The sequence below is a fragment of the Moschus berezovskii genome, chromosome 9, assembly GCF_049115385.1.
Source record: "Moschus berezovskii isolate FMDL1 chromosome 9, NW_MosBer_1.0, whole genome shotgun sequence".
Lineage (NCBI taxonomy): Eukaryota > Metazoa > Chordata > Mammalia > Artiodactyla > Moschidae > Moschus > Moschus berezovskii.
In genome coordinates this window covers 70,561,476-70,849,833 of record NC_142468.1, presented here as the reverse complement: position 1 = coordinate 70,849,833, position 288,358 = coordinate 70,561,476, and the positions used below count along the sequence as shown (strand labels likewise).

The 288,358-nt window shown below is 41.3% G+C and overlaps 2 protein-coding genes and 1 long non-coding RNA gene across 12 annotated transcripts; 1 reads left to right on the top strand and 2 right to left on the bottom strand.

Annotated features, from left to right (window-relative positions):
- Positions 1–12,103: 12,103 nt before the first annotated feature.
- On the bottom strand, positions 12,104–21,031 carry LOC148776482 (uncharacterized). Its single transcript, XR_016038357.1, has 3 exons — positions 20,659–21,031; positions 15,755–15,897; positions 12,104–12,257 (listed from the first exon to the last, which is right to left on the bottom strand). It is a non-coding gene; the product is annotated as an uncharacterized LOC148776482 (long non-coding RNA).
- Positions 21,032–62,853: 41,822 nt separating this feature from the next.
- TSLIG3B (tRNA splicing ligase complex subunit 3B) lies at positions 62,854–99,164 on the top strand. Of its 2 annotated transcripts, XM_055436648.2 has the most exons (9): positions 62,911–62,985; positions 70,246–70,359; positions 73,308–73,453; positions 74,562–74,696; positions 80,065–80,243; positions 83,859–83,939; positions 85,812–85,928; positions 96,160–96,327; positions 98,763–99,164. In XM_055436648.2, the coding sequence occupies exons 2-9, from the start codon at positions 70,343–70,345 to the stop codon at positions 99,147–99,149; spliced, it is 1,230 nt and encodes a 409-aa protein (XP_055292623.2). In that variant the 5' UTR covers positions 62,911–62,985; positions 70,246–70,342; the 3' UTR covers positions 99,150–99,164. The 2 variants fall into 2 exon arrangements, with proteins under 2 accessions (XP_055292622.2, XP_055292623.2); XM_055436647.2 differs by lacking the exon at positions 70,246–70,359 and having other exon boundaries at positions 62,854–62,985.
- Positions 99,165–105,534: 6,370 nt separating this feature from the next.
- Positions 105,535–283,952, bottom strand: RASGRP1 (RAS guanyl releasing protein 1). 9 transcript variants are annotated; one of them, XM_088839813.1, is made up of 22 exons: positions 283,799–283,952; positions 207,498–207,617; positions 206,548–206,653; positions 201,699–201,840; positions 188,228–188,371; positions 187,874–187,924; positions 180,763–180,947; positions 141,921–142,026; positions 131,539–131,601; positions 131,046–131,177; positions 129,018–129,171; positions 127,816–127,989; positions 126,681–126,797; positions 123,929–124,204; positions 122,401–122,481; positions 118,937–119,041; positions 118,076–118,185; positions 117,158–117,302; positions 116,400–116,436; positions 115,519–115,671; positions 114,387–114,772; positions 105,535–107,865 (listed from the first exon to the last, which is right to left on the bottom strand). In XM_088839813.1, exons 5-22 carry the CDS (start codon positions 188,311–188,313, stop codon positions 107,731–107,733), a joined length of 2,496 nt encoding a protein of 831 aa, XP_088695939.1. In that variant the 5' UTR covers positions 188,314–188,371; positions 201,699–201,840; positions 206,548–206,653; positions 207,498–207,617; positions 283,799–283,952; the 3' UTR covers positions 105,535–107,730. The 9 variants fall into 9 exon arrangements, with proteins under 9 accessions (XP_088695939.1, XP_088695943.1, XP_088695940.1 ...); XM_088839817.1 differs by lacking the exon at positions 188,228–188,371; XM_088839814.1 differs by lacking the exon at positions 201,699–201,840.
- Between the last annotated feature and the right edge of the window lie 4,406 nt (positions 283,953–288,358).

The following is a 288,358-nucleotide window of genomic DNA, read 5'->3' as shown; positions in this document are numbered from 1 at the left end:
TTGGGTTTTCAGCTTGGGTTTTTTAATTGGTCATGTGGGAGAGGAATTCCTTGAAATCTTTTATTTATTTTCTGCTTCATATAAAGCACACCATGTTCCCAGGCTCAAATGTTGTAAAAGAAATCATCACTTCCAAAATAACATATTGTCCGAAGTGGTTGCCCTACCTCACTCTTCTGGTTAATGGAGGCTGATTCATTGTGTGCTGCCAAGACTTCCACGTTCCACAATCAGTTTGAAATCTGTAGACATCAGGACAAGCTTCCTGTTCGGTCAGACAGTAGCTCAGCATCAAGTGGAAGTTGTGGTTTATCTCTCTGGTGTTCAAGATGGAACTCACTGTGGGAGACCTTAGGTGTTGTTCTGCTTGTATGATGAGCATGGCTCCAGGAACCTCTCTTTACTCATCCTCTGGAAAAGATCCAAATTCTCATATTTCTGCTAAAAGTTCTCTCCTGATTCACTTTCAAGTCCATCTGGTTTGTACCCGGACATTACATGTCACAAGGTGAGTGTAACAATTCGTATGCCTGTCCCTCAGAACTTCATCTGTGATCGAAACTTTCTCCCACATTTTCTTTGAGTCACTCCCTTCCTCTTCGACAGATCAGTCTCTAGACCCCCTGCCACATAGTCTCACACATTTTCTCCTTTAGCTTTCCTTCACCTTCTACCTCTATTTTTGGAAAAATCATTGTTAAATTTGCCCCGCACCCCACTCTCTGTTACTGACACTGTGAACAGTGGCTTTTCCTTTATATTTCCTTTGCTCTGGAATGTCTTCATGATCTCAATCTACTCGATACCTGTCTCCATTTCTACAAGTCTTGCTTCATTCAAAATGCTGTTGAATTGATTGAAGGTCAAAAGTCCAAGTCAGAGGGGCTCACGGAATTGATTATCCTTCTTTGCCATAACTCTATTTTAAAGGATACCACACATAAGATAAAAGTACAACATACGCCAGACTCATTAATTCTGGAGTTTTTTCCACTCCTTTTTCTCCAGTATTGTTTTAGAGGGTTGTGTTGAATGAATAAGATGGGGGTTTTAAGTCAGCTTTTGAATTTTTCTTTTTCTGGTCACCGGTTTTTTAAATTTACCTTTTTGTAGAAATATACTTGATTTACAGTGTTGTGTTTCTTTTTGCTGTACAGCAAAGTGACTCAGTTATACACGTATTCTTTTCCATTGTGGCTTATTCCAGGATATGGAATATAGTTCCCTGTGCTATACAGTAGGACCTTGTTGTTTATCCATCCTATATTTAATAGTTTGCACCTGCTAATCCCCAGATCCTAGTCCTTCCCTCTCCAATACCCACTCCCGCTTGGCAACCACAGTCTGTCTTCTATGTTGTTGAGTCTGTTTCTGTTTTGTAGATAAGTTCACTTGTGCCATATTTTAGATTCCACATATAAGTGATATCATATTGTATTTTTCTTTCTCTTTCTGATTTAATTCACTTAGTGTGAAAAGCTGTAGTTACATCCATGTTACTGCAAATGGCGTTATTTTGTACTTTTTAATGGCTGAATATTATTCCATTGTATTATGTACCACATCCTCTTTATCTGTCCATATGTCAATGGACATTTAGGTTATTTCCATATCTTGGCTATTGTGAGCTTATTTTTGTGTATGATGTGAAGGTGCATTCTAACTCCATTGATTTACCTGCAACAGTCCAACTTCTCCAGTACCAATGCTGAAGAGACTGTCTTTTTCCCATTTTATAGTCTTGATTTCCTTGTTGAAGATTAATTTATTGTAGGTGTGTTGGTTTACTTCTGGGCTCTCTATTCTGTTCCATTGATCTGTATGTTTGTTTTTGTGCCAATACCATGCTGTTTTTATTACTGTAGCTTTCAGGTGTTATCTGAAGTCTGAGAGAGTTTCACCTCCTGCTTTCTCCTCAGGATTACTTTGGCAATTCTGGGTCTTTTATGGTTCCATATACATTTTTTGCATTATTTGTTCAAGTTCTGTGGAAAAATGTCATGGGTTGTTTGATAGGGATAGTGTTAAATCTGTAGATTGCTTTGAGTAGTATTGCCATTTTAACAATTTTAATTCTTTCAGTCCCAAGAGCATGGGATATATTTTCTAGTCACCACTTTTAAAGATTATGAGTTTGTGCCCCTATATTTATCACTTGATTTTTAGTTATTTTTGGACCATTTTTCTTAGGTTTTGAGGAATAAAATTTAATATTTCGCTTCACCCTGTCACCCTATTCCTCAGGCTTTGAGCGGGGGTAGGAGGAATGAACTAGTCAACTGTATCTCAATAAGACCTTCAGTTCAGTTCAGTTCAGTCGCTCAGTCGTGTCCGACTCTCCGCGACCCCATGAATCACAGCACGCCAGGCCTCCCTGTCCATCACCAACTCCCGGAGTACACTCAAACTCATGTCCACAGAGTCGATGATGCCATCCAGCCATCTCATTCTCCGTCGTCCCCTTCTCCTCCCGCCCCCAACCTTTCCCAGCATCAGAGTCTTTTCCAGTGAGTCAGCTCGTCTCATGAGGTGGCCAAAGTATTGCAGTTTCAGCTTTAGCATCAGTCCCTCCAATGAACATCCAGGATTGATCTCCTTTAGAATGGACTGGTTGGATCTCCTTGCAGTATAAGGGACTCTCAAGAGTCTTCTCCAACACCACAGTTCAAAAGCATCGATTCTTCGGCGATCAGCTTTCTTCACAGTCCAACTCTCACATCCATACATGACCACGGGAAAAACCATTGCCTTGACTAGACGGACCTTGGTCGGCAAAGTAATGTCTCTGCTTTTTAATATACTATCAAGGTTGGTCATAACTTTCCTTCCAAGGAGCAAGCGTCTTTTAATTTCATGGCTGCAATCAGCATCTGCAGTGATTTTGGAGCCCAAAAAAACAAAGTCTGACACTGTTTCCACTGTTTTTCCATCTATTTCCCATGAAGTGATGGGACCAGATGCCATGATCTTTGTTTTCTGAATGTTGAGCTTCAAGCCAACCTTTTCACTCTCCTCTTTCACTTTCATCAAGAGGCTTTTGAGTTCCTCTTCACTTTCTGCCATAAGGGTAGTGTCATCTGCATATCTGAGGTTATTGATATTTCTCCCAGCAATCTTGATTCCAGCTTGTGCTTCTTCCAGCCCAGCGTTCCTCATGATGTACTCTGCATATAAGTTAAATAAGCAAGGTGACAATATACAACCTTGACGTACACCTTTTCCTATTTGGAACCAGTCTGTTGTTCCATGACCGGTTCTAACTGTTGCTTCCTGACCTGCATACAGGTTTCTCAAGAGGCAGGTCAGGTGGTCTGGGATTCCCATCTCTTTCAGAATGTTCCACAGTTTATTACCTTACCAGTTCTATATTAACATTAATGCCAAGAAGTAGTGATAATAGCAATTAAGATACAATGAAAGATTGTGGAATCCATTAGTGTTCTTATCCAATCAAAAGTGATTTCCAAGGGCAAGGACAGAGCAAGATTAAATTTCCCAAGATGGATGCTAATTAGTTGCAAAATAGACTCAAGTCTACCACTTTTCACATACTTAGGCTCATCATATTCCTTTTTTTTTTTAATCATGGTAAAATAGACATAACCATAAAATAAAATTTGCCATCCTAACCATTTTAAAGGGTATAATTCAGTGGCATTAAGTCCATTCACATTATTCTTCAGTCATCAGCACTATCCATCTCTTTCCATCTTGCAAAACTGCAACTCCGTACTCATTCAAGAATACTTACCCATTCTCCTTCACCTCTAGCCTCTGGCAACCTCATTCTACTTTCTGCTTGGATGAATTTGTCCACTCTAGGTACCTCTTATGAATGAAATTAGACAGTAATTGTCCTTTTTGTGGATGGTTTATTTCACTTAGCATAATGTCCTCAAGTTCATCTATGTTGCAGCGTATGTCAGAGTTCCCCTCCTTTTAAGGTGTATGTATATGATATTTTGTTTATTCATCTGTCAGTGGACACTTGGGGCTGCTTCCACCATCTGGCTTTTGTGAATAATGCAGCTATAAACATTGACGTACAAATATCTTTTCAAGTTTATAATTTTTTTATGTATATCCAGAAATAGAATGGCTAGATCACATGGTAATTTCTAGTTTTAATTTCTTAAGGAATTACCATACTATTTTAATCAGTTTATTCCTCTCAACTTAAGATGAAATCTCGAGACTTTCCTGGTGGTCCAGTGGATAAGATTCTGCACTTCCATGGTAGGGGACAAAGGTTCGATCACTGGTCAGAGAACTAAGATCCCACAGACTGCGTGGCATGGCCAAAAAAGAAGAAGAAAAGAAAAAAATCTCATGCCAGGGAGCAGTTCACCCTGAATTGAAGTTTATTTTTGAAGGACTGTTGAAAACAAAGTCTAGAAACTGCTAATTTAATGGTAGCCCCAAGTTGGAAAAACTGTATTGTAGTTGCAAACAATTTGGCAAAGCAAAAGGGAAATAGAGAATATGAAATAAATAATGACAATGGATCTGGATATAATTACTCTTTCCCTATTTGGAACTGTGCTGTGGATAAAGCTCACTATTTTCTATTGCAGGTGTCCCTGAAGAGGTTCTGGGTGATTAGCACTTGGCAGAGGCTAGTATGCTCTTTTCAGAGAAATAACTGCCATGGGAGTGAGATGGAAACAGTTTAGAGTCTGTTCATCATGGTTTGGTATCCTGTGGATTTCACTGGAGTGAATCACTAAATTAGGCTTCCAGAACGCTACCCTGAGAAAAGTGGGCCGAGCTCCCTTTAAATTAAAAGCAAGGGTCTGGAGTACATCTTGTTTTTCTGCCAGGCAGAGGGCTGTCTGTGGAGGGGTTGAATCTGCAAGGTGGTGGTGGGATTTCTTCCCACAGCTGCTAGGGGACTTTTCTGGGAAATGAGAGAACATATTTGTCACTTTTCATAGGCAAGTTTAGGCCTGAGGTTGCTTGTTTTCAGGTTCTAGGCTTCATTTTTATTGATAAAATTAAACTTCCAGCTTTAGAAATTGGGGCTACAGGTGGGGAAGAATGCTTTTAGAGGTTTATATTTTAAATAAAAGAAGAAGGAGAAGGCACATCAAGCATCTTAGACATCAAATGACTCTTATAAAACTATTCTGATTCATTAATTATGCTGCTGCTGCTAAGTCACTTCAGTCGGGTCCAACTCTTAGCGACCCCATGGACTGCAGCCTACCAGGCTCCTCTGTCCTTGGGATTTTCCAGGCAAGAGTACTGGAGTGGGGTGCCATTGCCTTCTCCGGCATTAACTATAAATGATTCCAAAACATGTGGATTAAATTTTCCAAGAACCACACACAGATTTAAAAATCAGAAGGGAAGAGATCTTGGCAATTTTAGTTTGGGACCTTCCCAGACTCCCAGTGCTTTCCTGTTCTTGGTGCCTGGTGGGTTTCTAGAATCACACTCATTTGGGTGTTTTTTGTTTTTTTTTGGTGATGGTGACTCACAGGATAGTTGACTGAATAGTCGTCTGAGAAATGAGGCATTGCCAGGGGCCAAATTGAGGAATGCAGACTGAAAACTCTCCTCGAACTCTGATCATTCAAGTTGTCTCTCTGTATCCCCAGATTCACCAATGACTCCGCCATTCCCATCTTCTTTATCACTTGGCACGTCCATGTAAAGAACACCAATCATTCCGCCACTTGTCCTCACCTCCCCACTCAAAAATAGCATCTTTGTAGGAGCACACTTAACCTACCTCCTGCTTCACTCAGGTGAAATAGTGAAGGATATGATTGTTGTTGTTAGTCGCTAAGTCATATCCGACTTTTTGCAACTCTGTGGATGGTAACCCACCAGGCTTCTCTGTCCATGGAATTCTCCAGGCAAGAATGCTGGAGTGGGGAGCCATTTCCTTCTCCAGGGGATCTTCCTGACCCAAGGATCAAACCCCTGTTTCTTACATTGGCAGGTAGATTCTTTACCACTGAGCCACCAGGGAAGCCAAAGGATATCACACAGAGTAGAAAAAGGGCACAGCCACTGGGTTCAGATCTCAGCACCACCATTTCCTTGAACTTCTTCCTCAACCCTGCAGGCTCATTCTTACCAGAATGTTGTGAGGATAAAAAGAAGGGATGTAGGTGAAGTGCCTTAAAGAGTGCTGGGTACATAGGAGGTGACTAGTAAATGGTATTCGGTTCTGGGAGGCGGTGCATGATTCCGTTTATTTTTTCTTTTTTGTTGTGTCATGCCCTGCTTTCAGAGTTTTTCTTAACAACTTTTCCCCTAGTGGTCTTGAGTTCTGCTCCATTCCCCACCCAGAGTTAGAAAATACAAGGGCACATAAAAATTGCCATGGGTGCTTTTTAAAGTGCAGGTCCCTGGTCCTGTGTCCAGGAGCTCCAGATTCTTTAGAACTGGAGTGGGAATCCTTATCTCAAACAAGTTATCTCTGGTGATGCTGGAGCAGCCTCTAGACCATCCCCCCCGTAACCATGAGACACGTGTCTTGTGAGCCACACATATGTGGTCATATACAATAATGGCTTAAATTCAGGATCTCTCTGGTAATGCATTAGCCCTCAATTAATCAACAGGATGTCGAGTTTGAAAGCACAGTCTATGTAGAAAAGGGGCTAGCTGGCAACCCCAGAAGAGGGAATTCCTGAGCAGGTCCTGCCATACCAGTGACTGCTCCCATTCACTGGGCTCTGCTCTTCATTAAATATGCTTGAATGGAGGGATTTACTCAGTGGCTTTGATATAATCAATGAGAGCGTTGGTCCCTAAATACTGGTCTTAGCCCATCAGAATCGGCAACACTGAGGAACTTGTTAAAATGCAAATTCTTGGGCCCCTCCTCAGAACTTACTGAGTCAGAAACTGCGAGTAGTACTCGACAATCTATGTTTTAGTATACTTGGCAAGTGATTCTGATACATGTTAAAGTTTGAAAATCACTGATTTAGAAGGACATAATCATTATTCTTACAATAAGTGTCTAACAATAACAATGCAAACACATATATAGTTTTTGGAATTGTCTGTTCCAAAATGTGTTAAAATAATATGTACTATATGTAGTGCATACATACATGTGCTGGTCCATGCAGAAAAGTATTCTGGAAATGAACATGGAACTTATGATAGGACCTCTGGGAAGTGAAACTGGAAATGGGAGTGAAGAGAGAGAGAACTGAACTTTTCGTATTATACCTTTCTGAATTGTTTGATACATTTTCTTTAAATATGTGCATATATTATTTTAAAAACTTTAACAACCACAAAAGAGGTTAAAAAAATAACAAATATTTGTCAGATTTTGAGAGGGAAAAGTAATCACAAAGAAAGAAAAGATAGATTTACATAACAATATAAAATTGTTATAAATTAATATACTACCAATATGATGGACATGAGTTTGAGTGAACTCCGGGATTTGGTGATGGACAGGGAGGCCTGGCATGCTGTGATTCATGGGGTCACAAAGAGTCAGACAGGACTGAGCGACTGAACTAAACTGAACTGACCAATACCAACACACACATGTAAAAGCAAAGTGAAGAAACTGAATCCATAATTATAAACATTCCCAGAAAGAAAACTGCAGGCCAATATAACATCAGTGTATTATACCAAACATTTAATAAAGAAATATCTATTATTAATAAAAGATTAAAATGCTTATTAAATAAAGTTCTCTTAATGAAAAAAGTGCTTTATTAAAAAACTAAGAAGACACAAATAGGTAACTCATAGGAAAAAAGGAAAAAACTTAAATTACCAGTAAACTTACTGAAGTATTCTTTCTCACGAATAATTGCATTAAAAAATAGTTATTTTTGTGCTCTTGAAGATAGTACAAATTGCCAAATGCTGTGAACATTACAGAGGGGCTTCCCTGGTGGCGTCTTTACTGGGAGAATCTGCCTGCAATGTAAGAAACCTGAGTTTGATCCCTGTGTCGAGAAGTTTCCCTGGAAAAGGGAATGCCTACTCACTTCAGAATCCTTGCCTAGGGAGTCCATGGGCAGAGGAGCCTGGTAGGATACAGTCTATGAGTCACAAAGAGTTGGACACGACTAAGCAACTAACCCAGGATTGACCATCACCAGATGGTCAACACTGAAATCAGATTGATTATATTCTTTGCAGCCAAAGATGGAGAAGCTCTATACAGTTAGTAAAAACAAGACCAGGAGCGGACTGTGGCTCAGATCATGAACTCCTTATTGCCAAATTCAGACTGAAATTGAAGAAAGTAGGGAAAACTACTAGACCATTCAGATATGACCTAAATCAAATCCCTTATGATTATACAGTGGAAGTGAGGAATAGATTTAAGGGCCTAGATCTGATAGAGTGCCTGATGAACTATGGATGGAGGTTCATTCTAAAGGAGATCAATCCTGGGTGTTCATTGGAAGGACTGATGCTGAAGCTGAAACTCCAATACTTTGGCCACCTCATGCGACAAGTTGACTCACTGGAAAAGAATCTGATGCTGGGAAGGATTGGGGGTGGGAGGAGAAGGGGACAACAGAGAATGAGATGGCTGGATGGCATCACCGACTTGATGGACATGAGTCTGAGTGAACTCCGGGAGCTGGTGATGGACAGGGAGACCTGGTGTGCTGTGATTCATGGGGTCGCAAAGAGTCGGACACAACTGAGCGACTGAACTGAACTGAAGCAACTAACGTTTTCACTTTCCCTTTTACGGAAGGCCATTTGGCAATATGTAAGAAATACCATTTAACACGTCTAAGAATTTATTTAAGATAATGAACATAGGAAAAGAGGAAATTTTTATTTATTAAAATGTCCATCTCTGTGTTGCTAGTAATAATTTTCAGAATTTTAAATGTCCAATGATAGATTAAATAAAATAAATTTTGACATATCTGAACAGTGGCATTTTACATAGCCATCAGAAAGTAATGTCAAAGAATAGTTAGTATCCTGAAGAATGTTTGTGAAAAACAATGAAAAAATAGGTTAGAAAACAGTATTAGCTTACTTTTCTTCCACACCTCTGCCCACCACACGCTCATAAGAAAAAAATGGAAAAAGCATATAAAATGTCCAAGGGGCTCTTCTGGATGGTAGGAATCTAGGTGATTTTTTTCTTTTTGCTTGATAATAGTTTCCAAGTTTTATATAATGAATACTCACTAATTATATAATAAAAATAAAAATTATTTGATAATATCCATGGGGTTAAAAAAGATATATTAAGCTAATCTTAAAAATGCATTCCAGTATGCAGTAGGTACAGGTAAATGCTGTTTGATTCCACTTACATGAGATATTAATACTTAGAATAGTCAAATTCATAGAGTCAGAAAGTACATTGGTAAATGCCAGGGGAGTGGGAGCAATGAAGAGGGGTATGGGGAGTTAGTGTTTAATGAGGAAAGAGTTTCAGTTTAGGAAGGTAAAAATTTCGGGAGATGCCAATCAAAAAATGGGCCAAAGAACTAAACAGACATTTCTCCAAAGAAGACATACAGATGGCTAGCAAACACATGAAAAGATGCTCAACATCACTCATTATCAGGGAAATGCAAATCAAAACCACAATGAGCTACTGTCTCACACCAGTCAGAATGGCTGCTATCAAAAAGTCTACAAACAATAAATGTTGGAGAGGATGTGGAGAAAAGGAAACCCTCTCACACTGTTGGTGGGAATGCAAACCAGTACAGCCACTGGAGAACAGTGTGGAGATTCCTTAAAAAACTGGAAATAGAACTGCCATATGATCCAGCAATCCCACTGCTGGGCATACACACCGGGGAAACCAAAATTGAAAGAGATACGTGTACCCCAATGTTCATTGCAGTGTTGTTTACAATAGCCAGTACGTGGAAGCAACCTAGATGTCCATCGGCAGATGAATGGATAAGAAAGCTGTGGTACATATACACAATGGAATATTACTCAGCTATTAAAAAGAATGCATTTGAATGAGTTCTAATGAGGTGGATGAAACTGGATCCTATTATACAGAGCAAAGTAAGCCAGAAAGAAAAACACCAATACAGTATATTAACACATGTATATGGAATTTAGAAAGATGGTAACAATGACCCTATATGTGAGACAGCAAAAGATACACAGATATAAAGAACAGACTTCTGGACTCTGTGGGAGAAGGTGAGGGTGGGATGATTTGAGAGAATAGCATTGAAACATGTATATTATCATATGTGAAATAGATCAATGGACTATTTCAGGCTCGATGCATGAGGCAGGGTGCTCAGGGCTGGTGCACTGGGATGATCCTGAGGGATGGGATGGGGAGGGAGGTGGGAGAGGGGTTCAGGATGGGGAACACATGTACACCCATGGCTGATTCATGTGAATATATGGCAAAAAACACCACAATATTGTAAAGTAATTAGCCTCCAATTAAAATAAAAAAATTCAGGAGATGGTGAGAGTTGCACAACAATATGAACGTACTTAGCACTACTGAACTATACAGTTAAATATGGTTCTAATAGTATGTTTTATATTATGTGACTTTTACCACAATGAAACCTTGAAAAATGAAAACTTAAAATAGCACTAAAAATATAGCTTTACTTGGAGTATCTTCATTTGCTTGATGACAAATGCTTAACCCAATTATTTCAGACAACATATGGATAAAGTACATACTATATCATCCTCATTTTACAGATGAGAAAGCCAGGCTTAGAGACACAAATTAACTTTCCAAAGGTCAGAGCTGGTGAGTAGACAAACGGGGCAGAAGGAAGCCTTTCAGACTCTAGAAGTCTACTTTTGAAAACCATCCCCAAATGCTGGTTGGCCACTAGTTAACCCAGGGCCAGAATCTGAAAACTTTTTATAACAACTATAAAGTCCAAGAAGCTGATTTGGAAAAAATGATTGGTGATCTATTCTGTGCTGTGCCAACAAAGATGGGTTGACTCACCTTTTTGTCTGTCATTCAGAAATCAGAAGATCTGAACCAAATGAAAAAACAATGTCAGTCTTTCCTGAGTTGGCACTTTCCCTTGAAGCAGCCAGTGTTGTCCTGGTTTCCCATCTGTACCTCTTTTTTCTCTATTCAGCAGAATAAAACACTTTCAGGAAACAACTGGGCAGGAAGTAAGAGAGGACTGAATTTCGTCCTGGGAGGTTTGATTCCCACAAGTGAAGTGCTGCGGTGGGAGCAGTCGGGAAGCATTGTCAGGGCATGGGGACCGTTGTGCTTTATGAACTCCATCCGTTTAGAGCATCTGCGAGTCACGCAATAGGGCAAGGAAAGAGTATTTCATCCCAGCTTATCCCTATTAGATTAAAGCCTGCTAGAAATTGAGAACTAGCTGGAAATTGTGTGCATCAACTCCTCATGCAAGGACATCAGATCTGAGAAGGTGACTCAAACCATCTCATCTGAAGTGGGGCTAAAAGTGGAAAATGTGTGTTCTATGTATGTATTAGCCAATGCAAGATATGAATGGAGCTCACCTCACTTGGGGATAAGAAGAGAAAGTGAAATATGGGGCTCATGGGGGAAAAGTATTGGGCTTCCCTGGTGGCTCAGAGATTAAAGAGTCCGCCTGCAGTGCAGGAGACCAGGGTTTGATCCCTGGGTCAGGAAGATGCTCTGGAGAAGGAAATGGCAACCCACTCCAGTATTGTTGCCTGTAAAATCCCATGGGTGGAGGAGCCTGGCAGGCTACAATTCACGGGATTTCAAACAGTCAGACACCACTGAGCAACTTCACCTGCTTTCACTTGGAGATGAGTAGAGAAAGTGGAATGGGGGTTCAGGGGGAAAGTATTGTCAAGTAGAAGAAGAAGAAATCGTTCTCAAGACTCAGAGAAAGGACAAACTTCTAAAAAATGGTTTACGTTAAGAACCTGGAGAAAACCATTTGGTATGCCCCTAGACTATAGAAAGGCATGACACTATGAAATGGGAACAAAAAAACTAGGAAGAGGATACAGCTGACATGAAAAAAAAAAATGGCATAAATGAAAAGGGACATGAAAGGAGAAAAGAGAACAAACAAAAACTAAAACTCCCATGGTAATCATGCATTTATTATTTATACAGGAAACTTTTAATGTTCACATATGTGCAAAGCACAAAAATAGAAGCTGTAAAAAGCAGAGTGAACATGGTAAAAATTACATCAGAGATGTGGAAAACAAACTTGAGAAGACTCTCAAAAATGCAGGGAGGACAGAGATGAAAATGAGAAGATGATTGACGTGGAGGACCGGAGTGGAGGTCTCTCTCAGCCGTGGCAGATGCTCTGGTCACAAAGCAAAAATACACACAAAAGACAAGATGGTTGGAATACAAATTTGATCAAAGATAAATTTCCCTAAGCTTAAAAAAATTACAAAAATTAAAAAAATTACATGGCATGACATGTAAATGTAACTAGTTTATCACACTACTGGCAAAATTTATGAAAAAATAATTATTTTCAGGCATAACATGAAAATTTTTAAAAAACAAGCAATGATTTTTAAAAATGATTTAAAAAATATTCATACAGGGGGAAATTATCTATAGAGAAATAGTACTCAGACTGCCCCAGACCTTTGATTTGTAGAACAAAATGCCAGATGAAATGTATCAAAATTGCCAAAATTTTTAAGCTAAATGGTTGTAAACAAGTAAGTTTATATATAGCACAACTACATATAAAAACGCAAAGATAGCTTAAGATATGGTAGAGTTCAGAAGATATCATGGAAAGTCCTGTAACTTCTGAATTATTGAGTGTTGTTATTGTTCTTGTTGTGCTCAGTCATGTCCAGCTCTTTGCAACCCCATGGACTATAGCCTGCCAAACTCTTCTGTTTGTGGGATTTCCCAGGCAAGAATACTGGAGTGGGTTGCCATTTCCTCCTCCAGGGGATCTTTCTGACGTAGGGACTGAACCTGAATCTGTGTCTCCTGCATTGTCAGGCAGATTCTTTACCATTGAGCCACCTGGGAAGCCCTAAATTATTAAGGGTTTCAGATAAATATCACACATCTTATCTCCCTAAGTTCTGAACTGATTTAGAAATAATCAGAAGTTGGGGAGATGGGCAAAAATATACCTTTATGTTGTTAATAAAGCCTATATTGGAGAATGTACCTTATTTCTGTGGACTACTGGCTTCCCTAACTGAACCCTAGAACTAAGCTATACCCACAAATTTCTCCCCGATGTGGGTGTCTGCCCTGTAAATACTCAGTGTGGAAGGGCTGAGCAGAACAGATGCTGAAGCCAGGCTTGGTTCAGAAAGGATGGGGCAGTGCCAAACATGACTGGTTTTTAGGCCCAACTTGCTGGACGGGTAAGTCACTGCTCCCCTCACCCAGCAGAGAGGAAAGGAACCAGGGATATTCTACCCATGACATCGTGAGTAGGGAAGAGGCATCTCCTCTCCCCATGGCATAAGTCCATATCTCTTCTTCCTGCCCCATCCCCAAATGCAGCTGTCTGAGAAATAAAACAAGAAAACTGAATATTGGGGAAGTTGTGATATAAATGGACTGACATGTATGCTCCGTACTGGAATCTATAATAAGGGGAAAAAAAGATAAAATTTGGTTATTCATTACAGCATTGTGTACTGTTTAACTCTGTACTATTTATAATAGTAGAATACTGTAAACAAATGGTTATCTTTAGTAAATGGAGAAGTTATTCTGCTTTAAAAGTGATGTTTTAAAAAGGTTTTTAACCATCTGGGGAAATGCAGCAGTCATGAGGATAAATAGTACAGAAATTGCATATAGGTTTAGGTTGTGTGTCAACTAGAATTCATTGTGAGTGACTTTTTTTTCCAGACAGATTTTGAGGCCACAAATACGGGCTCAGTGGGAAAGAACGGTGTGGACAAAAGTGGCCATGGGATGTTGTTGTTTGGGGTGGGATGAGGGTCAGGGTAGAGAATGGGTGTGCTACCCTGCCAAACATTTACCATCCATCTTAGGATATAATTTCAACCAAAGTGCAATTGAAAAAAAGAAAAAAGATGAGAGGAAGATAGACCAAAATGTAAGTAGATGTGGCCTTGGGGAATCATGATCACATGTGGCATTTTTCCTGCATCCTCTAAGTGTTGCTGTTGTAGGTCTAGAGCTGGCTTCCCTGGGTTTGAAGCCTGGCTCTGCTAGCGTATGTCAGCCTCTCTGTGCCTTGGGTTCCTTTTCCAAAGAAATGATGATAATAAGTGCACCTACTTCATAAGGTCAGAACTCAGGCAGATGGGTCAGAATTCAATGCATTGAAATATATAATGTGCATAGAACAGTTTCTGGCACACAGTCTCATACATGTTTTAACCATTATTAATGGTGGTAGTAGTACAATGAGCAAATGTTTCTTTATAATGAGATAAGAATAAAACAAGAAAGACTGCAGAAGTATGAGAAAAACATTTGACTTCAAAAACCATTTCCTTTTATGTCTACATAAAGTAATTTTAAAAAGCAGAGACATTACTTTGCCAACAAAGGTCCGTCTAGTCAAGGCTATGGTTTTTCCAGTGGTCATGTATGGATGTGAGAGTTGGACTATAAAGAAAGCTGAGTGCTGAAGAATTGATGCTTTTGAACTGTGGTGGTGGAGAAGACTCTTGAGAGTGCATTGGACTGCAAGGAGATCCAACCAGTCCATCCTAAAGGAGATCAGTCCTGAATATTCATTGGAAGGACTGATGTTGTAACTGAAACTCCAATACTTTGGCCACGTGATGCGAAGAGCTGACTCATTTGAAAAAACCCTGATGCTGGGAAAAATTGAAGGCAGGAGGAGAAAGGGATGACAGAGGATGAGATGATTAGATGGTATCACTGACTCAATAGACATGAGTTTGCGTAAACTCCGGGAGTTGGTGATTGACAGGGAGGCCTGGCATGCTGCAGTCCGTGGGATTGCAAAGAGTTGCACATGACTGAGCGACTGAACTGAACTGAAAGTAATTTAGATACACTGTGTGTGATTAAAAGACACCCCCCCCCATATCCTTTCAAGCAAATGTCTTCACTTGCAGTAGATGCCTATAATTATGTTTGCTCAGCTTCTCTCTGCCCCTGTTCTGAAAAGAACAGCCCCCTTTTGCTGGCATCATCCTCCTCAGCAGCCATGGGGTTTGTGCAAAGGCTCTTATAGCTGATCAACTCAAGGGAGGGGACGAGACCCAAGCTGAGCCAATTAGAATCCTTCCTTGGAGAATTTGCAAATGGGATTATGAATCCACCTCTCTTTTTGGTGCTGAGAGCCATAATCTGAGAGCATCGGCAGTCATGGTGCCCACCGAGGGGAGCTAGTTGGAAAAGGTACTGCTGCACAGAGAGGGAAGAAGCGGTGAATGGGAGTTTTAATGTACGTGTGTATGTGCATATACCACACTGGTGGCTCAGATGGTAAAGAATCTGCCTGCAGTGCAACATGTATTTGTGCATACACGTACATTCTATCTATCAAGGGCATCCTGATAACAATTAGGTCTTTGGTCCCAGCCATTCCACTAATCCTGCCTTTTCTGTAGTTTCATTGTTTATCCCTTATTCCATTTATGGAGAAACCCCAGTACCATACCGATAAATTTCTTTTTTGCCTGAGGGAATTTTGAATTGGTTGCAACCAAGAACAATGACTAATTTATATAACAGCTTTACTAGTAACAACAACAACAAAAAAATCTTAACAATATTAGGGGATGGTTAAGTAAATTATTCCACGTCCATATTATGAGAAACTAAGCAGTCATTAAAACCTTCAAAGAATATTTGAGAACTCACTTGGGATGTTACTAAATGAAAACAGGAGAGTGCCTAACATTGGCAGACGGATGGAGCCTGAGAGCAGTCCAGGAAGAACCAGCATGGGACCTTGAGGGTTGATGAACTTGGCTTGTGAAGGTAACAGCAGGAGGCTAATGTACCTGGAACAAAGAAAACAAGTAGGGATATGGAATGAGGCAAAAATGGAAGGAATGGTGCTATGGGTCACTGAGAGACGTTCACATTCTATTTCAGAGCAATGAAGAGTCATTGAAGGATTTTTTTAAAAGAGGAATAACAGGAACAATTTATATTTTTAGCTTCTGGGAAGAGAACATATTAAGAGATGGATGAGTGGATGCAGGGGAAATGGTGAGCAGACCCTGGAGAATTACTGGAGAAGCCATATAATTTAGAATCTGGAGAATTTTGAAAGTGAAAGGGAGACTTCTTATCCTTGTAGCAGGACCACATAGGTTCAAGCCAGGACTTCTCTGGTCAAACCAAGACAGGTGTTTACCAAGCTACTATAGTAGTCCAGGCACCAGACAATGCTGACTTGAGCTAGGGTGGGGAGATTGATGGGGGTTCTGGCCATGTGTACTTAGTTGCTCAGTTGTGTCCGACTCTTTGTAACACCATGCCTGCCAGGTTCCTCTGTTCATGGGGATTCTCCAGGCAAGAATACTAGAATGGGTTGCCATGCCCTCCTCCAGGAGGAGGAGTTCTGGCCATGAAGGGGAACTGAAGGTTGGATATGCCTGCATTTGGCACAATCCTCTTTTGGTATTCCTTGCTTTGTCTTACTGTGTCCAATAGCTTTTCCCGGTGATTTCAGTGCCTCCAGATCGATAGTTCTCAAAATTTAGTGTGTGTCAGAACATGGTAGACTTTCTAAAGCACAGGTTCTTGGATTCTTCACTCCTGGAACTTGTGATTCAGTAGGTCTGAGGTGGTGCCTGGGAATTTGCATTTGCAACAAGCTCCTGGGTGCTGCAGGTGCTGCTGGGCTGGGCACCATACTGGAGAACCATTGCTTTAGATGTACACTGATTGAGAAGCTGATTGAACTCAGGTTCTCTCTGCACTGGCTCTGTCTAGTTTCCATTAGGTTTCTTGTTTTTGTTTTTTAAATCTCTAATGTATCTTCTATTGTATGCATACAATCATGAATTGCTGTATCCAACTGAATGAAGTATTTCTGTAATCTAGTCAGGGAAGCTGTAGTTATTCTTTTCACTTCTTATACTTTGTTCTATAATATCACTGGGCTTAGTGTTTCTTTGATGGTGGTGGTCTTAGAGTTTCTCACCTCTAAATGATTCCTTTTGTGTGTCTTTTTTTTTCCAGAATGCTGCAGTTTCCCTGTACAGGTCAGTTGCTGACTAAGTTCACATTCAGCTCTTTGCAACTACTCCTTGAAGCTGTACTTTTTCTTCAGCCACATTTCTTGAGGTCGTCAGCCCTCTCACATCTCAGGAGCCTCATTCTTACCTTCCTGACTGCAAACTGAGGACCTCTCTGGTCTTGCAGATCTCTGTGGATCACAGGGCTGCACCGACCACAGGCAGCTCTTGCTGCAAGCACACTGTCTTGTCACATCTCTCTGGCCTGCCGTGACTCTCTGCTTTGTCTCAAGTCTCTTCTAGTCTCTGCTTTTTTACGGTCTTGTGACTCCTCTGGAGTCATCACTCATGAATCCTGATAAGTCCATGTAGGAAGGCATAGCTTCTGAGAACAGTGTTGCCAGGGAGACTTCAGCCTAGAAATAGCAGCCACTTTTCTCAATAGTCTTTTCCTGTTCCCGCTTTCAAAATCATTCCCCTTTTTCACAGCTTCAGGGGTAGAGACAAAACAGCTGTGCTTTATGTTTGAAAACGGCAACTCACAATCAAAATGCTACAATCCCTGCAGAAAGCCTGTTTTCAGCACTTTTCCTTGCAGGAGGCGGGGGGAGAAGTAGGCACAGTTTATTCTTTTATTTTAATATAAATTTGTGTGTATTTTAATTACACAAGTAATACTTTTTCATTGTTGAAAATTTGGACGATGCAGAAAACAAAAATAGGAAAATAACCACTAATGGTCTTTAAAAAACCACCAGAGATAACCTTTCAGCGCTTTTTAATGCTCTTATTTATGTCGTTTGGCCGCAAAAACTTTTCCTTCAAATACAGTCATTTTCAGAAGCCCATTAAGTAAACATATGAGGCTACTTGGGATGGAGGGGAGGCAGGAGACTTGAAGCCCCACTGCTCAATTTGAGCTTCGATGCCCACTGACAGACCAGTGGGCCCATCTCCTGGACCCTCAGCCTTCCACAGGCCTGTGTGAAGACGCTGTTCTAGGTCATTCCTATGCAAAGTTGAACCCTACAGATTGACTGCCAAAGGCATTCTCTGCTTGGCACTCTGGCTGCCTGGGGGCACGAGCGAGGAACAGATGCTGTCTGGGGGTTGATGGACCCTTCAGCTTCCACATATTTCATCATTTCTTAGAGTCCATCTCACCTCCAGTCTAAAGCAGAGATTGTTAACCTGGGGCTCAAACATTCCATGCAAAGTATATATCCATAGCTTTAATTAGTGTAGGGTTTGTGCAAATTCTTTTTTCCTTCATAAGTGATAGTTTTAAAGATCTCAGCAATTTCCAGTTCAGCAATACAATTGAAATCTTTGCATTTCAACAACTAAGTAGTTGAAGTGCTAAATATTTAGAAACAAAGGAGAAAACAGTTTGAATCGAAAAAAAATTTTTTCTATTGCTTTTAAGCTTAGAAACATATGATGATGGACAATCCATCATATTTTTTTAAGCAACTGATTGGCATTTTTCTTCCTAAATTTAAATTGTCTTACATCTCATATTTGAATATCACAATTACGAGATAATTACATAGTAACTTTAGAATAAAAATGAATGGTAATGGCACTGATTTGTTATGAAGATTATAAGGTTAATCTCATAAAGATGATGCTTTTTTTCTGTTACTAGTATAATTCAGTATGCTATAAGCTATGTGAAAAGGTATACTTCTAAAATTTTTATAATTTTACCTATTTAAAATGCACTAAAGTAGATTTATTTTAAATGAAATCCCACAACAAGGGCATCCTTTTAAAAGGGGATAGCTGAAGATCCAATACTTTGGCCACCTGATGTGAAGAGTAGACTCATTGGAAAAGACCCTGATGCTAGGAAGGATTGGGGACAAGAGGAGAAAGGGTCAATAGAAGATGAGATGGTTGGATGGCATCCCTGACTCAATGGACATGAGTCTGAGCAAACTATGGGAGACAGTGAAGGACAGGGAAGCCTGGCATGCTGCAGTTCATAGGGTCGCAAAAAGTCAGACACCACTTGGTGACCGAACAACAACAGCAGCAACAGTGCTTTTGTAATGGTAGCACTGTGTGATGTGTCTAAAGGTCTGTATTTTGTTGTTTCATAGGTTCCATCTGATCTCACATTTATTGTGAATTTTCTAAAAGTTAGATCCACTCTCTCCCCCTTCCCCCTCTCACATGCGTCCGCTCTTTCTCTCTTTCTCTCTCCTGCATGCTGGGCCGCTCTTCTCTTCGCGTCTTTGGACCAACGTGCCCTCACGCCTCGAAGATGGATTTTCCTGCTATCTTCTAAATAAAATAGAGCTGTAACACTGAGCTGTAACTCTGATTTGTCTAAGAGCTATAGCATGGTCCATTCGAGACCTGAGAGCTATAACATGGTCTGTCCAAGACCCGAGAGCTGTGACACGCTGACGGGGCTTTAATGTCTGTCACCCCAAATCTTTGTTGTGATGAGACAACCAAGGAACGCATGACATCTATGGTGCCGTGACTCGGGTTTAACCTTTCTGAAACAACCTCCGTGCAGAAGAGGCCAAGCACAGCAGGAGCCCAACTCAGCGAAGCTCCGGTAGAAGCGGAACACGAAGAAAACCCAGCACAGGGGAAGGCCCACCATGCTGGAAACCAGGACAGCGGAAAACGAACTCAGAAGAAAGCTCCTGCAGCCCAGTCTCAGATTCCAGAAGACCTCTGGTTAAGAACCTTTGGACCACTGGACAAAACCCCGAGAGGGATTGTCAGAAGATCCTCTGACCAATCCTGAGAAAATCTGGTACACTGATGGAAGCAGCTTTGTCTTGGATGCAGAAAGAAGAGCCGGGTATGCAGGAGTCTCCAATTTTGAGGCCATAGAGGCTAAGCCTCTACCACCAGCAGTCAAGGTACCGGGACATGACTCCTGGATCCACTACTCACGAGTCAAGCCGTGGAAGAAAACAAAAGAGGACACTCAATACACCTGTCAACAAACTACAACCTGCAGTGCCAGTTCAACAAAGATGTAAAACTACAGCCGACCATGGAAAATATCACTCACCCTTAGATGGACACCGCTATGAGGACTCTGAGGCCTGAGACTAGCAAGAGGGCAAGGCCCAATAACCCTCGCCATCCCAGTTCAGCAGGAAGTAGCCAGAAAGACCTTGACGCCCCTGTTCCCAAAGAATTGGGCCTCCCATCTCTTGAGGGGGGAATGTTAGGTAGGTAGAATAGGGAAAAGGAGTCCAAAATGGCGGTGGCCAAAAGATAAGGAAGGGAAAAGCCCGCGAAAATAGAACAAAGGAAGGTCCGAGGACTGGAGTGAAGACTGCAGGTAGAACAGAACTCCTGACTAAGCCCAATTTGCATAGGGCAGGCCCAGGGGGACAAAAACATATAAAAGGAGGAGCCAAGTGCTTGTTCTCTCTCTCTCTCCTGCATGCTGGACTGCTCTTTGCGTCTTTGGACCAACCTGCCCTCACGCCTCAAAGATGGATTTTCCTGCTATCTTCTAAATAAAATAGAGCTGTAACACTGAAAAAAATAAAAAAGTTAGGTCCATTGTGTATTGGGTGTCCTCGGCTAAGCACTTACCCACACAGGACGGTAGGTCTCATTCTTGGACTGATGGAGATGCAGCTGATAGAAACCCCTCTCAGTTCTAAACACTCTCTTGGCCAGGCTGAGCACTCTGCTGCACTCCAGGCTTCTGCTCGCGGTGAAACAAGGCTGGGTGACGACTCTGCTTCCACCAGGATCCGGTCACCTTGCCTGAACGTTTTTACCCCCTCACAACATGCAGAGTAGTCTGTGCCCCATATCTCTTACTTCGTGCTCATGACAAAATTATGACAATTAAAAGAACAGATTAAAATGAGACCCTAAACGTCCTTCCCCTTCATGGTGACCTCAGTTAGCTTGTCCCCTCTGTTGCTGTTCAGTCGCTCAGTCGTGTCCGACTCTTTGCGACCCCATAGACTGCAGCACGCCAGGCTTCACTGTCCTTCACTGTTTCCTGGAGTTTGCACAAACTCATGTCTCATTGTGTTGTTGATTCCATCCAACCATCTCATCCTTTGTCATCCCCTTCTCCTGCCTTCAGTCTTTCCCAGCACCAGGGTCTTTTCCAATGAGTGGACTCTTTGCGTGTCTGAGGTTATTGATATTTTGTTTCCTTTAATGTCCTTTTATTTTCAATGATTGTTTCTAATGTATTCAATGTAAGTGCAGCATTTGGCTCTCTCCTGTTAGTGGATATGCGAGGAAAGAGACAGAAATCCATGGTTAAGAATTGTTAAGGACAAAATTAAGGAAAGAGGAGGCATTGCTGTGACTTCCTCCAGTGTGTAAGAGTCTCCCTCTTCTCCCAGGAGCTGCGGACCCCGCTAGCGACTCCATGGCGATTTCTGCTCCTGGTTCAGCTGAGCTTCACCGCCTGCCAGCTGGTGGCTCCTGAGTGTTTGAATTAGAGAATCACAGTCAGTCAGTTCTGCATCTCTGAAATCAGTAGCATTCAGGACTTTTTGTTTCATGTTGCATGGCTTTACATGAAAAAAGGTCCTTGAAACATGGAAGTGGTAGTTACTTGACATTCTTCATTTCCTTTTCTTGTTAGTTGCCTGCTCTCTTTAAGATGAAGCCTTTCCATGTTCTGCTCAAGAGAACACAAGTGAGGTCAAATGTACCAAGCCTTTGAAGCTGTGTGTTCAGGGTACATGGTCCATGCCAGTGGTCCACTCCTGAGGGTCCCAGCTCTTTCCAAGCACACCTCTGCTGATCTGTGCTCCAAAGCCCTTATGCTACAAGAAACTAAGCAGTTCTTTTCACCTCTTGAAGCAATTTGGACATACCTTAGAGGCCCCGGGGCCCTAGAAATTTCTTCTGTGTTGTAGACTAGGCTTCTTTGTTTCTGTGCATAAAGTCTTGCACACTATTAGATGCTTAAAACGTGTTGATTGAATAAAATAATGAATAGGTACTTCTGTGTATGACACCCTATCTTAACTCTGACATTGAAACACGTATATTGTCATATGTGAAACAAATCACTAGTTCAGGGTCAATGCATGTTATAGGATGCTCGGGGCTGGCATGCGGGGATGACCCAGAGGGAGGATAAAGGGAGGAGGGAGGTGGGAGGGGGGTTCAGGAGGGGGAACTTATGTAAACCCGGGGCAAATTCATATCAATGTATGGCAAAACCAACCAATATATATAATATTGTAAAATAATTTGCCTCCAATAAAAAATAAATTAACTACAAAAAAAAAAAAAAAACCTCTGGTTTCACAGAAAAAATACATTATTTCCCTTGGCATACTCTCCCTTCAGAATCATTCAGTACTTGAAAATCATTCCTGAAGATATAAACACTGTGTCTAATAACAAAGCATTTCTGTGTTTCACCCCTTCTTGGGGGGCAAACTGAAAATCTGCAGGTATAACCACACCTGTTCTTAGAATGTAATACTGTTTGTCTGTTTCAGTCTAGGGGCAGAGCTGTGATTAGTAGTGATGTGGAGGCATTGAGTCTATCCATTTGGAGTCTTACAGAGAGGCTCCGGCCTGACAATTTGAACTAACGGTGAAAATGTGCTGTTATTTGAGGAACTGACATCCATGGAGGGGGCATGGAAGCATTCGCCAGGGATGGTATAAAGAAATGTTTAACTCAAGGAGTTAGCCGAGAATAAACAAACACTAAGTTTCCTGCTATAGGATTCTGTGATTCTTACTCTAAACTTTAAAATACTCTGGTCTTACGAGCCAATCATCTTAGTTTGTGTTAAAAAAAAAAAATAAATGGAGGACAATGAATCAGTGCAACTAAGCTATAGTATCTGGTTCAGTCTTCTTCTTGAGCTAGAATATCTTACTCCTGCTCCTGCTAATCCACCATCCTCCAACCACCCCTTGGGTTTCTGTCCCCTTCTAGTCCATCTATGGCTCTCAGGTCACTGCCAGGCACTGCTTTTCCTAGACAAGATGCTCCCCCAGGTTGGCACAGTTCACCAAGTCCCGCCTTCCTGTACCTGCCCTACATTGTCCTGATCTTCTGCTCCACTCTGACTGCTACCTTGCCAAAGTGGGAAGAGAATGGTAAAAATAGAAACCAGACCCTTTGAAAGTGAAAGTGAAGTCGATCAGTCGTATCTGACTCTTTTTGCAATCCCATGGACTGTAGCCTACCAGGCTCCTCAGTCCATGGAATTTTCCAGGCAAGAGTACTGGAGTGGGTTGCCATTTCCTTCTCCAGGGGATCTTTCCAACCCTGGGATTGAACCCAGGTCTCCCATATTGCAGGCAAATTCTTTACTGTTTGAGCCACCAGGGAAGCCCAATGTAGTCTATTCTTGCTCCTCAAAAATTGGGAAGCAGTCTGAACCAGAAAGCAAAGCCCCAAGAAATAAGGTGGAACAATTGACATAAGGAGATCAGGGTCTCCTGGGGTAGAAGGAACTGATACCATAAACCCTATACCCTGAAAGGGTCAAAGTTAGGGAGTCCTATTGAGAGGAACCTTAAGGGTCCTTTGAAATGAAGTTGCCCTAAAGCAGCAGGGAGATGGAGTAGAGTGCTTGCTCAGTTGTGTCCGACTCTTTGCGACCCCGTGGACTGTAGCCTACCAGGCTTCTCCATCCGTGGGATTCTCCAGGCAAGAGTACTGGAGTTGGTTACCATTTCCTTCTCCAGGGATCTTCCCAACCCAGGGAATGAACCCAGGTCTCCCGCATTGGAGGCAGACGCTTTAACCTCTGAGCCACCAGGGAATGGAATTACTGGACAAATCTAATGCTGGCTTAGGAATGACATGATATAGGGCTTTGAGATGATCCCAACCCTCCTGGGAGTGGCCAAGTTATGATCTGAAAGGTTGGTTTCAGAGAGGCCTATGAGAGTCTGAGCTTTCTCTATGGAGCAGAATGCTGGGAGGATCACCCTTTTTCAAAGAACTCATAGAGTAATCAGGACTGTGGCATGTACTACTGTAGCCAGAGTTTCTGCAGCGAATCTCAGGGACGGGAGAGCCTGGTGGGCTGCCATCTATGGGGTCGCACAGAGTTGGACACAACTGAAGCGACTTAGCAGCAGCAGCGTGTGACTGAGCTAGGATTAAAACAGAGGTCCTTTCCATCAAGTCAAGTTCCTAAATCACAATGAGTCATAGAGCTGAGTGGCATATATGTTAATGACTGACAGAGGATGTCTGGTGGGGTTCTAGAAAGCAGCAGAAGGGTGAGAATGATTTGGGGGAACTAGAATCACGGGGTCTGCCTGGTGCTTCCAAAATCTATATGAGTAGTCAGAAATGTAGCATTCTCTGCTTATGAAAATTTGAACTTGACAGAGTTTGTATGTAACAAGACTGAAAAATTTCCCCAAAATTCTTCTGTGATCTCATATCCATGTCCTTACAATGTTTCACCATCTTATTTCTGATTCCAGTTACAGCATACAGCATCATATGACTTCATCACTCTAAGTAATAGGACCTGCTGCTGCTGCTGCTGCGTCACTTCAGTCGTGTCCGACTCTGTGTGACCCCATAGACGGAAGCCCACCAGGCTCCTCCGTCCCTGGGATTCTCCAGGCAAGAACACTGGAGTGGGTTGCCATTTCCTTCTCCAATGTGTGAAAGTGAAAAGTGAAAGTGAAGTGGCTCAGTCGTGTCCGACCCTTAGCGACCCCACGGACTGCAGCCTACCAGGCTCCTCCATCCATGGGATTTTCTAGGCAAGAGTACTGGAGTGGCTTGCCATTGCCTTCTCCGAAGTAATAGGACCTACATCTATTTTATCATTTCAAGAAAATATAACCCTTGAAAATATTTCACAAATTGTACAAAAAGAATGGACTAAGGTGATACCTATGACACACTTAGCTTTTGCTCATTTTAGGTATAAATATACTAATTCCATTTTGAAAGATTACTTCATTTCCAACAGTGCTAAATCTTATCTAATATAATTTTTTTAGTAAGCACTTTAGAATGACATGAAAATTACTTGGTTCTTAAAAAATAGCTTTACATAATAATTTATTAGAGCAAGGAATAATTTGATACTATTTCTTGGAGGAAATAAAAAAGTATATTTTAAAGATAACACATACAGACTCGAGATAAAATTAAGCTTTCAGAAATCTTTATTATGTTCCCTTCTAGTTTAATGATCATTAGATTTATCTTGCAATCAATTTGAAATAAACCATGAAACAATAGTGAATAGAATTGGCTATAATTTAAGATAAACCTGGCATCGCAAGTTAATAATAATAGGATTTATGATAATGAAAAATGAGTCCTGCTGTCGGCAGTATGATTTACATAAAGCTTGGGCTCTAGGGTATTGAAAGTTACAGGTAGGAGCAATACGACTCATGATAAAGGCATTCTTTCCTTAGAGGAGAAGAGAGTGGCAGTATATGAGATGGATGGCATCACAACTCAATGGACATGAGTTTAAACAAACTCCGGGAGATAGTGAAGGACAGGGAAGCCTGTAGTTCATGGGTTCACAAAGAGTTGGACACAACTTAGTGACTGAATGACAACAAATACTATTCTGTAACATATACTCCTAAATTTAATGTTGATTTTATTATAAATCTAAGTTTCAGATAAATATTTATGGAGTGATTTTCCATTTGTTTTGGTTGGTTGCAAGCAGCAGAAACTAACTTAAACTAAAAATAAATCATTAGAAAATTGGGGTAGCCCCTGAAATTGAAGGAAAAGCCGACATACTATGCTGGAGTTTTAAGAGTTGTATAACACCCCTTTCTTTCTCCTCCGAGTTTGGGAACAGGTGAGAGATATATATTTGTTGTTTAGTCGCCAGGTCATGTCCTTCTTCAGCTCCACGAACTGTAGCCACCTGGTTCCTCTGTCCATGGGATTTTCCAGGCAAGTGTACTGGAGTGGATTGCCATTTCCTTCTCCAGGAGAGAGATATACATAGGATTTAATAAAATGAAGACTGAAAATTTACCTTTACTACCTAATAAAGCCAGCTGTGATTTTAAATCTGTGGCTAATCAAGACCTACTATTAGTTATACTTTAATCTGAATCATGAGTTAGTTCTAGAGTTTGATTAGTATGTATCTTTATAATTTACTCTAAATTCTATCAGACCTTTCCCATGACTAGCACAAGTTCAAAATATCTTCTATCTAGCATGAAACTTTTAAAAAATCCTTACACTTCTCTTCCTGAATTCAATGGCTGTTTCAGTTGAGGGAATCAAATTGTATATTTGTTGCTACAGTCTTTCCTTCTGCATCTCACTAACTGGAAGATAAATGTCTGTTTAGACATGTTAAGCCTCCAAGAACACAAAAATCCCCTTAGTGGTGTGTTTCCAATCAGAAGTTTCACTTTGCTCTAAAAAGTGTGAAAAATTTCTCCTCCCAAAAGGTGTTTTCAGAAATTACTGCTAGCTTGGCAGAATTTATGTTGATCCATGATAGCATTTGCTTGTTTTGTTTTTAAGCAATACTTTGAACTCAGACACTGCCACCTTTACAGAATTTCCAGTTCCAATCCAATCAGATTAGAACTAGCCAGTGAAATCTAAGCAAAGTGCTTTTAATCAATTTGAATTAAGATCACATGATTCCTAACTCATGGCAGGGCACCTCACAACTCAAATCCTCTTTCCTAGCAAACTAGCCAGTTAGAAGGTGTTATCATTTCTTTTATGCATGGGGAATAGATTTTAACTGATGCACATATTCAGGGTTTAGATGTTTGCAGGGCTTCATTGATATCTGCGTGAAGAAATGTGTCTCAGATTATGATATTTGTCTTTTTTTTTTTTTCAGTCTTCCAAAGGAGTAAGATTTATTTCCTTTAATGTCATTCACCTGGAAGGACACAACACTGTTTAGAAAAGTGAGGTAGGTTCAACAGCAGTTCCGAATCTGGCTGATCAGCTGCAGTACCTGAGTAGCCTATAAAAGCCGGCCTCCAGTAGGTGGAGTCACTGGTTTGGGGAGCAACGATGAAGCTCGATGTTGTGTTTGCTGGAACAGTGGCTCCGACTGTAAGAAAATAGAAGGGACTAAAGATGAGAGGTGTGACACACACCTGTGAATGGTGGCTTACAGTGGATCTTAGAAGTTCATGTGATGGCCAACTGGTAAGACAGGAATTTATATGTGCACATTTTGAGGAGAAGTGAAAAACAACTTCGGTAGTAACTTCTGAAAATACCGTTTGGAAGGTATTTTCAGAAGCTTCTACTTCTTGTCGGAATTTACAAGGTACCTCATTCAATCTCCTTACCTTCCCCCTCCTCCCCTCACACTTTTGAGATATATTTTTAAATTGTATTAATATTTTTAGAAGTATAACTGCATGGGGGAAGTTAGCTGGCTTATACAATTCTTTAAATTCGAAATGCATGTAAATACTTAGTACCAGAGTGGTTTCTAAACCTTTCTCTTCACTAGAGTCATCTGAAAAACTTGAATATGGGGAGATTTCTGGGTCCCATCTCTCTTACTGAGTCAGAATCTCCAAGTCTGAAGTCTGGATATGTCTTTGGAGAGCAAGCCCTGTATGGTGTGGGGTTCTGAGTGGTAGGCATTCCTCCTTCGGGGCCAGCACAGTTGAATTCATTCAAATAATCAGTGTTTTCATCCTTTTAATCAAAGAATACAAAAAAGCTGGGAACCAAAATGTAGCTGAAATGATGCTTCACAGTAGCAGCTTTCAAAAAAATGTTTAAATTAGAAATCTTTGTTTGAAGAAATGTTAGCTTCGTCTTTAAGCTATGAGAACAAGATAAGCTGGAATTACTCCAGCTGCTGCTGGTGTGGGAGGAAGAGGTAATTGAGATTAGCAGCATTCTGGGACTGGGAGGAACTCCGAGGGCTCTTATGGGAGCATTTACAAATCTGTGTTTCATTGGGTTCCTTCCCTCTGCCTTGCTCACTGGACATTTCCCAGTAAGTTTTGGCTGCGGCGCATCTTCCTTGCAATGCGCAGGCTTCTGTCTAGTTGTGGTGCCCAGGCTCCAGAGTACGTGGGCTCAGTAGTTGCAGCACGAGGCCTTAGTTGCGTCCCCCCACCCCAACCATAAGCACCTGGGATTTTTAGTTCTCAGACCAGGTATTGAACTCTCAACCACTGGACCACTAGGGGAAGTCCCCTAGTTTCTGTTAATATCCTCATCATTCTTGCTCTCAGGAATTAGAAGCCCAGAAATCAGGATGCTGCTTATTAGGGGACCCCTACAGCTTCTACCTTCTCTCCTTCTTTGTTTCTTGGGATATAAAGAAACTCTGTACATGTCTGTGATACTCTATACATGGTCTTTATTCCCAGACAGCATGCTACAGCTTGGATTTTTACCTGTTGCTCTTTCTCCGTGAAAGAAACTGGATAAGCTATAAAGCAAGTTGATGGTTCAAACTAAGCAGTAGCCTCTAGATCCCTCTCTGTGGGCATCTCCCTCCCCAAATGAGCTTCTGAATGTCTCTTCTTCAAGTGAACTCTCAGAGGGCCCAATCCTACCAGTTCTCAGATACTTATAGTCCCTTCACTTCTCCCATTAAAGGCTCCACTCCCTAACACCTTGATGGTTTTATCACTGGGGTGAGTGGTTTGACAGAACTTCCTGCATCCTCCCCTCTTCCCTGGGCAATTATTTTATCTACTTTATCAGCAATCATTATCCGCACTGCTCTGCCCTGGGGTCGTCTTGGGGTCATCTTCTCCATCACTGTCCTATGGAAGTCCTTACTGATCACCCAGAGGAGGTGGGAGCAAGGAGGAGGGGCCTGATTTTATGGCAGCTGCTCAGCTCTGATAGTGACCAGAGTCACGTGTGAGACTAGACAAGTCACTCAACTGCTCTGGGACTGAGAATTCATCTGTAAAATGGGTCTAATTAGGTCATGCCTAGGGCTCATTTAAGAAAATGTTATGACTTGATCTACGATTCTTCTTTCTTTTCTTAATATTTTATCAGTGGTAAGAGCATCTGGCCTCGCCTTTCAGTCAGTGCACTAGCTGTCCCAGCCCTTCACTCCTCCTGCCCTAAGACTCATTCACAGTTTTATCACCTTATATTAGACAACAGCAAGAGCGTCCAGTGTTCCCCATTCCCTCCCCCACAGAGACAAAATGTCTTCCCTTTAAAAGCCTATTCCTTTACCATGCAGTTCAAGTTATCCATCTGTTTATCAAACCAACTTAGCAACTTAAAATACTTCAACATCCTTACGGATTTTATGGATCAAGAATTTGGAAAGAATACAGTGGGGATGGTTTATCTCTAAATTTGGGGCCTCAGCTTAAGACGACTCAGTAGCTAGAAGTAGTGGTCCTGGGAGCTGGCTTTGGCTGCTTGCTGGGACATGTGCTGAGACTTGAGTCCCCATAAGGGCTTCTTCAGTTGGACTATGCTCTCGCAGCACAGTGGCTTCCCACTTTTTACATGGCAAACCAGAGCACCAAGGGACACTTTAAAAAGTTGTGAGTTGTGTAGCCTTTGACACTCTAGCCTGAATTATAGCATTACTTCCACTGTGCCCTGCTGTTCTGTTCATCACATGCCCTTTCACATTCCATGGAAAGGTACAGACTCCACCTCTCAATGGAAGTGGCGTCAAAGAATTTATGGACAAGTTGGTTTTTTCAGGCAAGGTTTTATTGGGGCCTCTGCTGCAAGCAGAGGGAAGCAAGAACCAACAGCAGGTTTCCTTGCTTGTTTGCTCCCAGAGGAGGGGTGGAGCTTGTTCCCATTGTGGGTTGAGGGTAGAGGTATGTCCAGGGGTTGGACTGGAGGGGTGGCTTAGGTGGTTTGCCCACCCCTTAGGTCGTGGTGTGTGCAGGGTGCGTGCACAGTACCCTGCTTTTGCTCCAGGCTCTTCAAAAGTGGCATTTGGGATTTTCGGTCTCTTTGTATCCTTTGTCCAGAATGTGCCCCAACTGCACATACATGCATTTATTGTAGTCCCATACAGTTTTTGTACTTTGTTGCTTATGGAGAGGTGTGTCCAGGTGTAAGCATTGCGGCCCTTTGGCAAAGGGTTCCAGGTCCCAGTCTGTCTCATTCTTCCTGAGAGACTCTATGCCATTTTTCTTTTTTCTCTTTTAAATAATCTAAACAATGCATTATTTATTAGGAAAATTTAATTAGAAAATTTAACACATAATAAAACAGCATCCCAAATCAGTAAGAATAGATTGCAACAAATAATTTTTGGACTTCTGAATAAAAGTAGCTCTGTACTTTGCACTCTTCACAGAAATTAATTCCAGGTGGAGATCTGGATGCATACATAATTAACTTAGAAGAAAATACAGAATATGCTCTATGTTTTGAAATAAAAGTCATAAAAATATTTATCAATTTAACTATATATCAATATAAAACATCTGTTTAAAAAAGACACCAACAGTAAACTAAAGACAAGTGACCAACTGGGAGAAAACACTGAAACAGATGTAAAAGACTGATATCTATCCAAACTATATGAAAAACTCCTCCAACTAATCCATTAGATAAAAAGGCAAATCATTCACAGAAAAATGAGCAGTGTTGGCAAAAGGCAAGTCACATGTCTAAAGTAAATATATGAAAATATGTCTATCTCTACTAGTGTCAGGTTTTTCCTAAACATAAACAATAAAAATGACAATTTTTCACATATTAGATTAATTTTTAAAATTTAATAAAAAATCAAATGTCCTTAATTATATGGAGAGCAGGTACTCATTCACTGCTGAGAAGGAGAAATTTTAAACTGCTAACAGCCATTTTGGAAGCCAAATGAAGTAATCTCTTTAAAGCTGCCTAACTTGGAGACCGTCTGTGGGGTCACACAGAGTCGGACACGACTGAAGCGACTTAGCAGCAGCAGCAGCAGCAACTTGGAGAAGGAAATGGCAACCCACTCCAGTGTTCTTGCCTGGAGAATCCCAGGGATGGGGGAGCCTGGTGGGCTTCCGTCTATGGGGTCACACAGAGTCGGACACGACTGAAGCGACTTAGCAGCAGCAGCAGCAGCAACTTGGAGAAGGCAATGTCAACCCACTCCAGTACTCTTGCCTGGAAAATCCCATGGGTGGAGGAGCCTGGTAGGCTGCAGTCCATGGGGTCGTGAAGAGTCGGACACGACCGAGCAACTTCACTTTCACTTTTCACTTTCATGCATTGGAGAAGGAAATGGCAACCCACTCCAAGTACTCTTGCCTGGAGACTCCCAGGGTTGAGGGAGCCTGCTGGGCTGCCGTCTATGGGGTCGCACACATGACTGACGCGACTTAGCAGCAGCAGCAGCAGAGAAATCCTTATATGCATATAGAGTCATACAGGATGACACTCTTTTAGCATTGTTGGGAAACAAAAAAGGAAAAAAAAAAAAGGAAACTATCCTAGTGTCCATTATAGGCCAAATAGATTGTGGAACACTATATAAAAGTCTACAGTCTACACCCTTATTCTTAAGGAGTAAGGGGCCAAAGGTTTCTTCTTCTGAAACTTCTTCCTGCTGGACAGGGGGCTCAGACCCTAGCCTGTCCTAGAGGTGTAGAAGTCCCTCACTGACTGTTCCAAGGACCTGTAGGGGGGCCACTTTCTGCTGAAGGGGCTGAATTTCTTGAGCTGTCATGAGCCTTACTTCAAACTATTGAAGCCAAACAAGGGCTAAAAAGAAGAACAAGGGCCATTAAAGGGCCTAGAAAGGCAAAGAACCAGGTTAAATTTGGGCTTCCCTATCACTTCATGGGAAATAGATAGGGAAACAGTGTCAGACTTTATATTTTTGGGCTCCAAAATCACTGCAGATGCTGATTGCAGCCATGAAATTAAAAGATGCTTACTCCTTGGAAGGAAAGTTATGACCAACCTAGATAGCATATTAAAAAGCAGAGACATTACTTTGCCAACAAAGGTCAGTCTAGTCAAGGCTATGGTTTTTCCAGGGGTCATGTATGGATGTGAGAGTTGGACTGTGAAGAAAGCTGATCGCCGAAGAATTGATGCTTTTGAACTGTGGTGCTGGAGAAGACTCTTGAGAGTCCCTTGGACTGCAAGGAGATCCATCCAGTCCATTCTAAAAGAGATCAGTTCTGGGTGTTCATTGGAAGGACTGATGCTAAAGCTGAAACTCCAATACTTTGGCCACCTCATGCGAAGAGCTGACTCACTGGGAAAGACTCTGATGCAGGGAGGGATTGGGGGCAGGAGGAGACGGGGACGACAGAGAATGAGATGGCTAGATGACATCACCGGCTCAATGGACATGAGTCTGAGTGAACTCTGGAAGTTGGTGATGGACAGGGAGGCCTGCTGTGATTCATGGGGTCACAAAGAGTCGGACACGACTGAGCGACTGAACTGAACTGTTGACCAGACCAGGAAAGCGATATTACCCCTGCCCAAATTATGAAGCCACTCTGTCTTGTTCTGCCAGAAGTCAATCAAGGGCCAGAAGATTGTCAAGAACCACATCAGCCAAGGAAATGAGAGGTCCCAAGTTCCATTAAGGGTTCAAATAGGAACCAACCCACTACATCATTTTACTTATCTGTTGGTGGTGCTTGTCTTTTTTTTTTTTTTTTAATTTGGCCAAGACTTTACTGGGGCCCCTGCTGCAGCAGGGGAGAGTGAGAACAAACAAGAGTTTCCCTCTGGTGCTTATCTTTTGAATAGGTATCTCAGATCTTCCACTGACTCACAGGTATATTGTTCTAGTTGCAACCTGTGGGGTTTCTGGAGATAAAATCTTTATCTGGGCAAATGTACCCAACTGGATATCCCTTGGAGTTTGACAGCAGTAGGGGAGTGGTTAAAATTACTGTATACATATCCTTCCATTTTGGTAATAGTTGGTCTTTGGAGGATCCTCTTTCCAGGTTTTAAGAACTTGGTCCCAGGGCTTTATCTATGCAGGAACTTCTCCTTCCTCTGTAGTTCTAGTGGGAGCCGGCAGTGAACATGTCCTAGATTAATAATATATTTCAGGGCCTGGTTCATGTCCTTATCCAGTAGAATATTACTAGTAAGTAAAGGCCTCCCATAGGTCATTTCAAATGGAATGGGCTAAGGCTTAGATCACTCTTGGGGGCTACGTGGACTCTGAAAAGTACAATAGGAAGCACGTTGGTCCAGGGTTCATGAGCTTCTTGGCAGAACTTTGCTAAGGTTTTCTTTAAAGAATGGTTCATCTTCTCTACCTTCCCTAAAGACTGGGGGTGTGTAGCTTGTAGGCTATCCCTAGGGGCATTATGAGCCCCTCTGTGATTTTGGGTATAAAAGAGGACCTATTATCACTCTAGAAGAACCTTGGAAGTCCAGACCGAGGAATTGTTTCTTTTAAGAGGGATTTACAGATGTCCATAGCCTTTTCAGATTGGGTGGGGAAGGCTTCATCCCATCCGGTGAAAGTATCAACAAACATTTGAAGATACTGATATCTTGATCATGGGGACATTTGGGTGAAATCTAACTGCCAGTCTTCCCCTGGCTATGTCCCTCAGTATTGGATTGGCCTGAGAAGCAAAGCGTGAATTGAATGGGTCTGTGGGTTACTGTGGGCACATAAGTTGCAGACAAGCATTACATTTTTTTTTTTAACTGTTTTAAGATTCCTCCCTAAAAAAGCCTTTTGCATCAAGTCCCGTAGTTCATTCCTCTCATAGTGGGTGGCATCCTGTAAGCCCTTAGTGAGTTTCCATTGTTGGGCCTCCAGGATTTGAACCTTATCCTTTTTTAATACCAGCCTGTGCTTCCTTCTCATAGCCCCATTTCAGATCATTCTCTTGTTCATGTGGGGACTACTAGGGGAGGCTAGGGAGTTGGGGTGGGGTGGGGCAATCACTAATCACTAGAGCCATAACTTGTTCAGGTTCCTGCAGTCGAGCTGCCTGTTTTGCAGTTTGATCAGCTTTGCTGTTCCCTTGGCTCACAAAGATTCCTCCCTCTGATGGCCCCAACAGTGGATTACTGCTACCTGGGTTGGAAGCTGCACTGCTTCTAAAAGAGCCAGAATCAAATCTTTGTGTTTTATGGGGGAATTCTTAGCAGTTAAAATTCCCCCATTTTTCCTCTTTCCAAATGGCAGCATGAGTATGTATCACATGGAGTTCATATTTAGGGATTTTATTCACTGACTGATTTTATTCCCTGACTCATATTTAGAGTCAGTGAAAATGTTTAATTTCTTATATTTCCCTAATTGTGAAGCTCTCATTAATGCAACTAGTTCAGCTTTCTGGGCTGATGTCTAGAGTGGCAGGGCCTTGGATTCTGTGACTTCATTTGGACTAACTCTGGCATACCCTGACTTTCAGGTTCCCATTTCTACAAAACTGCTCCCATCAGTAAACCATTCGACCCCAGGACTGTCAAGAGGCTCAGCTGGAAGATCAGACCTGCTGGAGTAAGTTTATTCTATGGTCTCTATACACTGATGAACTATGTCTCCACTCTCGATTGCTAGAAGCAGAGTTGCCAGGTTCAGAGTTTGGCATACCTTTAATGTCAGAGGTGTCCATTAAGAGGGACTGGTATCTTGCTGTTTAAAATATATATATATATTATTTTTGATTGTGCTGTGTCTTTTTGCTACTTGCTGGATTTCTGTAGTGGCACGCAGGGACTACTCTTCATTGCAGTGTGTAGGCTTCTCACGGCGGTGGCTTCTTTTGTTGCAGAGCGTGGCTTCTGGGGTGTATGGGCTCAGTAGTTGTGGTACATGGACTTAGTTGCCCTGCAGCATGTGAGATGTCCCAGACCAAGGATCAAATCTGTGTTCCCTGCATTGGCAGGCAGACTCTTAACCACTGGGTCACGAGGGAAGTCTGGGCCTGATATCTTGTTAACCTTCCTCCAGTCAACCAAAGATGTCCTTTGACTTCCAGCACATATCGTACCTGATGAGGTGTTAACGCATCTAATTGTTGTCCCAGGGTGAGCTTGGAAACCTCATTAACCAACAGGGCTATGACTGCTGCTGCCTGTAGACAGCTTGGCCATGCCAGGGCCACTGAGTTCAGTTGTTTTGAAAAGAAGACCACTGGTCTCTGACACAGTATCAGTTTTTGGGTCAGGATTCCTAGTACTATCCCTGACCTCTTGTGAACATATAGGGTAAAGAACTTGTCCAAATTTGAAAGTGCCAGTGCTCTGTTCAACTCAGTGTTTAGAGTATGAACGTCCTGCTGGTGGTCCTTATTCCATTGAAAGCATTCCCTTTCTCCTCCCTTAAGAGTCTCATAGAGGGGTTTGCCCTAAGACTATAATTTGAAATCCAGATATGACAGAACCTGGGTTTCACTTGTGGCTCAGTGGTAAAGAATTTGCCTGCCAATGCAGGAGATGAGAGTTCGATCCCTAGAAGATCCCCTGGAGAAGGAAATGGCAACCCACTCCAGTATTCTTGCCTGGAAAACTCCATGGACAGAGGAACCTGGTGGGCTACAGTCGGTGGGGTCACAAAAGAAGCGACAGGACTTAGTGACTACACAACAACAAAAAGACAGAACCCAACCTTCCTGAGAAAGCCTTAGAGTTGTCTGTTTGTGGTTGGAGATGGTAATGCACTGATTGCTGTTTTCCTATCTGTGGTCAGAGGTCATGCCCCTGGGGTCAAAACAAATCCTAAATATTGAACCTGTCGCTATGAGATCTGAGCCCTATATTTCCTTTTTGCCAGAAAATTTAAGACCGTAATAGTGTTTTGATCAGAATCTTGTTTGGTCTCACTTCTTACCAATAGACCATCAACAGATTATAGCAGAGTTCCCTTCTCAAGGCCCAGTCCCCTCAGTTCCCTTGCCAAGAAGTTCCCTTGCCTTCCCAAGATGGGGAGTCCTGAAAACCCTGAGGAAACACTGCCTATGTCAGTTGGGTAGCCTCTAGGGTATTGAGGTCCCTCCATTCAAAGGCAAAAGGATACTGAGAGTCTGGATGTAGGGTAATAAAGAAAAATGCATCTTTGAGGTCCAAAACAGAGTAATACTAAGGATTCCCTGGCACTTGAGTCAGGCTGGTTAATGGGTTTGGAACCAATGGGTGAAAAGGGATGCCTGACTCGTGCATGGCTTGTATTATATGGGCCAGTAAGCCCCACTAGGCTTCTGAACAGGCAGGATCTGGGTGTTCCAAGAGGATTGGCAGGGCCTAATGAGTCTGTGTTTTAGGACTTTGTTGAGCAGCCGTTGGATTCCCCTCAGGCTTTAAAGGACATTATCTCTTCCAGCGTTATTTTCCCCAGGCCTTAACCTTTTTTTATTGGGGGCACACACACATTTTTCCCCTTCTGGGCAGCAAGGTATCCCAAACTTTAGGATCTACCTGTTTTCTAATTTCTTGGGGAATGACTTGGGAATATTTTGATGCCCAGCTGATGGGTCATCTGACATTACTAGTAGATGCATTCTCTCTTTGGGTTCTTTACCTCCTTGGACTTCACCCTGTCCTTAGAATATAGTAGCTCGTAATTTATTTAGTGGGCTTCCCTGGTGGCTCAGAGGTTAAAGTGTCTACCTACAATGCGGGAGATCTGGGTTCGATCCCTGGGTTGGGAAGATCCCCTGGAGAAGGAAATGGCAACCCACTCCAGTATCCTTGCCTGGAGAATCCCGTGGACGGAGGAGCCTGGTGGGCTACAGTCCACAGGGTCACAAAGAGTCATACACGACTGAGTGACTTCACTTTCACTTTGGTATAACTCTTCCAAGAAGAGGAAAGGACATTCTGGCATATACAAAAAGGAGTAAGTAACAATAATGGATCCGACTCTGCAGGCAAGGAGAGACATAAATCTTCTTTTTGGCTGTCTATCAACTCCTGTCTCAGAATAGTCATGGTTGGAGAGGGGGCTGGCTGGCCAAGTCAGAACAGAGCAGGTAGTTCCAGTGTCTACAGAAAATTCAATTCTCCTATCTGCCACGTTGAGGGTGACCCAATGGAGTAATGAGGATGGGTCGAGTGGGATCTGGAAGTGGGCAGAGACTTGGCTCCATCAGTCAGTGCAAGGGAATCTCTCATTTGAGAGATTCGCAAGGAATGGGGGCTGGTTGGGGTTGTCCTTCCAGCATCCGACAGAAGGGGCATTCAGGACATTCCCCCTGCCAGTGCCCTCCTTTCTGACAAAAGACACACTTATTTGGGCCTGGGTGGCTTCTTGGTGGTCTCTCCAGCCTTCATCTTTTTCCTGTTTAACCTCTCAGACCTTATCATAATTTATAGACATGGGCATACACCTTTTCATTTCTTTTGATAGACAAGTAATGTCTCATCCTAGCCTGGCTTGCATGATCTTTCATAGTCCCAGTGTGGGTCATGTCCTGGAATTTCATCCCCACCCCCCTGATAAATTTAATGGGATGTGGTTTGGGAGCCAGTATTCTTGCCTGGGAAATCCCATGGACAGAGGAGCCTGGCGGGCTACAGTCCATGGGGTTGCAAAGAGTTGGACATGATTGAGCATGCACACAAAACTTACTATACCAAGAAAAATACTCTGTCGAAGAGTTATGTTTAATTTATGTTGCTGCTGCTGCTAAGTCACTTCAGTCGTGTCCAACTCTGTGTGACCCCATAGACAGAAGCCCACCAGGCTCCCCCGTCCCTGGGATTCTCCAGGCAAGAACACTGGAGTGGGTTGCCATTTCCTTCTCCAATGTGTGAAAGTGAAAAGTGAAAGTGAAGTCGCTCAGTGATGTCTGACCCTTAGTGACCCCACGGACTGCAGCCTACCAGGCTCCTCCATCCATGGGATTTTCAGGCAAGAGTACTGGAGTGGTTTGCCATTGCCTTCTCCGATCATTACTGTTAGGAAAGTACTAATTAAAGAGAAAAATCTCTTATCTGTCAGTAACTCTGTATATTTGAATCTCTAGACCACGGGAGAAGATTATTCAGAGATGGCTTTTGGGCTCTGATCACACAAGAAATAAAACAGTAACTAGATTATCCTAGTGATAAAGCACGTTAAAAGTTAAGTATATTTATAATATCAATAGAATTTCTTTTAAAAAAGAAGCATACAGTGAGCCTACCAGCAAGTTTTCTTCAGGGAAAATCTGCTTTAATGTCATAGGAATTTTTATTGGTCTTCATCCAAAACCTTTGAAAGTAAGCAAGGCTTTTGAGTCCTTAACGTAAGGCTAAGCAGTTTAGTGGAGGAAAAAATGACAGACTTTAGTTTTCACAAAGACAACAAAATCATTTCCTTCTGGGAAAATAGACTTTATCAGATATACTATTTCTGATTTTGTTTTCCTTTCTAGTTGCTTGTTACTGTTTCTCACAAGATACACATCATGATTCACAAAGTCCCTAAGAAGTATAGCAATCTCATAACATTGTCTATGAAGATTTTCTACAGTTGAACCAACACAGAATAGAATTATCCTTCGTAAAGGATAGATAGAATTATCCTTCATAAAGGCAGCATTGAGATTTGGAACTCAAAGTTTATGTGCAGCGAGGTGAAAAATACGTTGAAAATGCTTTATATTTCAACATCATGATCAAAATCTTTATCATCATAAATTCTTGAAACTGAAAAAATGAAGTCAAAGCTCAGTTAGCATTTTATAGCTGTAGAACATCATTTCTACCATTTAAAATAAGACTGCATTCCTAGCATTAGGTATGGATCAGGAAAATAGTGTAGGTTGAACTGGATAAAAATGACTTCCAGTTAATAACTTCTTACTGTGTGGAATAAAATGGGAAAGTCTGCTTCTAACTTCATGATTTTTTTGTAATAACCATTATTAAAAATATTTATTTCTTTTATTTTTGGCAGCCCTGAGTCTTTGCTGCTGCGCATGAGCTTTGTCTAGTCAAGGAGAGCAGGGGCTCCACTCTTAATTGCAGTGTGAGGGCTTTTTGTAGAGGTGGCTTCTCTTGTTGCAGAGCAAGGGCTGTAGGTTGCATGGGCTCAGTAGTTGTGGCTCACGGGCTCCAGAGTGCAGGCTGAGTAGTTATGGCATATGGGCTTAGTTGCCTCGCCCCATGTGGGATCTTCCGAGACCAAGGATCGAACCAGTGTCCCCTGCTTTGCAAGGAGATTTCTCAACCACTGGACCACCAGGGAAGCCTTGTAATACCATTTTCTATACTTCACGAAATTCAAGATAATGTTATTAACAATAGTCTATATTTTCACTGAAAACTATAAGACATTGATGAAAGAAACTGAACAAGATATTGAAATGCATGGAAAGATAGTCTGTACTCATGAATTAGAAGAATTAATATTGTGAGAATGTCCATACCACCTGAAACAATGTACAGATTCAATGCAATATGTATCAAAATACCAGTGGCATTTGGAAAACTCAGCAGTGGCCACAGGACTGGAAAAGGTCAGTTTTCGTTCCAATCCCAAAGAAAGGCAATGCCAAAGAATGCTCAAACTACCGCACAATTGCACTCATCTCACACGCTAGTAAAGTCATGCTCAAAATTCTCCAAGCCAGGCTTCAGCAATATGTGAACTGTGAACTCCCAGATGTTCAAGCAGGTTTTAGAAAAGGCAGAGGCACCAGAGATCAAATAGCCAACATCCGCTGGATCATGGAGAAAGCAAGAGAGTTCCAGAAAAACATCTATTTCTGCTTCATTGACTATGCCAAAGCCTTTGACTGTGTGGATCACAATAAACTGTGGAACATTCTGAAAGAGATGGGAATCCCAGACCACCTGACCTGCCTCTTGAGAAACCTGTATGCAGGTCAGGAAGCAACAGTCAGAACTGGACATGGAACAACAGACCAGTTCCAAATAGGAAAAGGAGTACGTCAAGGCTGTATATTGTCACCCTGCTTATTTAACTTATATGCAGAGTACATCATGAGGAACGCTGGGCTGGAAGAAGCACAAGCTGCAATCAAGATTGCTGGGAGAAATATCAATAACCTCAGATATGCAGATGACACCACCCTTATGGCAGAAAGTGAAGAGGAACTCAAAAGCCTCTTGATGAAAATGAAAGAGGAGAGTGAAAAGGTTGGCTTGAAGCTCAACATTCAGAAAACGAAGATCATGGCATCTGTCCCATCACTTCATGGGAAATAGATGGGGAAAGAGTGGAAACAGTGTCAGACTTTATTTTTTGGGGCTCCAAAATCACTGCGGTTGCTGATTGCAGCCATGAAATTAAAAGACGCTTACTCCTTGGAAGGAAAGTTATGACCAACCTAGATAGCATATTAAAAAGCAGAGACATTACTTTCCCAACAAAGGTCCGTCTAGTCAAGGCTATGGTTTTTCCAGGGGTCATGTATGGATGTGAGAGTTGGACTGTGAAGAAAGCCAATCGCCGAAGAATTGATGCTTTTGAACTGTGGTGCTGGAGAAGACTCTTGAGAGTCCCTTGGACTGCAAGGAGATCCAACCAGTCCATTCTAAAGGAGATCAGTTCTGGGTGTTCATTGGAAGGACTGATGCTAAAGCTGAAACTCCAATACTTTGGCCACCTCATGCGACGAGTTGACTCACTGGAAAAGACTCTGATGCTGGGAAAGGTTGGGGGCGGGAGGAGAAGGGGACGACAGAGAATGAGATGGCTGGATGGCATCACCGACTCGATGGACATGAGTTTGAGCGTACTCCGGGAGTTGGTGATGGACAGGGAGGCCTGGCGTGCTGTGATTCATGGGGTCGCAAAGAGTCGGACACGACTGAGCGACTGAACTGAAGATATTAGCTGTGGGCTTGTCTTATATAGGCTTTTCTTATGTTGATGTATGTTGACATATGTATGTGTGTTCTTACATTTCCTTCTATACCTAATTTGTTAAGGGATTTTAATCATGAATAAGTGTTGAATTTTGTCAAATGCTTTTTCTGCATCCATTGAGATAGTTATATGATTTTTTTTCTTTTATTCTAATAATGTGATGTATCACATTTATCAATTTGCATACATAAAACCATGCTTGCATCCTAGGGATGAATTCCGCTTGATCATGGTGTATAATCCTTTTAATGGGCTGCTGAATTTGGTTTGCTACTTTCAAATTTTTGCATCTACATTCATTAGTAATATTGGCTTATTAGTTTTTTTTTTTTCCTTGCAGTGTTTTTTTTCTTTTTTGGACTTTGTTTGAAAATGTTCCCTCCTCTTTTATTTTTTGTGAAAGTTTGAGAAGGACTGTCATTAATTTTTTCTCAACTATTTGGTAAAATTCACCAGATCCTGGTCCTTAGCCTTTGTTGCGAGATTTTTGACTACTGATTCAATTTCCTTACAGGTATTTGTTTTTTTATATTTCTGTGGTTTTTTTTTTTTTTTTTTGGATTCAGTCTTGCTGAATTTTTCTAGGTTGTTCAGTTTGTTGGTGTACAGTTGTTCATAATAACTTTGAACGTTTCTTGTTTATCTGTATGACTTGTCTCCTTTTTCATTATAATTTCATTGATTTAGATCCTCTTTTTTCCTTGACTGGTCTAGCTGAAGACTGGTCTTTTCAAAGAACTCTTTAGTTTTGTTAATCTTTTCTATTTTCTTATTCTTCATTTTATTTATTTCTGCTCTAATCTTTGTTTCCTTTCTTATGCTAACTTTTGGCTTGATTTGTTGTTCTTTTTCAGTTCGAGACACAGAATTGTGTTATTTGGCATATTTCTTGTATCCTAATATAGAAGTTATTGCTATGAACTCCCCTCTTCTGCTGCATCCCATGAGTTTTAGTATGTTGTTTTTCCAGTTTCATTTGCCTCAAGACTCTTTCCCCTCAAAGGCTTTTTTAAATATTGAAGTATAGTTGATTTATAATGATCTGTTAGTTTCAGGGATTCAGCTATACGTATCATACATATATGTATGTGTGTATATATATATGTATGTATATTCTTTTCAGGTTCTTTTATGTGATCATTACAATTTATTGAATATAGTTTACAGTGCTATGCAATAGAACCTTGTCCCCAGACTTTTAAAGATATTGCTTTGTTTTCTTAACCTTCAACATTGCTGTAGATATTTAATTCCAAATCATTTGAATGTGACCTTTTTATTTTTAATTTAATTTTTATTGGAGTTATAGTTGATTTACAATATTGTATTTCTGCTGTACAGCAAAGTGAATAAGTTATATGTAGATATACATATATATATATACACATATATCCACTCTTTTTTTTAGCTGCTTTTCCCATATAGGTCATTATAGAGTATTCAGTAGCGTTCCGTGTCTACGTAGTGGGTTCTTATTTGTTCTCTATTTTATATATAGCAGTATGTATATGTCAGTTCCAACCTCCCGATTTATCCTTTACCTGGCTTGGTAATCATAAGTTTGTTTTTTATTTGCATCTGTGACTCTATTTCTGTTTTGTAAATAGGTTCATTTGTACCATTTTTTAAGATTCCACATATAAGTTGTATCATGATATTTGTCTTTGTATTACTTTACTCAGTTTGACAATCTCTAGGTCCATCCACATTGCTGCAAATGGCATTATTTCATTCTTTTTATGGCTAAGTAGAATTTCATTGTATATATGTACCACATCTTATTTATCCATTCCTCTGTTGATGAACATTTAGGTTGCTTCCATTTCTTGGCTAATGTAAATATTGCTACAGTGAACATTGGGGTACGTGTGTCTTTTCAAATTTCCGTTTCATCCAGATATGTGCCCAGGAGTTGGAATGCTGGATCATATAGTAGCTCTATTTTCAGTTTTTTAAGGCAGCAATCCCCAGCCTTTTTGGCACCAGGGACTGGTTTCCTGGAAAACAATTTTTCCACAGATCAAGGTGAGGATGTTTTCAGGATGATTCAAATACATTACATTCACATTTATTATATCATATTTATTGAAACATTCCACTTATTACATGCCCTTTATTTCTATCATAATTACATTGTGATATATAAGTAAGTAATTTTACAACTCACCACAGTGCAGAATCAGTGGGAGCCCTGAACTTGTTTTCCTGAAACTAGATGGTCTTATCTGGGGGTGATGGGAGATAATGACACCCAAAGTATGTTGCTTATATCCAGTCTACTCCATTGTCTCATTTTGGTTGCTATCACTGCAGAAAACCCTGCTTCACAAAGATATTTTGCTGGAAATGGAATCAAGATTTTCAGTGATTTGTGTCAATCTCAGGATATTCTGCCTTGACTTTAATCCGGAATGTATGGAGACTTGAAGTTGATAACTCAGTTGGTGAAGAATCTTTCTGCAATGCAAGAGACCCTGGTTCAAATCCTGGGTTGGGAAGAGCCCCTGGAGAAGGGATAGGCTACCCACTCCAGTATACTTGATATTCCCTTGTGGCTCACCTGGTAAAGAATCTGCCTGCAATTTGGGAGACCTGGGTTCGATACCTGGGTTGGGAAGAGCCCCTGGAGAAGGGAAAGGCTACCCACTCTTGTATTCTGGCCTGGAGAATTCCATGGACTACAGTCCATGGGGTCACAGAGAGTTGGACACAGCTGAGCGACTTTCACTTTCAAACTTACTTTTAAGACCGCCATCATTTGTAGCCTCAAACAGTTGCTCTTCTAGCACAAAGTCAGTTCACCTGGCTTATTCACAAATGGGTCTTGGATATATTCCTCCCAGTTTGGAGGCCTTGTGTAGTTGGGAAGTAATGTTCAAACACTTTTGAAAGCTGACATAGGTGATCAGGTACCAGCTGGGAGAAAGAAGGCCCTGGCTCACTCTCTTTCAAAATCTGTTAATATTTGAAACATATAAAAAATCCTAATGTTCACTTGTCACCCCCATAATCCCAGTTTATCTTTGAATGCAGTCACTTTATCTGCCAACTTATACACAGTTGTCATTCTCCCTTAAAGTGACAGATGGAGTTCATTGAGCAGGTTGAATATGTCACACAAGTAAGCAAGTTTTGTGACCTATTCTGTGTCACTGAACTGTGCTGCCAGTAGTAACTGTTTTCCTAAAAGAAATCCCTGGAGTCGCTCTCATAACTCAGACTCTGGCCAGAGATCCACCTTTAGAAAGCCATCTCCCTCTGGGTGTGCTCTGTGTCCATCTTCTCATAGAGCTGCATGAACAGATGTGAGTTAAGGGCATATACTTTAATGCAGTTGATAATTGTAAATACATCCTGCAAAATTTTAAGTTCAGGTTACATTTTTCAGCTAGCTAACATTTCTCTATGGATGACAAAAAGAATGAAGAGACGGAGCCAAAGCAAAAACTACACCCAGTTGTGGGGGTGACTGGTGATGGAAGCAAGGTCCAATGCTGTAAAGAGCAATATTACATAGGAACCTGGAATGTTAGGTCCATGAATCAAGGCAAATTGGAAGTGGTCAAACAGGAGATGGCAAGAGTGAACGTCAACATTTTAGGAATCAGTGAACTAAAATGGACTGGGATGGATGAACAGATGACCATTATATCTACTACTGTGGACAAGAATCCCTTAGAAGAAATGGAATAGCTGTCATAGTCAATGACAGACAGAGTCCGAAATGCGGTACTTGGATGCAGTCTCAAAAACGACAGAATGATCTGTGTTTGTTTCCAAGCAAACCATTCAATATCACGGTAATCCAAGTCTATGCCCCGACAGTAATGCTGAAGAAGCTGAAGTTGAACAGTTCTATGATGACCTACAAGACTGTTTAGAACTAACATCCAAGAAAGATGTCCTTTTCATTATAGGGAACTGGAATGAAAAAGTAGGAATTCAAGAAACACCTGGAGTAACAGGTAAATTTGGCCTTGGAGTACAGAATGAAGCAGGGGAAAGGCTGATAGTTTTGCCAAGAGAGCGCACTGGTCATAGCAGCAAAAACAAGACCGGGAGCTGACTGTGGCTCAGATCACGAACTCCTTATTGCCAAATTCAGACTTAAATTGAAGAAAGCAGGGAAATCCACTAGATCATTCAGGTATGACCTAAATCAAATCCCTTACGACTATACAGTGGAAGTGAGAAATAGATTTAAGGGTCTAGATCTGATAGAGTGCCTGATGAACTATGGACAGAGGTTCGTGACATTGTACAGGAGACAGGGAGCAAGACCTTCCCAAGCAAAAGAAATGCAAAAGAGCAAAATGGCTGTCTGAGGAGGTCTTACAAATAACTGTGAAAAGAAGAGAAGCGAAAAGCAAAGGAGAAAAGGAAAGATATACCCATGTGAATGCAGAGTTCCAGCAAGGAGAGATAAGAAAGCCTTCCTCAGTGATCAATGCAAAGAAATAGAGGAAGACAGTAGAATGGGAAAGACTAGAGCTCTCTTCAAGAAAATCAGAGATACCAAGGGAATATTTCATGCAAAGATGGGCTCAATAAAGGACAGAAATGGTATGGACCTGACAGAAGCAGAAGATATTAAGAAGAGGGGGCAAGAATACACAGAAGAACTGTACAAAAAAGATCTTCATGACCCAGATAATCATGATGGTGTGATCACTCACCTAGAGCCAGACATCCTGGAATGTGAAGTCAAGGGACTGTAGGAAGCATCACTATGAACAAAGCTAGTGGAGGTGATGGAATTCCAGTTGAGCTATTTCAAACCCTGAAAGGTGATGCTGTGAAAGAGCTGCACTCAATATGCCAGCAAATCTGGAAAACTCAGCAGTGGCCACAGGACTGGAAAAGGTCAGTTTTCATTCCAATCCCAAAGAAAGGCAATGCCAAAGAATGCTCAAACTACTGCACAATTGCACTCATCTCACACGCTAGTAAAGTCATGCTCAAAATTCTCCAAGCCAGGCTTCAGCAATATGTGAACCGTGAGCTTCCAGATGTTCAAGCTGGTTTTAGAAAAGGCAGAGGCACCAGAGATCAAATTGCCAACATCCACTGGATCATCGCAAAGGCAAGCGAGTTCCAGAAAAACATCTATTTCTGCTTCATTGACTATGCCAAAGTCTTTGACTGTGTGGATCACAAAAAACTGTGGAAAATTCTGAAAGAGATGGAATAACAGACCACCTGACCTGCCTCTTGAGAAACCTGTATGCAGGTCAGGAAGCAACAGTTAGAACTGGACATGGAACAACAGACTGGTTCCAAATAGGAAAAGGAGTACGTCAAGGCTGCATGTTGTCACCCTGCTTATTTAACTTATATGCAGAGTATATCATGAGAAACACTGGGCTGGATGAAGCACAAACTGGAATCAAGATTGCTGGGAGAAATACTAATAACTTCAGCTATGCAGATGACACCACCCTTACGGCAGAAAGTGAAGAAGAACTAAAGAGCCTCTTGATGAAAATGAAAGAGGAGAGTGAAAAAGTTGGCTTAAAGCTCAACATTCAGAACACTAAGATCATGGCATCCAGTCCTATCACTTCATGGCATATGATGGAGAAACTGTGGAAACATTGGCTGACTTTCTTTTTTTTTGGCCCCAAAATCACTGCAGATGGTGATTGCAGTGATGAAATTAAGACACTTGCTCCTTGGAAGGAAAGTTATGACCAACCTAGACAGCATATTAAAAAGCAGAGAGGTTACTTTGCCAACAAGGGTCCATCTAGTCAGGGCTATGGTTTTTCCAGTAGTCATGTATGGATGTGAGAGTTGGACTATAAAGAAAGCTGAGCACCGAAGAATTGATGCTTTTGAACTGTGGTGTTGGAGAAGACTCTTGAGAGTCCCTTGGACTGCAAGGAGATCCAACCAGTCCATCCTAAAGGAAATCAGTCCTGAAAATTCACTGGAAGGACTGATGTTGAAGCTGAAACTCCATACTTTGGCCACCTGATGCAAAGAACTGACTCATTGGAAAAGACCCTGATGCTGGGAAAGATTGAAGGTGGGAGGAGAAGGGGACGACAGAGAATGAGATGGCTGGATGACATCACCGACTCGATGGACATGAGTTTGAGCAAGGTCCGAGAGTTACTGATGGACAGGGAAGCCTAGCGTGCTGCAGTCCATGGGGTCACAAAGAGTTGGACACAACTGAGCGACTGAACTAGGGAATGTTCCATGTGTGCTCAAGGAAAATGACTTTTCTGTTGCTTATAGATGGAATATCCTAAATATCTATTAACATGTCTGGTCTAATGTGACGTTTAAGGCCGTGTTAATGTACTGTTTTCCTGTTTGGATGACCTGTCCATGTAAAGTCTCCTAATGTTATTGAATTGCTGTTCGTTTCTCCCATCTGATCTGTTGATAATTGTTTATCTGTTTAGGTGCTCTCACATTTGTTGTTGTTCAGTCATTCAGTTGTATCTGACTTTTTGCGACCCCATGGACTGCAGCACGACAGGCCTCCCTGTCCTTCATTATGTCCTGGACTTGGCTTAAACTCATGTCCATCGAGTCCGTGATGCCATCCAACCATCTCATCCTCTGTTACACCCTTCTTCTCCTGCCCTCAATCTTTCCCAGCATCAGAGTTTTTTCTAGTGAGTCAGTTCTTTGCCTCAGGTGGCCAAAATATTGGAGCTTTAACTTCAGCATCAGTCCTTCCAATGAATATTCAGGACTCATTTCCTTTAGGATGGACTGTTTGGATCTCCTTGCAGTCCTAAGGACATTCAAGAGTCTTCTCCAGCATCACAGATTGAAAGCATCAGATATTCAGTGCTCAGCCTTCTTTATGGTCCAACTCTTACGTCCGTACGTGACTATTGGAAAAACCATAGTTTTGATTATATGGACCTATGTCGACAAAGTGATGTCTCTGCTTTTTAATATGCTGTCTAGGTTTATCATAGCTTTTCTTTCAAGGAACAAGTGTCTTTTAATTTCATGGCTGCAGTCATCATTTGCAGTGATTTTGAAGCTCAAGAAAATGAAATCTGTCACTGTTTCCATCGTCTCCTCATCTATTTGCCATGAAGTGATGGAACAGGATGCCATATCTGTGGTTTTTTAATGTTGAGTTTAAGTCAGCGTTTTCACTCTCCTCTTTCATTTTCATCAAGAGGCTCTTTAGTTCTTCTTCACTTCCTGCCATAAGGGTGGAGTTATCTGCATATCTGAGGTTATTGATATTTCTCCTGGCGATCTTGATTCCAGCTTGTGCTTCATCCAGCCCAGAGTTTTTCATGATGTACTCTGCATATAAGTTACGTAAGCATGGTGACAACATACAACCTTGACGTGCTCCTCTTCCTATTTGGAACCAGTCTGTTGTTCCATGTCCAGTTTTGACTCTTGCTTCCTGACCTGCATACAGATTTCTCAAGAGGCAGGTCAGGTGGTCTGTTATTCCATCTCTTTCAGAATTTTCCACAGTTTTTTGTGATCCACACAGTCAAAGACTTTGGCATAGTCAATGAAGCAGAAATAGATGTTTTTCTGGAACTCGCTTGCCTTTGCGATGATCCAGTGGATGTTGGCAATTTGATCTCTGGTGCCTCTGCCTTTTCTAAAACCAGCTTGAACATCTGGAAGCTCACGGTTCACATATTGCTGAAGCCTGGCTTGGAGAATTTTGAGCATGACTTTACTAGCGTGTGAGATGAGTGCAATTGTGCAGTAGTTTGAGCATTCTTTGGCATTGCCTTTCTTTGGGATTGGAATGAAAACTGACCTTTTCCAGTCCTGTGGCCACTGCTGAGTTTTCCAGATTTGCTGGCATATTGAGTGCAGCTCTTTCACAGCATCACCTTTCAGGGTTTGAAATAGCTCAACTGGAATTCCATCACCTCCACTAGCTTTGTTCATAGTGATGCTTCCTACAGTCCCTTGACTTCACATTCCAGGATGTCTGGCTCTAGGTGAGTGATCACACCATCATGATTATCTGGGTCATGAAGATCTTTTTTGTACAGTTCTTCTGTGTATTCTTGCCCCCTCTTCTTAATATCTTCTGCTTCTGTCAGGTCCATACCATTTCTGTCCTTTATTGAGCCCATCTTTGCATGAAATATTCCCTTGGTATCTCTGGTTTTCTTGAAGAGAGCTCTAGTCTTTGTCTTCCTCTATTTCTTTGCATTGATCACTGAGGAAGGCTTTCTTATCTCTCCTTGCTATTCTTTGGAATAACAAGTGATCAATGCAGAGAAATAGAGGAAAAGAATAGAATGGGAAAGGCTAGAGATCTCTTCCAGAAAAGTAGAGATACCAAGGGAACATTTCATGCAAAGATGGGCAAAATAAAGGACAGAAACGATATGGACCTAACAGACCTGGAAGATAGCAAGAAGTGGCAAGAATACACAGAAGAAATATACAAAAAAGATCTTCATGTCCCAGATAGCCACAATAGTGTGATCACTCACCTGGAGCCAGACATCCTGGAGTGCAAGATCAAGTCGACCTTAGGAAGCATCACTATGAACAAAGCTAGTGGAGGTGATGGAATTCCAGCTGAGCTTTTTGAAGTCCTAAAAGATGATGCTGTTCAAGTGCTGCACTCAATATGCCTATAAATTTGGAAAACTCAGCAGTGGCCACAGAACTGGAAATGGTCAGTTTTCATTCCAATCCCAAAGAAAGGCCATGCCAAAGCATGTTCAAATTACTGCACAATTGTACTCATTTCACATGCTGGCAAAGTAATGCTCAAAATTCTCCAAGGGAGGCTTCAACAGTACATGAACCAAGTACTTCCAGATGTTCAAACTTTATTTAGAAAAGGTAGAGGAACAAGAAATCAAAGTGCCAACATCTGTTGAATTATAGAAAAATCAAGAGAATTCCAGAACAACTTCTAATTCTGCTTCATTGACTATGCTAAAGTCTCTGACTGTGTGGATCACAACAAACTGTAAAAATCCTTCAAGAGATGGGAATACCAGACCACTGTACCTGCCTCCTGAAAAACCTGTATGCAGGTCAAGAGGCAACAGTTAATACCAGACATGGAATAACAGACTGGTTCCAAAATGGGAAAGAAATACATCAAGGCTGTATATAGTCACCCTGCTTATTTAACTTATACGCAGCGTACATCATGCGAAATGCTGGGCTGGATGAAGCATAAGTTGAAGTCAAGATTGCTGGGAAGAATATCAGTAACCTCTGATATGCAGATGACACCACCCTTATGGCAGAAAGTGAAGAGCTTAAGAGCCTCTTGATGGAAGTGCAGGAGGACAGTGAAAAAACTGGCTTAAAACTTAACATTCAAAAAACTAAGATCATGGCATCTGGTCCATCACTTCATGGCAAATAGATGGGGAAACAATGGAAACAGTGACAGACTTTATTTTCTTGGGCTCCAAAATCACTCCAGATGGTGACTGCAGTCATGAAATGAAAAGATGCTTGCTCCTTGGAAGAAAAGCTATGACTAACCTAGATAGCATATATTAAAAAGCAGAGACATTACTTTCCCAACAAAGATCCGTCCAATCAAAGCTATGGCTTTTCCAGTAGTCGTGTATGGATGTGAATTGGACTATAAAGAAAGCAAAGCACTGAAGAATTGATGCTTTTGAATTGTGGTGTTGGAGAAGACTCTTGAGTCCCTTGGACTGCAAGGAGGTCCAACCAGTCAATCCTAATTGGAATCAGTCCTGAATATTCATTGGAAGGACTGATGCTGAAGCTAAAAATCCAGTACTTTGGCCACCTGATGCAAAGAACTGACTTATTGGAAAAGACCCTGATGCTGGGAAGATTGAAGGCAGGAGAAGGGGACAACAGAGGATGAGATGGTTGGATGGCATTACCAACTCAGTGGACGTGAATTTGAGCAAGCTCTGGGAGTTGGTGATGGACAGGGAAACCTGGCCTGCTGCCATGGGGTCGCAAAGAGTTGGACAGAACTGAGGGACTGAACTGACTGACTGCCTCAGGTTGTTTTGTTGCTGCTTCTCCTTTGATTAGCGACTGTTCTGCCCTTTGGAACTCAGAGAAAGTCAGGGAGGCCAGAGTCCTTCTACATGGAACAGGGAATCAAAGGCCTCCATGCCCAGGATTCCCACAGGGCCCTGCTCAGCATCAAACCTACATGCCAGGGACTAAAACCCAGCCAAAACCCAGTTTGGAACTTGAACCCACATAGCTGGGACTCTAGCCCAGTCCAAAGGCACAGTTTCCCAACTGAGATCACAGACCTGGTTTCAGGACCAAATGAAGCTCAGGTTCTTGATGTCTCATGCAGAAAGTAAAAAAGTGAAGTCACTCTGTCATGTCTGACTCTTTGAGACCCCGTGGACTGTAGCCTACCAGGCTCCTCTGTCCATGGGATTCTCCAGGCAAGAATACTAGAGTGTGTTGCCATTTCCTTCTCCAGGGGATCTTCCTGACCCAGGGATCGAACCCAGGTCTCCTGCATTGGAAGTAGATGCTTTAACCTCTGAGCCATCAGGGAAGACTCATTGCCGAAAGAATTCAGTAAAAGATAAAGTGGTAGGTAAAAACATGAATTTATCAGAGAGAAACATACTCCACAGACAGGGTGGGCCATCACAGAGAGCAAGTGTGGCCTCAAAATGTGGTGTGGTTAGCTTTTATGGACTGGGTAATTTCATAGGCTAATACGTGAGAGCATTATTGTAACTATTTGGGGGGAAGAGATGGAGATTTTCAGGTCTAGTCAGTTGATTTGTCTTGGACCCATTTGATTCTAATCGGTTTGTGTTGTGTCCTCAGGCTGTGTCATTCTTTCAAAGATTGTGCCCTGACCCGTTACCCTTGTTTCAGTATTTGTCTTTCTGATTTTCTTCATTTAGTATGATAATCTCTAGCTGTATCTATGTTACTGCAAATGGCATCAAATGGCATTATTTTGGGTTTTTTTTATGGCTGAGTAGTATTCCATTGTATATGTGTGCAGGAAAGCTTGGCATGCTGCAGTCCATGGGGTTGCAAAGAGTCAGACATGACTGAGCGACTGAACAGCAATATATACCACATCTTCTTCATCCATTCACCTGTTGGTGAACATTTAGGTTCTTTCCAGGTCTTGGCTTTTGTAAACAGTACTTCTGTGAACATAAGGATGCATGTATTTTTCGAATTATGGTTTTCTCTGGATGAATGTCCGGGAGTGGGATTGCTGGATCATATGGTAGCTCCATTTTAGTTTTCTGAGGAACCTCTGTAGCGGCTGCACCTATTTACATTGCTATCAACAGTGTAGGAGGGTTCCCTTTTCACCACACCCTCTGCAGCATTTGTTATTTGTAGAGTTTTTAATGATGGGCATTCTGACTGGCATGAAGTGGTACCTCATTGTAGTTTTTATTTGCATTTTTAAGTAATTAGTGATATTGATCATCTTTTCATGTGCTTCTTGGCCATCTGGATGTCTTCTTTGGAGAAATCTCTATCGGTCTTCTGCCCATTTTTGATTAGGCTGTTTTATTTTTTGTTGTATGAAATATTTTTGTATGCTTTAGATATTACACCCTTGTTGGTCGCATCATTTGCAAATATTTTCTCCCATTCAGTAGATTGTCTTTTCATTTTGTTTATGGTTTCCTTTGCTATGCAAAAGCTTGTAAATTTGATTAGGTCCTATTGGTTTATTTATTTTTTTATTCCATCCTTGGGAGACTGACATAAGAAACCATTGGTACAATTTATCTTAGAGAATATTTTGCCTATGCTCTCTTCTAAACTTTTATGGTGTCATGTCTCATGTTTAAGTCCTTAAGCTGTTTTGAGTTTATTTTTATGTATGGTGTGAGGGTATGTTCTTACCTCATTGATTTACATTCTGCACTCAATATGCCAGCAGATCTGGAAAACTCAGCAGTGGCCACAGGACTGGAAGAGGTCAGTCTTCATTCCAATCCCAAAGAAAGGCAATGCCAAAGAATGCTCAAACTACCGCACAATTGCACTCATCTCACACGCTAGTAAAGTCATGCTCAAAATTCTCCAAGCCAGGCTTCAGCAGTATGTAAACCGTGAACTCCCAGATGTTCAAGCAGGTTTTAGAAAAGGCAGAGGCACCAGAGATCAAATTGCCAACATCCGCTGGATCATGGAGAAAGCAAGAGAGTTCCAGAAAAACATCTATTTCTGCTTCATTGACTATGCCAAAGCCTTTGACTGTGTGGATCACAATAAACTGTGGAACATTTTGAAAGAGATGGGAATCCCAGACCACCTGACCTGCCTCTTGAGAAACCTGTATGCAGGTCAGGAAGCAACTGTTAGAACTGGACATGGAACAACAGACTGGTTCCAAATAGGAAAAGGTGTACGTCAAGGTTGTATATTGTCACCTTGCTTATTTAACTTATATGCAGAGTACATCATGAGGAACGCTGGGCTGGAAGAAGCACAAGCTGGAATCAAGATTACCGGGAGAAATATCAATAACCTCAGATATGCAGATGACACTACCCTTATGGCAGAAAGTGAAGAGGAACTCAAAAGCCTCTTGATGAAAGTGAAAGAGGAGAGTGAAAAGGTTGGCTTGAAGCTCAACATTCAGAAAACAAAGATCATGGCATCTGGTCCCATCACTTCATGGGAAATAGATGGAAAAACGGTGGAAACAGTGTCAGACTTTGTTTTTTGGGGCTCCAAAATCACTGCAGATGCTGATTGCAGCCATGAAATTAAAAGACGCTTGCTCCTTGGAAGGAAAGTTATGACCAACCTTGATAGTATATTAAAAAGCAGAGACATTACTTTGCCAACCAAGGTCCGTCTAGTCAAGGCAATGGTTTTTCCCGTGGTCATGTATGGATGTGAGAGTTGGACTGTGAAGAAGGCTGATCGCCGAAGAATCGATGCTTTTGAACTGTGGTGTTGGAGAAGACTCTTGAGAGTCCCTTATACTGCAAGGAGATCCAACCAGTCCATTCTAAAGGAGATCAATCCTGGATGTTCATTGGAGGGACTGATGCTAAAGCTGAAACTGCAATACTTTGGCCACCTCATGTGACGAGTTGACTCACTGGAAAAGACTCTAATGCTGGGAAAGGTTGGGGGCAGGAGGAGAAGGGGACGACGGAGAATGAGATGGCTGGATGGCATCACCGATTCTGTGGACATGAGTTTGAGTGTACTCCGGGAGTTGGTGATGGACAGGGAGGCCTGGCGTGCTGTGATTCATGGGGTCGCGGAGAGTCGGACACAACTGAGCGACTGAACTGAACTGAACTGATCCAACTTTCCCAGAATCTCTTGCTGAAAAGCCTTTTCCCCATTTTATATTCTTGCCTCCTTTGTCAAAGATTAATTTATTGTAGGTGTGTGGGGTTATTTCTGGGCTCCTTGTCTTCATGCCAATATCACACTCTATTGTCTGACGTTTGGGAAAGTTATGTTTTTTCCCTCAGGATTGCTTTGGCAATTCTGGATCTTTTATGGTTCCATGTAAAATTTTGGATTATTTGTTCTAGTTCTGTGAAAAATGTTATGGGTAATCAATTGAGTGAGTGAAGTTGCTCAGTCGTGTCTGACTCTTTGTGACCCCATGGACTGTAGCCTATCAGGCTCCTTCATCCATGGAGGACTTTGAAGTGAAATGTATTATTGCTTTAGGCACTTGAAGAATCAATGTGCGTTTTTAGGTTTTTATTCTTAAAAGAGTAATGTTTACCATACATTTTTATTCATCTTAACCCAAGAGAATAAAGTGAATTTCTCTCTTCATATAGTACTGTGAAAAATATTTTATAGCTCCATCCAGCCATCTCATTCTCTGTCGTCCCCTTCTCCTCCCGCCCCCAACCTTTCCCAGCATCAGACTCTTTTCCAGTGAGTCAACTCATCGCATGAGGTAGCCAAAGTATTGGAGTTTCAGCTTTAGCTTTAGGATCCTTATCACATCCCCCTTCCTAAATACACGTTACTGTTGTTCAGTTGCTCAGTCGGACTCTTTGCAACCCCAAGGACTGCAGCACACCAGGCCTCCCTGTCCCTCACCATCTCTTGGGAGTTTGCCCAAGTTCATGTCCATTGCATTGATGCCTTGTTGTGGTGAAGGGGCTTGCATAACTCAATGAAGCTATGAGTCATGCTGTGCAGGGCCACCCAAGACAAATGGGTCATAGCAGAGAGTTCTGACAAAACGTGATCCTCTAGAGGAGGGAATGGCAAACCACCCAGTATGCTTGCCATAAGAACCTCATGAACTGTATAAAATGCCTGACTATATAGCCTCTCTGTTCCAGAGATTGCAAGTGTTGGGGGCTGCACAATTCCTCCATCCATGGGATTTTCCAGGCAAGAATACTGGAATGGGTCATGGTGTATGATTTTTTTTATGTGTTGTTGGATTTGGTTTGCTAAGATTTTGTTGAGAGTTTTTGCATCTATATTCATCAAAAATATAGGCCTATACTTTTTTTATTTGGCAATATCTTTGTCTGGTTTTGGTATCAGGGTGTTGGTGGCTTCATAGAATGTCTTTGGGAGTATTCTATCCTTTTTAATCTTTTGGAAGAGTTTGAGAAGGATCAGTATAGGTTCCTCTTTGTATGTCTGGTAAAATTCACCATGAAGCTATCTGGTTCTGGACTTCTGTTTGTATGGATTTTTTCTTTTAAGTCATAGGTTTCACTTTTAGTTATTGGTCTATTCAAATTATTTCTTCTTGATTTAATTTTGATGGGTTGTATGTTTTTAGAAAGTTGTCTATTTTATCAAATTTGTTGGCATGTTTTGGCATATTGTCAGTTTATCATATTCTCCTATGGCTTTTTTATGTTTTGATTTCTGTGGTATCAGTTGAGATTTATCCTTTTTCATATTTTATTTTATTTATTTGAGTTCTGTTTCCTTCATGCTGAGCCTGGCCAGAGGTTTGTCAATTTTGCTTACCCTTTCAAAGAGGCAGCTCTTAGTTTTATTGATTTTTGTTTCTATTGTTTTTTAATTTCTATTTCTTTATTTCCTCCCTGATTTTTATTAATTTTTATTTCCTTCTTCTGACTTTAGTTTTTGTTTGTTCTTCTTTTTTCTAATTCTTTTAGGTTGTATGTTAAGTTTCTTATTTTTTCTTACTTTTTGAGGAAGGCCTATATTGCTATGAACTTCTAAGTTCTAATTCTAATAACTTCTTTTGATACATCCCATAGATTTTCTATGGTTGTGTTTTCATTGTCATTTGTCTCAAGGTATTTTTTAATTTCCTTTTTGATGTCCTTGTTGACCCATTGGTCTTTTAGTAGCATTTTGTTTAGGATCTATGTAATAGGCTTTTTTTCTCATTTCTTTTCCTATAATTGATTCCTAGTTTCATGTCATTGTGGCCAGAGAAAATATTTGAAATAATTTCTAGCCGCTTACATTTTTTGAGGTTAGCTTTGCGCCCTAGTGTGGGGTCAGTCCTAGGGAATATTCCATGTACACTTGAAAGAATGTGTTTTATGGGTTTTTTTGGGGGTGTGTGTGTGTATAATATCCTGAAAATGTCAACTAAATCAAACTGTTCTATTGTATCATTTAGGATCTGTGTTGCCATACTGATTTTCTCTCTAGAAGATCTATCCAATGGTGTGTTAAAGTCTCTTGCTATATTCCCATCAGTTTCTCCCTTTATGTATTTAATATTTATTTTATAAATTTGCATTCTCCCATATTAGGTACATATATGTTGATGCCAAAGAAACATTAAAAAAATGTATTTTCCACTTGGTATACCTTTCACAATGTCCAGTAATCATAGCTTCCACTTCACCAGGCAAATCATGAAAGCTTTACCAAAAATCTTGCAAACTTCTTGAAATTATCACTGTTCCTATCACCTTCAATCATCAGACAAGGCCAGTGGCACAAATAGAAAAACTGCACTCAAGCACAAGAATTAATTACATGAGATTGAATGAATTAATAAATATGATTATAATTTTTTATGATTTTTGTCTAAAATATTACTGATTTTAATCATTTGTTTCACAGATACAAGGAAAAAAATTTAAAACTTAAGACAATTTAGTAAATTAAAACTTTGTAAGCAGAATTGAAACATTTTTCTTTTTCTCCCTATGTGATTTTTCCAGAATTCAGAACTCTCAAACTAATCCCTTTTCCTGAAGCTAAATGACTTGATATATAAACTTCAGAGAACTTGCCACAGCTCATATTTAAACAGTCCTCATGAGCCACTTCAGAAAGGTTACTTGAACACCTGATGACATCATTAAAGGCATTTCAAACTGCAAAGGAAGCTTTCATTCTGACATCTAGAAATCTTAATTGACTGTCTCTTGGACCCAGAAACTGGTTTATAAGTTGCTCCAATCATGAACCTTTGTTTTTCTTTTATATTCATGAAAGTGCCTCTTATTAAATACCTGATTGTTTACACCATGGTCCTAGTTTTGGGAGCCCAGTATATTCATCACCTCCTACAGTGAGATGTAGTCCTTAGTTGTTCAGTCATGTCAGACTTTTTTATGACCCTTTGGACTACCAGGCTCCTCTGTCAGTGAGATTTTCCAGGCAAGAATACTGCAGTGTGGGAGTGTGTTGCCATTTCCTTCTCCAGAAAATGAGATGTAACTATTTAACTAAACTGACCAGTTCTCAGAACTAAAAACTGGTTAAGACAAATGGAGGACTCTTGTAAACCATTGTTTCTTAACAATTACCAGCTCAGCTTTTAATATGTGAAACTTTTAGAGATGTTTTAGAAGATGGCTCTAGTCCATTCTAGAGGAGATCAATCCTGGGTGTTCATTGGAAGGACTGATGCTAAAGCTGAAACTCCAATACTTTGGCCACCTCATGCGACGAGTTGACTCACTGGAAAAGGCTCTGATGCTGGAAGGGATTGGGGGCAGGAGGAGATGGGGACAACAGAGAATGAGATGGCTGGATGGCATCACCAGCTCGATGGACATGAATTTGAGTGAACTCTGGGAGTTGGTGATGGACAGGGAGGCCTGGCGTGCCGTGATTCATGGGGTCGCAAAGAGTCGGACACTACTGAGCAACTGAACTGAACTAGAAGATGGCGCTATTGTGGACCTAAGTGAAAGTGGCTCAGTTGTGTCCAACTCTTTGTGATCCCATAGATTGTCCATGGAATTCTCCAGGGCAAAATACTGGAGTGGGTAGCCTTTCCCTTCTCCAGGGGATCTTCCCAGCCCAGGGATCAAACCCAGGTCTCTCCCACATTGTAGATGGATTCTTTACCAGCTGAGCCACAACAGAAGCCCATAAGTAGGCTACCCCAAAATATGCCTCAATGGCATATTGATTACTTTGAATTAAAATTACTTAAGAAACAGCCAATGCAAGAGGGCCACTCTCATCCTCCTTTCTGTCTCCCTGGAAGCAGGAAATAAATCTGCCATGTGAAAGGTACACCCCCACATCTGGAAGTAGAAGGACACTCCTATTTCCAGAGATAGAAAATTCAGGCCGAGAAGCCTATATAAACAAATACTATATCTTTAAATTACTTTCCCAAGCCCAAACTCTGTTAAATGTAATCAGTTGTAATTCTGGTTATTGTAACCAAGTTTCTTTATTGATTATATTCTAACCAGATGTTTAACCATGCCTTTTAAGTCTTGTAATTTATGGACAGTTATTTTGTATTCTGATGCTGTTGCAAAAGTGATTCATCTTCAAAACAATTCATAGGAAGATTATAGAAGCAGTTACAACAGTTCTGCATAAAAAGGATGTTTATGCAAGGATTCCAGCCCATACGGACTTAACACAAGGAGCTGTTCTGCTCCTGGGGGCCTGTGAAGCAGGTATCCAGAGGTTTTTACTCCCTGATATGTGGAGTCAATGCCCCTGCTTAGCCTTGAAGCAGCTATAGGAGACACATCGGTCACCTCTCTGTTTCCCGTACAATTATGGGAGTAAAATCTCTGAAGAGGGAATGAGACAAGGGAACAGGGTAGGGCAAAACCATTAAGAGAATGACACAACTATTGAGAATATGAGAAAAACTGGTTAAAACCAGTTAGGTCCAAGATGGCAGAAGAATCGACTTTACACTCACTATAATATTAGCTAAATGACACACCACAGGCGCCATGACAGTTCTGAGGCTGACCATAAAAGACCAAGGAGTGAGTGGTGGCCAAACTCCTGGAAATTTCATCCCTTCCTCAAAATAGTTGGAGTAACCCTCCCTCTTATCAGCCTATGAAATTACTCACCCCATAAAAACTAAGCACCCTCCACACCTTGGGGCTTCTTGCTTTCTGCGGTGGCCCACACTCTGTATACAGAGTGTCTCCTAGGGCCACTCTCACCTTTTGAAACAGACTTCTCTTGTGGAATGTGTATCTCTCTAAACATGCCTGCTTTCCCACTTAGAGCAGCCTTGCCTGCCCATTGGTATCCTTCACAAGTGTCCTGTATTAATAAGTCAACTCCTTGTCTAGAACTTTGGCTCTCACAGAATTCCTTCTTTGTTGTAACACAAAAACCTTGAGCTTTATTAAGTCCTGAGATCAGGTGTGTGATTTCAGCTGAGAGATTGTGGGTTCAGGTCATCTGAAGTGCGACTGCATTGAAGTCCCAAGATGAGGTGTGTGGTTTCAATTACATCCCCAAGGGATCAACTAAGTTTGATAATAATCAAAATATAACCTGCTTGAGACCATATCCCTGAGGTCTCTGTGTGCTCAAATGTGACCCCAGCCTGGAGTGTACTCTACTTGTCCCTCCTCCTTGCAATGCAAATTTCCTGGGCCAAATCCATCACAGCCCTGAGGAACTCAATGGATCTGGAGCAGGTTATTAGCTATTTTGGCAATGAAAGGACCTTACAAGAATAAAATTGATCATCAGTGCTTTCCAAAGGAAAGAATTCAATGATTACATATTTAAGATCAATTAAAAATTAAATGGGGTAAATAGGGTTTTGTCATCTAAAATGGGGCTTGGTGGCCATTGTGGATGTGTTTTCAGACATGTTCCTACATCACTGAGAACTTGAATTTTCTGAGCTGTGTCACAGTCAAGGATACCAGCAGTCATTTTCGAAACAGTATCTGCCAGCAGCTGCCATCTGCAACCTTCTGGTCTTAAAATGTTTCCCTGAAACTGTGCACCTATTTTGGATACCAACTAACCTTGCTTAACAAGCATTCTTACTTCTTGCCGACTCCAATCCTACTTCCTGACAACTTCTGTAACTTTGTGGGTTTTGCCTATATAAGCCTCCCCCTTTTTTTGTGGTAGTCAGGTGTGAACACAATTCAAGTGCTTCTTGAATCTGTGTCTCCCAGGCTATGGTCCTCAGCTTGACTTAAATAAAACACTCTTCCATTCCTTAAAATAGATTGTTTATTGATTATTTGTGTTGACAATAGCATTAGGTAGAGGTCATGATTTGGATATCCCATTGATCCAGCATCATGTATTGAAGAGCCCTGAGCTACATTGGTGACTTTGTCATACTCAAGTGACTGTGGAAGTGCAGCTATCTTTTCATGAGAGGAACTGGTCTATAAATTCTTTTTAATAATGTTCTTATTGATTTTTTTAAAAGATAATGTTGTCCTCATAAAAAGCATTACAAAATACTCCATGTTTTTCTAGTCTCTGGAAAAATTTTTATAAGACTGGTGTTATTTCTTTTTTAAGTATTTGGAAAAATCAGAAAAACACTTTGGGCTTGGAGCATTTTTTGTTGGTGGTTTTTAATTTGTCATTCTTTAATAAATATAAGCTATTCATTAAAAAATTTCATTGTATTTTTGTTAAATACTGTTTCTCAAGGAATTTATCAACTTTAAATTTTCAAATTTATTGGCATGAAATTATTCATAACATCCTTTTATTAACTGTCTAATATCTGATGACGAAGTACCTGTGTCCGCTTTTTCATTCCTAATAATGGTTGGTTGCTTCTTCTTCTTTTGTACTTATTTATTTTTTCCTGATCAGCTTGGCTAAAGGTTTGTCAATACTATTATTCTGCAAAAAGACTCAAATTTGCCTTAATTTCTTTATTGTATTTTCTCTCATTTCTGTTTCTTTGGATATAATTGTTTCGCTTTTCACCTGCTTGCAATCAATGCTTAGATAGTTAATTTTCAATCTTTTGAAATTGAAAAATCTTCTAATATGTACATTTAATGTTATATATTTTAAGTATGGGTCTATCTGCATCCTTCACATGGTATTTTTATGATTATTCAGTTCAAAAATATTTTCTCATATCCATTTTTTTTTAGTTTAATTCCTAGTTTAATCTGATTATTCAGGAGTAGTGCATTGCTTAAATTCTGAGCATTAAATGTTTGGGGATTTTTAAAAATTTTCTTTTTTTATTGATTCACTGTTTAATTCTAATGTAAGAGAACATACTTTTTATGATTTCGGGTTTTTTTTAAAAAAGTATTTATTTATTTATGACTGCATCTGGTCTTTATTGACTTCCCTTGTAGCTCAGCAGTAAAGAATCCTCCTGCGATGCAGGAGACATGAGTTTGATTCTTGGGTCAGGAAGATCACCTGCAGAAGGAAATGGCAGCCCACTCCAGTATTCTTGCCTGGAAAATTCCATGGAGAGAGGAGCCGGATGGGCTACAGTCCATAGGGTTGCAAAGAGTCAGACGCTCCTGAGCACGCATGGTGGTCTTCGTTGAGGCACAAGGCTTCTCTGTAGGTGCCTAGGCTCGAAAGTTGTTGTGTAGACTTAAGTTACTGGGTGGCATGTGGGATCTTAGTTCCTGACTAGGGATCAAACTGCTTCCCCTGCACTGGAAGGTAGATTCTTAACCACTAACCTGCAAATAATTTTATACTTAAGCTTGGGTATATGGTAGAGGAGTCACTATTTTTTTAAATTTATTTTTAATTGAAGGATAATTGTAATACTGTGTTGGTTTCTGCCATACATCAACATGGATCACCCATAGGTATACATATATCCTCTCCCTATTGAGCCTCCCTCCCACCTTCCCCCCCATCCCACCCCTTCAGGTTGTCACAGAGGAAGAGTCATTATTGAAAGTTATTCAAATTTATGGATAAACTTCTCTCTGAGTTTTACAAATTTATTGGCAAGCTCTTTGTTAACAATGATTAGATAGGTGAGAACATAACTGACTTCAGTGGACTAGGGCCAAGGGTGTTGTTCAATTCTGTAAGACTTGGGACAGTCCTTTAAAAGGATAAATTGTTATGTGTTTATTTGGATATTTACTTGGAAGGTACAGCTGTTAATGATTTTATGCTCTATGCTGACTCTCTGTTATGAGCTTTAAAATATTTTTATGTCCTTTAGATAGACACTGAATTCTCCATAAATAGGATACAGAGGGAATACTGTTGTTTGTTTTTTAGTTGTGACCTATGGGCTCTAGTTCCCTGACCAGGGCTTGAACCTGGGCTCCCTGCATTAAGGGCAGGGAGTCTTAGTCACTGGACCACCAGGGAAGTCTCACACCTATATTTTTTCAGCTGTGCAACACATAGTCTGCATGTGTTGAACAGGATTCTACAGATAGATGCAAGCATCTGATCATTTCTTTGATCTATGTTACATAATGAAACAACGTTTTGTTATACATCTCCTTCTCTTTATTCTTTAAAGTTGGAGCTTTATTATGTATTTGACTTAAAAATTATTTGTGTAGGCACAAGATATTCCGTACAATTTTAGCTCAAAGTAATATTTTATTTCAGGATTTTTGTTATAAAAAGAGGGCAGAATCTGATCCGTCAAAAACAACTTGGGTGGAATAACGATGTTCGATAAGACACAACTCAAGCCTTTTTATTACTACTACTTTTTGTTGATATCATTTTAAAAAGCTATTATAGTATGTGTATATAAAGTCGTTTTAGGCAGAACAGCCAATTGCTTGCAGGTCAGGAACGTTTATATACCCTCCTAGGCAGTTCAGGAAATGGCAACCCACTCCAGTGTTCTTGCCTGGAGAATCCCAGGGACGGGGGAGCCTGGTGGGCTTCCGTCTATGGGGTCACACAGAGTCGGACACGACTGAAGTGACTTAGCAGCAGCAGCAGCAGGCAGTTCAGGTTGAGATCCGGCCGGAACCTTGGCACAGCGACGCTGGTTTCCGGCGGGCTCCTTAGAGAGCGGAACAGCCTCGGGCCGAAGGACCATGAGAGGGCCGGATCCAGGTCCCGAACCTACGATGGAGGGGGACGTGCTGGATACGTTAGAGGCGCTGGGGTGAGTAGTCCTGGGATCGCCTTTCCCCGGAAAGAGTAAGCTGTCTCTCCCCGTGGATACCGCAGTCTCCCCCATGTGGGCCTCCGGCTGGGCTCCTGCGGCTCGGTGCAGGCCTCCTTCCCTGCCTCGCTGCCTCCGGCGCCGACGGAGTTAAGAGGGAGGCGGGAGAGAAATCCGTTTGGGGGGTGGAGCAGGCCTGAAAAGCTAGGGCGCGTGGCCCCCTTTCCCGAGCTCCTTGTTTCGAAACTCAGCAACGGGGATCCACGGAGAAGGCGCGGAAGGGCCTGGCTGGCAGCACTCCTTTGGGAGAAAGTGTTGCTGCCCCGCGGGGGGGTATTTTTGAGAGGCTGTGGAAATCCAGTGTGGCTTAATTAGGGCCCCGGGGCAAATCACTCCTGCTTCCTTGACCAGAGAAGGAGTTTTAATTCAGTGTGAATCCATTCATTCAACCGTTTCTTCCATTCATTAACAACGTATTAATTTGATGTTAACCTGTATTCACTAATGTGTATTTTATGTGCTAGGCCAAGGAAAAAGAGTTTTCAGATTACTAGTAGCTTAACTAGTCGTGGAGTGTATACTGGTGTTTATAATTTAGAGTGGTGAGTATTGTGAAAGCTCCTGGAATGATGTTAATATTTAAAGGCATGGGAATAAATACATGCAAGATAGAGTCTTCCTCAGCCATAATCCTGTTTTTCTTCACAGCCCTTATCCCTATTCCAGATTATCTTGTCCTGCACATTTGTTATTGTCTCTTGAACATCCACCCTCTCCACCCGCTAATACACACACAAAAATCAGCTCCAGGAGAACAGGTGCTTTACCTGTTTTGTTCCCCAGAACATCTTATAGTCAGGTCTAGTACAATAAATAGTGGTTGAATGAAGGAAGAAAGGTTCAAAGCACAGAGTGCACAGAGGTAGGCATAGGGCCAGGCAGTTGAGAGTCAAAAAAGGGAACTTGAAGTAGACTGATACAGCTGGAGGGCAGAGAGCAAGGAGCAGTGTTGAACACTGGATTGATGAGATTTAGGTGAGGAACAGGGCTTGCAGCACCTTTTAAGTCATGTTGTGGATTTTGTTCTTTGTCATAACAGAAGTGCAACATGATTAATGAATTTAAAAAAGGGAGTGTTTAGATGTCTAGTTTAAAAAGTTAGTTCTGTCAACATGGTAGAGAATAGATTGGAGAATTTTTTAGTAGTCTAGGCAAGAACTGATGGTTGCTTAGTGGCAGTAGATACAGAAAGAAGTACATTACTGGTCTTGGGCTTCCCAGGTGGCATGGTGGTAAAGAATCTGCTTGAATGCTGGAAACACAGGTTTGGTCCCTGGGTCGGGAAGAAGTAGGAAATGGCAACCCATTCCAATATTCTTGCCTGGAAAGTTTCATGGACAGAGGAGCCAGACAGGCTACAATCCATGGGGTCGCAAAGAGTCTACACGCCTGCACACATTACTGGTCTTAGTGATGGATTGGATTAGATATTAGAGCTGAAGGAGATGATGATATTGATGATTCATTGATAAGTATTTATTGAACAATAAAATAAAATGATACACTTTGGAATCTCAGTTGGACAAGGAAGAAAGTGAAGACAGCCAGGAGCAGGTAGAGATGGTATCAAGTGTGGTCAAAAGAGCAAGCTGGAAGGTAGAATAAGTAGGGTTTGGTCAGGGAGTGACTTGTTCAGCTTAGTGATTTCAGATGTGATTTAGTTCCAAGTGATGGTGTGGCTGACTTATGTGTAGTGGCAAAGGTTAGAAAAGAGGCTGAGAACTCAGGGTATTGGAAAGGGTATACGTATGGATTTTGAAGAAACTCAGTATCATTGAAAAAATAGGAATGGCGAGGAAACTGAGCACAGGGAATGTTGACGAGTGTCCAAGAGATTGATCAGTGAAAACCATGAGAGAAAGAGGGTGGCACATCTGACAGGCCTGAGCCTGGAGAGAGCAGGAGATATTCATGAGAAAATGGAGTCAATCAGAAAACAGGCAGAAGATCTAAGTAGACATTTCTCCAGAGAAGACATACACATGACCAAAAAGTACATGAAAAAATGCTCAACATTGTTAATTATTGGAGAAATGTAAAAGTTATAATGAAGTGTCACCTCACACTGGTCAGAACGGCCATCTTCAAAAAGTCTACAAGTAGTAAATGCTGGAGAGGATGTGGAGAAAAGGGAACCCTCGTACACTGTTGGTGGGGATGTACATTGTTAAAGCCATTATGGAGAACAGTACGGAGGTTCCTTAAAACAAAAACTAGAACTTCCATATGATCCTGCATTCCCAGTCCTGGGCATACATCTGGAGAAAACCATAGTTTGAAAAGATATATGCATTGAAGTGTTCATTGCAGCACTATTTATAATAGCCAAGATAGGGAAGCAACCTAAATGTCCATCAACAGAGGAAATGGATAAAGATGTGGTATATCTATACAGTGGAATATTCAGTTCAGATCAGTCGCTCAGTCGTGTCCGACTCTCCGCGACCCCATGAATCACAGCACGCCAGGCCTCCCTGTCCATCACCAACTCCCGGAGTTCACTCAAACTCGTGTCCACAGAGTCGGTGATGCCATCCAGCCATCTCATTCTCCGTCGTCCCCTTCTCCTCCCGCCCCCAACCTTTCCCAGCATCAGAGTCTTTTCCAGTGAGTCAACTCGTCTCATGAGGTGGCCAAAGTATTGCAGTTTCAGCTTTAGCATCAGTCCCTCCAATGAACATCCAGGATTGATCTCCTTTAGAATGGACTGGTTGGATCTCCTTGCAGTCCAAGGGACTCTCAAGAGTCTTTTCCAACACCACAGTTCAAAAGCATCAATTCTTCGGCGATCAGCTTTCTTCACAGTCCAACTCTCATACATGACCACGGGAAAAACCATAGCCTTGACTAGACGGACCTTTGTTGGCAAAGTAATGTCTCTGCTTTTTAATATACTATCAGGGTTGGTCATAACTTTCCTTCCAAGGAGCAAGCGTCTTTTAATTTCATGGCTGTAATCAGCATCTGCAGTGATTTTGGAGCCCCCAAAAATTAAGTCTGACACTGTTTCCACTGTTTTTCCATCTATTTCCCGTGAAATGATGGGACCAGATGCCATGATCTTTGTTTTCTGAATGTTGAGCTTCAAGCCAACCTTTTCACTCTCCTCTTTCACTTTCATCAAGAGGCTTTTGAGTTCCTCTTCACTTTCTGCCATAAGGGTGGGGTCATCTGCATATCTGAGATTATTGATATTTCTCCCAGCAATCTTGATTCCAGCTTGTGCTTCTTCCAGCCCAGCGTTCCTCATGATGTACTCTGCATATAAGTTCAATAAGCAAGGTGACAATATACAGCCTTGACGTACTCCTTTTCCTATTTGGAACCAGTCTATTGTTCCATGTACAGTCCTGACTGTTGCTTCCTGACCTGCATACAGGTTTCTCAAGAGGCAGGTCAGGTGGTCTGGTATTCCCATCTCTTTCAGAATGTTCCACAGTTTATTGTGATCCCCACAGTCAAAGGCTTTGGCATAGTCAATGAAGCAGAAATAGATGTTTTTCTGGAACTCTCTTGCTTTCTCCATGATCCAGCGGATGTTGGCAATTTGATCTCTGGTGCCTCTGCCTTTTCTAAAACCTGCTTGAACATCTGGGAGTTCACGGTTCACATATTGCTGAAGCCTGGCTTGGAAAATTTTGAGCATGACTTTACTAGCGTGTGAGATGAGTGCAATTGTGCGGTAGTTTGAGCATTCTTTGGCATTGCCTTTCTTTGGGATTGGAATGAAGACTGACCTTTTCCAGTCCTGTGGCCACTGCGGAGTTTTCCAAATTTGCTGGCATATTGAGTGCAGCACTTTCACAGCATCATCTTTCAGGATTTGAAATAGCTCCACTGGAATTCCATCACCTCCACTAGCTTTGTTCGTAGTGATGCTTTCTAAGGCCCACTTGACTTCACATTCCAAGGTGTCTGGCTCTAGGTCAGTGATCACGTTATCGTAACTATCTTGGTCGTGAAGATCTTTTTTGTAGAGTTCTTCTGTGTATTCTTGCCACCTCTTCTTAATATCTTCTGCTTCTGTTAGGTCCATACCATTTCTGTCCTTTATCGAGCCCATCTTTGCATGAAATGTTCCCTTGGAATCTCTAATTTTCTTGAAGAGATCTCTTGTTTTTCCTATTTTGTTGTTTTCCTCTATTTCTTTGCATTGATCACTGAGGAAGGCTTTCTTATCTCTCCTTGCTATTCTTTGGAACTCTGCATTCAGATGCTTATATCTTTCCTTTTCTCCTTTGCTTTTCACTTCTCTTCTTTTCACAGCTATTTGTAAGGCCTCCTCAGACAGCCATTTCGCTTTTTTGCATTTCTTTTCCATGGAGATGGTCTTGGTCCCTGTCTCCTGTACAATGTCACGAACCTCCATCCAGAGTTCATCAGGCACTCTATCTATCAGATCTAGTCCCTTAAATCTATTTCTCACTTCCACTGTATAATCATAAGGGATTTGGTTTAGGTCGTATCTGAATGGTCTAGTGGACCTTCTTCAATTTAAGTCTGAATTTGGCAATAAGGATTTCATGATCCGAGCCACAGTCAGCTCCTGGTCTTGTTTCTGCTGACTGTATAGAGCTTCTCCATCTTTGGCTGCAAAGAATATAATCAATCTGATTTCGGTGTTGACCATCTGGTGATGTCCATGTGTAGAGTCTTCTCTTGTGTTGTTGGAAGAGGGTGTTTGCTATGATCAGTGCGTTCTCTTGACAAAACTCTATTAGCCTTTGCCCTGCTTCATTCCGTGCTCCAAGGCCAAATTTGCCTGTTATTCCAGGTGTTTCTTGACTTCCTACTTTTGCATTCCAGTCCCCTATAATGAAAAGGACATCTTTTTTGGGTGTTAGTTCTAAAAGGTCTTGTAGGTCTTCATAGAACCGATTAACTTCGGCTTCTTCAGCATTACTGGTTGGGGCATAGGCCTGGATTACTGTAATATTGAATGGTTTGCCTTGGAAACGAACAGAAATCATTCTGTCATTTTTAAGATTGCATCCAAGTACTGCATTTCGGACTCTTTTGTTGACCATGATGGCTACTCCATTTCTTCTAAGGGATTCCTGCCCACAGTAGTAGATATAATGGTCATCTGAGTTAAATTCACCCATTCCAGTCCATTTTAGTTCACTGATTCCTAGAATGTCTATGTTCACTCTTGCCATCTCCTGTTTGACCACTTCCAATTTGCCTTGATTCATTGACCTAACATTCCAGGTTCCTATGCAATATTGCTCTTTACAGCACCGGACCTTGCTTCTATCACCGGTCACATCCACAACTGGGTATTGGTTTTGCTTTGGCTCCATCCCTTCATTCCTTCTAGAGTTATTTCTCCCCTGATCTCCAGTAGCATACTGGGCACCTACCGACCTGGGGAATTCCTCATTCAGTATCCTATCATTTTGCCCTTTGATACTGTTCATGGGGTTCTCAAGGCAAGATATTACTCAGCCATAAAAGAGTGAAATAATGCCATTTACACAACATGGATGGACCTAGAAATTAAGTGAAATAAGCTAATGATAAATATCATACAGTACTGCTTATATGTGCAATCATATGTATAAATGATACAAAAATGAACTAACATACAAAACAAATAGACCCACAGGATGTAGAAAACAAATGTATGGTTACCAAAGGGGAAAGATGTTGGGGGGAGGAATAAATTAGGGATTATATATATAAAATAAACAGGGACCTGCTGTATAGCACAGGGAACTATACTCTGTATTTTATAAAAGTCTATATGGGAAAAGAATCTGAATAGAAAGATATGTTTGTACATATAGCTGAATCACTTTGTTGTACATCTGAAATTAACACAACATTGTAAAACAACTTTTCAATTTAAAAAAAGATAATAAGGAGCAGTGAGTGATATGGATGTTGTATTGGGAAGCAAGGAGAACAAAAACTCCACCGTTTGAACTTTGGGTACTTACAAGAGAAATACCCAAAGCTCAGAGCAGTGGTGATGAGTCTTTCTGAGACTGATGGAATAGGAGAGTTGTTATTTATGGATGGAACATAGAGGAAGAGTTTGGGAAGTAGGAAGAAGTGGAGAGCTGAATCAGAGACAAGCCAGTAGGGTGAGTAAATGACAGCGGGGGAAAAGGGTCTCGTATTTTATATTTTGGCTTATGAAAATAGAAAAAAGAAAGTAATTTAGACCTTGACTATGTCCTTTTGAAGATCTGCCAGTGGCCCTGCTGGGCTGAATTTGGTTCACGCAGCTTAACGTAGTGTCAGATCAGCAACTATGGTTCCACTGTGTATGGCCCTGGGGGAGTCTAGGCCTAGGGGAGTTGTCTCCAGTGTTTGGAATTAGAGTGGCACTTTCCTAATTGAACAATTGATAGAACAAATGGCATGATGATACATCTCTTATAGGATATTATTATAATTAAATGTGTTAATATACATACGGCATGTAGCACTGGCCTAAGATTAGTTTATAAATGTTAGTTGCTACTATGATTATTATTGTTATTAACTATTCATATTAAATGCATTTATTTTTCTTTTTTACTTTTGCCTGTTTTGATGAGCTGAGGCATTAAGGATTGTGTATTCAGGATTTAGTATTTTTGGTGATTTAGTAAATTTTTGTTGAATTTTACAATTGGCATGTCAGTAAAAGTAATATCACCAATAATATAAATTAGTTAAATTTTTTTTGAGAGCTCATGATTGTTGCTTTATTGCAGAAATGAAAACAAGTAGGGAGAAACAAGATGTTTACTATGAAATCTGAATGAGAGGCTCTGTAAGTCATGGTAGAAAGGTAATACCACGGGAACGAGTCTTTGTTAGGGGAACAGAGAGATGGTCTAGTCCTAGCTGACTGCATTACCTGGCCAGGTTATTTACTTTGTTTCCTTATTACTGTGGACAGAAGTTTGAGTTCACATGGAGCATTTTGGGTCAAATCTGGTTTTAAAACAATGTCATCACTTGTTTATCTTCTGATACTGGTTTTAAAACAATATCATCACTTGTTTATCTTCTGATATTACCTTCTGTAGTATAGTGTTAGTTGCTCAGTTGTGTCTAACTTTGCAATCCCGTGGATTGTAGCCCACCAGGCTCCTTTGTCCATGGACAGGCAAGAATATTGCAGTGGGTTGCCATTTCCTTCTCCAGAGGATCTTTGCGACTCAGGGAGTGAACCCACGTCTCTTATGTCTGCTTCCTTGGCAGGCAGGCTCTTTACCACTAGCGCCACCTGAGAAGCCAGAACTGAGATAATATTAACTTAAAAGCATTACTATAAAGACTGGATGATTGGAATATTTCTATGGCCTGTTGCATAAGGCAAGTATCCTAACTTCATTAAGCCCTAATTTCTTATCTGCAAAATGGGGATTTAAAAAAAAAACTTTTCCTAAGATATGACCAGAGAATTTAGAGAAAAAGCAAATGGCCTTTAAACATATGAAAACGGTACAGTCTTGCCATAAGAGAAATGTAAATTAAAACTATATTGATATAACCATATGGTCAAAAGTCCAAATGTTTGGCAGTTTTGGTGAGTTATGGGTAATGGATACTCTTATATTTTAATTGTATAATCCTTATATAGGAAAACTTTATAGTATCCAGCAAAGTTACATATCCATTTACCCTTTGATCCAACAATTGCACCTCTAGGAATCTATCCCCGATATACAGTGACAAAAATTTGCCCAATTTTTTTTTTCTTTGCCTGATTTTTGATAATAGCAGAGCACTACAAAAAACTATCCTTCACTGGGGGAATAGCAAATAAAATATGGTACATCCAGACAGTGGAGTACTATATAACCATAAATATGATTGAATAATATCTCTGATTTCTAATATGATATCTAATATAGATATGTGTGTGCATGTATATATGTTAAAGGAATAAAACAGTAGGTAGTAGGCTGCCTTTTATCTAAACAAGTACATATTTATGTGTGCGCATGTGTGTATGGACTTCCCAGGTGGCCCAGTGGTAAAGAATCCGCCTGCCAATGCAGGAGCCGTAGGAGATGTGGGTTTGATCCCTGAGTTGGGAAGATCCCCTGGAGATGGAAATGGTCACCTTCTCCAGTATTCCTGTCTGGAAATCCCATGGACAGAAGAGCCTGGTGGGCTACAGCCCATGGGGTAGCAGAGAGTCAGATGCAACTGAGTCACTAAGCACTCACATGTGTGTGTGTGCATGCGTGCATGTATATATTTATTTTAAAACATAGTTTGACATCCCCAAATTAATACATGTGGTTTCCTGTGAGGAAGGGAGGAAACAGCAGAAATGGAAGTCAGTTAGTCGTGTCCGACTCTTTGCAACCCCATGGACAGTAGCCTACCAGGCTCCACCATCCATGGGATTTTCCAGGCAAGAATACTGGAGTGGGCTGCCATTTCTATTAAGATTACAAGCTAGATTTGTCTGAATGTACCATGTGTTATTTTTGACATTGAAGCCATATACATGTTTTACATAATGATAAATCATTTTGATTTCATAAATCAAAACATAAAAAGACAAATCTCAAAAAATAAAAGCAAAATGAAAAAAATCTGTCAATATATTGTGTAGGATTTAATCACATGGAAAATGGAAAGAAATTGTTTTTCTATACACCGAAGAGTTGATGCTTTTGAACTGTGGTGTTGGAGAAGACTCTTGAAATGCCTTGGACTGCAAGGAGATCCAGCCAGTCCATCCTAAAGGAGATCATTCCTGGGTGTTCATTGGAAGGACTGAGGTTGAAGCTGAAACTCCAATCCTTTGGCTACCTGATGCGAAGAGCTGACTCATTTGAAAAGACCCTGATGCTGGGAAAGATTGAGGGCAGGAGGAGAAAGGGACGACAGAGGAAGAGATGGCTGGATGGCGTCACAGACTGAATGGACATGAGTTTGAGTGAACTCCGGGAGTTGGTGATGGACAGGGAGGCCTAGCGTGCTGCGGTTCATGGGGTCGCAAAAAGTCGGACACGACTGAGCGACTGAACTGAACTGAAACGGAGTGGATTCTAGAAATAAAAATATAAATTGTGTTCAGTAATTTTATTAGTAGCAATGCTGTTTTTTCTATTGTGAAACTATGTAATCTATATTTATTTTTATATTTGTTGTTGGTTAGTCACTGAGTTGTGTCTGACTCTTTGCGACTCTCATGAACTGTAGTCCACCAGCTCCTTTGTCCATAGCATTTTTCAGGCAACAATACTGGAGTGGGTTGCCATACTGGGATTCTATAAATGTCACAAGAAACCAGAATTTTCATTGTAAGAGAAAAATAGATTAAAATGTAAAGCAAAATAGGTAAAAACCCTATAATTCTAAATCTGAATTGAAAATAGCAGTGTGAACTCCTGATGTAATTTCTCTTAAAAAGGTACAGTTGCTGTAACTAACCTTTACTGCCAGATTATGTACTCTAAATAAATACCATGGAAGATAATCAGGGCTTCTTGGAGAAATAGCCGGTTGCAGGTAAAAGGCAAGAACATATGGTCATAGAAAGCAAGAAAAATATTCGAAGAATTCCGGGAACTAGTCAGAGAACTCATTGACTAACATGAATGGGCTCCCACTAATCAGAGATAGGACAGTTTGATTATCAAATGAAAAATAACTGCAGTGGTTTAAAACCCAGCAAATGTGCTGAAACTTAGAAGTTAGTAACATGGGGGAATAAAAGCTCAAGTACACTAAGAACAATAAAAGAAAACTGATATCAAATTCAATTAAGATAATATGTAAAAGTGGTTTGAAAATTTAAGGTTCTATTCAAATACACTTTGTAGCAGTGTTTAAAAGTATAAACTTATAAAAGAAATGGTTAAAGTTAGAATAATCTCATCCCTTTCGGCTTTAAGTTTTTAAATTTAAAATTTGCATCTGTTCTCCTTTAACTGTGTTACTTTTTTCTTATTCCTATAACTAATATAGTTATTACTCTGATTGACTTTGTTATATGTAATATTTATCTTAAAATAGCTTGATAATTTTACTAAAAAACTTTAAAACAAAAAAATCAAATGTTAATTATGCAGAGCAGAAATCAGCAAACTATAACAAACCAGATAGTAAAACTTTTAGGTTTTGCTGGCCGTGCTTTCTCTGTCACAAATACAGGGAAACAGTCAGATAGATGGATACTTTTATCGTCTGTGTTCCAATAATATTTTATTCACAAAGACAGGCAACAGACTTTGATTAAAAAGTATTACATGTATTAGGGTTTTGCTTATTGTTTTAATCTTTTATATTTTCCTTTTTAGGTATAAGGGACCACTGTTAGAAGAGCAAGCGCTTACAAAGGCAGCAGAGAGTGGACTGTCTTCACCTGAATTTTCAGAGCTCTGTGTTTGGTTAAGCTCTCAAATAAAATCACTGTGCAACTTGGAAGAAAGTATCACTTCAGCTGGTATTGCCATTTAGTTTTATTTACTTTTCTGTTTACTAGTAAAGTGAAATGATAGGTTATGATTTACAGTTTTATCTATAATGTGCTCACTGTACAAAGAAAAGTCGTTAATACAAAGAAGTTCAGTATGTGATTTAAATATCTTTCAATTTAATTTTATATTGATTAACCCAAAATTATTTCTTAAATTTATACAAAATTATAATTATTGTTTATCTGCTGTCTTGAACTTAGTATTGAGTTTGGTTATTAAAAAATTTAGTTTTTGAATACTTCTTTTTTGGAATTAAGGTTTTTTTTTCCCCCTAAAGTATATGTAATCCCTAATTTAAGTTATATTACCAAACTTATAACTCAGGATGTGGATTCACTTAGGAATACATTTATAAGAAATTCCTCTGCTAGTTTACAAGTTTTTTTTAATTCATTACTACTCGTAGCTGGAATTCTTGTGGGTCTTTGGTAGGAAATAAAAATTTGTTGGGCATTTGCTAGAAGGTAAAAGTAGCATTCCCTTCTGATGCTATTCTTACTTTTCAAATTATATATTTTTCCTTGCCAAATCTAATAGAATTCACCTGAAGTAAAGTAAAATAAGCTGAATTCAGAACTTATGACACAAGTTCCCACATAATTCGATTATGAAAGAAGGAAAAGTGCTGAGGTTTAATTAGATGATTATATTTATTATCTGAATCCATAGAAATACAATAGAAATGAATCATTTGCTCTGAAGCCAATTAATAATTATAGCCATAATAATGCTGTCATATTTCAGTTACTAACAAAATATTTCCATTTTATCTGCTTTTATGGAAAGCCCTTTGGAAGATATTTATCAGAGATTTAAATAGAAAAAGATTTATAATTTCATGATTAGATACTTATGTTCTTGAATTAAAGTGTTACTTTCTATATGTAGAAATATGTTTTGGTTACTTTAACCTAAGCTTACCTAATATGTTACTTTTGGTCATACATTAAAGGATTTAATGTTAAAGTGAAAATTTAGAATTGATATAAAATTAAAATCAACTAGTAGATTTGATAGTATCAAATTATATGTTAAGTATTTAGTAAATGTTTTATGCCTCTTCTTTTTTTAAAGGGAGAGATGATCTAGAAAGCTTCCAGCTTGAGATAAGTGGCTTTTTAAAAGAAATGGCATGTCCATATTCTGTACTCATATCTGGAGATATTAAAGACCGCTTAAAAAAGAAGGATGATTGTTTGAAACTACTGTGTAAGTTATATTTCTTTGAACAGTTTAAATGCCTGTGTTTGATCTGGTTTGTGTTATTTTCAAGTCAAGATTTATGAACTTTAATTAATGAAGCATTAGACATTTTGTGTATTAGAAAGGTTTTAATATTTGGCTTAAAATGTGAAACTGACTCAGATATTTGTATAAATGTAGGATAAATTCTACTAATGTACTCTCTAAGATTTCCATAACACTTATAATTTATTTGGCCAGTATAGATTACCCTGTGTTTATGACTAGTACTTTAGCAGTTTTTCCTTCACCTAATTCATCCCTTGACGTTTATGACTAGTTGACTAAAGTGGTGATCTCCAAAGTCCTGTTTAATGTTAAAACTCTCTGAAATTAGTCGGACACGACTGAGCGACTGAACTGAACTGAAGCAAATTATTAGATGATAGGCACTTAGTGATAGTTCAGAAAATTTATTGATCACTTTTTATTAGAAACTGCTCTAAGCATTAGGGATATATAAGTATAAAAGAAAATTGTGCCCTTGTGCCACTTGAATTCTAGTGCGTGTGGCCTGTTTTTCATCAGGGATGAATTTGGAGTACAGATTACCGTATATCTAAACAATTACTATAAATAATAGATGCAGTTGTTTATATTGGGTCCCTTAAATTTTTTTCAAATTTAGTTAATTTAATTTTATGCTATTTTGAAAATTCTACAAACAGTGATCTCTTGAAATAATTTTTCTGACATATTCTATTATTGAAGATTTCTGTTGTTCTAGGTTGTACCATTTATAAAAAGATGCACATGATCTATTCCTTTATGCTCTAGTGTTAAGATGTTAGTTTCATTAGAGTGGAAATCATGTTTATGTATTTAGTGGTGATGATCAAAATGTTGACAGTTGAATTATCTTGTGTGGGAGAATAAACATTATGTGGCCCCACTTCTTATACTCTTTCCTTGTCTTCCTCCCATTCAGTGTGAGTCACTGATTGAATGAGCCATGGTTAATGGGAGGGCACAATAACCCATAAGTGTATTGGGACAAAAGGAAGCTAAGGAGCACTGGCCATGAGGAGCATGCATACTCTTTATATTAGTCTATGAGAACTATGTAAATCATGTTTCCCTTTTTGCCTTTGCTTCTAAGAAGCTCAGCAATAATAGTACTGGAAGTTTCTGATCCAGGTAAAAGTATAGAGGAACTATAAGAGAGGTTGGTATAGTTTTTTTTCTGATTATAAACATACATGCTTGAGAGGCAGGGGGAAATGGAGAATTAGTATAGGGAGAATTAGTGTAAATGAGTACAGAGTTTCAGTTAAGGAAAATGAGAAAGTTCTGGAGATGGATGGTGGTGATGGTTATATAACTATGTGAATGTACTTAATGCCACTGTATACTTAGAATAGTAAATTTCATGTTACTTGTTGGAAAATTACATTCTCATCATAGGAATCTTACAAAGTAGATAAATATGTAAAAAAAAAAAAATATCATTTCACTCCCCAGAGAGAGTCATGAAGAACTTTTCAGTGTATTTCCTTTTCCTTCTTTTTCCTTTGTACACACGTGCTTAAATAAGATTGAGATTTGTTACATGTGTAATTCTTGCTCTTTCTCTTTTTCATTTAAAGTATCTATTATCCCATCATTTAGTATTTTTTGAAAAAATAAATTGGCTACATAGCTTTCTATACTATGGACATTTTTATTTAATACATTTCAGATTTAGAGGTATCTGAATTTTTTATATTTTAAATTAATTACTTTGTTCATATTTTTGGTTGCTTTTACTTAGACAAAGATTATGAACATTAAAAAAAATTCTGTCTGGATATATATTGCCATATTTTGTTCCAGAAGGATTATAACCTTTTAGCAATCTTACCAGTATCTATTTCATCTTTAGTTTTACTACCTTTAAAACATACTGCTTTAATAAGTGGCATGTTCTTAGAATTGTTGGCATTGTGTGTACAACTAAAAGGGTCAAATTCCTTACTATGTGAAGAGCTTTTATAAAGATAAAAGCTCACTGGGAAAATAGGTAAAGTACATAAGGCATGAAATGGCATCCTATAGAAAAAAGTTTTTAAGAAATTGTTTCTAAACATTTAAAGATGCACAAAGTTAAGAGTTGCAAAAAAAAATAAATCATTTTTCACTTACCAGGCTAGCAAATACCAGGAAAAAAAAGTCGTAAGTAAGCATTCTCATATGCTACTTACAGGTATTGAAGTGTGGTGGGAGAATAATTGGGACCATCTTTTGGAAAGGCAAATTTTCAGTAACACAGGTAAAATTCACCTGTTTTTTGAATTGGCAATTCAGTGACTAGGAGTTCATATTGCGTGTACAAAGATATATGAAAAGAATGTTCATTATGGCATTGTTTATAGTTGTTAAATAGAAATAATACATCTTTGCAGTGATACCATGATCAGTTCAGTTCAGTAGCTCAGTCGTGTCCAACTCTGCGACCCCATGGACTGCAGTACACCAGGCCTCCCTGTCCATCACCCAGCCCCCGGAGTTTACTGATACCCATGTCCATTGAGTTGGTGATGCCATCCAGCCATCTTATCCTCTGTCGTCCCCTTCTCCTCCTGCCCTCAAATCTTTCCCAGCATCAGGGTCTTTTGAAATGAGTCAGCTCTTCACATCAGGTGGCCAAAGGATTGGAGTTTCAGCTTTAGCATCAGTCCTTCCAATGAACACCCAGTACCGATCTCCTTTAGAATGGACTGGTTGGATCTCCTTGCAGTCCAAGGGACTCTCAAGAGTCTTTGCCAACACCACAGTTCAAAAGCATCAATTCTTTGGCACTCAGCTTTCTTTATGGTCCAACTCTCACATCCATATATGACCACTGGAAAAACCATAGCCTTGACTAGACAGACCTTTGTTGGCAAAGTAATGTCTCTGGTTTTTAATATACTATCTAGGTTGATCATAACTTTCCTTCCAAGGAGTAAGTGTCTTTTAATTTCACAGGTGCAGTCACCATCTAGAGTGATTCTGAGCTCCCAAAAATAAAGTCAGCCACTGTTTCCACTGTTTCCCCCTCTATTTGCCATGAAGTGATAGAACCGGATGCCGTGATCTTAGTTTTCTGAATGTTGAGCTTTAAGCCAACTTTTTCACTTTCCTCTTTCACTTTCATCAGGAGGCCCTTTAGTTCTTTTTCACTTTCTGTCATAAGGGTGGTGTCATCCCACCCTGATACCATCCATGAATAAGGCTTTAGAATGAGAGTAGATAAAATATGTAAATATGGAATGATCTCTAGAATATATTGGTAAATAAAAAATACACAGAAGATGTTTAGTATACTCTTGTTTCTATAATAGAAATAAAAGTGTATAGACAGTAGAAACATATACTAAGCATACATATATGCCTAAAAAGATACCTAGAAACTAACATTGGTGATTGCTTTGGGGTGGGGAATCTGAGAATCTGTATGGGAAGAAGACTTATCACAGTATTATTGTCCATCTGCATGGATTAGCATTTTAAATACTAGACTGAACTCTTGTTTGTACTCTTATGTACAACATGTTTCTGTAGAAAAAAGACAGACTTCAGCTGTGGTTTATTGAAGAATGGTGATCTGTTTTAATGAAGTTTTTAAATCAGAGGAACCTTGGCATAGTCATCATAAGCAACGTTTGATATGTATTGGTCTTAACTTTTTGTGGAATCTTTAGACTATCATGTGTAGATTACATGGAAAAACTTTAAATTAGTGGCTCTCAATCCTGTCCGTGAGAGTCACTTTGGATCTAAAACCACACAGATTCCCAAATCATACTTCAGATGTTCTGGTTCAGAATCTCTTAAGGGTGGAACCCTTGTACTTGTATTTTTAAACAGTTTCTCAGGTATCTTTTCCTGCTCAACTGAAGTTGAAACTTTTGTATTAAATTGTGTGTGTATAAATTTAACTAAAATGAAAACAAATGAACACCCAATATCTGTCTTTATGTTCTGAAAGTTAATTTTAAAAACATTGATGATTTAAGTTAATTTTTTGCTTTCCAAAATGATGTGGGTTTTTTAACTATTTTTAAAATTGAAATATAGTTCATATAAATATTATGTTAGTTTCAGGTGTACCACATAGTGATTTAACCTTTGCATGTGTTGTGAAATGGTCACTGTGGTAAGTCTAGTAACCATCTGTTTCCATGAAAAGTTATTACAATATTATTGACCGTATGCTTTATATTATATATTATATCCCTGAGGCTTCTTTTCTAACTGGAAGTTTGTGTATTTACCTATTATACCCCCACCTACACACCCCTGCTCTCTGGCCACTGCCTTTTACTTCTCAGTATGTGAGAGTCTGTTACCATTTTATTTTTTCCATCTAAGATTTTTGAGTAATTTTTAGAAAGATGACTGTTTAAAGGATGAAATGGTGACTGTGAAAGGAGTTTTGAACAGTCTGGAGTGGTCTATCCTAAAGGCAGTTTTACAGATTGCTCTGTCTGCTTATAGATCACTTAAAGCTATACATTCTCCCTTGGCTTGAGCTCTGCATATCAGAGAGAGAGTAATTTTTCAGCTTTATACATTCTTGAAGATTTTAATGTTGTTCTTTTACTGATGGGTCCCTCCTACTAGACTTTAGACTCTGTGAGTAGGCACTATTTTTTAAATTTCCTTCTGCCCTCTTTATTATTTCTTTTTGTGATAAGAATACTCAGTGTAAGATTTGCCCTCTTAGCAAATCTTTAAGTATACAACACAGTATTGTTAACTGTAAGCTGTTACAATAAAATTGTTAACTGAGTATAATACAATATTGTTATGCTGTAAAGTAGATCTCTAGGACTTATTCATCTTATGTAACTAATATATGTTAAACTTTGCTTATGAGGACTGTGCCAAGATCCCTATGATTTTGAAACTTCAATAAAATGGATCGCCAGTTCTTCAGAAATTTGTATTTAACAAATGTCCTATTTCTTCCCTAGATTGGTGATCACCATTCTCCTTTCTGTGTTAGGAGTTTTAGATTCCTCATAAAGATGCTATCATTAGTATTTGTCTCTCTGCATCTGGCTTGTCTCATTTTGCATTTTCTAGGTTCATCCATGTTGTCACAAATGACTGGATTTCCTTCTTTTTAAAGTTGGGTAATATTCCCTTGTATACATATACATACCACATTTTCTTTATCCACTCATCTTTTGAAGGACACTTAGGTTGTTTCCGTATATTGGCTATTATGAACAATGCAGCAGTGAATATGGTAGCGAAGATCTCTTTGAGATCCTCACTTCAGCTCCTTTGCATGTATACCCACAAGTGGGATTTTTAAAGCATTCTTGTGTATTTTAACATTGTTTGTTTTTCCCTTTTTTTATTATAGTATTTTTAAGTACAGAGCTTCAAGCTTTACAGATACTACAGAACAAGAAGTGTAAAAATTCTCAATTAGATAAAAATAGTGAAATTTATCAGGAAGTTCAGGCTATCTGCGATACCCTTGGGATTCCCAAGTCAACAACTTCTGACATTCCGCTTATGCTAAATCAAGTGGAATCAAAGGTATTGTATTTGTTTTATTTATTTCCCCCAAATTCAATTAAATGCTAACATGTAAACTCTGGGAGATGGTGAGGGACAGGGAGGCTGGCATGCTGCAGTCCATGAGGTCACAAAGAGTCAGACATGGCTTGGCAACTGAACAACAACAGCAAATGTATTAAATTTTATTTGTTTTTGGCTGTGCTGGGTCTTCATTGCTGCGCAGGCTTTTCTTTGGTTTTGGAGAGCGGGGGTTACTCCCTGGTTGTGGCATGCAACCTTCTCATTGTGGTACACAGGCTTCTCATTGCAGGGGCCTCTCAGGGAGCACGGGCTCAACAGTTGTGTTGCACGGGCTTAGTTGCTCCATGGCATGTGGGATCTTTGTGGATCAGGGATCAAACCTGTATCTTCTGCATTGACAGGCAAATTATTTACCTCTAAGCCACCAGGAAAGCTCCTATAAATGTATTAAGGATGAAAATACAGTTGACCCTTGAATACTGTGTGGGTTAGGGGTGCTGATCCTCTGTGGAGTCAGTAATTAACAAACAACTTCACAGTTGGCCTCTATATCTTCAGTTGGTATTTGTAAATTCAACTACCTGTAGATTGGATGGTACTGTAATTGAATTTAGTGAAAAAAATTCACGTATAGGCGAACCAGCACAATTCAAACCCATGTTCAAGAATCAACTGTATTTCCTTTAAGTACAAGATATACATTCTAATTAGAGAGACACTTATCTTTGTATAAAGCTAAATTTTTCACGTAAAACTAAATAGTATGCTTTTGACCTTATTTGCCTATTACTAGTATTCAGGAGGGAGAAGGCAATGGCACCCCACTCCAGTACTCTTGCCTGGAGAATCCCAGGGACAGGGAAGCCTGGTAGGCTGCCGTCTATGGGGTTGCACAGAGTTGGACACGAGTGAAGTGACTTAGCAGCAGCAGTATTCAGGAGGGAGAAGGCAATGGCACCCCACTCCAGTACTCTTGCCTGGAAAATCCCATGGATGGAGGAGCCTGGTGGGCTTCAGTCCTTGGGGTCACTAAGAGTCAGACACAACTGAGCGACTTCATTTTCACTTTTCACTTTGCTGCATTGGAGAAGGAAATGGCAACCCACTCCAGTATTCTTGCTTGGAGAATCCCAAGGACGGAGGAGCCAGGTAGGCTGCTGTCTACCGGGTCACACAGAGTCAGAGATGACTGAAGCGACTTAGCAGCAGCAGCATTCAGGAATCAAATCTTAATGAGGAAGTGCTAGGCTTTGTGAAAGTTTGCTGTTTGCCCTGATAGAAATCTCTCTGCAAATTTAAGGGTCCGGTTTCTAACCAAGGTTGAATTACAGTATAATGAAAGAAGTAGAGTTTTCCTTTGAAGGCAAACTAAATTTCTTTTTAATGGATGCTGTTAATAAAATTTCAATGTGATTGTCTTTGGCAGTGAGCAAAGAAATCTGCATTCTGATGGATAAGTGTTGAGGCAATGTTTGGTGTATAGTTAATAAATGAATGAGTACCTTGATGGAGTAATTAAGAACAACTAAGAACAGCTAATTAATTAACAAGTAATTAACAACAACAAACTATATCTCTAGCTTTTGAATTTTTTTTTCAATTATAAACTATCCTCATTCCCAGTCAAGGCATAAATTAGAATACTGCTCTTGCAGACCAAATTCTAGCCTAATTTCTAGGTTTTGTAGGAGTCCTATAGGAGAATAATACAGGATTCATTTTTCAAGGAAAAGAAAATTTTCACCCTCAAGAATAGGTACTAAAACTCTGTTTTTAGACTTGCTGTTTTAAACTATATTCTTGAGTAAAGTACTCTTTTGCACTGATAATTTATGAGCTGAGAACAAGATTTGTCTTAATGTAAGATAATTTTAGTATCATTAAGATAAAAACACAGTATTAAAAAGTTTTGTTTTTATTTTTAGAACTAGCAAACCAAAAAATAAGCGTATGAATCCCAGCTCAAGAATATTATTCTGTAGTTCATAAATTGCTCTTCAGAATTTGTTTCTCTGGATTAAGAATTATCTGGGGTTGCCTAATACATGGGGCTGTTTCAGATTGAGACAGATTTCTAGACTCTTCCTAATCTTCCAATGCGTCCACACACTGATCCAAAAGATATAATTGAAGTGCCATAAAGTATGCCCATTTAAGGTGTACAATTCAATGGATTTTGTTTATTTACAGAGTACATCATATAAAAATCTAATTTTAGAACATTTCCATCATTCTCAAAAGAAGCCATGTACCCACCACTTAACAGCCACTTTGCATTACCACCACCAGTTTCCAAGCTAATTTTGTGTTCATAATTTTTAATTCTTTTTGAAAAGAGATCCCCCCAACATTAAGCTTCATATGCCTCAAATGTGACCTGTTCCTATTTTCTCTGTTATAAACTAAGCAACTGTATATATTTCATCCTGTTTGAATGATTTCTGATATTGCTAAAGCAAAAACAAATGTCTAAATCTTGTTCACCAAAAATAAAAATGTTTCAATTCAAATCAGTGGCTCTGCAAAAGTGATGAAATGTACTATATGGTGACTAATTGAGGGCTTGCTCTCTTTCATTGTCTTGCTGAACAATGGAATGTGTGCAAAATATTTAATTAAGTAAAACCAACATACTCAGGGCTTCCCTGGTGGCTCAGACGGTAAAGAATCTGCCTGCAATGCAGGAGATCTGGGTTCAATCCCTGGGTCAGGAAGATCCCCTGGAGAAGAGAACGGCAGCCTACTCCAGTATTCTTGCCTGGAGAATGCCATGGACAGAGGAGCCTGGTGGGCTGTAGTCCATGGGATTGGAGAGAGTTGGACACGACTGAGTGACTAACACACACGGAACCTACTCAGCAAAGTTTTATTTATTGTCAAGACTCTGATGCTGGGAGGGGTTGGGGGCAGGAGGAGACAGGGATGACAGAGAATGAGATGGCTGGATGGCATCACCGACTCAATGGACATGAGTTTAAGTGAACTCCGGGAGTTGGTGATGGACAGGGAGGCCTGGCGTGCTGTGATTCATGGGGTCGCAAAGAGTCGGACACGACTGAGCGACTGAACTGAACTGAAGAGTGTGCTGTTCTGAGAATATGAAGTTATTTCACATAAAACCTAGATTCTCATAATAAAGTCTTTTAGTAGTTACTTCAGTTGTCCATGTATGTTATTTCTTACTCTGGAAGCTATAGCTTGGATTAATGTAACTTGCTTGCTTGAGGAAGATACTCTGCATTGTAGTGATATTCTTTCTCAGTATGTGAAGTGAAGTGAAGTCACTCAGTCGTGTCCGACTCTTTGCAACCCCGTGGACTATAACCCTCTAGGCTCCTTTGTCCATGGGATTCTCCAGGCAAGAATACTGGAGTGGGTTGCCATTTCCTTCTCCAGGGGATCTTCCTGACCCAGGGATCGGACCCAGGTCTGCTGCATTGCAGGCAGGCACTTTATCCTCTGAGCCACCAGAGAAGCCCTTAGTATGTGAAAGTATATTTTAATGATTTCTTGTTAACATTTTATTCTCTGGCATTCACAATATTTTACGCACGAATAAGATTGTTTTAAATTGGGGATATACATTTCACAATCTTCTATGTTTAATTTTAGGTGAAAGATACTCTCTCAAAAGTCCAGAAAAATCATGTGGGAAAACCACTGCTGAAAACTGATTTAAATCTGGAACAGGCGGTAAGCCACCCACCTTTCCATTAGTTTTATGTAATTAGCTATATTAATATTAATATAGCTTAATTTTATGAATGGACATCTAGATTTTTACATGCTTTTTAAAAATTTTATATATATGTTTTTGCTTTTAAAAAATTCATTTATTTTAATTGGAGGCTAATTACAATATTGTGGTAGCTTTTGCCATACGTTGACATGAATCAGCCACAGGTGCACCTGTGTCCCCCCATCCTGAATCCCCTCCCCACTTCACTCCCCACTCCATCCCTCTGGGTTGTCCCAGGACACTGGCTTTGAGTGCCCTGCTTCATGCATCGAACCAGCGTTGGTCATCTATTTTACATATGGTAATACACATGTTCTCTTGCCTAGAAAATCCCATGGATGGAGGAGCCTGGTAGGCTGCAGTCCGTGGGGTCGCTAAGGGTCGGACGGGACTGAGCAACTTCACTTTCCCTTTTCACTTTCACACATTGGAGAAGGAAATGGCAACCCACTCCTGTGTTCTTACCTGGAGAATCCCAGGGACAGGGGACCCTGGTGGGCTTCTGTCTACGGGGTCACACAGAGTCAGACACGACTAAAGTGACGCAGCAGCAGCAGCAATACACATGTTTCAATGCTTTTCTCTCAAATGATCCTGCCCTCCATTTCCCATATAGTTCAAAAGTCTGTTCTTTACATCTGTATCTTTTGCTGTCTTGTCAGTTCAGTTCAGTCGCTCAGTCGTGTCCGACTCTTTGTGACCCCATGGACTGCAGCACGCCAGGCCTCCCTGTCCTTCACCAACTCCTGGAGCCTACCCAAACTCATGTCCATTGAGTCAGTGATGCCATCCAGCCATCTCATCCTCTGTTGTCCCCTTCTCCTCCTGCCCTCAGTCTTTCCCAGCATCAGGGTCTTTAGAAATAAGTCAGCTCTTCGCATCAGGTGGCCAAAGTATTGGAGCTTCAGCTTCAACATCAGTCCTTCCAGTGAACACCCAGGACTGATTTCCTTTAGTATGGACTGGTTGGATCTCCTTGCAGTCCAAGGGACTCGCAAGAGTCTTCTCCAACACCACAGTTCAGAAGCATCAATTCTTCGACGCTCAGCTTTCTTTATAGTCCAACTCTCACATCCATATATGACCACTGGAAAAACCATAGCCTTGACTAGACGGACCTTTGTTGGCAAAGTAATGTCTCTGCTTTTTAATATGCTGTCTAGGTTGGTCTTTCCTTCCAAGGAGTAAGCATCTTTTCATTTCATGGCTGCAGTCACCATCTAGAGTGATTTTGGAGCCCATAAAAATAAAGTCAGCCACTGTTTCCACTGTTACCCAATCTATTTGCCATGAAGTGATGGGACTGGATGCCATGATCTTACTGCTGTCTTGTAGATTTTTTATATTGGAGAATTAAAACGGATTGATATTCTAGAGCAGTAGGTCCTAACATTTCTTCATTTAGATTATTAATTAAAAAAAAATTGACCAAAAGTATTTACAGTGCCTAATATATTAACATAGTTGTAATTTGAAAAGTGTAGTAGCTCAGTGTCAATAAGATGGGAAGTTATTATTTTATTTCCTTACTGGTCCAGACTACTTTGCAAATAGACCTTTCACTTAAATTAATATGTTTGATTGAAGATCAGGTAAACTAACAACTGTTGAGTTTAATTTGCATGTTTGATATCTGTCGAATATCATAAATGTTCTATCAAATATCTTTATTATTTAAACAATTTTAATTGTTAGGTCTTATGGGATCAAAATGACCATCAAGTACCATCTTTTGAATTAGTAGGAAATATTGACCACAATTTTCAAAATTCTTTTCTGTGCATAATGAGTCTAAAGGTTACGATTTTTGTTTCCAATTTCTTTAGGAAAAATTGGAAAGAATCAACGATGCTCTTTCATGTGAATATGAGTGCCGCAGGCGGATGTTGATGAAACGATTAGATGTAACAGTGCAGTCCTTTGGATGGTCTGATAGAGCAAAGGTAAGGCTGTTTTCCCACTTGTGTCCTGTAGGTGGTACTCTGTGACAGCTCTTCAGGTTCTCTTGTCTGTTATGTAATGATGCCGCATTTGCAGTTTATTGCTCTATGTGAAGCTCCTGCCTAGACCAACTACGGGTCTTAAATAATCCTGGTCTCTTTTCATATATATGTTAATTTCTGACCGTATCTTTCACATTTATTTAAATCTCAGTTGTTATGATTTATGCAAGGATACGAGGAAGTCTGGCGTGCTGTAGTCCATGGGGTTGCAAAGAATTGGACACGACTGAGCCACTGAACTGAACTGATACATAAAAGGCAGCATCATATGTGATAGTGAGATAGATATAATGATCAACTGGTCAGTTAGGCTGCACTGATGTCTGAACAAATCTTAAAGGTGTCTTAAGGCTATGAACTGTGTTCCAGTTGAACAGGGTTGCAGGGTGGGAGCATTCCCAAGTGTGAATCTCTTCATATAGTTTTCTGGAGAGCTGTCATCCATCATTCCCATTTTATACCTTTAATCTGTACCCAGGCTTCATCTAGGATCATCCATCCCACCCTGCATTACAGTCTGGAATCACTCCAGACAGTAAGCTGGGACAAATATAGGAAGACATTTGCTTCTCCTGTTAGAGGGAACATTGTCTTGTGCTTCTGGGTATCCAGTGTCTGAAAATCACTGGTTCATGTTGTCCAGTTTTATAGTTGTTTCAAGTGATAGGGTAAATCTGTGCCTGTTATTCTCGGATACTATTATTAAGTTCTTTGGGTAGGTGGGTGGTTCTTCTGCCCCATACTGTATCAGCTGAGGTCACTTACACAGCTTCATTCAGTGGGTACCTGGGTTGGGGTGGGTTGGAACATCTAAGATGGTTGTCTTGCATGTCTGGGCTCTGCTGTTAGCAAGGGGTGCCTCACTGTCATCTGTGCTCTTAGGTGGTCTTTCTCTCCATGTGGTGCCCTGTGTTGGTTTCCTGTGGCTGTTTAACAAATTTAGTGGTTTAAATAATACACATGTATTCTCTTACAGATCTCGACATCAGAAGTCCTAAAACGAAGGGTTGCAACTCTTCCCAGACGCTGCAGGGGAGAGTCTGTTTCCTTGCATTTCCTACTTTCCAGATACCACCTGTGTACCTCAGCTCTTGACCTGATTCTCCATCTTCCAAATTAATAGTGTGGGATCTTCCAGTCTTTCTCTTTCTCCTTCCATTGTCATATGCCTTCTCCTGTGTGTCTCTTATTACACTGGGCTTACCCATATAATTGATCTCAAGATCCTAACTTAACTTGCATTTGTATCTGCAGGGCAGCATATTCACAGGTTCCAGGGAGGATGGTGACATCTCTGGGGAGCCATTCTATTTACCACATGTTTTATCTTCCTTTTAATGGATTTTATTTTTTTCCTACATTGTGTTTCTTTACCATGCTGCTGCTGCTTTTTTCTTCCTTTTTTTTTGTTTTTAAAAATCAGGTATTCTGATGAGTCCTTTTTTTCTGTATTCTTTCACCCTAATGGCTTGTATCCTCCTATTGCAATTTGGGCCACTTGCATGCCTATCCTTGGCTACTCCACTATTTCCTGGATCCCATGGTCTTCTCTTTCATTGTTTTTTCCCTCAACCTGCTATAGTAAATGCACAAATAACTTCCTAACAAAGGATACATAGGGGTGATTTTTCTGAATCCTTACATTATGAAAATGTTTATTCTGCTGCCACATTTGATTGATAATTTGGGTAAATATAAAATTCTAGGTGGAAAACATTCTTCTCTAAGAATATTGAAGGCATTGCTTCATTTTCTCTAGCATGTAGTGCCGCTGTTGAGAAACCTGATGCCATTCTCCATTCTTTTGGATGAGTTTTTATTTTTCTCTGAGAGTTTTTAGACTCTCTTTTTTATTCTTAAAGTTCTGAAATTTCACAGCATATGTCAGTCAGGGTCTTTTTTAACTCATTGTGCTAAACATTAGATGGGCCTTTCAATCTGTAGACTTAACTTTTATATTTCTTTTATGTTTTCTGTTTCTGAAACTCTTATTTAGATATTAGACGGAGTAGATCCTGTTAAGCTGCTTTTTTTTTTTTCTCATTTTCTGTCTCTTTTCCTTTTTGATTGACTTTCTTGGAATTTTTCTCAATTTTATTTTGTGCTTGTCATTAAATTTTTGTTTCTGCCATCATTTTTTCCTTTCTGGGAATTTTTTTTTCTTCTTGAGTTTTCCTTTCCCTTGTTTGTTTTTTTCTTCTTCTTGTTTTATGACTGTGCTAGCTTCTTAAATGGGGATGAAAAAATTTTTTTATAAAAGGTTTTTTGTTTTGTTTTTTCCCCTTCAATTATTTCCTATCTCTTCCAGGGCAATTTTTGATTTGTTTTTCTTGGTCTTTGTCTTGTGGAGGCTTTCTTCAAATGCATTATGGTCTTCTGTTGTCCATATTTAAGAGAAGACACTAAAAAACTGATTGGGAACTAGTCATTGGTCAGGATTGTTGATGTCAGGTTTTGGGACTGGCTACCGTGCAGTGGAAATTTCTAATTCTCCCTTGTAGAAGTGTGACTGCTCATTTTTTTGAAGAAGGGAAGCCTCATTTTTTCTGTACATTATTCTCATTTGGCCAGGGGAGGAGTGGCAGCATGGCACCAATGGTTGGAAAAATAGATTATTCCACAAATAGACTGAGTTAACCCCTATTTTTGGCTCCTGATCTCATTTTCTGAGATGTTGGTTCTCTTCTTACCTGTATCCCTCTTTCTAGTCACTTTATGGTAGTATATGTGTACTTTTTTTTTTTTTTAATAATTTAGTATGTGTAATCTAACTCATTTACCTAGAAATACTCCCTTATGTATATACATAGTTTCCTTCCAAACACCTAGCTGCTGCTGCTAAGTCACTTCAGTCGTGTCTGACTCTCTGTGACCCCATAGACGGCAGCCCACCAGGCTCCCCCATCCCTGGGATTCTCCAGGCAAGAACACTGGAGTGGGTTGCCATTTCCTTCTCCAATGTGTGAAAGTGAAAAGTGAAAGTGAAGTGGCTCAGTCGTGTCCGACCCTTAGCGACCCCACGGACTGCAGCCTACCAGGCTCCTCCATCCATGGGATTTTCTAGGCAAGAGTACTGGAGTGGCTTGCCATTGCCTTCTCCAAAACACCTAGCAGACAGATTAAAAAAAAAAAAAGAGTGATTAGAACAGGATTGTTGGTGAACTATTATTATTTCACAGGGGAAAAAAATTATTTTTTTTAGCATAGTAATAGAATAGCTGTAAGGGAGAGTTGAGGACTGTCTTATGTGTATTTTCTTTCAATAAATATTTATTTAGCACCTCACGTGTTGCAAGCATTACAATGTACCTGCTTCTGGATGAGCGTCTTATTACCTTATATTATTAGATGCAGAACATTTTTAGAATATTTCACTGTCTGTAATATCTAATTGGCCTCTCAGAAGGTTAAAACCTGTTTCTCTTCTGCATGCATACCAGGATAAATTTTAGACATGTGTGTCCATGTGTTTGGAGTAACCGTTGTATGCAAGAAACCTAGATGCTCTGAGAGGTCTCAGTTACCAAAGTAGATGACATGATTGCTGACTTAAAGGAAATAGAATTTAGATGTGTGAAAAGTATGAGTTTTACTGACCCCTGGAAACTTAATAGAGGTTGTATACATATTGGGTATCCAGTTTAATCTGCTAGAATTTTAATGAGAAAAGGAATTTAGGAATATAAAGAATATTGTGAAAGGTAGTGCATTAAAAGTATCTTAACATACTAAATTGGAGGATATTTTCAGTGTTGTCCTTAAGCTTATAGAAGAATCCAAAACAGATGAGTTTTGACATGCTGTTTGAACATTCGGAGTGGCACAGACTCATGGTAATGTATATTCTTGACTAGCCTTAAACTTAGAGACTTTGAGAAAATACTTTTAGGAAATACTTTGATATTTTTATCTTGGTGTTTTTTCATCATGTTTTAGGACAAGTAGATTGTGTTTTCATTTTTCTTTATTCTGGAAGATTTTTAAAATTTTTTTTTTCTTAGATTATAAGCAAATTCTGACCTTTCATGTCATCCTTTTCAATTATATATAAGTATACACATTTATACCCTGAGTTTTCTTATTAAATTTAATGTATCTTTATATTATTCTCCCTATTTCATGTGTCTGATATTGTTGAATGATTGATCAACTATTGTTCTACAGCATTTAAAATCTCTCCACATTTTATCATATGGATATACACTATTGATTATAAGGTTTCCTTTAATTTGGTCTTCTTTGAGCCTGTAATGAAATCCTTGACAACTACATTTTTTGTTCATGTACCTGATATATTCCTAAAAGTGGAATTTCTTGATCAAAGAATATGCATTTTAAAAACGCTCTTCATATACCCTGTATAGAGTTGCCCTTCAAGAAGATTATACACATTTATTTGTATGGTTAATCTGGTTTCTCTATTATTTTGCTAGTATTGAAATAAAAGTATAATTTTATAGTTTTTTTTTTTACTGAATATAGTGTGATCATTGTCCCATATCTCTAAAAGTTCTATTTCAATATCCTTTTTTATATTAATTTTTAATATCTTAATTGAGATATAATTCACCATCTTAAAGTGTATAATTTAGTGGGTTTTAGTATACTCCCTGAATTATGTAACCATGATCTAATTCTAGAACATTTCCCTCAACCCCAAAAGAAATAATTCCTTCAGTGGTCATTCATAGTACCCTCACCTTCCTTTACTATAGTCTAGTTTGTCTCTCTTTGGATTTGCCTGTTCTGTGTATGTCATGTATACAAGGAATTATACAATGTGTGGCTTTTATGTCTGACTTCTTAGCATGATGCTGTCAAGTTTCATTCATGTTTCCCCACATAACTGCACAATCAGCCTTTTGTGTCTGCAAGTGTGAAACCTGTGGATTCCTAAATGGAAATTCACTGTGTCAAAGGTTATGACTCTTGATGCTCTTGATTCACATGGCCAGATTGTTTTTTAGAAAGTTTGTATGAATTTAAACTCATACAAGTAAGGTAAATGCCATTTTGCTCTCACTTTAGCCTCTTTAATATTTAGAATGTTGTCAATTTAATGGCTAACTTGATGGTTAAAAATGACTAAATTGTTTTCATTTATTTGTCTTATTAGTAAAGTTGAACTTTTTTTCATAAGCTTATTAGTCATTTGAATTTCCTATTTTTTTGAAATTTCTATTTGTGTTTTATATTTTTTTCCCCTGAGGCCTTCCTGTTTTCCTTCTGATTGAGCTTTTTATATATTAAGGAAGTTAGCTAGTTGCTTTATTTGTTGAAAATATTTTCCTTGGTTGTTTTTTATGTCTTTTGATGTGCAGAAATTGTAGTCTTTATAACATAGTTAAGTTTTTCAGTTTTAAAACTTTAAAAAAATGAACTTTTTTTTAAAATTTTTACTTTTTTTTTAATTGGAGTACAGTTGATTTACAATGTTGTGTTTCTGTTGTACAGCAGAGCAAGATAGTTACACATATGCCTATATCCAGTCTTCTTTAGATTCTGTTCCCATATAGATCATTACAGAGTAATGAAGAGTTCCCTGTGTTATATAGTAGGTTCTTATTAGTTGTCTATTTTATATACAGTAGTATGTATATGTCAATCCCAGTCTGCCAATTTATTCCTCCCTCCCTTCGTCCTTAATAGCTATAAGTTTGTTTTCTACATCTGTGACTCTCTTTCTGTTTTGTAAATAGGTTCATTTGTATGATTTTTTTAGATTTCACATATAAGCAGTATCATGTGATATTTGTCTTTCTCTGTCTGACTTCACTTAGTATGATAATCTTTAGGTCCATTCATGTTGCTGCAAATTATATTAGTTTGTTCTTTTATGTGGCTGGGTAATATTACATTGTATGTATACACTGTACCTTCTTTATCCATTCCTCTGTTGGTGTACATCTAGGTTGCTTCCATGTCCTGGCTATTGCAAATAGTGCTGCAGTGAACATTGGGGTGCATGTTTCCTTTTGAATTACAGTTTTCCAGATATGCCCTGAAGTGGGATTGCGGGATCATGTGGTAGCTCTACTTTTAGTTTTTTTAAGGAATCTCCATACTGTTCTCCATTAAGAAAGTGAAAGTTGCTCACTCGTGTCTGACTTTTTGCTACCCCATGGCCTGTATAGTCCATGGAATTCTCTAAACCAGAATACTACTAGAGTGGGTAGCCATAGTAGTGTTATCTTAATTTACATTCCCACCAACACTGAAGAGGGTTCCCCTTTTTTCCACACCCTCTTCAGCATTTATTGTTTGTAGACTTTTTGATGATGGCCATTCTCCCAGCATGAGGTGATAGCTCATTGTAGTTTTGATTTGCATTTGTCTAGTAGTTAGTGATGTTGAGCATCTTTTCATGTGCTTTTTAGCCATTTTTATGTCATTTTTAGAGAAATGTCTCTTTACATCTTCTATTTTTTTTTTTTCAAGTTGAGCTGCATGAGCTCTTTGTATATTTTGGAGATTAATCACTTGTTCACATTGTTTGCAAATATTTTCTCCTTTGTGTGGGTTTTCTTTTAGTTTTGTTGATGATTTCCTTTGCTGTGCAAGCACTTTTATTTGCCATTTGTTAATTTTTATTTTCATTACACTTGGTAGTGGAACAAAAAAATCTTGCTGTGATTTATATCAGAGTGCTCTGCCTGTGTTTTCCTTTAAGAGTTTTACAGTATCCAGTCTTACATTTAGGTCTTCAATTCATTTCAGTTTATTTTTGTGTATGGTGTTAAAGAATATTTTAATCTTCTACACGTAGCAGTCCAGTTTTCCCAGCACTGCTTCTTGAAGAGACTGTCTTTTCTCCATTGTATACTCTTGCCTTCTTTATCATAGATTAGATGACTATAGGTGCTTTCTATCCTTTTGATTTATATGCCATGCTATTTAGCTTTGTAGTATAGTCTGAAGTCAGGGAGCCTGATTCCTCCAGCTCTGTTTTTCTTTCTCAAGATTGCCTTGACTTTTTGAGGTCTTTTGTGCCTCCATACAAATTGTAAGTTTTTTTTCTAATTCTGTGAAAAATGATATCGGTAATTTGTTAGGGATTGCATTGAATCTGTAGATTACTTTGGGTAGTATAGTCATTTTGAATATTGATTCTTCCAACCTGAGAACATGGTGTATCTTTCCATCTGTTTGTGTCATCTTTGATTTCTTTCATCAGTATCTTACATTTTTCTGAGTACAGGTGTTTTGCCCCTGAGAACAGGTATTTTATGCTTTTTGTGCTCATTCAGTCATGTCTGACTCTCTGTGACCCATGGACTGTAGCCCACAAGGCTCTTCTGTCCATGGAGTTCTCCCAGCAAGGATACTGGAGTGGGTTGCCATTTCTTCCTCTAGGGGATCTTCCCAACTCAGGGATTGAACCTCATCTCTTATGTCTCCTGCATTGGCAGGCAGATTCTTTACCACTAGCACCACCTGGGAAGCTCTTAGGCATTTTCATGTGATGGTAAATGAGACTGTTTCCCTAATTTCTTTTTCTAGTCTTTTATTGTTAATGGATAGGAATGCAAGAGATTTCTTTGTATTAATTTTATATTCTGCAGTTTTGTCAAATTCTTTAAGCTCTGGTAGTTATCTGGTTGCAGCTTTAGGATTTTCTATGTATAGTATTGGGCTTCCCTGGTGGCTCAGAGGTTAAAGCGTCTGCCTCCAATGCGGGAGACCCGGGTTTGATCCCTGGGTCGGGAAGATCCCCTGGAGAAGGAAACGGTAACCCACTCCAGTATTCTTGCCTGGAGAATCCCATGGATGGAGAAGCCTGGTAGGCTACAGTCCATGGGGTCGCAAAGAGTCGGACACGAATGAGCGACGGAACTGAACTGAACTGAATGTATAGTATTATGTCATCTTCAAAGAGTGACAGTTTTACTTCCTCTTTTCCAATTTGGATTCCTTTTATTTCTTTTTCTTCTCTGATTGCCATGGCTAGGACTTCCAAAACTGTGTTAAATAAAAGTGGTGAGAGTGAATATCCTTGTCTTGTTCCTGATCTTAGAGGAAATGCTTACAATTTTTCACCATTGAAAATAATTTTGCTGTGGGTTTGTCATGTATGGCCTTAATTAAGTTGAGGTATGTTCCCTCTGTGTCCACATTCTGGAGAGTTTTTGTCTGAAATTGGTGTTGAATTTTGTCAAAAGCTTTTTCTGCATCTGTTAAGATGATCATACATTTTTATTCTTCAGTTTGTTAATGTGATATATCAAATAGATTGATTTTACCTATGTTGAAGAGTCCTTGTATCCCTGGGATAAATCCCACTCAATCATGGTGTCTGATTGTTTTAATGTGTTGTTGGATTTGGTTTGCTAGTATTTTTTTGAGGATTTTTGCATCCATGTTCATCAGTGATATTATCCTGTAATTTTCTTTTTTTATGATATCTTTGTCTGGTTTTAGCATCAAGGTGTGGCCTCATAGAATGAGCTTGAGAGTGTCCCTTCCTCTGCCAAGTTTTTGAAATAGTTTGAGAAGGATAGGTGTTAACTCTTTTCTAAATGCTTGATAGAATTCACCTGTGAAGCTGTCTGGTCCTGGACTTTTGTTTGTTAGAAGTTTTTATATATTACTGTTTCAGTTTACTAATTCTGATGATCTGTTCATATTTTCTGTTTCTTTCTGGTTCATTCTTGGAAGGTTGTATCTTTCTAAGAATTTGTCCTTTCCTCTAGGTTGTCCATTTTATTGGCATATAGTTGCTCTAGTTAAACAATGAACTTTTGTTATATTTGGAATCCCTTGTTATAGATTATGCATTATTATTATTATTTTACAAATAGACAACAGTTCATTCCAGCACCATTTAAAAAAATGTTTTCTCATTGATCCTTTTTTATGTTTTAATATTCTTTATTTTTTAGAGCAGTTTTAGGTTCATAGCAATATTGAACATAGGGTTCTAAGATTTCCATTTAGCCCTTGCTTGCACACATACTTACCCCATCATCAACATCCACCACCAGTGTAGTAAGTTTTTGCAGTTGATGAACCTACATTGATACATCATTATTATCCAAAGTCTGTAGCTTACATTAGGTTTCACGCTTGGTGCTGTACATTCTATGGGTTTGAAAAAATATACAAAGACATATATCCACCATTATAGTATCATACAGAGTATTTTCACTGCCCTAAAAATCTAGTGAAGATTTTTTTTCCCTCCCTCCCCACAACCTTTAGCAACCCATTGATATTTTTTATTATCTCTATAGTTTTGCTTTTCTCAGAATTTCATATAGTTGGAATCATGCAGATAATTTTTTTCAGATTAGCTTCTTTCGTTTAATAACAGGCATTTAAGTTCCCTCCATTTCTTTTGTCTCACTGATCTCTGATGCTTCCTCTGTCATTTATTGTGTTCATACATTTATGAGGCCCGGACTCTTAACTGCCTCTTTTGTTTCATCAGTTCATTCCCTCCTCGCAACAAGTTCCATTTAATTAGAATGAGGTAGGGTAGTGTACCTGTACAACCACTCTAAAAGGATGTTTTGAGTATTAAAGAAATGATATTAAGTGAAGAATATCATGGCACTTTTAACAAGTAGTCAGTGAATGTAAGTTGTTAAGGCAGTGATGAATAATTTCATATTACCTATTAATAGATGATAAAACTCTTTTCAAATTTATTTTAGTCATTTCATACGTATTTCATTTCTGAGTTAACTGTAGATATCCCTTACCTCTCTGCTCCACTAAAAATACATCCCAAGAGGACTGCGGTAAACATATGTTAATTTCAAGGAAAACTGACAATACTCAATGTCCCCATTCAGAAACATGGTATTTCTCTCCATTTATTCAAGCTCTTCTTTTGTTTTTGTAGATTTACTAATGTTTTCTTCTTAAAGTTTCTGTATGTGTTTTCAGTAAAGCTACTTTTAGGTATTTTTCTCTTTGTTAATATGAGTGGAATCTTTTTTGTGTTACTTTTAAAATGAGTTGTTATGGGTAGTTACATAGTCTTTTTAGCATTTGTTGGTCTCTTTTTTTTTCCCCTTCATTCTACTTACAGATGATCAGATATTTGAATGTTTTGCTGTTTATTTCTTTGCTTGTGTTTTATCTTTTTTTTTCCTGAAGATTATGATTGCCATTGCTCTTTCATTGAAATGTTCTTTGGTTCCTTTTTCCCCTGACTTTTGTCATTTAGGTAAAAACAGATGACATAGCAAGAATTTACCAACCTAAGCGTTACGCTTTGTCACCCAAGACAACAGTAACCTTGGCACATTTACTTGCTGCCCGTGAAGATCTATCCAAGATCATCAGTACAAGTAGTGGATCCAGCCGGGAGAAGACAGCATGTGCCATTAATAAGGTTGGTTTTTCTTTTAATACAGTGGAGAAAGAATTTATTAAATCCTTGATTGATATTTTTACAGATTTCAATCCATTTTTCATCCCAGTGAACTCTTAGAAAAGAGAGTCAGTTTAGGCTTGCTAATGTTTTCTGTGTGCATGTTTATTTGAATTTCTGTATTCATAAATCAAAGTTTTATCTGAATTAGAGGAATTAAGAATTATTTTTATCAGTATCATTAGCCAGAATTATTTGCCTTCTTTCCAATAATCTTACCATTTTTTGTCAGTAAAAAATCTGTAGAAGTTATTTTGTATACTCACACATACTCGTTAGATCGTGGTATAGAGGAAAGCATACATGCTTTGGAGTCATACATCCGAGCTCTATTATTTACTTAGAGAAGTCACTTATGCAATTTATAAATTGCAAAATCTCTTGGATGTTCCATTTCCTGATTCAGAGTATAGGTCCATTTCTCTGACAGTGGTCTTAAATCAACTCGGAGAGTCTGAATTTTTTACTTTACAACAGTGGCAGCAACAATAAAATAATTTAGAATGTTTATATCAGCTTGTCTAGCATATACTCTTCAGTTAGATAGAGCACTCTATGACAAACTTTACTATAAAAGAGCCAAAAGTCAGAAGTATGGGACGTGGGTAATTTTACAATATCAATTCTCGGTGCAATGAGAAAAGTGTCCTATATCAGGGGTTGGTTGTATATAAAGTCAGTTTGCTAATTATCGTTAAGTTAGGCACCAGTGTTTGGGCCTTCCTGTTTCCATTTTAGATCAGCCGCCTCTATTCTGAAAGTGTTCTGTTTTTAAATATGTTACTTTATATCTTGCATCAAGGTTATAAGCTAGTCTTTCTGGATCAAGAGTTCTCATAAGTGATATTGCCCATCTCTTTTTCTGAGTTTGTAATTGATAGTCTGATTATTTGAGGGCAATCTTATTATCAGATCTTGGAACAATGTCCCTGTATATCCACCTACATTGAATGTTTGGTGGAGAGACCAATGAGGATAACAACCAAGAAAAGCTGTATTTTGGATTTGGTAATTAGGACATTACCAAATCCAAAAGAATCGATGGTTTTGAACTGTGGTGTTGGAGAAGACTCTTGAGAGTCCCTTATACTGCAAGGAGATCCAACCAGTCCATTCTAAAGGAGATCAATCCTGGATGTTCATTGGAGGGACTGATGCTAAAGCTGAAACTCCAATACTTTGGCCACCTCATGAGACGAGTTGACTCACTGGAAAAGACTCTGATGCTGGGAAAGGTTGGGGGCGGGAGGAGAAGGGGACGACGGAGAATGAGATGGCTGGATGGCATCACCGACTCTGTGGACATGAGTTTGAGTGAACTCCGGGAGTTGGTGATGGACAGGGAGGCCTGGCGTGCTGTGATTCATGGGGTCGCGGAGAGTCGGACACGACTGAGCGACTGAACTGAACTGAACTGAATTAGGACATTATTGCCAACTTTATAGTGTACTTTGAAGAATATATGTGTACTTTGAACCTTGTCCAGCAGTGAGGAATTTGTACTTTTTTGTCTTCAGTTATGATATAAAGTAGTAAAACATGATTAGAGGATCAGGAAAGTAGAACACAACTGACTCGTAGGTCATTTTGGCTGAGGCACATTTGGTTTAACTTTTTTACTGAAAGATACTAGCAGGAAATGATTTGCTTCCTATTGGTCTCTGTTCATGGACATATAAAATAGCTCCTTTCTATAGAAGTTTGGGTACTTGAAGCAAACTATTCCTTAGTTTATCCTGTGAAATATTATGAAGCATGGTTAAGGAAGTGTATTAAGTATTTTTTTTTATAATCTAGTAACTAGTATCATTAAAAGTTAGCTTAAGTTTCTCATAATAAAAGGAATAGTTCATTGAAAATCCTTATAGCTCTTTGCAGTTGATAATCTTCATCTCTGCCCGTATTGCACCCACGTGTTATCATATGTACTTCATACTTTGTTGAAATAAAATGTGCTTAGAAATAGTCTTTTATGGGATAGTCTATTACCAAACCAGTGGCAGTAGAAAGTCCAGAGTTGTGTAAGTGAATATGGAGTGAAGTTGTATAGGGTATGAAGTTTATGTACATTGTAAATGTTTTGCTAAAAAGTTTTCTTAGTGTGATGGGTACTACATTTGTTATAAAATTTACTAAAAAGGTTTAAACAAGTTCTTAAGTTAGCATAAATATTCTCCCACACTGTTTAAAATAACAGCACATTGTGAGGAATTTGTCACACATCACTTTTATATTTTCAATATTAATTCATATTGCCATGTCTGGTACTTTCATGTCCTAAAATATTTGGCTTCTGTTTCTTTATTAGAACAATAACTTCAATATTGCTTGCATCCTTTAAGTAAATTTTAACTTTTACAATATTGGAAACTGACAGAAAATATTTCTTTACACAGGTGCTGATGGGAAGGGTGCCTGACAGGGGAGGACGGCCGAATGAAATTGAACCACCGCCCCCTGAGATGCCCCCTTGGCAAAAGAGACAGGAAGGCAGTGGAAGGGGTGGTTGGGGTGGTGGAGGTGGTGGTAGAGGAGGTGGTGGGAGTGGAAGAGGTGGTGGTTGGGGAGGGGGAGGAGGCTGGGGAGGCGGTGGGGGAGGGGGAGGTGGGTGGGGTGGTGGTGGGGGAGGGGGTGGCAGAGGAGGAGGTTTCCAAGGCAGGGGAGATTATGGTGGGAGGGGAGATTATGGTGGCAGAGGGAGCTATGGAGGAAGAGGAGGCTATGGTGGAAGAGGTTATGGAGATCCGTATGGAGGAGGTGGTGGTGGATATAGAAGGTATTAAAAGCCACAAAATTTAGATAGCAGTGCTTACTTCTTGATAGATACATTAGGCATAGTATTCTAAATAACTACTTGAGTGTCATCTTTGAAGTAAACACCATGTTAGATTCCCTGATGGTATCATTCTTGAATTGGCTTGACTATGTAAAAGAACATTGTTTTATACTACTGTTTGATCTCTTAGACAAAGTGATGATTTTTTCCACACTCTGTGTACTCTTGAGCATGTTATGTCTTTTTAAAAAACAAAAAAATGAGGAAAAAATATTTTTAAAAGTGTAAATATATTATTACCATCAAACTTGGAAAATGGAAAGTATTTTATTGTCATGATTGAATTTAGATGGTTACCTGTATTTTATTCAGGTCTGGGACACATAAATAACCCCACTTGTAGTGGAAAGGAATATAAACTTATTGCCTCATCTGTAGTCCTCTGGCTGTTTTGTATTTGTTAATTCTATTTTACAAAATAGGAAAAGAGACTGATAATTGTGTTCAGTAAGAAGTTGTCATGACGTGTTTTTCTTTTATATGAGCAATTCCTCTGGCCAGGTTTCCGTTAAAATTCTAATAATTGAAGCCCAAGTCTATTTTTTGCTACACATACTTATTTTCCAACGGGATTTGAAATCTGTATGATTTTGTTTGACAGAGCAGAATTAAAGACTGAGGTCAGAATTACTGTAAAGGAACAAAGACATGTACCAGTTTTACATGGTGCTGTGAGAAGAATTTCTGCAAATTGGTTTCTTCATCATTTGTGCCATCACTTTAGGTATCCAAATATTAAAAGGCAGGCTGCTCTGTGCTGTACAGGATTAAGACACTTATATCCAGTTTTATCGATCAAAGGTAGGGCCATGATATCCTTTGGTAATTCTGATTCATAGCTAGATTTGGGAAACACAGGGTTAGAGAATGTTTAAATGTGATTTGTTGGTTGGAGCAGTCAAAGGCTTGGGGATCAGGAGTTGTGAATTTAAATCATGGCACTAGCCCAGGGCGGGGGCTATAGGCTGAAATGGCCATAGCTCTCAGAGATTAATTTATCCTCTTTTGTCAAATGAGGAATGTGACACTTGAGCCTTCTCAGGTTGTTTTATAAAGATCTAAGTACAAGTCCAATTTGTTGAGAGTTTATAGAGGCCTGTTGTGAAAGGTGTAAAAGGTGGCCCAAGTAATGCATTTTTCTTATAGCATATAAAGAGAAAAAGATGTAGTCATATACACTTTTTCAATTCCACTTTAAAATCTGTAGACTCCTGGTGCATTAACAACTTTGTGTAGTCTAACCAACTCAAAAGATAGAAAGCTGAGTAACTGTGGACAAATGGATTTGGCAGTATTACTCGTTTTACAGTAAACCCCATGGCGAAATCTAAAATGTTAAAACTTTAAATATTGTATATACCATAGTCTTGGACATGTCTTTTTCAAGCTAACCCTTCAAAGAAATTTTTTCAGGAGAGGAAAACATAAAATTATTTTGTTTATTTGTAAACTTAAAAAAATTATTGAAGAGAGAATTTCATTTGTGATAGTTGAAGAAAAAGTCTTTCCATATAAGGAAATACTTTTATAAGTAGCTATGAACTCTGAAAAATAAATAACTTAAAAATATATAAGCGAAGACCGCTGGAGTGAAATATTTCAAAAAATTATTAGTTAAAATATTCATTTAAAAGCTTTAGATTTCTGCTTCATATCTTTTCAGGAGCTTGAGTCGCTGATACAGAATGGGTTTACAAGTACTTTCAGCTTTTTTTAAATCACAAATGGTAGAAAGATTAGTTTATTAATTTTTGTAGGATTTCTTTGTACCTTCATAGGCTTGCTTTTGGGTTATCTGCTTCTCACTGTAAATCTTATCCAAGGTTAGCTCTTGCTCCTGGAATCATGCTAAAGCTGGAACCACTCTTATTTACACATTCTTAAAAACTTTACTTGAATGAAAAGTAAAGTGATCTAGACCCTAATATCTTTTTCTTTCCTGTGGGGTAGGATTTTCATGATAATCTTCTCTTCGCAAAAACTTCTTTTGTAGAAAAGTACTCAGTAATACGTGAGTTTGAGTGAACTCCGGGAGTTGGTGATGGACAGGGAGGCCTGGCGTGCTGTGATTCATGGGGTCGCAAAGAGTCGGACACAACTGAGCGACTGGACTGAACTGAACTCAGTAATATCTAGAATAGCAGTAAAGTAATTTCCGGCCTTAATGTTAAAGGTCATAATGTGAAAATGCTTTATAAATTGAGTGCAGTCAAATGTAGAGTATGGTGAATGGCACTTCTATGCTTCCTGAAATCTAACACCTTTTTCTGTGCTATCTCATCATCATTCTTTTTGCCTAGTTCTTAATTTTATTTTTTCCTGCCACCTCATTTTCCTTTCCCACTTTTTTTCTCCCTGCCTTGGTCTATCCTATGGTATATAATAGCACCTATAGTATATTGTCACCCTGCTTATTTAACTTATATGTAGAGTATATCATGAAGAACGCTGGGCTGGAAGTAGCTGGAATCAAGATTGCTGGGAGAAATATCAATAACCTCAGATATGCAGATGACACCACCCTTATGGTAGAAAGTGAAGAGAAACTAAAGAGCCTCTTGATGAAAGTGAAAGAGGAAAGTGAAAAAGTCGGCTTAAAGCTCAACATTCAGAAAACTAAGATCATGGCATCTGGTCCCATCACTTCATGGCAAACAGATGGGGAAACAGTAGAGACAGTGTCAGACTTTATTTTTGGGGCTCCAAAATCACTGCAGATGCTGATTGCAGCCATGAAATTAAAAGACGCTTACTCCTTGGAAGGAAAGTTATGACCAACCTAGACAGCATAAAGCAGAGACATTACTTTTGCCAACAAAAGCCCGTCTAGTCAAGGCTATGATATTTCCAGTGGTCATGTGTGGATGTGAGAGTTGAACTGTGAAGAAAGCTGATCGCCGAAGAATTGATGCTTTTGAATTGTGGTGTTGGAGAAGATTCTTGAGAGTCCCTTGGACTGCAAGGAGATCCAACCAGTCCATTCTAAAGGAGATCAGTCCTGGGTGTTCATTGGAAGGACTGATGCTAAAGCTGAAACTCCAATACTTTGGCCACCTCATGTGAAGAGTTGACTCATTGGAAAAGAGTCTGATGCTGGGAGGGATTGGGGGCAGGAGGAGAAGGGGACGACAGAGAATGAGATGGCTGGATGGCATCACCGACTCGATGGACATGAGTTTGAGTGAATTCCAGGAGTTGGTGATGGACAGGGAGGCCTGGCATGCTGTGATTCATGGAGTCACAGTCGGACACGATTGAGCGACTGAACTGAACTGATTAGACATATTATTGGGAGTATCTAGATTAAAGAAGTAACTGATGTCCACCCATGCATAACTACCACACCATTACACATAAGCTCTCAAAGATGGAATGAGGTATTTCCTTTTAACCCGTTCCCTTGTTTTTTGCAGATCAAGGAAATCTTGCCTCACTAAACAGAAAAAAATGTTTTAAACCAAAACTATTTCGTTACCTTTTTGTGTGTCAAAAAAAGGTATGGCTAACACCCGAAATATTTGAGATGGAAAATGTTCTGAGCAATGATGCCATCTATACCTTGTCAGGGACACAGGGGTGGAAGTATTTGGAATGGGAATTGAAGACAAAGGAGGGGAGGTAGTTTAATCTCTCCTCTTAAGGGGCAGGTTGTTATTGTAACTTGATTATTTTCTATGAAGTGTTGAAATATTGAATTACTGAATTATATTCTATGCAGAATTGAAAAGACATGAAAGGCAAAGGAGTAAAAGAAAGATACTCTGCATTTGAATGCAGTTCAAAAGAATAGCAAGGAGAGATAAGAAAGCCTTCCTCAGTAATCAATGCAAAGATACAGAGGAAAACAATAGAATGGGAGAGACTAGAGATCTCTTCAAGAAAATTAGAGATACCAAGGGAACATTTCAGCAAAGATGGGCGCAATAAAGGACAGAAATGGTATGGACCTAACAGAAGCAGAAGATATTAAGATGTGGTAACAATACACAAAAGAACTATATAAAAAAGATCTTCATGACCCAGATAACCACAATGGTATGATCACACACCTAGAACCAAACATCCTGGAATGTGAAGTGAAGTGAGCCTTAGGAAGCATCACTACGAACAAAGCTAGTGTAGGTGATGCAATTCCAGTTGAGCTATTTTAAATCCTAAAAGATGATGCTGTTCAAGTGCTGCACTCAATATGCCAGCAAATTTGGAAAACTCAGGAGTGGCCACAAGACTGGAAAAGGTCAGTTTTCATTCCAATCCCAAAGAAAGGCAATGCCAAAGAATGTTCAAACTACCACACAATTGCACTCATCCTACACACTAGCAAAGTAATGCTCAAAATTCTCCAAGCCAGGTTTCAACAACACGTGAACCACGAACTTCCAGATGTTCAAGGTGGATTTAGAAAAGGCAGAGGAACCAGAGGTCAAATTGACAACATCCGCTGGATCATAGAAAAAGCAAAAGAGTTCCTGAAAAACATCTGCTTTATTGATTACACCAAAGCCTTCGACTGTGTGGAGCACAACAAACTGTGGAAAAATTATTCAAGAGATGGGGATACCAGATCACCTGGCCTGCCTTCTGAGAAATCCGTTTGCAGGTCAGGAAGCAGCAGTTAGAACTGGACAAGGAACAACAGACTGGTTCCAAATAGGAAAAGGAGTACGTCAAGGCTGTATGTTGTCACCCTGCTTGTTTAACTTATATGCAGAGTACATCATGAGAAATGCTGGACTGGATGAAGCACAAGCTGGAATCAAGATTGCTGGGAGAAATATCAGTAACCTCAGATATGCAGATGACACCACCTTTATGGCTGAAAGTGAAGAACTAAAGAGCTTCTTGATGAATGTGAAAGAGGAGAGTGAAAAAGTTGGGTTAAAACTTAACATTCAGAAAACTAAGATCATGGCATCCAGTCCCATCACTTCATGGCAAATAGATGGGGAAACAATGGAAACAGTGACACACTTTATTTTCTTGGGCTCCAAAATCACTGCAGATGCTGATTGCAGCCATGAAATTAAAAGATGCTTACCCTTGGGAGGAAAGTTATGACCAACCTAGATAGCATATTAAAAAGGAGAAACATTACTTTGCCAACAGAGGTCCGTCTAGTCAAAGCTATGGTTTTTCTAGTAGTCAAGTATGGATGTGAGAGTTGGACTATAAAGAAAGCTGACTGAGCGCCAAAGAATTGATGCTTTTGATCTGTGGTGGTGGTGAAGACTCTTGAGGGTCCCTTTGACTGCAGGGAGATCCAACCAGTCCATCCTAAAGGAAATCAGTCCTGGGTGTTCATTGGAAGGACTAATGCAGAAGCTGAAACTCTGGTACCTTGGCTACCTGATGCGAAGAACTGACTCATTGGAAAAGACCCTGATACTGGGAGATTGAAGGCCTGAGGAGAAGGGGACAACAGAGGATGAGATGGTTGGATGGCATCACCGACTCAATGGACATGAGTTTAAGTAAGCTCTGGGAGTTGGTGATGGACAGGGAAGCCTGGCGTGCTGTAGTCCATGGGGTCGCAAAGAGTTGGACATGACTGAGGGACTCAACTGAACTGATTGAATGCAGTCCACTATGGAGTTTGAGTGACTAGAATCCAACCCTTTATTCCCCTTCACTGGTCTAGTTAAACAGAAGTTGTCTGGGGATTAAGGAAAAATCATGGCTATCTCTATTACTCTAAATGATCACTAATCATGAGCACAAATGAATTGCTCTGGGTGATTTGTACACTAGATTGAACGATCGTTTATCAGTTCCATCCAGTTTCAAAGTTTCTCTTTTCTTGCTAGTTTTCTTAGATAGAATTGTGGATTTAAAGATGAAAGCCACAGAGAAATGACAACCTCAGACTTGTCTCCTTCAGTGTTAATTGTTTATTGACTTAATATTTGGGAATCACTGTCATTATGGAATAAGATGGGAAATGATTGAATATTTCTATATGTTACATATTTAGAAAAATGTATACTGAGTAATTAGTTGCTTTGCTTTTCCTTTCAGGACAACTGGTTTGGTTAATAGAATTAGGGAGTAGTCTCAGCTGTTGATTGTAGTAAAAATTCAGATGAAGCATCTACATGTTTATGAACTAGAAGAAACACAGGACATCTTTGTTGTAGGGTTCCTAATGTCTTTTATCATATAAATATTACACAAAGAAAACTTACATTAGGTATCAAAAAAAAAAACACCTTTACAATCTGTACATCTGTTTTTTTCCTTGCAGTTGTTTTACATTATACATCTTTAAACAGAAATTCACAAGGGCCCAGTAAAACAGCAAATCAATTACCAAAGAAAAGAAGTGACACTGTTGTTAATGAAACAAGATTTCTTCTTGTTTTGATGGATAAATATGTGCCCAAACTTATTTCAAGTTGATACAAGATACACAAATTTGTACTGTAGGCTTGACAAAAAATTTGTTCCAGATTATTTCTGTAGATTTCACTAATCCCACATTGCTCAGAGCAAATAATACTGATTTATACACTATACTTCTTTGGCCCTTGCTGGACTGTAAAGACCTGTGGTGAAACTACTGCTTCCTGTCCATTTCAGTGATAAATTCTGTAAGGCCTGAGACCTTCTAGCCATGGTAATTAAACTAAGGAGACAGTGACCTTTAAAATTCCTCTAGATTACAAATTATTTACACTAACCTGGGCTCTGTATTTTGGATGGCATATAAGAAGAGTGAAAAAAATTCAATTGTGTTTTATAACTCTGCATAAAGAAATTGAGCTGTACTGTCTTTGGTTTGTATCAGAGGAAAAGAATAAGTGAAGAATTTTAAGGATGACTGTAAACTCATTTGTTCGATATAAGGTAAGCAGCAAAGTACTTCCTACACGATTATATACCAAGTATTGGACCTAAACAGCCCAGCCATGGGGATTTCTGAGTTTGAATGTAGAAAAAAGTAAATTTGTGTGTACAGTTATTTTTTAAAACACTAAAAACTAAGTGAAAGCGAGTCGTTTGCTTTTTCACTAAAGCTCAGTACAAGGGGGTATGCAAATGGAAACTGGTCTTTCATCAAAGAAACGTCTTAAATGGTCTGAATCCTCCCAAAACTACATTGCATATATAGTTTGTTCCTGACTAAGACTTGGTGTTGCCGGTTTGGAACTTTTGGTTATTGAGATTATATTCTTGGCAGTTTGTCAGCTTGCGTATGAATTTTAAGTCAGCTCGGCATCAGGCATCCAAGCATGGAAGGTAAGTTCCCGGCCAAAAGAAAATGATTATATGAATTTTTTTTAGAGAAATAGAGTCTGACAGAGAAGTTTGTGAACAGTTGCCCAGATAATTAAATGAGCTCATTTATCATTAACCTTCATTAATAGAAAACTTACAGGACTCTTGTGATTTTGCCAAACAATACAATTTACATTATAAGTAATTTCTTATCTTGTAACAAACTGAACTTTGTGAATTTGTATACATGACCAAAAGTCTAAATCACTTCCACATCTGAAGGAGGAAACAGAACTCCAAGCCACATGCATGTCTGATGTTGTATATATACAATATGTACATATGTACATGCTGTCAGCTATTATTGAAACCTCTCATCCAGTTAGCTTATTTCTAAATAGTATTAATAGTGAAGACAGTACAAGCACAAATTCAATTCAAAAAAGTTACTTAAAAAAAAATGGCACATGTAAGTCAGACTTTTTTTTAAAAAAGCTTAATTCTTTATCCATTTTAGATTATGTAAGGGACAGACATGTTTGTGTTACATTTATTTTAGCTAATTAGCCAGCCATGTATGAGGTGGTAATAACCACGTTTCCAGGTACTTAATTTGGCTATTTTATCATGATTGTGAGACTGAAATTGAGTTGACTTGTAATTGGATGGTCATGTTTAATAGCTCCTTCCTGCCCCCTACCCCTAAATTTATGGCTACATCTCTAGAAGTTCTCTTCTAGGTAGATATCCTTCTTTGTGTAAGAATATAGTGAGGAAGGAGGGGAAAAGGCAAAATGATTAGATCTGAGGTAGTGAAGTGGGAACCAGATTCGTAAAGAATGCTGAAATACAGAGGAAGTGATTCTCCTTTTGGAATGTGGGTATTTTTCCATCATAAGCAAGTTTTGGATGGAACAATGCCTCAGAAAAGCCAGGGAAGGAAACATTCATTTTCCAGGGATTTCAGTTCTAAGGAAGAAGCAGCTGGACAGGTCATGTAGAAGAAGCTACCTTGTCAGAAAACTATAGTCATGTTTTTACCATGCTTTTGATATTAGTCCCAAGGGGAGAAAAAGTTTGTGGAATGAATGGCAAATATTTTGCATTCTTCAGCTTTCCTCCCTTTGATTCAACTGACTGAAAGAAAAAACCTTACTGCACAGTAAGAATCTTTTAAGTAAAAAAGTAGCTCCTTTTCTTTAAAGTACCCTTTTTAAAGCCAGGCAGTCTAAGGTTCTCCGCGTCTTTGTGTTGAGGTTTAGGAAATGAGATCTCTGATATACTCTACAGTTTGTGTTTCTGGAGTTTCTGGGCTAAGAACAGTCACCCTGCTCCATCTGAGCCAAGACATGATTGTTTCTTGCAAGTTGGAGGGTTTCTATCTTCTTCTGTGCGTATTTCAGTTGGATCTTTAGAGCATTATTATCTGCTTTCAGGGTATTTATTTCCTAAAAGAAAATGAGAATGAGGTATTTTAATAAAGCAGCAATAAATGGCAGATTAGTTACATCAGGAGTACTGCACTTGACTGGCATCTTTTCACTGTAGCTGCGAAATTCTTTTCAAGGTAGTTATTCTGCCCTGAATAAAAACTAAGTTAAATACTTATCAAATGATCAGGTGTATCAGTTAGTTTTGTTATATCAGATCTTTGTTATATCAAAGATGTGAGTGGCTAGCAGGCAGAATAAACCATTCATGGGCAATAGATGGATAATAAAATCTTTGAATATTGTGTAGCAGACCTAAATGTGGCAGAAAAAGTCTTGGTCAGGTTTGAGGTATGAAAGCAATGACTTTGGAATATACTCTGTGATATTACAGTTCACATGGGAGAGTACATACACTATCATATGTTACATATTTTCTTCTCCAAATCATTGAAAACTAACAGACTCTTGATAAAGGTGAGAATTTTATCCCATCCCCTTAAACTGGTATTTAATTATCTAATTTGCAGTGATTTAGTTATAGAGGCAGCCACTGATTTCCAATGTTACAAATAGAAATTCAGTTTTTATATGGCTAAGTAATATTCCATTGTGTGTATGTATTGATATATGTATATGCATTTACACACACATCTTTACCAATTTTCTGCTGATGGACATTTAAGTTGCTTCCATATCTTGACTGTTTAATACTGCAGACACTGGGGTACATGTATCTTCTTGAATTAGTGTTTTCATTTTCTTTGGGTATATACCCAGGAGTGGAATTACTAATCAAATGGTAGTTCTTTTTTTAGTCTTTTGAGAAATAGCCATAGTGTTTTCCATAGTGGCTATACCAATTTTCATTCCTCCCAACTGTGTACAAGGATTCCTTATTTCTGCACATCTTCACCAGCACTTATCTTCTTGATCATAGTCATTCTAACAGGTATGAGATGGTATCTCATTGTGGTTTTGATTTTTGTTTCTCTGATTAGTGACATGGAACATCTTTTCATGTTCCTGTCAGCCATTTGTATGTTTTTGGGGAAAAACCTATTTAGTTCTGGTTTTTAGATTTTGTCGTTGGTATTGAGTTGTATGAGTTATTTACGTATTTTAAAGAACTCCTTACTGGATACATCATTTGCAAGTATCTTCTCCCATTCAGTAGGTTACCTTTTCATTTTCTTGATTGTTTCCTTACTATGCAAAAGCTTAGTTAATGTAGTCCCATTTGTTGATGTTTGCTTTTGGTGTCATGTCCAAAAATCACTTCCAAAGACCAATGAAAAAGAGCTTCTTCCCTACTTTTTTTTTCCTAGGAGTTTCACAGTATCAGGCCTCATGTTTGTCTCTGATCCATTCTGAGTTAATTTTTATGAGAGGTGTAAGACAGGAGTCGAATTTCATTGCTCTGCATGTGCTGATCCAGTTTTCCCAACACCATTTGTGAAGAGACTGTCCTTTTCGCCTTGGGTGTGCTCTGTGCTCTCTCATCAAGTGTTAGTTCACCGTACACACGGGTTTAATTCTGGGCTGTTATCCGTTCCATTGGTCTATGTGTCTGTTTTTGTGCCAGCACCATAGTGTTTTTACTACTGTAGCTTTGTAGTATATACCTTGAAATTAGGAAGTGTGGTACCTCCAGCTTCCTTCATCAGGATTACTTAGGTTATTCATAGTCTACTGTGTTCCATGCAAATGTTAGGACAGTTTTTCTGTTTCTGTGAAGAATTCCACTGGTATTCTGATTGAATCTGTAGATTGCTTTGGGTAGTACGGGCATTTTAACAGTCCTTTTAAAAAATTACTGAGTTTATTTACAATGTTTTGTTAGTTTCTGCTATAAGCAAAGTGATTGTTATACACATATTCTTTTTCATATTCTTTTCCATTATGGTTTGTCACTGGATATTGAATATAATGCTCTGTGCTATACAGTAGGACCTTGTTTATCTATTCTATATGTCATAGTTTACACCTGCTAATCCCAAACTTCCATCCCATCCTTCCCCCACCCTCTCTTGGCAACCACAAGTCTGTTCTCTTATGTTTGTTGGTCTTTTCTGTTTCATGGGTAAATTTGTTTAGGTCATATTTTAGATGCCACATATAAGTGAAAATTTTTTTGTTTTTCTGACTGACTTCACTTAGCTATGATAATCTCTAGGTCCATCCAAATAGCATTATCTCATTCTTTTTTACACACACACACACATATATATACATACATACATATACACCCATACCACATCTTAATCCATTTATCTGTCAATGGATACTTAGGTTGCTTCCATGTCTTGGCTATTAAAAGTAGTGCTGCTGTAAGGTGGTTCTTCATTGTAATTTTGATTTTCATTTCTCTAATAATTATCTCATGATGATGAACATCTTTTCATTTGCCTGTTTGGCATCTGTATGTCTTCCTTGAAAGAATTTAGGTCCTCTGCCCGACATTTCAACAGTCTTAATTCTTCTATCCATGAACATAGCATGTCTTTCCATTTGTGTCTTCGCTTTCTTTCTGCAAAGTCTTATAGTTTTCCTTGTATAAATCTTTCATTTCCTTGGTTAAATTTATTCCTAAATATTTTGTTTCTGATGCTATTGGGAACAGGGAAGTTTTCTTTTTCAGATGTTTCATCCTTAGAGTGTAGAAATGCAACTGATTTCTGTAAGCTGGTTTTGAGTCCTGCAGTTTAACTGAGAATGTTAGCTGCAACAGTGTTTTTTGTTTGTTGATGTTTAATCTTTGGGTTTTTCTATATATGGACTCATCATCTGCAAGTAGTGACACTTTTGCTGCTACTTTTCTGATTTGGATGCTTTTTATTTTCTTGTCTTGCCTAATTGCTTTAGCTAAGACTTTCAGTACTTGAATAAGTGGTGAGAGTAGGCATCTTCGTCTTGTTCTTAATCTTGGTGGAAAAGCTTTGAAATTTTCTCCACTTAGTATAATGTTAGCTGTCAGTTTGTTATATATGGCCCCTATTATGTTGAGGTATATTCCTTTTATCCAGTCTGAGCAGGGTTTTTATCATGAAAGAATGTTGTATTCTGTCAAATGTTTTTTTGCATCTATTGAGATGAAATGATTTTTCTTTCATTTTACTAATGTAATATAGTACATTTATTTGCATATGTTGAACTGTCTTTGCATTCTAAGAAATAAATCCCATTTCTCATAGTGTATAGCATCTTTTTGACGTGTTCTTTAAAAGATCAGGTTGCTAATATTTTGTTGAGAATTTTTACATGTATACTTGCCAGTAACATAGGTCTATAGTTTGTGTTTCTTAGTGTCCTTATTTGACTTTGGTATTAGGGTAAAACTACCCTGATGGTTTGAAAGTATTTTTTAGAAAGCTTTTAAGAAGGACCAGTGTTAATTCTTCAAGTGTTGGGTAGAATTTGCCAGTGAAGCTGTCTGATCCTGGGTTTTCTGTGTTGGGAGGATTTTGACTACTGAGTCAATGCCTTTGCTTGTTATTGGTCTGTTTAGATTTTCTATTTTTTTTTTTTGGATTCAGTCTTGGTGATTTCTGGAAATTTATACATTTGTTTTAGGTTATCTAATATGTTGGCATATTCATAAGTTTCTTATGGTTCTATGGATTTGTGTAGTAACAGCTGTAAGGTTGCCTTTTGTTTAATTTTACATATTGAGGCTTCTCTCATTTTTTATTAGTGTGAATAAAGGTTTGGCAGTTTTACCTTTGGTTAGTGGGCCTGAAGTTTTGGTTCATGATGGTGCAACTTTTTTTTTTTTTTTAGGCAAACAGTCTTGGTTAAATGATTATTCACCACTATCGATTTTGTTCACTTTTTTTTCTGGTCTCTCTTTTTCTTCCTGATAGCAATGAATCAGAATGGAGTAGGCTAACCAACTCCCTTGGCTTCACAGCCCTCTCTGAGGTCCTATGTAGTACTTTCTGAAGGACAGGTGGGTAGAAATCTACTGGGTGTTCTGGTATTAGATGCACAGTCACTTTTGTTTACAAATGACCAATATGGTTGTAAACAAAGGAGATTTAAAAAGGAGTAACACACACTACCATGATGCCAACGTCCCTGGGTTTTGAGACTTTGAATCTCGTGTTCTTACCTTGCTTATATTGCATTGATTACCCCCCAAAATATGGGGATGATTTGAGATATATGAGTTACTTCTCAACGTAAATTACCTAGATAGCTGTCTATTAGCTGCTGTGTAGTACTGAGTATTTGCTATGTGCCAGGTAACTGTGTTGTTTAGTCGTGTCCGACTCTTTTGCAACCCCATGGGACTTCAGCCTGATGGGCTCTTCTTGCCTGGGAAAGCCCATAGACAGAGGAGTGGAGTAAATTGCAATTTCCTACTCGAAGGGATCTTTTTGACCCACAGATCAAACCGGCATCTCCTGCATTGGCAAGCGGATTTTCACTGAGCCACCAGGGAAGCCCCAGGTACTGTGTTACATAATGATAGAAGGGGGTATAGTATCAGACTGGTGATTTGAATCTAACAGGCATTGTATTTTCTGTTGTCCTGTGCTGGTTTAGAGGTATAAACATACTTAAAATTGGCAACCCACTCCAGTATTCTTGCCTAGAGAATCCTGTGGACAGAGGAGGCTGGTGGGCTGCTGTCCCTAGGGTCGCATAGAGTCGGACACAACTGAAGCGACTTAGCAGCAGCAACAGCAGCATACTTAAAATATTAATATGTATTGCACATTATTTTATTACATATTATTTTAAATACTGTAAGACAAGGATAAAAATAGAGTTTACATGCTCTGGTATTACTGGGTGGGAATTAGTTCTGGACGTAACTCACTTATCTGAAATCTTTCTGCCACTCACTCCTTGCAGCAAGAAGTCATTGTTGCCAACTACATTACTCCTTTTCATGGGCATGTAAAATGTCAAGAAGCAAGCTGTAGAGAGCATGGACAACTTCTGGCCCTCTGTACTTTACAGAGGACCAAACAGGTCACAGAGTGTAATAGCATCAGTAAGAGATAGTTTGGATTAGGAACACAGGTGTTTGTCACCAAGGCTGAGATTCTTTCTACTCTATCAAGTTCACTTTTCAGAGTTTCTTTCATTGTTCCTAAAAGTTGATTCTGGCCTTTTTTACCCCTCGGGACAGCTCTGGGTAGCCCACATTGTGCCACCTTCTGTTTCTTAAAGCGTGTCCTAAATATTCTGAGTGAGAGTACTTTTCATCTGGAAAATCTGTTATTTTATCAGGTGTGTGCCTCCTAATATTATGTTCTTTGTTCTAGGCACCAAACCAAGAGTTTCACATGCATCATCTAACTTGTTTCTTTGATTCAATTCCTGGGGGTCTAACAGGGAAGGTGCAACACTGAGGACCAGGTAGGGAGTCCTGAAACCCTATTGGGCAGTTTTACTCTGCAGTGTTTAGAATTAGGTAAGGAATTCTAGCCAGTTGTATTTTGGTTTTGTGTTTATACTGGGAGGCCTCCAAAAACACATTGCTGACCTTGATATTCTGCAGGTAAAAAGCCTTCTTCCCCTTTAATAAAGTGAATGATAATGTTGGAGCTAATGTGTGCTTGCTCCTATCTCTAAAATGACTAAGTTGCCTATCTTTGATAAGAAACTACTGTCCCATGACAAGAGGTCTGTCCAACCAGCTCTCACTCTGAGCTTTGTACTCGACACAAAAAGAAGTACATGAGTGATGACCCTATAGAATTATCTGGACAGTGACCTGCTGTCTCCAGTTGTTCTAGCTCCTACTTTGCTTTCTTTCTCTTTTAACCTTATTTTGTCTTTTCTCATGCCTCCATTACATACATTATAATTAGGATATTATGAGCCTAATAGAAAAAAAAAAACTCCTGGTACCACAACTGTTACCAATTTAATGGATTATATTGCTATATATAATAATCAACTGCACGTTTACCAGCTACTGTTGATTTAGCTGTTCTAATGTATAAATATATAAATCAGTACATCTCCTTAAGTTTTAGAGGAAAGCGCCCTCGTTTTATATTAAGGAGGAGGCTTTCTGTGCAGTGAGCTAAATAGTCTCTTTTGATAGCACGATGTTCACCTCCCTTGTTTTAAGGAGATGTCCAGGTAGCCTTCATGAAATCCTCCCCCCTCCCCAAACATAACTCTGAATAATGTAACAAAGACTTCTAGGGAGGGAAGATTTAGGCAACTTGCTTTTAAGTCTAGAAAAAGGGTGTGGTGTCACCACAGTAAAGCTGATCGGTAAAAACTGGTTTTTCTCAGGTAGCCTGCTGTGAACAGAGCTTTGGACCTTGGTGCCAGCACTCTGAGACTGTACTTTTATGGCAACAGGGAGCCCTGTCTATCCTGTCCTAGATATGTAATGCAAACCAGGGCCCTCATTGGTTTCTTTGAGACAAAGCAGAATCCTTTTCTTACCATTTTTCCTTTCCTTCCCCTCTATCTTTCTAATAATCAACCTGGTCGGAATCTTCAGTTTACATGTTCTTCCCTGGTTAGCCCCACTTTCTCAGAGTCTGAAAAAAAAAAAAGGACCGTACCTGTTCCAGCTCTTGGTATGTTGGGAGCCTGAGGTGACGGAGCTCCTCCTTTGATTTCATGAAGGAGTCTTTGTTCTCCCACTTGACGAAAGCCCGCTTCCTGACCAAGGCTGGGCTGGGGCACGGAGACGAAGGGCTGGGCAGCACATACAGGGTATCCTGGGCTGTCTTCCTTGGGGACGACAGCACCACGTGACTGGAAGGGCCCTCACTGCCAGGCCAAGACAGTGCTTCGGTCTGGGTGGCCTTGTGGGTGACAGTCCTCTTCAGCCGAACAGAAATCTTCTGTGAGGATACCCCCATGAGCATGATGGTCCGATCCTTACTCTCCTCACTGTGTTCCACAGCCTCCCCGTTAGGGAATGTGAAAGGTCCTTCCTCAGGTGCTGTAGGAAAAAGTCATGTTGGTACTTGAGCTTAGAAAAGCAGGCACTCGAAATTCACACGTTAGTGTCAAATGAGGCTTTTCTTATTGCCACAGGAGTCCAGAGGCCTTGCTGGCCAAGCTATGGCTGTTGGTGTCAGGCTTCATCCACCATGAGAAAGGCCATCCTTAAAGGCTCCTTTCCTGTTGGTTCCTTTCTTTTGCTCCCCAAAAGGCAGAGTACCTAAGATTCCATCCCAAGTTTTTTGTATGTCTAGGAATTTGATCTAAATCACAGAAGGGTTTACTGGGCATCAGTGTTACCTACTAACTGGTGGTCAGTTTTTTTCATTACAAGCAGACCTTGCCTTAATGCACTTCTGCAGCAGTGTTCATTTGTTGCCCATAGTACACCCATGTTTAACCTACCCATTCTTCTTCCCTGAATTTCTAGGAAAGCCTCAGAAGTCCTAGCATCACTACTGGACAAAGCTTTGGGGACAGATGGCCTGCGGGTGCAGCCCCTTCCCAGGCGTCAGTCTGAGTCCCCAGACCTTCATGCTGTCCTCTGCCACCTTTCTCCTAAGAATGTCTGCATTGTGTGTGACAGAACTGTGATGCCCACAGGTGACAAGGAACTCTTAATAACACAAGGTGCATAATATAGTTTCCATTACGAGTAGGAAGGATAGAGGTAATCTTTCCTTCCTGAAAACTATATTCTTCCGACTTCGTTTTCCAAGATGAATGTTCCCAGTGCCTGCTTACCATGGAGCAGATCTTTGGCTCCCAAGGAGCAAAGGGTGGATGTTGGCCCCACAGAGGTGCTGATCTCTGTGGGAGCTGTTGAGTTCTTGGCTCGCTTCTTGCACTCGAACACAACCAGGTCTTTGCATTGTTTGTGGCAGTTCATCCCACAGTCTGTGGACAAGACACCCTGGTCAGGAAGTCCTTTACTTTCTCCTCCAGCGTCTCAAAACCACACCCATGCACTGTTCTTGTCCCATATGCCTTTCCTAAGTTCTGAAGCTAGGGTACCTAACATTTCTAATGAACTTAGCATTCTTCTTACTGGGTCAGCCCTGGATCTCAGTCTTGTCACAGCCCTTATCGTGAGTCTGAGAATCAGAAGTGGCGTCCTGTGTCTTGGCAGAAGAAGGGGTGTCTTTTTTGGTCATCCTGCACATACTGCCCACTCTAAGGAGACCTCTAGAGGCTCCCCGCTCTTAGGTCTTAATCTTTCTTCCTTTCAGTTAAATGTCTTTGCTCCTTTACTCTGGAACTTTTCTAGTCACAAGGACAACTATGGTAAAAGGAAAGCTGTCAAGAGCCTTTGGTAATAATTTATCTTCTGTTTCAAAAGTGATTTTGTGCCCGTCTTTGGGGACCCATGACCACATGAGAACATAATCTACCAGTCACCCCAATTTCCAAGGCAACCCAGGCAAAAAGAGGATCTTGTAACAGAAGCTGCATAACTAGTCACCTAGGACTTCCTCTCTTTGTGGCAGTCACTCTCAGGGGTGCTCGAGGGAAGCCAGTTAGGGGCTGAGGCTGTGAGCTTGCTGAGAAGCTGTGAGTCAAACATGCCTTACAGGAGAGCCCCTAGGACCAGGGAAGACAACACGCTGGACAAAGCTGAGCCTTACCTTTACACCGATACCCTTGTTTGATCACTCCCCAGAGCTGTGAGACAAAGAGGAGATGGTTAGAATGTGCTACATGTCCATCATCTTACCTGGTATGAACCTAGACACTGAGATCCATTCTTTTATTTTTCTACATTCTTCTCTGCCTCAAGTGGGAGGGAAACCTCATTTATCTCTCATGTGTCTTTATCCTTCCTGGTCTTAAACTGAAAACAGGAAAAGTCTGTGCCAATCAGAGTTAAGTGTTGAAGAAGCTTGTTACTACAGTGGATTTATGACCCAGGTCTGAAGTGGATAGGTCACAGGACAAATAGGATTCTTGAGACTCCAAACTAAAGGGCAAGAATATAGAAGCCTGGGGTCAGGGAATAAGTTTAGGAAGAAACTGTTGGTCAGGGATGGGGCAGCCACCCAGGTGACTTCTTTTGAAGGGGGAAGGATGTTTCATATTTCTATTTTCTAACATCTAAAACAGCATATGGATATAATACTTTAAAAGTATAGCCTCAATTCAACATTTCCTTACCATTTTACTTGAGGCCCCACCTACCAGAGGAAAAAATAAGGAAGAAATGGGAAAAGATGAGTGAAAAGTAAAACCCACGCATTTAAGGACAAGGTTACCATAGGTGTTTCCTTAGACTCTAGGCTGGGACAAGTTGATAAAATATATGTGAGGTCTGTGCCTGGTTAATCTTTTAAACTATCTCATACTCCTCCCCAAGTTCAACCCCGAAGCACTCTTAAGAACAACTCACAAATCCAGCACAGTTGTCACAGAAAGTGGGCTTCAGGTAGGTGGTCTCTTGGAAGTTGTGAGGAAAACCCAGGCCCAACTTGGAGTAGATGGAGCTGGCCCTCATGAAGTAGGCCGTGATCTCGTCTCTGCTGATGAGGCCTTCCCTGTCAGCAGATGAGAGATGAGGTGTGAGTGGGGTTGGGTCACAAGGCTCCTTCTAGCCTTAGAAACTCACTTTCTTTGTATCCTTGAGGGGTAGTATAGTATGTATTACCTGACAGTTACTTCCAACAACCCTCCTCTTAATGAGGATGCGTAGGTTGCATGTAATAATTAGGTAAGATGACACTACTTATCTCCACAGTTACTCTTTGGCTAAACCAAAGAGTAGGTTTGGTTCTCCTAACTAACCACTGTCCATTAAGACTTTAAAAAGAAGTGATGGAAATGTGGGTATAGGGAGACAAATACCTTCTGCTGTAGTTTCTGGCTTTAGACAGTACATCTACATAACTGGAACCTACCACTCAAACGTTTGGTTTCACACAGAGAACCACCAACATATAACTTATGTAATCTTGAGAAAAGTAAATATGCAAAATATTAATAAATATTAGTTGGTAAAGAAAGCAAGAAGGGATTTAAACTTTTTCTTACTTTTTTTTTTTTTTTTCGAGTTGACTGTTCCTAAACCGGCTGTTATGGAATCTTCAACTCAGGCATTTTAAAAAAGCATGCATTTTCATGGTCCATTGTGGTCTAAACTGAAGCCAGACAGACATTTGCTTGATGATGGCTCTCTCAGTTTCAAAATTCTTTCAGTGACCACAGTAGCATATGTAAACATATGAGTTCACAGATTCTTCTAGCAGAACCATCCATGAGGCATTCTCATCACCAGGCTCATAACCACATACTCCCATGCACAAATTCTCACCTGTCTTTGTCCATCACACAGAAGGAAAATGGAAAACTTGCAGCAATCTTTTCAAATTCTTCCTGGGAAATGTATCCATCCTGGTCATGATCATAGTTCTTGAAGACAGACTGTGAAAAAAAGGTGTTTCTTTGGTGATTACCAAGAGAGAAATCATCATAGCCAAATGACGAAGGGGCTGGAACACCTGAAAAAAGCCTCTCCTCAGTCCTGAGTGACAGGAACAAGTCAGCGGGTCACACCCCAGGTCTTTGCAGGCACCAGCATCTGGGGGGTGGCTAGGTGCTTTCAGTCCCATTAGTATGTCAATAGCCCGCCCCGCGCCAGCTCACTGTGCCCACAGTGCACCACACTGAGGGGCGTCCCCCTCCACTTGGCCCTTCCTTCACTGCACAGCTCAGACTGCAGTGCAGCTTCCACTGACAGCCGAGCCCAAAGTGCTCCTGTCACTTGCCGGCGTGTGCTTTTCTTGTTACACTGGAATAGTCCACAGGATAAATAGAGAAATATGGAGGCATGTAGCACAGTGAATTGAATTAAGCCGTGCCAAACTTTTTAGATTCTCCTTTAACTTAAAGCTTTTCTAACCCCTCTCTGCCTGCAAGTCAACTGACAGCCTTTAAATGTATGCTCTCTTGCTAGGTACACTTCCCTCCATGAGGCCCAAGTGTGTTGGCAAAACGTAACTTGTGAACTGTTCAGCAACCACAATATGGGAAGTGGTTCCCTGTGCTCAAGTAGGAAAGTTTCAAATTTCTTACCCTTCTTGTTTCTACCACTGTACTCCCCTCCCCCGCCCCCAAAGAACTAAACCAGGCAGTACCTTGCTTTTTGCCTGCATGGAGACATGGCTGTACTTACATCCACCATCCTCTGGACGTGTTTGCTTATGGTCTTTGGATCAGGTTTGGGAGATACTCCAGAGGCCCAATCCACTACTACTGGTGGCTTTGAAGGTGTTAGTGGCTAAAATGAAATATTTGAGAAATCCCAATAACTATAATGCAGTCTTATAACCTACAGCTCTTTCTTCTCCCATTACCTGGTAGTTGTATCTATGGATAACCCTCAACTATGCAGTAGCAGGGAGCAGAGGGCCCACATGTAATCGAACTCTAGAATAGTTTCTCTCCAATATCTCTCTGAAGATATTGACAGAGTAAAGTAGTTCATTTAGATTTCCTCTCTGTAAAGCAACTAGAGAATGAAAAAATAGATAAACCTTTAACCTTTAGCCAGACTCATCAAGAGGAGAGGGCTCAAATCAATAAAGTTAGAAATGAAAAAGGAAAAGTTACAACTGACACCATAGAAATACAAAGGATCGTAAGAGACTACTACTATGAACAACTATATGTCAAGAAAATGGACAATCTAAAAGAAATTGACAGATTCTTTGCTATGATCTTCCAAGACTGAACTAGGAAGAAACAGGAAATATGAACAGACCAATCACAAGTAGTAAAATTTAAATGGTGATTTAAAAAACTTGAAACTGACAAAAATCCAGTACTAGATGTCTTCACAGGTGAATTCTATCAAACATTTAGAAAAGAGGTAACACCAATCCTTCTGAGGCTCTTCCAAAAAACTGTAGAGCAAGGAAGACTCCCAAGCTCAATCTATGAGGCCACCATCTCCCTGATACCACAACCAAAGATACTACACACACACAAATATTACAGGTTCATATCGAATATAGATGCAAAAATCCTAGATGAAATACTGAGTTGGCCAAAAAGTTCATTTCCATAACATTTTATGGAAAAATACAAACTTTTTGGCCACCCCAATACTAGCAAGCCAAATCCAACAATATATTAAAAGGATCATACAGCATGATCAAGTAGGATTTATAGCAGCAATACAAATATTCTTCCATTCCGTTGCTCAGTCGTGTCCAACTCTTTGTGACCCCGTGGACTGTAGCCTACCAGGCTTCTCCGTCCAGGGGATTCTTCAGGCAAGAATACTGGATTGGGTTACCATCTCCTCCAGGGGATCTTCCCAACCTAGGGATCGAACCCAGGTCTCCCACATTGGAGGCAGACGCTTTAACCTCTGAGCCACCAGGGAAGCCCACAAAGATTCTTAAGTATCCACAAATCACTCAATGTGATCCATCACATTAACAAACTGAAGAATAAAAACCATATGATCATCTCAATAGATGCAGAAAAGGCTTTCAACAGAATTCAACACCCATTTCTCATAAACTCTCCAGAAAGTGGGCATAGGAACTTACCTCAACATAATAAAGGTCATATATGACAAATGCACAGCTAACATCATTTTTACTCATTGGTGAAAAGCTGAAAGCATTCCCTCTAAGATCAGGAACAAGACAAGGATGTTCACTGTCACCACATTTATTCAACATAGTTATGGAAGTCCTTGCCATGGCAATCAGAGAAGAAAAAGAAAAAATCCAAATTGGAAAATCAGTAAAACTATCACTGCAGAGAACACGATACTATACATAGAACATCCTAAAGATTCTACCAGAAAACTAGAGGTTGTCAATGAATTTCATAAAGTTTCAGACTACAAAAATATCTTGCATTCCTATACACTAATAATGAAAGATAAGAAAGAAATTAGGGAATGTGATTTACCATTACATCAAAATGAGTAAAATGCCTAAGTATAGACCTACCTAAGGAGACAAAAGACCTTTATGCCAAAAACTGTAAGATGCTGATAAAAGAAACTGAAGAAGACACAAACAGATGGAAACATATGCCATATTCTTAGATTGGAAGAGTCAGTATTCTTCCAATGACTACCCAAGGCAACCTACAGATTCAACACAATTCCTACCAAGTTACCCATGGCATTTTTCACAGAACTAGAACAAATAGCTTAAAATTTTGTATGAAAATACAAAAGATCCCAAATAGCCAAAGCAATCCTGAGAAAGAAAAACTGAACTGCAGGAATTGGCCTCCTTGATTTTAGGCTATACCACAAAGCAACAGTAATCAAAACAGTATGGTACTGGAGCACAAACAGAACTATAAATCAATGAAACAGAATAGAATGCCTAGGAATAAACCCACACAATTATGGTCAATTCATCTGTGACAAAGGAGGCAAGAATAGACAATGGAGAAAAGAGTCTTTTCAGTAGGTATTGCTGGGAAAACTGGATAGCTACATGTAAGAGAATGAAATTAGAACATTCTTTAACACCATACACAAAAATAAACTCAAAATGGATCAAAAACCTACATGTAAGTCCAGATTCTATAGAACTCCTAGAGGGAAACATAGGCGGAATACTCAACATAAATCACAGTAATATCTTTTTTGATCCACCTCCAACAGTAATGAAAATAAAAACAAATGAGACCTAATTAAACTTAAAAACCTCTTCACAGCAAGGAAACCACAAAACAACCAAAAGACAACTGAGAAAATGGAAAAAATATTTGCAAACAAAGTGACAAGGCATTAATCTCCAAATATGCAAACAACTCATGCAGCTCTCCTTAAAAACAAACCCTATATATTATATAAAAGGCAGAAGATCTAAATAGATAGTTCTCCAAAGAAGACATAGAGATAGCCAAAAAGCACATGAAAAGATATTCAACATCACTTATCAGAGAAGTTCGAGTCAAAAGTACACTGAGGTATCATCTCACACAGGTCAGAATGGCCATCATCAAAAAGTCTATCCACGATAAATGCTGAAGAAGGTGGGGAAAAAAGGGCGCCCTCCTACACTGCTGGTGGGAATGTAAATTGGTACAGCTATTATAGACAATAGTACAGATATTCCTTTAAAAACTGTAAATAGAACCACGTTACGATCCAGCAATCCCACTCCTGGGCATATATCTGGAGAAAACCAAACTTTGAAATGATAGATGCACCCCAGTGTTGATTGCAGCACTATTTACAATAGCCAAGACATGGAGGCAACCTAAATATCCATGAACAGATGAATGGATACAGAGAAGCAACTGATGTGAGGATGCTTTACAATCAACAGGAGGGCAAGGTCACTCCAGCCCACTATGCCATATCCCTTCTCTAACTAGTAAACCACTTACTGATTCTCCCACTTCTGACACTCATGGCACGTTATTTACTGTTCACATACGAGTCTTATCCCCTTGAGTACTGTGCAGGCTCTTTATGGTCAGGAACTATTCCTCATATGTACTCAAGTTTTCCTTATTCCTAGCACGATGTCAGGCATATAATAGAAACATAATATCTTCTTAAACTGAACTAAAGTCTGTTCCAATATTAATGACCTTGATGAGCAACTTGTAAAGCACCTGTTACATATGGGAGGCTTAATATGAAAAACTCACTGGGGCTTTGTGATTCCTGGGTTCCCGGGCATAGGAAAGTTCATAGATTTCATCTTCAGTGTAGTAGAGATCTAGGGATAACTGCCAAGCAAAGCAGAACAGAGTTAATTGCTAGGATGCTGTTTGCCAGTGCTTCTTTCCTGGTGTTCCCTCTTCCAGGCTGTAAGTTACTTGTTAAAAATTCACGAAGTTTTGAGGATATAACATCTACTACTGGAGTAGGGCAAGCATTAGTTCTTTAAAATATTTTTAAATTTGGAGAAGTTTCTTTTAAACTATAGTTAAAGAGCTAAACTTCTATGTAGAGCTTAGACCAAAGGCTGTCTGGTCAGATGGTCCACACCTCAGGTGTTCTCTCGCAAAGCAGACTGAAAGGACAGTTTTCATGGCCAGATACTATTAAAATTTGATTCCAGCAACAGAATTCCATTTAAGTGACATTATCAAATGATATTAAGACTTTTATATATCTTAGAACTTTAAAATTTTAGAGGACAGCAGTTTTAGAAGTAATCTTGTTCTTAACTTGATTCTGTGGATAGGCTTCAGGGGGTTAAGAACTCAATAACATGCATATTTTTTGAGTGCGGTTTATGTATGTTTTGGGTAGAAGAATGTTCACTGCTTTCCTCACAAAATTTGTGATCCAAGAAAATTAAGATTCGGTGCCTCTTTTCTCAGATGTTACTGTCTTAAGGATGAGACCAGCCACAGTCACCTGGCCAATTAGTAAAAAGGCTGGGATTAGGTACCAGCTGAATGCAAAGCCTGAGGAACTATGAGAATAGTCCCCTGAGGTAGGAAGAGGCTACAGTGATTATTCCATGCTGCAAAAAAAAGAAAAAGGAAAAGCGCAGATTAAAAATTGTACAACTTTAGTACCAAAAGAGAAGTGAGAAGTCATCACAGAGATGAACCTCTCTGATTTCACAGAGAAGGAAACAGAGTTCTGTGCCCACAGTCACAGAGCTGGTGAGCTACAAAACCACAGTCTGGAAGGGAGTTCATGTGCTCTCATGCTGCACCCAAAGGGCACATCCTGGTCTTCCGCACCACAAGTGCTCACCTACCCTGGGCTTGAAAGTCTCTGGAATCTAAGCCAGTGGTGGCAGGACCCAAATAATGAACATGTTTTTGGTTTTTTTAAACTCACTGCCATGTCCCTCCCCCCCACCATTTTTTTTGTTTTGTTTTTAATGAAAATCCACTGTCTCCATCTCTTAGCAAGGCTTGTATCCTGATTTGCTATCAGCTCTTCCCAGAGAGCTTAGGACTGGCTTTTCTGCACGGAAGGGAATACTCCTAGAAGTTAAAGGAGCACAGCCCTGGAGTCCCACCACCTGGGCCCAAGACCAGGCTCTGCTGCTTCGTAACGTGCAGCCTCTGCCAAGTTATGTAATTTTGCCTGAGAATCCCCATCCGTAAAACGGATGGAACTATAGTATCCACTTCACAGAGTTCTGTGAGGCTTCACTGAGCTGATACTTGATAAGGACGCGCTAGTGACCTGTCTCCCACGGAGCCTCACCGTCAGCAGGTGCACCAGGTCCTTGTTGGCCTCCAGGGGCGGGGCCACCTCCTGTAGCTGGACTAACTCATTGATGTGGTTGTACAGGGCCAGCAGCTTATGGACGTTCACCTTCCCCTCCTCCAGGTAGTCAGGCATGGCTTCGTACAGGGAGATGAGGTCCTTGAGGTGCACCCCCAGGATGGGAATCTTGAAGTGGGTGCACTCCCCATAAGCACGCCGGTAGTTGTCATAGTTTCTGCAGGAGGACAGCAGCTCAGTCATCTCACCTAGAACCTGCAAAACAAGAGAGCTGGTCACAGGTACCCTCCAGGCGGGCTCTGCTGTCTGCAGCAGCCACCTGTTTACTCTCGGCCCCTACCATGATCGCACCTGGTCCCTGATGAGTCAGGCACGGGGCGATCCATCTCAAGGTGCAGGTTCTGACTCCCCAGTGACAACTCCAACTTACGTTACATGTCACAGAGCAGACTTAACCAAGCGCAAGGTGTACTTTACTTCATAGCTGGAAAATTCTAAGTAAGGTTTTAATATTTTTATGTTAAAGTTCTTTTAAAAAATAAGTGATACAAGCACAAGATAAAAAAAATTTTTTTAAGGTACAAGATTATACAGTGCGTGGCAAGTGTCCCTCTGAACTCTGTCTGCAGTCCCCTTCCCTTGTGTCTTCCAGAGACAAGTGAAGTGTGCCGCCCACAGCTGGCGTAGGGAAGGGTGTGTTTCCAGTGTGGCACTTCAGTCATCTATCGAGTGTTCATATTTCTTATGCTGGGCTCTGGGCCTTCACTCAGCGAGTCTCAGGATGGGCCTATGTCTAGGAAGCAGGCGACAGTCCACTCACAGACTGAAACCCTGGACAGGAAGACTGAACAGAATAGACCAGCTCCTGGCAAAGGACCTGACAGGGATGAAGCGGAGGCCTGGGGACTCTGCATTAGAGCCTGTGCTCTGCTATGGCCTAAGGGTGCTAGGCAAGGGTGCAGCCACACCTGCTGCTCCTTCCAACACACCTGCTTCAAGTCAGCATGTGGTTCACAGAACCCCATCCCCATGTGTGGTGACCAGCCTTCTCAGAAGCAAAGACAGGAAGGAGAGACTCCCTGCCGATCATGTCACAACACAAAATAACAATTTTAAATGCTGTGCTGGAAATTTGTTTCATAAAATTGTGGCCTAAGAAGCACCATTTCTCCCTGATGAAGTTACTTGAGGTCTGAGAGTCAGCCTCCCACAGTCACAAGGCTGCAAGAGAGCACACACCTGAGCAAACAGGGCTGCGGAGTGTGGAGTCGGGGTAAGGCTCACAAGACGAGAGATGAGCAGCACAGATGGTAGAGAACCTTTTGTACCCCTTAGAAAGTGAAATAAACTATTGGGGGACACTAGCTTTAACCCTGGACTTAGGAATTCACTCTGCAGACCGCCCTGAAGGTCCAGCAGCATTGCAGAGGAGCAAGCCTGTCAGTCGGAGAAGGCAATGGCAAGCCACTCCAGTACTATTGCCTAGAAAATCCCATGGATGGAGGAGCCTGGTAGGCTGCAGTCCATGGGGTCGCTGAGGGTCGGACACGACTGAGCAACTTCACTTTCACTTTTCACTTTCACACATTGGAGAAGGAAATGGCAACCCACTCCAGTGTTCTTGCCTGGAGAATCCCAGGGATGGGGGAGCCTGGTGGGCATCCGTCTATGGGGTCACACAGAGTTGGACACGACTGAAGTGACTTAGCAGTAGCAGAAGCCTGTCAGTACGACGCGAAGGCACATTAGTCTCTCTGATTCTCTCCCTGCGTCGCCTCTGTGATTTGGAACAATATGTGCCTCTTCAGTTGTTCTGCCTGGTCTCAGCCAGCACGATCAAAAAACTGTACGGTGATCAGACCACTGGAAGGTGTGGGTGGAGCAGCATCCTCCAACCCTAGTGTTGTGAGAACAGGGATGGTTAATAAGAGACTTCCTGAAAGAAGGGTGAACACCTGGGAAAAGCAGATGGAGCAACAAGGCTAAGTTATCTCTTCCCTAATAAGAGCGTCTCCTTCTGTGTCAGCTTGGAGGTGGGGCTGGGGTTTGAGTTTAGTAAGAAAGGCCAGATGAGATGAAATACTCAAAGCAGTCATCATCAAACCTATATCATATATAGCTGCATTTATATCTGCGCTATATCATAATGGTTTATATGTATAATAATAGTCCTGTATCATAAAGGATTAAAGTCTCTATAAAATCTAATGTAGGAAAGTACATAGGACACTTAATAAATACAGATAAAATACCACCTATTACAAAATCGTACCTGAAAAGCTTATTTCCAACTATCTGGGAAAATTCAACTTTCCAGAATGTCACCCTCCAAGGTTTCTGGCTAGTTAGATTTCTAACGAGTCACTATATAACCTCACTTGACATGCAAACTGAACTATGGTCACTGAACCACCACTGTTCCTTGCTCAGGCAAAGATGGTGGCTCTGGACACTCAGTGGCCAATGAGCATGGAAAAGAGGCACATCTTGTCCCAAATCACCAGCGGGAAGGGGAGCAGTAACACCGTGGCCAGACTGACTCTCACCCACAAATCTGTGACATCTCCACCCTGTGGGTTTTCTTAAGGGGTTCTCTCCTGGGTATTTTGCCCGGTTAAAAAAGGGATGGCGTGGCTTGGGAATGCTCTCTGGGTTGCCCTTCAAGAAGGAAATGCTGACACTGGTCCTAGGAATGCTGCTGAAGGGCCCTAGAGGAGACAGGAGCACTGACCTTATTGATTTCATGCGGGACATGTGAACTTGTCTCCTTGAGCCTGGAAATAGAGCTGTGACATAGCCCTCCGATCACGGCCATCAACGTATTGAAGTTCTGCAGTTGATGGAGCTTCTGTGACACAGAAAACAGATGCTAGCAGAGTCACTATACATGTCAGTTATGTGGGAGCTTGAAGCTGTCTCTTGTCTCTGTGCTATGAGTATTCCTAATTCTGGGCAAAGGCTAGTGATCAGGTATTGCAGTTTTCCAAACATTTCTTTCCCAAGCTTAGTTCCAGACCAGCAGATCCCAAATCGAGCAAAGCATCCCATCTTCTTCATTTCAGCTGGTCTGCAGACCACTCTCTACGTCAGTGGTTTCCAAGAAACACCCAAAGTACTTATTTAACATGAAGATTCTGGACCCAAGTCCTGATGTTTAGATTCCCTGGATCTGGGGCTGAGCTTTAGGGAGCTATGCTTTTAACATACCTTTAGTTAATATCAGAGCAAGTGGTCCGTGTACCACACTTTAAGAAACACTGGTCTAGAACATCTAAAGCTAGAAAAATATATCGTTCAGTGTAATCTTTTATATCCTTTACCCCAAAGTAAGCAGACTGTTTTATTTTTGAGGGCAACACCATGGCTTAAATAGGATTGTAACTGGGATAGAGTGCTAGAATCTCTGAAATTTCAGATATGTGTTCATAGTATCAGCTCTTTTCTCATCAAATGCTTAAAACCTACTCCTCAACACTAAACCCAGCCATTCAACATAACTTGGGCTCACAGACTTAAATCAAGCTGGCCCAGCTATACTGAAATCTGAATTACCCTTTCCTTTGCTAAGTGGATCACATTAGGTAAAACAAAGTTGGCTGGTAAGCATCTTCTGAAATGTGTTAAAGATTTAAAGAGAACTAAAGCTGTACCCTGACTCTGAAGATGGCCTACATGGCCCTCTCCGTACTGATCTCATGTAGGATGTAGAAAAGCCATCATATCGAGATCTGAGTACAGGTGAAGGTGCACAAACCCCATCAGGAGATTCATGAGGGGAAAACAGCTTTCATGGACAGACGACGCTGAGGGGAGAGGGAGTAATTCACCTGGTAGCCCAGGCCTCAAGTCTTCATCCAGTCACTCACCTGAGCTACCTGGATGAACTTGATGAAGACTTCAGCTCGGAGCTGGGGGGTGGGGCGGCTGAGAACCATCAGCTGTACCCACTGGGAGATGCCGTTGCACAGAGCAATGGACCGCTCCATGGTGGGGTTCTCCTTCACGCAGCTATTCACAAGGTAATTCTGATAATCGGAGAACTGGGGAAAAAGAAACTCATCAGGACTGCGCTCCAGTGTTCTTGGAGCCCCGAGGGGCACGCTACCTCTGCTGAGCTGATGACCAGAATCTGCTAAGGGACAGAGGAGCTCCTGGGCCTCCTCTCCTTTCCTGCCGACAAGGATGGCAGGAAGGACATCTTTCTTATTCCACCCACAGCATGCCCCTCTACAGAAGTCATTAGGCATAAATGGCTGTGTACACATACTAGTTAACCCAAATATTATGCTGAGCAGATATGGATAGAATCTCGTTTAAACTCTAAAGAGTACAGCATAAAAGAAAAATCTCAATACTAGTTCCAGCTCCGCTGCTGAAGGGGAAAAACAATCTCACAAAATCTATTATGTCACTCTCTCTCTCTCCAACGAAGCTCTGTTGGCTTCAATGGAAGCGAGTTCTCTTGCATGGAGCTGGTGTTCTTTGGTGTCACATATAGAGTTTCAAGGAGCAAGGTCTCAGTCAGCAGAGTTTATCTCTAGGATCAGGGGTGACTGTGGGGCCATGTCAGCAGCACTTCAAGAGTTTAGGTAAATTCTGAACTAGACCAGTAGCATTTGATTTATTTTGAAATTTCCCCCAGCCATCCAAAGCCTATTCTAGACTGAAATCAAACTCTTACAGGACTTATCCTCATTTTGGGGAGGAAAATTTTAAAGAAAATTTCTGAAAGACTAATGATTATCAGGGGGAAAATGTGTGTGTGTGTGCGCGCGTGTACGCACGCACATGTCTTGTATGTACACTCATGTGCACAAGGTATCATGTGTACATAGCACTACCACCAGAACGAGTGGTGGGGAGGGGGAGGTGGACTTGGAGGGTGGAGCAGAGCAGAAGGAACACAGCAGGCAGTGTGCCCTGACTTGCCCAACTACACACAGCCTGACGGGAAGGCCCACCAGCCCAGAGGGGACCTCAGGGGAAGGAGGTGGGCGGCCTTTGAATTCCTCTGCTTACTTTTAGAGCTGTTGCAGGGCAGTTTTTCTCCAGCCCCCTGGGTACATACCGATATCCTCCGGAAGGACTTGAACTCCAGGTAAGTGAGGTGCTCAGACAGTTCTTCTGGCTCCAGATGGTCGAAGAGCAGGGAAACTTTCCGCTTTTTGCTGGTGTTCGATTTTATCCTTTGAGTCAGTTTCCTGGACCAGTCACGGGCATTGCTTTTGTGAGTAAAAGTGAAAAGGGAGAAGATGGGGGAAAGAATAAATCAAAATTGCTTTTCTAATGCAAGTAAATCCATGAACATTTCTCACAAGAATATGCAAAGCACCATTAGCTAACTTTCCGGGGCCAAAACAATGCATTAACAGTATCCTTTAATCAGCTTTTCCTGTGCTGACAGCTAGGAAGCCTTGATGGTTCCCATGAGCCTTCTGAATGTGCCATGGGAACTGGGTAAAATGTGTTGATCTTAAGGAAGTGGGAACGACACAGCCCTGGTCACGGTGTCCTGGCCCCTCTGTGTAGCCCTGTCACATATGTTCTCTCCATGTCTACCGTGTGTTCCTTCATCTCATGAGGGTGATGGGGACTCTATCTGGTTGGAAATCTCAAGGTTTGGGGGCAGTTTCCATGCCAGAAGAGCACAGACAGGAGGTGCCATGCTGGGGAATCATGTGTAGGAACACATGGTCCCTCTGGGCAGACTTGTGACATTTTCCTCAAATGTCCCCAGGAACTGAAATGACCAAGGAAGCCTAGCTAACTCTAGAGTTGGCCCCACACACATACTTTTGTAATCAATCCACATATTTCTTATTCAATTTCCTTCACTAAGGAAGCAAAGAGAAAGGTAGCAGGTTGCAGACTGTGTTTCCCAAACGGGGAGTCCTGAGAACCTTGTCTCTTGACAAAAGGGTTCTGTGGTCAAACAAGTTTGGGAAATGCTACAAATTCTGCAGCCCCCTTAGCCAAAGAGCATATTACAGACTCTGAGATGCACTGCAAAAGGGAAGTTCAGTTCACTATTTCTCAAATATATCTGGTCAGACAACACCCCACTCACTAATTCCTAAAGAACATACTGTGGAAAATACTGGTAGAGGAAAGTCAGGTAGGGGTGTATTGGGACAAGGAAGTCAGGGTTTCAAAACTGCCCCAGGCCCTGTGTGCTGCATTTTAAAAATGATGTTGCTCTTGCAAAACCTTCTTTTATCTTTCACGCTGTTACAGTTCTAAGGAAAGAAGTTCAGAGAGTCCAACCTGCGAAGGAGGTTTAAGTGGGACTCTGGCACGTGATTTGGAAATCATTTCTATGTGGCCATGGCACAAGGCACTAGGGGCTCTCATAGTCCAGCTTCTGCTCTGTCATTAACTCGACTAGCTCTGTATCCCCAGACGAGCCAGTCTTGCTGAGCCTCAGTTTCCCAAAATAAAAGCATCTTTAAAATATATTTCAGCACTAGAATTCTATGTCCTAGGGATCTGTATTATTCTAAAATAAAGCAACATTATGAAAACCTTAGCAGACAATGAGTGTACTCTCCTCCCCCCAAATTAGGGCAGGCATTCATTTTTTCAGACTGGGACCATCTCATAAATAAGAAATCCCAAGGAACAATATGAAATATTCCTGAGTACTTTTCCACCTCTGCACAGACTGGAGTGTCTCTCGCAGATGTACCATGTATGTTATAAACCCTCTGCGGGATCCATTTTCCAGCAGTGCCTTCTGTATTTGTAAGTTTAGGGTGCCTCCAGGCATTGGCTGCTGAAGAAGCACCAGTTTAGTCACTGCACTTTCAGTTTCTTGGCATTTGTATAAATTTTAATCAGCGTCTCGCTACGTGATTTTTCACTGAGACTTTTTCTCCTGCTCTCAGATATAAGCCACATACAGCATTATCACCAGGGACTTCTCTGCTTTCCTGGTACATGGCAAGCTTTTCTCTTTGGTAAAGCCAGTGAACCTGCCTAAAGCCTTCTTGGGTCACAGCGGGACACACAGCACAGGTCACAGCAGGACACAGAGCCTTGCTGAGCAGCCTGGGTTATATTACAGGAGGGAGGTGGTTTCAAAAGGTAGGATACTCACATTTGTGTTGTGTCAATCAGGCGGCAGTGGAGTTCCTCGCCATTTGCTTTCACCAGTTCCTGAAACTCCTCCATGGTGCTTGCCAAGCTGGTATCCATCTTAAACATGATCCAGAATTCTGTTATCCAGTACCTACATGGTGGGAGTCACAAAACATAAGCCAAAACTGAAGCCAAGTACTCACATTTTGGTAGGTTCTTCCCACGAGAAGGACTCAGAAAATGACAGGCGCTGATTTGTCCTGTATTCCTGGAAATAAAGACTATATATTTCTCTCTACAGAATATAAGGAGCTGGAGTGGAGGTAGGGGGAAGAGAAGAAAACCACCCACTGACAATCATCTGTGGGCCCCCACACCTCCCCATATCAAATGCTATGCTATGCTAAAGTGAATTATAATCTGAGAAGCCATGACAAAAGATTTAGGCACAACATGTGGCTCTTTCATTTCACCTCACCCCACAAAGTCCCAAATGTATGCAGAAATGTTACCTTACGAAATAGCAGATCCTCAGGCAAAGCCCTGGTGAATTCTTTGCCAAGGCATCCTTATAGGTAGGGCTGTGGTTAAGGGAAATGGAAGCCTCTGTTATAAAAACTAGGCCACAAAGTGAATCTCAGTAAATTTAAGAAAACTGAAATCATACCCAGCATTTTTTCTGACCACAATGCTGTAAGATTAGAAATCAGCTATAGAAAAAAAAAAAAACCCTCAAAAATCACAAAGTGTGTGGAGACTAAATAATATGCTACTACACAACCAATGGATCACTGAAGAAATCAAGGAACAAATAAAAAAATACCTGGAGACAAATGGAAACAAAACCACAAAATCTATGCGATGCAGCAAAAGTAGTTCCCAGAAGGAAGTTTATAGTGACACAAGCTCATCTTCAGTTCAGTTCAGTTCAGTTCAGTCACTCAGTCGTGTCCGACTCTCTGCGACCCCATGAATCACAGCACGCCAGGCCTCCCTGTCCATCACCAACTCCCGGAGTACACTCAAACTCATGTCCACAGAGTCGATGATGCCATCCAGCCATCTCATTCTCCGTCGTCCCCTTCTCCTCCCACCCCCAACCTTTCCCAGCATCAGAGTCTTTTCCAGTGAGTCAACTCGTCGCATGAGGTGGCCAAAGTATTGCAGTTTCAGCTTTAGCATCAGTCCCTCCAATGAACATCCAGGATTGATCTCCTTTAGAATGGACTGGTTGGATCTCCTTGCAGGATAAGGGACTCTCAAGAGTCTTCTCCAACACCACAGTTCAAAAGCATCGATTCTTCGGCGATCAGCCTTCTTCACAGTCCAGCTCTCACATCCATACATGACCACGGGAAAAACCATTGCCTTGACTAGACGGACCTTGGTTGGCAAAGTAATGTCTCTGCTTTTTAATATACTATCAAGGTTGGTCATAACTTTCCTTCCAAGGAGCAAGCGTCTTTTAATTTCATGGCTGCAATCAGCATCTGCAGTGATTTTGGAGCCCAAAAAAACAAAGTCTGACACTGTTTCCACTGTTTTTCCATCTATTTCCCATGAAGTGATGGGACCAGATGCCATGATCTTTGTTTTCTGAATGTTGAGCTTCAAGCCAACCTTTTCACTCTCCTCTTTCACTTTCATCAAGAGGCTTTTGAGTTCCTCTTCACTTTCTGCCATAAGGGTAGTGTCATCTGCATATCTGAGGTTATTGATATTTCTCCTGGCAATCTTGATTCCAGCTTGTGCTTCTTCCAGCCCAGCGTTCCTCATGATGTACTCTGCATATAAGTTAAATAAGCAAGGTGACAATATACAACCTTGACGTACACCTTTTCCTATTTGGAACCAGTCTGTTGTTCCATGTCCAGTTCTAACTGTTGCTTCCTGACCTGCATACAGGTTTCTCAAGAGGCAGGTCAGGTGGTCTGGGATTCCCATCTCTTTCAGAATGTTCCACAGTTTATTGTGATCCACACAGTCAAAGGCTTTGGCATAGTCAATGAAGCAGAAATAGATGTTTTTCTGAAACTCTCTTGCTTTCTCCATGATCCAGCGGATGTTGGCAATTTGATCTCTGGTGCCTCTGCCTTTTCTAAAACCTGCTTGAACATCTGGGAGTTCACGGTTTACATATTGCTGAAGCCTGGCTTGGAGAATTTTGAGCATGACTTTGCTAGCGTGTGAGATGAGTGCAATTGTGTGGTAGTTTGAGCATTCTTTGGCATTGCCTTTCTTTGGGATTGGAATGAAGACTGACCTCTTCCAGTCCTGTGGCCACTGCTGAGTTTTCCAAATCTGCTGGCATATTGAGTGCAGCACTTTCACAGCATCATCTTTCAAGACTTGAAATAGCTCAACTGGAATTCCACCACCTCCACTAGCTTTGTTAGCAGTGATGCTTTCTAAGGCCCACTTGACTTCACATTCCAAGATGTCTGGCTCTAGGTCAGTGATCACATTATCGTGACTATCTTGGTCGTGAAGATCTTTTTTGTACAGTTCTTCTGTGTATTCTTGCCACCTCTTCTTAATATCTTCTGCTTCTGTTAGGTCCATACCATTTCTGTCCTTTATCGAGCCCATCTTTGCATGAAATGTTCCCTTGGAGTCTCTAATTTTCTTGAAGAGATCTCTTGTTTTTCCTATTCTGTTGTTTTCCTCTATTTCTTTGCATTGATCACTGAGGAAGCCTTTCTTATCTCTCCTTGCTATTCTTTGGAACTCTGCATTCAGATGCTTATATCTTTCCTTTTCTCCTTTGCTTTTCGCCTCTCTTCTTTTCACAGCTATTTGTAAGGCCTCCTCAGACAGCCATTTCGCTCTTTTGCATTTCTTTTCCATGGGGATGGTCTTGGTCCCTGTCTCCTGTACAATGTCACGAACCTCCGTCCAGAGTTCATCAGGCACTCTATCAATCAGATCTAGTCCCTTAAATCTATTTCTCACTTCCACTGTATAATCATAAGGGATTTGATTGAGGTCATATCTGAATGGTCTAGTGGTTTTCCCTACTTTCTTCAATTTAAGTCTGAACTTCGCAATAAGGAGTTCATGATCTGAGCCACAGTCAGCTCCTGGTCTTGTTTTTGCTAACTGTATACAGCTTCTCCATCTTTGGTTGCAAAGAATATAATCAATCTGATTTCGGTGTTGACCATCTGGTGATGTCCATGTGTAGAGTCTTCTCTTGTGTTGTTGGAAGAGGGTGTTTGCTATGACCAGTGCATTCTCTTGACAAAACTCTATTAGCCTTTGCCCTGCTTCATTCCATGCTCCAAGGCCAAATTTGCCAGTTACTCCAGGTGTTTCTTGACTTCCTACTTTTGCATTCCAGTCCCCTAGAATGAAAAGGACATCTTTTTTGGGTGTTAGTTCTAAAAGGTCTTGTAGGTCTTCATAGAACCATTCAACTTCGGCTTCTTCAGCATTACTGGTTGGGGCATAGGCCTGGATTACTGTAATATTGAATGGTTTGCCTTGGAAACGAACAGAAATCATCCTGTCATTTTTAAGATTGCATCCAAGTACTGCATTTCGGACTCTTTTGTTGACCATGATGGCTACTCCATTTCTTCTAAGGGATTCCTGCCCACAGTAGTAGATATAATGGTTATCCGAGTTAAATTCACCCATTCCAGTCCATTTTAATTCACTGATTCCTAGAATGTCTATGTTCACTCTTGCCATCTCCTGTTTGACCACTTCCAATTTGCCTTGATTCATGGACCTAACATTCCAGGTTCCTATGCAATATTGCTCTTTACAGCACCGGACCTTGCTTCTATCACTGGTCACATCCACAGCTGGGTATTGGTTTTGCTTTTGCTCCATCCCTTTATTCCTTCTAGAGTTACTTCTCCACTGATCTCCAGTAGCATAGTGGGCACCTACCGACCTGGGGAATTCCTCATTCAGTATCCTATCATTTTGCCCTTTGTTACTGTTCATGGGGTTCTCAAGGCAAGTATACTGAAGTGGTTTGCCAAATATCTCAAATAAATTACCTAACTTTAAACCTAAAGGAATAAGAGAAAAACAAACACAACCCAGTTAGTAGAAGGAATGAAATTATAAAGATCAGCAGAAATAAATGAAATGGAGACTAAAAACAACAGGAAAAAAATCAATGAAACTAAGAGCTGTTTTTGTAAACCTTTCTAGACTCTTAAAAAAAATGGAGAGGGCCCAAATCAATAAAATCAGAGATGAAAAAGAAGTTACAACTAGTACCAGAGAAATGCAAAAGATCATAAGAAATTACTACTATATGACAATAAAATTGACAACTTAGAAGAAATGTACAAATTCCTAGAAATGTACAATTTCCCAGGACAGAATCAAGAATAGAAAATATGAGCAGACCAACAATAAAACTGAATCAGTAATTTAAAACAATATAATGAACAAAAGTTCAGAACCAGATGGCTTTACAGGTGAATTCTACCAAATATTTAGAAAAGAGTGAACACCTATCCTTCTCAAATATTCTAATAAATTCCAGAGGAAGGAATACTTCCTAACTCATTCTATGAGGCCAGGACCACCCTGATACCAAAATCAGACAAAAAGTTCACATAAAAAGAAAATTACAGGCCAACATCACTGATAAAAATATGATGAACACAGATGAAAAAAATCCTCAACAAACATTAGAAAATCAAATTCAACAGTATATTAAAAGAATTATATATGACAATTAATTTGAATTTATCCAGTGGGTGCAAGGATAATTCAATCTCCACAAATCAGTCAGTGGGATATACCCTATTGACAAATTGATGAATAAAAATCATATGATCATCTCAATAGATGCAGAAAAGATACCTGAGAAAGTTCAACATCCTCCACAATGTGAGTAATGAAGGAACATACGTCAACATATATGAAATACATGACAAGTCCATAGCTAACATCATACACAATGGCTGGAGAGCTTAAAGCATTTCCTCTAAGATCAGGAACAAGACAAAAGATGCTCACTCTCACTGCTTTTATTCAACATGGTATTACAATCCAGCCACAGCAATCAGACAGTAAGAAGAAATAAAAGAAATCCAACTTGGAAAGGAAGAATATAAAACTGTCACTGTTTGAAGATGACATAATACTATACATAGAAAAGCCTAAAGATGCCACCAAAAACTACTAAAGCTCATCAATAAATTTGGTAAAGGTGCAGGGTTCAAAATTAATATATAGAAATCTGTTGAATTTCTATATACTAACAAGGAACTATCAGAGAAATTAAGAAAACAATATCATTTACAATCACATCAAAAATGAATAAAATATCTAGGAATAAATCTAACTATAGAGGTAAAAGACTCATACTCAGAAAACTTCAAGACACTGATGAAAAAAACTGAAGATGACAGAACAGATGGAAAGGGATAATTATGTTCATGGATTAGAAGAATGTTGTCATGATGACCATACTACCCAAGTCAGTCTACAGATTCAATGTAAGCTTTATCAAAATACAAATGGCATTTTTCACGGAATTAAAACAAATAATTCTAAAGTTTCTATGAAATCACAAAAGTCCCTGAACAGCACAATCTTGAGAAAGAACACAGGTGGCGTTATCATGCTCCCTGACTTCATACAACAAAGCTACAGTCATCAAAATGGTATAGTATTGGTATAAAAACAAACCTGTAGATCAATGGAACAGAAGACAGAACCCAGAAAATAACTTTGAAACTTACAGTCAATTAATCTAAAACAAAGGAGGCAGGAATATACAATGGAGAAAAGACAGTCTCTTCAATAGATGTTACTGGGGAAACTGGACAGCTCCATGCAAAAGAATAAAACTGCACTATGCAGTCACACCATGCACAAAAATAAATTCAAGACTGATTAAGAACTTAAAGGCCCCAAAACCATAGAACCTATAGAGGAAAACATAGGTAGTATGCTCTTTGGATATGTCTCCTCAGGCAAGGGAAACAAAAGCAAAAATAAATAAGTGGGATTATATCAAACTAAAAAGCTTTTGCAAAATGAAGGAAACTATCAACAAAAAGAAAAGGCCACCTACTAAATGATGGAAATATTTGCAAACAATATGTCCAATAAAAGATTAATATCCAAAATATACAAATAACTCATACAACATCAAGAAAAAACCTGGTTAAAAAACAGGCAGAGGATCTGAATAGACATTTTTCCAAGAAGACATACACATGGCCAACAGGCACATGAAATGATGCTCAACATCATTAAGCATCAGGAAAATGCAAATCAAAACCACAAAGAGATCAACTCATACGTGTTAGAATGGCTATTATAAAAAAGACAACAAATGACAAGTGCTGGTGAAGATGTGGAGAACACAAAACCCTTGTGCACTGCTAGTAAGAGTATAAATTGGTGCAGCCACTGTGGAAAACAGTAAATAGATTCCTTAAAAAATTAAAAATAGAACTCCTGGGTATTTATCTGAAGAGAATAAGAACATTAATCAGAAGAGATGTATGGAGCCCTGTGTTCAATGAAGCATTATTTACAATAGCAAAGGTATGGAAGTAAATTAAGTGTTCATCAAGAGACGAAAGAATAAAGATATTTGGTGTACACAAACACACAATGGAATATTACCCGGCCATAAAAAAGAACAAAATTCTGCCATTTGCAACAACACGGATGGACCCAGAGGGTACACACTAAGTGAAGACAGAGAAAGAAAAATACTGTACTTCGTTTATACATAGAACCCAAAACGCTAAAATAAATATAATGAAAACAGAGTTATGTGTACAGAGAACAAACGTGTGTTTGCCAGAGGGGAGGAAAGAAATAAGGAGATTAAGAGGTACAAACTTTCGTTTGTAAAAATAAATGAGTCACGGGTATGAAATGCACTGTATGGGAAATACAGTCGATAATTATTTAGTATCTTTGTATGATGACGTGTCATAACTAGACTTATTGTGGTGATCATACGTGTGTGTGTTGGTTGCATCGTATCCAACTCTTTTTTAAAAGACTCCAGGGACTATAGCCTGCAAGGTTCCTCTATCCATGGAATTCTCAAGGCAAGAATACTGGAGTAGGTTGCCATTCTCTTCTCCAGGGGATCTTCCTGACCCAGGAATCGAACTCGCATCTCCTGCACTGCAGGTGAGTGCTTTACCATCTGAGCCATATCAAATCACTGTTATGTGACAGGAACTAACATAATGTCATAGGTCAATGATACTTCAAAAACAAACAAATAAACAAACAAAGAAAAAGAAATCAGATTTGTGGTTACCAGAGGTAGGCGGTGGAAAAAGGGGGGACTGTATGAAGGCAGTCAAAAGGTACAAACTTCCAGTTATAAGACAAATAAGTACTAGAGATGTAATGTACAACATGATAAATATAATCAACACTGCTCTACAGTATATGTGAAAGTTGCTAAGAGGATAAGCTCTTAAGTTATCATCACAATAAAACTTATCTATTTTCAATTTGTATCTATATGAGATGGTAGATTTTCACTAAACTTATGAATCATGCTTCAAACCTTAAACTTTTTTAGTGCTTTAAGTTAACTTTATCTCAAAAAAAGAAACCTGGAATAAAATATAAAATCCAAATTGCAGTTTAAAACCATTGCAGTATTTAATTAATTGGCATTATTTTAATTAACCAAACATTTTTAAAGGTCCCTTACAAGTGCTTAGAGGGACACTCTAGACCCATGGAAAGAAGAAGATTATTTGCAAGCTAAACTTGAACCCCTAAAGAAAAGCTATGACTGTGAAATTTGTACTTTTCATAAAATGAGTTTAACTTAAAAAACCTAACTTTTGATAGACTTACTGTTTATAAAATCTATCCTTAAGGGCATGAAAACCAAACAGAAACATGAAACATAAAACCACACACACATACACACATCAACAAAGGTAATCAATATTTAAAAAAGCCCAGGTAAATTTCCGAAGTGAATGGTTCCGATCCTTGCCTTTCTTTAGGCACAAAAGGGAGGAATGAGAACAAGATGATTTTATTTTTCTTTATGACACATGGTACTCATCCCTTCAGTGCAAAGAGTCAAGCAAAAGGCATATTCAATATAAAAATGTCCTAGAGTCTGTATTTTTATTATTTGATCTAGTAGCTAAAATTTTTAACTTCTTCCTTATGAACGAGGAAGGCACACAAAAAGACCCACTTTTCTTCTAAAACAACTGGGTGGACGTATAAACCAACACGTTGCCTCTTATTGTGGAGTCTGTCTTCCTCCTGGTTGCTCCCCGTCCTTCTCTTCACAAGTCTGTTCCCCTGTGCACGGTGCCGGCTACAGTGTGTGCGGCAGGATCTGTGAACCCCGTCAGTCTTCATCCGAGGGCCAAGCCTGTGGGCACACGGAGCATCACTCAGGAGGGCAGAGCCTCCCAAGGTCACAAAGACTGTGCCATAGTGGGGCCACCTGAGCTAGGCAGGCACTGCTTCTCACTCAAGGAGATGAAGCAGGCAGCAGCACGTGCAGGCCAGGGCTGAGGCTCAGGCGTCTGCGGGGGCAACCGTCACTGTTCGCTGGAAGCTTCAGGCGCCACATCCTCATAGGCAGTGCTGTGGCAACAAAGTACCAGGACAGTTCTGACTGTATTTTTCAGGCATCCAAACTATTCAAAGCACGTTGTTAAACTTTTCTCTCTCAACAATCAAAAAACAGGAAACAACAGGAAATGATCCAGGCTTTCTTATCGAACAATAAAAGGACCCATTCCAGTCTGGTGTGCTGAGAAGTTTGGTGTGGAGGAGAGAAGGCTTCTGAGAGAGCTGAGGACGGAGCAGGCAGGGCACACTGGGCAGGCTGAGGGTCTGCCATCCCCCTCTATCTGCAGAGGCTCTGAAGCAAGGTCTCATTTGCTTCTTAGGAAAGTAACTGCAGGGCTGGATGATAAAGGAGGAGGTGGCTGTGCAGATGAGCAGCCCGTACGGGACAGAGGCCAAGGAGAGAGACTCTGGGGCCCAAATGAAGGCGGAGGCATGGGAATGGAGAGGAGAGAAGAGCTAAGAGTCATTTCTGAAGCAGGAACCCTGGGATTGGGTGACTGGCTCCGTGGGAGGTGAAAGGCAGAGAGGATCATGGGGGCTTTGATGTTGCTGCTTCAGGCCATCAGATGGGCAATGGCACCATGAACTGAAATTGAAAATGAAAATACAAGTGTCAAAGCAGAACTAACGGGGTAGTAGCAGGGGAGGTGGCGAGTTCAGTTTTGAGTATATTAAGATTGAAGAGTCTACAGGACAAAGTAGTCCAAACATTTTTTTAAAAAATGGCTTGAGTTAGAAAAATATGGACTTGAAGGTCATCAGAGGCATGGTGGTGGAAATCCCGGTGAGAAATCACCCAGGGAAAGTATAGAGAGAAGCAAACCAGGATGCTATCTCATTTTGAAGAGGTTCCCAAAGAAAAGGCTGGATGGAGAGCTGGAGGCAGGTGTCCCAGGAGAAGGGAGACCCAGGAAGATGCAGTCCAGGGCCCTGGAAGGAGTCTGGAGAGGTGGGGTGCGGTCAACAATGCCTCTACAGGGAGGTCGCTATAAACAAGGGTGGAAAATAAGCTACTGGGCTTGACAACCAGGAGGTCACTGGTGACATCAGAGGAAAGTCTGAGTACAGGGGTGGAGGCCACAGTCGGGTGAAGGAGTAAGTGGGAGTTGAGAGATGGGAGATAGTGAGCGTGGACTATTTTAAGAAGTTTCTGCATCACATTTCTAACCCTAACGGTGGAATGAAGGGGAGGTAGGGTTGAGAGTTTATTTTTAGGTTAGGGAGATGTGAATGAGTTTTAGACTGAGGGGCAGGTGCCACTGAAGACGCAGGGTTTTAAAGGACAGGAAAGAGGGGAGATAACCTATAGAGAAAGATCCTGCGAAAGTGGAAGGGAGGATGGCGGGGAGGAGGACTCTGGGTCCACAGTGGGGGCAGGTACCCAGGGTGGGTGCCAAGATGGGTACCCCAGGTACAAATCAGTCCTTGGAGAACACAGTTTCTTCTTTGAGTATTTTATTACTGATGCCATTGAGAACTGCTGGTATATGGAGTTCTAGTATGGTTTTAGAACACTCTGTAAATTAGACATTCAATTATTACCTGTACCTCTCATTATGTGGACGCCTCCCAAGGCCACTGAAATGCCACTGAAAACACCTTCTCTGCGAGGTTTATAAGGAGTCTTAGGGAACAGATTCAGTCCTGATGGCTTTTATGCTTTTGCTGAGTGCCACGAGATGAAGAGGGAGGGCTGGGGACAGTGGCAGAGGATTAGAAGGATACAGCATGACTCAGTGCCAGGACCTGGGCTTCAAGGTGCTAAACAGTCTCACCTCACCTACAGCCCACGGTGTCATCAGGCATCAGAAAGACAGAGAAAGCAGTCGTTTTCCCCACCCCACTCAATGCACACCCCAAAGAAGGTCAGAATCCAGCAGTTTGCTCGGCGCAACCGGTGCCTCAGTTGAAAGCAGAAAGGCACCAGCCGCCCTGTTGTCAGGAAGCTCTCTTCAAAAGAATTAGACAGGAAAGCCAGAATGCAGCACCCTTGTCAACTTGCATGCGATGAACATGAATTTTGATTAATCCACAGGAAAACTATTTTTCACTAGCAAGAGCGAACGAAGAGGACCGTGTCTGCATGTTGATCTCTTTGACCTCTTCCCAGAGAAATCAGCATCAATAACACTGCCTTGTCCAACAGAAGACACACATACACACACAACATATATCCACAGACACACATGCCACTCCCTGAGAGGACACATGAACCCATTAACCACTCAGCATTATGCCAAACCAACCAAAATGAAAGCATCATTCAAATTTCAAGATGCTTCTGAATCAATCCTATTTGCGGATTGTCGCCAGGCACTGGGCTAAAGGATATAGAGTGATAACTTTTTGGAGCAGTTCAGCAGAGGAAATGAGAATTCGGTGCATGGTCAGCGTGACTTGCAACAGTTGGTTACTTCGACACAGGTTTCCATCTGCATCTGAAAACACAAAGAGCAGCATCTGAGCAAGGGCCCCGAGAGGAATCAGTTACCTGACGGAACACCTGGCAACTCCCATCCCTCGCGGGGGCAGCCAGAGTGCAGGCTCTGCAGGCACAGTGCCTCCTCCATGGCCTTTGGCACTGCACATCCCTCCCTTCTGTGCTTTTCTGACCCTCTTACTGCATACTCCCCTTCCCCAAACGCCTGTTTTGATGCTCATTAATCACCCCGCCGGAAGGTGGCAGAATCGTGGGGAAGTGGTACTATTTGCACAGGTACACGTGAGTCTGTTGAAAGCAGAGCAGATCCAGGTTCTGTGGCTCCCAAAGGGCATACGGTGGGGGGAGGGAGAAGTTCCTTCTAGGATCTCAGTGAAACGAGTTATAGTCTTAATAGATCACAGTTAAAATACCTTGCTTTTGTAAACTGCACAAAAACATATGACCATATGAATACATTTCTAGGGCTGGCCCATGATCTTGGAAGGGCTCATGCCAGTGGGGGACCTAAAATGCAAGTCTCCCTAGTTTCACGGGCAATGCGTCTCTGGATGGGCATAAAGGAGGAAGACTGGGCAAATGTGACTTTGGGAGGTTACGGGTGGGTTTAACAAGTACCTATGATGATCTGTATCAAAGAGCATGGTTAGCTTCTTAATTGGGTTTCCAAATCCCACTGGTACCTGATAACAAGATTTTTTCCATGCACTGGCACTGGGTATAAAGATTCCCCCTGGAGGAGTTTTCAAAATCTTTTCACACTTGTGGCAGGAAGTGTTAGGGACTGGTTGTTCACAGACATCTGTTCTCTGTCCTTCACCATGGATTGCATCACCAGGTTCCCTTGCCAGTTAATTTACAGTTGAGTTCAGCCACTGGGAAGCATCAGCAAGAGATGGGAGGAGAGGGAAGCCAAGATATTTTTCTCCTTCCCTCTCTGCTTTGGTACCAATTTCCTGACAGCTGCTACAGGTCTTTTCGATCAGTGATTACACTGCTTGGCCCCTCTTTCAGGGCTCCAGCTCTCACTGGGATCTAAAACTATTCCTCTCCCTTGACTCTTTAGTCCTAAGGATGGTAGCAACCTTTGGCTGTTGACAGTCTCTGGGTATCTGGGTACGGTACCTCAACTCCACTCTCTGTAAAGCAATGCCCCTTCATTAAAGTGTCTTCACTTAAACCATGTGAATTCTGTTCCCTGTTGGGAACTTTAATGATCCAGTGGAAAATATCAAATTAAAGAATAGACATGAATTGTTTTTTTAAATCATTTTTTTGCTCTTTAAAGCACATTATACAAAAGGGGTTGTCACTTCCATTCTTTCTAAGTGTACCAAATTGTAAATGAAGGACACAGTCCATCTGGGCTCAGAATTCAGAAGCCCTGGCTCATCCTCAAATGATGCTCTAAAGCCACAGTTCATTGACTGCAGTGACTACATAGTTCATTACTTGCGGAAACGTGAGGAGCCCTGGCGAGATCACTCCCCTCCCCACCAAACCCACCAGTTCACCTGCATTCTGTCACTCTTACTTCTTGCCTTCCTGTTACCATGGAAAGCACTTCAGAAATCAGTGCCTCCACTGAGCTCTGAGGATCTTTTTCTTAAGGACAGTGACACCATCTTTGTCCACTTTCTCTCCTCCAATATCAACTTTTCTCTCTCCTGGTTTACTTACATTGGCATTTAAATATGCGCCAGAACCTCCCATTTAAAAACAAAAATGAAATAAAGCAAAACCCGAAGCCCTGGTCCTCTCCGGCCACCCCTCAATTTTGCTCCCCCTTTCAGTAAAACTTCACTGTCATCTATTTCTCATCTCCCACCCCCTTCCAACCGTTCCATTTTTGACTTCTACTTCCATTATCCCACTAAATCTTTTATTCTCAAGGTCACCAATCAGGTCCATATTGCTAGATCCAAGAGTTCATTCCTCTGTCCTCATCTTACCTTATGACTCAAGTTGCATTCAACCCAACCCAACCCAAGCTGACGACTCTCTCCTCCCTGGAACACTTTCTCCTCTTGGCTTCCTCAGCACCACACTCTCTCAGCTTTCCTCTGTGGCTCTTGTTCTGTCTCCTGTTCCTTTGCTGAGCTCTTAAATGTCACCATGCTGTGGCTTAGTCCTCCCACTTCTTTTTCTTTTCTAACAACTTTTAAAAGTTAAAACTGAAGTTTTAAATTAAAAAAAATAATTTATTTCTTCTAGGCAGGGAAATTCATCTATAGTCCTTTGGGCTAAAATACCACTGATATGCTTGTGACTGCCCAACAGACATCTTCAGCCTTACTTGGTGAATCCATACAGATGTCTAATTTCAGACTTAACTCATCCAAGCAAAATCCTTGACCTCTCCCTTCCCCAGTTCACTTCTCCTCCATTCTTCCTCATCTCAAGAAATGGCACCACAACCATCCTTTCACTTACCTAAACAGAAAACCTAGGGGTCACCCTTTATTTCTCATTTTCCCTCATATCCAATCCATTAGTGAGCCTTGATTCTACTTTCAAAATAGGTCTCAAACCTCTCCATGTTCCCCCATCCGTGCCACCATTCTAGTTGTGATCATCACCATGGAGACCTACTTGACCTCCCTGTTTTCACTCTTATCCACCTACCCACCATCTGTTTTCCACGAAGCAGCCAGGAGTGAGCTCCTAAAACCCACAAATCAGGTCATGTGCTTAATATGCTTCAATGGAGCCCATCACCCTTGCAGTAAAGCACCGACTCCCGACTGCAGCCCACAGAGCTCTCCCATTCTGGTTCCTTTCAGTCTTCCATTTCCTTTCATACCATATTACTCTTCTCCGTACTCCGGTCTATACCTCAAACGCTCCAAGCTTATTCCTACTGTGCATGTGTTCTTTCCTTCAGTGTGGCCTTTCTTCCCTTGGACCATTCATGTCATTTATGTCTCAGTTTCAATGTCACATCCTCAGAATGGTGGTCCTTAAACTACCTCTGTAGCCGTGATCCTGCCTGAGTTTCTTCATAGCACTTAACAATTATCTGAAGTTATCTTTTTTATGTGTTTAATTTTCATTTTCTGAGTCTCCACTGGAATATAAGCTTCATGAGATCTAACCTTGTCTGTTTTTTTCACAACCATATCTCTAGGGTCCAGAATAGTGCCAATACATGCAGTTACTCATTGAACACTTACAGAGTAAATGAGTGAACTATACCAAACAGGAGACCCCTTAACTTTTCATGTTTCTTTGGATATTGTGTTTGCTTTTTAAATTAGCTATATGATATTTAATTGTTGTTGTTATTCAGTTGCTAAGTTGTGTTCAACTCTTTTGCAACCCCAAGGACTGTAGTCCGTCAGGCTCCTCTGTCCATGGGATTTCCCAGGTAAGAATACTGGAGTGGGTTGCCATTTCTTTCTCCAGGGAATACACCCAACCCAGAGATCTAACCCGCTTCTCCTGCTTAGCAGGCAGAATTCTTTACCACTGAGCCACCTGGGAATCCCCAATGATATATAATATACACACTTATTTTCTTTTTGGCCACACCTTATAAAGTTATAATTAACAAAGTTATAATATGATAAATCATTTTTAAGAAGTATTTATCTAGCCTGTTATAGTTTTATAAACTTTTCATTACTTATTCTAAACTTACACTTTGGTGAGAGAGGGTTAGTACTGCCAGCTCTCTGTTATCTGGCCCACATAATTTCTGTAATATATATCTCCTGCCACAAAAATTGTGTAAAACAAAACATCCCAAAATTCAGTGACTGAAAACAGTGATCTTTTATTTTCTCAAGTGCCTGTACGTTGGCTAGGGGCTGGCTGATATTGGCTGGGCTTTACTGGGTCTCCTCCCCTACATGCCCCCAGCTTCCCTGGACCAGTGGGCTAGCCATGGTGTGTTTTCACGGTGATGGCAGGGCACTGTAGGGTAACTGGAACTATCCAAGGCCTCTTATCCAAGCCTTGGAACGGGCATGCTGTCACTTCCACTTTATTCTGTTGGTCAAAGAAAGTCACTGCTGAACCTCAAGGCAAAGGGCAGGAACCTCAAAGTCACATGGAAAAGGTCACTGACATGGAGAAGGTAAAAAACTGGAGGAGGGGACAATAACAATCCACTCTACCACAATTATGGGAATGCAAGTTTTGGGCTTGCCCGGTGGCTCAGAGGTTAAAGCGTCTGCCTCCAATGCGGGAGACCCGGGTTCGATCCCTGGATCGGGAAGATCCCCTGGAGAAGGAAACGGTAACCCACTCCAGTATTCTTGCCTGGAGAATCCCATGGACGGAGAAGCCTGGTAGGCTACAGTCCATGGGGTGGCAAAGAGTCGGACACGACTGAGCGACGGAACGGAACGGAAGTTTTCAAGCCTCTGACAGTATAGTTTTTATAATGCACCTCTCCTCACAGAAGCAGTAGTGTTCCTATCCCCATACATTATGGCACAAAGCAGGAGAATCTGAAATCTATTTGTAGGGTATGCATCAGAATGTTCACAGGAGTCACGGACACAATCGCAGACATACTCAGTATGGACAGAATCTAAAACCGGCTATCTCAACTGTTCTTTGTGGTTGGCAAGCATCTTTCCAAGGATTCTCACTTATTAGGGAAAGGGGCTTAGATATGTCCTCAGTGAGATCAAAACCAAGTCACATATAGAAAGATTCAGGGACCCACACAGGTTTATTATGGAGAAGACTCAGGAGCAATACTAAAATTATCTTCAAATATTTGTAATGTTATGTGTAGGTGAAGGTTTAGACTTCTTCTGTATGGCCACAAACCGTGGAACCAGAGAGGATGAATAGAAAAAATGATAGGAAAGAGCACTGGGCAGAACACATGGTAGAAAAAGTTCTAATCCTTAAGCCTGCCCAACAGTGGAACCATTCCCACCACAGATGCATTCAACAGGAGGTGGGCCAGGACATTTAATCACATTATTGTAACTGGCTTAGCAGCTGCTATTTACTGAAATGAAAGTAAAAGTGTTAGTCACTCACTTGTGTCCAACACTGCGACACCACGGACTGTATGCACTGTAGCCTGCCAGGCTTCTCTGTTCATGGAATTCTCCAGGCAAGAACACCGGAGTGAGTTGCTATTTCCTTCTCCAGGGGATCTTCCTGACCCAGAGATTGATCCTGGGTCTCCTGCATTACAGGCAGACACTTTACTGTCTGAGCCCTGAAGTCCTACTCAACACCAGGGACTCTGCTAAGTACTATAACAATTATACTTCTAATTTGCACAATACTTCTAATGGTATCGGTCCTGCTTACAATTTATAGCTGAGAAAATCAACACACAGAGAGATGAGTTCCTTTGCTCTGTCTGGGTCAAAGAGACAAACGGGTGGAGGAGCTAGGATTTGGCTGCTGGTTGGTTTGATTCCAGATCCCCAGCTCTCCACGACACTGCACAGCCATTTGTCAGAACAGGGAATTCAAGTATGAAAAAGCGGTAACGGCTAAAGTAGATAAGCTTTATGATCTCTTCCAGTCCTGAGGGCTACAAGACTAAGAGATGCCACTGGCATATTGGATTGGAACCGATTAATGCACATTTGAAAGGACAGCTTTCCGCATCTGACGATTTCTGAAAAACTCTCCTACATGCCTTGGTGGATGGACTCTGATCATTCAAGTCGCCTTTAAAATAAGAAGGGTGCTGTGCCTAAGACCCACAGTCATAGCCACTCTCCACTTTTACCTTGCACTCCCCTCTTCCCCAGGGTTCTGTGATGCCCTGCCCCCCACACTTCGGGCATGTTAGTCCTCACGTGTTCTGTGGGAGGGCAGGCTGGCAAATGGTAAGGCCGGGAGGGAGTGACTCACCCAGCAAAGGGAGGCAGAGACAGCGGAGGGAAGGTGCGTCTCGGCATCTCAGTCCACACCCCCCTCCTCAGTGCCCCCTTTTCCACAGGAGAACGTCCTGGTGTGTGCATTTGCCCTTGTTCCCACCACTGCCTCTCCCTGATGCGACCTTCAACATCTGTATGACTGCATCAAGGAGGCACTCGCCTCCTGCCCTCATCTCAGAGAGCAGCGTTTCTTCCTTCTTGAGGGGAAGAGCCTCCCTCTGAAAGGCAGATCTCAAAGTGGGTGATCCAGGGGAGTCTACCTTCCAGTCTTCTGGATTTTATTTTGATAATTTGGTATAACTGCTGTAAGCTGATTTAAATATTTCAGTGAATAATTTAATTTTGTTTGCAGCTTTAGGCTTTTGAAAAACACAGGGTGTCATACTAAAAATTCTAATAAGTAAAATGTGCAATGCATAATAAAATGTGCATATTTTCTCATTACCATCTGCTTCTCCTTCTACTTCAGAGGAAGCCTGCTTTAAAAGGTTAAAACCTCAGTGGGACATAAAATGTCAATCTTACGTACTCCATCAGGCGACCTGAGGAGCAATGTGTGCTGCTAGTCGAAGACCCACCCGACCTGTGGTCCATTTGCTCCACAGAACAAACAGGAAAGCCATGTGGCTTCTACAGAGTCATCTCTCTGTGAGCCAACAACTGGGTTTCCATTATTCGATTCAGTGCTGGCGACAGCCACGCTTCATGGAATCAAAGCATCTCTGGGTGGAAATGACTTTAGCTACCTTCCACATCAACCTTCTAACCGATGCATAACCCCCTCCCCTAAAGGCATCACGGGTAACAGGCTCTGCCTGTACCCTTCCAATGACAGGACACAACTCTCTAACTACTCTACAGAGCAACTATTCACTCTACTTCAATTAAAAACATTTTATCATTAATTGACTCAGTGCAAGGTATGGTCCTAGGTACCAAAGGAGGTATGAAAAGCTACAAGAAAAGCCCTGTCCCCGAGGAGCCCACAGTCTAGTGGGGGAATAAGACACACACTCAAGATACTTGAACATCATCTCAGGCGGTCAGTGCTAGAGGTGAAACCCGTGGAGACCATGCTGAATGGTGGTAAAGTTCTGGAGAAGAAGAAACCCTATCCAGTCGTGGTGACTCGGGAAGCATCTCTTGATATCTGAAGTGAGGGGACCCAACATTTCAAAAGGCCATCTAGTCCAGCCCTCTGCCTCTGAGTTGGCCTGTAGACGCCGTTCTTCCTTTCTGTAGTTTAATCTTAAATAAGCTGCTTGCCTCCCAGGGTGACTATCTTCTCCCTGGTGATCAGACTCCTGTGAGAACAAAAACCCTGCAAAGGGCTGCATTCTAGGCCTCACTTCTTGCTGACGAGGGGTGAGGGTTACTTTCCTTATGCGAAGGCTTATCTGTGGGGTGAGGTGGGAACGACTCATTGTAAGATGGACATAGAACATGTCCACACCACAGAAACTCCAGAGCAGAGTCTTTTCTTCCCTCTGTTTTGGTTACCATGGAAATCTCTTGAGTGTGAAAGGATCTGGTGGCTCAGTTGGTAAAAAAATATGCCTGCAATGCAGGAAACCCGAGTTCGATTCCTGGGTGGAGAAGATCCCATGGAGAAGGTATAGGCTACCCACTCCAATATTCTTGGGCTTCCCTGGTGGCTCAGTTGGTAAGAATCTGCCTGCAAAGCAGGAGACACGGGTTGGGAAGATCCCCTGGAGAAGGGAATGGCTACCCATTCCAGTATTCTGGCCTGGAGAATTCCATCAACTGAGGAACTTGGCAGGCTACAGTTCAAGGGGTCGCAAAGAGTCGGACACAACTGAGCGACTTTCACTTTCAAAGGCAGAAAGACAGAAATTTGTATACTGAGGGTAAGGAAGCTGTCAACACTGGGTGGGGGTGGGGTACTGGGCTTAGTCGCTCAGTCATATCTGACTCTTTGCGACCCCATGGGCTATATCCCGCCAGTCTCCTCTGTCCATGGAGATTCTTCAGGCAAGAATGTTGGAATGGGCTGCCATGCCCTCCTCCAGGGGATCTTCCCAACCCAGGGATCGAAGCCAGATCTCCCACACTGCAGGTGGATTCTTTACCAGCTGAGCTACCAGGGAAGCCAATACCAGGTGTGCTGAAACCAGAGGCCAGAAGATGGTAATGGGAAAGCTTGTATCAGAAAGCCGGGGGGCAGGGTTGGATCTAGAACCTAGAGCAGGACTGCCTCTGCTAATGCCGATCAGTAAGTCCAGAAACAGAAGACGCTGCTCTGCACAGAACCTGCCAGGTACACCCAGAGTTCTGAATGGACTACAAGGCGATAAATGTTCCAAAAATACAAACCCTACGTGACAGCAAGATGATTACACTCATCAAATCCTGTCTGGAAAGTGTAGAGAAACTGGCAAGCGGAAAACAAGTTTACTGGTGCGTTGTTTGCTTGGTCGACTGATGTTTTAGAGCCTGCAGCTGCAGCTGGGGCTGGAAGTGCATGTGGAGAAAGAACGTGGTGGCACACACAGAGCTTCTACTCTCACAGCTTCTACCACCTGAGCAGCTTACGACATGTATCAGTACCACTTTAATCTTTATTTCTGGTCCTCAGCCCCTCCAGATTTGGGGGATGACTACAATTAAGAGAAAGTAAGTGATTTGCTAAGAACGGAGTCTCCCTTCACAGGGCAGGTGTGCTAACCAGCGTGGCTGCTGCTGGGGATGCGCTGTTTAAACAACAGCTCTCTTTGGAGAGTGAGGGGGACTCTGATTTGCAGTGTTTGCAGATTTCTGTGGTGTTAACGCTCCCACTATGGCCAATTCCAAGCCACCAGTATGAAGTCAGAGTGGGGAGCTGGGAGGAGATGCTGGCAGTTGGCTCTCAGGCTGGGTGCAGCTGCTCCTAGAGGCCATGGCTGCCACTCGCACCCATGGACCTGGGGTCAGCTTCCTTCCTACCTGGGCATCTCGTTCCCAGTGCTCCCAAATTCACTTTCCCCCTCAATCCTGATCTCGTGCCCTCTGGGCTTGCCTGGTGTAACTGGCCAGTTAATCCCTATCATTAAAGGCCCTGGGAGGAGAGGAAGACATACCAGAGCACCCATTTAGACGTCTTCGTTGTAACAGTGACTTCTTGGAGTGCTTACAGCTCTCACCCAAGGATGAGCATTTTAACCTAGAGTGGGAATGTGGGACAAGTGCCCAGCTGCCCATGCCTTGTTCTGGGTCCCTCTGGGGTAACTTGGTACATCATACCCAGCCCCATGGTGAGTACCCAGGCCACGTGACTGACAAAATGTAGGTCTACTTGGAATATTTTCTATTCCTTGGGCCAGTACACTGTCCAGGAGCTCTGAAGATCTTGGTTACAAGTAGCTTTTAATTACTTATTTGCACTGGCTGGAGGATACCATTATGTAGGACAATACAAGGCCTCCATTTAACCGTGAGCTGCAATTTCACACTTTGGCAACAAGCCTTCAAACAGCATCCCACCCAAGTGGGAAAGGGATGGGTAGGCTCATGTCTTCTCAATGGGGCTGCTGACAGTCAAAGTCAGGGATACACAGGACAGGAAAACCTGGCTCATTGACCCTTGATTTCGTCTAATCAGGCTTCTCTCAACTACTATCCCAGATGGCCGACCTGGAGGCATGTTGTAAAGGAAAGGGACTGTGTTTGCTTCCCATAAATTTTTGGATTTATTCACTGTCCTGCTGGGTCAGGGTTGGGAAGCAGGAGGTGGAGAGGGGGTTCAAGTTGCCCAGCATCTGGATACACACACCCATCCGTGTACACACACAACACATGTACATGCACAAGTGCACACACAGCTGCCCCGACACCCCCAGAAGCTGGAGAACTCTCCCTCAGTGCAACACCTGAGAGCAAGGCGATGTTTTCAGAGCACTGATGGTCAATAACCGGAATCACCTCTGCTGAGCACGTGAGTCGTACAACTCTGTGAGGAGGCGGCCCCGAGGACAGGATTTTAAAGATGAAGACACTGAGGTATCACATGGTAGCCGTGGTCTCAGGACTGGTGAGTGAAGGCAGACAGGATCGGCCCTCTGGCCCCCAGCCCAGGGCTCTATCCTTGGAACCTGCTTCTCCTTGGGGGAGTGTTGGACGGTGAGCAGGATGAAGGCTGGGTATACCGCGAAGAGCTCTGACTTTCAGCCATCCAAGCTACAAAGCTAAATAAGCCTCTCACTCACACCCACTTCTCTTTTTCTTCCTGAGAAGCCCTGCACCTGCAGACCAACCTTGCATCTCTCACTGCAGTCACAGTACAGACATCTCCCTGGAGACCCGAACCCTTAAACCTGAACCACCGCTTTTCATGACAACATAAGGGCTATCATGGGCACCATTTGGCTAGGATGACCAGACCCTGGAGAGCCTGTGGCCAGCGGCCACATAGGTGAAAATGCCCAGTCCCCTGAGAGCTCACAGCCCCCATGTGGCCCACCTGTCTACCTCCTCTTGCAACAGACTCTCCACTCCCTCAGCCAAACCAGACAGCCCCAGGGACGGTCCTCCCTGGGCATGGCTCTTCTTTCGAAGCATGAAGCTCTATGTAAAGGATGACCTAGATTTCTTGGATGAGCGACTGCAATCTATAAATGTCTAACCATGCGCACAAAATCGCCTGAAGTGGAAAAGAGCTTTTAGCTCTATTGCCTCGACTGAGCCAGCCAATGGCCTTCCTTGGGGACTGCAGCCTCCATCTGGACCGTCACGTCCCAAGAACGAGGGGTCTGAGAAAAGTGAGGGAGCTGTCCTCTTCACTTCTGCAAACTGGACACAGTCTTGGGTGCGGACGTAGGGAGGCTGCACCGGCGCTAAGAGATAAGGGGTGGGAAGACGCGCGACGGGCGCTGGGCGGCCCGTGACGGGACTCTGGGACGAAGCCACGACCGCACACTCTAAGAGCCGCTTTGGAAGACGGCGCCAGCTCAATACCCTGCGCGGCCGGTGGTTCCTCCAGGGAACATCCAAGTCCCAGGGAAAACCGGATTATCTGGAGAGGTAGAGACGCTGGGATGTGTGTCCTTGGTGAGCTGCCGTCAATGCAGCCTGCTTGGCTCAAGGGGTGACTGTCCCCCCACAGGAATGTGCCTGGTGGGGAGTGGACAGCAGCTCAGCTTCCCAAGGAGGCTGCAGAGAGCTGCCCACAGACGGCTGGAGGCAGGCCAGCCCGGGAGGGGGTGGACCCAAGACAAAAACAGGACACAATCGGGGAGGCATCTGGGGCAGAGCACACTCTGCGCCCTTCTTGCTTACTGGAGCGTGCGCGTATTGCTTCAGTCTTGTCTGCTAAACCCTGGGCCTTTTTTTGGCATGTTTGTTGACAGGCTGAATAGGAATTAAGAAGCACCTTGGGAATGTTACAAACACTGACCCAGTGAAATAACACAAGGCCTGAGACTTACTGGATAGCCATGAACTCAGCCTCCTTCAGAAAGTTTTTCTCAATATTGACTTGATCCTAACAGCCACCGAGATAACCCCATTCCAGTGTACCACAACAGGGCTGACAACACAGTCTCACCACAAACTGTGCTTTCACCATAGAAACTGTCCTTGGCTCATAATTCTCTGCAGTGAACAGTCCTGGACACAAACCATCACTGCACCACCACGTACAGTCAAGAGAACTGAGCAAAGCCTTTTGTAATCAGATAGAACTTATTCTGAAAGCTTCCTCGCCCCTTTGTTGGTTGTAGTTAGGATTAGATTACCTTTGATTAAATATAGAAAAATGCTTAGTAATCCATTAACCACTGTAACAATGGCGAACTATTCTTACTTCTCTTGCTGGATTTGGAACAATATTTTGTTTTACTCTTTGCTCCTGTTAGGCTTTGGTTATTCCAGAGTGGGACAATGATTTTTCACGAAATACTTCTTTATAACCAAAACTGAAAGAGGGATCCACAGCGGCTGGTCACACTGTCCGTGCCCATGAGATGGGACATGGTTTCCTCTAAGCATGGTCCCCATCCACGGCAGAGGGAGCAGGGGCATCCGAATTTCTTTTCAGTTCTAGGTTCCAAATGCAACCTGTCCCTCAGGCCCTCAAGGCAGAAGGATTTCTCAGGGTTTACTGAAGCACTAGAGGGAAAGCTGCATGAGGACCCAGGAGTGACTCTGAAACAGAGAACTTCACAGGGGGGTAAGGAATCTCTTACTAAAACTGAAGCAAAGGAAAACGAAAACAGCCCTTTACTCAGGTGCCAAGAGCCAACTAAGAAAATGCTTCATACATCCGCAGTCATGAAGCAGCTCTGTATCACCGACTTACAGACAGCAAAAACACAACACTGAAACTCTCAGGGCTGGTGTCAACTGGAACACGCAAGAGCCAGGAGTGCTGTTTGGCACTGCTGGAGGAAAAACAACATCTAATGGGAACAGATGAACTACATTCAAAGTCTCACCTGACTCTCCCATGCTCACTGTCTGTTTCTTTCTTTGTTAAACATACATGGAGTGTTTCCTGGGTACCAGGCGCTGTCCCGAGAGTCTTCACATGTGTCAACTCTACGAGATAGGTGGTGCTGTCATCTGATGGATGAAGAAACTGGGGTAAGGCAACTTGCTGGAGTTCAGCTCCCAAATAGCAGTCCTGGGATGTGCACCCAGCTCCTGGCCCTGGGATAGCTCTATCAGCTCTGAGCCTCCAGGTGCTCACTTGCAGAGGAAGAATGTGATAGCATCTTGCTTCCATCCCTCTCAGCAGAGAGATAATCAGGAGATCCATCAAGATAAGGAAAACACTTTAACATCTTTTGGGGGAGAACAAGGTCCTGAACCAAGTCCAAACCACTATGCTGTCTGGTTGACTGGAAGGTCACAAATACCTAGGCGGCCTGACAGAAGTCACGTAGCACCCAAGCCTTCTCTGCACTGCTGAAGTACTAACAGTGCACATCTATGAGCGCTTTCCCTCCTCACATGTTAGCTCATCTCACACCGACTCTGCGGGATGAGTATTATCTTTATTATTTGATAGATAAAGAAACAGAGAAAGGTGAGGTGAGCTGCTTAAAGTCACACAGTGGCTTAAAAGCGGTGCCTGGCCTGAGTCCAGGTCTTTCGACTCAGCCCCACCCTTGCACTGCATCCTGCTGTTGGGCACTCTGGGTCGTGAAGATTGAAGGCACCGCCTTTCGGTCTCAGCTCTGGAGGGTTTCTGGTGCCAGTCTACCTGGGAAAGTACTGAGCATCCCCTACGCCTGTGGGTGGGCTAGGCTATTGCAGCGTAAGCTCCGATAGTTGTTTTTTTTCTTTTTTTGTAGTACAAGTGCCTGACCTAAGCTTTGATTGCCGAGGCATCCATTTCAAAGAGGCGACCTTCAAAGATGGCTATCTCGCAAATAAACACACTGCCAGCCACAGTTCAGTTCAGTTCAGTCGCTCAGTCGTGTCCGACTCTCCACGACCCCATGAATCACAGCACGCCAGGCCTCCCTGTCCAAAAGCCTGGCTGCCAACTGGCTCTCCACCCCAGGTTCCTTGGTTTTAGAGATTGTGGTTGATTTCAATAACTGACCGTTGAGCTACTTGTTTTCTCCTTTCATCATGCTTTAAACTCCAACCCTTATGTTTAAAGTTCACCAATAAAGAGTGAGATCTGCCCCCACCTTCAGCCCCAATAAATGCAGAAGCCCTGGCCTGTGTGCCCTTTCTCTTGCTCCTCTTTTTCTTTCCTTCCTTCCCTCCCTTTTCCCTCTCCTCTCCCCCGCCCCCACCTTGCTGTGTGGGCCTCTGGTATGCTGTGTAATTTCCAGGTCTTATAAGTAATAAACTTTTATTTTTTCAAAGTTTCCTGATGACCATTACTGAACGGTATCTTGTAATCATAATAAGAACCACAAAGGCTGGTCCAACCACACCGCTGGTAACTGACAGGCTGAGACACGCACAAAACAGCCGTGACACAAGCATTCTAATTTTCTCCACACTCATGCTGCTATTTCACATGTGAAGAATCAGACTCAAGGAAGGTAAAAGCAATCCATCGGTGGTCTCACAGTTAGGAAGTGGCAGGAAGGGGTTATAAGTGATTGTTCTGGTAAGTTTCTCCAGTAATACAATAGTACTATTATGTTTATAATATAAAATATAATATTATATCAATATAAATATAGGACTCAGCCCTATGTTCTGAGTCCAGGGCTGTAGTCTCTGGCAGACCTGTACGGGCCTTCTAAATGAGGATTCTCTGAGGATAAGGACAAGGATTTCTTGACTTCCTGTCAGTTCCCTGCAGTCTCCAGTCTCCTGCTGTGTCCAGACTTGGGCCATTTCTTTCACCCAAATCACAGGACAGTAGTGTTATCTACATCCACGGTAGATATGTTCCAACACCCCCAGTGGATGCCTGCAAGCAAAGATAGTACAAAACCCTATATACACCATGTATGCTTTTTCCTATTCCAACAAGTGGGTAGAGACTACAGTGTGGATCTGCTGGATAATTCATGTCCCGGGCAGGACAAAGCAGGACAAAGTGTGTGAGATTTCATTACCATACTCAGAATGGCATGCAATTAAAAAACTAAAAACAGAGTTACCATGTGATCCTGTAATCCCAATCGTGGGCATATATCTGGAGAAAGCGCTAATTGGAAAAGATACATGCACCTCAGTGTTCATAGCACTATTTACAACAAACAGCCAACCCATGCAAGGAACCTAGACGTTCATGACGGATGAATGGATAAAGATGTAGTGTGTACACACACACACACAATGGAATACTGCTTGGCCATAAAAAGAATGAAGTAACATCATGTACAGCAGCATAAATAAACCTTGAGATTATCATACTAAATGAAGCTAAGTCACAGAAAGACAAACATCCTATGATATCACTTATATATGAAATCTAAAAAACAGATACAAAATGAACTTACTTATAAAACAGAAATAGTCTCACAGATAGAAAACAAATTTATGGTTAGCAAAGGTGAAACAGAAGGAGGGATAAATTAGGAATTTGGGATTAACAGATACATACCACCATATATAAAATAGATAAACAACAAGAATTAATATATAGTACAGGGAACTGTACTCAGTCTTTTGTAACAACCTATAAGGGAAAAGAATGTGAAAAAGAATATATATAAGTAGATATATAAATAACTCACTCACTGTGCTGTATACCTGAAACTAAGAGGATATTGTAAATCAACTATATGTAAATAAAAAAATTAAAAGCACATATTAAAAATATCACATAAAAATAAGAAAATAAAACCTACAAATTGCTTATTTCTGGAATTTTCCATTTAATATTTTCAGACTGTGGTTGACTGTGGGCGACTGAAACTTCAGAAAGCAAAGTCTTGGATAAGGGGGGACTGCTCTGTGTAAGAACAGATATTGATTAGTAGCCAATGATAACACAGAACAGTAGCTGTGCACTTATAGGAAGAGTTAAATGTCTTTGGAAGAAAGATGTAGTGAGGGTTTGTGTTCTGGAGATGTAAGAGAATCAGGGAGCTGATGGTAAGGGAATGACCACAGTTTTTAGAAGAAAGGGTCAAAAGAAATCAAGGAACTATAAGGACAAGGCAGGACCTAAGATTCAGGCTCTTCATTCAACCTGTGTTAATGCCACTGGCACTTAACTCCATTTACACATCTAAACACAGCAACCCCTTGACTCGGTGACAGTCAGAGATTCCCAGGTATCTTTACGGGTTCTGAACTTTTAAGGTCACTGTACAACAGAACAAGCCTCCTTGAGTGAGAAAAGCTTAGACTACAGTTTAAAAAGGCTTCCTGGGCTTGCAATCTTGAGAAGAATTTCCAAATCATCCACTGAAAAATTGACATTTCCGGGACTGAAATGGCAAAGGAAGATGCCTGAAGAATCTGATATCCTAAGTGTTTGTGAGATCTAACAGGCTGATGCCAAAGTTTCTTTGGCTTGTATCTACAACTGATCAGCAGCTTGTGGTCAGCTCTGAAGCCTGCTCTGAGCAGAGCAGAGCAGGAGGGAATGCCAAGGGCAGGGTCACCAACCCCACATGTCACTGAAAACGCCATCAAACAGCCAAACACACCTCAACACAGCACTTTTCATCACACAATTCTTCCACATGCTCAGTCACATCTGACCACCACATCCACCTTGTGAGGTGGGTAGGGACATAGCCACTTGACAGACGAGAAAGGCACAAAGGGCTGATGCTCAGTCTGTCTCAGTGGTACCTGAGTGGACAGATGGGCCTGTGCTGGACCAGTTAGTAAATATTTTGAATATCATCCTGGATGAACAACTGGCCCATGGATAACATCACCAACAGTGACACTGTTGGTGCTCCAAGCGCAGATGTTCTCATCACAAGTCCAGGATCTTTGTTCTAAGACAGCTGTGCCTGGTACTAAGGGGGGGTGCAGATAACCAAGGTCCTATTCTAGCAACTGTCCAGAAGCTTCCAGCTGTAACATGGTAGGAACACAAGAAGGGCCTGGAGGGAGGTATGAACGAAACACTAAGGCAGTGTGGGGGAGGGGAAGGCTAGACTTGACTAGAAGAAATGACTGAACTTTCCTGGCGACGCGGGTTTTGAAGGAGGCGCTCAAACCTTGACAAACTAAGCTGGAGGTAAAGACATTCTGAGTGAGGGAAGACATGGTTTCTACTCTTGGAGATGAGAGAGTTAAAAGTATATTCAGGAAAGGATTGTGAAGCCAGCTGGGTTGAATCAGAAAGCACCTGTAGATAGGAGGTATGGAAACATGGGTCAGGGTCAAAGTGCTGGGGACCTAATATACCAAACTGGGGAGGGGCCCCTACTCTGATCTTTAAAATTCTGCAAAAGCAGACGGTCTCTTCACACAAAGAAGGCAGCAACCTCTCACCCAGTAATCTTTCAAAACTGCAGGTGGTCCTGTCTTACAACCTGAGCCCTAAAGGCTCGTTTCAAGGCGGATCATTTCTAAAGAGCCTAGAACCTTAATTTCTTCTTGCATCTTTTCCCTAATTGCACTGCTACCAAGGGAATGCTAGAGAGTATGTGAGTGAGTGTGTGAGTGTGTATGTGGGCATGCAGGCACACTTGCTGCTACAGTGAGGTCACATCAGAGCATGAAATAAAGGTTGGTTTTGCCTAACTTTGCTGTAATTCAGGAAGCTCAGTTACTTGAAGTTAATTTTCCTCCCACACTTTGCCAGCATGAGCATCTTAACTCTCAGTTTCCTTCCTCGTCATCAACCTTCCCAGACTACTTGAGAAGCCAAGGAACTATATGGAAGGCCATCTATGATTACAAGAGGGACATGACTCTAGGGTTTCCCAGATCTGTCATAGGGATGCTAGCTCATCCACTTTCAAACAAATTCAGACCTCAAAATGTATAAGACATCAGCAAAGACGGGACTGAAAGTTGGCAAGGCTTTGGCTTCAGATGCTTGATTAAGAGTTTGGTCACAGCAGGGTCAATATCATTATTTCATCTTTGTCCCCTCCTAGGCACCAGCTGGCAACTGTGCCCCTGATTCATGCTTGTGATTCAGGTAAAATTATGATCCCACAGCCAGTCTGGATAATTCTAGAGCAGACGGATAAGCAGGAAGCACTTCAAGGCTTTCCTCACTTAGTGTGTATCTCCCCTTTACCTCCCACCTTTCCACACACCTGGTCACCTGTGGAAACCATAGGAAAGATCTATCTGTGTGAAGGTATTGAAGACTTCAATTTTCCTTCACTCGTATTTGCATAATAATTTATCATTCTGAGAAAAGATAACATAATGAAAAAAATCCACCACCAGGTCAAATTTTCGGCTTTAGTGGGTGACTTTGTTTTGTTTTTCAAGTGAGGTGGCCTTAATGTTAACGGAGAGTTTCAGGGCAAAAAAAAAAAAAAAAAAATCAAAGGTTTTCTATCCTAGGATGAGTATGTTCAGACTTATCCAGAAGCAAATGAATATATTAAATCTGACTCACATTTCAAGTGAAAATAGCTTAAAAATAAGACAAAACAAAAAAATAAACCAAATGACCTCCCTCAAAATAAATCCCAAGGTCTTATCTCTTATCTATTCCATCATAATATTCAGGGATGGACATAGAATTTATATTTTTTAATATCTCTGCAAAGGTATGATCGTTGCTCAAGTTTGCTTAGACTGCCTTAGACCACTTAGTTTATTCCTTGCTAAGGAAGGGGCAGGTCTGCAAGCTACTAAATAACCCTTGAAGACATTTCCAATGTCAGCAGTCAATGTTGAGGTCTTCCAGTTGTCATCAGGACTACACATGGGAAGTACTTAACAAATAGGTGACCTGGTGCCAATATTTACAGACTCCTCAGTGAGGGCTGGTTATTAGTTCCAATTCATAAAGCACAATCAGAAGCAGACCAGAAATCAATCTGGGGGACTTCCCTGGTGGATCAGTGGTTAAGACTCTGTGTTCCCAATGCTGGGGACCTCGATTTGATTCCACATGTGGGATTCCACATAGATTCCACTAAAGATTCCACATGGTGCAACAAAGATCAAAGATCCCATGTGACACAACTAAGACGTGCCACAGCCAAATGAATAAATATATATATATAAATGAAAGAAATCAATTGAGGTAAACCAGAGGACCACGAGACTGTTCTGACCCAAGGGAGTTCCTACTGCTTAGCAAACCCCTCTCTTCCTCGGGCTTGCACAACCATAGTCTAAGGGGATATTTTATCTCTGAAGCCAGAGATCAGGGCCCTGCACACACTCCAACATAAAGATGTCCACTCCCCCAGGCCCTTCACAGGCTTTGCTGATTAAGGGTCTTTGCCTATCTGGGACATCTTCTCTCTCCCCTCTGCCCTGGAACCCTGGGAAGTGTCCTCTAGGGTCTATCACTTCTCAGGCAGCAATGTAGGGATGACCCTGCTCTTTGGTGTTGAATCAGGGGCATTTTACCCACAGTAGGAAAACATGATTTTTTTCCCTTTTCCACCATCCAGTTCTTGGGCCTTATACCACTCATAATACTTCTGCCAGAGAGAGGACCCATGAGGAATTGAACACCAGTCATTTTATACCATTTCAGCGACTCCAGTAAAACAACTGGAACAGACTCAAAAGTTTGATTAAAATGAAATGTGTGGGTTCTCGGGCAGTTTCAATGAACCTCTCTTCCGCAACAGCATTGTTTTGCAAATTAACTTTCAAGGAGTCTGCCATTTGGCCTCTCTGGTTCTTGTCGTGCTCCACAGAGCATTTCACCAGCACCAGATCCCCTGCTTAAACAAGGGTGTTCGTGGTAGAGTTTTATCTATCTCCCCAACCCTCCCAGTATTCATCAGAAGCGGGGGCTCTGGTTTCTGAGTCACTAGACATTTTGTTCCTCAGCTCTTGGCCCTCACTCATTTGATCAACACACAATCACAGAGGAACCCAAAGGATTAAACCAGAGGTGAAAGAGAAGTTAGTCATTGCTATCTGGTAGGCATTGGAAAGTCCTGGCTTTGCCTTCTAGCAAGCTCTACCACACGGGATTGGATTGTGAAAAGATTTCCTCTCACTTGAAGTCCTTACAGAAGGAAATTTTTATGCTAGCCCGTTTGGATGTGTTTTTTTTTTTAATAACTTTTTCTATCTTATTGAGGTACAGTGAAAGGCATATGTTTCAACATATAGTTTGATGTCTTCTGACAAATTATTACATCCTTATAACCCAAACCCCTCTCAAGATTTAGCATATTTCTATGACCCAGTAAGTTCCCTTATCTTCCTGGTCAGTTCCTCCTACTCACTCAACCATAAAACCATTTTTCTTTTTTTTTTTAAATCGTAAGTTAGTTTTACCTATTTTAGAACTTCATATATTGGAATCATACAGTATTTATTTTTGTGTGCAATGCTTCTTTCACAAAGCAAAACATTTTTGCAATTAACTAATGATGACTCTTTCAGTAGTTTAATCCTTCTTATTGATGAGTAGGTATTCTGTTGTATACATGGCATACTGTTTATTCTTTATGATGTTGTGTGATATCTGGGTTGTATCCAATTTTGAATTTTCATGGCAAAAGCAATTAATATAATGATTTAAAATTCAAGGTCTGAAACCACAATTACTTTTTCATCAACCTAATATGGACATTCTTGCATAAGTTATATCATATCTTGTATAAGTCATAAGTCCATGAAATGACTTATACTTTTCCTTTCTCTTGCATGAATGCCTAAGGGTGGAATTGAAGGGTCAAAGGGTAGGTGTATATTTATTAGAAATGGCTAAACAGTTTTCCAAAGTGATTATATCATTTTATAATCTCATTCATAATGTTTAAGAGTTCTAGATGCTCCACATCCTCACCAACAGTTGATTCTGTCAGTCTTCTGATTTTATTGTTTCCATTTATCTATCAAGTTACTCTATTTGCCTTACTTTAAATCCTCCAACATATTTATAACAACTATTTTAAATTCTCTACTTATTAATTTCAACATTTGCATCAATTCTGAGTTTAGTTCTATTAACCTTTTCTTCTTCTGGTTATGGGTCACATTTTCCTGCTTTTTAAGTTTTCCTGTAATTTTATATTATATTCTGGGCATTGTGGATACAATGTTGAGAATCTGTATCATGTTAATTTATAGCCACATTTAATTTCAATTCAGTTCAGTTGCTCAGTCGTGTCCGACTCTTTGCGACCCCATGAATCACAGCACGCCAGGCCTCCCTGTCCATCACCATACTGGGGCTTTAAAATTGACCCTGTCGAGGCTTGGATTTAGGCTTTGTGAGGGTGGCTCAAGAGTAGCACCTATTCCAGGGCTCTAGTACTCCTCCTCTTGTGGTGTGTTTTTCATGTCTCAACTGAATGCCGCAGGTGTTATCTCTCTACATTCTGGCTGGTTCCAAACTGCAATATTCACAGACTATAAGATCTCCTTTGACTTACAGAACCCCAGTAACTATTTGGTAGTATGGAGTCTTACCACATTTGTACACAATTTAACATTTTGCAAAAGACTAAAGGAGATCCCTTCTTTCCATCCCTTCTTTACTCCATAAATTCCAACACCCCAGAAGCCGTGAACACAAACTCTACTTCCTCTGCCAGGCAGGATGCTGAGTTCCAGTCTTCTGTGTAAAAATTTTAAAGTGCTTCCAAGAGAATATTAAGATGAGTTTTGAGGTTTCTGCATATCTTTTCATTTTACCCATAATCACAAGTCTGTCCTGTTTTCTAATACCTAAAAATAGTTGTTTCACATATTATGGCCAGTTTTATAGTTGTTCACAGCAGAAAAACACTTCCAATACTCAATAATCCATTAGAGCCGGAACTGTTTTGATATTTATTACTTCTATAAACGGGAAGCTGCAGCTCTTTGGTGAAATTTTAGTTCATTGACTCTGTATCTGTTCTCTTGGAGGTAAACAACTCATACTAACTCTTCTATGCATAACATTATCAAGACAAACACATGCTTAATGCTGTTAAGACTCAGAAGAAGAAAAAAACAGTAATTTGTTTTCTTTTCAGCTGCTGTGATCTTATATCCCCATAGAATTTATTTCTATATCATTCATTAACTATTTATATTTTCTGTACTCTTTCTAACCTTCCATTCTTATCTTAAAACCCAGAGAGTAAACCTAAATTTAATAATACCCTACACTTTATACTGTTTGGCCAGATGTTGCTGTAATAGACAGACAGTGTTTTAATGTGCCCAGAACATCAGTAAACATGTAGCAAAAATTTCTTCCCCAAATTCAATCATGTTCTACTCTTAAATTACTCCACCCCTGTGGCCATAATTGATTGGTTTAGGTAGTAGCCATCTACCCCAATTTGAACTAATCAAAGTTCTTCACTGACAATTTTTTCACTGAACTTGAGGAAAAAAATATTTAATCTCTAATGGTTAAAGATACAGGATTTGTAGCTGTTGAGTGCCACATTCCCTGACTGGGGAGGAAACAAATCTTCAGTGAAAGAAAATGATAAGCTGATAAGCAAGTCAGAGAAAGAAGAAAGAGACAGAAAATACCTTCTGGTATCTCATGATAGTGTTCCAGTCCCTAATTCTAGAGGTTTCCAAGGCCCACAGGTATCTTCTACTCCTTCTGTCCTTCAGTTACATCAAATACCTGTATTCCTTCAATAAATTCCATAAGAGAGTTCATATTGGATTTATCACTGCCCTAATATTTTGAAAAAAATGAGAAAATCACTTTTTTTGGTCTTATTGACTAAATACCTATTAATATAGCTCATATTCATGTACAATTTAAAATTCTAGTACTACCTGCTAGGTTCATACTTACATGTTCATACTTGCATGTGTCTATTATGTCTGGTAATTTTCTTTGACCCAGCCATTTTGACCAGATATCTCCATCTTGTATCTCCGTGATGCAATTATGGATCCTTTGACAGTCTGCATTATTAATCTAGGAAGATGATACACTAACATTCAAGTCTATAAACTAACCCTAACCCCAACATTTTGCTTATCTACTATTTTTTGATTATCTACTGTAACAACAGTGTTAACTGCTCAGTCATGTTTGACTCTTTCCAACTCTGTGGGCTGCAGACCACCAGGCTCCTTTGTCTATGGAATTCTCCAGGCAAGAGTACTGAAGATTCCCTTCCCCAGGGGATCTTCCCAACCCAGGGATCGAACCCAGGTCTCCCGCATTGTGGGCACATTCTTTACCATCTGAGCCACCAGGGAAGCCCCGTCTACTATAACAGTTTCTGATGATATTTTACATAAATGATTTCTTTCTACTTAAGATATCCACTTCACAACAAAACAGAGGTTATGGATTAAATTTCATATTGATAGAAACTGAGTCTCAGAAATGTTAAGAAACTTGCTTAGGGCAAAAACGTTCCTATGTTGTGCATTAGGACTAGAGCTCATAATTCAATCAGGGTATTAGTCCCTTAACCAGGAAAGTCTATTTCTATTAATAAAGTTTCAGATTACGTTAACTTTTTGAGAAGTCATATGGCATTACTAGCTCATACTGAATTAATAATCTACTAAAATCCTTTGATATTTTTCATGACAATCTATTTTTTCCATCCAGAATATATACAAAGCAATATTACTAAACGTTAAGTGTCGTCCAAGTTCTTTGTTCTTCCTTATTGATCTTCCTGAACTTTTATTTTTATCTAATGTACTCAGAATTTCCATCGGTGTGTCTAATAAAACCTCAGACTGTGTTTAAATTTGATGAAATGTCCAGAGCCACTCATAAGTGTTTACATCTGCAGAATGACATCCATCCATACCTATGTCTGTATGTGAACTGAACTTTGATTTTAATTACTAACCAGCTCTGAATCTATCTGGATCTATGTGCAGCCTGTATTTGCCCATCCAACATTTACTGAGTATTTAGTTTTGACTGCAGCAGAGCCATCAGTGCCTCACCCATATACTCTCAGGCCTTCCCATTATAGTACATGCCCACCCAACTTCCACCTGCCTGAGGGCTTCCTTGGGAGGCCCCTGCCAGTCTCACCTGTGTGCAAGGCAGCCCAGACATGGTGGAGAATTGACAGCCCTTGGAAGCAGTACTTAACCATGTAAGTACCCCAGTTCCTTTGCCTCAAGTAAGATAGTTCTGAAACCTCCTACCCCCAAGTAATAACCCACTTGATAATGCACCCTTCATAAACTGCCTTCCCAGTTTTTTCCTAGAATCTGCTTCTGAGAAAACCAAGCTAAGAAGTGTGTGTGTGTGTCTGTGTGTGTGTGTCTGTGTGTGTGTGTGTGTGCATGCCAAGCTAAGACGCGTGTGTGTGTGTGTGTGTGTGTGGGAGAATGGGCTGAGTGTGGGATGTCACATGCAGGACATGAATAAGTATTTCAGTGCTATGTAACCAAAGTTGTTGTTGTTTAGTCACTAAGTTGTTTCTGACTCTTTGGGACCCCGTGGACTGTAGCCCACCAGGCTCCTCTGTCCATGGGATTTCCCAGGCAATAATACTGGAGTGGGTTGCCATTTCCTTCTCTGGGGGATCTTTCCAACCCAGTGATAGAACCCATGTCTCCTATACTAGCAGGTGGATTCTTTACACTGAGCCACCAGGGAAGCCTGTGTAACCAAAGTATCTTATTCCGGACTCTCCTCTTTTTCTTCTTTAAGACAGACATAATAAAAACCCTCCAGAAAGTGGGAATAGAAGGGACATACCTCAACATAATAAAAGCTATATATGACAAACCCATAGCAAACATTATCCTCAATGGTGAAAAACTGAAAGCATTTCCCCTAAAGTCAGGAACAAGACAAGGATGCCCACTCTCACCACTACTATTCAACATAGTTCTGGAAGTTTTGGCCACAGCATTCAGAGCAGAAAAAGACATAAAAGGAATACAAATTGGAAAAGAAGAAGTAAAGCTTTCACTGTTCGCTGATGACATGATCCTCTACACAGAAAACCCTAGAGACTCTACCAGAAAACTACTAGAGCTAATCAATGATTACAGTAACGTTGCAGGATATAAAATCAACACACAGAAATCCCTTGCATTCCTATACACTAATAATGAGAATATAGAAAGAGAAATTAAGGAAACTATTCCATTCACTGTTACAACGAAAAGAATTAAATACTTAGGAATATATCTACCTAAGGAAACAAAAGGCTTGTACATAGAAAACTATAAAACACTACTGAAAGCAATCAAAGAGGACACTAATAGATGGAGAAATATACCATGTTCATGGATTGGAAGAATAAATATTGTAAAAATGAGTATACTACCCAAAGTAATTTATACATTCAATGCAATCCCTATCAAGCTACCAACGATGTTTTTCACAGAACTACAACAAATAATCTCACAATTTATATGGAAATACAAAAAACCTCGAATAGCCAAAGCAATCTTGAGGAAGAAAAATGGAACTGGGGGAATTAACCTGCTGGACTTCAGGCTCTACTACAAAGCCACAGTCATCAAGACAGTATGGTACTGGCATAAAGACAGAAATATAGATCAGTGGAACAAAATAGAAAGCCCAGAGATAAATCCACGCACCTATGGACACCTCATCTTTGACAAAGGAGGCAAGAATATAAAATGGAGAAAAGACAGTCTCTTTAACAAGTGGTGCTGGGAAAACTGGTTAACCACTTGTAAAAGAATGAAACTAGAATACTTCCTAACACCATACACCAAAATAAATTCAAAATGGATTAGAGAGCTAAATGTAAGACCAGAAACTATAAAACTCCTAGAGGAGAACGTAGGCAAAACACTCTCTGACATAAATCACAGCAGGATCCTCCATGACCCACCTCCCAGAATATTGGAAATAAAAGCAAAAATAAACAAATGGGACCTAATTAAAATCAAAAGCTTCTGCACAGCAAAGGAAACTATAAGTAAGGTGAAAAGACAGCCTTCAGAATGGGAGAAAAAAATAGCAAATGAAGCAACGGATAAAGGATTAATCTCCAAAATATACAAGCAGCTCCTGCAGCTCAATTCCAGAAAAATAAATGACCCAATCAAAAAATGGGCCAAAGAACTAAACAGACATTTCTCCAAAGAAGACATAAAGATGGCTAACAAACACATGAAAAAATGCTCAACATCCCTCATAATCAGAGAGATGCAAATCAAAACCACAATGAGATACCATTTCACACCAGTCAGAACGGCTGCTATCCAAAAGTCTACATGCAATAAATGCTGGAGAGGATGTGGAGAGAAAGGAACCCTCTTACACTGTTGGTGGGAATGCAAACTAGTACAGCCACTATGGAGAACAGTGTGGAGATTCCTCAAAAAACTGGAAATAGAACTGCCATATGATCCAGCAATCGCACTCCTGGGCATACACACCGAGGAAACCAGAATTGAAAGAGACACGTGTACTCCAATGTTCATTGCAGCACTGTTTATAATAGCCAGGACATGGAAGCAACCTAGATGTCCATCTGCAGACAAATGGATAAGAAAGCTTTGGTACATATACACAATGGAGTATTATTCAGCCATTAAAAAGAATACATTTGACTCAGTTCTAATGAGGTGGATGAAACTGGAGCCTATTATACAGAGTGAAGTAAGCCAGAAAGAAAAACACCAATACAGTATACTAACGCATATATATGGAATTTAGAAAGATGCAAATGATAACCCTGTATACGAGACAGCAAAAGAGACACAGATGTATAGAACAGTCTTTGGGACTCTATGGGAGAGGGTGAAGGTGGGAGGATTTGGGAGAATGGCATTGAAACACGTATGTTGTCATATGTGAAACGAATCACTAGTTCAGGGTCAATGCATGTTATAGGATGCTCGGGGCTGGCATGCGGGGATGACCCAGAGGAAGGATAAAGGGAGGAGGGAGGTAGGAGGGGGGTTCAGGAGGGGGAACTTATGTAAACCCGGGGCAAATTCATGTCAATGTATGGCAAAACCAACCAATATAATATTGTAAAATAATTTGCCTCCAGTAAAAAATAAATTAATTACCAAAAAAAAAAGACAGACATAGCACTCTAATTTATCACCCAAGAAATTAGACTAGATTCCTTTGAATTTTCTGGAACTTAATCATCTGTTTTTCTTAGCTCTGAGAATACTTTTCTCTTTAAGATTTCAATATGGAAAATTATAGGCATGTACCACAGTAGTCAAAAGCAATGTAACGGACCTCTATGGTCCTACCCAGCTTCAACAATGATCAGTACATGGCCAATCCATCTACACCCCCACTCACGTCTCCCTCTCATGTTTTTCGAAAGCAAATCCCAAACATGATACGTCATTAGTAACTATTTCAGTATGTATTTTAAAAAAGAACTTCTAAGAAAAAAAAACAATGCATCAATCTGCCTAAAATAAAATCAATAGTAATTACTTAATATCATCCAATATCCAGTCACTAGCATATAAATTTCCAAGTACATATAATTATAAAATAATTATGACTATATATGTGTATATATTTAGAAAAATGGTTCACAGATTATGACTGGTTGACATATTCTTAAATCTCTTTTAGTCCAGAGAATCCTCCTCTGTCTTTCTTACAAGTTTCAGGGTACACTTTCTCAGTTAACTGAAGCTAAGTCTATCTCAGGCAGACTTGGTGCTTACTGGTCAGGGAACAGAACTCTGAGCCAAGGGGACAGAGAGGCTGGGGGAGTCATGGGCACAGTAATTGCAGGGAGTGGGTCCTTCCAGGTTTATTTAAAGCAGTACCAGTCAGATGAACTCTAGTCACCAAGCGCTTGGCTCATCCTTGGCAATAGCAGAGGACAAAGTCCAGCAGCCAGGAGTGCGGGAGCTCTCTTCTGGGAAGCAACAGTCAGAGTGACTCACTGTGGCCTGAAACACCTGGGAGTGGGGGTCAATGAGGAACCCACCAAAGCAGATGTGGATGGAGTAAATCTGGAGCCCAGGATGCTAGTGAGCTAGGGAGAATGAGGGGAAGGAAGCATGAAAACATCCCTATGCATCTGGCATTAAATAAGTGAACGCAAAATTAACCAAAATAATTAACTGCTCATCAGATTTAAGGATGCTCTGCAGGCTGTAACTACATTCTAGCAAGATAGACTCATAAATCATAATGCTGGGACACTTCCTGGCTTCTTAAATGTCGTGCCCCCCCCCTTAAAATGGGGCTGTTCACAAGATTACAAAAACAAGTCCCGGAGGACAGAGGTTAAGAGACATCAGTGCACGGAAGCCAGACACAGTGACCTTTGCTCCTTCACCCAAGAAATTCCCAGAAGTTTTCACCCCTGGCTGCCCTACTGCTCTGGTTATTCCACTCACCGTCACTCTAGAACTGCCGACCTCTGCTTCCTCTTCCCCTGAAGAACAGTACCCTGGTCCCTACCCTCTTTGTTCATGTCTATTAACCACTGTTGTCTTTGCAATGGAAGCTCCATCCTGGCAGCATCTGCTGCCTGAAGACTTTGGTAAGAACCTCGGCAGTTTCCCTAGGGCCCTGGACCACTCTCTGGAAACACCAAAGCAGACAACATGGCCTCCCCCGCACCACCGCCAACCATCTCTTCTACCCTGCAGAAGATTCACAAATGTGCCGAATCGTAGCATCTTTGAGTTTCTATGAGCTATCTTTCCCAGCTGTCACTTCTTAAGAGTCAGAAAGTTAACAAGGCCCTCGATTTTTCCCGGTTTCTGAAAGGAAAGCTTCCCTTCAGCAAAACTGGTCTGACTTTTCCTATTCATTAGGGGAAAAAAAGCTCACCTCAAGACTTTTAAGTTAATAGGAGCATTTGTTTCCTTCATTTATTAGAACTATAATCAGTCATAGTTATCATAACTTAATTAGCATTTAGCATTGAAAAGAAATGAGTAACTACTCTTCTTTTCTTGTAATGTCTTTAGTTCCTCATTAGAATCATTTTAGTTGCCAAGTAACCTTCACTTTTATGTCTCATACATGAAGAGATTATGCCAGAATTATTTTGTAAAATCAATTTTAGGATGGAGTAGCCACTCTTGAACTGCGGTGTTGGAGAAGACTCTTGAGAGTCCCTTGGACTGCAAGGAGATCCAACCAGTCCATTCTAAAGGAGATCAGTCCTGGGTGTTCAGCTAAAGCTGAAACTCCAATATTTTGGCCACCTCATGCGACCAGTTGACTCACTGGAAAAGACTCTGATGCTGGGAGGGATTGGGGGCAAGAGGAGAAGGGGACGACAGAGAATGAGATGGCTGGATGGCATCACCGACTCGATGGACATGAGTCTGAGTGAACTCTGGGAGTTGGTGATAGACAGGGAGGCCTGGTGTGCTGTGATTCATGGGGTCGCAAAGAGTCGGACACGACTGAGCGACTGAACTGAACTTGAGCAACTCTGTATGCTAGTACACCTCTTTATAAATATTGATTTTAAGATCATAATTGTTTACAATATGAATTATGAAAAGCAAAGAGTTAATTATAGTCAACCTACCAGAAAAAGTTAATATGATTGCTGAACATAAATATGCATAGAATAGAATCTAGGAAGATACACTCAATTGTGTCAATAGTATTTATCTTGCTTTTGGTGGTAGAATGGATGAATGCAATTTTCTTCTTTTTGCAGGTCTGTATTTTGTAAGTTTTCTATAGTGAATATAATTTAAAAAGCTATTAAAATTTTAAAAGTAAGAAACGAGAACTGAGTTACAATTAGATCTTTGTAAATACAAGAAAATGGATGTTAGCTAAATTTACTGTGGTAATCATTTCACAATATATATCAATCAAACCATCATGCTGTACACCTTAACCTTACACAGTGATGTCTATTTCTCAAAAAAGCTAGAAAAATGTAAATATATGAGCTGAGTTAGTCAGATCTTGGCAAATACAAGAACTTATAAAGTGGCAAATTTTACGTACACTTTACCACAATAAAAGCACCTATGTAAGTACAACACAGATTCAGTCTAATTAATAATTTAGGGGAAAATGGATTTAAATTTGGTTGGCCTTCTAATTCCTCACCCCAAGGTTACTGATTCTTCTAATAAGTATGTTCTTTAAAAATATACAAGTTCCCAAAGGACTTTCAAGTTCACATTCAACATCATAATTGAAATCCGATTATGGCATTTTCAGTCTCAGAAATCATTTCAGGAATATGACGATAGGGGAAACTGAGGCTCTGAGTTACAAAATGACAAGTCTAAGTGCTCTGGATTTAAGCCAATGACAACCCCAAAAACAAAACTGAAAATTTCTTTTTTTTTCACTGAAAACCACTGACAAACTTTTACCAAACATCCACAACAGTGGAATATGAAATTACATCATATAAAGTGAAGTGAAGTTGCTCAGTCCTGTCCGACTCTTTGCGACCCCATGGACTGTAGCCCACCAGGATCCTCCGTCCATGGGATTCTCCAGGCAAGAGTACTAGAGTGGGTTGCCATTTCCTTCTCCAGGGGATCTTCCTGACCCAGGGATCAAACCTGGGTCTCCGCATTGCAGGCATATGCTTTACCCTCTGACCCACCAGAAAGCCCTCATCATACAATGGATTTAATAAAACTTTGATTAAAATGACAATGGAGGGACTTCCCTGGTGGTCCAGTGGTTAAGAATCTGCTTGCAATGCAGGGGACAGGGTTTCAACCCCAGGAGAGGGGAACTAAGGTTCCACATGATGCAGAGCAATGAAGCCCGCGCGCCACAACTACTAAGCCCTTGTGCCACATCTGGAGAGACCGCGCACCGCAACAAAAGAAAGATCCCGCACGCTGCAACTAAGGCCATAGCAGCCAAACAAATGAACAAATAACAAAAATGACAATGGAATAGTCACCAAATCTTTAGAACAGGGATTTTTTTTTTTTCAAATTTAGAGTTAATACAGAAAAAGATAACAGATAAAAGAAAACATCAACAATTTAACTACAGAAAAATGTAAAATTTCACTTCATTAATATCCCAAAACCAACATAAAAATGGAAAGGAGGAAAAAAATGCCAGTAACAAATACCAATCAAACAGCTAACAGGTTTTAAAAAATAAAAATAAAAAGCTTCTGCAAACCTCTAATAAGAAAATCATTAAGCAAATGATAAATAGGCAAAGGATATAAACAGTTCACAAAATTAGAAATACACTAAGCGGTAAACTTACAAAAACACATTCAACAAAAGCTTGCTTTTATGTATTAATAGTACCTGTTACCACATGGAGAGATACGAAGGCAAATGATTAAACAGATGGAATCTGAAACAAAGAGTGACAGCATATAATATACAAAGACATGAAGAACAGAGTCACAAAACTGAGGTTTAGTTGACCAGAAATAAGGGGAAATTTAATCGTGGAGAATTTTTAGAGGAGGTAAATTAAGAGAACAAAACCACAGTGATAACTTTGACTCTAGAATGAGACTCTCTCAGTATTAAAGTTCCACTGTGACACCTTTCTAATGTCATACAGGTTTCAGGTATGCAGCACTGTAATTCAGTGTTTGTATACACTACACAGTGACCACCCCCAAAAGTCTATTTACCACCTGTTACCACAAAACTGACCCCCTGCATTTCTTTCCTCCAACCCCCAGTCCCTTTCCTCTCTCGTGACCACAGAACTGTCACTTCTTTAAGAAAATTTCTCAACTTCACTGATACATAACTCTTTATCTCTGAGGTATATTGTTCCTTTTCTTTGAAGAACACATGGAGAGTTGTTTTATAAGATATTAAGATGAAAGAAAGAAGTAAAACAAAGGCAAATAATATTTCTCCGAACCAGGTAACACAAAGTAAGATTTCCAGCTTTCAGCTTCCTACCTTGGCCCTTTGACATTTAAGCATCCTCTGAGGCTGGGGGAAAGTGCTAGTAAATGTTTAACAATGTCTTCTTCAGGGGTGGGTTGAGAAGAAGCCCTGATTAGTAGTGTGGCCCATTTCCTTTGTGTAAATACTCCCAAAGCAGGCAACATCAAGCTCCTGGCATGACTTCACGACCATGGAGCTGGGAAGAGACGCAGGTGTGCCTAGCCACTGTATGTATTAATACATGTATGACATGTATGTGCTATACATGAATATCATACTGCTACGAAACATTCATGGGCTTCCCTTATGGCTCAGACAGTAAAGAATCTACCTGCAATGCAAGAGACCTGGGTTTGATCCCTGGGTTGGGAAGATCCCCTGGAGAAGGGAACGGTTACCCACTCCAGTATTCCTGCTTGGCGGACTCCATGAACTGAGGAGCCTGGAAGGCTACAGTACGTGGGTCACAAAGAGTCAGACATGACTGAGTAGCTGAGCACAGCACACACACAGCATTCAGCACTCGTCCCATACAGACTCAATGAACATCATCTCAAGACAGTGGATGACAGCAAACTGTGATGACAGCAAAATGTGATGACATATTAGGAAATGATGAGTTTTGAGGGTTTATTTTTAATGTAATTGTAAGTTTGTATAATTTAATGTTTATTGATGGTTGTGTTTAGCAACTGGCCGGCCAAACTCTTGAAGGTGTAACAACCTGCTCTCCCAGAGTAAGGCTTTCAAGATTGTGACAGCATCCAGTCAAGTGTGGTGCCCTGTGTATCTGCAGAGGCTGTGTGAAGCTCACCTGCTTCCACTCTCGCTCTTTCCCTGCTGTCTTCCTCATAACTACTTTAGGACAACCACATCCAGCTGGCAGCTCAAACTATCTGCAGAACAAGGCACTAAGTCCAGCAGCTGTAACCGCTCCAGGAAGAAACAGGCGGGTCCTACTCTCAGGAGCTGGGCCAGAGGTGAGGCCTGCACTTCAGATGACCTTCCCCGGTGGTCTCACCGCCCATCACTTCTGGTTCAGCCAACAACTGAACATATTACTTTTTTTTTTGGCCATATTGTGTGGCATGTAGAATCTTAGTTCCCTGACCACAGATCCAAACCCGAGCCCCCTACATTGGAAGCGCAGTCTTAACCACCGGACCATCAGAGAAGTCCCCTGAACATACTGCTTTTGCTTTCACATTACTTCCTAATGTGTTTTCATCATGAACTCAATAAACTTCATGTCAACAGAGGGCCTTAAAAAGTCTGCTGGAAAAGCAGCACTTCTGGAGCAGTGCTCAGAGGCGGCACTGCTCCAGTTCCCCCAGATAAGCCACTACTTCCGAGTCTTGACCTGTGGGGAACAGGCACACTCTAAGAAGCCAGGCCCTCCAGCACCACAGTGAACTCAGCTGAGTGTGGCTTAAAGGTGGAAATGCAGGTTGGGAATGTTGCCTTTGAGGGCCAGGAACCAAACTACAGTAATGGCAGACACCCACTTTCTGTTTATTTCATGGCCAAAAGACTGACAGGCGGGAGTTTTCAAAAGAGTTCCTACAGCTGAGAAGGGACAGAAATGCAGGTAAATCTGACGGAAGTGGGCACAGTGTTACAAACCTGCTCAGGGGCAGGGGCCTTTCTCTTGTTAGATCTGGACTGACTGCTTCAGACATGCCTAGGAGGCTGGCTCCACCTCATGACTGCCGGTTCACAGAGCTGAAAAGCTATTTGCTCTATTGTTTTTCAGAGGATTTGTATTCTTCAAGCTTTCCATGTCTCCTTAGAAAGCCTGAAAAAATGCTCTGATATGTCCAAGAAGCAGGTATGTGTGCTATAGGATGGTATTTCTCAAAATCAGTTTGTGGGTCACCTCCTCAAAGCCACAGTGACTGCAGGCTTAATGAAAAATCCTGGAGTTGACCACCAGGATGCTGAACACATCCCACAACGATGACTATTCCTGTTAAAGTTGGAGAACCTCCAGTAGAGTGGAGAGAACAGGAATCTGAGACCAGAGTCCAGACTTCAGCAGCTCTCCCACTCATGAGGGAGGCCACTTTCCACAGGTTAATAATGTTCCTGAGCTTCAAATGCCTATTAACTAAAAAAGCAAAAATAATATCCACCTCACAGGGTTGTTGTGAACATGGATGAGACCAGTTCAGGTAAAGGTCCAGCGCCCTACTGAACAGGCAGTAAATAAGTGTCCAACCACCGTCAGTCTCCTGTCTACCTCTTTGTTTCTCTCAGCAATCTCACTTCTCTGGCTGGAGTTACTGAACTAAAATGCTCAGCCTTCCTGAACACTGTCAACCTTATGCATGGACACTGTGAGGGCCACCTCTGTTCTCTGCTGCAGATGGAGGTCTGCCCTAAACACTATCGCACAACAGAGCACAGACGCAAGTGGAGGGGACTTCCCAACTCCTCCTTTCTCAGGCCTGGCAGTCACTGTGTCTCATACCCAGGAGAGGGCAGACATGCCAGCCTGGCAAAATGCAGCAAAGAGGCTCCTTGGAGTACACAGCATCCCCATCACACAACACGAGTTCACTCCAGGGAGCTAAGAATGGTCACACCTGGGAGCTGCTCTAATGCCCAGAAGTTTCAGGATGTGGGTGCCTTAAGGACCATCCTCTACAATGAAATCTTGTAGCTATGACTCCCAGAGATGGGACTTCCACCAAGGAGGCTACTGGTACCGCTGTGGTCTTCACAAAGGGCCTGTGCTCATGACGGCCAGCCTTCCTGACCCTACACTTGGTTTTGTTCCATGGAGTTGCTGGTTCTTGGGTCTGAGTGCCCTTCAGTGTCATGGCCCTTGGCTTCTGGCCTTGTGCCTCTGGATACTTGGCTTTGGTGCAGACTAAAGCTGTAGAGTGCGGAGGAACCCAGAATCTTGCCTCTGCCATGGAGGGAACTGCAGTCCCAACAAGTGTGTGTGTGCTTTTTTGGTTCTAATTTTAAAAATAGATGTAGTGTTTTATCTTTAATTAGCTGAGGTCTATACAATGTTTTTAACAACCAACTTCAGGAAATATACCTGTTAGTGGTATGGGATATAAACCTACTAGTCTTGGGGTTTTCTTCTTTGGGAGACACAGTGCATACACTAATTCTAATTAACTCAGAATTTGTTTGAGACAGTATTTCAGGCAGATACCTGGTATATAGATAGGGCACAATAAATATTTCCTGCATTGAATGGAATTTAATTTCTAATCTGGGGGACACCAAGCCTGCAGATTGTGGGCACAGAGAACAGACATGTTCTTTGTGGCCTGAAGGGCTCCTCTGAGTGAGGGGAGGCCTGCCCTAGGAGAAGAACCCAAGCATGGCCCAGCTCAGGTTGCAAGAAGCTTCTGGGAGGGAGACATGAAGGAAGTTGTTTTAATTCTCATAGGTTTTATTTTCTTTTTTGTCCATGGAGAGAGTAATACCAGACCTATTTCACAGTTGTTTTTAGTTTAAAAGAAAATCAATACATATAGCCTTCAAACACACACACACACGATAAATAAGATACTACTTGTTTCCTCTCTCATTGACATGTAAGACAAAGACGCAGAGGTTCTTCCCATGCCCTACCTGGGAGCAGGAGGACTGTTTGCTGAGGGTCCCTTACTGGGACGTGCCTGCAGTTTTCTTTCTGTTGCTGTCACAGTTGTCTTAGGTTCAGAGAGGGGCAGAATTGGGATATCTGAAACCTTCCATTTGGCTCTCAAAGCTGGCAGCCCTCTTACAAAGTGAAAACATTATAAAGAGCTCAGATGATCTCATAGGTCTTTCCTACCTCTGAAACAGATGGTGTGATTCACATACATTTGACATAATCGTACCAGGTTGTGATGATCTGCCTCATTATGCTCAGTGGAAGAGTGGATTCACCAGCAATAATACGGTGAGGATGTAAAAGCATGACCTCTGCTTAAAACAGAAGGTGGGAGTGGGTTGTTTCACGGTGAAAGCAACACATGATGACTCAAGGCTCTGAATTTCTAATCACAGATCTGTAACCTTGTGTGTGTCACTGGGAGGCTTACTAGTACCTTCAAGAGTACCCTTAATTTGCACGTGCTGGTCATCCACCCTTAAAAGCCTTGTAATAAGTCCTTCTTCTGAGAACAGTGTGGGAGGTAATTAATGGTTAATAATACTAAAGGGGAAGCCATCTGTATAGACTGCCAAATGCCCAGGGTGCCTTAGAGTCAAGTAGCTGGAGCTGTTAGAAGAATGTAAATCCCACACTGCTTTTCCCCTTTGAATCAACCGTCCACCCAGGCTGACACCATTGAACAGACTTTCTGCAAAGAAGGGAATATTTTCTATTTACTCTATCCAGCAACAGGCACCACTCATGACTCCTGAGCATTTGAAATATGGCTGCTGAAGCTTAGGAACGGAATTTACATTTAATTTTAATTAAAATGTCTACATAAACAGTCACATGTGGGTAGCGGCTACCATATTGGACTGCAAAGCTATAGCTAATTCAAAGCATCTACACCAAGGTGAGGTTGAGAAAGCAGTAAAAAATAAATTAACTAATAAATTAACTAATCAGTTGTTATGTTCAAAAGAGTTTTTTTTCCTCCACCTTTTTTTCCATGTTGGTGGGAGGAGTGGCTGAAACCTGAGTCTAAAGGGAGAGATTACAAAAAAAAAACTTTCCCCACATTTCAACAGTGCTATTTCCCTCTTTTCATGGGTATTCAAATGAGAAGACTTATAAACTCACGAAGAAAAACTAAGCCAGACTGTTTTATTCTAAAGTAAAACTCTTCCATACTAATCAGAGAAAATAACCAGTAAGATGTCTCAAAAAATTAAAAAAAAATAACTTTGCTCATTACTATTCTCTGATCATCTCCGAGGAGACCTACAAAGGCAGAAGTGACACGGCTGGCTGCCTGTCACTGTCCTGCTTGAATCCCCAGCCCCAGCCCCCTCCAGCTCCACACCACTCCTCCACTGGACAACTCAACTTATAACCAGAGTCAAAATCACAGATGAAAGTGCTGGCTCCCATTCCCTTCAGACATAGGGTGTCTTTTCTTTTCTGCCTCTTTCATGTAAATTCTGTGGCAGGAAGCCCTTCAGGACATCATGTGCAAAGCCTTGCCTTGAGATGGCACCTTCCTACCTCCCGCAGCATTCTCACTGTCTGGCTCAGAGATTTGAACAGAGAGTGGCTGCTCTCCCCAATATGTGTTCTCAACCCCAGAATGAACTTACTCCAAGTCTTCATGGTTTAACGAATTTACTCTTCCTGCAAGCCTTATCACTGCCCTGTCTTTTGCATATTTCCCCCCTAAACAGTGCATTTCTCATGAATTCTAAGCTTGCGTAATGGAAGAGTGGTTCGGTCACTGTAATTCTCCTCACGCAACAGCCAGTCAGGTGCAATTAGGGGCTTAATTAGGGACTATCTATGCTTCATGATAATGGTTAAAAGACCATTAGACTCAATGGGATTTTTATACCTTTGGGATTTTAAGGTACTTTTCAGTTCAATATAATCCAGGAAACGAAATATCTTTAGCCCTCTTAGGATTCATTCATTGAGGGGAGTGGGTTAGGCTTGCTTATTCTGCAAGGCTTCAGAATCCCTCCTGTATTTTTCAGGTTGACGGCTGGACGATTTGAAGGTTATAAAAACAGCCCTGAACCCAGAGGGCAACTGCGTGACGGGCATAGGAGGAAGAAAGACGGCAGGACTGTTGGGTCCTATTTCCTCAACAGTGAAATGGAAAGAGGATAAAAATGCTTATTCATGAAACAGTCACAGTATCCTGCCAAAGACTGATAAATAAGATGACCATGACGGTGAGAAGCTTAGGAGCTTACGAGTTGGGAACCAGGTGAAAGTCAAGGGCCTGATGAACAACAGCTCATCACCGCCATGCTTCCCCCATCCCCCCCGGCTTCTAGTTTATCTCCTTGTATGGTTATTTTCCAAAGAGGTTAAATAGAAAACCATTTATTTTGCGCCTGAATTCATCCTTAGCTGAAAGACTAAAGTGTAAATAAATAACAATTCAATTAAAATTTAATGCTGAATTAGTAAAAAAAAATATATATATGCTCCTTCTTTTCCAAGTTAAAAAGTCTAAAACAAAAAAGCAGTGATTCTCGAAGTGAGGTTTTTGAATCAACTGCAGCAGCATCACCTGGGAAACTGATAGAACAGTAAGTTCTTGTGCCCCACCTTGGACCTTTGAGAACAGCCAGTCTCGGGGTGGGGCCCAGCAATCTGTGTTACCACAAAAACCACCACATGATTTCGCAGGAACATTTGAGAACCACTGCTTTAAATCAATGTTGGAATCATGGAAACTATTCAATGCTTTGCTAAATCCAATTAAAGGAGAATCCCCAAAATGTCCAACTTCCCTAAGTCTACAAATAAGGTCTGACTGAGCACTACACAGATCCAGTGAAAGTCGCTGAGTCGTGTCTGACTCTTTGTGACCCCATGGAATTCTTCAGGCCAGAATACTGGAGTGGGTAGCCTTTCCCTCCTCCAGGGGATCTTCCCAACCCAGGGATCGAACCCAGGTCTCCCACATTGCAGGTGGATTCTTTACCAGCTGAGCCACAAGGGAACACAGATCCAGCCAATGAATAAATCCCTCATTCTGAGTTCTAACAATCCCGTAGTCATGCTACCGGGGATCCTATCAAGCACCTGGAATCTGATCAAGTCTTCCAAGGCACCTGGAAGGTGTCAGGGTCGGGTGCTCTGGGGCTTCTGAGCTGAGCCACACAAGCTCATCAGCTTCCCAGTGGGAGACAGAGAGGTCCCAAAGGAGCAGAGTGGCTACCAGTGATAATGGAACTCTAAGTATTTTCCATCATTCCTTTTTCAGGGAGGGGAACAAATGTTTAGTACTTTTCCATCACTATTTCACATATAACAATCAAAAGAGCGTGCCTACAATTTTTTTTTAAATATGGCATCTTTGAGGATAACCCTTGTCAGCTGCGCTAAGCTGCTCACCCCTCATGGTGTGTCGGGTGATGACAGAGTGTGGCATCCAGATAATCCCTGCCAACATGTCTGGCTGCCCCTTTCATAGATCCCAATCTTCAGTCACACCGCTCGTTTGCCAGTATCTCCCAGGCACAGACAGTCTGGCCTTACTCGGTCCTTTCCTACTCCACCACAACCACCCTTCGAGACTGTGAGGGGAATTATTCAGACTTTGCCATCCAGTGGTCCAAACTGCTGTCTGGTAACAGCGTTTGCTAGTCTTCATGTGCCCCAAGAACACAAGAACAGAAAAGCGCCAGATGCACCACTGCATTTTATGATATTTTTCATCACGAGAAAAACCTCCATCCTGAGAAAATTGGAAACATAAACTCTCCTCAGTAACTTTTCTCGCTTTAAATCGCACCTCTCATCACGACCTATTACACCCACACAGTCATGTGCCATAGGCACTGCACACTGTCTCCAACATTTCAAAGGCTCGAAAGCTATTTTTAAACCCCAAATGCAATGTAGGTTGCTATTCTATAAAGCACTTTTTAAGGAAGAACAAAGTAAAAGAGCCCCATTTATGCATGTGGGCAGTTCGCCAACTCACCAAAAGATTGAACACAGCTGTCGATGAGATCGTCCAGGCTGGCTCCTTTGGCAAAATGTCCCAGAGGCACCATCATTCGGAACTGGGTGATCTGGGCCAGGCCGGGATGGGAGAGGAGGGGGCTGCTGGCGGGCTTCGCCTCTAGTCTTGCTTTAGGGGCTGCTCTGCAGCCATGAGACGGTTTCCTAGGGAAAGAGAAGAGGCACGGAATGTGAGCAGAGCAGCCAGGGGACAGACCACACTGACAGCTCGCACTCTGTGGGCAGATAGAGGAGAAAAGGAGATAAAACAATTAATCCTGGGAGCTGGGCTGATAAGACACACCCCTCCCACTTGGTAAAGGCACCAAGCGGACTGGTTGGCTGTTAAAAGGATATCTCCCAAGCAAATAGCAAGGTGAGATTTCAGGGTTGCAAGCAGGGCTCTTCAGCCTGAGACTGGGGTTGCTCTGGCCTGCTTTCTCCAGCTCTTGAAGGGGAGAGGCAGACACAAGACCATCCTGGCAGGTTTTAGCTCCGAGCAATAAATTTTTTATTTTAGCCCAGAGACCACTGACTTGGGTCTTAAGAACTGCTTCAGTTTGGTCCCATCTTCAGCTAAATTCATCCATCTTGAGCAATACCAGAGTTATTGTCGAAAGTCAGGTGGCCTCAAAAACATCTTTAAGGATGTGGGGAGGAGGAGACAAAGGCTGAGGACCTGTGTGCAGGGGGTGAGGGTTGTGTTGAGATAATAAGCTAAATCTTGGTGGGTTCTAAGATTGAGTTTTTCATTATTGAGAGTCATTGAGTCATTTTTATCATTAAACATCATTCTATCAAGTCCTTACTGATTGCAAGAGCTTTATTCCAGACGTGAATGCAAAAGGACAAGTCTGAATCTGGAAATGGCTTAGTAGCCCAATAGGTCAGCTTCATCCACTTTCACGTAGCATTATCTTTGGTCATGACCTCAAGAGTAAAAGTCAAGTTGTTGCAAAATGATATCAATAGGTTAACTGAGCATTTTATTACATAACATACTCAGAGACATATCTATCATCTCTGAAGGTTTACTAGTGATAGGTATTGTTGCTGGTAACTCCTTTGAGCATATTCTCCCCTTCTTCCTGTGCCTCTGTAAGGCTATCATGTTTATTACCAGAGAAATATACCTCAGATCCATAACTTTAATTACACATATTTGATAAACATATGATGGCATCAATTAATCAAAAAGTACTTGTTCTATGAGTAACACACGTGTGACAGACCAGAGAGGGCCCGTAAGACAATCTGTGAAGGTACTCAGCAAACTGGAAAACACACTCATTATATGTTAGTTGTTGTATGAAGGTCATCTGCAAGTTCCTTAATACAAAAATCTAGCTGGAGAATGAGAACCAGACCAAGAAAAGATAACTCTACAAATCTTAAATAACTGGCCTGTGAATGTCAAGGGCAAGAAGTGTGATGTTCTCAGAGGAGGGAGAACCAGTTCCAGGTGGAATGCTGGGGAAAGCTGTAACTGACAAGATATAATGTCACCCAGAAGGGGCTGAAGAAGTACTTGGATCAAAACAAAATACTGACGCACACATGGATTTGGTGAAACCACCCTGTTAAAAGACAATGGGACCACTTACTGCACAGCCAGACTTGTGGAGGGAACACCAGGCCCTTCAAGTCACTTTTCAAAGTAGCTCCAGAACGCTGGTCTGGCATTGGCTGCTGCCACCTGTTCTGACCTAGGATGGGCTCAGGGAAATCCAATCAGAAACTGGCTCTTAGGATCTGCTAGCCCAAGGCAGTGATTTCTGAAAGATCAAATTGGTATTACAGGACTTGATCAAGTTTCTGGCCACTACTGATTTTCACCCAGGCCCTGTGAATGGCCCCAAGATCAGATCAGTATCTGAAAATGAAAGGAAACAGTAATGGCCACCGGAACTAGTACCTCTGATAACAGCAGGCTCTGTGATGGAGATTTAAATAGTCTTTAAAGCTTACAGCCAAGATGTTATCTCCATTTCACAATTTGAAACTGAATCTAAAAGAGGCTAAGTGACACAGACAGGTTGTATAACTCATATGTACTAGATCTGGGACTTGTACTTGGCACCTCTCTGATTCTGTTTAATAAATATTTACTGTGCCTGGAACTGTGCATCTTTCACTATTTAAGAATTAGCAAAAAGCTGCACAGCCCCTCCGAGGTCATTCTCCCAGCCCTTCAACCATGCCTGTGGAAGTCCAGGCTTGGAAAGACAGTGGGATGGGGCACCAGTGCCGAGCCAGGCCTCCTCTGCCCATATCATGCTCTCTTCCCACTGCAGAAGCAGTGATGATCCTAAACCTGGCGCTGGTTATCCACTGTTGGGATCAGTCAGCTTTCAGCCGTAGCTGCTGTCTGTTCACCATTAAGACCTCCTCCCAAGGCAGAGTTGGGAAAGATGAAAAGAAAGTCCTTCTAGTTAGAAGTCTTTTTTATTTTTTCTCACACACCTTCCACATTCTCTTAAGCTCGGAGAGATGAGACCACGGCAATGAGGCTGTCTCCAAATGCAGCTCTTCCCACTAGGACTAGGAGGTGGGTGTCCACCTCTGTCTCTCAATTGGCCAATCCAGGGAAAATTCCATTTTCTCCCTCAGTTGATAGCATCAACCATTCAGGACTCCGAAGACTGGCCTGACGCTAATCTGAGTAATGCTTCCCAGTGTAACCTGAAGGGGAAACCACTTTGGTCCAGGAGGTGATTCTCAAAGGTAGATACTTTTACCAGAACTAGGAGGGGCTGGGAACATTTACCCAAAACGAATGGACTTGAACGGAGTATTTAGGGAGGAGGAAGAGAAAAGGAAGGTGAGAGATGCAGTTGGCCAAGAGGCTGCTGAGACTCAGAGGGCTTGGGCAGGAGAAACCAGGGAGAAGAGAAACTGATAAAACCCAGACAGCATTCAGAGAGGTCAGGAAGATGAGAAGTATGTGTACCATAAATTAGCAAACTGGGCAATTTTGTTGTGCTGTCTCTTGACTGGCTGCTTTGTGACAGACCTTCAAATCGTTCTGTCTTTTCTGGTGAAATGGCTATATATAAGCATTTATAAACCACTTTCTTTTAGGCAGTTCTAAGGGTGTTTTTCCAATCCATAAAACCAATAGCCCCTAAGTCTGCAAACGCTTATGTATTTTTAAAGGATAGTAGGCAAATGTTTCCTCATTAGCTTAAAAAAAAAAAAAAAAGCCGGAGAGAAACAACTTATAAGTGTTCCCTGAGGCTACAACTGGTTAAGGTCCTCTCTAGTTTGCTGAAGATTTTCAAAACTCTGAACTGATTCAGGTGCAACCCTCTCCAGCCTCAGTGGAGGTCACAATTTCGGGTTGAACTTTTTATGAAATTCATCCCAGAAGAGTGAGGGGATAAATGGACAAGGAGAACGAAGGGAACCCCCCACCCCCCGCAGTTTTCTTTGCAGTGAAAAATGGCTTTTATCGGCTTCCAGTGAGGATTTCTTCCAGTGTCCCGTCCTCTCCCTCCTCCCATAATACAGGCTGAATTCAATTTACCGGAGCTCTCTCCTCTCAATCCCACGCAGAGAACAGCGCTGGACCTTCACGGGCAGGGCCGGGGAGGACATAAGGGGCCAAGAGGTTTTAGTTGCAGGAGGTCCAGCAGCGCAAGGCTTCCTGCCTGACGGGGCCCGTCAGGCGCAACAGAGTCTGCGTGGATGGAGGTGGAAGAGCCCAGCCCCCGGCCCTGTGCTGAGCTCAGGCAGTTGTCCGGTTCTGGCCCTTTGGGGAACAAACTCAAAGTTGCCCGGCCCCTCCGGGCCTCTTTACCCTGCCAACAGATTTTGGACTCACAGTCACTTTTCCGTCATTTTCTGTAACCCCAAGTCCCTCCTGAAACGTGTCCCTAGGATCACGGGGGGTGAGGGGGGTGCAGGTTTCCCCCCCCACGGTCGCGTGGCTCGCCGACCCCTGCGCGCTGGCGGCAAACGCAGCTGCCCTTCCAGACATCCGCGGGGCCGGGGGAACCGCCAGGTGGCGCTGCCGGGGCCGCGGCAGGTGCGCGGGGCGCGGAAAGTCCACGAGTGGGAGTCCCGCGGGCCCAGCGCCGGGGGACCCGGGACCAGTCGCTGAGCGACCCCGGGTCTCGCGGGATCAACTCAGGGCGCGCGTCCGCCCGGCCCGTCGGGCGAGAGGCGCTGGGCGCCCCGGGCGCGTCCGTCCCGCGAGCCCGTCGCCCTGGACTAACCCGAGACCCCGGGAGGCCGCCGCCCTCCGCACCTCGGGCCCGCAAGCTTCCCGTAGCAGGTGGCGCCGCGCCAGCCGCCGCACTCCCCATCCCGGCGAGGGCCCAGGGTCGAGCGCGCCGTGCCCCCCGCCCAAGAGAGGAAACGGCGCGCCTACTCACCGCGGAGCTTCTCTGGCTTTGCCCAGGGTGCCCATGGCCGCAGCCGCGCTCCCCGAGCCGCCTCACCCAGCGCGGCGGGCCTGGCTCGGCGGGGCGCGGCACATCGCCGCCGCCGCCGCCTGCCGAGCTCCCCCGCCCCGGGCCCTCGCGTCCGGGCCGCCCACCCGCCGCTCTCCGAGCTGGGCGAGCCCGCCGGCGGCGCAGCGCAGCACAAACTTTGTGTGAGCGCGCCCGCCAGCCCTCCTGCCTGCGCGCGCGCCCTCCGCCGCGCCCCCACCTGACGAGCGCCGATGGTTATCGCCAGAGGAGGTGTGTGGCGCTCTGTCGCTCTTCCCCGAAACCTGCCCTCACTACTGCGTAGTCCGCGGAGGCCTGCGCCTCCCTCCACTCTCGCCTTTTGCTCCCGGTGCCTACCTCGGCCCGGGGCTGAAGTCGGAAGCGGAGCTGGAGGGGCGAGGAGGCTCCAGGTGCCCTGGATCCCACCCAGCCCGCGCCCGGAGTTCGGGTGGGAGCTGGAGGAAACTGGCCTCGCTCGGTGGCTCTCAGGGCAATCCCCACCTCCTTCGCATTCCCGAATTTCAGTCCAGGCTCCCGAAGACCCCTTATCCCCTTGCCAGCCTGTCTTGTATACATCGGAGCGCAGAGTCGAGGGTGGGGTAAGGAACGAAAACAAAGTTGTGGGTCCGCCTTAGCCTGTGCTTTGAGTATCATCTTGTTAGTAATTAGCAGCTGGGCTGGAGATACTTGTTCTGCACCCCGAGATACACTCCAGATACGATCCGTATCAGGGGAGACACAGCTGCGCGGCCTCTCTTGGGTATGGGAGTGAAGGGCACACAGCTCGGGAGGAGTGGGAGAACTTTCTGACGGCAGATCTGATCGTGAATGGTAAAAGATAGTGATGACAGTAGCAAATGTTGACCGAGTACCTGTGCTAAGTGCTTTCCTCATTTACACCGTCTCCCCCAAATACCAAGAGGTCACTGTTTTAAAGATGAAAAATATTAAGGTTTAGAGCATAATATGCTTCTCATCATCCAACTAGTACACACCAGAGAGAACCACGACCTGGGCTGAGATCTGGCTGACTCCCTGTAATGGCTGCGGGACTGTCCTAATAACATACCTATTATCACTGTCACATGCCTTAACTCCAGCCACATTAGTAAGTTCCTTCCCAGCCATGATGTTCTGGACCTTAAAGCCTCATATGTATATGCCACCTTATCCTAAAAAGGAAATTCACGATGGCTTACAAAGTTGCGTAATTCACCAAAAGAAGTGTACGAAATGAAATGTGAAATTAAAGTACATAAAATAGAGACAGAAATGAAAGGTTGCTGGTCTTTTGTTTTTTTTTAATGCATCCCATAGAACAAGTGGGACCAAAGACTTTTCTCCTGGATTTCGAGTAGTCATGTTCAAAAAGGAGGTCTTGTCTGAAGCTCAATTTCTGTCACATGCAAGACAAAAAAAAAAAAAAATTGCTCATGAGATCAACTCTTCTGATACTGAGACCAGAAAGAAGTTTGAGAATGATCATGAACATTGAATAACAGACCCAAGTTCTCAGTCACAGCTGTATAGACAGCTGAAGGAATATTTGGATGTTTAATATTAAACTATGACACTCTTCCAGACTTACACTGAATATGCATATGTATATATGCCAAGATGATAAACACATACCTTTATATAAATGCATAATTATATGTAAATGTGTTTAGATAGACAAATAGACTACTGGGTGTATACACATAATACTGAGCACAGTTTCAGGCAGTTGCATACAGCTATACACCCGCAGTTCATTATGTAATAAGTACAGAAATGATTAGCTATTAGTTCACTCGAGAAACGAGTCTTGCTGAGTTTTCTAAAGATAGAGGCCTGCATCTGCCTAGGAAGCTGCTTTTTCTCAGGCTTCCTGAGAGCTGTGCATTCCGCCTGCACTTGACTGGGTTTCTGGGCCCAGCTGAACTCTTTGAAGAGGCTTTCTGGTTGTTCCTACTTGAGCAATTTGTCTTTTCCAAACACCTTAAAAAGCAGATGTTAGTTAGCTCCATCTCTTTATTCATCTTCAGCCGTGTGGTTAGTCTCCCTGGTCCTGTCTGAGGCGCCTCTGACCTCAGGAACAAAGCACTCCTTCTTTACTCATGTTCTCTTATCCTTTCTTCTGCTTCTCCAAACAACCCTCTGATGGGCAGTAGTCAATGTGTCTGTAACAGCTGAGAAAGGTTGGGGACCACTGTCATCTTCTGCTTACCCTTTGGGTAAGGTCATTCCTTGGGATCCTTTCTCTGATGTTCTTTCTTCTCTCAACCAGAGGCTCTTCAATGATATCCCTGGCCCTTTTCCTCAGCTTTTTGTGAGTATCTGAGAAGCCTCTGCAATTAAAAATGCCTGCTTTTGTCAGATTTTCTAAATGACCCACTACTCAAATTAGGTGTGTTTTTTTTTTTTTAGGTGTTTTTAATTTCTTCTAGGACTTCAACAAGACCCAAATGACTCCTGAGTCTGAATATCTAACCTTGATATCTAACATCCCAAACCACATTTCCAACTGGTTGCCTCCTTGAATTGTCCCCCCAGGGCTTCCTCTCCATCTCCACCACCACATGTCTTGGCCCCAGTTATCCCTAAACCTGAACATGTGTCATAGCTTCATAAATGGCCTTCCTAGTTCTCCTTTTTTCATGTTATTTTCAGAATTACCTGATCATGTCATTCCTTTGTTTCCATACTGCCAAGAAATTCTCCTGTTGCCTGCAGAAGAAACGACAAAGTTCTTAACGTTGCTCACCTTCACAACTAACCAAACCTGTTCTGCCTGGCCTCCACCCATGCCCTCCAGGCACCTGACCTCTTAGGTCATGACCTGGTCACTGCCGGTAATTGCTGTGCCCTTGCAAGCCTCAGTGCTTTTGCTCCTGTACTTGCTCCCATCTGTCATCTCTTTCCACCTAGATGCACAAAGGCACAGTTATACTGAACTCATGGCAAACTGGCAATTCGCCCTACAGAACACACACGGGACTGCTTCCCAGGGGCAGAGGGGTAAAAACCCACCTTGCAGAATCTGCCTGATGACTGGTTAGGCTTGGAGAAGCTATTGTCTGCAGAGCTTCCACTACTTGGTCTAACATTTTTTCCATCCATTTGAGATACGTTCACTGGTTCCCTACTTAAGTGTCAATGCTTGGCATTGAGAATCTGAAGGAGAACAGGACAGACAAGAGCCTTGTTCACATGAGCTTACACGTCTGATAGACAGTATCCAAGTCCAAATATGCCATGATGTTACATCCTGATTTCCAGAAGCTGCCCCTGCAGTTGGGTTACCCCTGCCCTCATGGGACACCATGGGCTATTCCGGTTGAGGCACCCACATGCATCAGTGAAGACAGAGCTGCCACATTTAGGGATACATAGCACTACAGGAGAGTGAAGAGAGATGGAGACAGAAGAGGAGGGAGGGGATGTGGCACTGTCATTTCCTCCTTTGCTGAGTTCCGCTCCTGTTTCTGAGATGGGAGAACTGGCCTCAGCATTTTATTATTGTTACCGACTGCCCCACAGTGAACACTACATTCCTGTTGCTGCTCACCTTGACCAAAGCTAGAGTAACTGCCCATGTGAAAAGCAGCTTCACTTGCTATGGGTCTGTAGTTTGGCACCTTGTGGTTGGACTCCTGCATGTTTCTTTGTCCTCAGCCTCTTCTTGTGGATGCAGCCCATGTTTTTCAGAGTCTCTCCATCCTCAGGCCAGCTCTCCTGGAGAGCATTCTATCTTGATCAGGTATCCCCAGGATTCTCCATAGGGAGTTTGATGAATGTCATGTAAATGATATTTTAAGATAAATCACGCCATACCTAGACTCTGTGCATATCCACTTTTGTTTTCAGCTGAAGGATGCTGTTTGTCTTTGTTGAAGTCCCTTCCCAGAGGCCCAATCTCCCCTACAAGTCATATTTCTTTACATCATGGAGCCCATATTTTTCATTTGATTTTGGAATTGTTTCAGGATATTAACAAAGAAAGAGAGATATATGTTGTCTCATGGCTTTTGCTCTTAGGGAGATGGGGGGTCCCTGGAAAACTTTGAACAGAAGAGGGAAGGGATCCAAATTGTGCTTTACTGGGTCTGGCTGCTGAATTCCAAAGTGACTCATGGGAAGTAAGGGTAGGAGGTTCTCCGTGGAAGGGACCTTCATAATTTTCAGCTTCTGGGTCTGCCCAGTTGGTGACTGTCAAGCAGTTTCTAGTATTACTCTGTGGTGAGAAGTGTAATATCACATTTTACACTCTGTGACTCAGATGTACATTTGTGCTATGCGTCAAACTGAAACACAAGTTGTGTGAAACATGATCCTTTCAAAATTTTTTAAATGGTATTAAAAAACAAATGCAGATCAGGACCCCTAAAATTGATCCATCAGTTGGATGGGACCATATTATACAAAATGTAGTTCCAAGGCTTCCTCTCATGATAATAATACATCTCAATAGTTATCTCTGGGAAAGGGGAACTAGGTGACTCTGAGTAGGGGGACTGTTGCTTTCCATTGTTTCCCTTTCTGTAATTTTTATTTTTGCATTGTGTGCAAGCATCTAGTCCATCAGTAAATCCTATTTTGAATCATTCTGGCATAGAATTTCTTGCTTTCTGATGCTGGCCCAAATGGCTTTTCAAAAAAAAACAGAGGCTGAGACCAGGAAAGGTGAAACTGATTTGTTCAAGTTTATATATATATATATATCAAACAGTGTGTTTTCCACAAATACTTTGGAAGCAGAATGGCACAACAGTTTAAACTGTGAGCTCTGGAGTTAGACTGATTTTGAATTTCAGTCCTCAGGCTTCCTTTGCAAGTTAACTTTTCTAGCTTCAGTTTCCATATCTGTAAAAATGGGTACAAACAAGCCCTACCTCATGCAATTTTGCTGATGATTACGTGACATGGTTTATGCCTGGCATGGACCGACCACTGCGGACACATTGATGTTTTTAGTGCCTGGTTACAGGGACACGAGGTGAATGTTTCAGTAACCTAGTAAGTGTTTTGCCACATCGAAGGGATACCTGCCCTCGTCTTGGTTGATGGGGAGCCGACTTCTCAAAGGAAGTGAAGTGTGGGTTAAGATATAAAGGATAAGATGAATAGTGAACCAAAGAGAAGTGAGGAGCGAGAAGAGGTGAGGCGAGGCCGGTGTTTCAGAGAAAAGGAAGACGCAGAGGTAAGGAAAGAAGCAGAGCCGAGGGGTTTGCTTTAACTAAACACAGGAACTTACTCTGATTCTCCCCCACTCCCTGCCAATACATAAATAAGGCTGTCCAGTCTGACAGTCTCACTGCCTTTGCAGAAACCAAGAGGTTTCTCATCTTGAAGAATCCCCTGTGAGCTCCTTGAATCCCTCACTCCACTTTAGATGTGATTCAATTAAGGCTACTTCCCAAATTTGCCTTTGGGTGTTTGAGCTGAGCACCACTGCAGAGGGCTGAGTTAATTACCATTCAACACTGAGCGTCTTTTCAAATGGCTGCCTGGCAATCAGAACAGCAACCGTTGAAAAGCTAAAACTAGTTTAGTAATGCAACTTCTATTTTTAAAACCCCTATTGTGGCCCCAGCACCACCCTAGTACTAATACTACTTAATCACTCAACACCCATAAAGACACAGGTAAAAACTTGAAAAAAAAAAAACAAAAACCAGTTAATAGAAAGATTCAAATGGCCTGGACCAACCAAAGGATGTGGTTTTCTGAGTACAAAAACTGTTTAATATGTATTCAAAAAAGTACTGTGATAAGCATAGTATTGAAATGGAAACTCCTGAGTATTAATAAAGACACTTGCATGTGAGCAATGGAGAAAATAATTGTAAATTAATATGGGTGGGTGCTTCTCACACTGGGATCATCAGTAGACACATGCTTAGTCCTTAAGGGTGTAGAAGACTTTTTTTCCCTTTAAAAGGGGTCATATTTAAGAAATACGAAAGTAGGCTGCTTCACACACAACTTACACACATTTTTACCTGTTGATCTGACAGTATTGGTTACCCCAGCGCACTCCCCTATGCCAAAGCCTAGTTTTCCATCCCACATGGGGTGTTGTGTCTTTTTATTCAGTCGGTTTCTCTGTTGTGGGAATAGAGAGTGAAACTCTCATAGGCAGATAACACGCCTAGGAAAGCATAAATTGGGATGGAATAGTCTGACTTGCGGAGAAGGCAATGGCAAGCCACTCCAGTACTATTGCCTAGAAAATCCCATGGATGGAGGAGCCTGGTAGGCTGCAGTCCGTGGGGTCGCTAAGGGTCAGACACGACTGAGCGACTTCACTTTCACTTTTCACTTTCACACATTGGAGAAGGAAATGGCAACCCACTCCAGTGTTCTTGCCTGGAGAATCCCAGGGATGGGGGAGCCTAGTGGGCTTCCGTCTATGGGGTCACACAGAGTCGGACACGACTGAAGTGACGCAGCAGCAGCAGCAGCAGCAGCAGTCTGACTTGCCTGACTCTGACATTGGATGCAGAGGTAGGAAGCAAGCCCAACTAAGAAGAGTGTGACTTAATCTTGTAGGCAGACTTAACCCCTGTGTCCCTTGGCTAAAGAGATGGTGTTTCACAAATAATCAAGTCACACCCAAGAGAGCAACTTGAAAATTAGCAGTGCATTGATTAAAAAACAAAGGTAAAGGCTGACATTTCCTCCAAGTATTGATCAAGATTGATCTGGCACCATGTCTAACTGGCAACAGACTCAAACACTTTGATTGAAGTAATTTCTTGGCATTTATTCAAATGATAGCCAAAATTTACTATAAAAGGAAACTATCTTTTTGTTTTGTGTTGTTTTGTTTCTGCACCTTGCATCAAACTGAGAAAACTTCCCTCTGAACTGTGTGTGCAGCTGGGGGAGTCAGCCTGGTGGCTTCATGAGTATAAATAGAGACCTAACTGTCAACCAAGTTGGTCAACCAGGTGTTCAGCTTAATCGATTTTTAAATTAAATCAATCAGTGAAAAAGATTGCCATATGTTGTGATAAATCCAATCAGTGCCAATTTATGTGTGATTTTCAAGTCCCCAGAAATGAGGTTTTGCTTCCTGAGGAAGGTTACCTCATGCTGGCTCTCAGTTTGGCTCATCCAGGTGTGTTCCCAAGGCAGTATTATTGCTCTGACATTGCCTGTCTTTGGATGGAAGTGTGAAGAAGTCTGGGTCAGACTTGTTATGGAAATAGACAAGTTCTATATTATCAATGTTGCAATTGTTTAAAAATTCCTCTTTTCTAAAAAAACAAGTATAACTGATTTACAGTGTTGTGTTAGTTTCAGATGTATGCACAGCAATTCAGTTACACCCATACACATATATATATATATATATATATCTGTTTTTCAGATTCTTTTCCCTTATAGGTTATTGCAAAATACTGAGTATAGTTCCTTGTGCTATATAATAAAACCCTCTTAAAAATCTAAATTGCTGTGACTTTTGCTCTGTACCAGCCACAGGAAGCAAATGGGTCATGTGGGAGGTAGGGTCCAGGTGGGTGAATTTGCCCCAGGTTCTCCCCACCTTGGACCACTCTAAACTAAGCAGGAATGGCAGGGCCACAGTGTGATATCTGGGGGCTCCTTCCTCCATACAAACATATCTTAAAATAAATTGTATGATTGTGTTGGCATAAAGATGAATAGAATCCAGATCAGATTCGTTATTATACATACAATCTTTGGTTTTTTTTAAACTAATGAAAACCTTTCTGTGGGTGCCTCTAAGTACTGCAAGCTCTCAACCCCGTACCTCCTGGATGAGTTGGCCCTGGGAGTGAGCCTGGTTCCTTCATGAAAGATAGAGTGCTCTTTCCTGGCTCTGAGAGAGTAGTGGTTTCTGGCTCTTGGGAGATGTTGGTATAAAATAAGGGGAAAAGTGAGTTTCAAGGAGGGGTTCCCTCTGTCCCTTTGGAACATACAATAGGCAGGCATATGAAAGGTGACCTGTAGGGCAGTGAGGTGAGAAATGGCACAGAAATGGAGGTTTGCCTGGGGATGAGAAATAAAACTAGGGGCTTTGCAGGGTCATTCAAGGCCACAGGGCCTAGCTTGAAGGAACCAAAAACATAGTATTTACTGACTAAGTGGCTGCTGGTGTAGGGAAAAACAAATACTAGTTCTGTGCCAGAGAGTAAGTACCTACTGCTTTCATGTTAGACCTGGACTTGGTACTAGAGTACTCAGAGACCCAGCCAGAAAGGATCTGGCAGTCCTTGGTCTATTGCGGAAAGCAGGTTAGACTACCAGGAACAATGGGTCAGCAGTGAAAACAACCAACAAACCAAAAGGGGCCAACTCACATCCTAAGCTGCACTGAGCTGGATTCTACGATCAAACAGAATGTTTTTTACTTTTTTCTGTTTATCCTAGATTCCTCATGCTGATTCTATGAGCTGACATATTGAGCACTTCCTACATGTCAAGCACTGAGCCAAGAAATAAGTACACATTATTTCACATCATCCTTGTTGCAAAAAGACTTTATGATGATTTACCATGGTTGTTCTCACTTCATAAAGATGGTGGGGTCATGGGAGGTTTAAGGCTGAAAAAGGTTAAGTGACTCACCCAAAAACACACAACTAGTGAAATATGAAGCTGGGTTTCAATTCAGTGTGATTTTGGAGCCCAAGCTTATCACCATTTTGTTGCACCTCCCGCTTGTGATATATTAGATTTTGTACCCAAAACAGTTGAGTTTGTTGGCTATAACCTGTTAGAAAATCCTGGGTGAGGTAAAGAGGATTAGTAACCAGAACTAACCATATTGTTCATGGCCTCAATGAAGTATTGAGTTTTTAGCTGTCTTATCAACTACAAGTTATAAAACAGAGCATCAGTGGATCAAAATTTTGGTCAAGTGACACTGTTCCTCTAGAACTCAAACTAGAACTGCCTCTGAAAAGACTTGGCCATTGGTTAGGGGAGGGAAAGCCACTGACTTAAGACTTCTTCAGGCTCATGTTTTCACTTTGAGTTATATGAAAAGTGAAAGTATAACTATTGTCAATGTGCTATTAATGCATTGGTCAGGGCCTTGTTACCTTATTACGTCACTTCTCAGATAACATGTACTACACCTCTGTGTAAGTGTGTGTCTGCATCTGTGAATGTTTCCTTAGCAGACTGGGCTAAAAATGCAGTTCCTACTATGATTTCTTCTCATGATTCCTTGTCTAGAGGCTTTGGTCTTCTCTTGAAAAAAAAAAACAAAACGGGGAATTGTTGTCTCAAGTGATTCAAGCATTATTCCTTCAGGCTTTCTTACTACAACCCAAGAGCTCTGATTTGTTTGCTTGTTTGTTCATTTGTGCAGAGTTTTAGCTCATCATTATACTTCAAATAAAAATCTCATAACTGAGTTACTAATGGAACTGTACTCCAGTCTTAAGACTTACCCTCAACAGGTGTGAATATCTTTCTGAAGTGCTAATATGAGTTTAGTTGTTTGGTCTGACCTGTCAAATTGGGAGTGAAGACTGATTCTGACTTCTGGTGTTTAGATTATTTTGTCTAGTTCCTCAGTTTCCCATCCTTTCCCAGAACATCCCAGAAACCCAGGGTTCCCAGGATCCTCTCTCCTTGTTGTCCCATGTAGTATGCCCACAGCTGCTAATGCAGATTTGGACACCGAAGAAGAAGGGACCCTTGCCTACCTTGTTCCTAACATAGAGCAACTGAGTGCTGGAAAGTTCCTGACTCAGTGGTGCCGCTTCTTTTCCTGTTTCTCAGCCTCTCTGGAAGACTCACAGGTGACACATCAATTTCCCTTCCTTGCTATTTCCATCAGCATCTCACCTTTCCTTTTACTCTTCCACGACATTTGAGGACCACTTCTTATTTTACTCTTCTGTCTAATGTGATGTCTAGGCTCTCTGCCAGCCCTGAGTGCATGTGTGCATGTTAGGTTGCTTTAGTCGTGCTTGACTCTGTGTGACCCTATGGACTGGGGCCCGCCAGGCTCCTCTGTCCATGGAATTCTCCAAGCAAGAATACTGGAGTGGTTGCCATGCCCTTCTCCAGGGAATCTTCCTGACCCAGAAATTGAACCCTGGTCTCCTGCTTTGCAGGTGGATTCTTTACCATCTGAGCCACTAGGGAAGCCCGCCAGCCCCAAAAGTGCATGCCAAATCCTGCCCTTACAAACACTGGAACCCATGCAGGAAGGGTTAGATGGCCAACCATCCAAGATGCCTATAAAATGGGGGCTGGAGGTAAGGAAGTATGTGGAGACACATCAAGTAGGAAGCCTTGCCTACTTTCCAGCTTCTGTTACAAAGAAGCATGATAGGTTCAGTCTCCTGAAAACTTAGCTATGCCCCATCCTATTTCATCCTCCAGGGAAAGAGTTTTTCCTCTGAACAGTCTTGTGTTTTTTCTCTTGTCACTTGGAGGCAGGGGGTTGAGCCGCCTGAGGTTGACAGCAGTCTTAATATTTTCTACACCATGACTTTACTAAGGCTGGTAGGCATCTGGGAGTCAGGGCTTGGCTTTTGATTCAGACTCTCAAGACCCAGTGTTTTTGGCAGATGGAGCTCTTTCTGAACAGCAAGTCGTTGTTGAATGACATTGATAGGACCAGGGCTAAAGGAAATTAGGGTTTCAAAAGACTGTCTAAAACCAAAGTCCTTTCTGTCCTCAGTATTCAGGATTTCACCCTTCTCTGAACCAAGGTTGCCCATTTTGCTGGGAGAAAGCACACAAAACTCTGCTGTCTGGAATCCAAGCACACTCTGATTTGCAGGTCCACCACCATAGGAGAGGTGCCAAAAAGTTGCTTGCCATAAAGTTCATCTGGAAAAGGAAGAAATCAATACCCCTTTCCTGTCTTATCTGCACTTACTCTCACCTTTTATTTCATGAAGGGTGTGGCTATTGCTACAGGTATGAATCAAACAAAAAATAATATCATTCCAATATCTTAGATGAATATAGATGCAAAAATTCTCAACAAAATATTAGCAAAGAGAATTCAACAACACATTAGAAAAATCATACAGCACACCCAAGTTGGATTCATCCCAAGGACATGGTTAATTCCAAGCATGGTTCAACATACGCAAATCAATTAGTGTGATATACCACATCAATAAAAGATGAAAACCACATGATCAACTTGACAGATGCAGAAAAAGCATTCAATAAAATTCAAATACATTCATGATAAAAACTCTTACCAAAATGAGCACAGGGAAAACATATCTCAACATAGTAAAAGCTATTTATGACAATCTCACAGCCAATATAATACTCAATGATGAAAAGCTATAAGCCTTCTGGCTAAAATCTGGAATAAGACAAGGATGTTCACTTCTGTTTAACATAGTATTAGAAGTCCTAGTCACAGCAATCAGATAAGAAAAAGAAATAAAAGGTATTCGAATTGGTAAGAAAGAGGTAAAGTCATCATTTCATGCAGAGGACATGATACTATATATAAAAAACATGAAAATTACTGGAGCTGATAAATGAATTCAGCAAGGAAGCAGGATGCAAGATGAACATACAGAAATGAGTTTCATTTCTTTACATTAATAATAAAATAACAGAAAGGGGATGTAAAAAACAATTCCTTTTAAAATCACATAAAAAAATACTTACAAATAAACCTCATCAAGGAGGTGAATGACTTATCTGCTGAGAAATACAAAGTATTAGTAAAGGAAACTGAAGATGACGCAAAGGAATGGAAAGACATCCCATGTTCTTGGACTTTAAGAATTAACTAGAGTCTTTTTGTGTTTTTTTGGTTGCACCTCATGGCATGTGGGATCCTAGTAACCCAGTCAGAGACGGAACCCATGTCCCCAGCAATTGAAGCATGGAGTCTTAACCATGGACTGTCAGGGAAGTTTGGATTGGAAGAATTAATATTGTTAAAATGACCATATTATTCAAAGCAATCTACAAATTTAATGTGATCTCTAACAAATTACCCATGACATTTTTCACAGAACTAGAACTAAAATCCTAAAATTTTTACACAGGGCTACAAAAGATCTAGAATTGCAGAAGTCATCCTTAGAAAAAAGAAGAAAGCAGGCATAACCTTCCAAGACTTTGGGCAATACTACAAAGCTATAGTAATCAAAGTACAATGATATTTGTAAAATATATGTATAGATTGATGGGACATAATAGAGAGCCCAGAAATAAACCCACACATTTATGGTCAATGAACTGTGGTGCTGGAGAAGACTCTTGAGAGTCCCTTGGACTGCAAGGAGATCCAACCAGTCCATCTAAAGGAGATCAATCCTGGGTGTACATTGGAAGGACTGATGCTAAAGCTGAAACTCCAATACTTTGGCCACCTCATGCGACGAGTTGACTCACTGAAAAAGACCCTGATGCTGGGAGGGATTGGGGGCAGGAGGAGAAGGGGATGACAGAGAATGAGATGGCTGGATGGCATCACCGACTCGATGGACATGAGTTTGAGTGTACTCCGGGAGTTGGTGAGGGACAGGGAGGCCTGGCGTGCTGTGATTCATGGGGTAGCAAAGAGTCGGACAGGACTGAGTGAGTGAACTGAACTGAACTGAAGTGAATCTTTGAAAAAGGAGGCAAGAATATACAATAGGGAAAAGACAGTCTCTTCAGCAAGTGGCGTTGAAAAAGTTGGACAGCCAACTTTAAATCAATGAAGTTAGCATGCACCCTAACACCATACACAAAAATAAACTCAAAATGACTTAGAGACTTAAATAAAAGACATGTCACCATAAAAATCCTAGAAGAAAATATAGGCAAAACATTCTTTGACATAAATTGTACCAATGTTTTCTTAGGTCAGTCTCCCAAGGCAGTAGAAATAAAAATAAACAAATAGGATTTATTCAAACTTACAAGCTTCTGTACAGCAAAGGAAACCATAAACAAAAGGACAACCTATGGACTGGAAGAATATATTTGCAAATGATGTGACCAACAAGGGCTTAATTTCCAAAATATACAAATAGCTCATGTGACACAATATCAAAAAAACAGAAAACTCAATAAAAAATGGGCAGAAGACCCAAATAGATATTTCCTCAAAGAAGACATACAGATAGCCAATAGGTAGATGAAAAGATGCTCATCATCATTAATTCTTAGAGAAATACACATCAAAAATACAGTGAGGTACCACCTCACACTGATAATAATGGCCATCCTTAAAAAGTCTACAAGTAGTAAATGTTGAAGAGGGTATGGCAAACCCCTCTTACCCTGTTTTTGGGAATGTACATTGGCGCAGCCATTATGGAAAACAGTATGGCAGTTCTTCAAAAAACTAAAAACAGAGTTGCCATATAATCCAGCAATCCTACTCCTAGAAATATACCCAGAGAAAACTATAATTCAAAAAGATTCACACACCCTTATGTTTATAGAAGCACTTTTTACAATAGCCAAGACATGGAAACAACCTAAACGTCTATCAACATATAATGGATAAAGAAGATGTGGTAAAAACATATAATGGGATATTAAGTTAAGTGTAAGTTGCTCAGTCATGTCCAACTCTGTGATCCTATGGACTCTAGCCCACCAGGCTCTTCTGTCCATGAAATTCTCCAGGCAAGAACACTGGAATGGGTAGCCATTCCCTTCTCCACGGGATCTTCCTGACCCAGGGATCAATTCCAGGTCTCCCACATTGCAGGCAGATTCTTTACCACTGAGCCACTAGGGAAGGGGATATTCAGTTCAGTTCAGTTCAGTCGCTCAGTCGTGTCCGACTCTCCGCGACCCCATGAATCACAGCACGCCAGGCCTCCCTGTCCATCACCAACTCCCGGAGTACACTCAAACTCATGTCCACAGAGTCGGTGATGCCATCCAGCCATCTCATTCTCCGTCGTCCCCTTCTCCTCCCGCCCCCAACCTTTCCCAGCATCAGAGTCTTTTCCAGTGAGTCAACTCGTCGCATGAGGTGGCCAAAGTATTGGAGTTTCAGCTTTAGCATCAGTCCCTCCAATGAACATCCAGGATTGATCTCCTTTAGAATGGACTGGTTGGATCTCCTTGCAGTATAAGGGACTCTCAAGAGTCTTCTCCAACACCACAGTTCAAAAGCATCGATTCTTCGGCGATCAGCTTTCTTCACAGTCCAACTCTCACATCCATACATGACCACGGGAAAAACCATTGCCTTGACTAGACGGACCTTGGTCGGCAAAGTAATGTCTCTGCTTTTTAATATACTATCAAGGTTGGTCATAACTTTCCTGCCAAGGAGCAAGCGTCTTTTAATTTCATGGCTGCAATCAGCATCTGCAGTGATTTTGGAGCCCAAAAAAACAAAGTCTGACACTGTTTCCATTGTTTTTCCATCTATTACTCAGCCATAAAAAAGAATGAAATAATGTCATTTGCAACAACATGAATGCAACTAGATATTATCATACCAATCAAAGTAAATCAGAAAGACAAATACCATATGATATTACTTATATGTGGGATCTAAAATATGACACAAATGAATTTATCTACAAAACAGAAACAGTCTCATAGATATAGAGAACAAACGCGGTTGCCAAGTGGGAGGAGATGGGGAAAGGGAAGGATTGGGAGTTCAGGATTAGTAAATGCAAATTACTATACCTAGAATGGGTAAAAAAAAACAAGGTCCTATTGCAGGGCACAAGGAATTCAATATCCTGTGGTAAACCATAATGTAAAAGACTATGAATGAAGAATATATATGGATAACTGAGTCACCCTGCTGTAGAGTAGAAATTAACACAGCATTGTAAATCAACTATACTTTAATAATATTTTGAAAATTTTTCTTGAGAAAAATAAAGAATGAAAGCAAAATAAATGAAATTTTAAATCCAAAAAAAAGGCTGCAAGGAGCTCCAAAGGAGCCCTCTGGAGCTAAAATCAAGATGCTGATAGAACTACTTTCCTTATGGAGGCTCCATAAGGTTTTCTTGGAGAAAACTCCAAGGTTTTCTTTCCTTTCCAGCTTCTAGAAGCTTCTAGAAGCTGCCAGAACTCCTTGGCTGTGGTCCCTTCTTCCACCTTCAAAGTTCAGCACTCCAGTCTCTACTTCCACCATCATATCCACTTCCTCTGACTTTGTCCCTCTTGCCCGCTCTTAAAAAAACCCTTGTGATTACACTGGGCCTACCAGGATAATCTCCCCATCTCAAGACCCTTCATCTCCATCTGCAGAGTCCCTTTTGCCATGTAAAGTAGCAGATTCACAGATTCCAGCAGTCACATTTTAAGGGGTCAATATTCTGTCTGTCACACATTCCCAATCCCTAAACACATTCCACTACCTGTTTTCCTTGATTTTGTTGTTCAGTTGCTCAGTCATGTCTGACTCTTTGGGACCCCTGTGGACTGCAGCATGCCAGGCTTCCTTGTCCTTCACCATCTCCTGGAGCTTGCTCAGACCCATATCCACTGAATCAGTGATGCCATCCAACCATCTCAGCCTCTGTTGTCCCCTTCTCCTCCTGCCTTTCCTAGCATCAGGGTCTTTTCTAGTGAGTCAGCTCTTCACATCAGTATTGGAGCTTCAGCTTCAGCATCAGTCCTTCCAAGGAATATCCAGGGTTAATTTTGCTTAGGATTGACTGGTTTGATCTCCCTGCAGTCCAAGGGACTCTCAAGAGTCTTCTCCAACAGCACATTTCAAAACCATCAGTGCTCAGCCTTCTTTATGGTCCAACTCTCATATCCATACATGACTACTGGGAAAACCATAGCTTTGACTAGATGGACCTTTGTCAGCGAAGTAATGTCTCTGCATTTTAATATGCTGTCTAGGTTGGTCATAGCTTTTCTTCCAAGGAGCAAGCATCTTTTAATTTCATGGCTGCAGTCACCATCTGCAGTAATTTTGTAGCCTAGGAAAATAAAGCCTGTCACTGTTTCCATTGTTTCCCCATCTATTTGCCATGAAGTGATGGGACCAGATGCCATGATCTTAGTTTTTTGAATGTTGAGTTTTAAGCCAGCTTTTTCACTCTTCTCTTTCACATTCAGCAAGAGACTCTTTAATTCCTCTTCACTTTCTGCCATTAGGGTGGTGTCATCTGCATACCTGAGGTTATTGATATTTCTCAAGGTAATCTTGATTCCAGCTTGTGCTTCATCCAGCTCGCATTTTGCATGATGTACTCTGCATATAAGTTAAATAAGCAGGGTGACAATATACAGACTTGACGTATTCCTTTCCCAGGTCCTTGATTTCTGTACATGCAAATACTTACTGTTATAAATTGAGAAATAGTAAGGAGCTTGGTTTTTCTTTTTTTTTCTTTTAATGAGAGGCAGGATAAGTAAAAGCGGAAAGAAAAAACGGGAGGTTCTGGGGTGTCTATTCTAGTTCTGGCTGAAGAACTGAACTTGAGACCTGCTGGATAGACAGTGATGGTCAGAAATGGATGGAATCATTTAATAAAGACTCTGTAGCCCTGGACACACAGAGTGATGCTTTAGGATCAGGGGAAATGTGACTTAGAGTTACCTGTTTTAGCCAAGGACCCAGCAGACTTCCTATGTACAGCAAATGGCAGTGTCCAGTGAGAAGGGCCAGGTAAATGTGCATATCAACCGTACACCATCACAAGCAAAACAAGGCCCCGTCTAGTGGCTCCCAGAAAGTCTTCCTGTGACACGGAGGCAGAGGGAGAACAAACGTGTGTGTGCACGCGCTCCACTTATCAATATATTATGAGCACATTTTCCATATAAGTAACTTCCTTCTATGATATATGGGATATCCCAATATTGTATGTTTGAAAATGTACCAGTATTTGTCCAACTACCCCTCTCTTGCTGCTGCTTCCAATTTTTTCCCCTATTTTAAACCATGGTAGGATGAACCTTCTTGAAACTCAGAAATTCACAATTACTTTCTTAGGATAACTTCTCTGAAAGTGGAAGATCTGGATATGAAGGGGATGGGACTCATTCTGAGGTTTTTGAAATATGAGTTGTAGATCCTTATCTATATAATGAAAGAGTAAGATGAAATTGATGACTTTCAAGAATTTCTTTTCTTTCTCGCCCCTAGATTCTTCTTCCAGAAGAAACATCTGCTGAAAATTGGAAAGTGAATGAATCAGAGGTGAACCCACTCTGGTTTGAAAGGCCCATTTGCTACTGTCTTCCTGTCCTCTCAACTGCCAGGGGCGCTGAGGAACCTCCAGGTCCCTGAGGTACACAGTTTGCAAACCACAGGGTGAGGTGACTTCAAATTCCTTTCCCCTGACATCTTGCTATCAGGTGCCTTGCTGCCAATGTCTAGACGGGTCTGAGATCACCACAGCTGGGGCCTGCCATGCCCTCTCCCTAAGTGTGCAGTAGGTACTTGTTAGTCTTTGATAATAGCCAGTTCACAACTGATATGAGGCAGGAAGGATCCTGCAGGCCAAGTTGAAAGGGAAGAAACTGGGGCACACCCACTTGGGGAAGATGAGTCTGGAACCGAGATGAGACAGATGAATTAGGGGAATTCCTGTGACTCTGCACTTGGGGAATGCAGATTAATATATAATAAAAACATCATCTCAAAAAATATCTTCAACCTTCTCTTTTCGTAGATGAGAAAATGGAACCAGAGAAGGTAAACATCTCATCCCAGGGCATATTCAGCAACTTGGTGGTATAATCAGGTATCCTGAAAACTACATATAGGCACTTTTGCTTTTACTCATTTGATCATACCTCCCACCCCCTATAAAGGGAAAAGGGCAGAGGGAAAGAAAAAAACTAACATTTACAACATCAATTACAGCCAGACAATGATCTAGACACCTTCCTTATACTTTGCTCATTGTCAGGATAGGGCATTGTGCTATTGTGCATGTGTGGTCTTTGCCTCAGAAGCTCATTTTGTGCTCCATAGGCACCCAGAGGTAAGTGACCTTGCTGCAATTTGAACTCAATCTCTCACTCCGAAGACCATTCTGTCCCAACTTGAATCTATTTTATTAAGCTAGAAAGGTACCTGTTGCCTACATACCAGATTACAGAGGAATTTGGGAAGTAGTTTGAAGACTAAATAAGGTAAAAGGCAAAAAATAAGACTGATAATCAAAGCTATGGATTCTCCTGTAGCCATATACAGATGTGAGAGCTGGACCATAAAGAAGGCTGAGTGCCAAAGAATGGATGCTTTTGAACTGTGGTGCTGGAGAAGAATCTTGAGAGTCCCTTGGACTGCAAGGAGATCAAGCCAGTCAGTCCTAGAGGAAATCAACCCTGAATATTCCTTGCAAGGACTGATGTTGAAGCTGAAGCTCTAATACTTTGGCCACCAGATGTGAAGAGCCAACTTGTTGGAAAAGACCCTGATGCTGAGAAAGATTAAGGGCAGGATGGGAAGTGGGCAAGAGAGAATGGGATGGTTGGATGAAATCATTGACTCAACGGACATGAGTTTAAGCAAACTCTGGAAGTTAATGAAGGACAGGGAAGCCTGGTGTGCTGCAGTCCATGGGGTCACAAAGGGTCAGACACAACTTAGTGACTGAACAATTAGCAACAAGACTCTAAGTAGGATGTAGACACAGTGATTTGATTCAAAAACATCAATTTAGGAGTATGTGACCAGACACCCTGCCCAGAACATGATCTTAGGAGGTCCTTCTTGGCATGAAATTTGGTGCTGCAGGAAGTGGTATAAGAAATAGAGAGAAATCCTCTCCCTCAAGTCAGATTCCTCTTGGAAATTCCACTCAGAGGATGGTATTCCATCAACAGACTAATGTCCTCTCTGTTCAGGAACCTACGGTATACTTCATAAGAACGTGAGGTTTAGTATAGGTCTCCAGTCATTCAGAAGGCTTGGGTACCCAAGTGCAGGCACAGGGATGTAATTCTTAGGGAGAGACGGGGTTGTGGAGGCCAGGACAGGTGTACTGCTACCTTGAGTTTGAACTCTAGCACCACCTTTGGTGCAGCCCAAATCTACAGCAGATATTGTGGCCAGAGCCCCGCTCTGCTTCTCCATTCCTGCAGAGTGGATTCACTCTGGATTCCACTGTCCTTTGTTTAGGTCATGTAAGAGTAGCCTTTTATTCCTGAAAACTCCAAGCTGCTACATCAGCCTGGAATGTTCTCCATTGCCTCCCAAACTCACACCTCCACAGAGGCCTGTCTTCTGCTGCCTTCCTGGCAGCATCACCCTCTGCCGTTTTCTCTGTGTGCATCAGTTACATCCTTCCTCTCTTAAACCTCAGAGACTGTCACTAGCTGCTATATTATATTGCTCTCTAATTTTTTCATGTGTGTGAATCCCACTGAACTCAAAGTGTACACATATCGTGAGATTAAGGCAGAGGTGTGGTGATGAATTTGACTTTTGTTTCAGTGCAGTAAATCTTAGAGAATGGAAAGCAGGACTTTAAGTCAGAGTGCACAGGTTTAAATGCAGATTCTGTCTGCCTTGATCAAGTTACTTAACTCATCTGGGCTCCAGTCTCCATATCTGTAAAATGGGCACAATAATGGCTCCTACCTCACAGGGCACGGATTAAGTCAGAGCATTCATATAAAATGCCTGGCACATTTTAAGTCCTCAGAAATGTCAGTTGCTATTATTTCCATGTGCCAAGCACCGAGTAGGCCATTTTCACCCATCATCTCATTTGTTTATCCCAAGAACTTTGTAGGGGTGATGTAATAAGCACCACTGGTTGCCACACCAGCCAGCTACTGCTTCTTCCTCATCCATACAAACCTTTAGGTTTTGTCCTCCTATCACCCTATCTTTAGGGAGGGTGAGTCTGCCCTCAGTCCAGGGGTAAGTGCTGAATACTTTAAACCATTCATGACATCTGTCACAAGTGCCTGGGTTATAGATGCTCATGTGATCACATTCAAGGGAGTGAGAGGTTGGGGAAGCCTTCCTCAGTAATGAAAAAGAGATTTTGTGACAAAGGTTCGATCCCTGGGTTGGAAAGATCCCCTGGAGAAGGAAATGCAAACCCACTCCAGTATTCTTGCCTGGGAAATCCCATGGACCAAGAAGCCTGGTGGGCTACAGTCCATAGGGTCGCACGGAGTTGGACACAATTGAAGTGACTTAGCATGCATGCAGTCCGTGGGGTCGCTAAGGGTCGGACACGACTGAGCGACTTCACTTTCACTTTTCACTTTCACACATTGGAGAAGGAAATGGCAACCCACTCCAGTGTTCTTGCTTGGAGAATCCCAGGGACAGGGGAGCCTGGTGGGCTTCCATCTATGGGGTCACACAGAGTCGGACACGACTGAAGTGACTTAGCAGCAGCAGCATGCATGCGGAGAAGGCAATGGCAAGCCACTCCAGTACTCTTGCCTAGAAAATCCCATGGATGGAGGAGCCTGGTAGGCTGCAGTCCATGGGGTCGCTAAGGGTCGGACATGACTGAGCGACTTCACTTTCACTTTTCACTTTCCACTTTCACACATTGGAGAAGGAAATGGCAACCCACTCCAGTGTTCTTGCCTGGAGAATCCCAGGGACAGGGGAGCCTGGTGGGCTTCCGTCTATGGGGTCACACAGAGTCGGACACGACTGAAGTGACTTAGCAGCAGCAGCATGCATGCACGGGAAGAGATATTCCTTCTCCCTGCTCTGGATGCTGTAGTGTCTGGATGTTTGCCTGGTAATTCTATGTAAAGGAAACCAACACAGATGGAGGAGGCCAGAGCCAAGTGAAGCAGAGACAGGCCCCAGGTCATGGCGTACCTGTGCACTTGGTGATAGGTGAGATGATTGTTAAAGCGCTTGAGTCATGCTTTTTCTGTAACTTGTGCCACCAAAAATAATACACTAATAATAATATACTAATACACTTAAGTATTTTGCTCCCAGGACTTCCCTGGTGGCCCAGTGGTTAAGAATTTGTGTGCCAGTGCAGGGTACTCAGGTTCAATCTTTGGTCCAGGAACTAAGATCCCATATGCTGTAGAACAACTAAGCCTGTGTGTCATGACTTCTGAGCCTGGGTGCTCTAGAGTCCATGCTCCTCAACAAGAGAAGCCACTGCAATGAGCAGCCCTCACACTGCAACTAGAGAGTAGTTCTGCTTGCCCCAACTGGAGAAAGCCCATCACAGCAGTGAAGATCCAGTGTAGCCAATAAATAAGTGCATAAATTAACTAATTAATAAAAAACTATTTTACTTGCTATGTCCCTGAAAGGAAACAGAAGTTCAAAGGGATTTGCATTATTTACTCCAAGTCAGACAGATAGCAAGTGGCCCTGCTGAGCAATGTCCTACATTCCCTGTGGCCTCCAGGACCTAGGACAACAGGACCAATAACTGTTGTTTAATGAGTAGGCAGCATCTCAGAGACTCCTGATGCTTGCCAGTCTGCCTTACCTTCAGGTGGTCCAAGACTTCTGTGGCCAGGAGCAGGGAATGTGACATTCTTGGGAGGTTTTAATGACATTTCACTGTAGTGTGCATGGCGAGTCTCATGAGTTCTCTAAAAAGCAAGAAGAGTCATTATCTAAAGCGATTCTTGCTTCCAGGGCATACTTCAACACACTCAGCTTTGTCATAAGTAATGATTGCTCTTTACTTAAATGATAGACTTTGGTTTGGTAGTTAGCACTTCTTAATGTCATCTTTTTTAAAAAAGATGAGATTCATACTACAAAGGCTTACGAAGTCTAGTTCTCCTTTTCTGCTGTAAATTGTGAATTGATCTTGATGTTTATCTCCACTCTAGAGTCCTCCACCTTTGGGTCTGGTAGGAAAGCTTGGGGTGGGGTAATAGATAAACAAGATCCAATCGCAATGGGAAGGGGATGTCTCAGATATTTTTTTTATCTGAGGAGTCTGTATCAAGTCTTAATAGATGCCACTCTGATTTTCGTCAGGAGATAGAATACCAAAATACACCTTTAATTATTTTGGAAGCTCACCAAGGGAAAGTAACTACCAATGACGTACTACACAGTCTCAGAGGCATGACTGGGATCCGCTTTGAGTGTCTGCCTCTTGCCAAGCTCTAACCAACTCAGTCCCCACTGAACATGCACCTGGGTAGAACTTCAAGGACAGTAACCTTGACGGATAGGGCCCAATGAGGAAGTTAGGGGCCAGTGGGCTAAGGTTGTAGCTGGGGAAATGCCTCAGTATTATACCCATGACTGCCAAATTCATTGTTAAACTCTCCTCCTATCTTAAGAAATAGTCATAGGCAAGAAGCCAGTAATAATAAGGGTGCCAGTTAATACTTACTGAGCAAGTAACACACATCAAGCTCTGTTTTAAACTCTATACATATATTGTTCTTTTTAAACAACAGAAATTTGTTATCTTACATTTCTAGAGGTCAGAAGTCCAAGATCAACATGGCAGCACAGTTTTGATGAGGTTCTCTTCCTGGCTTGTAGATGGGCACCTTCTCCTTGGGTCCTCACGTGGCTTTTTCTCTGCTTGTGCTGTGGGGGTAGTCATATATATATATAAATTGTAATTTTAAAAATATTTATTTTATACTGCAGCCTAGTTGGTTAACAATGTTCTGTTAGTTTCAGCAAATAGATTCATTTATGCATATGTGTGTACGTCTATAAATACTATACTGTTTCAAATTATTTCCCATTTAGATTATTATAGAAAACTGAGCAGTGTTCCCTGGGCTATACAGTAGGTCCTTGTTGATTACCTATTTTAAATATAGCAGTGTGTACATGTCAGTTCCAAAGTCCCAATCTATCCCTTTCCCCCACCCGTCCTCACTGGTTATCATAAGTTCACTCTCTAAGTCTGTGAGTCTATTTTGTAAGTAAGTTCATTAGTATCCTTTTCTTTTTTTAGATTCTGCATATATAAGTGATATATGATATTTGTCTTTCTATGTCTGGCTTACTTCATTTAGTAATCTTCAGGTCCACCTATGTCACTGCAAATGGCATTATTTCATTCGTTTTAGTGGTTGAATAATATTTCATTGGATATATATATATATATCTATACACCACATCTTTTTTATCTATTGCTCTGTTTATGGACATTTAGGGTGTTTCCACATGTTGGCTATTTGAAAGCAGTGCTGCAATGAACATTGGGGTGCATGTATCCTTCCAAACCATGCTTTTCTCTGGCTATACACCCAAGAGTGGGATTGCAGGATCATATGGTAGCTCTACTTTTAGTTTTCTAAGGAATCTCCATACTGTTTTTCACAATGGCTGTACTAATTTACATTCCCACCAACGGTGTAGGAGAGTTCCCTTTTCTCCACACCCTATCCAACACTTATTGTTTGTAGATTTTTTGATGATGGCCATTCTGACTGGTGTGAGGGTATCTCTCATTGTAGTTTTGATTTGCATTTCTCTAGTAATTAGTGATGTTGGTCATCTGTGTGTCTTCTCTGGAGAAATATCTGTTTAGGTCTTCTGCCCACTTTTTGATTGGGCCTTTTTTTTTTTTTAAATTGAGCTACACGAGCTGTTTATAAATTGTGGAGACTAATCCTTTGTCAGCCACGCTTTTTGCAAACAGTTTCTCCCATTCTGAGTGTTGTCTTTTCATTTTTCTTATGTTTTCTCTAGCTGTACAGAATCTTTAGAGTTTAATTAGGTCCCATTTATTTACTTTTATTTTCATTTCCATTACTGTAGGAGATGGCTAGGAAAAGACATTGCTGTGATTTATTCAGAGTGTTCTGCCTATGTTTCCCTCAGAGTTTTATACTGTCAGATCTTACATTTAGGTATTCAATCCATTTTGAGTTTATTTTTGTGTATGGTGTTAAAGAAGGTTCTAATTTCAGTTTTTTTTACCTGCAGTTGTTCAGCACCATTTGTTGGAATGACTGTCTTTCCTCCATTGTGTAGCCTTGCCTTCTTTGTCATAGATTAATTGACCATAGCTGCATGGGTTTGTTTCTGAGCTTTCTGTCCTGTCCCACTGATCTGTAAGTCTGTCTCTGTGCTAGTACCATACTGTTTTGATGACTGTAGCTTTGTAGTATAGTCTTAAGTCAGGGAACCTGATTCTGCCAGCTCCATTTTTCTTTATCAAGATTGCTTTGGTTATTTGGAGTTTTCTTGTGTCTCCATACAAATTTTCAGATTTTTTGGTTTTAGTTCTGTGAAAAATGCCACTGGTAATTTGATGGGGATTGTTTCAAATTTACAGAATGCTTTGGGTAGTATAATTGTTTTGACAATATTGATTCTTTCAATGTAAGAACATGGTATTTCATTCCATCTGTTTTTGTCATCTTCAATTTCTTTCATCAGTGTCTTACAGTTTTTGGAATACAGGTCTTTTGTATCCTTATGAAGGTTTATTCCGAGTTATTTTATACTTTTTTGATGTGATGGTAAGGACAACTGTTTCTCTAGTTTCTCTTTCTGATCTTTTGTTGTTAGTATGTAGAAATGCAACACATTTCTGTGTATTAATTTTGTATCCTGCAACTTTACCAAAATCATTGATGAACTCTCTGTATATTGTAATTTGAAATCACATAAGCTGCATTAGTTAAACTGTCACAGTTTGCATTAATTAGAATATCTCTCACAATAATAATAGTAGATACCACTATTATAGATGAGGAAACTGAGGCACTGAGATACAAAGCAACTTACCCAGGGTTTCAAAGCTAGGAAGTTTCAAAGCTATTTCAGAATTTAAATCCTGGTTGAGAATCCAGCTCTACTCACCCTCACTAGTGCCTTAATAGCCAAGATTGTTCGTGAGGAAGAACAGATGGTTTGAAAATGGTAAGCAGATGGTGAAGAGCAAAACACTTTGATCAAGCTCATTTCATTTCTCCATCCTAACTGTGCCTGAGAGGCAGTGGGGCAGTGGGGAGGGCCTGCATGTTGAGGTACCTGGAGCCCAGTTTGGATCTGTCCTGACTTGTGTTTAAGACCCATAAAGGATAAGCACCATCCTCCCCTCTTTTTACTATTTGGGCTGAAATGTAACGACCTACAAACTTTGAAGTATATTTGAATCACCACTGGTTCACAACCTTTAGGAGAAAATGAATCTGCATTTCTAATAAGTTCTCCAGGTGACTCAGATGCGAGTGGACTTTAGATTGGCTGGTTGATCCCTGGGGTTCCTTTCAGCCACTTACTTAGTGACAGCAGATTAGTTACCCTGGTGGTCATATTTCTGGTCTGCTTTTGTCTGTAGAAAAGATCAGGGGCAGTGGGAAAAGCAAGGCTGACAGTCAGCAGTTTGTGACTCTAGCCACTGTTCACTGCCTCCAATCTTTTTTTTTTTTTTTTTCATGTAAAGTAGGATAAAGGAGACCAAAAATCAAGGGCATGAAATGAAACAGCTGCTCAGTAATGTCAGCAGCCACCCCCTCATCATTACAGCCACATTCTGGTCTATGTTGCCATGCTTGAATTAAGAACAGAGAAAAGTTGGAATCTAAAGAGTCCCTAATTCTTCTTCTTTTAAAGTTTGCTACTTTTGTTGATTGTGGTAAGAACATTTAACATGAGATCTATCCTCTTATTACAAATTTGTACGTGTACAATACAGTATTGCTGACTCTAGACACAATGGTATACAGCAGATCTCTAGTAACTGAAACTTTCCACCTACTGTATGGTAACGATATTTTCCCTTCTCCTTAGCCTCTGGCAACCATTTTATTCCCATTTCTATGATGAGTTTAGATACTTCATATAAGTGAAATCATGCTGTATTTATCCTGCTGTGATTGACTCATTTCACTTAGTATAACGTCCTCTAGGTTTATCCACGTTGTCACTATATGGCAGGATTTCCTTCTTTGAAAAAACTGAATGATATTCTACTGATCTTGACAATGATTTCTGATATATGACATCAAAAGTGCAAGCAAAAAAAAGCAAGAATAGGTAAATGGGACTATGAAAGTACACTAAAAAGAATCTCAGTTCTTAAGTATCTTAATAGAATTTAGAACTCTCTCCATATTAGTTTTCTCCATCCCTCTCTTAAAAAGATTTTGTCCAAACTCCACTAGTGTGGATCTAGCGTACACATGGTGTATTTGCAGACGTACCTCTCATATCCTTTCTTTGGACTTACACTGCTAACTGATATTTTTCTGTTGTTTCAGGTACATCTTAGTGCTCCGGGAAGTCTCTACCAATGAATTAAAGGTGCTTTGTAAGTCCTAGTTCCAGGCTTAGGGAGGGATGACTGGGGGTCTGGGGTCAGTATATGCCAACTATTACATTTAGAATGGATAAACAACAAGGTCCTACTGTATAGCACAGGGAACTATATTCAATATTCTGAGATAAACCATAATGGAAAAGAATATAAACAGGAATGTGGCAACATTGACTCAATGGACATGAGTCTGAGTAAACTCTGGACGACAGTTAAGGACAGGGAAAAAAAAGATAGTTAAGGACAGGGAAGCCCGGTGTGCTGCTGTCCATGGGGTTGCAAAGAGTCAGACACAACTGAATGACTGAACAGCAACAACAATATATGTATACCTGAGTCACTTTGCTATACAGCAGAAATTAACACATCATAAATCAACTGTATTTCAATAAAATAAATAAGGAAATAAATAAATCAATCCCTAGTCCCCTTGCAAGGAATCTTTTAAGACTTTATTTACTTTTAAAGCTAACTCTTTTTGAGAGTCAGCACGATCTGGCATCTGGTCTAATCTTAATATCATACCCTAGAACAGAACAGTAAGAAAGGATTTTTATTATTAGCTATCTATTGTCAGAGAATAATTTTAAAAAGGTAAAACTATGACTGTCACACAAACTGAATCCACATCAAACACTTTATTCATGAATATTGAGAGAACTAGTAAGATATTGGACTTCCCTGGTAGCTCAGTGGTAAAGAACCTGCCTGTCAAGCAGGAGATGTGGGTTTGATCTCTGAGTCAGAAAGATCTCCTGGAGTAGTAAATGGTAAACTTCTCCAGTATTCTTGCCTGGGAAATCCCATGGACAGTGGAACCTGCTGGGCTACAGTCTGTGGGGTCACAAAAGAATTGGACATGACTTGGTGATTAAACAATAACAACAACAACAAATAAGATATTACAACTAGTTCAAAGGCAAAGCCAAAGTCCAGTTATGCATATAGGTAATCAGAAATGCTGATTTAAATTTGCTACTAGATACAAAAACAGCCTTTTCCACAGGGTGAAAATCAGTGCCCCCTTCCCCCCTACCCAACACACACAGGAAAAAATTCATTTGATTTTTCATGGACAGGAATCATTTGCATTGCTCTCAGCTTTCCATGAGTTAGTCTGTCTCTACAGAGTTATAAAATCTTTGAAGACCAGGAAAGGACAGGCCTCTAATGAATCAGACAAGCCTAGGAGGGTCTTCAAGACAGTATCTTGCATTTCACTGAGAGAATACTCAATAATCTTGCACATTCAGAGTTTGTCCATTTTTCTTGACCCCGCTATATGCTTAGATCTATAGGGATGCTGAACATTCTTTGAAATCATGGCAGGAAATCCTTGGTGGCACTGATTTCCTCTCTGCCATATTGTTATGCAGTTGAAAACAAGTTAAAACGAACATTAAGTTCTTCTTGAAACTGGTACTTGCTCTGCATTTCCTGCTTCTTGTCCACCTCTCCCGGCCGCTGAGACCTAATGCTAGTGACCGGACCCCAGGAGATGGTTCTGTCTTGCTTTCCCAGACCAGCAAGCACCTTCTCAGGGAGTCCACAAAACAGAGCTCAAGGATAAAAAGGGAGAACAAGGGGCAACTCGAGTCTTGATTAGAACGCAAGTCTTCTGATCACTAACTTGCCCCAATTTCTTAGTAAAGAAGTAATTCTAGAGGGAAAGAAGGGAAGCAAACCTGCTGTGTGTGTGCGTGTTGACCAAGACTCTCTCTTTGACCAAACTTTGGCCAGGTACCTCTCTCTCCAAGCCCCTTTCTCTAGGAAGTGTTGACCTTGGCCTGTCGTGGGCCTATTTGGTGTGATTTTAGCGAGAGTCCCGATGAGTCAGCTGAGCAGGAACCCCCGACACCCTTCCTCTCTGGCGTGCCTCATCCCCCATCTTTGATGTCTAAGTGACTGGCCCGCCTTCCCAGGTAAGAATCTTGTTAGATCAGTTTAGCAAGAATACCCCTACCTTTGATGTCTCCTCTTAGTAACTTTCCTCCCAATGGACCCTCCTGGATTCAGTCCCCACTGGTCCTGAGCACAACAGACCCAGCAGCCCACATCGCCCTACTGAGAATGAAAGCAGGGGGAGGAGGTAGGGTAGCGTCCACTCAGGTTTATGTTCCATTTCCAGGTGACGTGCAGCTTCTTAGCTCCAGGCTCTTTCTTTCCTCTCAGTGAGGGGGACACCTAAACAAAGAGTCTGGGACAAAAAAAGTAACGCTAGCTCCGCCACTGACTACACTAGCTGAATAGGGAATTTGCCTTTCTTTTCCTCAGTTTTCTAGACTGCAAAATGGACATAATAAGAGTGCCTATCTCACAGCATTGTTATGTGAGTTTATTAACATTATATTTATGAAGTATAAACATTAGTATTTATAAATATATTTATGTGCAACTCACGCATATGTTTGGTTTTGTTATTAAATAACTATTTAGTGGTTAAAAGTGTTTTCTTACTATTTAAGAGAACTATCATGAATATTTTAACCTAGATAGAGTGATATAAATGGTGCAAAGGACATCACAAGCAGTAAAGAATGGGAATAATTTGAGAAGAGTTGCTTTTCTCTACTCTGAGTGGTTAAATCCTCAAGAAAGCACCCTTCACTCTGTAATGTCTAGCAAGTTAATTTTGCTCTTCCTCTGAGCAAAAAAGAGAGGTAAAAGAGATGGTAGCCGACCGGACTTCCCAGAAAGGTGACTCAGAAATGCTCAGGGTTAACTGCAAAGTGCCAACCAAACGATGGAGCGGGGAGTTGTAAGGCAGCCAGTTTCCCTAAGAGGAACCCGGTGGAGCTGGGGAACACCTGCTTCAGGGGCCCCGGAGAGAGTGGAGGTGGGAAAGGCAGAAGCGGTGGGAAAGGGGAAATCCCTTTTCCATCTCTCAGTGGGCACTCAGGAGGATACTAACCAATCTCACTCTTGAGAAGCCCTCCTAGAAGAATCACATTCCTTGTTTGTGGAGGATAGTCTGGACCACTGAGGAAGTGATGTCTGCAGCTTGCAGGTGAGAGAAGGGGCCGCCCTCTGCCCTCAGTGTCTTAAACACGGAGACTGTTTCCTGGAAGAACCACTCCAAGAGTACAGAAGAAACCTTAGAGAGGAGAACCTGATGGGGAGAAAAGTTCTGGGAGGCCCAGGCCATTCTGGATCTCGTGAGAAGAAAAACACATTACAGAAAGCAGCCAGTCTCCTACACCCTCTCTCTACCCAAGAGAGGAGAAAAATCATCTTAAAATATGACTGCTTCTGGGAATGACCACAGGCAAGGAAGCTCAAGTGTTTCCCCAAGTGGGAAATGTGTGCAGCAAATTGGATCAATGAGTTTGATCTGGATGTAAAAGGGGTAGGGCCAAGAGATGTCAAAATTAATTCTTCTGAGGCACGTCGTTTGGGTTGATAACTGGGGAGCTCCCGCCACAAAGTAGTGTGATCAAGAAGGCCTGTCTCTGCTTGTGCTGTGGATTTCAGTCGGTTGGTGAATTAACAGACCCCTTTTCCTTATTGCCACCATCACTGTTTCTGGCAACCACAGGGTGGCCATTCCATCTTATGTAGAAGATGTTGATCTCCTGAAAGCCAATTCTCCCTGGGGATTAGAGAAAGTTCTCTTTGGGGTGGGGGACCCACAAGATGAAGAAAGGAAGGAGAATCATCTCATTGCTCACACCACTGACATCAACCTAGATAAATGAAAAATATGTAGGTGGAGGGGAAAACTGAAGACAGAAGGCTACCTGGACTTTCCACCAGAAGTTGGAGATAGAAACTCTATTTCTGTATTAATCTGCCTTCTTAATGCCTGCTTCAAATCTTTCAAGTTTTACCTACCCCCTTTGTAGGCTTCCTAATAGCATGCTGCCTGTCCAGAAATCTTTCTGAGAATTAGTATTACTTCTAGAAATTAGTTTGGGCTTCCCAAGTGGCTTAGATGGTGAAGAAACTGCCTGCAATGCAGGAGACTTGGGTTTGATCCCTGTCTCAGGAAGATTCCCTGGAGAAGGGAATGGCTACCCACTCTAGTATTCTTGCCTGGGAAATCCCGTGGACAGAGGAACCTGGCAGGCTACTGTCTATGGGGTCGCAAAGAGTCAGATATAATTGAGTGATTAACACTAAGAGAGGATCAAGCAAAATAGAATGAAGCTTAATGTTTTTAGCTAACTTACTTATGTCACCGAATGATTGTTTTTTTAACATGGTTTAAAACATTTTCCAGAGAATATTCCACTGTAAGATATTAATAAATAACATACCCCAGAATATGGTCAAATTTTGAGGACTACAGGGTTAATATGAATTATATAGGTTTCTTTGTGGTAAGATTGCTCAGGGTCTTTAATAAAGTGATGGGTATTATATAAATCAAGATGATCTACCTAATGAACAGTAATTCCCAAGCTTACTCTTGAGTTTCATGACACAAAAGTGATATAAGGAACATATTTTAAGACAGACCAGTTATTTCTCAGTTGGTGGATTTCGCTATTTGGAAGGTTGCTGCTGCTGCTGCTGCTGCTAAGTTGCTTCAGTCGTTTCCGACTCTGTGCGACCCCATAGACGGCAGCCCACGAGGCTCCGCCATCCCTGGGATTCTCCAGGCAAGAACACTGGAGTGGGTTGCCATTTCCTTCTCCAGTTTGGAAGGTTACTTCTATATTAATAATTTTCACCAGGAGAGACATCATGGGGCAATGAATTCACACATGAGTCAGGAGATGTGGCTTCTAGTCCTTCTAGTTCTTCTTACCAACAGGGGCAAGAGTACTAATTTGCTAGGCTTCAATTTTATCATCTGTAAAATTGGAGAGTAGAAGCTTTACTTTCTTTGCAGGGCAATGGTTGGGATTGGGAATCAAATGAAAAATCTGAAATAACACAAACATAAATTGGTGGCAGCTGTGATGCCTGGGCTGAGGAATCACTTATCTTGTTTGTCTGGATGATGCCTCGGGGCAACACTGCCTGTTTCTGTTCTTAAAGTACTCTGTATTATCAACAAAAGTTGGAATACCTATTTGGCATAAAGCACTGTTTGCACTGAACCTAGAAGAGCTATGCAGTCCTCTGGAAATGCTTGAATTTCCCAGCTGGGTGTGGTGTCATCAATTTGGGGTATCATGCAAATGCATAACTCACTCTGCCTGTCTGGACAAGTTGAGTCTGCTGTTTTTTTCCACCTGTTGCTTATGGTCATTAATGAAAGATTTCCTTGTTAAATGGACCAGTGGAGCAAAACCTGTGCCTTCAGGAGCAGAATTTGATATCAGGCATATCTGCCTATCTCTTCTGTGAACTCCACTTTCTTCCTTCAAGATCTGGTTTTGTAACTACTTTCCCAAAGATAGCATTGGTTTGGGTCACTTGAGGATGGCCCTGGACGTTTTCAGACTGGAAATCATCCACCTCTGTTGTCTAAGACACTAGTACTAAGTCACTTAGGTCATGTCCGACTCTTTGCAACCCTATGGACCAGCCCTCTAGGCTCCTCTGTCCATGCGATTTTCCAGGCAAGAGTACTGGAGTGGGTTGCCATTTCCTTCTCCAGGGGATCTTGCTGACGCAGGGATTGAACCTGCGTCTCATGTCTCCTGCATTGGCAGGCAGGTTTTTTACCACTAGCGTGACCTGGGAAGCCCTGTTGTCTAAGGGTATCATCGAACCTGCACTGGAAAAGGATGTGTTTTCAGAGACATTTGAGTTTGGCAATTGTTAAAGCATATGTTCTTGAAAGAGGTGGGTCAGGTAAACAAAGTTGGGAGTCAAGGGCATAGCATACCAGAAAACCAGAGCAAAATGGTTGTAGCACAACTTGAATAATAATACTATTCATGGCAATTACTTTGAATCAGGCACTGTCCTATGCACTTCCCATAGTTTAAGTCCTTTAAATCTCAGCATAGCACCATGGGGTGTGCCTTTATTAGCCTGATTCTAAACATGAGGAAAGCAGCAAGTTTCTGATGCCCTCTCCAGGCCTCTATTTCCAAGGATAATAAGTGATGTCCCAAAAAGATAGACATATCTGGCAATTGACCTATGCTACCCATAGTTCTGGGGTGACTCTCCTGGCTATGGTCAATTGATTCCTGGATAGATCCCTGATGCAAACACAGCCAACTCATTGGCAAGTCATAGACTCTCAAGAATTTGGATTGGGAGTCATAGAGATGGGAGTATCCACCAAAGCTCTAGGGATCAGGCAGCCAGTAGATGAGAAAGTAGAGGAGCTCTTCCACTGAGCAAGGCAGAGAAGAAAATAGCCATGTGAAGCTAAGAAATGACAAGACTGCTTAAACACTCCAATTCTGGGGTCTCACAGGCCAGGGTTCTACTCTGGACTCAGTTTTCTGGGAACATGGACAAATTGCCTAGCTTCTCTAGGATTCAATTTCCTCATCTTATAGGAGTGATGGTATTGTATCAGGCAAATTGCTCAGCACAGTGCCTGACACAGGATATGCACTCAAAAGAATAGCTATTATCATTATTATTACTACTTCTGATGGATTTTCAGTTCTCTTATGGCTTGACTTAATTTCTTTTCTACGATTCCAGCATCTCTTGTTTACTTATCATAACCCTCCTTTTACTAGAGTGAGACAACAGAAATGCATGAGTTGTCAAGTAACACATCAATAACCTCTCTCATTTTTCAAAAACAATTTTTACAGCAAAACGATCAGACAACACAGAGATTTCCCATATATTTCTACCCCCACACCTGCATAACCTTCCCCGTTACCAACCTCCTCCAAAGTGGCACATTTGTTATAACTGATGAACCCATGTTAACACATCATCACCACCCAAAGTCCATAATTTACATTAGGGGTCACTCTTGGTGTTTTATATTCTGTGGGTTTGAACAAATTGATAATGACATGTATCCATTCCATTATAGCGTCATACAGAGTAATTTCCCTGGTCTAAAAATCATCTGTGCTCCATCTATTCATCCCTTCCTCCCTACAACCCCTGATCTTTTTACTGTCTCCATAGTTTTACCTTCTCCAGAATGTCAAAAAGTTGGAATCATACAGAGCAAAGCCCTTTCAGACTGGTTTCTTTCACTTGGTGATATGTGTTTGAGCTTCCTCCATGTCTTTTTATGGCTTAATAGCTTCTTCCTTCTTTGGCACTGAGTAATATTCCACTGTGAAGATGTAACATGGTTTATTTATCCATTCATCTACTGAAGGACATCTTGGTTGCTTCCAAGATTTGATAATTATGATTAATTCAGTTCAGTTCAGTCACTCAGTCATGTCCAACACTTTGTGACCCAATGGATTGTAGCATGCCAGGCCTCCCTGTCCAACCAACTCCCGGAGTTTACTCAAACTCATGTCCATAAAGTCAGTGATGCCATCCAACCATCTCATCCTCTATCGTCCCCTTCTCCTCCCACCTTCAGTCTTTCCCAGAATCAGGGTCTTTTCCAACGAGTCAGTTCTTCACATCAGGTAGCCAAAGTAGTGGAGTTTCAGCTTCAGGATCAGTCCTTCCAGTGAATATTCAGGACTGATTTCCTTTAGGATGGACTGGTTGGAGCTCCTTGCAGTCCAAGAAATTCTCAAGAGTATTCTCTAACACCACAGTTCAAAAGCATCAATTCTTCAGTGCTCAGCTTTCTTTATAGTCCATACATGACTACTGGAAACTTTCACGTCCATACATGACTATTGGAAAAGCCAAAGCCTTGACTACATGGAACTTTGTTGGCAAAGTAATGTCTCTGCTTTTTAATATGCTGTCTAGGTTGGTCATAACTTTTCTTCCAAGGAGCAAACATCTTCTAATTTCATGGCTGCAATCACCAACTGCAGTGATTTTGGAGCCCCCAGAAACAAAGTCTGTCACTGTTTCCACTGTTTCCCCATCTATTTGCTGTGAAGTGATGGGACCAGATGCCATGATCTTAGTTTTCTGAATGTTGAGTTTTAAGTCAACTTTTTCACTCTCCTCTTTCACTTTCATCAAGAGGCTCTTTAGTTCATATGAAATTATGAATAAAGCTGATATAAATTTAGGTTTTTGTGTCCATAAAATTTCAACTTACTTGAGTAAAACCCAAGGAGTACCACTGCTGGATCATGTGCTAAGAGTATGTTTTGTTTTGTAGGAAACTTCTAAACTGTCTCTCAAAGTGGTTGTGCCATTTTGCGTTTCCACAAGCACCGAATGAGAGTTCCTATTGATTCCCATCTTCATCACGTCAGTGTTAAGGATTTGGCCACAGTTCAGTTCAGTCGCTCAGTCGTGTCCGACTCTCCGCGACCCCATGAATCACAGCACGCCAGGCCTCCCTGTCCATCACCAACTCCCGGAGTACACTCAAACTCATGTCCACAGAGTCGGTGATGCCATCCAGCCATCTCATTCTCGGTCGTCCCCTTCTCCTCCCGCCCCCAACCTTTCCCAGCATCAGAGTCTTTTCCAGTGAGTCAACTCGTCGCATGAGGTGGCCAAAGTATTGGAGTTTCAGCTTTAGCGTCAGTCCCTCCAATGAACATCCAGGATTGATCTCCCTTAGAATGGACTGGTTGGATCTCCTTGCAGTATAAGGGACTCTCAAGAGTCTTCTCCAACACCACAGTTCAAAAGCATCGATTCTTCGGCGATCAGCCTTCTTCACAGTCCAACTCTCACATCCATACATGACCACGGGAAAAACCATTGCCTTGACTAGACGGACCTTGGTTGGCAAAGTAATGTCTCTGCTTTTTAATATACTATCAAGGTTGGTCATAACTTTCCTTCCAAGGAGCAAGCGTCTTTTAATTTCATGGCTGCAATCAGCATCTGCAGTGATTTTGGAGCCCAAAAAAATAAAGTCTGACACTGTTTCCACTGTTTTTCCATCTATTTCCCATGAAGTGATGGGACCAGATGCCATGATCTTTGTTTTCTGAATGTTGAGCTTCAAGCCAACCTTTTCACTCTCCTCTTTCACTTTCATCAAGAGGCTTTTGAGTTCCTCTTCACTTTCTGCCATAAGGGTAGTGTCATCTGCATATCTGAGGTTATTGATATTTCTCCCAGAAATCTTGATTCCAGCTTGTGCTTCTTCCAGCCCAGCGTTCCTCATGATGTACTCTGCATATAAGTTCAATAAGCAAGGTGACAATATACAACCTTGACATACACCTTTTCCTATTTGGAACCAGTCTGTTGTTCCATGTCCAGTTCTAACTGTTGCTTCCTGACCTGCATACAGGTTTCTCAAGAGGCAGGTCAGGTGGTCTGGGATTCCCATCTCTTTTAGAATGTTCCATAGTTTATTGTGATCCACACAGTCAAAGGCTTTGGCATAGTCAATGAAGCAGAAATAGATGTTTTTCTGAAACTCTCTTGCTTTCTCCATGATCCAGCGGATGTTAGCGATTTGATCTCTGGTGCCTCTGCCTTTTCTAAAACCTGCTTGAACATCTGGGAGTTCACGGTTTACATACTGCTGAAGCCTGGCTTGGAGAATTTTGAGCATGACTTTACTAGCATGTGAGATGAGTGCAATTGTGCGGTAGTTTGAGCATTCTTTGGCATTGCCTTTCTTTGGGATTGGAATGAAAACTGACCTCTTCCAGTCCTGTGGCCACTGAGTTTTCCAAATCTGCTGGCATATTGAGTGCAGCACTTTCACAGCATCATCTTTCAAGACTTGAAATAGCTCAACTGGATTTCCATCACCTCCACTAGCTTTGTTCGTAGTGATGCTTTCTAAGGCCTACTTGACTTCACATTCCAAGATGTCTGGCTCTAGGTCAGTGATCATGTTATCGTGACTATCTTGGTCGTGAAGATCTTTTTTGTACAGTTCTTCTGTGTATTCCTGCCACCTCTTCTTAATATCTTCTGCTTCTGTTAGGTCCATACCATTTCTGTCCTTTATCGAGCCACAACCCTCCCCTTTTAAGATCAGCTCTTTAGAATATGGTCTGGGGCATGTACAGGATGTGTTCTTCATAGAATCACAACAAAAGGATGACAATATAAGTTACTCACTTTCCCTCCATTCCATCTCCTTCTTTCCTCATCAGGTATGGCAATATAGTATCAGTGATTTATTATATCCTTACTGTGCACTCAGTACTTCACTGGACTTTGTGTGTGTGTGTATGTGTGAGCGAGAGAGAGAGAAGAGGAGGGAGCGAGAAGCCCTGTTTCTGGCCAAAAGAGTTGATGGGTTGGTATGAAAAACTAAAGTAGCAAACTCCAAACAATAAAAACCCTTATGACAGTACATATCAAATACAATTCTTTAGAGACCAATGATTTTTAAATGAGGGTCTACAGATACACCAAGAAACAGGCAAATCCAAACCAAAAAAAGACAGATTTCCCACCCTCACTTCCAAAATTTCAAGTCCAAACCATCAGAGGAGGGGGATAATAAATATTTAAAGAACTCCTTTGAGAATTTTGCTTTGCCCTGCATTTCAGAAGCACTCTTGAAGTATATGGTTAGGCTTTCTGGGGTTCAGAGTTGTCTAGTATGTCTTAATAGGAGGTTGAAAGTTAAACTTGGATCCTAGAAGATGTGAGCTAGAGAAACAAAGGAGGGAAAGATTCCAGAAAAGCAGGAGCATATGCAGGGAATTTGGCCTCTTCAGGGCACCTGTTAAGGCTGGCAGGTGGATGAAGTAACAAGACTTATGAAACAGAAGCAGCAGGCCCAGAGGGGAGAACCACTGAGGTGGAATGGCATGCTTACGTTTTGCATTTATATTTGCAGAGTCAGCATCATCTTGGCCTATTTTTGTTGCAGTCTTTTGTGAGGTGGGTGTAGTAATGCTCCTGTTGGCCCTGGTGGTATAGCGAGATAACCTCGAGTTAGCTCTGAGGAGGTCTCATTTCTGCTCTTAGTCTCTGCTGTCTGTGCCAGAAAGTAAAACCAGCCCCAAGTGAGAGAAGGGGACCAGTGGTGTTAGCTTCAGGGCTATCTCATCTTTGCAAGAAAGTTCTGGACTGGCTGGTTCAAGGCACCTGGAAAAGTCACTTCAGGCCAACGTGAGCCCAGCCTGGGGCTTGGTGGTGGCCTCCAGGAAGTTGGCAGCTCAGCTGACTCACTTGGTTTTGTGGTGCTGACAGTCTCTACAGGACGGCTTTATGGAGGACACAAGCCTCTTAGCTCAGGAAGGCTTCTGAGAAACGAGACCATGTTTAACAGAAGCATTGGCCCTCTGTCTTTGTTATATATAGCTTTGCGTGAACACAGGACTGCCGGCTCCCTTCTTTCCAGGGACCAACTGCCTGTGTGCTGATCTGATGTGGAGTCTGTCTTTTCTGAGGGATCTCTTCCTCTGGGACCTGGCCTCCTGCAGCTTTGCCCCATGGGCTTTTCTGTGTGTTATCCCAGTCTGGACATGGTCTTTCAGACTTTCCCTCATCAGGTCTCACCTATCCTGTGTTATCTGAGATCAAGCTCAGATCAAATGTATGCAGAGTAAGCCCTGTAGCAAATTTAGCAAATGTTATAGCAAATTCTATAGTGCCTGGGGCTGTGACTGCTCTCTGAATCAAAGCATTGAGGGCCCAGGGACTGACACTATCAACCATGATTAGATTTTCTGATATTTACTGACCTTTGTGGCTATCTAAACACAGAGCTCCTAGAGATATCCTGCCTTAGCTGAAGTCCCACAGTGAGGATATCTTGCTTTGCGATATGGAGGGAGGGGAGAAATGGTGTCTCAGTAGAGGGCATTCCGGGCCCTGTAGCCTTTAGGTAATCCTCTGTGAGGAGCTATTGTTCAGTCATTCAGTGTGTCTGACTCTTTGTAACTCCGTGGACTGTAGCACACAAGGCATCCCTGTTCTCCACTATCTCTTGGAGTTTGCTCAAGTTCATGTCCACTGAGTTGGTGATATATAAAGGTCCCAAGGGAGTATGAGGAGGGAGTTAACTGTGTTAGAAGGCACGCAGGTGGATCAGTGCTTTATGCAAGAGGCAAACTTGACAGGAACATATGAAAGTTTCAGAAAAACGAGAAAGACTGAGAAACATTATACAGTCAGTAAGACTTTATGTTTCACCAAAGGAATGAGAGACAAGATGGACCTTGGGAGAGAAGCACAACACAAGCATGATTTCTATTGCTGAGGAACTCTCTGTAAAATGGAGGGTCAGGGCAGGTCTCTGTGAAGGGACATTAGAAAGCATAGTTACAGGATGTTACAATGGGACCATTCCTATCTCTGTTGTGATGAAGTACCAACATAATAATTATCAGCTGCCAAAGGGAGTAAGAAACAAACCCGCCACATCCACACACTCTGTACAGAAGAAATGACTCTGAGGATGTGTCGTGTGTGTTCCAACTCCTTTAGCTGGATCAAAGACTTTTCAAGGCAAAGCTGCCATAAATGTTGTCCTGTGTCCTTGGGAGAGAGACGAGATGGAGCCATCTCAGCTGCTGTCCAATTAGAGAGGTCCTGTCTTGAGAAGAGAGGAGAAATTGCACTGAAAGCAGCCAGAGATGCATTGCCCAATGCCAGGGGATGAGGAAGGAGCTGTAAGAGGCCACTGAGAATAGAGATGTATTCACCAGGTCAAACAAGACTGAGAGGAAATAAACCTAGAGAAAGAAGTCTCCTACTCAGGGCCACCAACATTAGCCAAGTGCCAGGCCCAGAGAACACAGCTCTCCTGTCAAGTAAACACTGTCCTAACCCACACCTTTTCCCACTCCCTCCTCTCTTTTAGGTACGATGGTGAGGGGGTGAGGAAGATCATAAAGTGGAAGGCTGAAGCGTCAACCTCTTTCCCCACTCTGGGCTCCCGTTTGAGACAGACCCAGTGAGAGGGGACTCAACACTAAGTCGAGCTTAGCTTCTTAATTATTGCAGAGAATTGGACATTATCATGACATTATCATGAGAATGTCTTTGTGATTTAAAGTGATTCTAATGCTGTTCTCTTCTCTAGGAGAGAGCAGAAAACCTACAATACTTGACAAGGTTTTTATCTAGAGGCAGGAAAAGTTAACCCACTGAAAAACCAGTAAGCAACGATGGGAGACACTTATACTGTCAGTGGGAATGTAAATTGGTGCAGCCACTATGGGAACAGTAGGAGTTTCCTTTAAAAATTAAAAATAGAACTATCACATGATCCAACAATCCTGGGCATGTATCCAGACAAAGCTCTAATTTGAAAAGATACATACAACTCAATGTTCATACCAGAACAATTTACAAAAGCCAAGATATGGAAACAACCTACATGTCCATCAACAGATGAATGGATTAAGAAGATATGGTATACACACACACTCACACATGCACACACACAATGGAATATTACACAGCCATACAAAGAATGAAAAAATGACATTTGCAACAACATGGACGGACCTAGAGATTATCATACTAAATGAAGTAAGTCAGAGAAAGACAAATACTATATGATATCACTTACATGTGGAATCTAAAAAAAAAATACAAATGAATTTATAAAACAGAAACAGATTCACCAAGAAATCAACTTATGGTTACCAAAGGGGAAAAGAGGTAGAAGGGATAAATTAGGAGTTTGGGATAAGCAGACATGCACAACTGTATTTCAGTTCAGTTCAGTTCAGTTCAGTCGCTCAGTCGTGTCCGACTCTCCGCGACCCCATGAATCACAGCACGCCAGGCCTCCCTGTCCATCACCAACTCCCGGAGTTCACTCAAACTCATGTCCACAGAGTCGGTGATGCCATCCAGCCATCTCATTCTCTGTCGTCCCCTTCTCCTCCCGCCCCCAACCTTTCCTAGCATCAGAGTCTTTTCTAGTGAGTCAACTTGTCGCATGAGGTGGCCAAAAAAAAGATAAATAACAAGGTCCTACTATATAGCACAGGGAACTACATTCAATATCTTATAATAATCTATAATGGAAGAGAACATGTAAAGTTATATATCTGTATCTTATACATATGTGAATCACTTTGCTACACCAGAAACTAATATAATAATTATAAATCAACTATATCAACTAAATCAACTATACTTCAACAACAACAACAAAACAGAGACAAACCAATTCTGAATAAATTAGAAGTACTTATTCAACATTCCTGTTACAAATGCAAACTGTGCTTGGCATACATCCTGTGTTCAATAAGTATCTTTTTACTGAGTAACATCAAAAGGTTTAACGATTGTACCAGAACTCCCTACATGGAGACATAGAAATCACAAGAGCACCAAAAGTCAAACCTAGAAGTTGTGTTTTAGTTGCTATGAACTCTTTAAGGGCTGTTAACTATCTGACCTCAAAAAGTCATGATTACAGAGTGCCATCAGTGATCTTGTGGCCTTTGAGTAGAGTAGAGTATCTAGGGAGTCAAAATCCTTATATGATGTTCCTTTGTGGAAGACAATTAACAATCAATAACTCCTGCTCTTCCATGTCTATGGAAAACACACAAAAGCTGTTTGAAATTTCTTCACAAGTAAGGATACAATGCTACCTCAAGGTTGGCCTGAAGATGCTTACTTTGCAATTGATAGAAGATAAGAGGATAAGACCTTCTCTGAGGTTTCATCAAAGGAGATCATGGTGAGATGGCGCATCCATTCATTCTGCCCTCCTCCTATAGTGCTTTCTTCTATCCTGCAGAGGCTGAGTGTATAAAAACTACATTTTCTCAACTCCCTAGAAGGTAGGCTTCCTGAAGTGGTTCAAATTTGATGAATGAGTGACACTCATGCAGATCTGAAAGACAGTCATGGGTCAGGAGCCATGCTTCTGAGGGCCAAAAAGTAAGTGGACTTTTTCAGAGTCTATTTCTTTCATGGGTGGTGAAAGGCAGAGGATGGGGCATTTATTCATATTGTAGCAGATGTGTTGTAATCTGAGGCTGGCAGTAGTGGAGAATTCCAGGCCTTAAAAGCTTCCTGGTTGCTGTGGCAGCAGTATAATTCTGGTGGAAGTAGCCTCCTGGTTATAGAAGAGGTGGCAGCTCCCTTGATGGGCCGGTTCTGCAGTGTGCCTCTGGAGTCTTTCCTGACAGCTCAACCTAGAGTTTGTTTCTTCAGGCCGCACTGTGATTTTACAAGCCATTTACTATCTTGAAACAAATACTTTCCTACTTAAACTAGTTAGAAAGGACTACATTCTCTACCACTGAACCCCAAATGGATACAGCATGGCATGTAAAAAACAATAAAGAAAAAAAATCAAAATATGTCTGAGAAGCTAAAGATGGGGAAGAATAAGTATAAGAGAGAAATGCTTTATCTAGAGGTGGTGGGTAACATTCATCTTTTCATCCACTGATTCATTCATCCCATATTTTTTGAGGTCTTTCATACCCCAGACACTGGAATCAGCAAGCCATTCACTGGAGGGGTGGGGCTGGGGACAATGGAATCCCATATTCATGGCGTTCCAAGTCTCATGGATTATTCCTCTTTCTCTCACTATTCTATCTGGCTGAGAACATTGTTTACACTTCCTTTCATTTAGTAATCAGATAGTTGAGTGACTTGCTCAACCAAAGTATTTGGTTCCTAGAGAGCTAAAAGCCCCAGGAGCAAAGCTCTACCCTCAACTGTCCAGCCAGAAATACTAGTGATTGAGTTTTTCCTATCAGCTACACAAATAATTAACTAACAAATAGAACCTACAATTAATATGTTATCTTAAGATCAGAGTTTAGTCCCCACACATGAAGAACAAGTTTCTGCCACCTATCTGGACAGCAGATTCCCCTCTATCTTCTTTTATGCCAGGATGATGCATGTGTTTGGCAGCCATGGAGATGTGTTGCTCAGATCTCTCTTTAAGAGAGAACTTGTCATGAGACGTTGTTGTGGCAGGTTCCTTTGCAATCTGCCTCAGCTTTGAAACCCATTACGCAGTGCCCAGGCAGCCTGAGCCATCACTGAGCTCATCAGGGACAAGGGCCAATCATGTCTCCTCTGTCAGCAATCTGTGCCCCCAAATATTCTACCCAATCCTCTCTTCTGTTCCTCTCCTGTCAGGTGTCAGACCTCTATCACTGTCTGAAGACTTTCTGCCCTCTTTCTCTTTTATTGGTCTTGCCTTCAACAGATTTCTTGGACTCTCAACTCTGTCTTAGGTTATCTGTTTTCTGGGGTACCCAACCAGCCCACTGTGTAAAAATATCTTGTCTCGTCAGAGGTTTACCTATTATTTATCACTGGAGAGCTTTCCCATTTGTATTTGTCTTTCTTTTCCTGATAAAAGACAACCTGGGGCTTCCCAGATAGCCCAGTTTGTAAAGATTCTGCCTGCAATGCAGGAGACTCCAGTTTGATTCCTGGGTTGGGAAGATCCGTTGGAGAAGGGATAGGATATCCACTCCAGTGTTCTTGGGCTTCTCTGGTGACTCAACTGGTAAAGAATCTGCCTGCAATGCAGGAAACCTGGGTTCGATCCCTGGGTTCAGAAGATCTGAAGGGAAAGGCTACTCATTCCAACATTCTGGCCTGGAGAATTTCATGGACTACAGTCCATGGGGTTACAAAGAGTCGGACATGACTGAGCAACTTTCATTTTCACTTTCTTTTCCCTGAATGAAGACTTCCATATCTGAGACTCTGGTTTCTCTAATGTAGACTCACCTCAATTCCAGCAGTAAAGGAGTGAAAAGGGACCTTTGCAAGTAATCAGCGTAAAACAAATAAATGAGGGGAAATATTGGGTGACTGGCATTTGGCTCAAAAACATCCCTGATCCTGGCACAGATTGACAGAGCCCCAAGTTGCCGTTCATGGAGCTGAATCTTCTGTTGTGATGGGAACAGTCACCAGTGGACATGGGTGTATAGCCTCCCCTTAGCATGTGCTGTTCAACTTGTCTGCACACTGAAAAATTGACCAAGAAGGAATGCCTTGGCCAACATCGGTACCCATAGTGAGATGCTTATTCATTAAGGTCCAACTTGTCTGTCTCCTTTGGGAAAGCTTTCTGCTCTCTCAGGGAGCATGGCCCAGCCCTGTGATGCTCTTACTGCTTGCTAGGTGGACATAGTCCTCATGATGTAAGGGAATTATTGGAACGTGTGACTCCTCCCTGGCTAGGTTGTAAATCTTAAGGGAGGGATGGTGTCTCTCTCAGGAACCTCAACCTCCTCCTCATAGGTGTAGACCTGACACTTTGTAGGTGACCAGTAAGTGTTGGGTGAGTAGAAGGCGTCTGCTTGTCTAGAACATGGCAATGGGCTAGACCCTGGTTAGGAAGTTCTCTGGCCTGTGATTCCAGGCTCAGCCCAGGGCATTCCTGTACATCTGGTTGGTTCAGTGAGTACTGAACCCTGTTCACAGCATGGTGATGAGTAAAGAGAAAAGGTAGGTGGCCAGGCTGGACTGCTCATTGTGTTTCAATGTCCTTATGTATAACTCAGGAAATCTGGTTGGTCTGTAAGGACTTTCTAGCACTACAACTCCAGGTATCTGTGTCTGAGGACATGTAGCTGTGTCATCTGCCAGCCTATCTGTTTCCAAGGACGATGCGTCTGATTTAGAGATGACATGTCCCTCACTGTGACACGAAAATCCTCCATAACTACTTGCCCAGGCCAGGGAGGAGGGACTCTTCTGCCTACAGTAATGAGCTGTCATTTATACTCAGAACTGAAGGGTCATTAAGAGGAAGAGTAAACATTCATTGGGTACCTACTATGCCTGCTAGCTGCTTTTACAAATGTTATTTGAGTTTTGTCTCAGTCTATGACAATTCTGTGAAGTTAATAAGATCCCTCATTTGAAAAGTAGAGAAATGAGACTCAGTGGTTTAAAAAATCTTGCCATGCATCACTAGTAGAGGCGGGAGTTCAAGCCAGGTGTCCAGACCTCTAGTCTCATCTTCCTCCTGCTGTGATTCCAGGCAGATGGCAGGTATAAATGATGGTCCTACCCTGGAAAGTCATGGAGAGAGTTGGGAACTTAGGGAATGCTGCAGGTAGAGGGTGGAAAGCAGAGGGTTTAAAGGGCAATGGAGTGAGACAAGGCTGGCATGGTATAGTGGGTGTGCCCATCAGCCAGGGACAGGAAGCTTGATGTAACTGTGCACACCAGAGAACTACAGACGGTTCCAAGTGCAGATGTGAGATACTCAGAATCATGTATTATAAAGGTTAACCTGGCTTTGGGGTAACATACAGGTTGACTAGGGGAAAGATGAGAGACTTCTTACAAAAACTATGGAAACAGCCTTCCTCCATGATGACTCATTTAACAGACAAAGGGCCTCTATGTACAAAACTCCTGAGTTGAGCTCCATACTAAAAGCTACAGAGATGAAATAGACATGGGTCTTTCCTCAAGGACAGAAACGGTATGGACCTAACAGAAGCAGAAGAGATTCAGAAGAGGTGGCTAGAATACATAGAAGAACTATACAAAAAAGATCTTATAACCCAGATAACCACAATGCTGTGATCACTCACCTAAGGCCTGACATCCTGGAATGAGAAGTCAAGTGGTCTTTAGGAAGCATCACTATGAACAAAGCTAGTAGAGGTAATGGAATTCCAGTTGAGCTATTTCAAATCCTAAAAGATGATGTTGTGAAAGTGCTGCACTCAATATGCCAGCAAATCTGGAAAACTCAGCAGTGGCCACAGGACTGGAAAAGGTCAGTTTTCATTCCATTCCCAAACGCAATGCCAAAGAATGTTCAAGTTCAGTTCAGTTCAGTTCAGTAACTCAGTCCTGTCTGACTCTTTGCGACCACATGGATTGCAGCATGCCACGCTTCCCTGTCCTTCACCAACTCCTGGAGCCTATTCAAACTCATGTCCATTGAGTCGGTGATGCCATCCAACCATCTCACCCTCTGAAATCCTCTTCTCCTCCCGCCTTCAATCTTCCCCGGAATCAGGGTCTTTCCCAATGAGTCGGTTCTTCCCACCAGGTGGCCAAAGTTTTGGAGCTTCAGTTTCAGCATCAATCCTTCCAATGAATATTCAGGACTGATTTCCTTTAGGATTGACAGGCTGGATCTCCTTGCAGTCCAAGGGACTCTCAAGAGTCTTCTCCAACAGCACAGTTCAAGAGAATCAACTCTTTGGTTCTCAGCTTGCTTTATCGTCCAACTCTCACATCCATATGTGACTACTGGACCTTTGACTAGATGGACCTTTGTTGGCAAAGTAATGTCTCTGCTTTTTAATATGCTGTCTAGGTTGGTCATAAGTCTTCTTCCGAGGAGCAGGCGTCTTTTAATTTCATGGGTGCAGTCACCATCTGCAGAAAATAAACTGTCACTGTTTCCATTGTTTCCTCATCTATTTGCCATGAAGTGATGGAACCAGATGACATGATCTTAGTTTTTTGAATGTTGAGTTTTGAAACAGCTTTTTCACTCTCCTCTTTCACGTTGATCAAGAAGCTCTTTAGTTCCTCTTTACTTTCTGCCATAAGGGTGGTGTCATCTGCATATCTGAGGTTATTGATATTTCTCCTGGCAATCTGGATTCCAGCTTGTGCTTCATCCAGCCCAGCATTTCACACCATCATGGTTATCTGGGTCATGAAGATCTTTTTTGTACAGTTCTTCTGTGTATTCTTGCCCCCTCTTAATATTTTCTGCTTCTGTAGCTCCATACCATTTCTGTCCTTTATTGTGCTAATCTTTGCATGAAATGTTCCCTTGGTATCTCTAATTTTCTTGAAGAGATCTTTAGTCTTTCCCATTCTATTGTTAGACAGAGTGCCTAGAACTATGGACAGAGGTTTGTGACATGGTACAGTGATCAAGACCATCCCCAAGAAAAAGAAATGCAAAAAGGCAAAATTGTTGTCTGATGAGGCCTTACAAATTGCTGAGAAAAGAAGAGAAGCTAAAGGCAAAGAAGAAAAGGAAAGGTATACCCGTATGAATGCAGAGTTCCAAAGAATAGCAAGAAGAGATAAGAAAGCCTTCCTCAGCAATCAATGCAAAGAAATAAAGGAAAACAATAGAATGGGAAAGACTAGAGATCTCTTCAAGAATATCAGAGATACCAAGGGAACATTTCATGCAAAGATGAGCACAATAAAGAATGTTAAAACTAGCGCATAATTGCACTCATCTCACACGCCAGCAGAGTAATGCTCAAAATTCTGCAGGAGAGGCTTCAACAGTACATGAACTGAGAATTTCCAGATATTCAAGCTGGATTTAGAAAAGGCAGAGGAACTAGAAATCAAATTGCCAACATCCGTTGCATCTTAGAAAAAGCAAGAGAGTTCCAGAAAAATATCTACTTCTGCTTTATTGACTATGCCAAAGCCTTTGACTGTATGGATCACAGCAAACTGTGGAAAATTCTTAAAAGAGATGGGAATAACAGACCACCTTACCTGCCTCCTGAGTAATCTGTATGCAAGTCAAGAAGCAACAGTTAGAACTGGACATGTAACAATGGACTGGTTCCAAATTGGGAAAGGAGTACGTCAAGGCTCTATATTGTCACCCTGCTTATTTAACTTATATGCAGAGTACATCATGTGAAATGCTGGGTTGGATGAAGCACAAGCTGGAATCCAGATTGCCAGGGGAAATATCAATAACCTCAGATATGCAGATGACACCACCCTTATGGCAGAAAGTAAAGAGGAACTAAAGAGCCTCTTGATCAACGTGAAAGAGGAGAGTGAAAAACCTGTTTCAAAACTCAACATTCAAAAAACTAAGATCATGTCATCTGGTTCCATCACTTCATGGCAAATAGATGAGGAAACAATGGAAACAGTGACAGAGTTTATTTTCTGCAGGTGGTGACTGCACCCATGAAATTAAAAGACGCCTGCTCCTCGGAAGAAAACATATGACCAACCTAGACAGCATATTAAAAAGCAGAGACATTACTTTGCCAACAAAGGTCCATCTAGTCAAAGCTATGGTTTTTCCAGTAGTCACGTATGGATGTGAGAGTTGGACTATAAAGACGGCTGAGAAGTAAAGAGTTGATACTCTTGAACTGTGCTATTGGAGAAGACTCTTGAGAGTCCCTTGGACTGCAAGAAGATCAAACCAGTTAATCCTAGAGGAAATCAGTCCTGAATATTCATTGGAAGGATTGATGCTGAAACTGAAGCTCCGAAACTTTGGCCACCTGATGGGAAGAACACTCATTGGAAGAATTCCTGATGCTGCAGAAGGTCGAATGCAGGAGGAGAATGGGACAACAGAAGATGAGATGGTTGGATGGCATCATTGACTCAATGGACATGAGTTTGAGCAAGCTCTGGGAAATGGTGAAGGACAGGAAAGCCTGTTGTGCTGCAATCCATGGGGTCGCAGAGAATTGGACATAACTGCGCGACTGAACTGAACTGCCCTCAAGGTACTTACTGTCTCATAGAAGAGATGCATTAACAAGAGGACTATGTGTTCTTATATTAATAGATGTCAGTGCTAAGGAAGAATAGCCACATTTCCACTGGACAAGCCCCTTCTTTGTAAAGGGTCCAGAAGTGAGTTTTTGGATATCTCTGTGTACAGATTATGGCTCTCCGCCTTTTTTCCTTCTCCTGTAAGCCTCCACTCTATTTTCTGTGTGGGTCCAGGTATCAGAGACTGCACTCTAGCCAATGTTTGGACTGTGGTGCAGAGCTCCTCTCTGTGGCATCTTGACCTGGGATTAAGGGACCTCCTTACTGGCTCCTCCTTTTCTCCACTGAGGCCAGGAATTCTTACATATCCAGGTGCCCTTAGTTCACTACTGGCCTTGAATCCCTTGGTCTCAGGAGATGTGGTGTGGTTCTTTCCTGTGTTTTGTCTTTGGCTTAACTCATCTAATGTTTGTCACTCCGTTGGTAGCCTGCACGTCATAGCTGGACCTTATCTTCAGTCACCCACTGGGTATTTAACCATCAGTTCTTGGATATTTAAATAGCAGTTTTAGGAGGGACACTCCAAATTTTTAAATAGATCTTGGGGCTTGGCTGGGGGTCCAGTGGCCAAGACTCTGTCTTCTCTATGCAGGGGGCCCAAGTTTGAACCCTGGCCAGGGAACTAGATTTCACATGCTGCAACTAAAGATCCCACGTGTTGTGATAAAGATGGAAGAAAGATCCTCTGTGCCACAGCAAAGACCTTGCAGAGCCAAGTAAATAAATAAAATAAATATTAAAAAATAGATCTCCTTTGAGTGGGACAGAGAGGCAATAGAGAAACTGCCACTCTATTCTTTTTCTTCTTCTGTATGTTTAAACCTTTCCTCTGTACCCAGAATCATGGAGAGGTGGAGCAGGAGGCAGGGCTGTTTATTGGCTCATCAAAATTTTACAGAATGCCCTCTGCCAGGCACTCTCCTCTCTGGGAGTCCAGTTACTCAGCAAGGAGCTGCCACTGGTTCACTTGGTGCCCACGCCATTAGCTCTGAGTGATTGAGAATCATTCTATCTTCTTCTCTAGAAGTCTCCCTCCTTCTTAAGAACCACCTGCATCACACACAGTAACTACTAGGGAGAAAAATCCCATGGGAAAAGAACTCCGGGGCCAAGAGGAATTCCAAATTAAAAATTAACAAAAGACTTTTACAAGGCTCTGTACCCTGGCTGTTGCCCTTGACATTGACTTTTCCTTATTGAAAACTACTGAAGGACCCAGGGAAACATTTGTGCTAATACTCATATGATTGCCCTTATCATCACTACCTGGCTGAGTGTCATTAACTATTTATGGAGTTCCACACACTGCAAGGAGCTATTTGCACGTAGTTCTAAGTGGAGGCTTTCACAAAATCACCCAAATTGCAATGTGGAGGAGGAAAAGCTATGAGCATCAGAAGGGCTGGGTTTTGGTCCCCCTTGTGGCACTTTGCCCTCAGTCTCTGTATTTTTCATGGGTTGGGGAAATGAGTTTGTATTTTTGGTTTGGGATTCTGTGATCCTGATTTCATCACTTTCTTTTCATTTTCTGTTATCACTGTTTTCTCCCTTCTTATTTTAACCATCTTCTCTCTGTGTCCTTTTCTCTCTCTCCCTCCCCCTGTTCTAATCAGCCTAGCTTACCGTTAACCCTATGGCCTTAGTTTACAAGAAGTAGCTTCTGGAAAACAGTTCACAAAACACAACTGTTATTCCAAGCTCTGGAACTGAGACCCTTTTCTCGTTACAGTCCCCGAGCAAGTAGACATCAATCTGCTTGTTTTCCTCTTAGCTGTGACTTTAAAAGAGGGTTTAGGGGAAATAAAAGAAGGCAGAAATAAATTATGTTTTGCCAGATCCTTCTGTTCTCCCGGCCTCTCTCCTTGTCAGCTGTTTGTTACAGCTTCTACCCAACAGGGTAGAAAGATAAGCTTGTGATGACCAAAGATCATTTATTACATTTTTAATTGATTAGAACATCATGCTTGAAGCTGCATTAGATTAAGAGTTTCTCGAGGACACATGGCACAGGCCTGGCACATAGCAGGTATGCAGGGAGCACTTTATTTTGGAGTCAGTGATGTTCAAGGATACATTTCTTGCAACTTTCTCAGAGACAGAGGCTATTGATGAAAATTATATTTTAGAAATGCTAGGTAGTTAGAAACAGGGAAAAGGAGTCCAAAATGGTGGTGGCTAAAAGACAAGGCAAGGAAAAGCCCAGGAAAATAGAACAAAGGAAGGTCAAAGAAAGGTCTGAGTACCGGAGTGAGGACTTCAGGTAGAGCAGCACTCCTGGCTGAGCCCAGTTTGCATAGGGCAGGCCCAAGGGGAAGAAAACATATAAAAGGAGGAGCCAAGCGCCCTCTCGTTCACTCTCTCCCTCAAGCGTGCGCTCTTTCTGTCTCTCTACCCCAGCCCGCGCCACCCCCGCCCCCGCCGGCCCCTGCACCGGGCACGCTGGTGCGCTCCTCCACTCTCTTCTCTTCTTCCAGGATGGATTCTCCTGCTATCTTCTAAATAAAATAGAGCTGTAACACTGATTTGTCTAAGAACTATGACACGGTTTGTTCAAGACCCAAGAGCTGTGACACGCCGAGGGCTTTAATGTCCATCGCCCAAAATCATTGTTGTGACAAGACAAGAACCAAGAAATGTACACTTGCCTGACAGAAACAACACTGGGAGACACCATTTGACATGTAGGTGTTTCTGATTTTGGAACTTACAAGAAATTATGAAAGTATAACTATTAAATTTGCTTTGTTATACATTAAATGGATCACCTTTATTGAAAAGAATATGTATATACAAATTGGGAGGATATCAGAAAATTGAACAGGTAATGTCATGCTCATGGCTTGCAGAACCAGAAGCTGCAACATGTAAAGGATTTAAAAGCAACATCTTAGAAGAGGCAAATACAAATGTCACTTCGTGAAGTCACAATTCAGGAATGGCTGCGGGAGCTAACACATATGTGGAACTTCTGGGTTCCAGCTGGAAGCAGGAATCATACAGAAGCTTCTTTCTGTTCAGTCTCAGGTGGCTAGAGGGGATGACCCTACCAAAGTATGTGAAACATGAACAAACAGAATTCATATTAGTAAGCTGGTGTTGCCAGCTTAGGGAAGCCAACTGTTGGGGGCTTCCCTAGTGGCTCAGGTGGTAAAGAATCTGCCTGCAATGCAGAAGACCCAGTTTTGATCCCTGGTCAGGAAGACTCCCTGGAGAAGGGAATGTCTACTCACTCCAGTATTCTTGCCTAGAGAATTCCATGGGCAGAGGAGCCTTGTGGGAGCTATAGTCCATGGGGTAGCAAAGAGTCGGCCACTTTGTTGTTGTCTCAGCCTCACTTTCTGCTATTTCTGACCAATTAGGTTTTAGGGTTAGGATCCTGGAAGATGATGGAAGGAAATGGACTGTCTCACAGTACCTTTTCTGGGTATTGAAGAGCCTTCAGGAAAATTTCATTCTAATCCTCATCACCTGAACACAATGAAATGAAAAAGACAGACATCCAGGGCAATATTCTACTCTGTGAAGGCTTCAGTTAAGATGGACTTGTCTGGAGTGACACCGCAGAGGCTGGGAGGAGGGTTGGCTGCATTTTCCTGATGCTAGGAGGGTAGCAAGGGCAGGGAGGCTCCACAGAGCCCTGTAACACACACAGCCCACCCACTGAGGGCCAACTGCCCATTCCTCTCATCCGGTTTGGCTGCCTTAGTCTCCTAAACCTCCCTGCTTCTGCTATTCTCTCCAATCTGTTTCTCACAGAGCAGCCAGAGTCTTCTTATAAAAATGCACAACAAGCTATGTCAGCTCTTGCAGTAAGCTGTCTGGTGTTTTTCCACTGGATTCAGGATATCATGTGAGCCCATCACTTTCTTACTCTGGTCTGGTTCTTAAATTTCTACTCTGTATGCAGAGCTCTTTGAAGCTGTGGCCTTCATTCACCTCTCCAGCCTCATCCCGGGCTCCCTTCTCTTTCTGGTACGTGCTCCGGGCACGTGGCCTTTCTTCTGTCCTTGAACAGGTAGAGCATGTTCCTGCCTCAGGGCCTTTGTACTCGTATCCTCAGCCACTCTGACCTCAGTTCTTTGAATAACTGCCTTCTTCTCATCCTCCTGGTCTCAGCTCAATTATACTCCCCTTGGTCACTCCCCTGTGACCTCCTATCTAAGTGAACTTAGGAAGTCTCTCACAATCACATTGCCCTATTTTATTTTCTTAATAGTCTTTATCACTTCCTAAGATTATTGTGTTTATTTAATGGCTCAGTAGTTTGTTGACTGTTTTCTAACACTAGACTGGAAGCTTCAGAGAACGGGCTTGTAACTGCAATGTACACTATTATGTATCGAGAGCTGAGTTCCTGGCATGAATTAGGTCCAGAATAAATAGTTTTGGTTGGTGTTGATAAATGATGAAACTTAACCCATTCTCCCACACCAACTCTGGTACCGACAGGCTCCGTGGATGGGACATGCCTTTCCTTTGTAAAGGCATTGAAATGTCTGTTGACCTTGGAGGAAGGGCCAGTCCAGGACACATATTAGCACACTTGAGGCACTTAGTTTTAGGTGGGGCTCATGCACAGCAGCTAATATCACTCAAGAGGGGCAGTATGATGGTTTCCAAAGACAGCCTCCACTAATTCTTTCCTTCTTACATATAAATGCCACTTCACACATCACAAGGTGGAAACCATTTTCCCACTCCTTGAATCCCATTGGACTAATGATTTGCTTTGATGAATAAATAGAATACAGCAGAAGTGATATTCTGGGACTTTTAAATCCAGGCCTGGTAGAATTGGCAGCATCTCTTTCATCCTTTTTGGGAGTCAGTTTCCATGTAAGAAGGCCAGTACTCCCAAGAATGCTGTGCTTTGAGGAAACCTGAGCTATCCACGTAGAGAAGTCCCGGGGAAGAGCACTGAGGCACCAGATATATGAGTGAAACAAGGGACCCTGCAGTCCAGGCTGTAAATGCAGCCCATGACATCTGAAGCAGAAGAGCCTACCAACTCAGCCAAGTTAACCTACAGAGTCACGAGGAATAAATCGTTAGTGTTTCAAGACGCTGTAAACTTGGGTGAGGTTTGTTACGTAGCAGATAGCTGTCAGCTAAATTCTTAGACTTGAAGAAATTTGGAGCTTCTCAAGTATTAGTATGCAAATAAATCATCAGGGCAAATTGTTAAAGGTAGGTTCTGATTCTGTAGTTTTGATTCTGTAGGTCTAGGGTGGGGTAGAGATTCCACATTTCTCACTAGCTCCTAAGTGATACGCAAACCAATGACAAGAGTGCATGGACTATACTTTGAGTGGTAAGGCCAGCTCCTAATCTCCAGGAAGTTCCATACTTAAACCATGTTAGAAAACCCCAGGTTTTTCCCATGCATGTTTGAGTAAAGACTATTAAGAAAAGTGTTCTTGTCAAGTATGTTTGGGAAACACCACCTACTCCATTCTGCTACTAGAGACTCACAACATTTATTAGCTAATTCGCAGCTCTTAAGAGTTCCTCCAGCAAAGAAATCTGTTCAAATATAACCCAATATTTCCTGAGTATTTGATGTCTTAGAGAACTAGTGTTCTGTGGGACATACTTATTGTTGTTTAGTCACTAAATCATGTCTGACTTAGCGTGTCAGACTTAGCGGCCCCAACTGACTTTTTGTGGCCCCACGGACAGTAGCCCATCAGACTCCTCTGTCTGTGAGACTTACCAGCCAAGAATACAGGAGTGGGATGCCATTTCCTCCTCCAGTGGGGCATACTTGGAGAAACACAAAACCACCTTGTTTTTATTAAAATCAACTCAGCTAGTTTCTTATTGTCCGTCAACAATGAATTCTTATGTTACACAGTTTTGCAATCCAGAATCTTTTTCCCTTAGCTCTAACCTAATTCCTTACCCCTTGCTGCAGTGTAAGATGTCTGTATTCATTTCTCATAGAATGGGAGGACAATGCATGTCTCTGTTATCTAGCCCTTTCTCTCCTTGAAGTTCTCTCCTGCCTTGTCAAAGTCCTGGATCTTCCAGTTCTTTCAGTTTTCCTTTCCATTTCCCAGCACTTCATTGTTCTTTTGCCAAGCTGAGTGACCTTGGATTAGTTTCTTGACATCTCTAATTATAAATGTCCTCACATGTAAAATGAGATACCTTCATTGTAAAATGAAGATACTCCTAGTTCTGGGGTGAGTATTAAATGCACCAGTCTCTAGGAAGCACTGAACATAAGGCCTGCAAATTTAAATTACTCAGTAAATATCAGCTCTTGTCATCACTGTTCTGGGTCTGAGTACCATTTCTTAGAGCCCTAACTCTCCAGCACCACGGGTGTTCACGTCCCACTGAGCCTGGGAGTAGGTAAGAGATGGGGAGGTGGGGGGCAGGGGGACATGTGGCTGATTGAAACTCATCTAATTCCATAGTCTGATTTGAGCTGCTATTCTTAGCTGCCTTCACACCAAATCTTTCCCCCAGTACTGCTGAGCAGCTTCAGAAAGTTCAGGCTAAAGTTAGATTCTGAATCTGTGTCTCTGGAAGTCCACCCACTCCTCATCTCTGGAAGCTGTTCTTTGGGGCTGACACTGGCATTTCAAGGGTTATCTGCTATTTTTACATCTTAATCATCTCTTTGCTGAAACGACTCACACATTGCCCTCCAGAAGCCAGACTTTATGCTAGTAGGTTTTGCACTGAAACATGGTTCTGAACATCACCGCTCCCATTTATCCCTTTATTCCAGAGATTCTCTGTAAATAGGGTTGAATTCCTCACTTCTTCTGTTCCTCATTTGCTTAGGAAAGAGCAGGCAGCTTCTCATCCATATTAAAAACTATGGCACTTTTCTCTTCACTGGCTCCTCTCTCCTGCCATTTGCAGACCCCACTAATAGCATCACACTGTAAGTCTCTGCTCTTATAAAAGATGCACAGGGGTAACTCAAGCTGTCCTCAGTTCTCTCTCCCTTGGCCTTAAAAGGAAGTAGCTCTGGTCACAAGACAAACTTCCTCCTTCATGAATTGGGAGAAAAATCTGCTGGATTTTGTTTGCGTTCAAGCCTGATATGATTTCCTAGTATGTGCAGATATGATGTAGCTCTTATTGTATTTCTTTGGGGGCACCAGTTGCTGTCCTTCACTCAGGCTAGAACCCAAGCCAGGACTGAGGGCAGTGAGTGCTGTACTTGAAAGCAGTGATTTCAGATTTTCTCTGTAAGGGACAGAGAGGCTTGTATTTCCATGTAACTTAAAGATGGAGGAGAACGCGACATGAAATGGCTAGGATTTAATGTTACTAGTGTGCCATGCATTGTGCTAACCAAAAATGTAGCGTATAATCTTTATTCCTTTCTTACAGAAGATACCTAGGAATCTAAGGCTTAAAGCAAGTGACGTAACTTGTCCTAGGTCACAGAGCTGGTCAGTGAAAGAGCAGATTCAAACCAGGGGCGCTCCAGCTACTCCGATGGAAAGTTCCCTTGAAAAGCCAGCTGGGGCAATTCCAGGGGGAAATGCAGAGTTATGGCTTCTGGAGGGCTGCAGGGCCCTTTTGTGCCACTTAGCCCATTTCCCTGCCTGCAAAGAGCATATCACGTGGCCAGGCTACTAAGACGTGGTGGCTCCTTTTTGTAAGTGGCTGTGAGTTAAGGCATTGCACAGCCGAGCATTGCATTTCATGACCCTTAGACAGGAAATGTCAGCCTGAGGTTTCTGACTATTCGCATCTAGAAAAAAATCTGTGTGCTGAAACTTGAACCACTGTTATTTTCTCTTTCGCTTCCCACGGATAGGAAATGAATCCAGAGAAGTTGCAACTTCAAACTGGAGTGCACATATGGTGTGAGTCTTAGGACTACTATGGATCCAAAGAAAGTTTTTATTACCAGTCTCATAAATTTTGCTTATTACTTGGATTATAAAGTAAAAGGTGAAAGATTTATAAGATCTGAAGAGAAACCAGAGTATGGATTATAAAGTAAAAGATAGCAATGACTTTGATTTGAAAATGGTTTAATCCTGTTTTTTTTTTAATTACTATTATTATTAATGGCCTTACCTCTTAAATGTGTCTCAAGGGCCAGCAGCATCACTGGGAACTTGTTATCAACGCAGAGTCTCAGGTTCTACCCAAGAACAATGGAATCATAATCTGTATTTTGACAGCATCCTGAGCTTATCTGCATACATAAAAGTTTGAGAGGCACTATTTTATGGAACTGAAAGCTTGAGGGTGGGGTACAGACTGCTTATGCGTTATGGCAATTGTTCACAATCTGGCTGCACCTTAGAGTCACCTGGGAAACTTGAGAATGTGTTAAAGACTGGGCCTCACTGCTCGAGATTTTGCATCCCTTTATCTGCGGTGGGTATGGGCATGGGTACACTGAAAAGCTTCCTAAGTGATTCTACTGTGTTGTCAGGGTTTAGCACCACTGCCCGAGGAAAAGCAGAGGCCTGACTCTGCGTCTACCATCATGAAGACACGTATCGGGTGTGAGGACAAGGGCTCTCACACAAGGGCTGGACTCTGTAACTAAAGCAGCGTGGTTGTAAATGAATCTCAAAGAGAGAAAACAGAATAAATATTGAAGTTAACAATCAAACCTTATCATGTGTAGATATTTTTTTGATAAGGCCATGAAAGAGGAGCTACGGGACTATTTTCAGACAGAATCAGGGTTTGTAAAAACGTACCTCTAACTCAGTGGAAAGATGTTCATGGAAAAGATTTAATGTCCTTCATCCAAGATTTTGGCATCTTTCATTCAGCACATGTGCCTGTCTTAGGGTTGCCAGATTTAGCAAATAAAAGATACAGGATTCTCAGTTAAATTTGAATCTCAGCTGAACAAAGAGCTATTGTTTAATATAATTTTCTAGTATGCAATAATTGGGATATATCTATATTAAAAAATTGCTCACTACTTATCTGCAACTCAAACTTAACTGGGGGTCCTATATTTTACCTGACAACACTAACCTGTTTTAAATGGGGAATCTCAATTCTTCAGGACACCACGCATATCTAAAAAGATGTCTGTGGTGAATTATGAGGCTGAGCATTTGTGTGTGTGTGTGCTTGCGGGTGCAGGTATATAAGGTATTGCAGGGGTGGGGTTGTTTGCTGTTCGGAGTGAGGATAAATAGACCAGCTTCAGTAACAGTAAGGAGAACAAGAAGAATTCTCCCAGTATGTAAGGAGAAAATTCACCCAAAAGTTACGGACTAAAAAACAAAACAAAAAAACTGAAGAAGGCTTCATAAAGGGAAATTTTCTCCATAAAAAATAGATTTTTTTTGTGTAAAATTATGAAAAGGTTATTTGCTTGTAGAATTTTCAAATGGTTTAGGCATGTATGAAAAGGAAAGCAAAAGTATATCACAATCCCTTGGTATCACCCCTAGAAGTTACTGCTCTTAACCCTGACTTCTGTGACTTCTAGAAATCTCTTGGGCGTGGATTAACATCTGTATACATGAATTACTTAATTTCAAAGAAAAGTTAAAATTTTACACCCTTCTGCAAGTTGTTTTTATTTTCACTTAACAGTACATCTTAGACATCTTTTCATATCTGCATATACCTACCTCACTTTTTAATGAATATAACTTATTTAATGTTAGAAATATTTGAATGTATTATTTATTTAAAGAATATTTAAAATTACACTCTCTCAGCAGAGCTTGGTATAAGTGGTTGCTTCCCCTCATTCAGCACTTAAAGCATCATCAATCTTTGTTATCAGTGCAAATATCATCCTCCAAGAGGGACCTCCCCTGCTCCCCGCATAGCAAAAGTAGCTTTGTGCCCACCAACACCCTCACTTTGCCTAACAAATTACCCTGGGTTGCATTTTTTCAGTGGTGTTTATCTCAATCTGAAATGACCTAATATATTGGTTTGTTTGTCTCTTTTGATCTGTCTTTCTCCACTACTTTATAAGCCTGGGGGCAGAGATATCATTTAGCTTGTGGCTTTCTCCCCAGCACTGAAAATGTTGCAAAATATATGGCAGGTACACAAAACACACCTATCTGTGGATCAACGATGGGCTAATTGAATTGAGCATACTGTGGTCTATATAGAGGTTACAAAGGTATGGCCAAGAAGCATATGATTTATGGAGCAGGGAACAACAGATGGCAGGAACTCGAATTCAAGGCATGCTGTCTTGAGAGAGGGATAAAATCAACTCTATGGGAGCCCACGGAAGTGAGTAAATCATACACAGTAGGCAGATGGGAAAGGTGTCACTAGGAAGGAGAGTTAGAAGTGACGGTTTAAGGATGAGGAGGACTGGCAGGCAGGGACTGTGGGCCTGGTCCTGCAGGGCAGAGAACATGTGTGGACAAAGTCTGGAGGCAGCAGCTGCCTGGCCTGTTTAGGGACAGGCACCTTGGCCGCCATGGCGGGAACTCAGGATGCCTGTGGGAAAGAGGAGTGGGTTGTGGAAGATTTGAAGATCGTATGGAGGAATTTGGATTTTTTGATCTAAGCCTTGGGGAGCTAGTAGAGGGTTTTGAGGTAGGAGTGATGGGTTCATAATACAGCTGATCCTCGAGCAACACAGATTTGAACCCTGCAGGTCCACTTACAGGTGTAGTCTTTTTTTTTTTTTTTTCAGTAGAAAATACTAGCATGTTATCCAACCAGTGGTGGGTTGAATCTGGGGATGAAAGCATATGCAGAGGGTCAGCACTCCTAATGCCCATGTTGTTCAAGGGTCTATTATTTCTTCTAAGAGGACAATATTAATATTGTCAGCAATAGAAAACATTTGCTAGAGAAGGGAAAGACTGGGATAGAAAAGAAGATAAGGACCTGAACTAGAGCAGACAGATATGAAGGAGCAACCTTTTTCAGATGAAGAGAATTAGCTGTGCTTGATGTCTTTCATCAAGATCAGGAATCATTTAAGAAGATCCCCTGGAGAAAGGAGTGACAACCCACTCCAGTATTCTTGCTGGAGAATTCCATGGGCAGAGGAGCCTGGAGGGCTACAGTTCACGGGGTTGCAAAGAGTCAGCCACGACTGACAAGCAACTAACACTTTCACAAACTGTGTCCTGAGGGCCAAATCCTGCCCACTAACCTATTTTTGTGAGTAAAGTTTTATTTGGAGACACATTGTTCTCTTAGGTATTGTCTAAAGTTGCTTTGGTGCTCCACTGGCAGAGCTGAGGAGTTGTGACAGCTTATGGCACGAAAAGCCTGAAATATTTACTACCTCGCTCTTCACAGAAAAGCTAGCTGACCCGTCGTCAAGACTGACAGTATCTGTATATCCTAGATAGAAGTTGCAGATGCTCAGTTCAGGGCCATCTTAAGAGAGCAAGATCTGTCCTTGTTGTCTGGGAACCAAGGGCCACAGTTTTCCCATCATCAGCTGCTGCTCTTTGCCTTGAGCTTTGTCCTGAATTCTAGTGAAGCTGGGTTCCATACAGCCAGCCCCATGAGACAGTTCTGAAAGGCTGATTGGGAAGGAGACTGTTGTCTGCGACTAATGACTGAACAGCTCAACCTCCTCAAGAACCAACCTATGCCTTTGCAAAGCCCATCGGATTGCCCCTTTCAGGACACTGCCTCCTTCAACCTCAGAGCAAACCAGTCTCTTGTCCCAGATTGTATTAATATTTCCTCAAAGGACAATTTAAAGTTTTCTGATTTTCCTTAGCGAAGAGTGCAGCAGTGACATGACAGCCTTTCACAATGCTGATGGCCTTTGTGTATGCACACACATGGAGACCTATCTCCAATAGCCTTAGAGTGGAGAGCCTTATGTTCGCAGCAGACAGCCTTTTACCAGCATCCCTGTTGCTAAGATACATGTCATCTGACTGATGTTTTCAAGATCCCATATGAAATCCTTTTGTTTCCTTTGTCTTAAGGATATGTCTTCATGTTCTAGGTTTTAAATTGAGCCTGTAGTTGTGTCAAAAAAAAAAAATTGGGCTGACCCTTTCAACAAGCTGAAAATTCACCGAAACATCATTCCTGTTAGTAATAGTGATGTAGACTTTCCATTTTGGTGAATGGCCTTACAGTGCTGGGTGAATGGGAATTTCCTTGCTGACTTTTCTCAGCCTGTTTTTCCCTTTGACCTACCCATTTGAAAATCATCTCTTGCCTATAAATAGTTCATACTTATTCTAGAGTCAAGAGTTTGTTTGTAGGTTGTTTACTGGGATGTCATCTGCCAAACTGCAGCGTCAGGCTACTCAGGGGAAAGCTAATTTCCTTTTTAAAACTGCAGTTCTAAAAGCTGCACATATTTCATCTCTATCATCAATAGGAACAAAAGTACGCATACTTCATGCTGAGTGATATGCCAGCAGGCTAAATAAAAAATAACTCTATTAAGCAACTAAAAATAAATAACATTGTTGTGAACTGACCACACTGTGGCACACACAAAATTAACTTTCAGGATCTCTAAGCCATTATCCCTCGACAAGAGGCTAGGGTGGCTGCCAGTTGAGAGAAGCAAGCTATAAGCAGTATGACTCTAAGAGAGGAAAGAAGCAGTAGTTTCAGATAAGTTTCAAATTGAAAGTGACAAGGACAGATGCTTCAACTTATGGGCAATGATTTGCAAATGAGCTATTTCACACACAAGCAACTCTAGGTAGCATGCTTCAGGACACATAGCCTAGGGAAGTGATTTTCTCACTTAGGATGGTTTTGCCCCCACCTCCAGGGATCATTTGACAGTGCTTGGAAGCATATTTGGTTGTCACTATTGAAAATGGGGATGCTGCTGGTGTTTAAAGAGGCTAAACATCCTACATTGCACAGGAAAGCCCCCTGCAGCAGAGAATTATCCAGTTATCAGTGGTAAAATCTAGGGTTTAATTCTTTAATGATGATTAGATATCCTCCTGTGCAATGCCTGTGTGGCCAGGTACTATTACCTGCGGATTTGTAGTAAAGTGTCTGTTGCTGCAGGAACTTGTCAATGGTGGGTAGTAAATGGAGAGACCGGTGACACCCATGCTCAAGGTGTCCCACCTGGGGGATGAGATGGAACATCAGGAGTCCAGAGGGTGATGGGAGGGAAAGCCTATGGCAAACTGGAGGGGGCTGGGCTTTCCTGGCCCACATTTGTGGAATAAAAAGTTTGGTTTGGAGTGAACTGAGAAAGAGTTTGCTAGAAAACATGATCCTGTAAAGAAGGGAAGGGGAGCAGCTGGTGACGCAGTGGCAGGCAGAGAGTTCCTTACTGGGGCACAGATGGCTTCATGCTCACAGGTCAGACCTCTGCTCTCTCTCCTGCTCTCAGTGTGATGCTCCTTAAAGGGACCCTTTCTCTTGGGGAGGGAGGGCTCCGACCATTCTTGGTGCTCCCTCTGCTTGCCTTTCGAGTTTCCCTTCTCTATGCACCTACAGGAATGCAGGAATATGCTGCTCCGCAGGAAATCCCTGGGCAGTTCTCAGCAAATGAAGAGAACTTGGGAAATGAGATCCTAGACAGTGACAGAATCCTTTTCTGAAATTATACAAGCTGGCGGAAACCTTTCCAGTAAACATCGAAACAAGTGGGATTGCCTGCTGTCAACGTTAGTAAGGGGACTTCCCTAGTGGTTAAAAATCCGCCTTGCAGTGCAGGGGATGTGGGTTTAATCCCTGGGCAGGGAACTGAGATCCCACACGCCATGGGGCCCCTCAGCCTGTGCACCCTCACTGCTGAGTCTGTGTGCTCTTGAACAAGCGCATCACAACTAGAGAGTCCTTGCACCAGAACAAAAGGTCCTGCACGATGCGACAGAGACCCCATGTGCCGTGACTGAGACTTGATGCAGCCAAATAAATAAATAAAAATATTACCAAATATTGGCTTAGAGAGTCTATTAACAGTTAGTATAATGATGCTAAAAAAACCCAAATTATTTATTACAACTTTGGGAATAGGAGAAAAAAACAACCTCTTTTGCTGGCTATGCAATTGTATACTTGGAAAATTAGAAGATCCAGTAATAAAATACTAGAATTAATAAAAGAATTAAGTAGGTGGTTATCTATAAGCTAAATGTAAATAAATCATGAACTTTTCTCCATAGTACCATAAATCCTTAAGATGGACATAGAGAAAATATTTCATTTTCAATAGCAATGACAATTATAAAAGATTTATAAAAGCATATTTTGTTCCTTTAAAAAAAGCTTAGAACTATAAATAAATCTTCCTCGAACTAATGTAAAAATTTAATTAAACTTCAATGAGAATCTCAATAGACTTTCCTCTTAGAACTGGATAAAGCAATCTTAAATATCACATAAAATAATACATGTTCAATAATAGAAAGAAAAAGGGAATAAGAAGAAGGGGGGATTTTCTGAGTTGGTTTCACTTTATAAGATATCAGAACATTTTGTCATCATAGAATGATTTTCTTTTCAGAATAGAGAAATAGATTAACATAAAGGAATAAAGAAACTAGAAAAGAAGTGAAACATATGGAGGCTTTAATATACTTCAAAGGTGATTCAATGGGGAAATGATGGATTTTTAAATAAATGGTCCCGGTACAACTGTTTCTTCATCTGGATAAAGACAAAATTACAGAAAGTCAAATAAACTTCAGATGACTAAAGATGTACATGCAAAAATATTAGTGCAATGAAATACAGTAAAACCTAGGAAACTTCATGAATAATCTCAGATACAGGACATTTTCTTAACTAAGACAGGAGAACCAGAGACTATAAAAGAATAGACAAAAGAATATAAGAATATATATACATACATATGCACACAGAGAAATAACAGTGAATAGAGACCATAAAGAACATCAGGAAACAAATGATAAGTGTGGGAAAATGTCATTCCAATGTAGAGATTTTATTTACAATTGAAGAGCTCTCATAAATTAATAAAAGACAAATCATCCAACAATAATAAGGCAAAGGATATGGAAGAAACAATTCACTAGGGAGAAACCAAAATGGTAAGAAATACCTAAAGAAAAGTTTACATCACTAGTAGCTTGCATCTAGGTAACAATAAGCTATCTACTTAGTCCCATCAGACTGGAAATACATTCTAAAAGCCAGCAATTACTTTCCTGGGCATGCAGCCCACAGAAATAAAAGACCAAAATGTGGAGCTCTACATTCAGTCTCATTTGTAAAAAACAAAAACAAGTCCTCATTAAGAGGGGAATGAATTAAAAAAAAATTTGTGGGCCCATCATATCGTAAGATATGATGTAACCTTAAAAAGAAGAATTTGCAATTGTACCATTTGACTTAGGGGAATTTCTATGGCATTCTGTTGATTGAGAAATGTATGACACTGAAAAGCTTATATAATTTGGTTTCCATTATTGTTAAATAAGTAATGACCCATTCTTGAAAATGTATGAGTGTGCATGGAAAAAAAGATACAAAAGGATACCTACTAGGTTTTTAGCACTCTGAAGGTAGGAGGTATGAAGGAGGAGATCAGCAAAAGAGAAAAAAAAGAGAAGACTGCAATACCCTTCCCTCTCATATCTATGACTTGATACAATCTATAACTTAAAAAATTAGTATCATATTTATTTATGTACTATATATGTGTTTATTTACTTTTATATGTATGTATACATATGTGCCCAAGTCAACTGGCTGGGGAAAAAAAAGAAATGAACATAAATAATGGTTTTCAAAAATATGCTAATGCTACATTGAATTTATACTGTCGTTTTCTCTCCAAGAATTCTTAATGCTTTCATGTACGCCATTCATCTACTCAACTTCCTAGACAATGTGACCTTTAAATGTCAGAGACCACAGGGCTCTCTGCCTGGCCCCAGGGATGGACTTGTGCAGTGAGGTGCCTGGGGCAGCAGCTTGCTTCCCTTTGTGTGAGTGGATCCAGGGAGCTGGACTCGGCTTCTGGGCACTTTCTGCCTGCAGGGCTCTGGGTGTCTCCAGGCTTCTCTGTAATTTATCTGCTCTTCCAGATACAACTCACCCTCTTAGGTGAAAGGGAGAGCTTACAGGCTTTACCTGGGTGTGGGTTCTGGAACCTGAATCAAGACAGAGGTGAAAAGTGAACAATCAGTCAAGGAATACCCTAAGAAATGATTTTTAGGGACTGATGTGGGAGATCACTGAGTGAGAGAACTAGTTATAGGAAGTAGTAGATACACTGCTCAGTACAGTAGAAGCAACAGGGTGCTTCCCTACACAGGCTGAATGGGTGGTACAAAGAGAGAGCTTAGAAAGCAAGAATCAAGGATGAAATCCTGATTTTACTGCTTCCTTGGAAGACTAACTTCTCTAACCTTGATAAACAAATCTTTCCCAAATCATTCTTATTTATTAGACTTTTGCAAGGTTTTCATGAGATGGTAGCTATGAAAGCATCATAATACTGCCTAGCACATCAGAAAAGCTTAACCAGCAGACAGTAGAAAACCAATGTAATGAAATTCTGTTAAGATAAAGCCTTGTATTTTATTTCTCCTGTCTTCCCCATCATGCTTTCTTCAAACATTTATTGAGCAGCTATTATGCCAAACTGGGCACTGTAAGTCTATAGCCCAATGAAAGAGATTGAGAAGAATCTAAATACTCCATGATGGGTTAAGGGTTCTTCCACTGGGTGGGGTTACATCCAAAAAGCCGTGGAGAGACAGGAAGATAATGTTCAGGTGAGCAGTAGTCAGGAAAGGCTTAACAGAAAGAATGATATTTGAGAACTCGTCTGTTTGGTGAATGGAGAATAACTGGTAATTAGCATGTGTTGGATGAAGAAAATGTATGCACAGGAAGACAGATATGTTAAAAAAAAAAAAAGCCCAAAGGTGAAAAATCATTGATATTTATAGTACTGCTTTTGGTATAAAAATTAACATGATCTGACAAAAAAATTTGTACAACTGCTGTTGCCCTGAGTTAGCTGTAATGGTTTGAACCCAATAATAATACTACAGAATAGAAACAGTTTGGTGGTTTATGGGGATAACTAAATAAATTATCAATATTTAAAATCACAACTGCAATAGCCAACCTATCACAGCCTGTCACAGCCAAGATGGCCTCCAGTGATGCCTGCCTCCTGATTTTCAAACCCTTGTACAGTGTCCTTTCACAGAGCAGGGTTGGTCTGTGGGACCAATAGAATATGAAAGATGTATGTCACTTCTGTGGAGAAGGCAATGGTAACCCACTCCAGTACTCTTGCCTGGAAAATTTCATGGGCAGAGGAGCCTGATAGGCTGCAGTCCATGGGGTCGTGAAGAGTTGGACATGACTGAGAGACTTCACTTTCAATTTTCACTTTCATGCATTGGAGAAGGAAATGGCAATCCACTCCAGTGTTCTTGCCTGGAGAATCCCTGGGACGGGGGAGCCTGGTGGGCTGTCGTCTATAGGGTCGCACAGAGTAGGATACGACTGAAGTCACTTAGCAGCAGCAGCAGCATGTCACTTCTGAGATTAAGTGGCATAAAATTTGTGGCTCTGTACTGGGCTCCATTTTTTTTTTTTTTTTTTTACTGTTTCTTGGATCACTCACTCTGGGGGAAGCTGGCTGCCAAGTCGTGGGGACATTCAGGCAGCTTCTGGGGAGGGCCATATGGAGAAGAACAGGTCTGCCAACAACCATAGGAGTGAGCTTGGAAGCAGAGCCTTCAGCACTCAAGCTTCAGATAGCTACAGCTCTGATTGACAGCATAAATGAAACTTCAAGGAAGCTGTGAGATAATAAATATTTGTTGTTTTAAAGATAATGTTTTATGCAGCAAGAGATATTTGTTCTCAATTTTTTATCTTTCTCTGCATCAATGACCTATGCTTTGTGATACTGCTGTTTCTCATACTAGAGGTAGAATAATTTCTCTGTTGTATTGATGTTGAGCTTGGTGGTGCAATTTGCTTTGGCCAGTGAAATGTGGGCACTTGTAACAGTTTATTCATTCTTAGTTATCAAGCCTTAAGTGGTATCACCCATTTCTGCCCATCTTTCTTGGAGTTCCCATCCTCCTATATGAAGAAAGCTAGTAACTACTGCCCTAAAAGCTGATGCCATTTCAGCCTAGGTCCCATAAGGGACACACATTAACAGAGCCACTGCAGCCTATTTGCAGGCCTGGGAGCCTGAGAATAAATTAGTGTTGTTTCAAGTCACTGAATTTAGAGTGATTATTACACATCATTAGTGTGGAATGAATAATTGATGTTATCCCTTTAGACATGTCAGCAGCAAGGAGATATGAAGACCAGAAATGGTCAATGAGAATGGAAATCCAGGTCATGCCTACATTTGCAAGGGCCTTGAGAAGCAAGTTTAGAATTTATTTTGTAGGACATTCAGGACAATTAATCTTAGAAAGAACACATTGGTGACAGTGTGGAGAACAGCTTCAATAGAGCAAGACTAGAGGCCAAAGACGGGGTAGGAAATTTTGCAAGAGTCCAAATGAGATGTGACAAGGGCCTGAATTAGGGCATGGGCAGTCACAGGAGAGGACGGATTTAACCTGGAGACTATCTCCTGAAATGACTTGTCTGTTCACCAGGGAATGTGTGGGGAAGAAGTCTCCCACTGCACATTTATGCCTACATTAAGCTAGGAAGCCCATTGGTTGGAAGGGTCAAAGAAACCTGATTAAATTTCCAGGCAGATCTCATTATTAGTTCTTAGAAGTGCAAATTAGTCCTTAGAAGTTTGGGCAAATCCACTGTCCGATGCTTGCTCGGTACATCCCTAGATGGGTGTTCAAGGGTCCACCCTGCTCAATCAACACTCCCTTTGCATATATATAGGTCATGTCCTTTCCCCTCTTTGACCCTACTCCACCCATTTCCTCCAAAGTTAGAGAAGTATAGATTAGCTGTGGATGTTGTTGGTAAATGTACTCTAAGGTGGAGTTCAGGGATTGGTTGGAGTAGGGCCAAAGGTTCCCTGAGAAATTTCCTAGTTTTTTACCACTGGATACAAATTAAATTGAGTATTCCAAATAGGACAGTTTCGGGAGACTTTCCTCTTCACTCTAGAGACACAAGTTGGGCTAGCAAAATTTGGATCCAGCTGCTATCTTCTACACACTAACATTAACCGGGAGAACTCTTATGTTACTGCCCAAGAGTGGGAGATCTCTTAGGCTGATTGTGATGACCATTCCTATGTCTTGGAACAATGATGTGTATTTCTCACAAGTAGGTGTATGCTAAACAAAGCCCAATAAATATTGTTAACATGAACCAGTCACAGAATGAGATTGACTTTAGTCTACATCTGTCTGAAAGTGAAAGTCTCTCAGTCATATCTGACTCTTTGCGACCCCATGGACTATACAGTCCATGGAATTCTCCAGGCCAGAATACTGCAGTGGGTAACCATTGCCTTCTTCAGAGGATCTTCCCAACCCAGGGACTGAACCCAGGTCTCCCTCACTGCAGGCAGATTCTTTACCAGCTGAACCACCAGGGAAGATGACAGAATCACAAAGCTTATATTCTTAACAGTGGAAATAGAGTTGGGGAAATTTGTAAATGGACCAGGGATTTCCAAATGTGAGAGACTTGGAGCCATGGGAGGGAGTATCGTGTCACTACAATGTCTTGTGACCTAGTCTCAAGCCAACTTGTGATGTATTAATAGTAGCAAAGCGTAGTTAATTGGCTCCCTGTCTCAGTTTTGTCACATGGAAAACTTTCATATAGAAATTTCCCCACGGGTCTGTTGAGTGAATGAATCAGCATTGACAAAGAATATACGAAGACCTTTGAAAACTGGACAGCAGCTAAAGGGTGCCGGATAACAGCCATTTCCTCCAAGTGAGAGAGGAATGAATTAACTGTGAACGTCTTTGGTAATTAAATTCTGGAGCCTGATACCAAAGAGATTAGGAACAACAATAATCTTTGGTGTGGTGTGAAGTAGCAGGTCTGAGAACTGGCGGAAGGATTCAGGGCGTCTCATCCAGGAGATGAACATGGCTTGAAGAGTAGTTTGAGTAAGCAAGACGCGAAGTACAAAGACCCACTGTAAAACCACAGCCACCTGTTACCCTGAACATCACACGATGGCTCTGCAGTTATTTTCTCTGGAAACAGTGCCGTTAAGTCAACAAGGGCTGCCGATGCCAGTGATGGCAAAGACCCCGCGAGTCACGCGCACATTAGCCTCGGTGATAAGACTGGATGTGGTTGTTCTAAGGTCTAAAAACAACACTTCTCACACGCCACTTGATGGATTTAAAAAAATTCTGTTGCATTTCTTATCTAGATCAGAGACTCTGCCAGGAGACATTTCATAGTACCAAAAAGCAGGAAGGGTCCTGCTTTGGGGAGGAAAACAGGGAGAAAGCAGGTACTTAGAGAATCCAGTAAGGGAATTAACTTAGGACAAGTTGATTTTCTTGCATTCTAGAAAATCACACCTTATAGCTGGCCCCTTAGCAAACAACTAAACTTGAATCCTATACCTTTGACTTGAAAAGGGAACATAGTTTTGGGTATGCTTTGATAAAAAGTAAAGTAGTAATATTATAGTGACAACCCATTCTGTAAGATACTAAGCAGAGAAGTACAAATAGAGATAGGCAACCATGAATATGCTGGCTAAATGGCAGTTAGCCTACAGCAAAATACAAATAAATTTGGAACATAATTCTTCATATCCTACCACCTACTTGCTAATGTCTGTTAATTAAATGGGGCATGAAACCTTCTCCAAAATATAATTATACTTTTTAAACATCATTGTGCCAGAGAATAACAACTGGACACTTTCTAATATTATCCTTTGTAACTCTGGTCAAATAATTTGTCTTTCCTAAACCCTTTAGTCTTGGTATCTGTAAAGAAGGCTAATGCCTTATCATATTTTAAAGTAAGGCCCTTTGAACTTAACCTCCCCTAAATTTTCTTAGATCAACTATATCAGTGATATGTTGGCACACTAATGTTGAATAGCAAACAACTGCAAAAATCTCCAAGATTTACCATGATGATCTTGTCCGAGGTTAGGTATCCACCGTGTCTATTGTGAGCCACACTTGAACCAAAACTCCCATCATTACCCACCTTCCATCAGAACCCTGCTCTGATGACACAGCAGGTGATTTGGACACAGTGGTGATTTGGATCTCCAGAAACTACAGAACATCCAATAATCCCTGAAAGTCTGATTATTTGTCCTTTTCCAATGCACAGTCACTTTGATAAATGGCCATCGGCGCCTTTGGGGGAAATTAGAAGAATCTACAATATAGTTTTTGGCTTCTATAGCAGACCAAATAAGGGGGCCTTTACTCTCATTTTTTTTTTAATGTTTTAATGAATAAGAGAGTACATTTTATTTTTATTTATTTATTTACTGGCTACACTGTGTGGCATGTGGACGTTAGTTCCCCGGCCAGGGACTAAATAATCCATGTCCCTGCATTGGGAGTATGGAGCCTTAACCACTCGACCACCAGGGAAGTCCCAAAGGGGTCTTTATTCTTTTTTTTTAAATTAATTAATTTGGCTGCATCAGCTCTTAGTTGTGGAATGTGGGATCTTAGTATCCTGACCAAGATCTGGGATTGAACCCATGCCCCCTGCATTGGGAGCACAGAGTCTTTGCCCATTGGACCACCAGGGAAGTCTTAGGGACCCTTGTTCTTAATTTAAGGGGTTCTGTGTACCAGCTAAAGTCTGGGAACTGATTGAAATTGAAATTCCTTTTGATGTCAAGTGGTAAAATAATCCAGTTCCTTGGGTGTTTATTGTACCTCTTCAAGTGTCACACCGTTTTGTACCTTGCCTTCTTGGATCTTCTGGGAGTTGAGTCAAGTTATAGGAGAAGTAAAAGTTGGTGGGGTTAAGTCCTAAGGAAGATCAGCAATCTCTTGCAATGCAAAGTATCTCATGGAAGGTGATTACAGGTTCTCCAGGCAAAAGGACATTAACCTCCTTAGAGAGAGGGAAGGAAGAAGTGCTTCTACTGGCAAAGCAGGCTCAGTAGAGTTTCTGAGTTCAAGTTGTCCAGCCTCACTGGAATTTACCCATAAGTCTCTTCCCAATATTCAGAGTCCCACTTTTTGACAATTTTGACTCTAACTTGGAAAACTATAATGTAGGGAACTCAATTTGCATTGTAATAATTCAGCTACCTGCAAGAATAGACTTTGGGTGTGATTCCAGAAATCTTGACCTTAAGGCTGAAGGGGATAAAGATTTCTACTAATGAAGTTTAGACCTACTCTACAGACTTTGGGTTGGGAATTTAAAACTCTAAGCTCATCATTTCTTTTTCCAACATCTCCACTGCATTTAGAAGCAACCAACCAAATCACTCCCAGTACCAAATTTTGTTTTCGATCATAGTTCAGAGAAGCAAAAATCACTATGAACAATTCTGCATTGTTATAACAAGGAATGTCTTGCAGAAATTTGACCTTAAGCAGTGTGGGAGATCATGTGCAATTAGTGCAGTTATGTATAAACACTGTATACATGTTTTATACATACATATATATGTTTTATGTATAAATACATACATACATGTATATTCCAAAGAATATCAAGGAGAGATAAGAAAGTCTTCCTAAGTGAACAATGCAAAGAAATAGAGGAAAACAATAGAATGGGAAAGATTAGAGATCTTTTCAAGAAAATTCAAGATACCAAAGAAATATTTCATGTAAAGATGGGCACAATAAAAGACAGAAATGGTATGGACCTAACAGAAGCAGAAGATATCAAGAAGAGGTAGCAAGAATACATAAAAAAAAAGATACAAAAAAGATCTTCATGACCTAGATAACCACCATGGTGTGATCACTCACCTAAAGTCAGATATCTTGGTGTGTGAAGTTAAGTGGGCCTTAGGAAACATCACTACAAACAAAGCTAGTGGAGGTGATGGAATTCCAGTTGAGCTATTTCAAATCCTAAAAGATGGTGCTATTAAAGTGCTGCACTCAATATGCCAGCAAATTTGGAAAACTCAGCAGTGGCCACAGAACTTCAAAAGGTCAGTTTTCATCCCAATCCCAAAGAAAGGAAATGCCAAAGAATGTTCAAACTACCACACATTTGTGCTCATTTCACACGCTAACAAAGTAATGCTCAAAATTCTTCAAGCCAGGCTTCAATAGTATGTGAACTGAGAACTTCCAGATGTTCAAGCTGGATTTAGAAAAGACAGAGGAACCAGAGATCAAACAGTCAACATCCACTGGATCATAGAAAAAGCAAGAGAATTTCAGAAAAATATATACTGCTGCTTTATTGACTATTCTAAAGCCTTTGACTATGTGGATCACAATAAACTGTGGAAAATTCTTCAAGAGATGGGAATATCAGATCACCTTACCAGCCTCCTGAGAAACCTGTATGCAGTTCAAGAAGCAACAGTTAGAACTGGACATGGAACAACAGACTGGTTCCAAATTGGGAAAGGAGTATGTCAAGGCTGTATATTGTCACCCTGTTTATTTAACTTATATGCAGAGTACATCATGTGAAATGCTGGGCTGGATGAAGCGAAGAACTAAAGAGCCTCTTGGTGAAAGTGAAAGAGGACAGTGAAAAAGCTGGCTTAAAACTCAACATTCAAAAAACGAAGATCATGGCTCCTGGTCCCATCACTTCATGGTAAATTGCTGGGGAAACAATGGAAACAGTGATAGAGTTTATTTTCTTGGGCTCCAAAATCACTGCAGATGGTGACTGCAGCCATGAAATTAGAAGATGCTTGTTCCTTGGAAGAAGAGCAATGACCAACCTAGACAGCATATTAAAAAGCAGAGACATTACTTTGCCAACAAAGGTCCATCCAGTAAAAGCTATGGTTTTTCCAGTAGTCATGTATGGATGTGAGAGTTGGATTATAAAGAAAGCTGAGCGCTGAAGAACTGAAACTGCTTTTGAACTGTGGTGTTGGAGAAGACTCTTGAGAGTCCCTTGGACTGCAAGGAGATCTAACCAGTCCATGCCAAATGAAATCAGTCCTGAATATTCATTGGAAGGACTGATGCTGAAGCTGAAATTCCAATATTTTGGCCACTGGATGCAAAAAACTGACTCATTGGAAAAGACCCTGATGCTGGGAAAGATTGAAGGCAGGAGGAGAAGGGGATGACAGAGGATGAGACGGTTGGATGGCATCACTGACTCAATGGACATAAGTGTGAGTAAGCTCTGGGAGTTGGTGAAGGACAGGGAAGCCTGGTGTGCTGCAGTCCATGAGGTCGCAAGGAGTCAGATACAACTGAGCGACTGAGTTGAACTGAATGAAGCACAAGTTGGAATCCAGATTGCAGGGAAATATCAGTAACCTCAGCTGTGCAGATGACACCACCCTTATGTCAGAAAGCGAAGAGGAACTAAAGAGCCTCTTGATGAAGGTGAAAGAGGAGAGTGAAAACACTGCCTTAAAACTCAACATTCAAAAAATGAAGATTAGGGCCTCTAGTCCCATCACTTCATGACAGATATGTGGGGAAACAATGGAAACAATGAGAGACTTTCTTTTCTTGGGCTCCAAAATTACTGCAGGTAGTGACTGCAGCCACAAAATTAAAAGACACTTGCTCCTTGGGAGAAGAGTTATGACAAACCTAGATAGCGTGTTAAAAAATAGAGACATTACTTTACCAACAAAGGTCTATCTAGTCAAAGCTATGGTTTTTCCAGCAGTCATGTATGGATGTGAGAGCTGGACCATAAAGAAGGTTGAATGCCAAAGAATTGATGCCTCTGAACTGTGGTGTTGGAGAAGACTCTTGAGAGTCCCTTTGACTGCAAGGAGATCAAACCAGTCAATACTAGAGGAAATCAATCCTGAATATTCATTAGAGGGACTGATGTTGAAGCCGAAGCTCCAATCCTTTGGCCATCTGATGTGAAGAGCTGACTCATTTGAAAAGACCCTGATGCTGGGACAGATTGAAGGCAGGAGGAGAAGGGGATGACAGAGGACAAGATGGTTGGAGGGCATCACTGACTCAGTGGACTAGAGTTTGAGCAAGCTCTGGCAGTTGGTAAAGAATAGGGAAGCCTGGAGTGCTGCAGTCCATGGGGTCACAAAGAATTGAACACAACTGAGCAACTGAACAGCAACAACAATACATGTATGTATAAGTTTGTAGAATACATAGAAAATACAGAAGATTCAAGTACAAAGAAAACATACAAACACATACATGTATATATAAATATATGCATATGCATACACATTACATAGAAAACCTGTGGCTTCTGTCAAAAGATTAGACTAAGAGAACCTGAAACTCTCCCACTACAAATTCTGAGAAAAGCTAAACAAAACGTTTAAAAATTCTTTGAAACTTATAGTTGAGATTGCAAGAAAAAAAGGGAAATCCCTAGATCCCAGAAATGAAGAAGGAACTGAAAGCAAGATCAGCAAGCTTGTGAGTGGACCCTGGCTGCCCTTGGTGTGGGGGTTATGGGTTCCCACACCCAGGGCCACTGGCTTTGAGGACCACTGTAGGTGAAACAAGGAGCTAGAATTTGCGTGATGTGGCGAGTGAATCTGAGATGTCTGCAAAAGTCAAGACAGAGGCTGACTGCACTCTCAGTAAAAGGACAAAGGGAGAAAAAAAAATCTATACCATGGCCAAAGACTCAAAAGGAAACTTCTCTGTTTTCATATGGCCCTTGGTGAAAAAAGAATCTTATCTCAGAAAATGCAATCCCAGACATATGCTTTGCATGGGCTTGATATCCAAATTTTATTGCCGCAAGGTCTGGGAATTTAAAATGTGTAATACATGACGTGAAACAGTGAGAAGCTGATAGAGTGATATAGACACTAACAGCACTAACAAAATGATGAGTATCATGGGGATGCAACTTGAAGGAGAAAGTAAAGCAGACAAAACAATAACATGTAGGGTAGGAGAGAGTTTACTGAATTTTAACAGTTCTAGTGGTGTTCTTGCCTGGAGAATCCCATAGACAGAGGAGCCTGGCAGACTGCAGTCCATGGGGTCACAAGAGTCAGACATGACTTAGCGACTAAACCACCACCACCACCAGTGGTGTTCTATAATGTGTGAGGAAATTGGAAATACTGATTAAATTTAGATTTTTTAAATTAATCTTGTAAAATCTGAGTTTTCCTCAAAATACAAAAATAAAAATTATAACTTGAAAACCAGAAGCAAAATAAAAAATGTGACAAATCCAACAAAATTTAAGAAAAAACAGCAATAAGAAAGAAAGGGAAATAGAAAGCCTAAAATAAATTCTAAAGCCTAGAATTCTAAAATTCTAGAAACAGACCCTGCCCAATAGGTCAGTAATCATGATAAATGTAAATGGGGTGAATTCATTGGTTCAAACCAGTGGCTCAGGTTTTTTTTTCTTTTTTAAACTCACAATCTTATCATTTAGATATATGATAGCTTCAAATACATAAAGTATAATGTCACAAAAAGTTGAAAATAAAATGCTGATAAAAGTGATATCATGAAGACACTGAATAAAGAAATCTGGGATAAATAACTTAATAAAAAATGAAAGACTTTAAAATAAAAAACTACATTATTATAATATATAATAATGTATCATATAATGTAGGGATTATGGATTATAGTGGAACTGTTTAAAAAATGGTTTTGATAACACCTCATAATTAGCTTGACCTTAGCAATATGACTGAAAATTCTCAAAGTCTATTTGTGAAGTTTTTCTCTCCTCTAGGCAGAACTGGATGAGCAGTGTCTGTATTTGACTTGGTGAAAATCATTTTTTAGGCTTTCAAGGTTGAGCAAAACCTCTCTCTTCACTCCACTTCTAAATGTCTTTAGATTACTTAATAGATGTTCCAGTCTACTATTGAAATGTTCTGGTCTTCATGGAAACTTTCCATTTCTCAGCTTTGATTTAATTTGGGTTGATTTCATAATTTTTCTCTAAGTATCATCTTATTTTCTTATTTCCAAAGAACTGAAGAAGGAACATGAACTGTATGCACCAAGAGAGGATACACTGACCATAGTACTTTCCTGCCTTAAACACTCCACTAGTTCCCATTCTCCTGGACCAAGGTTTAAGCTCCCTGTAGTGGCATGATCTGGCTTCTGCCTGCATCTACAGTCTTGTCTCTTTCCCCTCTGGCCTAGCACTTAGCACTCAGCTGTGTTGCACCAATGTTCTGCTTCTTGTTCCACATGCTCTGTGCTATGTCTTGCCTCTGCCTTGGTTCCAGCTGCCTGGAGGGCAAACCCACCATTCATGATTCACTCAACTGTTGCCTTCACTAGGTAGCCTTTGCTGCCCTCCACATCTCCCATCTGGAACTCACCACCATCCCTCTATGTTCCCATAGCCACCTTTACAGACTGCACTTAGCACTCAAGATTTGAAATGTTTTATATATATATATATCTCCCCAATTGGACTGATTACTCTAGCAAAGACAAGAACATATCATTTTAATTGTCTATCCTGTAATGTTCTTGATGCTGCTGCTGCTGCTGCTGCTAAGTCACTTCAGTCGTGTCCGACTCTGTGTGACCCCATAGACGGAAGCCTACCAGGCTCCCCCGTCCCTGGGATTCTCCAGGCAAGAACACTGGAGTGGGTTGCCATTTCCTTCTCCAATGTGTGAAAGTGAAAAGTGAAAGTGAAGTTGCTCAGTCGTGTCCGACCGATAGCGACCCCACAGACTGCAGCCTACCAGGCTCCTCCATCCGTGGGATTTTCTAGGCAAGAGTACTGGAGTGGCTTGCCATTGCGTTCTTGATGCTAGCCACTGACTAACTCTGCTTCTGGGCATGTGGTAGGATTGTACTTCTTGAACCCCCCAAAAGTCATACAACTAGTTCTGACCAATGAGTTATATTAAAAGTCATTCATGTTCAAACTGAGCCACAGAAGGAATTTGCCAGTGGCAGACCCTCTAGACTCTGGCTGTCCCCTTGGCTGACTGGCCCGGGATTTACTGGTCTGCCAACAGAGGATCCAGAGTGAGAATGAAGATGGTGAGCTAATCCCTACCTAATCCATGGTGCACATTTAGTGTGAATACAAAATAAATTTCTTATGTTTTAAATCACTATGATATGGGGGCGTTTGTTACTACCGCATAAGTGAGTCCATCTTGACTGATACATATCCCCAGTACTTGGCCTGGTGCTAGCACCTGTAGGTGTTTTATAATGTTTACTGAAAAAAAGAGAAAAACTATTCCAGGAAAAAATTAAAGGAGTGTTTGTGAAAAGTACCAGACATTTAGAAGGTACTTATTAACTATTAATTGAATCTAAGGAAGATATTTTTATTTTAGGTTTTCTTTTAAATACTTTCTTCAACTGTGTGTGAGAATAAGTGTCTGCTGGAATGAAAATTAAATTACTAGGTTAGAAATAGCCATCCAGAAGAAGAAAAATGTTGCTTTACAGCCAAATATAAAAAGTGATTAGGGAACACATTTCCTAAGTAGAATATTTAGTCTCCCAAATTAAATAGGCGTCCTGTTAAGAAAAAATCAGCATTTGAAATCCTGTCCTAGGTCCCTTATGCTCCTAGAAGGTTGTATAATTTGTTTTATAATTATTCAGTTAGCTCTTCACTGCCCTTTCCAGATTTTACAGGTTTTCCTAAGTTAAGGAAAGATTTATGTACTATCAGCAATAGGGTGGCAGGAGCAGTGGGTGGGGAAAAGCATGGGAAATATTTATTTTGAGTAGTTTTCTTGGCCAGTTTAGTCACTGTTACCACCTACAGTAGTGGCATGGCAGCTGAAACAGGACCTCTTAATATTGGAACTCCAAGGAAAGTTAATTAATAAACAAGCAGCCACTAGTGTTTACTGAGTATGTGGTAATATTCCAAGAATTTACAGAGCACACAAAAGATAAAGTTCTCACAAGAAACTTTTTTTTATCAGGATAAACTTTTTGCAAGAAGGTACTTGCAAATATATGAGGGATTATTATCCATACTTGTTGGTCAAATGGCAACCCACTCCAGTATTCTTGCCTTGAGAACCCCATGGACAGGCTCCTAACGCTAGCCTGGAAGAGCCTCTTTATCAGCCCCAGGTGTCAATCCTGCCCGTCACACTGGGCCTTTCACTCACAGGTCTCCACCTACACTCCTTTCTGGTGCTCCTCAGATATTTTAACTTTTTCTCTTTGAGCAACTTAGCACTTGACCTTCCTTTTGCCTGGGAATCTGTTCCCTAGATATTCATTCACAAGGGCTGGCCTACCTTTTTAGGTCTTAGTTCAGATATAACCACCTCGGAGAGACTTGGCCTGATTGTTACATTCTAAATGGACGAAGTCTAGAAGTATCTGTTGAAAAATGAACTTGATATAAATGGAAACAGTGTGCTCTGCTAAGTGTGTTGGAGAAATGTAAACCCAAGGCACCAAGTATGAAGGCAATTCGTTGTGGATTATCCAGGCAGATGGGGAATCTGACATCTGACTGTAAACGTACCACTATCCAAAGTCTGACACAGAGAACCAGAGTCTGGAGATACACCTCCTGGGATTAACTATCGTGAACCTATGTTTTGTTATCCATGAAATGTACATTCTTTTCTTTCTCCTGATGTTTAGAAGCTTAACTCTTTTGTGTTTTAGTGTTTTTATCTGAAGATATCAAAATATATGTTTAAAAAGGTTCTTAGAACTTGAAAGAAATACATGCAACTTGGATTGTAAAGAGGTAGTACTGCAATGTGAAAGAACTTCTAGAAACATAGAAAAAATACACAATACACCTTTGAAAAATGGGCTGGAAATGGAAACAGAGGGTTCACAGAAAAAGAAAGGAAAATGGCTTCTACATATTGAAAAGATGCTTGACCACAATAAAAATGAAAAATCCACTGAGATATAATTTTGTCATGTGTAAGACTGGCAAAAATATGAAACATTGATAATACATTTTGTTAGGAATGTAAGGCAGTAGAGAAATAGACAATCTCATATATTGCTAGTTTGGAAAGCAAAACAGTACAGACCCAATGGATGGGAATTTAACATATCTAATAAAATTATATATGTACTTCTCCTTTGATCCAGTAATCTAACCTCTATAATATAAAGGGGCTTCCCTAGTGGCTCAGACAGTAAAGAATCTGCGTGCAATGCAGGAGACCTGGCTTTGATCCCTGAAGAAGGGAATGGCTAACCACTCCAGTATTCTTGCCTGGAGAATACAAAAAGCACATTGTAAAACATATTTTACATGTTTTACAACATGTTATAAAACAACAAAGAAAGACTTTTATATAGAATAATACATTACAGAATTGTTTTTAATAGCAAAAGATTGGAAATTAGCTGAATAAACTATGGAACATCCTTTTAGTATGTAGCTATAAACAGGAAAAAGCCTATTTTTATATATGGCCATGGAGTTATCAGCTCAATAAGATGTTTAGTGGGAAAAAAAATGAAGATAAAAAGTATAAAGAGGGACTTCCCTGGTGGTCCAGTGGCTAAGACTCCACACTCCCAATGCAGGGGGCATGGGTTTGCTCCCAGGTCAGGGAACTAGATCCCACATGCCACAACAAAAGGTCTCACATGCCACAACTAAGACTCAGCACAGTCAAATAAATGAATGAATGAATGAATAAATATTTTAAAAATATATGTAGTATTCAAGATTTATCGCTGGAAGGGTGGTATGTGTGTATGAATGACATTTAAGGAACCACAAAATAAAATAATTACTTAAAGTAATAAGAAGGGGGAAGGTAAAGAGAATAGAGGTGGAAGCTAGACTTTCCTGAATGTACTTTGTTTTGTGGACATAAAATTGATACAAATATAAATATCTTATATAATTATTTAATAATTAACTATAAAAGCCCATGATTTAAAACAGTCATGTGACCATACAGTCTTAATGTGGCAAGCTCTAAAGATAAAAAGGATTGTTAAAGAAACCAAACAATAGCAACAACAACAAACACACACAAAAAACTTAATGATGGTGTTGTATCATTACCCGGAATGGTTACATATATTATGCTGTGCTGTGCTTAGTCACTCAGTCTTGTCTGACTGTGTGTGACCCCATTGACTGTGGCCTGCCAGGCTCCTCTGTCCATGGGTTTTTCTAGACAGGAATACTGCAGTGGGTAGCCAATCCTTTCTCCAGGGATTGAACCCAGGTCTCCCATATTGCAGGAAAATTCTTTATCGTCTGAGCCACCATGGAAGTAATGAAGCCATTTTTTGCCCTAAGCCATTTTGTAACCTAAGCCTGGCCACAGTGCTTGTCCTAAGCACTAAGTCGTGTCTGACTTTTGTGACCCCATGGATTGTAGCCCGCCAGACTCCTCTGTCCATGGGATTTCCCAGGCAAGAATACAGGAGTGGGTTGCCATTTCCTTCTCCAGGGGATCTTCCTGATCCAGAAATTGAACCCAGGTCTCCTGCATTGCAGGTGGACTCTCTACTGACTGAGCTACGAGGAAAGCCTTATATATATTATCAGTTCAGTTCAGTTCAGTTCAGTCGCTCAGTCATGTCCGACTCTTTGTGACCCCATGAATCACAGCACGCCGGCCTCCCTGTCCATCACCAACTCCCGGAGTTCACTCAAACTCATGTCCATCGAGTCGGTGATAAAGCAAATAAATGATTAGGTTAAAGAGATTAGAAACACTGATTTTTTCATGTAAGACAAAAAAGTTACAAAATCACCAAAGCAAAATCCTGTAATCCTATGGTTAAATTTAAAATATCACTATGAACCTATGATGTATTTTTTTAAAATACTTCTTTCCTGCTTCCCTCCATAAAAAATGTCAGTCAACCCATTAGCTATAAGCACCCCTTGTGGCTAGATTGTAGCATTTTCCAGTGAAAGCAGCCAGGGAATTTTGGGAAAATGCATGTTCCAGGTCTGAAGGTAGACAACAGACAAAAGGAGTTTGGATATCTGACATATCAGATTGCAAAGAAGTTATCAAAGACTGTTGGGCTTCTGTCAAATTTCTCAGGAGCCAACTTGAACATCACATTGGCCAAAGACAGCCATCTGAGCACCAGAAAAGCTAAAAATCACAATGAATTGAAATATATCAGATATGTTAAAACCCATGAATTCATAAAGATACTAAGAAAAAAGCTAACTGATCATCTTTGAAGGATGCTGGAGAACCAACTCATTATCCTGATAGCTCAGTTGGTAAAGAATCCACCTGCAATGCAGAAGACCCCAGTTTGATTCCTGGGTTGGGAAGATCTGCTGGAGAAGGGATAGGCGACCCACTCCATTGTTCTTGGTCTTCCCTGGGGCTCAGCTGGTAAAGAATCCGCCTGCAATGCGGGAGACCTGGGTGAAATTTAATCCCTGGGTTGGGAAGATCCCCTGGAGAAGGGAAAGGCTACCTACTCCAGTATTCTGACCCAGAGAATTCCATGGAAAGTTATGACCAACCTAGATAGCATATTAAAAAGCAGAGACATTACTTTGCCAACCAAGGTCCGTCTAGTCAAGGCTATGGTTTTTCCCGTGGTCATGTATGGATGTGAGAGTTGGACTGTGAAGAAAGCTGATCGCCGAAGAATTGATGCTTTTGAACTGTGGTGTTGGAGAAGATTCTTGAGAGTCCCTTGGACTGCAAAGAGATCCAACCAGTCCATTCTAGAGGAGATCAATCCAGGGTGTTCATTGGAAGGACTGATGCTAAAGCTGGAACTCCAATACTTTGGCCACCTCATGCGACGAGTTGACTCACTGGAAAAGACTCTGTGCTAGGAGGGATTGGGGGTGGGAGGAGATGGGGACGACAGAGAATGAGATGGCTGGATGGCATCACCGACTCGATGGACATGAGTTTGAGTGAAATCTGGGAGTTGGTGATGGACAGGGAGGCCTGGCGTGCTGTGATTCATGGGGTTGCAAAGAGTCGGACATGACTGAGCGACTGAACTGAACTGATACAGTCCATGGGGTCACAAAGGGTTGGACATGACTGAGCGACTTTCACTAACTTCACTCACTCAGATGGAAAATGGCAAGTGTTTATCTTTTTTTTTCATGTGAGAATTCCATCTCAGGGTAACCAAACAGTTAACAATTCTCTCTATATATGACTATCCAGTTAATAAGGAAGAGTGATAGAACTGCGATAACACTATTTTGCAATGCCTAATTAAAATAATGGATCTAGGTAATGATGACCAATGGCTGCTAAGACAATCAGACATCATATACCTCCTGATGGATGCACACACCACCACATTCGTCTAAAAAAGATTAAATATGAGTCAAACTAGGCTTCTAGGTCAAACATCAATTTACATAGGAAATTGAATAGACAAAACCGAAACCAAACTGTGAGGATGCAATCAGCCAAATCCAGAAGGTGAGAATCTCTGCAAGTAAAGCAACCCAATTTATTCAACCGATGAAGCTCAAAAAAACAAAAAAACAAACAAACCCAATAACGATTAAAATAGACAAGGTCAATCACAGCCAAATGCTAAAGTACCCTGTATAGATCCTGATCTGACAAATCATCTAAAATTAAAAATTACATGCAAATGCAGTTAGTGTTCAAATTTTTCTGGTCATCTTGTGAGTGTGAACATAGTCTGGATGTGTGATGATTTTAAAGAATTACTGTAAATTTGGGGAGGTGTAACACTTATTGTGGACATGAGTTTGAGTGAACTACGGAAGTTGGTGATGGACAGGGAGGCCTGGCGTGCTGTGATTCATGGGGTCGTGGAGAGTTGGACACGACTGAGCGAATGAACTGAACTGAACTGAACACTTATTGTGGTTACATTTAAAAACAATTATATTTTATATGCTTTTTATGGATAAAATGATATAATGTCTATGATTTCTTTCAGAATAATCCCAAGTATGTATATTTTGGGGGGTACAGGGGGAGGTAGTTTGATGGTGGCTGGGGTTAGAGTTGAAATAAGAGAAACAACGGGTTAATGATTGTGGTAGCTGAGTGTTTATAGTGCTGAGTATATCTGGATCTTGTTTGAGACAGTGCCTGGCATACAGTAAGCACTCAACAGATGGGTCCTTCAGGGGATCTGGGAGCTTGAACATTCTGGAAGCTCTGGGAAATAATATAGAATATATCTTATTTCATGGATGTCAGATAATCTATGTGTGTAAAAAAGGAGATTGTTTTAGAGTAGTAGCAGACTAGCATCAATCTGTTCCTTACTTTTTATCACTTAATAATATCTCTTGGTAATTGTTCCATGTCAGTGCCCAGACAGCTTCCTCATTGGTTTTTTTTTAAACTTTTTTGCAACTGTTCAGTTTTCCATCTATGGTTACACCCTATTACATTTAACTCAGGCTCTATTGATGTCTGTTCCCATTTGCTTTACCATTTTGAGTGCAGTAATTAAGAACTGGTTCTTATAGAATACAGAAAGGATTTTATTTCTGACAAAGAGCCCCATGGCTCCATAACTAGCCAAAGACAAATCAAGACACTTTCCTGACTTTGTAAAGCCCCATCCCACAACAAAGGAGTGCCCTCCACAACTCTCTCACAACAACAATTAAATCAACTGATCTTTGAGTAAGCACTTCGAGACACACCCCTCCAGTGTGGGTTTAGGTTGGTCGGATTGGGGCGGCTGTCAGGTGGGTGGAGCAGGATGGATACTTCTTTATTGTTTCTCTTGTTTGAACACACATCTTCTTCCCAAGCTGGGGCCAGAATCTTTCAGCTTCTAACAGGCATTTCTAGGGCCCCTGAGACCATCAGAGAGAACTGGTATCAAATCTCTCAGCAGGTATAAGAGAGTCAAAGGAAGTGCCTTTATGCTGGGCTGCTTGGAAATGGGGTAAGCTGCTGAATTAAAAAAAAAAAAAGTGCAAAAGCAGAAAAGGGCCCCAGGTATTTTTAAACTTTTACAAATAGGAGCAAGTCCAAATTTAACACGGGGCTGGTTGTTTAATGTGGCTTTCTCTTTCACCCAACCTTCCCTTCAAAGGGATAGTTTTTTTCCCCTCTCTGCTGAAACACATGGGCTCTGGGTAGCAAATACTCAGCTCTGACAAGCAAAGCAAGTTAACACAAGAGCAGCACCCAAGTAGCAAAGGAAGCTGAAGTTAAAATAAAACCATACCTCCTTCCCCTTCAGGTGACAAAGATAACCCTCCCTTCAACGCTCCAGCCATGAGCAAGCCGATGCGAAGGGCCGTTGGACAAGAAAGAGGAACCAGAACCAGACTCATCCCCACACCCTGTCCTCGCTCCCTACTCCCCGCCCCTCCAATTCCCATCTCTGCCCAGAGCTGGCCCCATGCAGAGATGTGAGGGAAGGAAACTCTTCTTTTTCTAAAATACTTTCCCAGGCACCTGAAACTTCTTTCTTCTCTCAAAGTAACTCTTAGAAAGGATTTGATAAAAATGCATTTACAGGATGGTAGAGAAGATACTACAGAATCATCTGTCTTGTAGATAATTAATGAGTTTGGATGTGTCACCCCTCCCAAGGATTTTCTTACCCTTAAGTCAGATTACTTAGTGGGGCATTTCAGACATCGATGGCTCCTGAATGGGAGATAGTGTGGGTAGGATGGTGTGCTCTGGACTCTAAGATCAGAGCATAAACACACTTGTACATGTAAAAAACTCATTGTTGTATGACCTGTGTTCCTTCAGTCCTCTGCAGAAAAGCAAAGGCCTTTTGATATGAGTGAAACTTGCATTTTTATGCAGTGATCAAGACCCAGGCAGGCCAGCCCCTCAGTCCACATACAGGATGCTGAGTAAGCTCTGGCCTCTAAGCCTTGAGGTTTAAGTAGCATGAAGTCAAAGCAGCGAGCTGAAGTCAGAAATTTGGTGTTACCTTTCAGCATTCAAGTCTTCATCCACTCTTTATTCACATTTAGTGTTATATTTGGTCCAAAGCCCAGTGTTTGGATCTGAGTCTCTACCTGGTGTCAGATTTATTCTGGGACCCCCAGTTTGGGACAGAGATGATGTACCTTGGTGCAGGTAGGTCTTGCCTGCTGACTAATTCATAAAATAGATGACTCCTTGATTTTAATCCCTGAAACTAATTAACCTCAAGAGTTGGATTGAGAAGGAACTCAAAGTGAAAACATATGCAAAGCAGCACGCAGATTAGAAGAAGCATCAGATTAAAAGTGAGGAGACTTGCAGGCCCCCTCCTGTATCTTCTCTACCCTTATCTGGAAGCCACTTTCGTGCAACCTAGCTTTGTGTAGTTGTCAAAACCCCAAATTTGAAACTGTTGGCTCAGTGATCAGACTCTGGGTTTTGGGGTCAGGAAGTTAGGTTGGGGAGAGGGGGGTGGAGTTTTTCTATGTCTGTCTGAGCAACTGCAGAAGAACTGTTTGATCTTTGCAGGTTCCAAAAATGATAACCAGCTCCAGTGGTCCTTTGGGTGATGAGCCATCAAAGGGGGACCTCTTACTTGTCTTTGAAGAATGTGAGACTGGGTCAGCTATGTGACATTCAGAGGGGCAGCTCTGAAAGGAAATCAAACACCAAAACCCAGATAAATACGTGACGCAAAAGAGAGTAAGGGAAGGAGTCCAGGCTCTGGCAGATTCTATAAGCTTGCTCTAAAGACCTAGCTTTAAACCATCCAAGATTCTGCAAACTTTCACCAAGAAGAGCAACAGACTGTGAAAGCTTCAGGAGAGACCTGTGGACAGATGCTAAATGATGTCACTGGTACGTTAGGATGCCCAACAGAAATTTGTTGTCCAACCTTGAACTCTACTGGCCATTCTAACAAGGGAAATGTATCCAGGAGAAACCTCTTTTTTTCAGGCCTCATTCAAGGAAAACATTAGACTAAGTCAAAACTTTTAAGAGAATAAATGCATTCATTTCCTAAAACCTGATGGTGAAATGACAGGCACTCTTCCCCCTCTCAAACCCTGCCCCCCTCCCCCATTACGCAAGAGGCCCAGGATTCAAAGGTAAATAAATGTAGGGGTCTTCAGTAATTTCCTTGCCTAAGGAGGTTAGGGAGATGTCTCAGACTGAGTCAGCATGCAAATGTAAATAATGTCTGTGGAGGATAATCTGGGTGGGGTTGCTGAAAAAAGGAGGCACAGGGAAACAGCAGGACCAAGAACTGGTCTCAGAGATGAGAATCATGCAGTAGGATTCCTAGGGAGGATTTCCTCAGGACCGAGCAAATCAGGGGAAATCCTCCTCTTACCTGTGGGTTTCTAGGGCTATGGAGGAAAAACTTACTCCTCTAGAAACTAAATGGAGTTGATGGCACCATTCTGCATGGGACTGGAAGACAGAAGCAGAATCGGAATAAACATTCACAATCCTGAGCCATTAGGTTCTAGGCTAGCTCCATTCCACAGAAATATAACATGAGCCACATATGGAAATTTAAATTTGCTAGTCTAGTAGCCATATTTCAAAAGGTAAGAAGAAATAGGTAACACTATTTTTTATTCATCTATTTCTTGCACCCTAAGCGAGAATCATACCCCTAGACCAATGAGCCACTATTCATCTATTTTACTTAGCTCACTATATCTAAAATACTACCCTTTCAACACATACTCAAAATCAGTTGTATTTGAGATATTTTATACTAATTTAAATGTTGAATTAATTAAAATTAGATTACATTTTAAAATTTGGTTCCTCAGTTGCACTAACCATGTACATTCTGAGTGCTCAATACATGTGACTTCCATGTCAAACAGAGCAGGCCTAGAATAAGAGCTCTCAAATTACAACTGAGGCAGGAGAGAGATGGTCCCAGGCTGAGCGGATGGAGTAGCCAAAAAATGATAATAATATTAAAGATAAAGGAATTCATCTATTTTAAAAAAAGAAAGAGAGCTCACACACAAAATATTGAAAACATTCATCTTAGCAACTTCTGATAAGAAAGATAAACCTGATTTTAATTTATTATTGATTTTTACCAAACCTTTGAACTTTAATTTGTTAAAGAGGATAAAAATTTCTTCCCCCAGTTACTAATACCCATATTGTTTCAAATTCCCAAAAGGGAAGTCCAAAATACCCTCCTATAGAATTTCTTACACTGTGGACAGAAACTCTGTAATAGGAGGATAATAGAAGAGGTGAAGTTCTCAGTTTAGTTCAGTTGCTTGGTCATTTCCGACGCTTTGTGACCCCATGGACTGTAGCACGCCAGGATTCCCTGTCCTGCACCAACTCCCGAAGCTTGCTCAAACTCATGTCCTTTGAGTTGGTGATACCATCCAACCATCTCATCCTCTGTCATCCCCTTCTCCTCCTGTCTTCAATCTTTCCTAGTATCAGGGTCTTTTCTGATGTCAGTTCTTCACAACAGGTGGCAAAAGTAGTGGAGTTTCAGCTTCAGCATCAGTCAGTCCTTCCAATGAATATTCAGGACTGATTTTTTTAGGATTGACAGGTTGGATCTCCTTGCAATCCAAGGGACTTTTCAAGAGTCTTCTCCAACACCACAGATCAGAAGCATCAATTCTTCGGTACTCAGCTTTCCTTATAGTCCAACTCTCACATCCATACATGACTACTGGAAAAACCATAGCTTTAACTAGACGGACCTTTGTTGGCAAAGTAATGTCTCTGCTTTTTAATATGCTGTCTAGGTTGGTCATCACTTTTCTTCCAAGGAGCAAGTGAATTTTGATTTCATGGCTGCAGTCACCATCTGCAGTGATTTTGGAGTCCCCCAAAATAAATCTCTCACTGTTTCCATTGTTTCCCCATCTACTTGCCATTAAGTGATGGGACCAGATGATCTTAGTTTTCTGAATGTTGAATTTTAAGCCAATTTTTTCACTCTCCTCCTTCACTTTCTGAGTTGGCTAAGAGCTACTCAGATAAAAGATAAAGACTATATATTTCTCATTCTCAAAGTCAAGGAGAATTTCTGGACTGTAAAGCTCTTTGGAGGTCAAGAAGGGAGTGATATCAAGTCTACCCATAGGCTTCTTTGCTAGAATTCAACTTGGCTAAGAGATGTGTATGTACTCATGGGAGGATCCTGAGATAAACCAAATATGGACTCAGAACCAGGCAAAGCAAGGTGATTAGCCAAAGGAAACCTGGAAGAAATGCCCCATATAAGTGAGAAACACTACCACAAGGTTGGATGGTATCACCAACTCAAAACTCTCTGAGTCTTCCCATGTGTCTATCCACATGTACCGTGCTCTTCTCTTAATAAACACTTTACTTGTTTCATGTTCTTGCAAACAAAAGGGCCAAGCCCTTGTCACCTGCCACTGGCCTAGTGGTTAGGATTCAGCACTCTCACCACTGAGATCTGACTTCAGTCTCTAGAACTGAAACCCTGTTTCAAGCTGCTGCAGGCCAAGGCCACCTGAGATCAGAACCTTTCAACATTTTGAATTTGTATGACTATATGTGTTTCACCTTCACTTGAGAGTGTGTATTTTCTTTTGTAAAACTGAGTTGTGTACACTTCAACAACTGTGTGTCCAAGGTGGACAGACTGTATCCCTCAGGAGATTGTAAGAATGTGGGAGAGGGGCAGAAACAATAGTAGCTGTCTTTCCCAGTAGGACAGACTAGGTTTTGTTTAGGAACAAAGAACCCCAAAATATTGGTGCTTTACCCAGCACAAGTTTATTTCTCACATGCTACGTGTCCAACGTGGGGCGGTGAAGGGGGGTTTGGGGAGATGGGGAGACTCTCTCTTTATCTCATTGCTCCTGATCCCCTCTGACAAGGTTACTACCTGGAACACTGCTGGCCATGAAGGTAGAGGGGAAGAATGCTCTGGACAGTCTCACAACCAAATAAATGATGGATCCAGAAGTGGCATAAGTTATCTTCTTTCATTGACTAGAACCAGTTTCATGGCTAAGCCTAATCTCAAAAGGACAAGGAACCATAATTTTACAATGTACCCAAAAGGTACATTGAGGTGGAATACTTGGTGAATAGGACTTCTGTCTTTCTGACCTTGGCTAGTTGTGAAGTTGACTCAGATTATATACAGGGATCAGAAAGGAGTACCATGTTGAACTGCATTAAAGAGGCTGGACCACAACTGTTTTGTTGAAAAAAAAAGAAAATGCTGCCTGTGCATTTGTACTTTTGTGGAGGGGAAGGCCCAGAAAGAGAAATTTCCAAGCAGATGAGGTTCAAATAGAGGAGAAGACACAGGCGAGCAGTTTTTGTTTTCTTTTTTTTTTAAGTTCCTCTGCCAGGAAATCAGAAACGCAAAAATTTTTATTTTGCTATGGAACAAGAACAAGAATTTCTACTCAGATACTAGTCCTTGTGAAGGAGAGAAAGTAACACAAAGGACTGCCTATATTTGGGGAGTGAATTTAGCCCAAGCACTATACAATGTAAAAATAGCCAAGACCAAATATATTTTCAAAGGCAGTGACTGTGAAGATGTTAATAAGGGGAAAAGAGATTATTTTAAAAAATGGAAAATATTGCCTTGTTTATATTTGAATCACAAAATCATCATTTTTTTTTTGGCAGCAGGATGTCTTAACTTCATTTTATAAATAGAATGGAAAATTAGGTAAGAGAGGTTAGATGCATTGCTTGAGACTGGCATTTAATTTTGGACCCCTAACTCCCTGATTATTGCTTTATCCATCTTATTGACATAATTTATACACTGGTGGAATCGGGGCTCTTCTATTTCCTGCCTTTCTCTGCATTTCTAACCCTATTTTCAGTCTTGATAAAAGGAGATAGATGCGAGTTTCATGAGATGAGGGACCATGAATCTCCCTCTTTCTTTAATTAACATTTCTGCTTGTAGAGAAAAATAAACCTCAGGACCTGTTTGGACCAAACTGTGTACCCTCTTCCCTCTCCCTCCCCCAACCCAGTTCATATGTTGAAACCTGACCCCCTGTGTAAGTGTAATTGGAAATAGGGCTTTTAAGGGGATAGGTCAAATGAGGTCATAAGGGTGGGGCCCTAATCCCAGAAGACTAGTGTCCTTATAAGAGCAAGAGAGCTCTCCACATGCACACAGGAAAGACCATGTTTAGTCTCTGGTATTTTATTATGAGGGCCTGAGCTGGCTCCTGTAGAACCTATTCCGTAATTCGTAATTCGTTGCACTAGTCGTATAGAATGACTTGGTAGGACACAATGAGCACGATATTTCACTGAAGTGTTCAGCTGCTACCTGAATTCAGAAAAGCCTGTATCTGTTGTTGGCACCAAATTAGATGCTGAAGGGGATGGGAAGCATGACAAGACACTGCCTTCAATGAATGCAGAAACAGATTCAGAAATGGTAAAAATCAATGTAGTCTATAAACAATAGAGTGGGTCCAGGAAAAATAAACTCTGACAGGGATGTTGAGAAGCTTCCATAGAGGAGGCAGCAGTGGTTGGGTAGGAGTTTTCCCCTCAGCTCTCTCCTCCAAAATTATCCTTTCTTTGTTCATCATTGGTAAATACCATTTCTCAGTGAAGCCAACATGGGCATATTTATTAATGAAAAAGAAACTAACATTTATTGAGCACCAACTCTGTGTAAGACATTTACAGACTTCATTTCTTATAAACCTACATCTCAATTTCATGTTTTTATGCCTACTTTACAGGTGAGGAAACAGATTTTACGTAACGTGCCTGAGGACAAACGTGTTAGTGATAGAGATGAGATTTGATCCCAGATCGGGCTGACTTCAAAAAACCAGCATATTGTTGGTTGTAGAGTGATAAATGCTGTGGCTAAAGATCTCAGATCAATCTTTCTCAAAGATCAGTCACTGGTGCACTTGACATTTCATTTTATCTGTAGCTTTATCGATTTTTTGGGGGAATTTTATTTATTGCTTATTTTTGGCTGGGTCTTTGTTGTTGCCTGGAATTGTGACAAGTGGGGGCTATTTCTTGTTGTGGTGCACAGGCTTATAGTGGTGGCTTCTCCTGCTGTAGAGCAGAGGCTCTAGGGCACACAGGTTTCAGTGGTTGTGGCTCCCAGGCTCCAAAGCACAGGCTCAGTAGTCATAGCGCATGGACTTATTGCTCCATGCCATGTGGGATCTTCCCAGATCAGGGATCAAATCTGTCTCCTGCACTGGCAGGCGGATTCTTTACCTGAGTCACCATGGAAGCCCTATTTATTGATTTTCTTAAATTTTGATGTCCTTGCTCCTCTATGTCAGGGATCATTGTGTGTTTTTTTCCACTGATGTTTCCTGATCAGGACCTGGCAGTGGTGCTTAATAAATGTTTACTGAATGAATAATTGCTCTTAGTGCTTTAAAAAGATATAAAATGTAATTCTGAGAACAATAAGTAGATACTCAAAATCACTGTGGATGCTGATTGCAGCCATGAAATTAAAAGACACTTACTCCTTGGAAGGAAAGTTATGACCAACCTAGATAGTATATTAAAGAGCAGAGACATTACTTTGCCAACAAAGGTCCGTCTAGTCAAGGTTATGGTTTTTCCAGTGGGCATGTATGGATGTGAGAGTTGGACTGTGAAGAAAGCTGATCACCGAAGAATTGATCCTTTTGAACTGTGGTGTTGGAGAAGACTCTTGAGAGTCCCTTGGACTGCAAGGAGATCCAACCAGTCCATTCTAAAGGAGATCAATCCAGGGTGTTCATTGGAAGGACTGATGCTAAAGCTGAAACTCCAATACTTTGGCCACCTCATGCGACGAGTTGACTCACTGGAAAAGACTCTGATGCTGGGAGGGATTGGGGGCAGGAGGAGAAGGGGACAACAGAGGATGAGATGGCTGGATGGCATCACCGACTCGATGGACATGAGTTTGAGTGAATTCCGGGAGTTGGTGATGGACAGGGAGGCCTGGCGTGCTGTGATTCATGGGGTCGCAGAGTTGGACACGACTGAGCAGCTGAACTGAACTGAACTAACTGAGGTCAACTGATATTTCTACTTCCTGGAAGTGCAAAGAGGTAGGATACTTAATGATGGCTATGGGTGGAGAATCTCTCGAGCCGATGATATGTTCGGACTTGTGGAATCTGAGGAGTTTTGGAGATCTGAGGAGATAGCCAACAGGTTCCTGGAAAAGTCAGCTTGGGGATGAAGATACGCTTCTGAGGCCATCTTCAGAGGAGGTAGCTTAGATCATGGAAAGATGGAGTTGAGAGAAGCAGGGCAGGATGAGCATGGAAGAAGTGAATGTCCAGGAGATTTGCTGACTTCCTATTAGTATAAGGCATGTGGGTCTCAAACTGAGCTATTAGGCCTTTATTTCTCCTCACTATCAGCCTGCAGATGTCAGGTCTGTTCTCTAATATCCTTATATTTATGTTTCTGTTGACACCTTTTTCTTCTTCTAGACTCACCTACTCTGAGTACCCCCATCCTTCAATTCCAAATTCTATGAACACTCCCTGATTTCAGCTTTTACTGATTTATCTTCCTTTGAATCTCTGCTGTTCACTCTTAAGCCAGAGATCTCTGCTTACCTGACTGCATATCCCTACCAGCAGAGCATTTTTTTAAACATATCTCCCAATATACGTATTTACTGATTCTTTGAAGTTTATACATAAACTACTCTAAAACATTATGTAGAAAAGAGGGAAACTTTAAAAGATGAAATTAAAAGGAAATAAACAGTATTTTAAAATATCATGCTTATTGTGATTTATTAACATATCTCAGGGAAAAATATTGACTTAGGGACACAGTTCGTTGTTATAACAGTGGATGTTAAGTCTAGGCTTCAAATGCTTTTTATTTTTTGATAATTTAAAAATTTTGTTGATTCCCTGACATATTTGAGAAGATCATCTTTGTGATTACCTTTTCCTGAAGCTGATAAGGAGCTTGCTCCAGGAGAGATAGAAATGTCAGTCCTGTCACTTTCTTGTGGTTAATTTCTATTAAAGTCATTAATATTATTTTCAATGGACAGTTTACCAAAAATATCCATGGCACTTATCCATTCTGTGGGAGCTACATTACCTAGTCTTTGTTAACTAGTTGGTAAATTCACTGACGTAGGGATGGACAAGTTCATTCATCACAATTATTGGAAAGCAGAGCAGCCTCTGTCAACTCTTCCTACCTGTAAAAATTCTGCTCTTCTCTCAGGACACATGACTGTCTTACTTATGGTGCAGGTGAAGATACCAGTGTCTCCCTTTGCACCCCCTTTTGGAGAGCTGTGGTCCCATCCATAGTTCAAAGCACTCGATTACTTACTGGCTTGAGTTGTTCTGTTTCATATGCTCTTCTCTTTACTTTCTCAAGTTGTTAATAACACCTTGAAAGTCGAGATGACCATGTTGTTGGTCTCTCCTGATGGATTGGTTAATATGCATTAGCTCTTTCCTCCTTTGTTTGTGTCATCTTTTTCATGAAGTTTGGGTTAAGGAGAAGCTGAGGTCCAAAGATTAATTGAGTGGTCAGCATGCCCAGTGTGATGTATGCAAACAACCTACAAGAATGGAGTCCAGATCTGACACCAACATCTATGGTTGTTTCTCTCTGGATTTCCCAATTTACATCTCTTTTCAAGGAAGGGTGCTCTCGCTTAGAAACCCTGCACAGTTCTCACGTTTTAGCTGTTCATTAGAATGTTCTATTCTTGTACTCTGTTGATCTCCCCTCCACCCTCTTCCCTTCTCTCCCTCTACTGCCAGCTCACCTGACCAAGTTTTAAAAAAAACAACCCACAAAACAACTTGGGAAATTACATTTTGTTTAGCTTCCCTCCCCAGGATAGCAATTCAGAAATAGCACTTTCTGTGCAGTCTGTTGTAAGTAGCGTTTCTTGGCCTGAGTCTCAGCATTGGCACCTCGCTAAGCACTTTCACGTCTGGTGTGAGACTGAGGCAGACTCCCCTGAGCCCTTCACTGTGTTCAGTACAGTTTGATAATAACTGATAGGGATTGGAAGACCCCTCACTGTGGTGACACGGAGGCTTGTACACATTCTTTCTATTCATCATGGAGGACAAGTCACTTCATGCATCTGTGTGTTTCATTGTAGATAAAAATTGTACCTACTTCATAAGCTTGTTTTCAGGATTATTGAGGACTGGTACCGTAAACATACTTTGAAAAACATACATTTGTGAACCTTATCCATTTGTCCAAAGCTATAAAATGTACAACATCAAGAGTGAACCCTAAGGGAAACAATGCTTTGTCAACATAGCTTCATCGGTTATAATGAATGTACCACTCAGGTGGGGGATGTTAATGAGGGAGACTATGCTTGTGTAGGAGAAGGGGGAACATGGGAAATTTCTGTACCTTCCTCTCAGTTGTGGGGTGAACCTAAGACTGCTCTAAAAATAACATCTATTGAAAAAAAGCATAAGGTGTTACACAAATGTAAGATGTCCTAACAAATTTCCTCTTTTCGGCAAATGTTCTCCATTCTTCTGCTCTTACAATCCTGGAAAATAGGTCAGAACGCAGGTAGATTGAGATGAATAGGGAAATTATTTCATTTTAATTGGTGCTTAGGGGTTAATGCACAGAAGTATCAGTGGTAACTAAGAGTGGCATTTTAGACTGGATTGAGGGTGGTAGGGGAAGGGGTCTGGATGGGAGCCCCCTAAATTTTTGTTTCCTTGTTTATCCTTCACCTACTGACCCATTTTTTAACAGTTTTCTTGTGCTCACTTGGACAATATATTGGCATTCAGGCTAAGGAATTGGTACTACACCATACCATAGATACCCACCTGATTAATTCTTTATTCATTAGTTAATTTGGCAACACTTATTAAATACTAATCTGTGCTATGAATTAGTTAAGGTGCTGGGATGAAAAATGTCCATCTATAAGCAATATTCTCTATCCTCAAGGAGCCCTAGTTTATGACTTTTGCTGTCTTTCAATACTGAATATGCACACCAAATCATTTTCCCCCTAAACAAATGCTGGACTTCTGCAGAATTTAAGTTATCAGACTGCATATCTTATTGAGGCGTGGGTTGTAGTGTGTGTAAAATAGTTAAATTTATTCAATTACCCTGGGAAATAAAACCTCTTTTAAATTGTCTCAGTTCTTACTTCTTCTTCTCCTTTCATGGTACCCACGTCAACATAGCTAAGAACATTCCCCCAGAAATCCCCATTGCATCACAAAGTTAGGAACCAATCCACGAGTACACTGAAACAAGCAACGTCTTTCTAGATTGGGACTAGCAAGTTGGGTGGGGTGTTGCTTGAACAGTCTTCTGATTTGTGTTTTTCAGAAGGAAATTTTTTATAGCCCATAGAGTTCTGTCTGATAAAATACAGCACCTTCCATCTTCTAAGCACTTATTCTAGTCTTGATCTCCTATGACAGGGGCAGGATAGTTGTTATGCTTATTTTTACCATGGAGAAACTGACACCGAGTTGAAATAAATGATGATTCATTGTGTGAAATTCCTAAGCTGGAGAGTTAAGACTCTACAACTAACTCTGGAAGATAGTGAAGGACAGGGAAGCCCAGCATGATGCAGTCCACTGGTTCTCAAAGAGTTGGATGTGACTTAGTGACTGAACAACTGAGTTAGGACTAAAATTCTTCACAGAAATTATTCTGTGATAACATTCTGCTTCTCACATTTGGTTGCTGGCATTTCATGCCTGTCACTGCATGTCATATCGTGTCATGCTGATTCCTTTCCTTTCCTTTTTAAAATTTACAAGTACTTAGAGAGTATCATTTGTTTCAAGGCAATGTTTTAATGCAGAGATAGACATGCTGTGTTCCTTTGGTTCAAAGAACTTGCAGTCTACTGCTGTATTTCTACTGATGCTTCCCACTCTTACTTGCACTCAGCAAAGACACCTACTCCTGATGCCACACAGTTGTTCACGTGTTGGAGAATCCAGGGTCTAGCAGCAGCTGTAAGGGTGAGTGTCCAGCGGCACTCGATCCAGGTGGCATCAGCAAAAAAAGCACAGCAGATGACATGACTTATTTATATTTTCTGAGTCTGGTTTTCATCTTTTCTGTCAATTCCCTGATGTGCCCAATATCCTTCTAAAATTTTGTTTTTCTTTTTAAATTAACATTAGTTTCTGTTGCATTTGACCAAGAACCTTGATCTATTTTCTCAGTTTATATATATGTGTGTGTGTATGTATGTATGTATACCTGTGCTGTGCTGTGCTTAGCCGCTCAGTCATGTCTGACTCTTTGCAACCCCATGGACTGTAGCCCGCCAGGTTCCTCTGTCCATGGGGATTCTCCAGGCAAGAATATATATACATATTTTATATAATAAGTATAACCATATATATTATATGAATATATTTATCTCCTTTGTATGTTTTTGCATGTGTATATGTAGAAAGAAATATTTATATAATGAAATTATATTCCAAAGAAAGATTCTAGTACAAGGATTTAAAATCTACGTTTCCATGGTCACTCCTACACAGAACGCCCCTCACCTATGGATCACCATTCCATATGCCCCTGTCCTCAGCACTGTCCTCTGGGCACTCTGTCCTCACCTGATCTCAGAGTCTCCCATCTTGCACTCAGTACAGATTCAGTTTGCAGAGTCTAGGTAGAGAAAGAAATGCTTCTGAAAGCAGAAATTGTTATCACATGAGTTTATGCCCTTCTTGTTGCAAAACATCACCAATCTAGTTCTAAAAGGGGTGCCCTAGGTTTATTACCAGATACATCTGGCTAGCACATGCCTAATTTGCAAATTGGAGCCATTGTGAATGGGAAGAGCTTGCGGTCAATCTGTAAAAAGGTTTTGACAAGAGACTGTATTAGAAAACCATAGAATGAAATAGGTAGCATTTGCTACAGACAAACCAGAGAGCATTGTCTGTATCAGAAAATGATCCCAGAGTTTAAGTGAATTCTGGAATTTTCTATGGACCTTAGAGTCATCTGCTGCCATCTACAGGTCTTAGAATAGGCACCTTTGGTTTTAAGTTCCACATAAGGCCTGTTTACACATTCAGAACTTTGGTCCAAATTAATAGGTTTTAACTGAAGTTTCTATAGAATGATCTTGATATACTATCTATAACAAGGACTCCCTCATGGCTGCACATCAGAAACCCTGAAGGAGCTTTCCTCAAAAGTTGATGCCTAGACTTAAAAATTCTGATATAATTGGTTTGCTTTTTGTTGTTGTTTTATTTATTTTTGGCCACACCTTGTGGCTTGGGGAACCATAGTTCCTGACCAGGGATTGAACCTAGGCCCACGGCAGTGAAAGCCCATGTCTTAACCATTGGACCGCCAGGGAATTCCCTGTTGTTGTTTTTAAGATTCCCCAGTGGATTCTAATATGAGGCCAGGTTGGGAACCACGGATATATAAGAACAAAAACACTAACAGCAAAAAACTGTTAATTCAGTCAAAGTTTTCAGCAAGGAAGAGAAAGATGGGATCGGTCAAGTTGGGAATTTGAAACTCAGAACAACCCTTAAAAATAATACCTTTGGTTCATCCCAGTGGGGAGGGAGGTGGGAGGGGGGTTCAAGATGGGGAACACATGTACACCCAGGGCATATTCATGTCAATGTATGGCAAAACCAATACAAAAATGTAAAGTTAAAAAAAAAAAAAAAGAAAATGGTAATCAGAAAAAAAAAATAATACCTTTGGCAAATCATGACTCTCTTATTACAGGCATGGTAAGAGAAGTCCCTTGGGCTGCAAGGAGCTCAAATCAGTCAATCCTAAAGGAAATCAACTCTGAATATTTATTGGAAGAAATGTTGCTGAAGCTCCAATACTTCAGGCATCTGATACGAAGAGACGACTCATTAGAAAGGACCCTGATGCTGGGGAAGAATGAAGGCAAAAGGAGAAGGGGACAGCAGAGGATGAGAAGGTTAGCATCACCGACTCAATGGATGTGAATTTGAGCAAACTCTGGGAGACAGTAGAGGACAGAGGAAGTTGGTGTGCTATAGTCCACGAAGTTGCAGAGTCAGACACGACTTAGCAACTGAACGACAGCAACATGATGCAGCAGCTAGAACCATTGATCGTCTCAGTTCCACAGATAATAAACGTCTTTGCTTTTTGTACCTCCAAAAATGTCCAGCGTAGTGCTCAGAGAACTACACAGAAAACAGCAATACTCTGCACCTTCCCATACTTTGATCCCTGAGTTTCTAGCATTCTTTTCTGTTCTCTTTAGGAACGTACTCAATCTCTTGTTCCTCAGCTGGTTTCATCTGCAGGTGAGAAGATAGCTTAGGGCACTTCAGTTCAAACCACACAGCTTCATGAAGCCCAGAAAGTCTTCAGATATGTTGAACTGAGATCTCCAGTTCTTTTCCTTCAAGGATTCCTCCAGAAGGGCAATGCTTGCATGTACACTTAGATTTTTCCCTTTTTCCTCTCTTTTTTTATTATGAAGGAAAGGATACCAGAGCTCTGGATGAATGCTTATATCTGTGTGCTTTGCCTCAATATGTATGTGCACACATGAACACCTCAAATGGTCGTGAGTCCCCATCAAGAACAGACTATTTAAAAACTTCAATGCTCTCCATTGACACCTCCAGTTGAAGAGCAATTTTATAGCATAATTATAATGTATTGCATAATTTGGAAAAGCTTTTGTTCTCATTGCGATTATCCTCAGAGAGCTCCTTTTTCACCTCCCCCTTCCCACACTAACTGACTTAAGAATATCCAACCCTTAAAGGCTGTTTTGCCTTCATAGAATAAAAACGAAGCTTTAAGATGAAGTGCATAAGTGATGGGTGGGAGAGAAATTTTGGTACATGATTCACTGCTTTACTGTGGTGAAGGTAATTTCTTGTTCTTAAGAACTTTCTTCCTAGGATTTCACTGGGGAAAAAAGACCTTTAGGGGAGAACTGTAGGCATCAAAAGCGCCTGGAAAGAAGTAGGTTTCCTAATTGGTTCATGCCCCTGAGCAAGTCTCAGGGCCCCTTGAGAGCCCAGTTGGCTCACTTTCAATATAAGGGAACGAGATCAGATGACTCTTAAAGCCAACCCTTAAATACTAGAATTGAACAACAGATCCACTCTTTTTAGACCTTGAAAATGAAAAATTCTGTTTCCCTTTGGGATTCCTGTTTTAACAGTCAGGACAAAGGATGTCAGAATGGTATTATTTCCAAGTCCCCCAGAAATGCTGATTTTTCTGCATATGAAAATGCTGACTTTCACTATTTGATGACAACTAGGAGCGCTTAAAAAGGGAAAAAGAGTGAAAGCTTCAAAACACACTATGAGGGAACTTCCCTGGTGGGTCAGTGGTTGAGAATCCACCTGTCAATGCAGGAGACACGAGTTCAATCCCTGGTTCAGGAAGATTTCACATGCTACAGAGTAACAGAGCCTGAGCACTGCAACGAGAGAAGCCACTGCAATGAGAAGCCTGTGCGTTGCAACTAGAGAGTAGCTTCCAATCGCCACAGCTAGAGAAAGCCCACGTGCAGCAATGAAGACTCAACACAGCCAAAAATACATACATACATATATATATATATATATACTATCAGCCATGAGGCACCCTACTGGGACTTGTTTAGCATGAATGAGATGCTAAATTAATCACCTCAATCTCTTCTTTTTTCTTAGTAAGTCCTGAATTTTGAAGAAGTTATTGTTTTCCCCCAGCCATATCTGGCATCCAAGGAGGCCATCATAGAGACGGTAAAACACACAGTGCACTTGGAACATCAGGAACTTCCACTGTCCATTATAAATCATCCAGGTAATACATTCATACGGTGAAACACCAATCAGTACAGCAAATTTAAAATAACAGTCAGTTCTTATTAAACTCCTTTCTTTTCCTTGTTCTCCTTTTATTGATTTATAACTTTAGCTCTCCTGAGGGTTATCTCTGAGACTAAATAAGGTGCTAATGGTTTTGCGCCTTGATTTCTTTATTTTAGATAACATTCATCATCTGCTTTCTGTAAAAGGTGAGGATTTAGGCCATTCTCACCATTTTCCCTCTTCCCACACCTTTTCCAATTTTTGATACAGATGACATTGATTTTTGCTCTTCTCTTCATTACTTTTATAACTTTAAATTCTACAATTTTATTTTTGTTTCTTGTTCTATAAAACCATGGACTTCTTAAATGTTCTTGCTCTATCATATTTTCAGGTCAGACCTTGCACACCATCTATTCACTCATCCCTCTGCTGTTGATCCTCATCCACCACTCCGTCCAATACACTGGTTTAAATGTCCTCAACCTTGAGGAGTTTAACTCAAGTTTAAAAGGTGGCCATCCTTTAGTCACTTATTTCATACATTCACAGCATTAACATAATTTTATGTGCTTACCTATATCCTTTATAATGGTGTCTGTGCTGGTCCTAACTTCTTAATCCAATCGATTAATTGAGGGTAGACATGATCATTATTTCTAATCTTCCGATAGAAGCTTATTCAGACAGAGCTCTGCAGTGAGAGTGTGCTCAGTTCATGCTGCCGATTAAAATAACTAAAGACACATTCCCATCCCCCCAAGTTACTGTTGACAATTTTGAACTGTCAGTGCCAAGTCACAGTTGTGAAAAAAAAAAGAAGAAAAATTCTTTCCAGCCTAGAAGTGCACTTCTGTTCACCCCAAGAGAGTGTTAATTAACTGATACCTCGTACGTCTGCAGCATCCCTTGAGAGTTACCCCCTTTCTTGGTAATAAATCAAATGGGTTGGCATTAAGCCTTAAAAGGAGTAGATAAAGACCAGGTATACCCCATACATATTGCTGGACATGGACTTGGTTTTTGTGTTGTTTGGTATAAGTTTTGATGGTTCTTAGTTTCTGATTAATTTTTTAATCTGAGTGGATGAAAGTGAGGAACGCACATTGGAGGTGATGTCCTTAGGAAAGTAGGAAAATGCTGAGCAACCTTGTGGTGGTTCTAGCCTCACCATGGTAAGATGGTGGCAGGGTGGGGGGAACTAAAGATACTGAGCTACTGAAAGGTTAGGAATCTTCTTCCTAACCTGCGTTCCTAGGGATGCAGAATACGCATACTACATTCAAATTAACTTGGTAAACCTGGCTTTCCAATCTTCTGGTCACTTTATTAATAAGCTCTTATTCACTTCTTGATTAAGTTTGTTATGAAGAACTGAAAATATGAGAGCCTTCGATGCCTTTTAAAAATAATCAAATAAAAATTCAATTCAATTCAATTCAATATGGTCATAAGTATTTTGAACAGTGACAGTCTATTTGGCTAATAGAAAGCATCCCATTTCCTGACTAGGGTGGGTCATATATTTTATTTATAAACTCAGAAAGGAAGTTATTTTTCCTCCACCCTCTACATTTAATCTATTGCTTGTAGCTCAACCAAGTGATGAAGATCCCCAACAGCTCTGTGGTGACCCCAAATCAGTACCGTTTTAACTGAAGCCTCACTCTGGCCCACACTGAAGTCATGTTCTCAGTTCAAATGGGGCAAAGGGAGAGCGAGCTTGCTACTCTGTATTCATGGTAATAGGGGAGCCCCTCTCAACCACTGCTTCATCATGACAAAACAACTGCCATGTGCTGAATGGAATAATTCTATTGCGCGAGTAAATATTGGTTCTATGTACTATTTTAGTATTGGGAGGTGGTGGTCGAAACAAGGACTTGCCTTGGGCTTAGCCAGCATGACCACTGCTATCAGCCATATAAAAGGGGTGTGGTCATCCCCAGCAGAGGGGCTCCTGAAAACACACACGGCATTTTTCCAGAGTCCATGACTGCCTATTCAAGAACACTTTCCAGTAAGTGTTTTGTGAGACGTGGCCACAGTACAGGCTTACTGTCTCAGGAGAGCCAAGCTCCTTTGTAATAATGAAGAGCTGGTCTTCAGCTCTGACAAAGGAATAAGAGTTTCTCATATGGATTTGAAGAGGTGGAAATTGGTATTGACTGGCTTCTAATTGCTGTCTGTCCACCTTAATATTTATCTGAAGTACAAACATGACCAAGGAAGAACTTTCCTCTGCAAAGCCTATTTGGCTTTCTTTCTTAAACTCTGAGACAGCACGACCATGGGGAGGCCATTTCCCTCTCAGCTGGCTATTGGGTCCTCTGTCCAGAGGGCTGTGAAAAGCTTCACCCCAACGGTGTGAACTGCTCAGTGCCTTCTGCTGTTCCCGCAGCAGTTTCTCAGGATGCCCTAAAAATAATCCTTTCTTTTCATGTGGAGTGGATTTGCAGGTCTGGAGTCTGTAAAGCCAATTTTCATTTTTAATCTGGTGTGAGCCTATCTCATTAGTCAGTCAGGCCTCCTTTTCACACTTGCCTTGGGACACAAAGGAAACCCAGTTATGAGCTGTTAATTAGCTATTAAGGGACTGGGAAACTTCCAACGAGTCATTATTCACACTGTTTGAGGCTAATACTTATTTAATTAGAACTATTCCTTTCCTGTCATAAATCCCTAGTTAAAATAAATTTAGCTCAAAATGTCGGTTTAGCTTAAAAAGAAACTGGTGGCTAATTCCAATTCTACTGACTTTTTATGAGACAAATGCTTTAATAATTGCTGTCCTGCCAGTCCATGCATGGAGACTAGAAACTGGCCAGAACTTGAACTTAGGGGGAATGTGTGTGTGTGTATGTAGATGGAGAATGCTCACGAGACGAAGCAAGTGGGCTCCCCTTGGGTGCATACCACTCTCCCACATATTTTCTTTAGTCTTTTGAAAACTGTGATGAGAAGGCAAGATCTGATTGTAGTAGAGGTGAGCAGAAGTAAAACAACACTGTTCTTTCACCTGCTATGTATCTCTATCTTACTATGTGGTCACACATTCTTAAATCCAGGATTAGCCGAGGCAGGGGTAGAATGGAGCATACTGACTAACGAAGTATCTAGACAGAGAAGGGTTCAGCAGAAAACTTTTTGTTTCTGTTTCTGAAGCTTGTGAAAAAAAGTTTTTATATTTTCTTCTTATTTCGGTTATCTATGGCTATACACGGAGAAGGCAATGGCAAGCCACTCCAGTACTCTTGCCTAGAAAATCCCATGGACAGAGGAGCCTGTTGGGCTACAGTCCATGGGGTCGCTACTAGTCGGACAAGACTGAGCAACTTCACTTTCACTTTTCACTTTCACACATTGGAGAAGGAAATGGCAACCCACTCCAGTGTTCTTGCCTGGAGAATCCCAGGGATGGTGGAGCCTGGTGGGCTGCCGTCCATGGGGTCGCACAGAGTCAGACACGACTGAAGTGACTTAGCAGCAGCAGCATGGCTATACAATAAGCCATCAAAAACTTGGTGGCTTAAAATAACAATTGTTATATTTGTTAGTCACTGATTCGGATAGGGCTCAGTTCGGTGATTCTTAGCTCTCTATGGAGTCTGCTGGGGTTCATTTGACTGCATTCAGGAAAGTTTTATCATTTTATGTCTGGTACCTCAGTCTGCTCCACAGGGTCTATCTGCCTGTCTGTCTCTTTCTCTTATAGCTAGTTTGGGCTTCTTCACAGCAAGAATGTCATAGGATAGGTGGATGTCTTACAGGGGTGCTGGGTTCTAAGAGGAAGTGTTTCAAATGGCATGATGGAAGTTGCAAATCTTTTAAGGCCCAATCTCAGAAGTTATCTAATGTCACTTCCACTGCATTGGGTTAGTCAGAAGAGGCTACATGGTCAGCCATGCTCAAAAGAAGGGAAAACTGACTTCCTTTCTCAGTAGCCGCCCAATCACAAAAATTTGTCCCATCTTTAAAGTGTCACACAAAACTTGCCGCTTCCAAAGTCTGACTTTTATTGGTTGATTGAGTGTCGTATGGGGGTCTCTCAACCATCATTCAAGATATGAATGAGGGGTGCACAGTTCTGTGGATGCTGGAGATGTGACAGATCCCAGCATCAGTTAGAGATGATTTCGGCTGCGAAGAACAAGCAGCCTGAATCAAATCTGCTAACATTATGTAAAAATGTATTTGCTTAATAAGCAGAAAGTCCAGAGGTGGAAGGTTGCCTTCAGGGCTGGTTTATACAGTACTTTAGGGATCCCATTGAGTGATATCTTATTACTCTCATCTTTCTTCTGTGACATTCCCCATGTTGGCTTCATCCTAAGCTCCTCTGCTTTTGGCTGGGTGGCTGCCAGTAGAGACTGGCTGCTTGCTTTCTTGTTCACGTTAAGTGGAAGAGAGAAAGAGAAACACTATTTCTGTCTTTTTCTTAAAAGTGACAAGGAAGTTTTCAGAAGACCCCAACAAATTTCTCCTCATGTCTTACTGGCCAGAATTGGGTCCCATGCTCATTTCTGAAACAATTACTGACAAGAGGCATGGGATTATTCTTATACCAGTATGTCTCAACCTGAACTTGAAGGTGGAGGTGGTTTCCCTAAGATATATTGGCTATGTAGAATTAAAAAAAAAGTTGGGGTTATATTAGGAAGAAGGAAGATGGCAATTTTTGGATAGGCAGCCAAGAATGTTATTCCATTGACTTAAAGATAAATCCATGGCATCAATTTTTCTTAAGCTAGAAAGTAAAAATTCCTTTTGAGACACAAAAGATCCCAAATAGTGAAAACAATCTTGAGAAAGAAAAGTGAACTAGAAGAATCAGGCTCCCTGACTTCAGACTACAATTACAGTCATCAAAACAGTATGGTACTGGCATAAAACCAGAAATATAGATCAATGGAATAGGATAAAAAGCCCAGAGATAAATCCAGGCACCTATGGTCAATTAATCTATGACAAAGGAGGCAAGTCTATATAGTGGAGTAAAGATAGTCTCTTTAATAAATGGATTACACACCTAAATGTAAGACCTAATATAAAATTAGAGAAAAACACAGGCAGAACACTCTTTGACATAAACCTCAGTAATATCTTTTTAGATCTGTATCCTAGAATAATGAAAATA

What these genes read in the sequence shown, in the direction of transcription:
- TSLIG3B (XM_055436647.2), top strand. Translation starts at nt 62,915, where the DNA reads ATGAGAGGGCCGGATCCAGGTCCCGAACCTACGATGGAGGGGGACGTG. An exon ending in GATACGTTAGAGGCGCTGGG is followed by an intron (nt 62,986 to 73,307) that starts GTGAGTAGTCCT and finishes TTTCCTTTTTAG; the next exon opens with GTATAAGGGACCACTGTTAG. An exon ending in TAAATCAAGTGGAATCAAAG is followed by an intron (nt 80,244 to 83,858) that starts GTATTGTATTTG and finishes GTTTAATTTTAG; the next exon opens with GTGAAAGATACTCTCTCAAA.
- RASGRP1 (XM_088839813.1), bottom strand. Translation starts at nt 188,313, where the DNA reads ATGGAAAAAATGTTAGACCAAGTAGTGGAAGCTCTGCAGACAATAGCT. An exon ending in AGTTCATCCAGGTAGCTCAG is followed by an intron (nt 126,798 to 127,815) that starts GTGAGTGACTGG and finishes TCTGTGTCACAG; the next exon opens with AAGCTCCATCAACTGCAGAA. An exon ending in ACGTCCAGAGGATGGTGGAT is followed by an intron (nt 118,186 to 118,936) that starts GTAAGTACAGCC and finishes TTTTTTTCACAG; the next exon opens with TCTGTCTTCAAGAACTATGA.